The sequence below is a fragment of the Netta rufina genome (genome assembly GCF_964035555.1).
Source record: "Netta rufina genome assembly, chromosome: 3".
NCBI classification, from domain to species: domain Eukaryota; kingdom Metazoa; phylum Chordata; class Aves; order Anseriformes; family Anatidae; genus Netta; species Netta rufina.
In genome coordinates this window covers 8,261,475-8,549,832 of record NC_140125.1, presented here as the reverse complement: position 1 = coordinate 8,549,832, position 288,358 = coordinate 8,261,475, and the positions used below count along the sequence as shown (strand labels likewise).

At 42.4% G+C, this 288,358-nt stretch overlaps 5 protein-coding genes across 5 annotated transcripts in view; 3 read left to right on the top strand and 2 right to left on the bottom strand.

Moving 5' to 3' along the window:
* Positions 1-3,996, top strand: part of SNRPB2 (small nuclear ribonucleoprotein polypeptide B2) — a 6,405-nt gene extending 2,409 nt beyond the window's left edge. Inside the window, exons 3-6 of the mRNA XM_084283478.1 lie at positions 1,062-1,202; positions 2,335-2,388; positions 3,015-3,103; positions 3,614-3,996. Of these exons, the coding sequence (XP_084139604.1) occupies positions 1,062-1,202; positions 2,335-2,388; positions 3,015-3,103; positions 3,614-3,773 (444 nt within the window). The 3' untranslated portion in view covers positions 3,774-3,996. The remainder of the gene's footprint in view (positions 1-1,061; positions 1,203-2,334; positions 2,389-3,014; positions 3,104-3,613) is intronic.
* Positions 3,997-7,035: 3,039 nt separating this feature from the next.
* On the top strand, positions 7,036-11,673 carry OTOR (otoraplin; the record flags this gene model as incomplete). Its single annotated transcript, XM_084283290.1, has 4 exons — positions 7,036-7,159; positions 7,641-7,780; positions 8,367-8,477; positions 11,650-11,673. The coding sequence occupies 4 exons, from the start codon at positions 7,036-7,038 to the stop codon at positions 11,671-11,673; spliced, it is 399 nt and encodes a 132-aa protein (XP_084139416.1).
* A 113,547-nt stretch (positions 11,674-125,220) lies between these two features.
* On the top strand, positions 125,221-143,285 carry BFSP1 (beaded filament structural protein 1; the record flags this gene model as incomplete). The annotated part of the gene is given in 9 exon segments (XM_084283369.1): positions 125,221-125,591; positions 130,866-130,926; positions 133,537-133,632; positions 134,474-134,566; positions 135,266-135,373; positions 138,190-138,205; positions 138,208-138,385; positions 140,311-140,396; positions 142,342-143,285. Coding segments are annotated over 9 exon segments (1,953 nt in total).
* A 3,772-nt stretch (positions 143,286-147,057) lies between these two features.
* PCSK2 (proprotein convertase subtilisin/kexin type 2) lies at positions 147,058-247,318 on the bottom strand (the record flags this gene model as incomplete). The annotated part of the gene is made up of 12 exons (XM_084283476.1): positions 147,058-149,770; positions 154,284-154,511; positions 157,017-157,117; positions 158,425-158,640; positions 169,039-169,214; positions 171,831-171,919; positions 177,954-178,030; positions 196,266-196,303; positions 198,583-198,691; positions 200,390-200,503; positions 228,680-228,784; positions 247,127-247,318. 12 exons carry the CDS (start codon positions 247,316-247,318, stop codon positions 149,284-149,286), a joined length of 1,932 nt encoding a protein of 643 aa, XP_084139602.1. The 3' UTR covers positions 147,058-149,283.
* Positions 247,319-277,434: 30,116 nt separating this feature from the next.
* On the bottom strand, positions 277,435-282,589 carry PROKR2 (prokineticin receptor 2; the record flags this gene model as incomplete). Its single annotated transcript, XM_084284775.1, has 2 exons — positions 277,435-278,131; positions 282,093-282,589. The coding sequence occupies 2 exons, from the start codon at positions 282,587-282,589 to the stop codon at positions 277,435-277,437; spliced, it is 1,194 nt and encodes a 397-aa protein (XP_084140901.1).
* Positions 282,590-288,358: the final 5,769 nt, after the last annotated feature.

Here is a 288,358-nt window from a genome sequence, read left to right as displayed (position 1 = left end):
TTTCTGATAACATGCAAATGGCTCGCTTGACTTCAGTGCTAGCTGGATATATTTGTACGGGCTTTTAGCTCGTGGCTTTGAGTGTTAAGGAGTGCACAGGCTGTTGTGTTGCTGAGCCGCAAGCTTGTTTCATTGACGCTTTCAGATTATCTAACAAATTCTTTAATGAGGAATTGTGCAAGCTTAATTCTGTCATTTGCCCTTAAAGATCTTTGTGCTCTGTAAAACTTAATAAGAAATAAACTAATAAATAAATTGAGGCATCGTAAGCTTTTGGGCATACTTTCCTCTTTAAATAATGACTGCAGCACGCATACTACATCTGGCAACATATAAAAGCTTAAAAAAATCTTTGCCTTGTGTAATTCTGTATTGAGGTAGTTCCAATAAGTGATAAGATTGTAAATGTGTGTACACATTGACATATATAATGTTATGTCAGCTGTAAATTTCTAACTGAATCCGTTTAACTCCGTGAATTTGTGCGTTGGGAAGCCTCTGTTGGGAAGAAAAATAATGCAGTTGTGGTGCTGACAAAATTGGTGCAGTTCAGGTTGAATTAAGGCAAGTACTTCACTTTTTTATTTGAGTTTTACTGAACTCATTTTTTCTGCAGAGATCTGAGAAACTACTGTGGAGTCTTAATGCCTAACACCCCCCTTCCTGCCCCTGAATGCTTTAAACCCCTCATTTTTTTAAATAGCATCTGGTGGCAGTTTTGTTAACTGACGTTATATAGCTTTGTACAGCTGTTACCTTGATAAACATTAAAAAGGTGCCATTAGCTGATTAGAGTTCCGATTCCAATGAGTGAGGTAAAATTAGTAATTTCTTCTCATGAGTGGTCCATCTGAGTTCCTAAAAAGTTCTCTAGTTGTGATCAGAATTAATTATGAGGATTGCGTACTCTACAAGCATACCTACAACTTGCAACAGTATTTTTAATACAAGAAGTTTCTATAAAAATACCATGTCAGTAGTGCGCAAGTAGAACACTGTCAACAAAGTTGCTACAAGATTTTTGGTATAATAAACAACAATGTATTTTTTCTTTTAAAAAGCGTATTCAGTATGCAAAAACAGACTCTGATATCATCTCTAAAATGCGTGGCACTTTTGCTGATAAAGAAAAAAGGAAGGAAAAGAAGAAGGCCAAATCTCTGGAGCAGTCAGCAAACGCAGCAAATAAAAAGGTTATCCAGGTAAGCTGTTCTTGTTTTAAAAAACAAGGGGGAGCAGGCTATTCAGGTTTTTCTTCTGAAGACTAATTATTGTCTTTTAGTATTTCTCAGTCCTTTGAATTGTTGTCTGTTGATACCTACTGCTCTCTATCACTCACTAGAACACAGGAGAGAGAGCGATTACTTAGTCCTTGCTGCTTTTTATAATTTCTTTCTCATTCCTGTTCTTGGATGAAAAAGATAAAGGGCAAAGGTACAATAAACCAAAGTAGAAACAAACATTTTTTATTTTTAAAAACAACTAACGAGAGGTGGCTTTAATGTTGGCTTTAATATTATCTTCAAATGCTCAACCAGCTCTTCCCTTCAATGTTTAAACACTTATTTGCACTACAGACACTGAAGAATGGCAAAGGGGTAAAAGGGAATAAGATTACTCATTTACAGTTAGATAGGAAGGAGTTGGCTTGGAATATATCTCCACTAAGGGTTGTCCTGGCATAAACTAATAACGTTTAGTCACTTATATCCGCAAGTTTAGTAGAAAACACCAAGGTGCAGGGTTTGAATATTCTGTTACCCCTCTACTGTTCCTGCTAAGACACAATTAAGGAGAGATCAGAGCGATCATAGAAAACAACTTTTTCCAAGTAGAACATTAAATTTTCTCACAATTTATTCAAAATCAATGGTTATATACAAACCTTTTAGGAAGAATTAGTTGCCTCTGTTGATAATGGTAATAGCTTTAAGCTATCCTTTGTAAACTGCTGTCATCAGTGGAACATCTGGTTTTATTTTTCTACTAGATGTGTCCTGTCTAGGCCTTCATTTTCAGAACAACTTCCTGTCTTATAGAACTGAATTTTATGATGTGGAGAAGTAGTGATTCTGCTGACATAGCCATTAGTTAGATGTTTTTTTCTTTTGTTGTCTGGTTTTGGGGTTCAGTGAAATGCACATGTTGTTGTTTTCCTACAGCAGGTATTTCATAAACAACGGATGTTCCTTGGATTATGGTTTAATCAATCAAAATATTAAACAAACACACCAACCTTAACATACTGCTGGAGTTTTACAGAAACATGGTGATGTGTGTTTATATATTTCTAACCAAATATCTTTTAAAAACTATTTTGTACTTATTTACTAGGGAGCAACACAAAATTCAGCCAGTGCCCCTGGGACTTCACCACAGAATCAGCAGGTAACGCTTGTTTTTGTGACCAAAACCGTTAAAGATTCTGAAGCTTAAAAGCTAACAGGGTTTCTAATCAATATGTTTTAATAGAACACTCTCTAGTAAAACCAGTGTTTTGTATGGTTTTCAGTTGCTCAAAGAAACTCAGTAGTTCAGTTCTACTGTAGATGAACAGAGTATTTATTGTGGCCTCCAACTGCTCTACCAGAGAGGGAGCTGTGGAGGGCTTGAGTTCATCACTTCCCCCACAGGTATCTTGGATGGCCTGAATAATCTAAAATGGCCTACGGGTAGTCGTCAGGCACCTGCTTTGGTGGAGTACTGCAGCATCAACTGTTGAGCTGTCAAGTTTAAATAAGGTGTCTAAGAAAATATATTAATGTGATTTTTTTATATATTTTTTTCTGTGGAAGCAAGAGACCCTCTACATTTTTATCACTGTGAGATAGACAGTTTGAAAAAACAAATGGGGATTTGCCTGCATATTGCATGAAGGTATCCTAAAGCCCAACTAGCAGTATTCTGAGTAAAAACTGAGAATGCACGAGTCTTAGTTCAAATAATAATGCAGATAGATTGCAGAGGAGTGGACAGCTGCGGATAATCTGCTGAGCATTGTTCTTCTGTTGCAGGTGCCTGATAACCCACCGAACTATATCCTTTTCCTTAATAACCTACCCGAGGAAACGAACGAGATGATGCTGTCCATGTTATTCAATCAGTAAGTTTTCAGTTCTTTGAATCCCTCTGTTACCTTTATGCTGTCTCAGTTGGCAAGTTGATTTTTTAGAAATAAGAGGTTTTGAAAGTATTTCAGTTTTCTGTGTTACTGCCAAGATTACGGATGTCAGGTCTGATGTCTTGGTGCAGAAACCAAGTGCAATTTTCTTTTTTCTTTTGAGTTGCTTTTGATTGTGTAAGTTATCTATTATCAGTCTGCACTGGATTTGAGTTAGTGATCAGTATGAAAGACTTTACAATATCAGGAACGGTTTCAAAACTGGCTTTAGTTGCTTCTGCATGTGTGCAAGACTGATTGAATTACTTCCACAGAATGATCCTTAGGTCCATAGTTATGGGGACTGGACATACAAAAAATTCTTCAGTTGAATCTTTTATTAGTAGTAATTGTTATACTAGTAGATGCGTATGATAAGGTCCTACAGCTACTGAAGAGATATAAATTACCAAACCAGGAAATAATATCTGACTCTTTCAATTTCTTTTAAAGGTTCCCTGGATTTAAAGAAGTACGATTAGTGCCTGGGCGCCATGACATTGCATTTGTGGAGTTTGAAAATGAATGTCAAGCAGGAGCTGCTCGAGATGCCCTCCAAGGATTCAAGATCACTCCGTCTCATGCCATGAAAATCACTTATGCTAAGAAATAACTAGGCACTCTTTAAAGGACTTCTTTGGATTGATTTTTTTATCATGACGATACTTTGATCAGCTAGCATGTTTGCTGTTCTATGCAGAAAAGATAAGACTGTTGTGTAAAATGGCCACAGCTGTTGGGCCAGTTGCAGGACTTCCATGGATCTGTTGAATAGTAAACTTTTGTGCTAAAATGCCATTTTTTATAAAATAAATATAGTTGATGCTGTTTTCAAACGATGTTTTTCCTTGAATTGTCTTTCCTTGAATCTGTTAGGCGTGCAGGGCCAATTAATTATATTGGTTTAGCTACTTTTAAGGTGGTCTTCGTTTCTCAGAAGTGAATGCTGGAAAAATAGCCGTCTCTTCAGAGCAGAAAGCATGAGCAGGTATACTGAGTGTCAGCATATTCAGAACGCAACACTCGGTTTTCAGTACTTTTATCTTAAGTCTTAAGGCAAGGCATTAAGGCATTATCGTTGTCTTAAGACAAAATTACTCTCACAGAAAAGCAACAGATTATCGTTGGAGTCTTTTTTTTTTTTTTTTTTTTTCCCTCCAGGTACTGGTAGACATTGATTAGACTTCGATAGCATTGTTCAACTTTGGTTTTGTCTCTGCAATGATGGCTGGTAATAGAAGCAAGTGTATAGAGGGCCCATAAAAGCTTATTTTTCCAGTTCTCTGTTATTTACCAGCAGTTTTAATAAATGGTTTAGGAAAAGCTTTCTTGCTCTATACAAAGACATTGCTGATATGTCTGACAGTCTGACAGACGGGTTTTTCAAAATGCGTGTCCTAGTGTGTGTGGTTTGCTGAGGTCTTTTCCATTTGTTTAAAACAGTTAAGGGGCTTGTTGGACGTGAAATACACTACATGCAGAGAATTAATCAGATGCAGTACTGGGAGCTGTAACTATTATAAATACTTGCGTGGAAAAAAATTGCTTCAAGAGCTGGAGTGCTTTCTTGAGGTGAAGGAGGACCTAGGAAGATATTTTAGGCTAAGAGAATAATGAAATTTAATTAAAAGTATTATCATATTTCTGGTGGAACAGTAAGTTTTGCATGGTGATGTCTAGAAGCATTTCTATCAGACCTTTGGAGATCCATGTTTGAGAGGAAGGGGTGATGTGTTTGTGCTGGTCATGTTGCACCATTCCTCAATTCTTAAATTCTTTCTCTGTGAGGCCTCTAACTACCCTTTCAAAAATGTAATGGGACAGAATCAGCACGACTTTCTTCAGAAGTGGTTCAGGCAAGTATTAGAGTACCTGATGTGAAGACCAGAAACTACAAGGAAGAATGTTCAGATTAGCATAGCAGCTACATTGCAAGTATTGTAGCTTTTTTGTTTCCAGAATAAGTAGGTCAACTGGAAAAAGAGGGAGTATGCTGGTGGCTGTAGCTCTTCCTGTTACCATGGCTTGATGCGGTCCCTACCTGTGTTGTGTGGGCTTAGTTGTAGCTGCAGAACATTGTTTTTCTTAGTTTGTTCTGAGAAGGTAGAGATTTCACTTCAGACTGTTCTGTGGATGAAGAGCTGTGCTTTTTATTGCTTTTTATGAAACCGTGCAGAGCTCCGTATTTTTGGCACGTCGGCACAATTTCTGAGCAAGTGCTGTTTCTGGGCATCTGAAACTGCTACATGAAACTTTTTTTGCACAAGATCTGCAAAACAAACAAATTGATCTTTTTCTCAGATCACACTGCAAGATGATGCTCTTTCCAGGAGTCCTGATTAATGTCATCAATCATGATTAATTTCCATGTATGCATTTTTCATTCTTTTTAGTAAATTCACAAATTTAGAGCACTTGCAAGTGAATTTTGTTTGTGCACCTGTAAAGAGTAAGAGTGATTATGTTCTGTCATTAACCTCGGGTTTTATCCTCTGCAGTTGCAATTTTGTAGGTATTAATGATGCTGTTCTTGCTTTCCACTATTTCATTTATGTGAGACTCCTTTGCATACTGCCACACTCTACCTTAATTCAATTAGAAGGGTTTGTGTGGAGCTGTCTGCAAAAAAAAAAAAAAAAAAGAAAAAAGAGAAGAAGAAGAACAAAAGTAAAGATGTATGGGAGGTTGGCGGAAGGAGTAATGGGCTGGAAGGCTAGAGGAGGATGTTGTTAAGTCAGCTGTAATATAAGGGTGATGTTAGAAATGATAGCAAGATGCTCGTTCTTTAAAAAATAGTGTGTTTTTTCAATGACAGTTGTCTGAAAGATGGTACAGCTGGTAGCTCTTCAGGCCTTCTTGTGAATCACAGAGCACTGATGGGCTGGAGTGCCATTTGGGGAATTCACACACTTGCTTTTGGTCACTTCTAAGGACTGATCCAAACTAGCTCTTTGTAGCGTGACAGCTGTGATGTGAGCAGCTTACAGAGTAGTAACTCAGGTTTCTCTTTGTGTGTGTGTGCATATATTTTAATTATAATACTCCTATTTTTCTCCTTACATATATGTTATGATGAGATCTTGGTAACTTAGATCAATTCTGGATGTCCTCTAAGGCATAACGAGCACCTCTTAAGTCAGTGGCATGGTATGTTTTTAGGGTCCTGCATCTGCAAATCTCAACTGAGTTCAGTAAATAGAAGTATAAATAGAAGTGAGTAAATAGAAAAAAGAAGTGTGTAAATGGAAGTGAGATGGCTACTACCCTGGCACAACCTGAGTACTTTGCTTTCCTCCTGCATCTTCCCATGGAAAATAAATCTTGCCTATACAACTATGCAATGCTTAAATTTTAGACCACCAATTTAAACGGCTGACTTGCCAAGCCTTATTACCGGGTTACATTTGCATCTATGTTTTAGGGTCCTCATAGGGCCTGTCTGTGGGCTGTAACGAGGAAATTTCTGCCGTGGTGGGTTTATGGTGCAGGGAAGACGGTTTGTCAGTGACTGAAGGATTTGAAAGGATGTGATTTCCTTTCCCACTTATCACAGTCCGACTTAATTTTTCATTCTCAGACAATTTTTGCTTGAGGTAAGATTAAGCCTATGGATGACTACCGGAAGGCTGAAGAATGTGTAAGTAATACAGTTGCTCACTGAAATGCTAACCCAGAATGTGTTTGGGAAGGGATTCTGTTTTGTAAGTGGAACCTGAGTCTTTCCTCCTGCCTGCAGCTCCTCCTGTAGCAGTGGAATGTCCCCTCGATCCCTTCCCATTGGCCAGGGATGTTTGTCCAGATGTTTGGTTCTTCCATAAAAGATACGGATCGCTTGACCCGGTCCGCATTTGGGAGGTGCTGCGGCAAAGGAAAAAATGACACAGCGTGTTTATTTGGTTATCTTGCTTCTGTGTCTCAGATTAATGTATCCCCTTGTCACTGGAATTTTTATGGATAAACTTGCCAGCAAGAAGCTGTGTGCTGATGATGACTGTGTCTGTAAGTAATCCTGCTTTAATTGAAATTATGAGAGAATATATTCGGAAAAACAATTGCGGAGCTTGGGTGGAGTTTGACAGAAAACTGCTCTGCTTATTTAGCTCATTTCTAGGTTGGTTTGTCAATTGAAAGCAATGTGGGAGGATTGATAGAGAACATCACATCCCATTTTACTGCAAACAAAATTTGTAAGGGACCTTTTTCACTTGAGTGAAAGGTAAGCGTAAAGAGGAGGACTGTGATTCCCATCCCGATGAAATACACATTCTTAAGCTGTTCATTTGCTTACTGGAGATGGAAAAATAAGCAGGACAAATTCTTGGCAGACAATAATTTCAGAATAACCTACTTTTGTCTGTAGAAGTGGTTTTACATGTGTGCATCCACAGGCATCATATAGTTATATTTCTCTTTATAAAAGTATGTCCTTAAGTTCATCCAGCTCATTCTTGATCTTTTTTTTTTTTGTTTTGTTTTCTAGACACCATTTCCCTTGTCAGAGCAGAAGAGGATTATAATGCTCCAGACTGCAGATTCATTAATATTAAAAAAGGGCAGTTGATTTATGTTTACTCAAAACTAGTGAAGGAAAAAGAATCTGGAGAATTCTGGGCTGGAAGTGTAAGACGAGATTCTTGTGTCTATGAGCAAACCAGAAGTAGATTAACGTGTACTTTTGTCAAGAAATGGATGCTAGTGTGGGTTTTGATGTAACAATTTAGTTTTCAAAGTGGGTGTTAAAACTGAAGAAACTGATTGAGGAGTCTTGAGGGCTTTTTTTTTTTTTTTTTTTTTTTTTTTTTAAATGTTATCTTCAATAACTGTACAGGAATTGGGCATTGAACTTTAATGGAATGTCTCAACAGTTCTTTTCTGTGGGTGCTTGCTGAAACTATGGATGAGAAAAACTTCTATCACAGCTGCTCATAAAACTCTTAAATTTAAGGGAAGAAAAGATAAATATCACCTGTATTTGTATATTTAAAAAAAAAAAAAGCCAGATAAACTATAGCTGGTATTACTTTGCTCCGAAAATGCATGCCTATGTTGGAAATTAATTGTTCATTTCATGTGCTAGTTAATTGGAGAACTAAGATATCCAGAGTAAGAAACGCTATTAGTAACTGCTTCTGACTAAATTATGAACTAGCTTAAACCAGATGAGGATGGTTGTAAGGTACCTAATTATACATCTCCTTGCTTCAAGGTTTATGGAGAACAGTATGAAGACCATATGGGGACAGTTGGTTATTTCCCTAGCAGTTTAGTCTCAGAACAACATGTCTATCAAGAAGCAAATAAGACAGTTCCTACAACGGTAAGGAATTTGCAGAAGCCCAGCTGGCTGCATAATTATACTTGGCTGTGTAATGCTAATTTGCTGTAAAAACAAATCATAATTGTGGCAGTTGATTGTAGCATATCACAGATGCTTAGGGATGCAATCTTTGGGCCTTTATACAGGCAAATAGCCTCAATAAAATCCTAACATAAGCTCTCATATTGTAGACATAGCAAATGCTGCGTTGCGGCCTTGATACTATTAGAGTTTGTATTGATTTGAATAGTACAGCTTCAAGGCCACATCAGCCTGTTACCTGAGCTTCTTGCAATGTGTTGCAAATGTTTTTCTTCTTTGGAATCTGGACTTTGTGCTGCAAATTTTATTAACGCGTCCAACCCCATTTTCTATTAATTGTGCGCTTTGATTGCCATTTTTATAGAAAACTTTAATTTTACCCCCCTGGACATCTCCCACTTCAGTGAGAGGAGGTCCCTGGCAAACAACTGTATGTGAAAACTCACTTTTCCACTCTTCATTCAGAAAGATGTATTTTTTTATTTATTGTTTTCCATAGTAAAAATGGGTTAAAATGTTGGATGCAACTTAAAGAATAAAACTTTGTGTTCAGAGTACGGTATGTGTATGAGAAGAGTATGCTTGCTGTCTGATAGCAAAAGTTCTTAGTACATTTTAAAAAAAGTTGAATTGCAAAGCCATGGAAAACATGTCTTTAAGTAGGCTGCACTTCTGAAAGAATGGTTCTCCCTGATCATACAGTAGTATGTTGTATAGCAGACAGTTCTTAATTTTACTGAAGGTCTGAAACACATCTCACAGAAGAGTGGAAGAGGAGGGTCTTTTCTCACAGGCTAATGTGGTCTGGCTTACAAGTAACGTTACTGGTAACCTATGTCTGTGCTTAAAACAAATTGAACGGTAGGTTTCCAATAACTACCTTCAGTAATATTGAATATTTAGTTACATTCTATTTTGAAGTGTACAGCAAAATACAATGATTAGTGAGTCAGTCTTGAAATCACATATGGAGTCTTTAATCCTAGCTCCGGATTAATAGGTGGGTTTCATTAACACAGGAAATAAGCAAAATGAAGAACTTAGTTTCACGTTAATAGTCGCTAGGATTTGCATTATTAATGTCAGACAACTTTCATATGAGCAAATGAAAATCTTGAAGTAAGTGATTGCTTTTCTTGACACTGTATTAGAATATTCTGAATTTGGCCCAGAAGCATTGTAGCAATTAGTCACAGAACATGAAAGAATGACTAAAATATGTTTCTAAGCTCTTTACTCAACAATATGACAGCCAGTCTGCTGAACGGCAAGCTGAATTGGAAGCAGAGGCAGGTTAAAGTGATGTCTCAGCCTGCAGGCTGGCTGAGGGTCCAGAATGGGACATTGCCAGGCTGCAATGCAGAACTTTAACTGGCAAGTAGAAGTTCTGCATCCAGCCCTCCTGCAGAACTAAGGACACTGAGCTTCACACTCATTTCATTCTCATTTCACATTCTTGCTATACAGGAACTTTGTGACAAAAACTTGTTGTAGCAGTTCTTTTCCTTGTTCCTCTGTTCTTGGTTGTATGTTGCAAACATGACCTTAAGAGTCTGACTGCAGGATTACCTTTAAAACTGTCTACAGCACATCTTGACCAATCTGTATGGGCAGCACTGCTTCTCCTTTAAAGGTTACTGTCTTATACAAGAGCTACTATTGCACAGCTCTTATATGCCTCTAATGCCACCAGTCTCCTATTTGCAAGTCAGTAGCCAGTCTTGTGCTTGCAGCTCTGTAACCCTTCAGTTACAGAGCTCTTGGCAGTGATTCAATGTTAAGCTGTTGGCAGTATTTTCCCTTGCTTTCCTGGTCTTGGACCTGTGAAGCCCAGGGCTGTTGCTACCATGGGTTCTCTCAGGAAGTGGTGACCAGTGGTATGAGAACCACCTTCTCCAGCCACTCTTTTTCCTACCCCTTTACTGCATTGTTTCATTTGCACTGGGGCACCCGATGATGCCCAAAGCTTAATGATCAATCAGCATGCACCTGCCTGATAACAGCACTGAGTAAGCCACTCAATAGTCAGCTTGATGTGTGGGGAGGAAAGGAGATCAAAGGGGGACGTGCTCCTCTCCACTGCAGCAGGAAAGAGGACATTAGCATGGGGGTCTTCATGTCATTGTCTCTCCTTTCACTCTTTTTTTCCCCAAAAAGTAACTTCTCACAACTGGAGTCAATGTATGCCATCAGCTACAGACCCTTCTAATAAATTCTTGGGCTTGTGAACTTCCGTCAGCATCCTTTTTGCAGTGTTAGGTAATCCGTGCCTATCGGTGGCTGTTTCAAGTGGTAAGTCTTGGAAGACGTTTTTCTCAGTGCTGCTACTTCTGAATTGCACTGAACACAACAGATTCAATACAATAGACTGTGTACTACAAAGTGGTCTTGGATTGCCTTTCTTCCCTCAATCACTTAAAATTGGCCATTTGCTAGCTAAGATGAAAGTACTTTTATTACCAGTAAGCATCTGCTCTGAAACAGCTCCCTGTCTTCTGCTTCCAGGGGACAGGTACATGTGATAGGTTGGTCTAATGTAGATGTTGCTTGGTTTCAGCAGCATGAGGTGACACTTCTCTACAGTAGAATCAAGATGAGATCTACGTGGCTATGTAAAATGCTAGCAGAAAGCTAGATTAAAGCAATCTGCTGCGAAAATGTATCGCTTGCTGGAAGTTTTCAAGCAAAAAAAAAAGGCATTTATTTTCTTAGTGGGATTTCTCTAGAGGAAGTGTAACAGCCTCAGTCTGTTTAAGGTGTCCTTTTCATGTGTGATTAGGAACAGTTTAAGAATAAGGGGTTACATACAACTCTTAATAAATCCAAATATGGATGTGGGAATACAAAACAAAAAGATAAAGGATTTGCATGAAATAAGAAAGAACATGGCATTGCCTAATTCACTTTAAAGATTTATGGCAGGAACAAATCATCCCAACTACATAAAAGGAGTTGAAAGAAAAAAAGACTTTTTTTCTCCGGAATTGTGAAGTTAATTTATAGAGAACATACTTTGAGTATATTACAGTGTATTCAGTGTTTGCATCTACTTATCTACCTTTGGGGGATGATAAAAGGATGTTAATCCTTCAGTAATCTCAAAAGATCTTTCCTTTTAACTCTTTTTCAGGACATTGATTTCTTCTGCGAATAGTGCTGAAGATGGCTACGTAATCTCTAGGGTGCTACAAGAAAAGCTGACAAAGAAACATGGACCCTCTCACTGAACATACATATTTTTAATCGATGTTTATAAGATAAGTAGTGTTTCAAATGCAAAAGTTGATTTAAAGGGAGTTATTTGGGGTAGGAGGAAAGGCCTCATAACAGGACTTTATTCTTTAGATTATTTTTTTTTATCTGCATATTCTTTGCTTGTTAATAAACCTAGCCTTTGAATTATTGTATGTCTGAGTGGCATAAATATGCTATATATAAAATGGGATGTGCTATCTTCACAGAATCACAGAATTTCTAGGTTGGAAGAGACCTCAAGATCATCGAGTCCAACCTCTGACCTAACGCTAGCAGTCCCCACTAAACCATATCCCTAAGCTCTACATCTAAACGTCTTTTAAAGACTTCCAGGGATGGTGACTCCACCACTTCCCTGGGCAGCCTGTTCCAGTGCCTCACAACCCTTTTGGTAAAGAAGGTCTTCCTAACATCCAACCTAAAACTCCCCTGGCGCAACTTTACCCCATTCCCCCTCGTCCTGTCACCAGGCACGTGGGAGAACAGACCAACCCCCACCTCGCTACAATCTCCTTGAAGGTATCTGTAGAGAGCGATAACGTCGCCCCTGAGCCTCCTCTTCTCCAGGCTGAACAAGCCCAGCTCCCTCAGCCGCTCCTCGTAGGACTTGTTCTCCAGGCCCCTCACCAGCTTCGTCGCCCTTCTCTGGGCTCTCTTGAGCACCTCCATGTCCTTCTTGTAGCGAGGGGCCCAAAACTGAACACAGTACTTGAGGTGTGGCCTCACCAGAGCCGAGTACAGGGGGATGATCACCTCCCTAGCCCTGCTGGTCACACTGTTCCTGATACAAGCCAGGATGCTGTTGGCCTTCTTGGCCACCTGAGCACACTGCTGGCTCATATTCAGCCGACTATCCACCATCACTCCCAGGTCCTTCTCTGCCTGGCAGCTCTCCAACCATTCCTCTCCCAGCCTGTAGCTCTGCTGGGGGTTATTGCACCGCAGGTGGAGGACCCAGCACTTGACATCTTCACCTGCATTTTGCTGACACAGCCTCATACTATGTATTAAATAAATGTTAAAAATACGTTCTCTTGTTGAGCCATCTGTTAATCATTTTTTGTTGCAAGCGCTATCCTCTGCTGGAGGAACTGATAGAAACTAAAGGTGGGCTTTACTGTGTCTGGGACAGCATCACCAGTGTGTCACCAGGTGCATGAGGGGAGGGAGGTGAGGGGTAATGCCCAACATGGCACCGGGCCCGCGCCTCGCCCTGCCTGCCACAAGGCCGTGGTGCCAGGCAGGAGACTCTGTGGGGATGAGGCGGCCGTGTGAGGAGGTGCTGGGGCTCAGATTTCCAAACAAGGTGTTTGTATGCATTTGTTTTAGACAGGCTTAATGCATCCTACCCTGGGTACATGCTAGAAGCCACGAGAACATGAAGAGTACACAGCACCAGGTGTTTGAGAACAAGTAAAACATGAAATTGCACATGAACAAAAATGGTGAGGTGATGTTTAGCAATTGTTATTGGAAAATACAAGTTTTTCCTCATGTCATCTCAGATAGTCCCTTAGAGTTGTTAACATATGCAGTTCTGCATAGATATATACAAGACGGTTGTGTAAGCTTTATATACGTTTCTCCACAAAGGCACTGTAATCCCCATTTACAGTGCAGGAGCTCCAGGCCATAACTGGGCTCTACATGGTACAAGATGAGACCAGTGTTTATAACCCTAGACATTGCACGTAATCCTTAACCCACATCCTTGTAAAGAAAAGCTTGCAGACAACTGCTTTCAGCTCCTGATAACTCCACAACCAGCTTATGGATGCTTCAGGACAACAACACAACAACTAAGGAAGAGAATTCTTTCTGTACAGGATACATACAAGAGGGAGTAGGTACACATTACATATATTTCCCTTTTTGAGCTTGCACAAAGGACAACATTTGGACTATCAGTGAAAAGCAACCTGCAATGCTTTTTTTTTTTCTTTTTTTCTTTTCCTATTATGGCGAGTCTGAGGCCTTAGTACGAGAACGTGGATGGTGGCTCATTGGCTATTTATTTCTTTTTACCTTTTCCCTGTCTTTAGAGACACTGTTCTGTGGTCATCTCTTCTGTGCACACACACACACACAAAAAAACTCAGTAGGCTTGCAGTAGGCATCAAAGTCTGTCTTAGCTACTTGAAAACCCAATTCAGAGCAAAGACAGCTAAGGGTTCACTTTGTGTGGTATTCCTAAAGCACCTAGCTGTGAAGCAGCTTTGCACTGATGAAGCTACTTGTCTACTGAGTTCATTCTCTAATGTGCAACTGTTGGATGGTTTCCAATTTAATGAAGCTTTATAGCACCTTTTGTCTGCACAATGTCATAGGTATTTGTTTTATACGTCCACTTTGTGTAAAACTGTCATCTCACAAGCACTGGTGACCTATGCTACAGTCTGAACTCTGGCATGACAGACTAGATAAATTTATAGCTTCATCATGTAACTTATTGGCTGGATCCTTTTTTAAGTTGTCCGAGGGAGAATTGTGACTTCATTCAGTAGTCACCAGGGATGTGGTACAACAAATGCAGCAATTCCTGATCTTTATGGCCATTGCTGCTCTGGGGGCAATCTCTTCACTATATAAATGCTGCACAGAGAAAGCGTGTTGGGTAGATTTGCTTTGCAAGAGATGGTGTCTCTGCTCAGGAGGGTGGAGATGTTGCAGTTGGACATACTCATCTCTCTCAAGAGAAGATGTGTCCCCACTGTTGTTCATTTACTTAAATCATTGCGTGGCTCTATTTTCAGTATGACATTTTTCATTATTTTATTGCAAATTTCACAAAGTTTGCTTAATTTAAAATTCCCACTGTTGAGACCTGATTATTGCTCGAGAATCTCTCTTGTTTTTAAAGCAAAGTCTGAGTTTCTGCCCGGCACAAAGGAGTGGAAGTGTGACAACCATAATCTTAACAGCACTGGCACGAAAAGTAAACAAAATGATCCCAGACTTGTACAATGAGATCCGGGGGAGGAAGAAATGACAAGGGAGCATAGGATGTCTGCAGAAAACTTTTGAGTACTTGCAGTTAGCAGCACTATTAATGTAAACCTGACAGCTGAAGATCGATAGTTTTGACACTGAACACAGATCTGCTTTCTGCATTTCACATTCCTAGGTGAAGCTCGTTTCAGAACAACACAGCTTGCCATTCAGACCCCTAAGTGTTCATGCTGTAGCGTACCTGGCTGAAATAAACAGGAAACGACTTTCAGGAGAAGGAGAGGAGAATCAATATTATGCTAGCAGGCAGCGGAGGATGCTTTTGATTTTCTAGCTTTTCTTTTTCCCCTACAGTGATTATTCCCCTTGCAGTTTCCTTATGGAAACCCCAGCAATTTCTCCACTATTGTTTTAGTAAAATGTACAAAATATCTTACATGCGGTGTGTGGTAGCCATATAACAAGACCTTATAGTCTATTTTCATTCGTTTTATCCCAGCATAGGGGAAATACGCTCACAGCTTGTTCTGTATGTTAAGTTTTGTGCTTAAACAAGACTGTGGAGGACTCTTGATGTGGCCTTAAACCACCCTGTTTAACTTGTGATCTCGTGGTATCTATTTGGGTGGCGATCCAGAAGCCTTGAAACTAAAATGCTGTGTATTTCTCAGCAGGGCTGGTTTTGAAGAAGCGTAACGCCCCTCAGTCATTACGTGAAGTAAAAAGCCTGTTGTAATTAAGAAAGCCTCCCCGCTGCGATGGGGCTTGAGCCTTGTCTGCCGGTGGGAGCAGCGTTGTTGAGTGAGCGCAGGCTGACATCTAGCGGCTCGCCTGGCCAAGCATCGCCGAGCACATCCCTGCCGCCGAGGGCCCCCAGGGCTCTCCTGAAAACCTCCAATAATTAATCTTATGAAAATTATTTTCCTTATCTAAAACTCCCCCCTTCCTCCCCCCCCCCAATGGAATTTCTGTCCATTGTCCCTTTTCCCCCACGGAGCACCTCAATAAAGAGCCCAAATCCGTCCTCTTAATAAACCCCTTGTAGTTGTTGGGGGCTGTTTCTATGTCCCCCTGAAGCAGTTTCATCCCGGGAAGAGCAAGCCCAGCTCCTCCAGCCTCCGCAATCATGTTGGTGGCCCCGTGCCACCCCACCGGCTCTCCGCAGAACATGCTGAAATGACAGCAGCTGGCCAGGTTTCTGGTTTGGCTTGCTGGTAACAATAAGGATGACTGAGGTTATGAAGGATTTAAACAAACTTATCTAATCCTTACTCCCAATGGCACTAACATTTTACACCGGAGATTTTCTCCTAATTATATACACTGCTTTAATCATCTTGTTATCTATTCTGCAAATGATAAACATGCCTCGGGGCTTATGAAAGATGGCAAGTTCACTGAGGGCTTTCCTGCAATGTGTTTTTTCCACAGAAAATGCGTTCCTGCAACCGCAATTTTGTCATGCCAATGCACTCTGGCAACGCTAGCACTGTGTGTTCCCGAAGTGCAGCTGGTCCTGTGGCAGACAGTGTGTGAGGCGCCTGTGCCACAGCGTGGTGGTGCTACCAGCATGTTGGCCGACTCAGCGCAACAACCTTCAGCGACAGAAAGCAGCAGGCAGCACAGACGGTGCATGCCAAGTCCCTTTCTGCTCATGGGTTGCATCATGAGGGTTTTGGAGGAGGGCAAAACTACATCCCCAGCTGTCCTGGTATGGCCTAATGAAGGGCTCGCTGCTGCCCTGGCTGGGATCAAAGGGTGACTAGCAGCAGCAGCTGTGAAAATCACCACCCTGGAGGGAGCAGGGGAAGGCAGGGGCTATGAATATAGGCTGAGAGGGGGGCTCAGGCTGACAGGTAATGTGAATGCAGGAGTAAGAGAAGATGAGAAGCGATGTTCTCACTTGAAATGGGGTTGCCTGTGTTCTGCTTCACCTGTGCTGTTTTTTTTGCGAGAAGTCTTTCTGATGTGAGTTTGAATCTTTTATGACCGTGAGGTTTCGGAGCCCCTGTTACAGAGTATTACAAAAAGTAGTACAGAGTAGTACAAAAAGGACTTTTGTGCTGGGCTTGGCTGTGAAGTGAGACTGTGGGTGCTGCTAGGTTGTATCTCCATTAGCAAGTAGCATGACCCAAAGCATAGTGAGAAGTGTAACTGGCCCTCAAGTCACAAAATCAGAGAGTTGTAGGGGTTGGAAGGGACCTCCAGAGATCATTGGGTTCAACTGCTCTGCCAAAGCAGCTTCCCTAGAGCAGGCTGCACAGATAGGCATCCAGATGGGTCTTGAATATCTCCAGAGAAGGAAACTCCACAACCTCTCTGGGCAAATTCATGATTCTTGTTCTATACTGATGTGTGGGTTTTGTCTGGTCTGCTCCTGTAGCCACACATCCCTGGCGAGGGAACATGTGAGATGCATTCCTGGGGTTAAACCTCTAGTTGCAATTTGTTCTTGAAGAACACAGTAAATGTGTGGTGAGGCTGTTCTGCACCATGCCTTAAGAGGAAATGGAGGAGAGGTTTTGCTGGAAAGACAGCTTTCTGCTTCAAACCAAAATGCCAGTGTGGATGTGCCAAAAGGTGGTAGAGGAATGGTTTAAAAATACTTGAGGTGTCAGAGCTGGTGGAGGTAGCTTCTTCATGAGGAACTTTATACCTCAAGTGAAAAAACAGGTGAGAATTGCACCTGCTCTAGGGTACGTGTGACAGAGAAAACTAAGGAAAAGAGTAACTGGAGAATACTGCCAGTCTTTGGGCCTGAGCTGATTCTGAAAAATTGTGCTTGCTATTACACTGTTCCTGATTTAGACTGGAAGGCTCCTAGTTGTTGTTTTTGGGTTTTTTTTGAGGGTGGAGGGGTGGCGAAGGAGGGATGATTTATCTGTAGCCACATGTCTGCAGGGTTTTCTTCCTTTACAGCCTCCCACTCTTGCTTTGTTGTCTAGAACCAGTGTGATATGGCTTTGTCCCCAGCCCTCAAAGGTGACTGATGAACTTATGGAACTAAATGGCTTTTGGGTTTAGAAATAGCAGGTTTTTTTAGGAGAGGGTGGAAAAAATGGCTTTGGAATGAATAGTATTATGTCAGTACAAATCACAAGGAACCAGTGTGAAGCTGATTGCTTTTCCTGCTCAGACTGAAATTATACTGCCAGCCTGTGAAAAGCAGGAGCTCAAAATATATGGTATTAGGTAAAACTCTGTGAATGTTTAGTAAATAGCACTGAATATATATGTATATACACATAATATTGGAGTTCTTCAGCATCACTTAGATGAAGGTGTCGATGTCTCAGAAGACTGTAAAACGCAAAAGAACACCTAGCCTTGAACAATTGCACAGGCTGTAAAGCTTGTCATATGCAACAGAGCAGTGAGAATGCAGTTTAAAGGCAGCTCTCCCCTTTGTACCGTAATGCTTGTTTTGGTGTGTGGCTCAGTAAAATGCTGCCTGTTATCAGGCCCTCAAACAACAGTAGTATTGTTGTTAAAATTTTTTAGAAGACTTCAAAAATTTTTTTGAGATGAGGCTGCTTCCCTTAACAGGAAACTGCTCTGCTATGTGTTTTTTTTTTTTTTGTTTGTGTGTTTTTTATACAGGAGTGTGTAAAATTGCTTAAAGGATGTACTAAGTTTGGGTGTATAGTATTCACCTCTACTCAAATAGATTTTTTTTCCTCCTATATAGCATATCCTTTGAATAGTAGTATGGAAGAGAAGGGCAGCTAGTCCGTCCCCTAGTGGCTGTAGGGGAGCATAGCCCACACCGGTCAGTTTGCTGCTGATGACATTCAGTGATTATTACATACTGATTACATTCAGTGATTTTTCGTTGGCTGACGCTGCTCAAGTTCTAGCTAGGATTTTAGGAAGCAGAGGTGGAGACTGCAATCTGTGTGTGTAATAAACGAGGGGTCTGGATACTCAACCAGGATACAGCAAATTCCTATTTCTAATTCCTGGTAGTTGAAAGCTGCCTTCGCTTCTGAAGATTACTGGGGCAACAACTGGTGTCAGAATAGGATGGCTCCTAGTTCTCATGCAGAATAGAGAAGTTTCTCATTAAGCAAGTTTCATTGAAGGAAAACCTCATACATCCTTCTGACTTCTAGCATATTTTGAAAATCTTCACATTGAGAGAAATATCCAGTAGCTGCTTAAATGCTTGTAGGTGATGTAAACCTACCACTGCCTTCTTGTTTACACTTCTTTGTGAACAGGGACGCTCCTTGGTGCAAACTAAATGCAGCTAGCTTGGCACCTGGGTTCTTCTACGTTAGACAGGCTGCTGCAATTAGAGCTAAAAATGTGAAATTGTAAGCACTGGTCTGATGTACCATCAGTCTAGTTCTGTATACTGTGCAGCATGTATTGATTTTGATGCCAATGAAAACATTAAATTTATTTGCATTGTCTTTCATGTGCAAATGGATCTTTGCAATATTCCACATGCAGTTCTGTGAGATCTCTAGAAGGAGCTGTAATAGAGAAATTGTAAGCCGACCTCTTTAAGGATATCTGTAAATATCCCCATTGTTTTCTATTGTCTCTTTAAAAAAAAAAAAAAAAAAGTTGCCTGTGATTCAAAATGCAAAGCAATATTGAGAAGAGAGATAAGGTAATAACTTTTGGGGGGTTGTAGCAGTATGCAAAATAACAGTAAAAGCAGAAGATGCTAAGTCACAATAAAGTCCTCAATGTGTCTTCCTGATACTGTACAATTGGAGCTGCAGAGACTGGCAAAACTTCTTGATTTGGGCTGCAGCTCCTCTGAAACTCTTTAAGCAGAGAGGTTAAGCGATCCCTGGAGGAGCAGACCTTACTCAAGTAGTTGAGATCTGTAATTGGTTTCCATTTCTGCTATAGACCTGTTTCCCATGTCTTTGGCTGTATAGTTAACCTGACCTCTTACTGTGGTGCTGCCCTTTCACCTTGGTGTACAACCCATCTTGCTAAAATTTACTAAATAGTAAATCATGGATTTAGTAACCAGACTTCACTCTACCTAAACAATGTCAAGTTACGGTGTCCCAAACCATGGGCGTAGCTCAAAAAATGCTTGGCCACATGAGTGACATTGTACCTAGTGTAAATCAGCCCTATTTTCAACCTAATAAACGGCTTTTGCAGAGCATTGCAGTGTTGTAACTCTAAAGCCTGCAGCTTGTTTTTAGCTAGCTCGAAGATATCTTCCTTATGCTGCCTTTTACAGTATAGACAGACTTGTGGATCACGCTGTTAACTTGGGAGAAAAGGTCAGAGTGTTGTGGTCCAAGTGTCACGCTTTTCAACAGGGAAAGCTGCATGTACAGTGAGAGCCTTATGTTATTAAACCTAATCAATAGAGGGAAGACTGTAAAATCTCTCTCCCTAAGGCATTACCATCCCCTTTTTCCCTGGGTGAGATGTGGTTTTCTGCCAGAACAAGTCCAATATGCTTTTGCCAGCTTCTGGTTGGTACTGTAGAAGTGTCAGCAGATGCTATGTGTTCTTAAGGGCCTGAACTGCTACCTTTTGTTCCAGCTACAGAGCTCTGTTCACAATACCTTGTTTTTTTCACCTGTTTTAAGGGTGAGAGGAAAATGCAGGAGCCAGTAGCTATTCATGGATACTTGGAACAACCATGGTAGTGAGCTAATAAATCTGTGGTTCAGGCTGTTAAGCTGGGTCATCTGTTGCTGTTTGCAGCACACATACATACGTGCATGTGAATAGTCATAATGTGCTGCTGAGCAAACTCTTCCATGTGTTTAGCTTCATTTGTGGGGGCTAGACAAAATTGGGCAGCAGGAAAAGATTGAATTGTTTTCAGTGTTTTGATTGTTGAGGGTTTATACAACTTGAGTAAATGGTAGTGTTAAGACACTAAGGGGAGTTGTTCCAGACGTGATTAGTGAACGTAAGGAGTATTGCAGGACATCTCTGGAACTTTCTCAGAAAAGCTGTGTTGCATGAGTACCTAGCTGGTACAGTTTATGGAGAAGCTTAAAGAAGTGTAGTGGAAAAATCCTTATTTTGACTTCCTGCAAATTTATATATTGATTGTTTCCCACCCTCTGCCTGTCAACTAAATACCCCTATGACTGTTTGTTGCAAAAACAAGTGAAGGGTAGGCTGCTTTAAGTGTTCCTCATGCTGTGCTTTCTGCAGTTCTGCTCTGTTCTACCTTGAGCTGATTGCGGTATTTTGGCTCTAGCTGGCTGAAACTTAAATCTGGCAGTAGTGAGGCCCCTGACTGCAGGGTGCGGGCAGTGGCTTTCTCATTTTGTTTAATTTGGTAGCCATTGATGGCTGGCATTGTGTGAAGAGCAGCTGGTGTGATTGGGAAGATTGGCAGCTTTTAAAGCCTTTCTCCTTGTGGGAGGTGCAGTGCACGATGGATTCAATGTCCTCGTGATGTAATGGAGCTCATTGCTTTGGTTTTCAGTTTGTATTGATTGCAGTGCAACTTCAAGCAGTAGGGTTCTGTGTACTTGCTGCTTGACACAACGGTCATCTCTGTGTGATCTGCCATGAGGTTTCCACTCATAAGCCAGCCTTGTTGGTTTCTTCATCTGCTTGCTGACACACAGCTCTGCTATTTGTGAAATTCTGGGGTCAGCTGCTTTGAAGTTTCTCTCTCTATATATTTAATATATCTTCAAAAACAAGATGAAGCTGCTTGTAGTTGTCTGTTTGCATCGATAGCCTGGAACATACATGTAAAAATCACACCCTGCTGGTTTTGGCACCCTCTCCTGGGGGGGGTAGGGAGGGAGGATTGCACCTTGCACTGTGACATTGGGGTTGCAGTGACATCATCAGAACAGCCATTGCTACCCTGTCTTTCTAGGGGAAAAAGTAGTTTCAATGACTAACAGAAACGATGGTAAACCTGAATATTTTTGCTAGCCTGTGCTTTAAAGAAGACTTAGTATTCATATCTCTTTTATTATACTTGACAACACTATCAAATTTCTCCTCCAGTAACACTAAGGTGATGTAAATGAAATCCTTATTCTAATTTTTAAGAACATATTACGTGTCCTCTGATCTCCACAGGGAAGGAAAGGTTGTTGGTCTCTCGTCAAAGTCGGTAGTGCTTCAGTGAAAACTGCTGTGGGATATGACAGAACCATTCTCAGTCCCCTTACCATGCAAAGAGCCGGCTTGCTTCAAGGCATAGCTTGTTCTGCACATGCCATAATGTGAACAGGTTCCATACCAAGGCCTTCTTTGCCAGCACTCATGTCACTGGAGTGACAGTCTGAACAGCAGTAGGAATACAATCAAGCCCTCTTTCTAACCTCAAGCATCTCCTCAAATAGGTTTGCTTTAACTTTCTACATCTGGCACTTTCTCTTAACTAGAAGTGCCAAAATGGACATGCATGTAAGCTGACCTCTTCTACTTTTCTCATAAAACACCTCAGGGAAGAGATTCCAAGTGATTGTACCACCAGACAGAAAACTAAATGCCTTCACAAAGCTGGCTGCAAGCCCGACTTTTAGCAAGATTTGACAGGTAGCGTTGGCCAACCCTTCTAATATTTCAGAAGAAAGCTTTTGTTTTAATCCTGCCAGGTACTTTTTAAAATAAACTGTTCTTGTTCCTGATTTTAAGTGATGAAGGAGGAAAAATCAGTTGAAGGTAAAAGCTATTAGTGCTTCAAAGGGGGGTGGGGGGAGGATGTCCTGCTTCATCCCTGCTGAAACTTTAAAATTGCTCTGTTTTCCATGTATAAAACAGAATCAGAGGCACTGGAAAATCAGCTCTGAGAAAGGGCAGTCTGAAATAGGTTGTTCTCCTGCATGGAGGCATTGATTATTCATGATCCTCGCCTACTGAGACTGCAGTGTAAATTGCTAATCCAATTCTTCAGAGACTAAGCCTTAGAGTAGAAGTTGTTGGGTTTAGTTGGTCTTTTGCCACAGACTGGGGTAGAGCTGCAGTGATATCTTTATCCTGGACTGTGATGTGCTCAGGTACAGGATACACCTCTTGGTCAGCAGCTCCTCATCTCCTCTGAGGAAAATGGGTAAGGACCTCATCCTACTGAGCCTTCTGCTCAGTTAGCACAGAAGGTTATAATACACAATGAGGAAGAGAGATTTTGGGTTGCTGATGACAAAAATGGGTTGTTTCAGGGGCCTTCGTTTTGAAGCAATATTCAAGAACATGTTAATTTTTTGTCATCTGTTGGCACCACTATCTAACTGTGAGCTAGCCTGAAGACTACTGTACAACATTGAATATGTTATTGGATCAATTTGGTCTAATAACATTTATTAAACAGGATGTTTCTCTGAATTGTTTGTGACATGAAATGCCTTAAAGACACATTTTCTGGGCTGTGTGTTTTTTTTTTTTTTTTTTTTTTTTTTTTTTTTTTTTTTATTCCTATGGCTGCAGAGACTGTTCTAGTAAGACTTGTGGAAGTCAGCTTTATTTTGAATACTAGAACATAGGAATGTCCTGGGTTTCCCTCAGTCACAAGCAGCTTAGCTACAGGCATAATGCTTCATTTTGCTCATACCTAAGATTCCTCTGTAATGCTATCTGTAGTCTATCCTCTACAGAGTAATATCGTAGAACAATTGAAATCACAAATGTGTATCGGCTTTCATTAGAGTAGCTGGATTTAGTACTTGCCTTGAGCTCTAGGTGGCCTTCTTGTTTAAGTTTAGAGGCATAAACATCTTTCTGGGTACAAATGAAGCCTTATAGATTTAATAGTTGTAGACTTAATAGTGATGGTAGTGCTAACTCAAATGCTGTTGGAAAATGTTGACAGTATGTTGTTTTCTCTTTGTAAATCCAAGTGATGTTGGTGACTGATCTGCGCTGTCAAGGCATTCTATTTTAAATTCTCTAGGAGCCAGTGTAACGTGAATTTCTGAAATTGTACCATGGCCCTAACCTGGGGAAAAGGGCTTGTGCCACAACTGGTGGTTTGCTTACAGACTAAATGGTTCCTGACCCTGGAGTCTGGGAACCTGCAGATGTAGGGCACCTAATCACGTTTGGTCTCTTTCGGTACTAGACAAAGTCAGACCCAACCCACTGAAACATTTTATCTGTTTTCTCACTCTTACCATCGGCCTGACATTTTGGATGCAAAGGTCTATGAACATAGTGCAACGTTAAGGGGAACAGCAAACTTCCAAGGAGATGTGCAGGCAAGGGCTGCAACAGAAGGGCCTGCAGCAGCATCACGGAGCTGTGTTGATCATCTAAGTCTCAGTGATTTGTTGGTATATGCAGCTTCAGATCTTTTTCTAGAGGATCCCTCACAACTTGTTTTCTGCTAAAGCTTGTGTTTACTTTGTTCAGTAGAACTTGATGGAACTGAAGAGGCAACTTTCTCTGTAAGAAGCTGGAAATGGCAGTTGCTGAAGCTTTTCAAGACAACGTGTCCTGGGATAGAGTTATTTTTCCTCCTAATATGGAACAAAAATCAGTCTGAACTGGTATCTGAGAACAGAGACAAAGTATCTTTGGACACACAACCCGCTAGCAAAGGCTTGCTTTTTAACCTTTTACAGTAGGCAGACTGCTGAAGGTTCGTAGTTACCTTGCTCTAACCTGTGGGTGCTTTGGAAACACTTTGCAGGCTCCTGTATTATTATTGGCTCTGTAGTTCCTAGCACTGTGCTCTTCTTCTGCTTGTAAAACTTGCAGGAAGTATTTCTTTCATGTGCAGGTTTGTCTCCTCCAGCATCTATCTAGGGGAAGGGGGCTTGGACGTCTTCAGTTTAAAATAGCTGGGCCTAGGTATCTGCCACTTTCTTTTATATCCTGTCTAGCTTTCCTCTGTGTGTTATTTTTTCGTTTCAGCCCATACTTTGCCTTTCAGCCTGTACTAATTATGTCACAGCATCAGTCTCAGCAGCACTATTGATTTTAATTCAAGGAGATTAACTTGGGCTCTGCAGTATAAGGGCTGGTAAGCTGCTTATAGATGGAAAGACCTCTTAACGATCTTTCCATCAAATACCTGATGCAGGAGGAAGCCTGTTAGGGCATATAGCAAGATCATAGTGGGATCCAGTTGGACACCCTTCTGTAACCACGATCTTGCTCCTGACAAGCCCCGTGCAGCACCATTCCTGGAGCAGCAGTGGGAGTGGGTGACTGGCTTGGGTCAGACCCCTGCAAGCTGTGGCCTCTTCAGAACAACAGAAGTAGCTTTCTATACATAACACATCAGATGACAGAACTGTCTGTTGGCTTCACTGCTTATTTTTTTCCCCAGTAAAAGGGATTCAAGAAAGGGGAATGTGAACTATGAATGCTTTGCTCACTGGGTGGGAGCAGCTGGGGATGCTGCTGGGTGGGATAGAGGAGACAAGGGAATTGTGGCAAAATGCTCTGGTCTTGTAAGGCTTAAGTGAAGCCTTAGATGGTTGTTATCCAAAATGCTTGCAAATTATTTTCACTTCATTTAAATTGTTCAAAGCCTCCTCTCTGACCATCCCACTATGTACCTGAGATTAAAGAAACTTGTCAATGGCTATCTGTATTTGATTTAGCAAAATCATAGATTCTTAGAGGATGAACTGCCAGTTGCTTTTTTTTGATAATGTGGTGTCTTATTAAATCATTCTTTTCAATGTCTTGCATTAGTTATGTCATAGTTTTATACAATACTTTTTCTCTTGATCTATCCAGGTTTCCATCTGAGAGGTGGTGTTTATTTCAAAGTACTTTTCTATTTCCTCCGTAGTTGTCCAGGATTCTGCATACACAAGCAATGTGATTTTTTTTTTTTTTTTTTTTTTATATCATATGTCAGTGAAATGGAAATAGTTTTCTCCAAGGGATGGTCTGGAAATGTTGGGGAGGCCAAATGAGTGAGGGGAAAAATCACTGAAGCAGTTTTACAAGTTACTTTCATCCTGCTTTTGGAAGTCTCCAATGTAAAATTCAGTGAAGGATAGCTAATACCTACAGATCTTTGTGTATATATTTGATCCTAGATTAGGTTGTATTTATATAGAAAATCAAGATTTTTGATATCACCTGCTACAATGCTTGAAAGAATTGTCTTCAGCTGTCCTTCCTGTTTAAAATTGGTTGGGATAATAGCAGATTAAAAGCATTTGTTTAGCACTTCTAGTGGGGAGAAAAAAGGATTTTTTGTAAGGAAGAGAGTGATTATTAAGCCTGGGCTCATGAAAACATAGGGAAGAAAAAAGACAAGCAAGTTCATGGGGCCTGAGAAATGCAAGGAAACAAAACCAAAGATGAAAAGGGGAACAGCAAAGGGAAATGGAACAAAATATTTTGAATTGGCAGGCTCCATGAAGGAAAAAAAGCCTTTCCATTTTTTCTAATCATTCATAATTATTTTGTTTTTGTTTAAGGCTTGATCTTGAAATTCTGAAACAGGCTTTAAAGCTGTGTTTTTCGAAGCACATAGCAATTGCAGCTGGAGGAGGAATATCGCAACGTAGTTCTGTAGAAAAACAGATTGATCTCTGTTGTCCAAGTCTTATGAATGTGGGCAGAGAAGAATATTTCCTACATTATTTCTTCTAGGGTTGGTTTGTTTATTCTGTACCCTAAGCTATAATTTGGAGTGACACACTACTGAGGTTTTATTTAGTGTAAAATATTTACAGTTAAGTGAAGGGAAATACTGCCAAGATATGGGTTGATTGAGTGCCTTTTTGCTTTTCTGAGAACACATCAGCCAGTTTATTACAGTGTACTGATACGTGGTTTTGCTGCTGGGCTGTCTGAGCTGCTTAAGCAGCCATGGTGGGCCCTCTAGTGCTGACTTGCACGGAGAGGGGTGCTCTCATCTCACAAAAAACAATTGCTGCGGACAGAGCGGGCATCAAGCCCAGGTGTCGGTGTGCAAAGTTCCACTGTGGTCCAGCAGCATAAGGCTCACAAGGCATCTTCTGTGACACCAAGTGCCACAAAATGTAGCTCTTTGTGGTAACAATCAACAAGAAGTCCTGGATGTCCTTGGTTTAATTAAGATTCTGGGGTTTTCCAGTCTCTTTTCTTTTAATTGTATGTAGCAGTATCCCTGAGCAGCATTACTCTTCTAAATGCAGGCTTCGTGGCATCTTGACTTTGAAAACGAGCAGCAATTCTGTCACAGGGCCAATGCATGGAAGACTAATTCTCTAATTATGAGTGAAAATGGCAAACTTTTGGTTTGATGCTGTGGAGAAACTTGAGTAAAACCAGTTGCAGTGTGCTGAAGTTTACTTACCGTTGAATATTTTGGGGGAGAAAAAAATTTGTGCCCTAGGATAGAGTGCAAGTTTCTTGTTCTCTTTGTTAATCTAAAGCTACCTTTTAGACTTGTAATCATTTCTTAAGGCTTAGCAGCTGTGATAATTGGGCAATGTTTTTGCATGCAGGAACTGCCAACCCTACAGTGTCCTATGTGCTTACCCTCCATACCCTGTGGATATTTTGTTGGTGAAATGAAGCTGTCATGCACGCGAGCAGTATTTATGGCTAAGTAGAAACATCACCTGGTACAATTTTTTTTGGGAAAAAAAGTAGCTTTGCAATTAAAATGCAACTGAGTTTTGCAATTCAGATTGCTCTATTGTGTTAATGCATGATAGAGCCATCTTCTGTCTTCACCTGTGCTTTATCCCACACTGGCTGTTAGCTAGCTTAGTATTGATTTTTTTTCCCCTGAATACACAGGAAAATACTAATGTATTTTTTTGTCAGGATGATAGACTGAGGCATTCAGCTAAGGTCTTCTGGTGCTAATTTGCTCATCTTTCTTAACCAAAGTTAAATCCATGTAGGTCCATGCTGTGTCAGCTATGTGCTACTGAAGATTACATGAAAACGTTCCATCTGGCTTAGCTACCCATCTCTTGCTAATATCTTTTTCTTGAACATGCCAAGTCCTATTTACCAAGCCTGCCAAGTGCCTACTTGGCATGCACGTGGCTGTTCGTGAGGACTGCATTCCTGTCATCCTCAGCACTGCAGAAAGCAGAGCCCTTTTCAGGCTAGCTGGAGCTGCCTATGGTACAGCCTGGCTGCTGCTAGTGGGCAAGTTTTATTTTTGGTCCTCTTTCACACATCCATCCTGGTATGTGTGCATGTACCAGCATCACAGCTGGGATCCACTGAGTGTGGCCAAGGTGATGGCTGGAGCGGGGTAGGTCATGTAGGGACTGAAAAGAAGACCTCTGGCTGCTACCATCGTGCACTTCTGCTAAGAACTGTGGTTGTTAACCAGCTGTTTGTGTACTACCTCCATGATTTGTAGATAGTAAAATATCATGAAAGGATCACTGCAATGTTGCAAGGCTTTCAAGTGCCTCTTGTACTCACTCTGGTCAACTCCAGAGCCTGATACACAGCTAGTCTTCATGCAGCTCTTTTGTTGCTGCTTCACTGCCTTCTTGGGCTCCTTTGGGAGAAGCTTTGCTTAATTTATTTAAATATAACAGAATGTGAGTGTAGCACTTTGTTCACCACTTCAGGGATGCAGGGTGCAGTGCCTCTTTATTTATTGGCTGTCTGCTTTTAAGAGTTTTTTTTGGTGAAATCACTGTTGTCCATTTTCTTGCACAAATGGAAGACAGACATTCCTGTAGGCAAATCTGTTACAACCAAAGAAAATTCTAGTGATTCACTCAACACAGGGACTTGGTGGGGATGGAGTGTTAGTGGGGAGGGGAGGAATGTGGACCTGGTCTGTCTGGCAATAGCAAATAAAAAGGCAACTTTGAATAGAAGGGCTCTGATGCTTGCTTTGTGGAGTGCTGCCTTCTGCCCTCTTTCCCTTCTCCATTTGAAGAAGGTTTGCTTGCACCTTCTCTCTTCTATCTCCAGTTTCAACTTAGTGCCAACAGTGAACAGCAGCAAAAGAAAGAAGATAAGGCAGGAGTTTCAGGCTTTAGCACCTGGGAGAGAGAAGAAAGAGGCTGGACTCTCTGTCCATCTTCTGTGCAGAAACATGCACAGAGTTGTGTGGCATGAGGGCTCTTGGGTCTGTGGGTTGGACATGGACTTTGTGGCTGCCTGCTTCTATCTTGGTGACTTTGAGGTTTTGCGCTCTTGAGTTTGACACAGTTAGTTACTGCATTTCTAGGACACTGAACTAATTCTCAGGAAAGAGCTCATTTTGCTCAGTCCAAGTTATCAATTGTCAGTGCACTGGATAGAAGAGTTGTCTTCTAACAAACTCAAGTTAACTTCTACGGTAATTCAGCTGATATAGATTACTGTGTCTAGGGGAAGAACTTTCTTTTGCAGCTGTGGAGTATCTAATATGGTATTGGAAAAGCTTCTTTGTCTTATGTCTGCAGAGATTTTTTTCCTTGTGGCATAGCATGCTGTTGCCCCTCAGTGTTCAAACACCTCAGCCCTGTGCTCAGAAACTTCTGTTGAAAGGGATAGATTGATCTTGGACTCATATATGGACAATTATATGGGTTTAATTGCAATGTCAATGGCTTTGAATAAAACACTACAGACATTTGAGGGCCAAGACAGTGTTAGACAGACTGGTTTTCTATACATACAATTAAAATGGCCTATATGAGCAAAAACTTGAAATTGAGATTAAGTGAAGCCTGCTGCTTCTTATCCTGAGCTGTTTGGACAGTGAGTAAACTGCATACAAATAGTTCTGTCTAAATACAGTCATCCCTATGTCCATCCTGGTGTGACTCCTGCATGTAGGGAAAAAAAAGGGCTGCTGCCTGCAGGGCTGTCAAACCTCGTTAGATGAGGTGATGCCAGATACGTCAGCAGCACGGCACCAAGTGGGTGGCTAGCTGCTTTCCATCCTGAGCTGGCGGGCCTTGACAGCTCGTACAGTTGTGTGTAAACAAACCTGACAATTAAAATGCACTTATTGATTTGGGGGAAAGAAATGCCATGTGGTTTTTCTGAAGTGTGGAACAATAGTTTCTTCACATGAATTCTATTCATGGAGATGGATATGCAATATCTCCCTCCTATCCCCCCTGCCCTCTCCCCCTAAAGAAGAGAAGTTTAGGCAGTAATCCTCCAGTCAGGAGGATTCCAAGACAGGTGTAATTCGAAGTCAGTCATCAAGGGGAAAAAAAAAAAAAAAAAATGGAGATTGTTAATGGGAAACTGAGTGGAGAGAAAACTGGTTTTGAATTTTGTGGTGGGGATGTAATGTTGAAATCTAAAGTGAAATGTACCCTTACAGATGTGTTAACATGTACAGCAAGACATTAGAGTTGGTCATGCTGAGTCAAGGCAGTGAGCCAAAGGGCTGAAAGTAGAGGTGGTCGCATCTGGATGAAAGTGAGGATAACTGCTTAGACAGAACTACTTGTTTGCAATTCACCCACTGCAGTCTTGGTAGGAGCTAAGTTTAATATATTACCTAGGAGAAACAAATGGTTCTGCGTGACCTAAATGAGTGGCTTTCTTTTTTTTTCTCACCATGGAAAGGTGTTGGGGGAGCTCACAGAACCCCTTGATTTTGGAAACATAGATGTCTGGGAGAGCTGCCCTCTACAGTCAGCCTTGCTGTGTCTCAGGCATGGCGTGGAGAAGATGACTGAGGACTGGCACAACATGCCACATGGGGAGGTTGCTGTAGATGTTAGCTATGTCAGGAGGTGATTTCTGTCTCACTTCATTGGGAAGGTGAATGTTAATCGAGGATGACATTAATCTGTTTCTGCACCACGAGGCAGAAGGTGACCAGACCAAGGAATGGGGGTTAGTGCAAAAATGCTGCTGTTAGAGTGAAATTTCTGGTTTTAGTTCAGTGGCCATGAAGACCTTTGTGTGAATAAAACCACTCTCACAGTAAGAGTTGCAAGCCATTGGTATGTTTCATTTGATTAAAGGTTGAACAAATAGTTTGGCTTCGCTACATTCATATCAGGATAGAGCAAGGTCAAGCACTGTCTCAATGGCTGAAGCAATGAAGCTGTATAGTTATTTCATAGCATAAACATTTTTTTGGGGGGGGAGAGGTGAGCAAGGCATTTCTAAATATGATCACTGAACATATTGTCTCTATACATATTCTGTTACATTTTCTTGCCACATCACAGCTATTACTATTACTACTTTCCTGGTAATTAAGATGTATTATAAGAATTTTCATGAAATTGCACTCCTAAAACAGTGCTTCTGCTGCACGGTGGCAGCTGTACTCCTGCTGGCTTAGTATTTTTTGCTGTTGAAGCCCAGCTTGCTGTATTTAGCACAAGTATCTTCCATCTTCTGAAAGTGGCTAAAATTAAGACAAGAAGAAGCATAGTAAATGGGGGCAAAAGAAATAAAATTCTCTAGCACTTTGTTTGTGGTCAGTATGGCTATTTTCCTGTGTCCATAAAGACAGAAACATCCCTACAATCTTGTATAAAACTGAGCAGTTACCACATACTGGATTTAGTAAGACTATTTATAAATACCTGTGCACACTAAACTTACCTGCTAAACATGGGTGTATAAATAATGCATATAAAGAGCATAGGGTTAATGGTTGATATGCTTATTGTAGCTACTTGGTGCTGACGTAAGTTTCTTCTGTTGGAACTCGCCTTGTTTGCACAGCTAACTGGTAAGTGCTAATTTGTGTATAACCAAAAAGAGTATCTGCTTTGAAAATACAGGCTTTATAGCCACATAAAAAATTATAGAGTACCTGACATGGTTTTGTTCTGTGGGCTGGTTTGGAAAACCCAGTCTGCAGTAGGAAAACAGCTGTTAAATATAGTTACACAACTTACTAATATGCAGTGAACCTTCTTTCTAGCTTGGGAGCTCATGCATATGGATTAGATGGTGGCAGATGACTTCGTGTGCTTGCTCTCCTCTGCCTCATTATTTGCAAATTGCAGCAGCCAATGTCACTTGCAGATTCAAGAGTCAAGGTAGCTTTTGCTCAAGGAAACTGCTAGCCCCTTATTTTTTCTCCTCTTTGCCACTCATTAGGCTTTAGATTTTCACCCATTTAGTAATTTCATTTTCAGCACTAGGTATGTATCTTAATCTTCTTGGTAATTTGCAGCATGTTAATTTAGAGTGGAGCTTTTTTTGCCCGTTTCTTTTTAAAGGACCCTGGAGAGGTATTAAACTGTTTGTATCAGTATGAATGCAGCTACTTCATTAGCACTAACTGTTTAGAATACAACGAGGAAGGTCAGGTGTACAAGGCTCTCTTGATAGCATTGCAGGAAGGATGGGTTTTATTTGGAGGGGAGGGAGAAAGGGGTGGAACTTGAGAAGTTCTTACATGCTGACTTTAAAACCAAAGCTGTAGAACAGTGCATGTGGAGCAAGAACATGTTGGATAGATAAGCTTCAGTTACAATATCTGTACAGGCAGTTACTGCAACTCATTAAATGTATGGGCCAGCTGATGGTTTTCTGTCAGAAGGTGTCCTGACCAAGCAAGCTTTGCAAATCCAAGTCTTCTGTACAGATGGTCCTAAGAAGTGGTTACTTACAGCAAGCCTTCCACTTGCAAAAGCGTTTCTCTGGCATAGGAGGCATTATCTATTGTGAGCTGAGAGAGGTCAAAGAGTCAAAAAATCAATTGGGGGAAGTAGGGAAAGGGGGAAGGAATATGATGTATCTATAGAACCTTATTTAAGACAGAATGCAGTATGAAGGCTGTGACAAAGGCACTGGTTGGGAATCTTCTGGTGGAGAAGAGCTATTTTCCTTCAAAGGCTTCGTAACTGTCAGAAATCTGACAATATGCAAGTAAACCTTCTAATGCTTTAAATGTTAAGGGAAAAAGTGCTTAAGACTGTTTTGTAGCTTGAGATTCTTACCACACTGTTTGAAAAACAGTTTAAATCCTTGCTTTGCTTGCTGCAAGATTAAAAACTTAGAAGGAAACCATCTTGATCGTTTTGTTGAAGGCTATTCTTACTCATTTTTTTTTTAACAAGAAATCCCATCTTGGGCAAGATAGTTTGGCCTTGGGTAGAAGAACATCAGAATAACTCTGGCCCTCAAAGGTGCTTTTTGTTTCTTTGTTTGTTTTATTTCAAGTGTGCTTACATTCTAGGCTTTGGCTTTCTGCTGTCATCATAGTCCATGGAGTTGACCCTTGTGTAAAACCATCCTGACTCTCCTTTCTTCCAGGGTAAATAAATGCAAGCACTGCTGGTAGCTTGCTCTGTTGGATATCCAGGTGGGTATGTAGCACAAAATGCTTTCCTGTTTCAGCAGAGGGTCAGAGGGCAGCTACTGACTGCTGTTGTGTTTGTAGGGAGGACTTTAGAGAAGAAATTGCATTAGCTGCTTCTATGACTCTTTGACTGGATACCTTTTTCAGAAGGTCATGATTAAGCTGTCTGGGTATTAAGGAATCATAGAATCATCGAACGATCCTTCCAACTCAGGATATCAAGTCCAACTCCTGCTCTACAAGAATGCTCTTCTGGGTTGAGTGAATGTGTAGAAATTACAGAAGATTGTTTTCACTGTGTGTGTTTATACCTAGTGGGGGAGAATGCTTCATTCCTTCACTTCTCTTTTGAAGCGAAGACATACCTCAGGACTGACTTCAGGGTGTGCCAGTCCCATCACTGCACAGCCACAGCAGTGACTAGGAAGCAGCACACTGCTCAGGGCACAGCATACTTCAAATAGGGAAGTGAAAAGCCTTGCAAAAATTAATTTGCATCACTCCATCTCTAATGAATCCTGGTTGTAAACTGCCATCTTGTTAAATAAACACTTGCTCTTTTTCAGTGTCCCAAAAAAGGCATTAACCAAAATTGCAGTTTCTGACAAGCTAATGAGTTTGGTCTCATCAGCCAAGCTGAAAGCAAAGTCTCATAGAGTTCAGTTATGGTGAAATGAAACAACTCCCTCATGTTCACCCTTCCCTCAAAGCTGCAGGGCTGCCAGCTGATCAACTGAGCACTGCTCTCCCTGCTTTTGGAGAGCTGCTCTTCCTGCCATTTCTTCCCAGCAAAGGCTTTCTGCTTGCCAAATGTCCTTGCTTAGTGCCCTCCAAATGTGGTTTTGGTCTGGATGAAGGAGGAGTAGGGGAAAGAAAAGCTTTTATGCACAAACTTTGAGAAGTAGTTTTTTTGGCTTGTTTTAGTGAAGGGGTGGGAAGAAGGGGGAAAGCACTATTCCAAGCCCCAAAAGAGGCATCAGGGACACTTTCCAACATGGGCTTTAGCTGGGCAATGAATGCCCAAGCTACAAATCCATGGTAGGATTTTCATCACATCCAAGCATGAAGACTTGATGGCAAGCCCAAGATACAAAAGGTGTGGGGAAGGCTTAGAACAGAAGTGGTCAGCAGACAGGTTTGTCTTATGGGCATAAGAGGCTTCTGCAAAGGTGGTGGTTCAGAAACTTATTTCTGTGGTGACAATCGGCTTTTTGTGACACAGTGGATGAGAATGTTATCTCTTATGTGAAACTTCATTGGATTTCTGTTGGGAATCACAGTGGGAGCTGAAATTTGCGTGTAGGAGGAGTTGACCAAAATTTGTGTTTGCAATATTGAATCCTCATGGAGTGGCATCTGAATGTTGTAGCTTGGCGTCGTGGCTCATCTGTGTTTGTTAAGGGCTAGAACATTGTTAAAATAAGCAGGCCACAAAACCATCATTACAAAAAAAAAATCCTTGAAAAATGGCTGTGCTTTATTCTGGTACGTAGCATATACGAGTTTGGTAGCATATACATACAGCTTATTTTGTGTGTGCAGCACAAAGCTGTGGAAAACTGAGCATCCCATAACATCTCCGTTTGGCTGCAGCTGGGGAAAGGACTGTAGCAAAGGGCCTGTGCAAAAGATTTTTTTTCTGAGTTTTGATGGCTGCACAATTTCCTGTTCTGCTGCATGTGAGGCCTTTTCCGAGATACAACAAAAATGTTTACTCTGCAGAGCTAGACTGACTGGGAAAGTCGGCACTGGTAAGCTGCAGGATGGGCAGCAAACCACTGGGTGGCAGCTGAGACTAAACCATGCAACTGCTCAGCAAGCAGCGGTCGTGGGTCTTTCCTCCCAGCAGGTACAGGCAAAGATCAGACAAAATGTACGCAGTCTCCTTGCTAATATCTTCTAGTATGTTTGCCAGGAATCGGAAGAGCAGAAAGAAGATTGCTGTAGACCTAGCTATGCTGTGGTGTATCACGAATGGCTGCACCAGAATTACACAACGTAATTGAATGTGTGGTTGTGGGACAGGTTTTAAATGTTTTGTGTACTCAAAAGTAGTATGCACTCTTAACCATCATCCTTTTTCCCCTATCTGATTTTATACAAACTGTAAATTGCCTATTTAAAGGAGGAAAGGGGGCAAAAATCTCCCATTTATTTTACTACCTCTGCTGTACTGAACATATAAGTAGCTATCTTCAATAAGGTATGAGTATTTTCCCACTGACAGTAGGGTCTGGTATACCTTGAGCTCTGCTGCCTCTCATCTCACTGTGTTGCATTTTGTGACAAGGTGATGTTGACCCTTCAGGATTATTGCTTTTGTTTTTTAAGCTAAGTTTCAAGCTTGCCGTGAGTATTCCTCTATGGAGAAGCTCTGCATTTACCTCAGGCTTACTTTGCCTTATTGCACAGATTCCTAGATGAGTGCATACAGAAGTCAAATACCAGGGAAAACAGGCACAGAGCTAGTCGTTGAGAAAGCAGGGTGTTAAGAAACAATTGTTTGCTTTGTGTTTTGAAAATATTTCCACTGTAAACTGGTTTCTAATGCAAGCAAGTGGGGGACAGCATCAATGAGGCCCTTTTCCTTTGCAGACAGGACCTGGGATGCACGTACTCATGTTCTGAAAATGTAATTTATGGCTGAGACTGTTCTGATTCATTAAAGAGCATGGAAACCATTCACCTATGGCCTGAATGCTCTGCCATGTGATTGCTTCCATGTTTAGAGTAAACCTTATCTGCCATGTGCTAACCCTTCTTCTATCCACACTGCAAATTAAAGTAATTAGCAAACAAAAGCCAGCTCGTAGACTTTCCATTGAAGCTGCTAAAGTACAAACAGACACAGAGGCATCGAGGCACTTTTTCTTTGTTTAAACATTACAAATGTCATTGATCACTTCACAGAATTAATTGGAGGGAGGTAAAAAAAATTAATAGCTGTGTGTGAAAGGGTAGGCAGTGAAAAACGATTAGAGCGAATGTTAATGCGAGTACTCTGGTTGTCACTGGTAGCAATTCAAGCAAACAAGACACTTTGCTGTAGCCTGGCTGAAGAATATTTTTTTATAGTACAGAGAAATGAAGTGTATAGCATAGTAAATGTGCTCTGAAGAGCCATTTCCTGGAAGCCATTTTCACTTGTATTGTAGTCCACCCTTCTTGTGTGGATGCCCCTTCTTGTGATTTTGTGCTGGGATTTTCCATTCTCTGCTGTGAACTACAGCAATATATGGCTCCTGCTGAGAAAGGAAACTTTCTGGGATGGTGTAGATGCTAATGCAAGCAGAAGATGGCTTCTTTGTTTGTACCATTTTGCTTGAAGTAGTCCAGAAAACTGATTCCCATTGCTTCTCCGCTGACAATTTAAGTTCAGACTTGACTGGGATAACAGCTCAGTCATTTTTTTCTATTAGGAACTGAGAAGTTTTGTGGGTGGCTTCTTGCAGTAGACCAAAATCTGACAGGTTGTTGAAAGGTAGTTTTTCATTGATTTGTTTTGCTTTCTTTATTGCATTATGGTCAGCTGTAATATGGTCTTTGATTTTTTCTGTCATTTCTTACTTTTTCTTATGCCTCTAATTCTTGGTTAGACTTGAAGGGTTTGATGTTGTGCTCTGCTGAGCTCCAACTTCATGTTATGAAGTCTGGATACTGACAAACTTCTGAGTTCTATAACAGAAGCTGCACAGACATTCAAGTGCTTTAAATGTAGTATAGATATTCACTAACTCCGCTAGAACAGACTGTGGGAAATGGCCCAAGTGAGCAGGGTGTGCTGACCTCCTGTGCTGTTACACCTCTGCCTTTCTCTTGTGTTGTATGGTAGAGAGCTGGATCTGCCTCTGAAGGCCCTGTTGTTTGGTTGATGACAGGCTGACCCACGGGCCCTACGAGCTAGGCTAAATGGCAAGATGGATGTACGTGAATCAGCTATCAGTGGGCCTAAAGACTGGAGTTCTCCTGAGATAATGTGTTACCTTTTCCTCCAGTGCAAACAGTGCTGATCAGTCTCTGAAAAACAGAGTATGGGAAGAATAGTGACGGTGCTTTCTCCAGGAATAAAACGTCTTTATATGTGAAAACTGTTTCTCTGCCTCAGCTGGTGTTGAACTTGTTTTTACAGGTCAGCCTCTTACAGATGTCACAAACATGGAGATCCATGCACAATTTCTGTGTAACTACGTAAATAACCAAATTACCAGTCCAGATTCCCCACTTTCATTTGGCATTAAAGGCAGCCATGAAATACAACTATTTTTCAGTGAGTAAAAGTTATTATATTTGCTCTTGATGTTAAATGAGTCATGCTGTCAGGCAGTGGATAAGAAAGTTTGAGAGAAGGAGGTAAAACTATTTCTCTATGGTGTCATCCCTACCTTCATTGTATGAGTCATGACCCAGAAAAAAACACCGATGGAACTGACTCCAGCTCTGCAGCAGGGCTGCTTCATCAGACTAAAGACAGAGAAAATAATCCTACCCCACTGAGTTACAATCCAAATATTGTTATGAGTGTAAACATTTTTAAATTGTCCTTTCCTGAGCTGTAGCTCAAATGATGGGTGCTCTAGCAATGCTTTTGCAAATTCAGCTTCACTGATGAAATTTCCAGGATTTTAGATGTACCCATCCTCATGTTCAAGGGTGCACTTGTATTTCTGGCTACATTTTCATGGTGGTGGTTGAGTGTTTTTTTTGGGGGGTGGGGATGGTCTGTTCTCTAGGCAGGATGACCACCAGCTCGCAGCCTTTTGTTGTAGATGCACTTCAACCTTCAGATCATGTTCATGGCCCTCTGGACATGTTCCATGTGTCTTCTTCGGGGCCTGGGAAATGGGGGGCCCTGGAAATGCGGGGTCCAGGAGAGGATCAAAAATGTGGTCCATTAACATTATTCTCTTCACCAACCTTCTAGGAGGATCTTTACTCTCACTTCTATTTCTACGCTCCACTCCAATACTTCTTATACAGTACAGAAGAAAGACTGACCTTCTTGGTCTTTCTTATTCTAGCATTGACTTGGCCTCTCTGACGTATCTCCTTGGGTCTCTTTGACCACTGAAGATAGGTCAACCACTTCACTTCAGTACTCAGACCAGCACTCTTTACTAAACTGTTCAAAATACTTTCTAAATGTGTAACATAATGTCAATTAGGTTCTCATCAGTGATAGACATCCTTTTTTGACCTTCTGATGAGTTTTTCTCTTCTCTTCTTTTCTTTTTTTCTCATATTTTGCTTTTTTTCTGATTTTTTTTTGATTTTTTTGTCTTTTTCCCCCATGTCTGTCTTTCTGCTCTTCCTCCTTAGTTGTTTTTTTTCTTGTGCCTGACCTCTCCTTTTTTTCAATCTGTACACCCAACCTCCCTTTTCTCTGAATTTTCTGTCTCTTTTCCTTTTCTGAGCTTTTTCTAACTTCCTTTCTCTGATCTTTTTTTTTTTGACATTTTTGGCTGACTTTCCCTGATCTTCTTTTTGCCCTTCTGACCTTCTTTTCATTATTTTTTTTTGCCATGCCTGACCTTTTCACTGATCTTCTCTTCTGCATTCTCTCTTTTTTTTATGTTGTCTGACATTCTCCTATTCATCCCTCTGACTCTTTTTCTCCATGCCTGACTTTTTCTCCAGCTTTCTAACTTCAGTTTTGTGGTCCTTTACTCAATCTCTGACCCTCTTACTCCCTGTGGTTTCAGACGTGCATTTCTGTTTGTCCTCTGTGACCTTTTTGCCGGTCTCTGCAGACCTTATTTTTCCTCAGTGCTTGACTTTCTTTTCCTCTTTTTTCCTTATGACCTTTTTCACCATATTGTGACCTTCTTGTCTTTTTGTTCTTCTGACTTTCTCTTTGCCTTTCTGACCTTCCTTGTTCTATTTTCTCTCTTCACCAATTCCATCTCCTATCTTCTGTATTTCTAAATCCTGAAATATTCTTGTAGTGGTGTCTTGATTTTTGCTTGACTTTTAATTAAGCGTTTGGACTATGTTTTTCTTTGAGAATTTTTTTTTTTTTTTTTTTTTTTTTTTTTTTATGGACTGTGGGTCTGGTTGCGGAGAAATACCCCTTCCAGATTATAAGCCTCTAATACGATTTTAACAGAGATCCTGACATACACCCCACAATCATCCTGGTCAGCACATTGAGTTTTATTTTCATATTAGGGCATTTTGCTAAGCATTATTTCACTCTAAGTCATTGGTAATATGGATTTAAGAAAAAATAGCAAGTTCCATCCACCATAGAAGTTCCTCATGTCCTCCCATTAATTTTGTAACTTGTGTTTTAATTGAAAATTGGTGGATTGGCCTGGATCTGCATTTTCTTATCTTTTCTAGTAAAACATTTGACATGTTGGCAGTACTTGGAACTGGTGTCTTGTGCTGAGCATTGAGTATTTACAAAAGAACTCAACATTGGGCACTTAAGGTTTTTCTGGCTTTGTCCCATTTGGCTTGGTTTTGTTTTGGTCTCATTCCATTTTGGAGTCATCTGAAGGTATCCCTCTTTCACCTAGAAAACCCCAAGGTTCATAAGGGTTTACAGAAGTATCAGTCTGATTGTTGGGGAGCAAATCAGCCAACTTCTACTGAAATTAAGAGAACTATGCTAGACTATGATGCCAGTCAGTTTTGTGATCAAAAGTACTTCTGTTAAATGAATGGATCTGCTCTTCTTTGCAAGAGAATATCAGAACTGTGGGGTTAGGGGAGACACACGTGTTTTGCCCTGGGAGGAGCATTAAAGTGTACCTTCCCTCTCTCAGGATATAACTGGCTCTTGCTGCAGCTTTGAATAAACCTGGGAAGGGATGGTTCACAGAATCACACAGAATCACAGAATTTCTAGGTTGGAAGAGACCTCAAGATCATCGAGTCCAACCTCTGACCTAACGCTAACAGTCCCCACTAAAACATATCCCTAAGCTCTACATCTAAACGTCTTTTGAAGACTTCCAGGGATGGTGACTCCACCACTTCCCTGGGCAGCCTGTTCTTCTGACTTCGGAGTAAACTAGGAAGATGCTTTTGTTTGGAAGAAGTGACTGGAGCTGAAGATGCTATTTTGGAGCCAGTCTGAGGTATCACCTGTTCTTTTTCCTTAAGGACTATTTACTTCATTACATCCCCAGAGCTTTGAAGTTGTGCAAGTTCCGGCCAATTTTCTCCACCTATTTTTAGCTTTGTCAGGATTCTGGGACCCTGTAGCTCTTCAAAAAGCAGCTCGCTCCTAAGGCAATTTAAAAGCATCTTTAAAAGTAAAGTTTTAGTCTTGGTACATGTGTGGAAATCATACAATATCAGAAGGTAAATAAGAAATACTTCTGGGCAGATACTTGCAAGCTGCTGAGCTACAGTTTGCTTAGAGGCTTTTCATCAGAGAGCAATAGAGCAGAAATAGAAAATGGGTAAATGTTTGTGGGAGGAAGGTAAACTTGTTTGTGATGAGTGCTTATCATGAGTTGGGTGATGAGGGCAGCTAGTGTATGTCATCAAAAACATCATTTCTGTTTCCTGCAATTTAAGTACATATCTTAGCTAAGTGCACTAGAGCCTTAATTCAGATAGTTATGCTCTGCCTTGCATTGCTTCATGCTGGAAAAATAAACCTTTTCCAGTGAACTAGAATGAACAGATGCAGCTGCAATCAGCTAGCAGATGTTTGAAGCAAGTGAGCAGGAATCAGCCTGAGGGGCCTGTCCTGGGGGAAGCAGCTCTCCTTGGAGTTGAGAGACAGGGAAAGAGCTGAGGAAGCTTTCCCTGAAGAGCTGACAGACAACACCGGAATGAAGTTTTCAGCTTAGATGAACAAGGTTCAATTAAATTCTGGAACACTCTTCTATTGCCCTTTTTGTTTATTTGTCAAGAGTACAAACGACACGTGCTTGTTGTTTGGCAGCCAAGGTGAGATGGCTATCCTGGACATACATATTTAGAGCATAAGAATGGCCATTAACTATTCTTTCAGTCTCCATAATCTCTTTGATAACTAAAAAAAAAAGTAGTGGCTCTTCTGTGGAGAGCAGTGCCTGAATAGTTTTTCAGTCTTTGTGCAAATGTGAATGCCAGGTGAAACGGACCTGTTTCTGCAGCTCCTAGAAAGGCGCACGTTCCCCGGGAAGAGATACTGTTTGAAAGTATCTGAGTGTCTCATTTCATTTCATCATGTTCTTTTACAGTCTATGCTGACTTCTTCTTGAGCATGCTGGCTTTTGTGAAGCACCTGACCTTCCATGAATGTGGTATACGACGGGAACATGAAAGCTGATATCCATGCGTGTGCACACACCATTCTTTGGGGCCTGGGTATGCCCACACCTCTGATAGAGACAGGGACACATCTTGGTTTTCTGCTTTTGAACAAGTGCAGCAGTTCTTCTGTATCTTGCAAGGGTGTTTTGAAGCTTTGTTAATTAAATGAGCTCAGAGGAGAGAATGATGGCCATCTGTAATTATTTATTAGATAGGATATGGGTCTAAATAAAGGATATGAAATAAGATCAACCAGACATCCACCACTTTCTTGCTGGGGCTGAGAATCTTCTATTGAGTGTCCTTATAAGTGGTAGCATGGTGTTTGGCTAGAGGTTATTTAGTATAAAAAGAGAGGAGAAAGAGGCTGATGACCAGTATTATGCTTGCCATTAGTTAGCACCAATCAGTAGAAACAGAGGAGGGTACCAGCTAATGGAAGCCTTACTATATCTTTAAGATAGGAAGCTTTAAGCCTTGAGAGTACTCTGGTGTTACCCTTTTATTAACGAGGAAGTATAGAACACTGTTTTGCAATGGGATCTGATAAGATCTAAGCTTCTGCATTGGTGTTTAATTTATGGCCACCGTGTGTCTTCTGCAGTGTCATTGCAATTACTGAAGTCCTTACTAATGGAAAGAAGGAAAAAACCTCTGTAAATCTCCACGGGGGGAAACATATCAACGGTTTGGCATTAAATCTATACTGACTCTAGCCTAGCTGCCCTGCTTTAATTTGTACATGTGGCAGATGCTAGCAGGTTTTTACTGTTATTTTCTTGTAGTTACAAGTTCCTGATCCCAATGCAGTTTAACACCATCTGTAACAGTAGCATACTCCTGTATGTTCTGTCAAGTCCAGACAACTTTCATGAGCTTGTCTATACTCTCTTAAAAACAATGAGCATCTTCCAGAGCAAAACTAAAACCAATTTGATCTCTTCTAAGAGTTAGGCCTCTCAGTGTGACCAGTTACTGCACCACTGGAGAAGGCTGCTCAAGGAAGTGGTTGGGTCACCATCTCTGGAGGTCTTCAAGAAATGTGTAGATTTTGGATTAGTAGCACGATTTAGTGGTGCACTTGTCAGTATTAGGTAAAAGGTTGGACTAGATGATCTTAGAGAGCTTTTCCAGCCTGAATGATCTTTCTTTGGGGGATCACAGCAGTTTTGTGCACTTCTCTGCAATAACATAGAGAACTTGTGGCCTGTAGGGCATTAGTGGCAAAGCAAACAGTACACAGAAACAGCTAATCATGTCTAGACTATCCTGCACCCTGTTTTCCCAATGGAATATCATGAAGAATGATTCCTTTTAATAAAGTTCAGTTAAAACCTACTTGCTTTATGGGTGTTGAAAATGTTTTTGTTTGCTTTGTTTTGTTTACAATGGATTAACAGACAGATTTTGTATTCCAAGCAGAAGACTGTAGGCTGGCATATGAGTTATCTCAGTATGGACCTGATTTTCGGGTGTATGAGTAGAAATGTGTGACTAAATGCTTTCGGAGTTCCATTGTGTGTTCAGCCAAGACTAGCATCTAGGCTCCATGTTATGTTGTCTACTAGAAGCTGGGAAAAGACAGAATGATTTGATCACTGATTGCATCTACTAATCATCCAGGCATTGCTAATAGCTGGGATTTGTTTAGTGTAAATCTGCAAATTTTGGCAGCCTCTGTACTTCTGGGCTTTGACCAAACACTTCTAAAGGGTCACAACTGAGTTAAAATCCACAGGAAATTCAGGTTTGATATTTTTGTCTGTGATCTTGACCATGTCATAGCAAGATTCAGTGAATACATATGTATTTCATGTATCTGTGTGTAATTCTTGTCTCCATCTGTTATATTAGCGTGGTGGGAAAACGATATACAAAATACTACTCACCTTTTTTATTTTATGTGATATCTCTTGGTGACCTGTATTAACATGGAAAATGTGTAACAGTGCTGTCATCACAGTGCCTTGAGCAAAGATGAGCTATTACTGCAGCAACAACACATGTGAACGTGTGATAAAATATGCTTATTAAATGAGCAGATTCTAAGAAACCAGGAGAAGACACTTGCTATATGACTGTTCTGCATTTAGCAGATCTGAGTAATGCCCCTTGCTCATCCTGTCCTCAAAGGTTTCCATTTCCTTCATTACACTGATTCAGATGTGAGTCCTTCCTGTAACAATTTGAGAAACTGTCAGTATTTTATGATAAATAAACCCAAACAAAGCAAATGTTCTACCCCCAATCCAAAGAAAAGCTAATCAAGGACAGTTTGGATTTTTTTTTTTTTTACTTTTTATATGCCATATGCCCATTTTTTTGTAAAAATCCATGAACAAGAAGACCAAAGGAAATGCAGTTTGTGCTTGTACTAGGCCACTTTCTCTCCCTTGTTTAGTTTTAAATTATGTACTCTAGATAAAATAGATTGTCCCTGTACAGAAAAGAGAGACAAGTTGGAAAATATCTGGTATTAGTATTTAAGCTTCAGCTATTTTCTGTAATAAGATTATTACATGACATTCTGCAACTGGGGAAGGTTCCAAACACAAACAAAATAACTGAATTAAGAGACGTGAAATAAGGTATTGGTGAGGGCTGTGTTTTAGAGATGAATATTGTTAAACAAGCGTTGTTCTGTGATTAAAACACAAATTGAGGAAAATGGAATGTAAGTCTCTGGTATGAACTTCAAAAGAATTGCCATTTTTACCTTCATAAGTCTAACATTGGTGGCCGGAAAACCATCAGTGAAGGTGATGAAACCTTGGGCTTAGTCACCTCCAGTGGCCTTTGCCACTGGCTTCAGTGGAGCCAAGATCTTAGCCTCGGAAAAGCTCTACAAGAACCACAGTTAAGCCAACATTCATGGGGTGTGGATTATCACTAAAATAACAATGCCAAGTCACTCTGATTTGCCTAGTTATTGATAAGCATTTTCCTCATGCTGGTGGCTCTTGTACTGTTGCTTTCTGTGGTCTCAACAAGATTTTATATCGTACAGTGTATTGCTATGAAGTCTAGCAAGGCATTGTAACTTCCCAGATGGTACTGATCTTAGGTGGCAGCTTGGAAGATCTCAGACTAAACAAAGGTATTTAAGCTCTTTAGCATTACAATATAGAGTACGTTTTCGCTGCCTATGGACCAAGTTTAAAATACCCATATGGTGCCTTTTTTTTTTTTTTTTTAAAAAAGTCAAAATCACATTAATGCTTCTAAAATATAGAAGTCCTTACTGGGGAAATGTTTGGGTGTTTCTCTGCTATGGAGAAATAGTGCTTATTATGAGAGTACAAGACCATTTAGCCTCTAAAGCTATAAACAAGCTGCTTTAATGGGGAGGTTGGGTATATTTTGAAGAACAGATTTCAGCATTCTTAGGATTTGTAAAATTATCAAAAATATCATTTTAAGCTATATCCATTGTACCTTGAAAAAGAACAAAGCATCTACTGTTCTAAAGCTTCCCCCTATGGCTGTTCCAGCATGTTCTGCACACAGGTAGAAAAGCGTAGGTAGAAACCAAGTTTAAGTTTGGAACTCCAAACACATCCTCTTATTTCTGCCCAAATGCCACCTGATGCAGTCTGGCCAGACAAAGGATTGGGTAGATGCTTCTGAGTACTTGAAGTGCCAAAGTAAATTGCCAGTGCTTCTCATCAGCAGGAAGGCAAAGTACCATAATTACAGATTTAGTCTTATTTTTGCTTCTGGAAGGTATTACTACTATAGAGCTGTGGCCGAGGGAGAAACAAAATCATAGTTTTGCTGTAGGCTTCCTTTAAAGATCATATTCTCAATTTCAGAAAAGCTGTCTGCTCCTTGATAGTTTTCATCTTGTGCTTTCCTTTTTCCTTGTGGCTTCATTGAGACAAATTGGCGCAAAGCAAAAATACCCTTTAGATGATATCAAATCAGCGTTTGGTGGAGAAGAGTCTAAATCAGTAACACTGCCATTTTGTAGATGTAGCCTTGCTCTCCTGAGCTCCAAGGAGTGCTGAAATTCAGCTTATTAAGGGCACTTTGATCTGGTTGTCTTATTAAATTTGTGGCAATGTGTGAGCCTTTAAAAAGAGCTGAAAGGGCATGTCTTTGCTACTTCAAGAGAGATGTAATCATTAGTCAGAGCGAAGTGTCTGCTTTCGAGGTAAACTTTCAGCATGTGTTCTGTAAAAGAATTCCTCAGATGCAGTCATCTCTCTATCATACAAACAAAACCACTAACCACTAAGGGTAGATTTCATGTTGTCCAGATGCAGCAATTTTTTGTGCATGGTAGTAAACTACAGAATAATAAAAAATATTCACCACTATGGGAATCACTTTGAGAAAGCTAGCATAGTGTTCAGTCCTTTGAACTGGAGAGATTTATCTTAAACTTCAGTACCAGCAATTTCTGCCCCTGTGTCACAAGCACCAGATTTTGAGGGTGCAAACTACCTATAAAGAATATATTCTTATTTTATTTTGGGCAGCAAACAGATTTTTTTAAGGCTCCTATGGAGTTTTAAGAGACTTGCTGGATACAGCTTTTAGGTAAAACTGCAAATGAACAGTATTGAATGTCAGATCTTAGCTGAAGGCTACATAACTTACTAAAAAGGCTGGCATGAAGTCTGGTTATGGTCAATAGTTAGGACAGCTGAAAATAAAAACACAAATTAATTTCACGTATGTTTCTACACAGAGCGATCTGTAAAAGGGCCCTGGAATTGAATATGAGGAAGAGGTTCAGCAGAAAATGCGGGTCTAAATGCACTAGCTGTCCCTTCTTGGAGGACTATGGAGGCATGTGGATCAATGCAGTGATGAAGTAGCAGCAGGGCACTTCCTGGGAATGGCACTGCCCTCCATTTAGATTTATTTTAGGTAGGTCGAGGTGGTCCTGTCTTTGCAGTGTGCAGTGTGTGCAAACCAATGTTGTATTTACATCTTTTGATACTTTTAAAATCTGTTCTAGTATGTCCCAGCTTTTCTGTCCTCTCTTTTATCTGGTACATTGGTTCTCATCTGAATCTTAGTGGTTTGGTATCTCTGGTTTATCTGGATTTAAGCTGAAGTTCACTTGATACCCCCTGAGTCTGAGCAGTGAGACGCTGTTGCAGGAGATTGCATGCCTCCAAGTGTGAACTTTTTAGTGAGCGAGGTGTTTTTTTCTCTCACCCTGTAAATGCAGAGCATTCATCTGCATTTACTAATTGTGGATTGTCATGTGATTAATAAGATCAAGAAGGAGAAATTGGAAAGGAAAAAAAGCTTAACAGCAACAAAAAGCCCCTAGGGTTCCCTGGCAACAGGGATTCATAGTTTTCTAGCGCAAGATTTTTCTTTGAGAATTTGCCCAAAAAGCAGAATTTAAGTTTTTCTTTCCACTTGGGGGGATAGGAAATAAAAGTAAATGAGTTTACTGGCTCTAGGCTTCATGTGGGATGGGAGGTCAGAAGAGATGCTACCTAGGGATCATACCTCAGACTTCTGCTTTTGGTTCTTTAAACAACCATATGGGAATGCATTCCCCTTTCAATTACACCTTCTATTGTGTTTTTTATTGCTTATTCTGTCTTTTTCCCCTCTTGCAATTTTGTTCTAAAACCTTACACTGACGTCAGACTAACCAACCTGTTTACTTGGATCATCCTCTCCTTCCACCTCCTCCCCAGGGATGGGTTCAGATGCCAAGTTCTTTACTCAGCAGTACAACCCTTTGCATCGTGGACAGAATATGAAATCCTGCCCACCATATGTGGGAATTCAGTTTTCTTTTCACGGTAAAAGTAAGCAGTTTCAATATTTTCTGAACGTTGTTTCTGTGCATTAATTTCCATTTCCAAGCATTTACTAGCCACTAAGTCCATGTTAATGTTTTACTTTTTCTTTTTTTCATGTTTAAGTATTCGCTTTTTTGTGGTTGTCCTTGAGTAACTTTTACTTTCAGTCTTCCTTCAATGGCACCACGAGCCCACTAGGAGCAGAGGTCATTGGAAATACTCACAATATTGAGCTCAAGCAAATGCCTTGTCAATTCTTAAACCATGCTGTGATTCTGTTCTGGCAGCTGCCAGCACTGAGCGTATATTGTTCTACAGCTCCTATCGCATCATCTTTGAAAACGTACAACTGCTTGTGTCTTCTTCCAGATGTGCCGGGGGGGGAGAGATCCCTAATATTTTGCAAGGTTTGGATTTCTAATCCCAGGGCTTGTTTTATACTACTGAGGTGTATTTTAGCCTAGAGATCCAGCTGAACTTGCATCTCAGGCTGTAAAATTTGTCTGCTCCCTGTGAGCAGTAGAATAAGGCAGCTGGGTTTTCAGGAGTGTTGTAAGGCTTTGCTGATGGCCTGCTGTTTAGGTGCCCAGAGAGGAGCTGTGCTCTTCCACCTGTGTGCATGTGTATAGAAGTCCTTGGCACCTCACTGAGACTCCTCTGCAAATCCTTCCGTAACAAATAGTAACGTGTGTACAAGAGTTAAGAAAATGTAACCGGAAGTTTATGCTCAGAGGTGCAATTACTGTTTTTCCCACCCTGTGGCTCTGCAAAAACACCTCCCTATATAAATCGCCTTGGTACACCCTGTACATATCTCCTCATGTTCTGAGGAGTTCTTTGACTGCACTTTGTTAGTTGGCAGCACTGAATACTGACCTAAATTAAAACTTCATATGCACAGAGACAGTGCCACATCCAGCTTTAGTTGATGTGACATGTAGGATAATGGGTTGCCATGGTAAAAATTGCGGTGATGACAGGCCGTGTGACGTCAAGCTAATACAAGATGGGTTTAGCAAAATGAAGAAAATATCTGCCTAATATTTCTCTCAATATATTTTGGATGAATAATGCTCTTTATACTTAATGAGAGGAAATACTGTTGTACCTGCATTACTTTTCTTTGGCCAGTGAATCCAAACCAGATGGGGCTCATCTAAACATCTGGCCATTTGTTCTGATCAGTGTGCTTAGGAAAATGGGATCTAATTGACAGAGGAGTGTTGCCATTTCATTCCGTGCAGGCAATTTTTACTTTTCTTAAGATTAAGCTGAATCACAGATCTTCCTGTGAGCAGAAGAATAGTATGTTTAGAAGCAAAATAAGTTCTATCTGTGTCTAGGGAGGTGTGTTCATCTCCATATTTGTTAGGAAGTTGGATAACTTTGCTATTTCTACTCTGAGATCTTAGGTTTTGTAGAAGTTGAATGAAGTCCAGTGGATTCGCCCTAGGCTTTCTTAGGCTTTAAGCTGTGAAGGAGCAGGTGTTTGGGTCTTACACCTGCTTTATCAAGTCCATTAATGAGTCTTATGGTGTGATCTTCTGGTTCTTCATTGTTCACGTAGTAGTAATTTCTTTTAAATATGCTGTGCTATTCTAGGTAAGTACCTTCCCTCGCAGCTCATTTCATCATGCTTACAAACTAAGGATTTGTAAATATTTTTTGGCTAATGTTTCATTCAATACGGTTGTAAGTAAAAGGCAAGAGATGTGTAAATGAAATGATTACTATAAGTTCTGAGGAATGCAATTACTGGAAGTTGTTGTTATCAAATAATCAAGCCACAACATAAAGCTGCGTAGAAATACGCCAAGGATTTAGTACAGCCCTAGTTGAGGGGGCACCATGACTTTTATGTGAGTTCTTTTATATTGGAATTTGGCTTGGTGCCTTTCTTTGCAGATGTTGGGCCATATTATATAAAGAGGATGCTAAAATGTTGTTCATACCTTGGCAATGGTCAATTTATAAAGTTATATACTAACAGGCAGAAAATGTGTACGTGGGCTGGAAGGCTATAAATCTACTAGGTGAGGTTTTAGTACTTCACTATTAAATATAGCACATGAAGTACTGCAATCATGGCAGTTGTTGCATTTCTCATACCTTAAACTTGTAGGGGTTTGAAGGCTTTTTTCTTGCCGTGAATTTTGAAGCAAGGAGAACTCATGGACTCAATTCTTAGGACATCTTGTGCTGAACTTTCGCAGAGTTCTAGAGCTAAATATTAGGAAATGTTGTATGCTCACTATTTGAAATTAGGTGCAGGTAAGATTTCAGGTTAAACAATTGAAGTTGGCAGTCAGTTGAAATGGCTGAAGTTCTGTTATTGGAAAGAAAAAGATTTAGAAAGGGTTATTGGGAAATCTCCATCCTCCTTGAATCAGCATCGGTGAAAAGCTAAAGACTATGATTGTACTGCTGTGGAGGCTATTTCCAGTTATAGCCTTTTGGCATAAATCTTAGCTCTTTCCAAAGTGAAACTTCCCAAAGTGGCTTCTTCAAAGCCCTGGGAGCTGGTGCTTGGAGTGCCCGTCAGGGTCTAGTCTGAAATCAGTGGCAAGAGCTGGCATCGCTTCCCAGTTCTGCCGTGCTGATGTGCTCTTCGTGTTCACAACAGGTTGTTCTCAATCATGAAAATGAGCTGGGTAATGTGTGACACAGCCTTCCTACTGGACCTGTCCTGGGAAACTGGACAGTAGTGGATCTGTTGTGCTGTGGCTGCATACCTTGTTTTGTGCTGGTGACAGATGCCCAGTCTTAAATCAGAAATAGTTGTGTGGCACAGCTGAATGCAGGATTTGAGGTCAGATAGCCTTTTGTGGGTTTTGTCTTGGGTCTCTTGATCTCTTCCTGATCCTTTCGTCTTGCAAAAGGGATTAAAAACATCCGTTGTTTTCACTTTTTTAGCAAGGCCATTTCTGTCAAAATAGTAAATCTCTTTCTACTGTGGCAGTTAGGGGTTGGGAGAAGGCACAGATACAGTGTTTCTCAGGAGAAACTACCCATTTATGGCACCTTAGGTCTCCAGCAAACCCTTCAAATATCACACAAGGTACTGATGTCAGTGGCCTCCATGTAGACCATCCACAAAAAGCAAACAACCCCCAAAACATTCTGTTTTCAAAAATACTGTAGCTAGGGAAGTAGTACCGTGAACCCTTTCCAGCCTGGCTTGCACAAATGTCATCTTCTGCTATTTGGGATCTTTTTGTAGTCAATGAATATTGACTACAGAATATTTGCCTTTCTTCTAGTAGCTCAACAACACTTACATCACCACTGAATACAGATTTCATTGATGTTTATTTGTGGATTTATGATCCCTTCTCATGCTGGTTTTATGCCTCCCTATGCCCTACTGATAACAAACAATTTTGAGCCTGAACTGGGAAATAAAACTAGATGAGATTGCTGATTTGGCTATCATGCTGTCACTTGGCAGAAATTGGTGATGAAATTGCTCGAGTCTGTAAGAATAAGAAAACATTATTGGTATGAACAAAATGGAGAAAGGGCAGTACAGCATTTACAAGACTTACTATAATTGTCATTCACTAGTTAATCCTTTTTCTGAAGATAGCTACCCATAAGTTCCAAGTATGATGTCCTTTTCCTGATTTTGTTTTCAAAGGGAAGAAAAAAGCCTTGCACTTGACTGTTTACTGTTTTAGCTGGTTTTCTGTCTCGTGGACTCAGCCTGCTGGGCTGAGAGCAATGGCCGTAGGTTTCCTTTAATGCTTGATGTTACATCCTTCCGTTCCTCACATCTCAGTGCTGATGTCATTTTTATCTGGAAGAAATGATTTTTCAAACCTTCTTTTCAGCTTTTCCTCTGGTCTGTGAAGCTTTTCCCAAACAGATTCTTCTCAGCTCTGCTTGCTGGTTGAGGAATGAATCTTTTACATCCGCACTATATAGACAGCTGCTGTGTTGCCTCTCCTCAAAACAATTTTGCAGCACAAGAACACCAGTGGTGCTGTGCTTTAACAACTGCTAGGAGAAAATAACTGAAGCTTCCTCGTGTCCACCCCATTTCTGTGTTGCACTTTTTCTTCCAAGGTATCTGTGGGTTTTAAGGTTGGCTTGGGATAGGGTGAAGGGTTTACAGTGAGTTATGATCCTCTCAAATCCATCCCTAGGAGGAACATGGCATGCTTTGGCATGTTTTCTAACAGCCTTTTGTGCCTTGCTTTTTGCTGATTGTTTTGCATCTCCACATTACATTCCAATTTACTGTATATGTGGAGTGTATTTCACTTGTTGGAAAACTGTTCTGTTTCATTACCTCTAAAACCAGTTTTGGCCATCTCCCCACTTTGCATTTTTTTTTATCTGCCCATGGGCAAGTTGTTTATAGTCTTGGGGCTTTGAATGTCAGCCCGATTGCCCCGTGGCTGTATCCCTTAGACACTAGGATTTAGTTTTAAGAATCCAAGGAAGTCTTTTTTGAGAATTCTAAGATGTCTTCAGCTAGACGGTGATGTGTGATCTTTGCAGGGTGGCTGCTGGGATGAGTCACTAAATCTTTTAGTTCTTGGCCATCCCAAACTCGCCCCCAGACAGTTCTAATGTCTAATGGTTGAGCAGCTTATGAAGAAAACTCTAGAATAATACAGACAAGACACAGAATCTACTTCCTTACTCGTGTCATTATGGTGGCAACTTTAAAATAAAAATAGCCATGCCTATATTCTCTCCATGTCAAAACAAAACTGTCCTCTCTCCTTCCAACCGCAACACCAAGAATGCCTTCAGCAGAATTTTAGCACTGAATTTAACAAGATTGAATTAGGAAAGAATTAGGCTGTCAAGAAAACGGACAGATGATATTACTTCTACCAAAAAAAAAAAAAAAAAAAGTACAGAATATGGCGCCAACCTTTAGCTATTGAAATATTGATTGGGTTTTCCTCCCTTTCTTTCTCTACCTCTTGTCCTCTCACCCAGGTTCCCAGGTTAACTTCCCTTAGTACACATTCTGGACTGCTGCCTTCCAAGTCTGAAAAGCTGGTTGGTGCCAGCTGGAGTTCAGCACCCAGGTGCATAGGGACAAGTATGGCTTTTTGATCCGTGACCTGGGGGAGATGACCTGCTCCAGTGCCCTGGTCTGTGGGAGACATCTTTCTGCCAACGCGGCCCTAACACAGCAGCAGTGGCAGCTGCAGTTGCCACAGAAAGCGCTGGAAACCAGTCTAACCTTCAGTATACCTCACCCTGTTCTTGTTTGATGGTTTACTACTGTCACAGTGTCTTCCTTCCAATCTTTTGTTTTTTCTAACATCACTTTCTCTTTTTCTACTTCTACATAACCAGCATTCATGTTCTCAGCCTGCTCTGCTCAAGTGACTTTATAATCCTGAGAAGAGTAAGAACAAGTTAAGAGATGACTAAGAATGAGAATGAAGACTCAACAGGATTTTCTTGATCAGCGTTTAGATGCATCACTGGAAGAAATGCAAGTGAGACCATTGGTTGACCTCTGTAGTCTTTTTATACAACCTTGTCTCCATTGTGCTGGGAAAAGTCAGTAGAAAAACTGCAGGTTCTTTCTGCCTTTGAAAAACATTCAATGAAGTTCAAGTTTACAGAAGGCGTGGAGCAGAGGTGCAGACTTCTGCAGTGGTGAATGCTCAAAAACCAATATTACAATCCAGCCTGATTTTGATTGGTAAAATGTGTTTTTCTATTTAGCGAGTATTATGCAGCACATTTTCAGAACTTGCTAAACAGCATTGTCTGCCAAGTATCACATCTTAAAATTGTTGGAAACTAGAGTATTGCTCTTAAAAGTCAGGGTGAAATACGTGTTTAGATTCATGCGTCATCCAAGTGTTGCAGGGACAGCAGAATTCCTTCTTGTTTGTAGACCACAATGTTTCAAATTTGCTTTCAGAATTTTATTTCAAAGCCATTTGAAGTCAAGGACAAAAGTCTTTCTGATCACTAGGACTTCATGTAAGCTTCCAAGAGAATAACTCTTTTAGGTCTTCTGGTCAGAAGTTCGACCTGCTGTTCACATTTTCTGAGTTGTTAAACCCTGGTTTCTAAATACTTTTCCTAGAAATTTATTTGAATGATCTCCCTTAGCAGTGCTTTGAGGGAATGGACAATTCCAGGAAAGTGTGTCTCATGGCAAAGGTTACCTTACATCTTTTTCTATTAAAAGAAAAAGAGAAAATGAGGGCTGCTAAGTCTTGACCATTTGGCAAATCACGGTGTATTTAAAAAGTATTTACAGACTGAATGTCACAGCCAAACCATTCCTCAAATCATTCCTATTGCTTCAGAGGAAAAGGCATGAGGGAGCTTCCTCACAACAAAGGCAGTCCTATTTGCAGGGCTGGGGGAAGGGGTAAATGGCCCAGTGAACTTGTGAGAGCCAGTCATATAGGTGCTGTTATGAAAGCTGAAAATAAAGACAGCTTTTGAAGAGTCAGTGCTTGCTACTAAGTCAATGAGAAAGTCCAGGTACATGCAGAGAAACAAACATTTTTGAGTGGAGGTCAAAACATGAACTTGCCCGTTGGTTTAGTTGATTTTCCTTTTTCTGCTTGCTTCAGCAGCACGTGTAGCTACCATTTCCCAAGTGGAAGATGCAATTAAAGCTTGTAAGCAAATAATGCATAACAATGACTTGTGGCAGTTACTGTACTACTGCAGTTATCATGATTGTAGGTCCAACCTAGCACCCAATGAAATCAGTGGGCTCCCATGGACGCCAGCGAGCTGTGTCTCCAAGCAGAAGAGAATATACATTCCCATCTCTGATCGGAATCACGAAGTCTTACAACTTAAATCGCTCTAGCTATACTTCTATGCACAGGCTTGTATTTGTAAATACCCTTTGTAATAATAGCTTATATTTCTATATCCTTCTGTGCAAGAATAGAAATGCAATAAAAGGAATGTCTGGGTTGAAAGTGCTGCAGATATACACAATATTGCACATTAGATTAATTCAGACTGCTGGACCTTCCTGGATTTCTCCCCCAACACAGCATTTATCTTCTGGATGTTTTTCCCTCACTGTTTATACTGCTCAGTTGTTTTCCTCCGTATGTTTTTAATTACTTTTTTTAAGCATAAATTAAACACTCTTTTCTCCTTGCTTAGATCTGAAAGACACTACCATAATCAGAAGTTGTGCTGGGAATAGGTGCAGAGAACAGTTGTTTTAAGTAGATATTTTTGTTTTCCATACCAAAGTCTCTTTTCTCACATCAGGTCATATGGAAAGATTGAATGCTAGCAAACAAAATTATATGAACCAATGCGTCTCCAATCTGAAATACAGAAATCTCATACTGTCTCTTCTGTCTAGGGCCAATAATCTAGTTCCAGATTGCATTTATTTAATAAGATTTTTTTCCTTTCATATTTTCCTTCTCTAATATTAAAAATAAACTACTTTCAGTAAAGCAAACAGACTAGGCAAAGCTTGTATGATTTGGTAATTTATCAAGTGTGGCTGCCAGGGGATGGGACCCAAGGCTTTCGTCATCTGCTTTGAAAAATGTATGTTTGCTTTCATAATGGAGTTGGAGTGTAGGCGAATGCATGAGGTAGGGAGATAGCTTATCTCTTTACATAGAAAACGTTCTTAAGAAAACATGCTGATATGTGCACAATCATAATTAGTAATTATGGCAATTCCTGAAAGAGGGGGAGAAGTCAAATGTAACTGAAAGGACTGCATGTTTTTCTCCATCCTGTAGAAAGCCTACCTTAGACTGAAGGTAGTAAGGGAGAACAGATTAGCAGAAACAAGAATACAAAGTGACTTGAGGAAACAGCTTTTGTTTAGCACCCAAAGTTGTTTTCAGTTCAAGAATGAAAAATACTAGCCCTTGGTGCATTGCTAATAATAATAATAAAATTAGCTCCAGTTCTGCTTTTTCTCTGTGGAATAAATCAATTTTGTCCCCTAGGAAAATCTGACTGCATATGAACAGTTTGAGTGACATCAAGAGCTCTTGCAACAGTTGTCAAGCCCAGTGTAACTCAGCTTAGCAAAATGCAACTCTAATTTGCAGTGTGGGATGGGTGCAGGACACAGCAAACTTGTCAATCTAAATTTCAAAATTTCAAGCCCAAGTTACTTTCTGGAAGTTCTCATAATTAGGTGTTGTAGCAGGCCGTGTACTGCTTTGGGCCTGCCTGTGCTGGACACTGGTAGAACAGCTCTTAAATATCAGGTTAACAGAATAACACAATCTATGCATGTGCAATAACAGTATGTTAACACTCTTCTTGTTGCAATTTCTTCCTTGTAATTCATTTCCCGTCATACATGGGGCTCTTTTGCATGTAGCTTTTTTGTGGGTGGAACTGAATGCAAGTGTTTTTACACTGCACTGCAGAATCGAGAGCAACATCGAGATTTTTCTGAACTTGTCACTTAAAGACACTGCTCTGCTCTCTGTATGCTTTTTTTTTTTTTTTTAGTGGTGCATCCTGAAAGTTTTTATGACGGGACATACCACTGCCTGTTCCTGTCCAATTCAGTTGATATTCTGTAGTGAAGAAGTGCTTTATGATGCAAAGTTGCAGGTTCTTGCAAACTGCTTGAAACTTGCCTGTGCATGACAGTTTATGATGCTGAAACAGGAGTTTTGGTGGGAATTCTGTGTGAGAGAGGGGTGGGGAGGATGTAGGTTTTATTGTGGCAGATGAGTTGTCAAACCCTTTTCCTGTTGAGTGTAAGCACGTAATTTCTCCATGGGTTAAGTCTCTTTAGAGGAATTGTAAATTACGACTGTTTTCATGAAATGTAGTACATTTGTTTTATTTTTGTCTATTTTTCCTTGAGATTGTGCTGTAAAACTTCTGAAAAGCATAAGGTGGAGTTGAGGTGTCAATTACAAAAAGGTAAACATTGTCTTCAATAAAAGCCTTCATCTGTTCCATCTCACTCTTCTTTCATTGTAAGTATAGGTTGGGTGTTTTGTCCCTCCAGCCCTTAACTGAGATTGCTGAAAGTTATTCAAGCAACAAATTCTTCTTGCTTGAAATCAAATTGCAAACAAAGTTTCTTTAGAGTGTTAAAATTTCCATTTATGGTTTTTCTCTTGCAAGATTGAAGCTACAGGTCATCATGACACAGCATACAAATACTGTATTATTCTTACTGAAGTTAAGGAGGCAGAGAATTTTTGACATTTTCCAGAATAGCTGCGGCTGTGCTGTCTGGAAGATCAAATCTGGACGGGAGCTGCAGTGCCATAAGATGAGTAGGAAGAAATACAGTCACTGATCTTGTTTTGTATGGTTTTAATAATTTACAGAAAGTCTTTGACGTCTCATCTGCTGGTTTGGGAGCAGATGCATATTTTTCCAGTCCCAAACAACACCTTTATTCTTAATTACTCAGCATTATTACCACTGTAGCTTATAAAGCTAGAGTGCCCAATTTCTCTGTGTGGTGTCACCTAAGGCACATCTCGCATTTGTAGGATGTGTTGCTTTTATTTTGGAAGGCAAGTTCTTGAGAATAAAATCTTCTCGGTGATCTTTGACTGTACTGATTAGTACCACCTCTGTAATCTCTTATACTGCAGAAAGTTGGGGTGAGATTTCTTTACTGCTAATCATTTGTAAATTCAACATACAAAAGAAAAACAAAACAAAAAACAGCCAACTGATATGTTATAGAAATAACTAGTATGTTAGCATTTGCTTTCAGCTCTGATTTGCTGTTGGCCATTTTGTTAGACAATGGTTTGTGTGTCTTAAACACATAATGAATATTTTATGTGACTAGGAAGAAGGAGGAGAGGTGATTGTCCCATACTACAGCATTGGTATTTAGAGCTCAATGCTGCGAGATTGGAAATTCAGAGTTGAAAATGAATTCCCTGTAAAGATGGCTGCATGCCTTACTGGAGCTGTTTCCATATGACGTGAGCTTTGCTGTTCTGCTGTGAGCGCTGGTGTCCCCCAGAAGCAAGACAAGGGGTGGCAGCAGCAGCTGCCTCTATGGTGCTGCTGATCATGCAGGTAGCAGGAACCTGCCTGATGTTGCCTCGTGTTCTGTATCCCAAGTCACTGCAACAGACTGGGAGAGGGTCTTGCTCTATCTACAGCCTGCAACCTGCACCCCCAGGCTCTTTGCTTCATTTAAAAATACAGCTGCTTGCAAAAACAAACAAACCAAACCTCTTCTTTATTCCTCGTGTAACTTGAAATAAAGGCCAGAGTCACTGGGAGTGGAGGAGGGAGTGGAGCAGACCCTGTTTTGCTCTCAAGTGTTAGAAGGTGATCGGTGCTTGTGAACAGCTGTCTGATGGGTTCAGGCTTGTGAATGCGCCTGAAAATTCTCTGAATCCTCCTGTGGTTCATTCTGCCTACCTGCACGGTGCTATATACTGCCTGTGTGTTATGCCTTTCTGAATTTGTTCAGACTCTTTTAAATGACTGGTCACTTTTCCTTGTTGGAGTTTGAGTCTTGCTCTCTTTCTTCCATCAAAGACAATTTTGGCAAAGTCACCGATGTTTCTTTCTGCAAAACTCAATAACGCTTGCATTTTTCTAATGTTGTAAGGCATGCTTCCTTCATGTTAACTTGATTTTCTTCTTTGTTACCAACATCATGTAGAACATGACAAATCAGGCTGAAAGCGTGATTTATTTTTCAAGTGCTGTGGTTATCCTTTGCTGCCTCTTCGCTGCATCTTGAGAGTTCCCCCTTGTATATCCACTCAGCTGGGAGTCTGAGAGAAGTGTTCCGGCAGAACCCCTGGTTCTTGCATGCAGATCTTGTTCGTGTGCTGGCCTGACAAACCTGCCCAACTTTTGCACAGAATCGCTCATTTTGAAATCTATTTGTTGGTTTCAGTTCCCTGTTTATGAAATGGAGATCTTGTGCCTTTCCTCACGCTAGGGACAGGCAGCCTCTTGGAGGGATAAGGGAAGGGTGTTTCTAATTACTGCCTGCTTCATGCTAATGCTGCTCTCACCTGTAGATAATGATACAGCAATAGCTTTCAACCCTCCTTCTGTCGACTGTGACCTTGTGAGTCTCTTTGTTGCATTGTGCAGTTGGTTTATTGCTTTTAAAGGTACAAGGGGAAAACGAGGCCAGAACTCGCTGTTTTTTCAAGTCTCAGATTGCTCTGGGAGGAGAGCAAAGCACTTTGGTGACTGACGTTTACAGTAAGCCCCAATGCACACGTCTTAACATTCTCCCAGCTCCGAGTAGGTGTAAATGAGGGAGGCATGACAAATGTGAGTTAATTTTGTCTGTTGGCACCCTTCTACGATCTACATGAAAACTGTTATGAAATCTGGTTGAATTTATATTAAAAAGTGGGGCTGTGGATGTAAATTTAGAGAGTCTGTGTGGAAATTCAGGACCTGTGCATTCCTTTTATAGGCATCACAGTATTTATGGGTTGTCCTTGGGAAGACTCTGAAAGTGAGTAATAATTGCTCACTGTTTCTGTACAATGGTAGAATGTTTCATCTCCTTTATACATTGCCTGTTACGTCATCATAGGAAATCTTTCAGAAAGCTAGCATTTTAGATAAATTCATGCTAAGGAGGGGACAAAACTGTAATTAGCTCGCGTTGACTTAATTGTTCTGGAGTGTGATAGGGGTTCAGGTGGGAACTTCAGTCACTGCTGCTTGAAATGAGGTTAGGCAATTCTTCTGGAGAAGAATAAAGCTTGCAAGATTGGATATTTAGCATCAAGACTTTCATTGTCTGGGAAGAGACAAGGATGTTATGTAAAAGTGAATCTGCGGAGGAGAATAAGCCGGCTAGTCTGCTTCCATTGTGAACTGCAGAGATGTTTTTAAATGGAGGAAACAGAAAATGAGTTTTTATCAGGGTGGAGGTTGCTGAGAATTGTGGAGGATGGCAGAGGCGATTTTATTGTGTTCCAGCTTAATGATGCAGTGCAGGAAAGGCAGTGCTGAATCAGAGCTCCGCCGTAATCATTCATCAGGGTCAGGAGGAGGGTATTCTTTGCAGTGGGAACATGCTGTGCCCAAGCTCCAGGGGAGATGTTACGGGCCGACATGTGAGTGTTTCTCCAGGACAATGCTGCATAAGAAGTGGCAAGGAGGGATAAACAATTTGCTGCCCTTGGTTCTTGGGTTCCTGCTGAAAGGGATTTGAAAGAGACAATTTCACTGCACAAAGGTCTGTCGTCCTGCTGCAACGTGTTTACATCAGCACGCTGACAAAAGCATGTCAACAAAGATGCTGAAGCAATGTGTAGGCTATTCCCAGTTTCCAGAAATCCCAGATGGTGTGTAGTTCAGAGCAAGCACTGGAGTTCTTGGTACATTTCATGAACTGGAGATCTAGACTGTGAGCATGTGAGCTGTGGCATCACACCTGGCTGGCTGCAGGACCTCGATGGTGTTTGTCACCCTTAATGGGGGGGGGGGGAGAAGGGACACAAACAAGGTAAGTTCAAGCGTAGTAGCAATAGCTAGGAAAACTACACTGCTGAATCTTACATTGAGTGAGAAAGAGCTGAAAAATCCTGTATACACTGAATTTAGGGGTCTAGAAAAAGGAGACCAAGCTGGCTCTGACAACAAATGCTCTGTGACCTCATGTGAGCCTCAGTGTACACAAGAAACTGAAAATCTCTGAGCAGTGATCCAAACATTTTTGTAAAGAGATTTCTTTGGGTGGTTGTGCTTGGCCTTAGTGATTCCTGTGGAGCTCTCAGCAAAGGAAACATGGAGGATTTAGCAGTACTCTATTTTGAGGAAACCTAACTCCAGCAAAATAACAGAGCTTTGCTCTCTAAAGCATCACCCATGGAGAGCGACCAGATCAACCAAGGAAATAATGTGAGAAATCAAGAGGCTTGCTGCCATTTGCAGGAGAAAGCATTCAGCAACTCTTTTCTTTGGTAAAATTTCTTCCAAGTTAAAGTTCAGAAAGATAAAGGACTTGCTCCTATTACTTGAATTCCAGGCTGTGATATGAAAGCCTGTGCTAGCCCAGAACAGTGTTTGCCAGCTGATTTTGTGGCATTACCTTCCTCACTTTGTGATATGATTTTTTTCACAGCAGTAATGGAACACCTGAGGAGGGTGAGCTGAGTGCAGCAAAGGGCCGTGGCATCTTGCATAGCGTCCCTTGCCTGTTGTACAGAGAGGGAGATCTGGGGAAGGGTCTGCTGCCAGCTCTCTGCTCCTGCAAATTAACCTGGGTGCAGTGATTTGGGCACAGCTGTACTGATTCCATATTGTTTTTTTCCACAACCTACCCAAGCACCACGGCCCCCTGTTCCAAGTCGTATAGCCCCCGTCTCCACCCGTAAAGCCCTGTGGAGCAGTATGTGTGCTCCAAGCTGGGAGACATGGGGTGAAAACTCCTCAGGAACAGCAGGAATTTGAACCTGGACCTCCCATTGCTCTGAAGAATGGGAGCAGAGATCGCGAGGAGAAGTGGTCCTGGGCACTATGTGCCTCCTCACCGACTAATGCTTCCCTGTCATGGCTGTGTGCAGCAGCACCACAGCAGTGTGTTATGGGCAAAAGGCATTATTTACCCCGCTTTTACTACCTGCCAGCACCATATTATCCTGTGGTGTTAACAACAGAAACACACAACAGAATTGACTTCAGCACCACCTGGCAGCTAGGTTCTTGACCGCAAGACAGATAATGCCAAAGTTGAAGCTCCCATGGCCACAAGGAATACTTAACAGAAGCGTACTGAATAGCTTGCTTAAATCTTTACAGCATCCTAACTACGCATGAGGAGAGAAGGCTGATAAAGTACAATAGGTCATGGCTAAAAAGCAGCTTTCTCTGCACCATGTAAAACTCTTAAAATCAATTAAAAAGCCTTTTATAAGAATTCTTCACATGTCAGCAATGAAAGGCTATGCTGAAGCCTGTCAGGAAGCAAGCTGCAGGGCTCTGAATCAGATGCATCCAAGGAATAATAATAGCATGTAGGAACTCTGGGGAAATAAAGAAGTATGGTAATTCAGCCCTCGGAGGAATAAGAAGGGAGGGAGGGTGTGTGTGTGGAAAGCTAGAAAAAGGAGACGTTTACCAGTAGTTCTACATCCTTGGCATTGAGGGACTTTTTTTTCCAGGCAATGTCACACAGATGATAAATTTATGCTTTGCAAATTGCTCTAGAGACCATTGTCCCTTTAAACAGAAATCCCATTCCAGGCATTTGCTTCCACGTAAGTACAGCTTGTGCAAATGAGGAAATCTTTGCTTTTATTAGTGAAAGCTGGGAGTCTGTTTTGTAATCAGAACAAACACAGGAGGGAATCCTTAATGCTCACTACACTGGTTATTCCATACGCTTTCTCTGTTACCAAAATATCCACGTGTGACCTTTTTCTGAGTCTTGGGAGGGGGCTGAGCTATCTGCTCAGCGGTGCTGGGAAAAGATATCCCAGAGGGAAGGTCACATGTGGTCACATCGGAGTGTGGGACACAGTTCTGCTTCTGTGCTAGGTTCCTAATAGGACTTTGGGCAGGTTAATTGGTACTCTGATTGACTTACCCCAATGGCAGCCAGCAGTGATAAAGCCACTTTTCTCACAAGGGTACTGTAATAGCTAATGCTTTCTGAAGTGTTTAGATATGATAAAGGTAAGGAGTAGCAAAGAAAATAGATGCTTGCTGGTTTGAAATGTGTAGTGTGCAGTCTGTGCTTATTTATCTGTGGTAAATGAGCTGCAGCATATAATAGAGAAGACTGGAGACTAGATCTCTTTCATTATTAAAGTTATGTGTTTCTGGCTTTTTCCCCCATCTTTCTAATATGCTGTTGTTATGGCAACAGTGTTTCTATCAAGAGATTCATATGAACTACTAAACCCTTCTTGCACTTTTACCTGTTTTGGCAATCTCAAGGTACTTAAATGCGTATGTTCCTGAGTTTGTTTTTTCAAACCAGAGGGAATTTCGTCATAGATTTTGAGCAGAACTTTGCCTACTCAGAGAGGGCTTTGACAAAATCATTATTTTTACTGTTAAGTACTGTTTTTTTGGCATAACTTATAACAAAATGGAATTTCATCTTTCTTCTTTTATATCCTAGGGTCGGACAAAGACATTTCCACAGCAGCCTCCTTGCAACTTTTGATTGCCATGGATAAGTGGAACTGATATCGAGTTCACGTGTAACTTACTGCCAAGGGCTGTATTTCCATTTCCTTCTGCACACTGAATTCGTGCTCCTGCATTCCTCTAACAAGAGCCTCTGAAGGGAGGAGATGCTTTGCTTCATGTCACAGGACGTGCAGCCACACACACAGGTATTAGTGCTAACTGTTTGCCCCCCATAATAAACAACAACAACCCAGTGGCGCTCTGGCAGGGTCATGAAATGCTTGTGAGGAGCCCTGAAACAATGGGTGGCAGTAAAGCACTATTAGGTCTCTAACCAGAAGGAATGAGAGTGGGTGATGTTAGAAGATTCCAGATAGTAGGACACAGAAAAGACAGCTTCCTGATATGCTCTTGTGAATCCTAACCACGGTGTTTCACTGATGAATGAAAGGTATAATTATTTAGAGGGGGAGGGTGTTTGCTGTTTTATTCAGAGTGATATTTCTGTAGTTGGATGCGTTAGTTCATGTTGCTTTAAGAGACGCTTTCAGAGCAGGTACAGTAGAAGCTTATGCACAGTTCTGTTTTTGAACTGATCGCAGTGTTCATTTTTTTTTCTTGGTTGTGCCTTGAATCTTGGCTTTTATTGCCATGAACACACCAGTGACTCTATTTCCTTCCTGTAAAAATAGCAAGAAAACACCCCATGAAGAAACATGGAATATAAGCCAACCAAAACTTGACTTATCTTGGTAATGCTTTATACTAAACTGTGCCTTTGTAACTTGCTTCTTGTATTTGTGGAACATTTCTCAGGGTGGATTTCCTTGAAACAAAGATGTAACAACCTCAGAGGGCTGTGTTATTAAATCCTAAACTTTCTACTAATAAATTGTTTGCTACAACAATTAATCTTGGGGCAATCTTATGTCTTGGGCCATATCTGCTTCTACAGTATGGAAAATATAAAGTATGTCCTGATGTTTGATAACATGTTTAAGCAGAGCTACAGGCTGGGATAGGAATGGTTGGAGAGCTGCCAGGCAGAGAAGGACCTGGGAGTGATGGTGGATAGTCGGCTGAATATGAGCCAGCAGTGTGCTCAAGTGGCCAAGGCCAACGGCATCCTGGCTTGTATCAGGAACAGTGTGGCCAGCAGGGCTAGGGAGGTGATCGTCCCCCTGTACTCAGCTCTGGTGAGGCCGCACCTCGAGTACTGTGTTCAGTTTTGGGCCCCTCGCTACAAGAAGGACATGGAGGTGCTTGAGCGGGTGCAGAGAAGGGCGACGAAGCTGGTGAGGGGCCTGGAGAACAAGTCCTATGAGGAGCGGCTGAGGGAGCTGGGCTTGTTCAGCCTGGAGAAGAGGAGGCTCAGGGGCGACCTTATCGCTCTCTATAGGTACCTTAAAGGAGGCTGTAGCGAGGTGGGGGTTGGCCTGTTCTCCCACGTGCCTGGTGACAGGACGAGGGGGAATGGGCTTAAGTTGAGCCAGGGGAGTTTTAGGTTGGATCTTAGGAAGAACTTCTTCACTGAAAGGGTTGTGAGGCATTGGAACAGGCTGCCCAGGGAAGTGGTGGAGTCACCATCCCTGGAGGTCTTTAGAAGACGTTTAGATGTAGAGCTTAGGGATATGGTTTAGTGGGGACTGCTAGCGTTAGGTCAGAGGTTGGACTCGATGATCTTGAGGTCTCTTCCAACCTAGAAATTCTGTGATATGTTTATTTTTATGATATTTGCCTTAGTGTAAATCTTAATGAAAGGATAATCTTGGGCTGCCTTCATTGCACATCACTTGAAACAGTTTGAAAACATAGTTCTGGGCATGCTAAAAGATTCGGGAATCTGTTGGATTTTGGAGAAGATATGGGGACATGCTGATATTTAATTGCATGGAAAAAGATAGCTATTACTTGAAGCAAAGGCATCTGAAGATCTTTACCTACACTTGGTTTCATGAGCTGTGTAATTTTTAGTCTTTACATTGGCTGTTGCAGACAGCAAGCTGTTCTAGCACTGATCTCAATAAACAGCTACCGTGTGACTTCTTTCCCTCATTTCAACCTGTAGGAAAACCTCTCTAAAGAGACTTGTTGTTTGTCTGTTGCTTAGACTTTATATGCTAGAAGTCTGGTGAGCTAGCAGTGAAAAGGATTAGGTGGAAACAACAATGTTCAATGCAAAATTTGGTGTAAATATTCCAAATATGTAATATTTATCAAGCATCTGCTGGACCACTCTGAGGAAGGGTGATCAGGATGGAAGGATGATTGCTGTGGGAGAAGATGAGCTGATTCATCTGGATGGTGTTTCTATTTCTTAGTGTGCTCTCTTTCTGAGGTAGTTGCACTCAGGTGCTTGCATGGTAGGCTGTTTACCTGATGGGTTACTTCCATTTTTTTTAGCTTCTTTGTCTCCCACCTCTCTGTCTCCACTGAGATGTCACGCTTTCTTCTGCAACTTCAAACTCTGTGCTTTGTGCTCAACCACATACCAGTGAAAACCTTTCATCACAGTGCCCTCAAATACATTAAGCGTGCAAATGGGAAAAGGCAGGAGACATGAGAGTCTGTTCTTCTCTCCTTCCCATTCAATCAATATTGGTCCCTCTGCTAGCTGCGTAGAAAAGCCACCAGGCAAATTCCATCTCCACATAATGATGCCCTCTTTGAGCAGACACGAACAAGTTTTGTTAAGCTTTTACATCTTTTTAACTAGTTCTTCTAAATTTTTTGGTTGGTCAAGCTAAACCTCATTTATATAAAAGTGAACATACAAATCATAACCTGCTGTGTTTTTTCTTAATGGTCTCCTTACCAATTGTACAGCGACATTAGAAAATCTTTATGCTAGGTAATAAGCAGTTGCCAAAAACGAACTACGGCTTTTTTAAACCAATTAAATATAGTTCTGTCATTAGTGGTGTTCATCATTCATAGGCATTCAATAGCTGATCCAGTTGGTTTGCATTGCAAATTAATTTAATTTTCCATTGATGGGCTCTAAATGTATAACAAGCTATATTATTCATATGTAAATATTCTTTTGATTAAATCCATCTTCATTTGCTAATGCCCTAAAATGCTTTGATGTTTATTCTTCTGAAAGCTTATAGACTAGAATTTCAGTCATGCTCCATTTTTTCAGTGGTTTGTCTGCCTTACAGAATCCATTATTTTTCGCTCATTAAAAATGACTGTTGCAACACTTCCTGCTACTAACTAGGAGAAGTATTTCCCTGTGCATCAGAGTTCATCATCTATTTGAACAAAAATACTGTTTTGGTGGATTTTTGAATTAATTGGAACACTTTTTCAAAAATATTTTTTTCTAGGTTAAAGCTGAGATGAAGATAAGAGCTACTGTATTCTGGCAAGAGAGCTTTTTCACGTTCTTAGACACTGTTCCCAAGCCTCTCATTAGTGTGCTGTCAGTTTTATAGCCAGGAGGTAGCCTCCTCCCAAAAGAAAACTGGGAATTCTGGCTGGAACTATAGTGCTAGTTTTATGTCTACAGCTAGTGATTATAAAGACAAACTTTCACATTAAGCAGTGCGGGTGACTTAGGGGCTAATTGTCATCAGTTCTTAAAAAGTCTTTTAATTTTCTGTTACCTTCAGGACCTAACCTTTAAAAATATGCCTGAAGAATGCGAATGCTCATAAATAGGTTTCCTGACACAGAAATGTTCCTGTAGGCCATGTCACCTACAACCAAGCTGCAGCATAGGTACCTGTCATATCACTAATGATATGAGGACTGAGCAAATCCATTTTTACCTTCAGCAGCTACTGCCATCTGACCCTCTGTCTCAACCAAAATGACTGGTTCACCTGGGATCTAGTGGTAACATGCTGTAAACAGGCATGTATCTCAGCTATCCGTGGCTAAAAGACACGCATGCTTTTGTGTAATAGACCACCAGAAGGCATAAAGGCTAAGAATATAACTCTTCTGATCTTAGGAGAAACTCATCCTGATTTACATCCATGTAATGGAGAACAAAATCAGACTCCGAATGTCTTAGGAGACATTATCCAATTAGAGAAAAGGTCAGGTTTGCACATTTACTGTCTATAACAGTATATCTCTTCCTCAGTTACTGTTGGTCAGACCTGTGTGTAAAATGCAAATGAGTGTGTGGGGGAGTGAGAGAGAGTGTCATCTCTTGGAGCAAATTTCAGCAAGAATAGCAAGTTTCCTCAGAATATATTCAGAACAATATTGTCCGTTAGTCACTTACACCTATTGCTTTTCCATCTGCCTTTCTTTTCTTACTTGCATCTCCTAAACTTAGTTTTTCCTTGTGCTTAATTGTTGAAAGGATGACATTAGGTTATCAGCAATGCCTTGCTGAATAGACATCTAATCAGAATTAACCCACAATTTCAGAAGAGGAAGCAATGAATGTAGCATCTTCTGTCTGAGATGGGCATACCTACGCAGTAATGGATGCAGAGCTGTTAAGAGACGATTGTGAAAGCACAAGGAACACACTTTAGAAGTTATTAACTCTCCAAGTCCTCTCTTGAAGAGAAGCAGGTAGAACAATTTTTAATCTTCCTGAAGATCTTTCCAGCTCAAGCTCTTCACAGGGAAGAATTGGATGTAGAGCTGTAGTTGCAAGAAAAAAAAAAAAAAAGTTGTTTAAGTCCTGTACCATGAACTATATTAGTACAACTCAGACTTGTTTAAAAACAAACAGACAAACAAACAAAACCAGAAACACTTATATTTCTAACTTAAAAGACTGGGGAGAGTAATGGCAAATGAAACTAGCTCTTCCACAGCAGTGTAATTTTGGAGCTGTGACTAGGACTCCTGAGAGAAAAAGCACAAAGCTAGCAGAGTGTCCCCTCTGCTGCTAGCGCTACCCAGCAGCTACATCTGGGTACATCTACAAAACAACTTTAGATAGAGCAAGCCTGGGAAATCTCAGTCCCGGGGCCCTGCAAACTTTGTACAAAGCTTCCAGCCTGTTACTTGCAATGGCAAAACAATACCCCAGGACTAATTGGTTGCATACTACATTGTGAATACCCCCTGCACAAATCAAACAGGCAAGTGGTGAATGTCATGCTGCTGTAAAGTTTTCTTGCTCTGAAATCTTTTTAGATGTAATAAGACCAGATTTTTTAAATTCTGTTCTTGTTTGTGATGACTGGCTCTGCTGAACTGGACAATTGTTCAGAAACGGATTTTTAATAACATTTGCTCGTAAACACCTATGGGAGGGTAATTTTTATTATTTCCACAGTCATTCTATAACCTACTAGTTTAAATCTGTAAAACATTAATTTTCACTGTGGTGTCATTGTTGATGATTACTCATCTGATCAGCAGGGGCTCCTGAAACAAGCATGTTCTGAAGAAAAATCATTGATCAGAGAAATGAAAGCAGTTTATGTAACACACTCGGCAAGCGTTTACCCAGTATGTGTGGTCTGAGGAGCCGCAGGCAGCTGACAATAAAAGGTGATGTGCGTAGGTGTGGCAGCATGCCACTGGGCTGGTGGCCTGGGAATTGCGTGCATTCATACCAGCTTTCTGCATTTGCTGCTGGGTCTCTTCTGAAAAGGCATTTGCACTTAAAAGTGTGAGAAGTATTTTAGTTACTCTGACAATTTCATGTCTGTCACGCTTTTTTCTATTACTGATTGCGCACACAAAATCGTGTTGAATTTCTTGTTCCTCTAAGCCTGCAGTGTGTTGATATGATCAGGAAAACCTACTGATATCTGCAACATCAGTAGTTAGTAAGATTTCTTTTTGTCTTACAACAGAGTTTCAGAAGACTATTTTTACTATCCCCCCACTTATATACACACACTTTAATAAAAAATATCTCAGTAGTAATTCCTGTTAGGAAAAGTGAGCAAGTGAGTATCGTAGGCTAGAAAGACCACTTTTATATAATTTTATTTTGGCTAACTCTGTAACCTCAGTGATGGATGATTTTGCTTAGATGAAGAAGTGACTAGGACCGTAATGTTTCTACGTCTTTCACAGCACTTTCAAAATATTGGGAATGGGGAATGTCAGAAGCTGACGTTTTATTTCTGGGAAATACTCTGTTAAACTTCTAAGTTATGTGTTTTTAAGGAACGTTATTCTTACCAAATGCCCTTAAGAGGGCGCTTGTTCACCACCACATTTGTTTTAAGCATCTTCTGTTATAATATTGAATTTAAAAACAATGTTCTGCTGCACCAGTTTAATGTTTGACTGAAGCGTTTTTGAGCCAGTTATGATTACTGACACCAGCAGATATTAGGTATACAACATTACTGCGTTAAGTGGGCTTAATTCAGGTAAACATTTAGTCAATTGACAGGAGTGTAATTTACACCTGAAACAGCAGGTTCAAAGTAGTTCCCCATCTCATAGAAGAAATAGTTTTGCCCTAGCTGGATTCTGGTTTGGTTTGGATTTTTCTTTGGCTCTGCTTTTGCTTTTCTGTCACAGTCACTAGCAGCAGTAAACTTCCATACTTCATGCTCTGGCTTCATCCTCTGCAGCCATCTTACTATGAGTGAAGCATCACATAGCTGTAGGATGCAGAACAATGCTGGTAACAAAATCAGGCTATCAAATGCTTATATTTTTAAGCCAACTGAAGAGGCATTATGTTCTATTTTCTTAAAATCCTTCTGATTAAAAGGTCATTTCATAAAGTGTTTGTTTGTAATGGTCATTGCAGCTTGATGGGTATGCCAGTGGCATTATTCTGTCATGTTTCCAGCATCTTCATTTTCAGTTTTTCTAAATTAGCTAAGGAGTGTTTTTATTCATCTTGATGCTCTTCATGTGAAGGACAGCTGCTGGCATATGGTAAGGGAATCTTGCTCAGCAGAGAGCAACCTGCTGCCTATGGAAAGCGCTGGCCAGTTCAATACTAGCTCTTACCCCTTTAAGAGCATAAAGCAGTACTGCATAGATGGGATGTGACAAATCTCCCTACACTGGATTACTTATGTATGAATCTAACTCCAGCTTCATAATTCCTCTCATCTTTGTACTTTCTGTAGCTGTCTGTTGGGAGTGTGAAACCCGAATGCCTGAAAGAAAGTGAGCTTCAGAATACGAATGTCCTGCATTTAAAAATACAGAGTTGGCTGTGTGTATTAATGCAAAGCTGTAGGGAACTGATTTCTACTTTATCTGTATCACTTTTAAATTGATGCTTGTTTACAAATGAAATAGTATTTGCCACTAGATCTGTTAGTCTAGATCTCTGTAGTGGCTCAGTGATTAATGCCACGCTGAGCACTGGAAAATGAAAGTGGTTGGGGAAAACTTGGCATCAGAGTAACTGGATTATGGCATATAACACTAGCTGTGATTTCAAAATAAGTCCATATGTAATAATCCTACCACATCAGTGAACACAAAGTTCACACGTAGCATTGTCTGCCTGTCTGGAGGGCTGTTCTCCCCCTGCATCCCCTTCAGATTTGACATTTTTGGTGAACTTGAAATGGTTACAGAGCACTTCCTCATATTGTTTAACTGGAGACAGCTAAACTGTAGCAACAGAGCTGAGCTTTTCCCTGCCAGTTTAAGATCTGACCCTCTGCTTCAATTTTAAAGTTCTCATTTTCCATCGATAATTAATTCCTTTCATATGAACCTGAAGGAGTCAGAACAGTAGCTTGTGCATAAACATGAAGGTTATGTATAGGCCACAGAGCGAATAACCAGATAATCACCTTGCAGATTTAGTTTGCAGCAATAGAAACTCTTCTAGTGATAGATATCCAAACTTTATGAATTTATAAAGGCGTTGCTGGCTATTGTTTGAAATGTGCTGAATGCGTGGGCTCCTGTAAAGCCTTATGGTCATGCAGTTGTACAAGCAAAGGTAGAGCTCTGTTACTTCAAGGCTGCAACGGAAGTGGATTGCTAATACTTCTCCAGAAGAGAAATTCAGGCAGTACATTTGTTTCTTCATCACAGACGTCTGTGTGGTATTCTTCAGCTGAAACCAGCTAATTTATTCCAGTGCTGTATAGCAGGGATCTGTCTCCAAGGCTTTGTAATTGCTTTCCATTTCTTGTTAGCCTTTGTTTAATATTCATCTAGACAGAGACTGCAGATACTGAGAAGCACATATCTCTAGCATAACATTTAATTTTCTTATCACTAGACAAGGTATAGATTCTGATACTGGAATAAGTTGATCTTTTAGGAGCTTAAGAAATATTACTTTGCCCCTATATCACCAGGTAAAGCTGATTCTCATGAAATAAGCACTACCTCTCATGTCTGAGGTTAATTGAGGAAGACATTTAATTACTTTTCCATAAACCTGCAGGACTTCTGTGCCTTTGTAAAGCCCTTGATCAGTTTATTGCTACCAAATAATTCAAAGCTGATGAGAGCAGTTGTTATTAAAATGAAAGTATCTTTTTTTTTTTTTTTAATTTATAAAACAAACTTTATTGCATCTATTCCAATTTGGTAAAGAGGGCCTCTTAGGGGCTTACAAGCATATGGAAATGTTTTGATGGCTTTGTCTTTTAGAAGAGTTGATTCTGGAGTTTCAGCACTAAGCAACTTTTCCTGTCATTTGTATTTTGTTCGTAGTGCTGGGGAGACCTTGTGTCTTCTGGGTGACCTACAGGTGGCACTGGGTGAAATGATAATGTAGTAGGGACTTGGTAAACGATTGTGACAGAGCTGCTCCCTTCCTGCTACAGGGAATATCATTAATTTGTGAAACTACGAGATTCCAGGGTTAGGAAATCAGCTTAGGAAGCCATGAGTTTACTTGGTGCACTGACAGCACCTGTTTACAGCAGAGAAATTCCTTTGCTGGCTAAGCGATTGTCATGGGGAGTGTTTAAAGCCACTGCCCGTGTGCCACAGCAGGAAAGCACAAATTAAAGCCTGTTTCCAAGGGTAGCAGTGGGGACCCTTGCCCTGGGGGGGCTCAGAGCCGCTGTCCTGAGACCTTCTCCTCAACTGTTCAGTGCATTTTGCTGTTCTCACTGCTGACATTGGAATTTCCTGTGTTGCTCTCAGGACAAGTTTATGGGGACTGTTTCAACCAAAAGGACTCTGCAGTTCACAAGTGCAATCCCTTCTAGAAGGAGAATAGGCTGGCTGTATTGTAGGGTCTCACAGTCAGTACAAAACAGTCCAGGCAGTGATTCTCCTGAAAAAAACTCACATAATTACAATTAGCAAGCAAGAACTCCCATCACAACTCTAACTGCTGTTAGACTATTTTCTATTTTAGCTGCTTATGTTGTTAAAAAGGCACAACTGACACCTTCTTAGGCAGGCTGACAAACCAACATCTGAGCCTGATCTTCCGGATCCCATGTTGTGTGTCTTGTGTGAGAGCTACGTACAAGAGGTTGTCTGCAAAACTCTGGAGTAATACACGTTTCAGCTTATGCAGATCTGCCTTTTGAAGATTGTTTATGGTGAAGAGTTTAGCAATACAGAGCGTAAGTAAATAATGTAATGATACTAATAATGGAGTTGCTCAGACATTGATTACAGCTTCATTAAGCAAGATTACTCACTGTGATCTCTGCACTACAAATTAGGTTTTGATAATTTGACCTATTCTCTATTTTAATTTAGTGAATTAGAAAAATAAATTGCCAGAGCAGAACACTTCTGAAAGAAAAATATTTTTCTAACACTTCGTAAAATATTTATTTAAAATGATAAAAATTACCCCTGCATCTCTTGTTTATTCATCACAGACAAGCTCATGTAAATTATTTTTAAAGGGGACTATTTTTATATTAAAAGCCCCAGGAGTATTGCTTATTTCTTTCTTTTTTTTTTTTTTTTCCACTTTTAATTCCCAAGTGATAAGAGATCTTTCCAAATAACAGTTCTTTTTTAATGAAGTACTTAATAAGTAATGCTTTAATGCAATATTTTTGTTGCTAATTTTTATTCTATGAATGTCAGATTTTTGCAGCACAGTCGAGTAGTCAGCTCTGTGGTTTTTAGAGATCTATTTGCACACAGAATCAGAGATGCCACATCTTCTGTAACAGCAAATGCAGTTTCAAAGTGGAATTTGCCAGCATGAGATACATTAACCTCAGAATGAACGAAGGGCTTTTGCTTTATACATAGACCAAAATGTCAACATGTATTCCTAGTTTCTAAACCTTTGTGGCATGCAACATAATCCAGAACAGTGACCCAAAAGTTGGCATCAGCTAAACAGTGCAGGATCACAGCACTAACTGCTGTGCTTCTGCTAAAACAGATGGAATGAAGGTTGTGTCCATCCTCTGTGAGATTCTGTGCGTAGGTGGTGTGAAGGAATGAGGTATAAGCATCAGGCTTTGTTATGGTAACTGGAGAAGCACTCTCCAGGGCTCACTTTACAAAATATGCTTTTTGTTTGTTTTTGCAAACACTGGAGCTGATTTTTGAAGTGCCTCTGAGAAAACTCCATTAGAGTTGGTAAACTCTATTTTTGGTGTGATCCAAGCGTCAGCTTCTCTAGTGTAGTTCAGCTTCTGAAGGACTTCATCTGAATAAGGTAATTTGACATCAGTCTGAAAGGTTTACTGGAATCGTCTTTACGATAAATTAAAACATGTTGGTTGATAGCTACCATTAACTCTGAAGAGGATTGCTTAAAATGGATCTTGATTCATGGGAGACTATTGTACCATTTAGAACTTCTGTAAGTCTCTCAGGTTGCAGTCTTAATTTTAGGCTTCTTCAGTGCTCATGATAGATAGTATCCATTGCCTGTCCTCCTTTCTCATAATAAAGAAAATCTTTGGAATTGTGACAACAAAAATTTATATAGGATTCTTTTCCGTCCAAATGGGACGGAAATTTCTTAATATTAAACTATGAATCAAGTTCGTGTTTAATTATTGTGTAGACAAAACTATCAATCTTTAATTATATAATTGACTATATTAATATGAAATTTTAGAGCTATACAGAGAAAATGTGGCACAAGGTAGGAATTCAATCCTGAATCTCAGTTGTTGTTGTTTTGTTTTTTTTTAATTTTTACCATTCCTCCCAACCCTGCTTATTAAACACATGGCCTTCAATAACTTGTAGAAAATTTAACTTCTTTTGTTTATGCTTAGTTAGCCTTGTTTTAACATAGCTCTCTGCTGCTAATTGTCTTTCCAGAAAGCAGCCAAAAAAGCCATATTGTCTCAGTGAGAGTATATTCGTAGTGTCAGTCAAATGCCCCCACTCTGAGCTGGTCTTTATTTATAGTCTTTATCTGCTTTTCCATTGTATCAGCCCTCAGTATGTCAGCTGAGTATCAAATTGCTGAATTAATAGAAAAACTGTAGTAAAAAATACTAGCACAAAAGTGATAAACACCTCCACACAAATTACCCTCAGCACTAATTACTTAGGCTTTGTGAGAAACAGCACACTGAAATGTTCCTGAAATAATCGTACTCTGCCTTCAGCTTTTTAAAAATAGCCCCCCAAACATGCATAAACATCAGATGCTGTGAAACAGACCTCCCCTGCTAAATGTTTGTATTCTAATTAACAGATTTGCGCAGTTAAGTCACTTGAATGCCTGTTGGTATTATGTGTATTGTTTATAAATGCCTGTTGTCAGATGTATTGATAAACCTTTTTCTCAGATTATCAGCACTTCTTTTTTTTCATCTGCTATGACAGAAGTGGAAGTTTGCATTATTATTACTGTTAGACTTGTTACAACAGACTGAGCTGCGAGGTTCCAGGGCAAATACATCACTGAACGATGACTGGCGGTGTGCCTGCTCTACAGACACCAGAATGGGGAATCCTTCAGCAGGTTCACTGATCTTTTTCACAGCTGCAATCCTCTGAACATAGAGCAGAGCGATGGTCTTTATCGTTCCTCTTCCCTCTTGCAGAAGAAGCACATTTCACAAGAACTGAGTGACTTAGCATGCCTGAAGCATATGGATGGGGTCCATGCATGGTGGCTAAAGGATGAATGAAAGATGCTTGAGTCACCCTTCCTTGGGCTTGGCATGGGCAACCAGGCAAAGCTGGCTTCCTGAGTTACACCAGCAATGGTGACTTTTCTTTTAGAGAATGTCTGAGCCAGAGGCATGGTAGCAAGAGCAATGGAGTCAGCAGCATCTCAGCACTGGTGGGTTTTCACCATGGTTATGTTTACAGTGCCTTTTATCTGCCCTGCGTGTTATGGGAGGTTCCTTTTGTTTAGGCCCACAGGCTACAGTTGGAGTTTGCCCAAGTTTTGAGCTTTTCCTTGTAAGAAACAAGTTGAAATTCTTACATTGTCATCTCTAAGAACTTGACCTTGAAATCAGCCACAAAGTATTGCAAGATACAAAGTGAAAAACCTAGTCTGCACTGACAAGTAGTTTATATGACCTTTCATATTTAGAACAGATTTATGTTAACTGTGACCGTCTCTGTCTCCCAGAATCCCTAATTTACATAAAAACTTCTTCTTTCTTCCCTTTTAAGCCAAGTTCATACTTACTCAAGACCATTTTTTCTAAGCTTTTCAACCTTATGCTGCATGCAGTCGTGTGGTGAGATGTCTGTTCATACATTTCAGTGTGTAGTAGGATTCTTCAGCTTAACCTCTGTACTGTGACAAATCTGGCCCTTGTGCTGTGTCTCCTTAATGTCTCTGAGTTCAAATCTGATCAGCTAATGGGTGGTTTGATGCATGCAGTGGTGCAGAAGATTTCAGTTATTGAAGTTAAGCCAAACTAGCACAGAAAGCATTATTAACAACTTCTGAGTCCTTCACAGCAGTCTGTAAAAGGCTGCCTGAAGTCACCTTGTTCTCCCAGAAGACGTGAGCCACGACCTGTTCCTTTCTCTTATTCTCCAGCAGTAGAATGGGCTGAAGGTTGCAAACCTAGTGCAGGTGTGCTGTTCTCAGAACCGTACTGCAGGAGCCCTGGATGTGAGGTGCCCAAAACTCCTGGAACATGCTCATCACTCATTCCTTTGCTGTCAGGAGGCGGCTGTCAGTCTCTTTTGCCATGCTGACATCCACCTCCTGGGAGCCACTGTCACACTGCTCAACCTCCTCCCCTCATGCCTTGTCACTGAACAGCCATCCTGGTAAAGGCTTTCAATCACTGTCAGTCAGGCTTGGATTCAGAGGTGAAAGCCTCTGTTCTCTCCATTTATTTATATAACAGCAGCAGCAGAGATGAAATAATGACCTGCTCTTCCATTTGCCTTTCTCTCAGCTTCTTGCAGCTCCGCAGCTGTTGATGGGACATGGACTGCCTGTCCCCATCACAGCTCCTCCCTGGGGCAGGGCCTCAGGGGCTGCTCCTCTTGTGCTGCTGCTACAGCCAGCCACAACATCAGTGAGTCCCTGACATGCCCAGCAAGTGATGTCTTCCCCCATTCAAAGCTGATGTAAGGAGCTGTCAAGAAGAAGCCACTCTGCAGCATTCTGTTACTCAAGTCCGCATTTTATCAGTCTGGCAAAACTACAGGACTCAGTCTGAAAGGCACTGAGTGGTGTTTGTTTACCTGTATGCCTCTGTGCGGACACACAGATGCCCATTTACCAACGAAACGAGACATCCCTTGTAACAACTCAACTGGACAAAAGTAGCATTGTTCTCCTCTGTCACCTGAAAATCCGTACTGGGAGAATAAGCTACTATAAACAGCTACACAGAACAATAAATAATAAACTATTGTTCTGTGTAGCTGCCAGAACCAGAGACCAGACACCGAGTATGTATTTCTTTATTTGAGCTCTAGGCTAATGTCTACCAAAAGATATACTTTATTTTTAGGTAATGTAATGGATAGCATGAACTCTCTCACATCATTCTTTTTAACTTGCATTATTTAGAAGTGCTGAATTAGTAGGAATATTCCTACAACACCATTTATTTTTGTTAAGTTTTTAAGTTGATGTATTACTGTCAGTAAAATGTGTATATATATATATATATATATATATTAACTTGCTTTCTAGAAGTGGCTACACCAGCACACCAACATTTTTAAAAGTCAGCTTGTATTTGACTGTCACACAACAGGACCTACCTCTAAGAACTGCAATGATGCTAATGCTTTGCTTACGAGCTAATCAGAACTGCAGCAGACAATGTTTAAAAATGTCATTTATTATGACGTTTTGCTAAACAGCAGATGTGTTTTTGCTCAAGCATGTAAATGTCAAGGAGCAGAACACCTAGCAACGAGTTTGCAAGATATTTTCAGCATGCGGAGAAAGTTCATGGAGCCAGTTGGCAGACACACATTCCTCAGTGCTCAATAACCATCCCAGCTCTAGCCCCAGGTAGCTAGGCTGTCTTCCCTACCTTTTGTTTAATTAGCAGTCCACCTAGGAAATATTACTGCAGCATGATTGAAGAGGTATGCTTCTATCAGGTGTTTTCTAGCTAGTCCAGGTCTCTGAAACCACTGTACAGACCTTCTATGGAGGGAGGGTGGTGTCTTAACAGCCTTTCAATATTAAATCCTCATATCATAAGACGAATGAAGGTTTGATGGCGGTCTGGTCCATTCTTTTCTCCACATGCAGGATCTGTGTCCATCATGACAAAAATTTCTTTCCATTGTTCCAAACACATACAAAACATTATAAAATACAACACAATTTTCCTGCAATAGAGATCCTGCGTTTCCTCTGAACAATCAGTCAGAAGAATTGCTGCCTTTTTTGGTAGGGAGACTTGTGCTTCTTTTCTTAACCAGCCTGAATTTTCCTTTGTGTAGATCTAAGCCTGAACATTTTGTCCTGTATTCACCGCTGGCATGGAGAGCACAAAAGACTGCAAGAACTGCTGTTGTGGTCCAGAGCAAAGGTTTGTTTAACACAGCAGTCTGACTCCAACAGCAGTCACAGCAAGGTGCCTGAGAAGGAGTAAGAAAAGGACAAGCATACATGATACTGTCATCATACAAAAGCATGGCCAGATCCATTTTGGCTCACAGGATTTTCCAAGACAGTGGTGGTTTCTTTATTTAGTAAATTGCAGTGGGCTGTTCTTCCAAGTTCTCAGTTTGATTCTTTCTCTTATTGTGGCTGATTTCTGGATATTTGAATGCTTTTACATCTCACGTCCTTCTTCAGATGCCTCTTGTGCAGACTCAACATAATTTCTTCTTCTCTAATAGGTCATATCTTCTAGACTTCTTATCATTTTCTAATAGACCCATGCTTTTTTTAATGACACTGGCCATACTACAGCAGCCCAGCCTTCATCCATGCTGAATATACACCTTCTTTATGTTCCACTTGCTTCTTGCTGCTCTCATTATTAACATGCTGTGTTTTCTGGGAAGCATGGTCTGTTATGGAAAGCCTAATTGGAATTTTTGGCTGTGATCTAAACAGAATATGTGATTTGCTTTTGAAGAAGCTTCCGTTCTAATTAAACTAAATGGACACAAAGGCATTCACTCCTCAGATGACTAGGTTTGAAATCTGTAACCATGGAGAATATTTATACATCTCCCTCTGTATCTGAGACCCATTCTCACAGAGGTTATTGTTAGCAAGCCTGATAAAGCTGGCACTAGCCTTAACTTATGCTTTAAGTGATCTTTCCTTTTGGACTAGGCAGAAAGTTGGCAGCCTGCCCCTGCAAGTTTGAAATTGATACCGTTCCTTCCTTTGTTTCAAAATAATAATAATAATAATAATAATAATAATAATAATAATAATAATAATAATAAGCTTGTTCTTTTCAACCCTGCTGTAAAGTAAGTGGAGTGTACTCCACAAGTGGCGTGTCCAGCACAGAAGTATCACCGTATGGGTACATTGCAATGCACTTAGTGCATAAAACAGTAAGAAGGAGGCAATCTATGACAATCCATCTCCCCTTCACTTTTTTAAAATGCATTTCTTTGTGTTGGACCTCATGGCTGCAGCTCCCTCCCGAGGGGAGCGGAGGGGCAGGCGCTGAGCTCTGCTTTGGGGACTGTGACAGGACCCGAGGGAACGGCATGGAGCTGGGACAGGGAGGGTCAGGCTGGGGGTTAGGGAAAGGGTCTGCACCCAGAGGTGGTTGGGGACTGGGACAGGCTCCCCAGGGCACTGGTCACAGCACTGGGCCTGACAGAGTTCAAGAGCATTTGGACAATGCTCTCAGACATAAGGTCTGATTTTGGGGTGGTCCTGTGTGGAGCCAGGAGTTGGGCTCGATGATTCTTGTGGGTCCCTTCCAACTCAGGATACTCTAGGATTCTAGGTACACTTGAATGATCTGAGGGCTAAAGTTGCAAATCATACTTGTTCGTGGACAGTAGCCAAGAACAGATTTCAAGGGGAAATTCAAATGACTGCAGCACAATTTGAAGAAATGTCTAGCTGATCCCAAAGAAGCACAAATAAGCTTTGGACTTCTTCCCCTTTCACCGAGGGTACTCTGCAGGAGTAGCAACACAAAAGTCGGTGGCTGTCAGTGGTGCAGTGAGGGGAAGGACGCAGTGACATAGACCATGCACAAGAGAAAATGGGCTCAGGCCTGAACGTCGTGGAGTGCTCTGTCTTTGTCCTTGAGAGTATGTGAGATGCGAATGAGTCAGTAGGATTACTCTGATCTCTGAATGTTTTTCAGTACTGGGACAGAGTGTTCAGCATCTCAAAGGGCAGGGACATCGCTGTATATCTGTGTGACAGAGAAAGCTTGGCCTCTGAGAGGAATGCAGTGATGTGAAAGCAGGAGGATCCAGGTGTCCTTGTTCCAAGTGGATGCATAATTTAGCCATTTGTTGTCTGCTGCTTTTTCAACAGCTGGCTGGTTTAACGTGATATTTTTGTTTAGAGCTGTGTACAAATTGTCCAGTCACGTGTATCTGAGAGGAACTTTTTAAAGAAAGATTGCATCTATGGAAGAAAAACCACACTGCTTCCTTTTCAGCTCCCTTCATACTCTGCCCAAATGAAATCAGCTGTCAGAAAGCTCTGACTTGGTACCAGTTCAAAAAGGTCCCATTTAATAAACATCAGCATTGTTCTGAATGCTGACAAAATCTTGCTTGCTCCTCAGCAAGCTGCAGCATTTTCCTTCCCTGTTGCAAATCATTTGGTAGAAAGGAAGGTGATAAATTTGACAGTTTTGTGGGTCCTGGTCCTCAGTAAGTATTCTATCCTGTCTCGTACGGCCATACCAGCAGCTGAGAGTCTGTCCCAGACATTAAAAACTCTATATCACTGCTCCTTTCAATCCAAATCTTATTAGCTTTCATTTGCAGAGAGGTTGCCCTGACATGGCAAAGATCATGAGCTGTATTTTTCAGATGCTGTTACTGCATAGCAGCTGAGTTGGCCAATGTATCTTTAATTTCCTTTTGGCATCCAGCCTGAGGGAACATGCAATGAGCAATTTCCTCAAACATATCAGTAGGAAATTCATCTTGTCCTGAGCCTGCTACGTGATCTAAACAGAGGACAGTATGATTCTCAGCTTTGATACTCTGAAACAGAAATGGGAATATAAAATCAGCCTCAGTGCTTGGATGGCTGTCCTTCCCCAGGGGGCATCTCAAGTGATACCACTGATTCTTTATCCTGACGTTTTCTTAGAATTTCCTTATAATGTAGCTATCAGTGGGTTGTTTACAAAGTACCGTATAGTCTGCTAAAGTTGTGCAAATATTTTATTTCATGTTAAGGACAAAGAGTTTAGAAAACAAAGCAAAACCATGGAGGATGGTATTATATTTTGAGGTCTTTAGAGTCAGCTCCTCCATTATTAATTGATATTCTTAGTTTCTAGTCTTGATCTTTATAAAGTCACATCTATTTTTTCTCAACATTTACTTTGACTGCCGCTAATTTATTTATTTATTTTTAATCTGACTCTTCTTACCTTTATCTCTCTCTGTTTCCCCACTTCCAAACTGTTCAAAGGTCAGGTAGTTCAAAATCATCCCTCACTCTCAATTCTTCCCGCCGTTCTTTTTTCGAGTGATGGAGAGCTGCATACATGTTAATTGGAAAGCTGCATACACAATAATTGATGCTTTGGACAGGATTCTAAGATTTCTCAAGTTAAGATTGTTGTACAACCTCCCATTGCAGCTGTGTCATGTTTCGTAGTTCCAACAGCATTTTTGGCCAGTACTTCTCACTGCTGTGCAGCCATTCTCTGAGCTCAAATATAGGGCTTTCTTTACTCTAAGAGGCTTGCAGTAACTCTACCACAGCTCAGCTGCTGTTCTCACCTCCTTCATCCATTTCTTTCCATTCAGGTTGGATTTTTGGGGCTGAGACTTGCTGTCCAGGTGAATCCTCAAACCATATCTGTGAGGGACAGGAACATGAGTTGTTACGAAAAAAATAAAAATAATTTAAAATCACTTTGGTGGTTTCATCTATCTCTGTTTTAATGATAAATAAGTGCTCAATATGGCAGTCTCAATCCACCACTGAATTAAAATTGAGTTTTCCTTGAGTAATTTTATAAGGGCTTGTAAAATGAAGCATCATCAAGCAGTGTATAAATGTGTGCTTAGAGCAACTGTAAATGTTTTGTCTTAATTTTTTGACAATGTGTTTCTTTTGACCCAGAATTCAAGGTGGAGCAGGGAACTAACTTTTGTTCTCTTTCTTCCATCATAACAGAGACTAAGGTTTTGACTTTTTGATTTACCATTTTCCTCTTTACCTACCATCAGGCCAGTTTTATCTGAGTAGGTTGGCAGTCCTTTCCTTGTTGTGTATGTGTGATTTTGGAAATTTTAGGAGTTGCTATTTTAGGAGTTGTTAATGGTTTTGTTTCTTCCAAAGAGGGCATGAACTCAGTGAGAGCAAACAGGGCTTCTCTCTTCAACTAGGATATGGTGGCTACTGGTGATAAATGGCAGACAGGGTGAAAATAAACACCAAAAATCGTACCCCTCTTTTGGGATTAGAGCTATTTCAGTAGCTGAGGCACCTCTTCAGGACAAGGAAGACCTACCTCCCTGCAGGACCCTAATCACAAGCCATGAGGGAACAGGAAGCAATAGGGAGTTTTTCATTTGTTTGTTTGTTTGGTTGGTTGGTTTTTTCACTACTGACATTGTTTCCTTTAGTTTAAGTGACTGTTTTAAATATGTTGTATGTGAAGCACTCCATGCTTCAATGGTACAACTCTGAGAAGTGGAGTGTTTGCATTTGGTTTTGCTCTTGCAACATAGTCAGTTATGAACAGACATCAAAGTTCACCTGACAACCAAGCAGTCTATCACATCGCATAGATAAGTTTTTATTATCATTTTAAACACATCTACTTCTGTTCTACAGAACTTTCTTGTCAATGATAGCAGAGAGTTCTTTTTTGTTTGTTTGTTTGTTTCTCTACTAATAGCATTCTAGATGAATGCATGCTTTATCTCTTGTTTTTGCAGAATTTCTCAGGTGTGACATGGACCAGAACTAAAAGTACCTGAAAGATGTAAGTGGCGCAAAAACCACTCACATGGAAGTAGGAAGCAGATGAATCTTGGGAAGTTTTCAGCTCTTTTTCCAATAGACCAAATTTGGGGTGTTTAGTTCAGTCTTTCAGCACTTGGTATTTGCATATTTGCTTGAGCTTACCAGTTGTTTTTGAATGCATTCACATTGTACTGTGATACAAGGATGCTGTTTAAAGAACGTTTTGTATAATGGCCCTGGCAAATGACAGGATTCCATTTAAGTCCATGATCATAATTAAGTCAATGACTAATGATTAAAATTTGTCACAAAACAAACTCTAAGCTCCAGGCAATAATTACTCATTGTTTTGAATATGGTCCCAAACTTTAAATTCCTAGCCCTTGGTGCTGGAGCGTCGTGTTGATTGAAGATCAAAACCACCTAACACGAGCTCACTGCAGGAAAGCTATCACCCTGGTTCAAATATCTGTGGGGCAGGGTCAGCTGGGCTTTGTTTGTATCGTGATGAGAGAGATTGAAATGTTGAGAGAGATTAGGAGGAATGACGGAAATTGCTGCCTCTTCCAACACATTACTGAGCCAAAGCCTGCTCTAGCTGAGATTTGGTACTCTTCACTTCCCAAATGTATGCAAAGCAATTATTTGTAGCACTTGGAATAATTTGTATCCATTCACTGCCTCATCTAAGCTGCGGGCACTTCAAAACAAACAAACAAAAAACCTACCCACCTTGTTGTCTCCTCTTAAAAATTCCTGCAGATTTGAAAAGTCCTGCTAATTTGAAAGAAGGTGTTACTGGTTTATTTGAAGCGTTAATGTGTGTCAGACAAGAAGCAGAAGGCTGGAAATGCTGTGTGAAGTAGAACAGCTTTCTGTTTGTGAGGGAAGAGGAGGGTGGCTGCCAGACTAGACAGAGCAATTGGGCAGTATAACCCATTGTGACTTTGTATAAAAATAAAGAGATGAAAATGATTAGTGATACTGAAATGGGCAGCAGAACCATCTTTGTGAGCTAGAATAAAGCATGTTCAAAGCAAAGGTCACTTCAGGCACTAACTGAACATCCCAGCAGACAAGGCCACTGGATCAGTGCTTGCTAAGTCTTGGGTACCTGCCCACTTCTTAGCTGAGTAAAGTTTTCTTAACAGAGATGGGCATAGCAGTGGGATGAATCTAGACCTTAGATGCGATTAAATGATTTTCCAGTAGGTACAAGAGAAAATAAGCCTGTCATTTGGAGTAAATCTTCCTAAAGAGAAGAGGCAAAGGAAATACCAGAGATTTAGATATGAACCCATCCTCTGTGAAGCTACAGCTGCAGTTACCATCAGAGAGGAGAAACACTGGGACAGGGAATAGGTTGTGTTTGGGGAAGGTAAAACTAATGAAAACTTCTTGCTATCAAACAACAATGTCAGTTCTATGTGTCAGAGCTCAGTGACACTTGGAAGTGCGCTACACCTCTTAGACAAACCGGGAATACCTTGCCTGGTCTTCAGCAACCAAAGTGCTGCTGCTTTTGTTGGACAGAGAAGTCCAAAGTCCACGGAAGTCAGTGGGTCCCAAATAGCTGACACTTGGTCTGTAGATATTCAAACCATTTTTTAAGACTAATGGCCTACAAGCATGAAGCATCAGAATTTGATCAAAGCCAGTACATCTTCTGTCCTGCTTTTGTCCTTTCTCCCCTCCACTTTAGGAGGTTATAAATAGCTGATAGATAGTTAACATTTTGCAGCTGAGGCATGGTATGTAGATCTGTTCACTCAGTAGAGCGCACAAGAAAGAAATCTCTTACTATCATAAAGGACAGACGCACATTTTTCAAGGCCTTAATTTATTCATCTTCTCTGTGCAGGTCTGGGAATAAACACTGCTGTTAGCTAACAGAAACAGCTAAACCAGTACAGAAAACAAATATATATTAGACCTCACCAAATATGACATCTTTCTATCTCTCTGTATCTTAATCTCTACTACTGAGCCATTGTTCAGTGCTAATCTTGCAAGCAGAATATGTCTTCAAGCAGCCACATCTAATGGAGCCTACTGAATGCCCCAAGACCTGTGCTTTCACCCTAGCATAGTAGTGATGAAATAAATAGAAATGCCTCTGAATCCTCCCATGATAAAACCTCCATTGTCCCGGAAGAATGCTGCTTGATGTGGAGAGGGAAAATAAGCTTCAGCTGAGTTCTTAAAATGAGAAGAAAAAAAAAAAGTTTGATTTAACATGTCCGGTTAAATCTCTTTAACTCCACAGTTTTTGTCTGAAACTTTTCCTCCTTCATCGTTTTGCCGAGCTCCAGGGAAATTTCATGTCAGCTTTCAATTTCTCTAGCAGCCTTCTGTATAGCGCAGGGATTTCACTGAGGAGACAGCTCTGCCCTGGGCTGTGCTCATTGCAAGAATGGCATCGGTGACAGCATCTCGGTCACCAGCTGTCTCAGACCACTGTGCTTTTATGTTCTGGCCCAAGCTCATGACTCTACCTACCTCTCGGTGTCCATGCGTGACTGCAGTGTCCCAGAGCAAGTGGGTGTATGCACCAAAAGGTGGAGTGATAAGGTAATTATAATTCATAGTTGTCATGTAGCGCTTATCCCGGCATTATAAAGCAATTTACAAAGGAGTGCAAGTTTTATTAAACCTGTTTTGCGGACAAAAGAAATTGAAAAGTCACCCAGTCCTATCAACTGCAGCCAGGAAGCCAGTGCCAAGCTCTGGGCTTGGAAAAAAAAAAAAAATAATAATAATTAAAAAGCTTTGCAAAGATCTAACATCAGCAATGGACCAGATAAAGGGCGCCAGGAGAGCCAGAATGTCAGGGAGAAGTCCTGAGGGAAAGTTTGGCAGAGGAGTAAGCGGGGTGGTATGACTGGAAGGAAGGTAGAGGAGATGCCATGGGAAGAAGAGGCAGGTCCTGTATATACTGAAAAATATGAATGTCAGTGATGGAGTCTGTGCCTTTAACCTCTTAGATGATTACTCTCGCAGCAAGGAAAGAAGCGACATCTGCTTTCTCTGCTTCAGAAACAGGCATGTCCCGACCCACCAGCTGAGAGAAACCAGAAGAAAAATAAAGCAAAAGGGAGGCCTTGCCACCTCAGGCTCCCCAAATACAGTCGCAGTATTGATGCTAAGGGAGCCTCGGCAGAGCAAGCATCGGTCTCTTCGTTTCCAGGAAAGCCAAAGTGAGCTGTGCTCTGTAATTCGTGGTGGGGTAGTGTGGTCCTGCTGGAGCTCGCAGGCCTACCCTCACCTCCCCAGAGCCAGCCTGGGACGCGAAGCCTGCCATGGGAGGTGAGACAGTGGGGGCATTCCCTCACAGCACAAACAACTTTGGTCCAAGGCAGTAAAAAAAGGATGGAGAGGGTAGAGGAGAAGCGAGGGTTTGCACACAGCAGTGTCTCTCACAAAGTGTTAGAGAGGGTCGGTGTGTGTGACGGTAGCGGTTGTTTTAAGCTAAACAACAAAGAATTTCTTTTCTTTTAATCACAAATCCAAGCATATGAATGTTTACAGTGTATACTAATGATGCCTGTCACTTTGCACAAGCCATGTGCTTTATGCTGTGATAAGACTTGTGCTGTCTTGGTTTGGACTGTTTAATGCAATATAATGCAATATAAAGAAAGGTTTGGGTTTTGTATTAGTTTTACCCAAGAATTTTCTGAGCAGAACTGACAAGATGCACTAAGCTTAAGCATTCATACTGTAAATGTTCCATGTAAAACATGTAGAGAGTGCTTTTCAGGAGGCTGCATGGGTGATCAGCTCCTTTCTAATAAAAACAGTCTGTGAGCCGAAGTCATCAATCCAGAGAAAGCTGAAATCTGAGAGCGATGATGCTAACGGGTCACATCCACAAAATGCATGCCTTAATGTGCTTCCATCTATCATCTGCATGATGAAAAGGTTGTAAATAAAGCAGTGCCCCTCCACCATCTCTGTCGGCATGGGCTAGCTTAATTCACCACTGCCTGCTTCATCTGCTCAGGAATGCAGCGATGCTCGCTAGGGGGAGCATGTGATATTTGTTATAAGCCTTGCCTGGTGTGACTTCCATTCACCTCTTTTCCCTGCAAGTTTTTCCCCTCCCTACTAGCATACAATTTGCTTAACAGTGCTGGTTCTTTTCATACCACTGTAATTTCGCTTCATAAATTTTATAGTTCTCCAGTGCCTTCACGAAAAAAGCCATTTGGCTTTTTAGCAAGGCCTCGTGTTGTCGTCTGGCGATTTTAGTCTTGTTGACTGGGTTGTGTTTGGCAGGCTTCCTGCCAACAAGAGCTTAGGCTCTGCGGGGTCGTTCTCCTCCTCCCTGGAGCACAGGCAGGGGATGCTCTCCATACACTCTTCTGAATATCTACCGTATTCATTCAGTTTGCAATAATTCCAGCTAATATTTGCCTGGTATGTTCTTAGTTGTATTACCGCTTTTTATGTTGTTTGCTTTCTCTGTTCTTGGTATTTGCCCATACAGCTTTTCTGGTAAAGTTTTTCACAGCCTGTGCTTTCTCTCCTATTCCCCTATGGCTGTTTCTTATTTGCTTGTTTGCTGAATCAGAACAAGCCTGCCCAACTGTACAAGAGAAGGAGGTCTGTGCTAAATGCACAGCTGCAGAAGAAACAGGCCATTCTTCTGTTACTGTACTTTTCCTAGCAAAAAGCTTTGGAGGGAAAAAAAATAAATAAATAAAGGAAAACCACTTATTTATTTTGACCAGCTGCAGCCTGGTCGGTGTGCACTGCTGGGGTACCTGTTCCTGCAGTTTCTAAGAGCAAAGACCCCAATCAAGCTCTTTTTCAATTCCTTGGATCAGACTCTGAGATGATGTCAATAGAGACAGCATCTCTCTCTCTCCCTGACTTACGGATCTGGATTCAGGTCTTTTTGTCAACGTTTTGCATTGAAGCAGTATTATAAAATACAATACACCCACTGTCTCTCATGTTGGACAGTGGATTTGTACCCAGCCTAACTCAAAGGCAATTTGCTTGAGTTTTTCCCTCTTTGTGACTTGATAATGTTTTCAGAAACGCAGCACAAGAAATGCAACACACAAGGAAAGACTGTTCCAACAACCGTAGTTCCTTAGTTGCCATTAAGATAGCTGGCAAAGGCAAATCTGGAAGGACTGCTGAGACACGTTGTAGCTGCAATGGGAGGTAAATGGAAAGAAGCCCACTCTTTTCCTGGTGAAAGTTTTGGGTTTGCTTCTGTAGTGCAAACCTTTCAGCAGCTCTGCATCACATATGAATTTGATGCAGATTTTTTTCTTTTGTTACATGCATACATTTTTTGTTACCTGCCTTCATGTTTAATTTTACTTCTCATTAGATCAGGAAAGGCTGCTAGGAAGGATGAGATAATTTACATGACCATGATCTTCTTTGTGTCACCACACAAAATGACACTTTGTGTCATCACCACTGCAAAATGTCTAGATACTTGCAGTGCAGAAATCAGAAAAGTTAGTACAATTTTATTGAATTACAGATCACCTCTGCTCAAACTTTGGAAAGTGGTCAAACAAAACAAACTATTTTAGAGTTTTTAGTCCTTCTGTGTTAGAAGCATTGTGTTTGCTTTTCTGGATCAGTCCAAAAGTTCATCTAGTCTTGTAAATAGTCTCAACCGGTAGCTACACTGGGAAAAACTTCGGAAAGGACTATATAAAACAGGATGTGCCTAAAATATCTTTCTGTACATATTTCTTTCTATCCTTTGGCAATGTGCTGAGTACTGTTTTCCATACTGGGAGACTGGCTGGGCCATCCTGATTAATATTCACCAATGATGAATGAGTCTAATTTCTTCAACCTATTTATAATTTGGCTTCTGCAAAGTTCTGTTGTGGAGAGCTCTGGAATTAAACTGCATATTGCACAGGGGAGAAAAAGATCGTGTTTGTTCATCAGCCTGCAAGTGATTTTGAGTCCAAGCACCAGAAAAGTGAGCCTTTCAAGACCTATTTCACTCTCTGGCTGAATCTGTCACTTTCCTGCTGTTAAAGTTTCTCTGAAGATTATAAAGGGCTCTGAATGGTCGTCTGTCAGTAGTACCAGAAAGTGGTGAAATCTAAACCTAGGGCCTGTATCCGTGCTTCAAATATTGCATTTGTTTGGTGAAACTTAGCTTTGTCATTGCAAATATGCCTGAGAGCGAAAAGGAGAAGAGTCTGTTATGGTGGCAGAGGGAGTCTCAGCTCTGCCACAGAGCTCTCGAGGGAAATCTTTGGAAGGCTGGTTGTGTATCTGAGAATACCTGGTGAAAAGCAATTAAAGATTTCTAATGAGACACGCCATCCTTTATGCAAGCAGCACTCTTTAATTTAGCATTATCTTTTCCTCTGCTGGTTTTGCTTTCCTCCCTCAGAAATATCTGCTTTGTGTGGTTTTGTTTGTGTTTTTGTTGTTGTGTTTGTTGTTGTTGTGTTTTGTTTGTTTGTTGGCTTTAAGAAAAGAAACAAACAAAAAAGCCTCCTTCAGGTGCCGTCTGGTAGACAGTGCAGATTCTGTCTGTTTACCTCTAGGGAACGATGGCTGCTGGTGAAAAAACAAGAGCACGTCTCAGGAAAAAATTGCATGCAGTGGGCCAGTGATATATTCTTTGTACACAGCCATTTGATTACAGTCGCTTCTGTAATAGAGTGTAATAAGACAGAGAACCCAATTAACAGTCCACCAGGAGCGGTGCTGATGGTCTTTGTGCACTGCTGAGGTGAACTAACGTCAGGATTTAGTTGGGCTGGAGGCTACTGACTGCATTTACTGAATATTTGGCTTGGTAGTGAAAGATGCTGGCTTTATTCCTTTAAGGGGAGGAAGCAACATGAAAACAAAAAGAAAGCATGACTGAAGGTTGCTAGCAGCAGCAGAGGATGGCTAGGCTCTGCTCAATTTAATTTGGCTTGACAATTTACTTTATAACTACAGATCTTTTTCCCTAACCCCCAATGACTCTCAAAGACGATTATAGGAATAGATCAAATATGCTACTAAGTAAAAAAAAAAAAAAAAAAATCACTGTAACTTGGGATGGGTCAGTTCTGCTGTTTCTAGATGCCCTTAAAGTCAGAAACCTTGATGCAGTCAGTCTGCAGAGATGCAAATATTTCCAATGTTTGAAAGGTGTCAAGAAGAATATAGATAAATAATCAAGAATGCATTTGCTAAACAAGAATCGAAGCGGAGCATCCTCTTCTTAAAATGGCTTGTTTTGTTTCAAGAGAGGTGGGCAGGTCTCCATGTGGCTGAAGCACTACCCAGCAAGGAGAAGAGCTTGTGTCCAGGAGCAATCGCGTTGGGGACTATTTGGAAAGCCCTGCAACTCTGTGTTAAGAAGTAGGACAGAGTTTTGCTCCTGGAAAAGATTCAGCTGCAAGGTGTGCAATGTTTGAGCTGTCACTGCCATGACGTAGCAGAGATGTGCTCCTTCAAGTTTGCCATAACTAAGGGCTATAACAACAGTTGGTCCAAGGACTCAGGCTGGCTTTGGTAGCATCTCTTTCCCTCTTCCAGCTCAGGATCCTGAGACTGCCAGGTCTGCTGCCCCTTTCTGAATGTAAGGCATGTGCTGTTTTTTCTGGATTTGCTGATCCCCAACTCTGCAGGAGTAACTACCCCACGGGTCTCGGTGCCACTCCCATCCACTGTTGGGGCTCTCTGTAGCACTTAATCTCCTGCTAGCACTGCTGAGATGGGCTCCTTCTAGTTAGCTTGGGCACAAAACTGCCAATTTCATCGTCTTGAGCAGGACTTCAGTGTTCATCGGGAAGGCACACCTATGGCTGAGGTGGCATTTCCCAAACCACCTCCTGGAGGTGCACAGATCCCTACACCCTTTGTTGGCTGTAGGGATTCGCACGCTCACAAAGAAAGAAGCCCAAAATGTTTTATTTAGCTGTACACAGACAATGGCTGGTAGAGTAGAAGAATAATTGCCCCATTTCACCTTGGGAATGCAGGCAAGTCTGATGCTTTCACCCACGCAGAACTGCACAGAAGCCCCGCTGTAGAATCAGGAATGAAACCTTGAATAAAGCAGAAATGTATCCTTCCCCTGCAACACCAGGCTTCTTGATTTTGTAGTGGATGTGTTCTCAGATAAAGCCAGAGCCTTCTCTGACAAAGACAAACCCAGCCTTTTCTTAGAAATGCAGGTAGGTTCATGCAGTTCTAAGTTCAAAATGTAAATATTAAAATGTCAAAATAAGGCTGCTTCTGCAATTTTGGCAGTTTGACTAAGTTGTAAGCAACAGAGAACAACATTTTACAATGGGAAACATTGGTGGATTCTAGTTGCAGTAATTACCAGCTGGAATTGTATGTGGTCCCTCCCTTGCAAGAGTAACAACGGGATTAAACAACTAATTTACAATAGTCTCTTTTTATGGTAAAATAAAATCCTTCTGGCTTCATGAATTGTATTTGGCCCATGGAGTTCACGCAAGGACTAAACCACCAGGAATGAAGATCTCATCTCTTTCTCATTTTCATGACTTCTGTTACCTGCAGCAATGTTTGATATAACTGCTTTCCAACCCTCACCAGAAAGACTCTTTCTCTTTGCCATGCCCTGGAGTTTTCAGCATTGCTCAACTGGAGCTTTATTTAGATAGGACTCTTTTTTCTTTTTTCTTTTTTTTTGGCAGTCAGTTTTCCCTTGTTAAATCCTGAGCGCTCTGGCACTCAGTCATTTCAGAGTAATTTATTCATGTTTACCTTGGTTTTCCTCCACAGAAAATTAAAAGATGCTCTCACTAATGTGGCCATTACTCTCTGGAATTGCGTCCAGTAAGCCTCTGCTCCCACAGGACCTCCCGTACAGCCACACCAGAGAGGAAGCTGCTTCCTGAAGCTGTATTGTTCTCCTGCAAAGCCGTTCTGTTCCTATTCTGTGCTTCTGCAGGTAGGGCTCTCACCTGGGCTGCAGAAATGTTGCTTGTGTCATCTGTTTTGCTCAGTATCTTTGAAGGCACAGTGTTTTGCAGAGATTTCTCATTTTCTCTAGCAGCTGCTGCTAGTTTCACACAAAGGAGTTCATCTCATCTCAGACTGTCACATTCATCTGGTTGGGATGTTACAGGACTTCAGTAGAGCTTAGACCCATGGTGGATATGGCCCTTTGTACCTGAGCCCCAAAGAGCGAGCTGCAGGTGTCCTTCCTGCAGGGGTTTCTGCAGCTTCGCAAGTTTCCTCCGAAGCCTGCAACTTCGTGCAGATATCCAAAGGGGTTGCCTTGGAAACGAACCCTCCGAACCTTCATTTATTTTCAGGGGAGCAGAAGGTCGAATGCCCAGTCAGCAGAGCTGTGTCTCGGGTACTAACGGGGAGGGGAGCCAGTAAGGCCAGAGGTACTTTGTTTTTAAATGTCAAGAAAATGGAAAAAGCATGTGAGAAGTAAATGATAAATTTCTGTGTTGAAGATAATGGCTGAAGCAAGTGCTTTGCTTTCATGAGGGAACAGAAGTCAGCTTGCCAGGAAGGTATGATGTCTGTACCTGCTTAATCATGCTTTTATCACAGGTGACAGTATTATCAGCATGACTATAGTGCCAAGCCCTTTTGTCCCTGACAGTAAATGCAAGAGAGACATCCTCAGCCCCGTGCAGCTCTGGAGAATTAAATTAAGACCAAGGATCAATCACAAAAATTGGACCAGACCTTTGGCTTCTCTAAACACTACTGCTCCACAAAATGTGCTAAATCTACCCCACAGTTTGGCATGGAAAGATGAAAACCCATTTCCATGAATTGTTTTCCTGCCTTTTAGTGATTTATTTTGTGTATCTGACAGCAAGTGAGATTTAAAAACTCTTCTACAGTAAAACACAGCTGCTTAGAAGCTGAGCATACTGTTACTGCTCAGAGCAATACAGAGACCATGTCAAGGAGAGCAGCCCTGACGGCTGACTGACGTGTGGGTGGTCAGCTCTGCGCTGATGCTGTGATGAAGTGGGCACATCGTCCTTGTTACAGCTCGGACTCCTGCTTCTAAATGCATCTGTATGGAGAGAAGCAGCGATCAGATGTGGCGGTGGCAAGCACAAGTGGACACGGTGATTGTGTGAGGTTGGTCCATAGGGGTTGAGAGCACTCAGCCACACAGCAGCAGTATGCTGAGCAGTGAAAAGCTACACTCTCTGCCATCCTTTTTTAGGTGTTTTGCTGAAGTTCTGCTCTAGTCTGTACTGTTCTTCGGAGGAAAATTAGTGAGGAGTGATTGGGAGGTCATTACTGAGCTGCAGTATATGAACTAGAAAATGTTACAGGAGAATAGTTGTGAGAAGAGTGCTCTGAATGTCACGTCTGGAGCTGCTGACCACCTGCCTGACCAGCTGCACTGGCTGAACTAGAGCACTGGTATAATACTTCAGTTGCTGTTCTCCAACAGCCAGATAGCTGATGAGTACCTCCTTGCCTGGATTGGAGAAACTGGGAGAAATAGGAAGAAAGAAAAGGACAGACTGACTTGGAAGCATCTGTGCATCATCATACACGTCTTCTATATGGCCACCAACTTGATATCAACAGCTCTCAGCCGTTCAGCTCTAGTTCCCTGTTCTGCTAAACACACAAAAGCGAGTGTGGCTACCAGGTACCCTGCTGCTGTTCATCTGACACCATTTCTGACACAGCATCATTTCCTTCCCCATAAATTTCTGACTCTGTATGCATTGCCAAGTGTTAAAAGGTTTTGAAGGAAGCGAGCAAATTGGAACCACCTTATGAGAGGCAAGTTCAGTTCTGGCCAAGATTCTGTGTTAAACAAAATCCTCAACAAACAGGATGTTGTTCACCACTTACCGGCTCTGTCACGTTTTGGGGTTGTGGAGTTTGTTGTATCTGGGCTGAGCATTTGTATTCAGAAATGTTTTGCTATGAAGCTGACATTTGTTGAGGTCGTGTTATCCCTGAGGGCGAAAGGGTGAGACAAGATATGGTTTTGATGAGACAACCAACAGGCAGAGAATATCTGTCAGAGCTAACTCTTCTACAGGTGACTGCATGTTCATTCTCCTGACAGTGAGGCTTAACTTGGCTGTGACATTTAAAATAGAGAACCAGAAAATCCTGAGATGGAATGGCAGCCATAGCCACTTTAGATACAGTACAAAGTGGATTGAAAGAAGTCAATATGTTATATAAAAATAACATTTAAAAAAAAAAAAAAATAAGGGTCAAGCATGCTGCTCACTCAAAGCCCTGATTTACTGCCCTACCAGCAGGACAATCCCATTGGTCAGGGGGTACATATTTTGCTCTACAGCCATTGTGTGATCACCATCAGGAGCCTTGCATACAAAAACCTTCCTGGCTTGAACTACATGTGGCTTTGGGGAATTTGCTCCATTTGAATAGACATGGGACTTGTGGTAGCAGTATGAAAACTGGCATCCCAGGTCCCAGAGTCTCTGCCACAAAAAGGAACCTCAGAATAGCAGCTTGCTAGGCTCACTTAACTGGGAAATGAAAACCTGTTTGTGCAGAGCAGTGTTTCAGATCTCCAAGGTTTGCAAAACCATCGCACAGCCTCATAATCGGGTTAAGGTTAAGTGGGAGACATGTAAGAAACATCTTCCTGGAGGTGATAATTATTTATAATCCCTTAGGACTGTTTTGACAACAGCAGCTATTAGGCAGCTATTGTACAGATCAAGGGTCACTCTCTGCCACTTCGACACCTTGAACTACAGTCAGTGCTGCTGCATTTGGGGCATGAGAGGTTTCTGCAAGGCCAGCTTGATGCCTTATTATTTCTTGAAGGTTCTGCTTTGGAGGTTTTGGATAAATGTACTGAACCCTGATTACCATTTTCTTTCATTTGTAAAAACAAGGAATGTGAGAGTACAAACAGCCTGCCTGGTACGCACAAAGCAGTCTCAGCAATATTTTAATTCATAGTCACAAGGCTGTCCCCCCACAATTTTTAATGAGACAAGCTTATATAGCACAAAATTATACTTGGAAAGCATTTAATTCAGCTTGATTGGAGTATCATGAAGATCTTAAGCTTATATATGTAGACAGAGCTAGAAGCAAGAATTATCCAGTAGCATTATCTTTTAATGGCTGTTTCTATTTTTGTCCTGAATTCATTTGCTTAGAATAATAGCTAAAATCTTGTGCAGTATATGGAGAAAGAATTACTGATGGTTCAGTTAGCAGACAAAGGGATAAATAGGTTTAATTTCATGGAAGCTTTGTTAGATGAATTTTGTTTAATGCCAAATCAACATTTTGTTTGTTTTTAGCTAGAAATAATTAAGCGGGATTTATGGCTAACAAGTTACCAACTGGCTAAAATGAACCATTGGCAGAATACATGAATTCACAATAAACAAAGAACCAAGGTCACTGTTAAGTCCCCTGATTATCTTGAGATATCTTGAGATAATCAGTTGTTCATCTTCTGAGGTATTCTTTTGCTTTTCAGAGCTTAAAATTTTTAGAGGGGGCAGAAAATTAGGCTGAATATTCATGGCAGTAAGGGCAAGGAACTGAAACCTCTTTTTCTACAGGGTGCCTTAAAAAAAGTGTTTTTGTGTTGCTTATGAAATATGTATACACTTGGGAACATTGCATCTTTATTGGGTTTAATGGGTTTTAGTATATTTACAGTTGTCTGTTTTCTTTTCTTTCCTTTATTTTATTTTTATTTTATTTTTTTATTTATTTTATTATTTTTTTTTTCTCTGCAGATAGTCTACATCTGATGTATGAAGTTTGGGAAGACTTTTAAAAGACTTTGGGCTAAATACCAGATCTGGAAACTATGAGGTAAGATCAGTCTTCTAGTGCTTATGGGTGTATTTACATTATCTCATAAAAATAGGTGCTGATTTCAGGTGCTGTCTGTATGTGCAGCTATAATAAGATTTCAGTTTGGATTTTCATTGGTCAGTTATATTATTTGATGTTCAAGATGAGCTCCAAAGATTAATTTCTCTCCATCTCCCGCATCTCACACTGAGATCCATTTTTTTATTGTTTTTTTCCAGCTCAGTCTTCAGGTTATTTGATAATGCAGCTGCTGGTATTCGCTCCATGAAACCAATTGTCTTATGAGTTAAGTGCCATGAGGCCCTGTGCTGGCTGTTTTTATAATGACAGTTTTCCTGGGAAAATAGCAGCACACTTAGACTCAGATTCATAAATGCATGCAATTCAGAGCTTTATACTACACAGTTATTTGCAAAGAGAACAAAACAAAACAAAACCAGCCCAGGCAAAGCTCTCCACAAGCAGTAGGTAGAGCTCATTCATGTAATGATATCACTTTGAAACGGATGCTACTGAAAAATGAATGGTGTGTAAGTAGCTGCCATTTCCAAATGTCACAGAATTCTTTGCCCTTAGAGGGGGAGTGCAATGCCTAGATCAGGTTAGCTTTACATTTAATATGGCTTGCTCTCCAGGCTTAGAGTTGAGAGAGAGGGAATGGATATTGATTCTGTAAGTCGCTTTTTCTATTGATCTTGCAAAATTGTTAGTGATTTGGGTAAATTGGGTAAATTGTTTGGTATACACTTGGAAAAGTTTCAGCTTGCATCGTTTAGTAGGTCCTATTTTTCTTAATAGATTAATGAATAGCTGCTGACCAAATTGCAATAGTGTGGGCATCATTGAATTTCATCTAAAATGTATTGGCTTACCTTTCTGTGTCATGTCAAGAAATGAGCCAGACTTAAATGAGGAGTTAGTTACACTTTGTGGAAAGATGTAGAAGGAGAGAGATCAAAAAGCCAATATGGCATGCCAAACGTGGGGAGGGGGGTTGACATGGAGGGGACTGAGAATAAAAAGGTGGGATCAAAGGAGGAGATGGAAATCAAATCAACCCTCTAAATTACCGTTCTCAGGTAATCTTTACATAGGTCCCCAAGTCAATTGAAAATTAATTCCTTCCCTTATTAAAACATAAAATCTAAGTCCCTTTATCATGTTGAACACTAAAACTATTTTATAAATCAGCCAGATCTGGGCAGAGTTGATTCTTCTCACCATTTTCTGCAGTGCATCACCAAAACGTGTCCTATGGCTTTTCAGCCTACAAAGCACAGTTGTTTTGATGGTGAGTGTAACATGGATATGCTCCACAAATAGCATATTAGATAAAGATGTGCCATTTTCTCCCCACACTAGCATTCTCCACCAATAAGAAGTATCAGTGCTTTATATTTTTACATGGATATAAAGACACAGTACATATAGATACATCTATATAGAAGCAACTTTCCTGGCTTATACATAACAGTGTACAGATGTAAATTTTTAGAGTGCCCTTCCTTAATGATTTACCCCATTCCAAGAGGTTTCCTAAGGATATTAAAGGCAAATGGAGCAAAGTGTTCATCTTAGGCTATCAGTACCAGGAATCAATGTTACATGATGTATGGTCTTGCACAGTGTACTGCCTCCTGGATAAAGGTTTTTATTAAGTAAAGGGCTTTTCTGAGCTCTGTTTCTCCTTGGGGAACTTTAGGAAAGAGGATTTAGAAACAGGTTTATAAATCTGTTTTGTGCTCACCCGAGGGACAGCAGATTGCTACCTTGGCTGCACTGGGCTTGTCTCAACAGACAGCACGAGGAGCTAGTTGTCAGTTCCTCTTCATTCCTTCACCTTGTTGAGTCATTTCTGCCTGTATTGAAGAAGAAATGAAAAATCCTAGTTGGTAGTTGGTATTGAAATCCAAGTTGTTCTTGCCTTTTTGGGGAAAGAGCTTCTGCTTAGAGATGTATCCAGCACTTCTACAGAAATTTCTCATAGTATTGTTTGAAGAGACCCCTTTTGTTTGGAATAGACCTAATTTGTTGCTTGGATTGAAGAGGAACAGAATATTTCATCTACATTGAATGTGCTTTAGTGGGTTATTTTAGAGGTGAGTGAGTCTTCTGCTTTAAATAAAAGAGTCTGAACATAGGTTGGGCTTTGACCCCTTCCTGCCCCTGTTTCACCTCAGTCAGGTCTGCTTTGGCCAACAGAGCATGTGGGAAGGCTGTTATCCTGCAACATGGTGGGAATGACATCTCTGACCCAACATGTGAAGTGACCTCCCAGGTCAGTGTCATTTGCATAACATAATGCTTATTTATGGCACGCTGCACTTCGTAGTCTTGCTCAGGATCAGAGTGCCAATTTGTAAATATGCAAAGCTTCTCAATCTAAATCAGTAGGGCAGACAAAGTGATAAGAAAGGAAACAGAGGGGGGAAATGTCTTTTTCTGTGCATGGACAGGGACAGGAGTAAAATCCTATTGTCCTGAATGCCAGCTCCATGTTCTTCCTCAAGACTGCTCTCCTGGAATCAGCTCCCTTGAGATATCCCAGACATCATACATTTCAGGGCTTGATCATCTTTCTTCCCATTTCCTCTCTCCTTTCTTGGGCTGGCCAAGGCACATAGACTATAGATTAATTACTTCACCTTCTACAGTGGGAAACTGTGCAAGATTCCCAAGTGCTAACAGTTTCTGCAGCTCCCTAGGTATTGTTCCCAACATCAATGTCACTGACCCTGGGGCTTTTCTTTAATTCTCTTTAATTATATGGAGCAGTGTGGGACAGCATTCAGCTTTTTGTTTCCTTTTAATTTTGCTAGCCTGAACTGTAATTCAAACAGCATAACAAATGTGTATTTCATTGATGGCTTCTCTGGTCTGGGGACTCATTGGCTGAAAGCTGCCATGCATGCAAACAGGAAAGCAAGTGTGTTTTCATCAAATGGCAGATTGCTTGCAGAATTTATGTTGGAGGCAGGTAATCGAAAGGTAAACACTGAAGAGCAGTCATCCCACTGCTGGGAAGAATATATAGGGAAGCTCAGGTAGTCTCAACCTAAACTAAGAATGTTTCAGACTAGACTGGAAAAATGCAGTTGAATGCAGCATGAAGCATGTAGAAATGGTACTGGTCAGCACATTCCCCAGGGCAGAACAAATTCTTTGGTCTTCCAATTTTGTGAGGGTCTTTTCTTTTGGAGGGCTTTCTGGCCACCTGTAACCAAAACTCAACACAACCCCCATTAGTCTCTGTACAGTAATGGTAGGGCTAACTCTAAGTCAATGCTGCTCTCAGAGAACTAAGAACAGGTGCCAGGCAGCTGCTGTGTCAGTGCAATATGCAAAAGCAAGGACAATTTCTGACATACTGCAAATCACTAAGTTTGGTGCTTCAAAAACTGTTGCCTTCAGTCTCCTTGTACTGTCTGACAAGAAGAGCAGCAAATCAGGAGTGCAAGCACGTTCACCTTCTCCACCATTACTGGTTGATGAATAAGGTGTCAGGTGAGGTTGTTTACTTGGAGAGCAAAATGAAAGAGAGCAACCCTAGAAGAGTAGACAGTGCTTCAGGAGGAAGACAGATGTTGAAGGAGCACAGAGCTGCAGTTAATTCGTTGTAAAATATTATTTGTGCTAGATGTCTGCGATAGACAGATTTAGATTTACGTCACAGTATATACAAACATACCAGTTACTGGTAATTGGATAAGCATACACACAAAAAAAAAATCAATGAACAATTGTTTTCTTGTTTATATTGATCTCCCCTCCATCACAATGCTGGGTGTATTTCTACCACAAGCAAACTTTCTGTAGCTGTTATTTCCTTGGACTGAGGCACAGTGAATCCCATAAACTATTCTGGCAGTAGGAAGAGATCAAGATTAAATATGCTTTAGGGAAAGGCTTGTTTATGCAGGAATTTTCTTCTTCCAAAGCTGGATTGAAACTTCTTTTGTTAGAATTAGAGCTGACCTATCTCATCAAGCAGGGAATGAAACCTTGTGCTCTCTGTAGAATAAACCTACAGTGGGTTGTGTGGTGTGGATGATTTCCAATATTATACTATTCTTAAAGTCCACTCCAGTAAATTCAGTGGGGTCTAACCAAAAGTACAGCCCTATTAAAATAAACTTTTTTTTTTTTCCTTTCCAGAAACATTTTTTTTTCCTTGGACACAACAATAATCTTCATTTTCTAGTTTGGTTATGTTGAGTTATGTTTTATTTAACGTTAAAATGTTTTTTTTTGGGTTCTCCCTAAGCTGGTTGTATATCCCTGCTTTAACAATAGATGTTTGTAGAAAACCTAAAATCATTTTCTGACTGGTTGGTTGGATCACTGGAATTATTTTAGACTTGTTATATACACAGAAGAGTATGTCTCACATTTACTGCATGCTGCTTTTAAGGCATGAGCAGTGAGCATATCTGAAAGCATGTACTATTGCCAGGATAAGTTCAGAGAGCTGTGACTGCCAGTTGGAAGTTGCTGAGCTGATCACCTGGAGCATTAATGTATTGCCATCCCTTAGTCCAGCCTTGGCACTAAACCAGAATGGTATTACTATTTCGTAAGATAAATCTCTGATAGCAAAACATTTTGAATACAGATCGAGTAGCAGAGAAATGAGAAACATGGGCTGGTGGGACCCTCAGCCATCATAAATTGGCCCCATTGGGCCATAGAGGTGTCCTGCATTTTGACAGCATTCCTCTGAGAGCTTCCTTCAAACAGGTGTAGATGAGGAGAGCAGTTTTCTCAAAATGTAGGCTGCAGAGAAAAAAAAATGCAGGGAGGTCTCCCTACTAATTATCAGGAAAGAGCCCTTGTAAGTGAGGCTGGCTGCTGCTGCTGCTCGCAGGTGTGAAGCTGCAGGTTGGGCCAGCAGGTAGCTGTGGCTGCAGCCCCCTCCTCCAGCTGCTAGCCAGGCATCCCAGTGCAGCTCTGGGTCTCTGTCCCTGCCCTCCTTTTCTCTTGCTCCTCAATTCCTGTGACAGAAGAAGCCTTAGACATTTTTAGCTGGTGATGAGAAGAGATCTTGAACCAGAGCTGGCTGCTGACATAAGCACAGGTGCAGCTTTGGAGGCCTGTTAATACACTCTACAGAGATGCAACAGCAGTTGAGACAGTGTGTCTGTAAAACCCTGGTGATCACCAAGCAGCATGGATAGCTCTCTTGCTTTTCCAGCTTCATGGTTTTCTTTTTACAGCAGATACACTTCTGGTCATCTTTGAATCAGTAACACAAACTCAAAAGGCAGTACAAATGATAGAGAGATGCTTCAATGCATTAAAAAGCAATTGTAAAATGTTGATCTGTTGTAGACACAGTAGAGAAGACGTCCAATTTTTCTTTACTGTTCCAGAGATTACTTGCACCTCATAGGGACCAGCATTGTGCTTTACTTAAGTTCATCCAGGAAGAGAATGAAAAAAAGGTGCATGGCACTTGTTGCCTGAACTTAACCCTAACAGAAACAACTCTGTGTTAGCAGGGTAGCATAGCCAATAAAGGGCCATGCAGACCTAAATCCTATCAAGAAAGATATAATTCTTGCAAATATGAATCCATTTCACACAGAGGCAGGAACCTCTGGTGGTTTTTAACTTTTAGAATAAAATAATTTGAATTCCTGAGTGCGGGCTGAATGGGAAAGCAATTTTCAAGCAGACTTCAGTGGTGAAAGAGGCACCCATTTTCCTGCTTTTAATTTAGAGGTTTGGGCACTGTAAGAAAAGCAGAAAATATTTTCTCCCTGCAATTTTTGTCCATCGTAATTGAAATACACCTGGCTGTAGCATTTGTTTCCATAACTGCCAAAGAGGCAAGACTGGAGTTTTCAGAATGGTTTAGAGGAACAAGGCCTGTTGGAAGTCACTTGGGATTACACCGAGAGCAAGGTAGGTGCCCAGCTCTTACAGAGAATCAAAAGAACTGAGGCATTTACCTCTGTTCATGCCAAAGAAATTCTTAATGATATATTCAGCAGTCCAGTCAGCATGGCTTTATGAAAGGCAGGTCATGCCTGACGAACCTGATCTCCTTCTATGACAAAGTGACGCGCTGGGTGGATGAGGGAAAGGCTGTGGATGTGGTCTACCTTGACTTCAGCAAGGCTTTTGACACCGTCTCCCACAGCATTCTCCTCAAGAAACTGGCTGCTCTTGGCTTGGACTGGCGCACGCTTCGTTGGGTTAGAAACTGGCTGGATAGCCGGGCCCAAAGAGTCATAGTGAATGGAGCCAAGTCCAGTTGGAGGCCAGTCACTAGTGGCGTCCCCCAGGGCTCGGTGCTGGGGCCGGTCCTCTTTAATATCTTCATCGATGATCTGGACGAGGGCATCGAGTGCACCCTCAGTAAGTTTGCAGATGACACCAAGTTAGGTGCGTGTGTCGATCTGCTCGAGGGCAGGAAGGCTCTGCAGGAGGATCTGGATAGGCTGCACCGATGGGCTGAGGTCAACTGCATGAATTTTAACAAGGCCAAGTGCCGGGTCCTGCACCTGGGGCGCAATAACCCCAAGCAGAGCTACAGGCTGGGAGAGGAATGGTTGGAAAGCTGCCAGGCAGAGAAGGACCTGGGAGTGATGGTGGATAGTCGGCTGAATATGAGCCAGCAGTGTGCTCAGGTGGCCAAGAAGGCCAACGGCATCCTGGCTTGTATCAGGAACAGTGTGACCAGCAGGGCTAGGGAGGTGATCGTCCCCCTGTACTCAGCTCTGGTGAGGCCGCACCTCGAGTACTGTGTTCAGTTTTGGGCCCCTCGCTACAAGAAGGACATGGAGGTGCTTGAGCGGGTGCAGAGAAGGGCAACGAAGCTGGTGAGGGGCCTGGAGAACAAGTCCTACGAGGAGCGGCTGAGGGAGCTGGGCTTGTTCAGCCTGGAGAAGAGGAGGCTCAGGGGCGACCTTATCGCGCTCTATAAGTACCTTAAAGGAGGCTGTAACGAGGTGGGGGTTGGCCTGTTTTCCCACGTGCCTGGTGACAGGACGAGGGGGAATGGGCTTAAGTTGAGCCAGGGGAGTTTTAGGTTAGATGTTAGGAAGAACTTCTTCACTGAAAGGGTTGTGAGGCACTGGAACAGGCTGCCCAGGGAAGTGGTGGAGTCACCATCCCTGGAAGTCTTCAAAAGACGTTTAGATGTAGAGCTTAGGGATATGGTTTAGTGGGGACTGTTAGCGTTAGGTTGGAGGTTGGACTCGATGACCTTGAGGTCTCTTCCAACCTAGAAATTCTATGTATCTATGTATTCTATTCAACCTTGAAGTCTCATTCACGCAGAGCTGGGTGGGTTTTTTCTTTATGCAGAGTGTTTTTAAACTTACTTCTGCAAATGGAAGACTGCTGGGTTGAGAGAGGGGAAGCATACATATATTACTTCAGCCTGCCTCCAGTGAGCAACTCAGGTGATTAAAAGTTAGCCCGTCAGCCTTCTGATTTGCTCAGGTGCCCTGAAGAGGGCACAGGGAGTTTGGTGTTTGAGAAGGAGCTTGAATTCTAATGCAAACCATATAATAAGATTTAAAAAGAGGTGTCATGAGCTGTGAATCTGTTGCAGATTAAAAATAAAAGATAAAGCTCTCTAATGGCACCCTTTTCTGGTCGCTATTTTTATTCTGTCCTGCTGAATGCCCATTCCTGCTGCCTCACTTAGTTGTGTGCATTTTGCTTTTCCTGACAATTCTGCAGATTTAGGGTGAAAACAGTTTGCAGCTGATTAAGGACGGTGTGCCTGGCAATTTCTTGCTACTCTCTCTTATTGTGCCCTTCGTAAAAATGACAGGCATGGTATAAATCCTAGTTTAAATCAATACCTGCAAGTGCTAATGTCTGAAGAGGAAAATGTCAAATACCTCCTGCTGTGCGCAAGGACTCAAGTTTTATGGCATCAGACATTAAAGGCTACCTAAATTGTTCACCTTTTTCCCCTTGCCCAATGCTTTGTGCTTTCTTTTCTGCCATTCATTATGTTGTTAACCATTCTCATAAACAGTGCCTTATTGGTAGGGTTAACAACCTGGGTCAGCCTTCTTATTTATCCCTCGGACCTCTTCAGAGAAATGTTTCTGAAAGCTCTTGGCTTTAGTTGCTCATTTAAGTATACCATAGCACTTGGGGTGGATCTTGGAGCCAAAACTGTTGGTAAATTTAGTCATTATTTCAGAACCCTAAATCTTGAACGCTGCTGGTCAGCATCCTACTCGTCACCCATGGATGCTTTTATTGCTGATTAACATTAGGGTGCATAGTGATTTTATAAGCCTGCTCTGCACTCAAAAGTGTCAGAGGAGAAAAGCAAGTAAGTAAATGATAAGATTGAAAGATCACTTGGCAGTGGGAACACAGTGTGATTTGAGGTAAAAATGATTTACCTGCCCACTTTGCATCTGCTCCATCTCTGCAGATGTATGTGCTCTGTTTTTCAAATTGAGATGATTGGACAGACCACGTTAGCTCATAAAATTATTTCAGAAAGTGGATAGGCAATTTCTGCCTTCACTGACATCCTTGATCGGCTTGAAAGATAAACTGCTCATGTATTTGGGACTGCATTTGGGACCCTGATTCTAGGAAGTACTTGAAATCATAGCTTTTTGGGGGGTGAGGGGGTATTAACAAGCCGAGAAGGGCTGAAACTCTCTATGTTACTATTTTTATGGCTCTTAGCTATTTATTTATTTATTTATTTATCTCATGTGCATGCCTGAATTTTATTTCTCATTGCATTAGTTCTGTCGCTAAAATATTACACCAATTTAGAAAAATCTTTAGTTTCAACTCATTGCAGCCCTAGATAAAAAATGTCATTGATGCTGTATCAGCCCAAGGGAGAGCCAAGGAACACTGGGCCACTAGTGCCTTCAGATATGTCTAAGTGCTCTGTGTTTTTTTTTTTAAGCTCAGACAGCTGCTTCTGGCACACACAAGCTTTTCAAGTACAAGCAGCAGAGAGCATGTCGGGCAGAAGTCAGAGCTGGGAGATTCCTGTCATCTTGAGAAACACATTAACAAAGTATTAGCAGATCAGAGTCCGCAGCCGCGCTGGATGAACGGCTTCCTAGGAACAGACCTCTGAGTTTTGGTTGTGTCCCCTCAGCCATGGAACAGCACGAGAGAGGGCTGTCTGCCAGAAGAGGGGCATAGTGTTTCCAGATGGTTGCTCACAGCTACCCCAGTAAGGACTGGGTCTGTAGCAATGACTTAGGGGATTTGTTGTGAGACAGGGAGGGTTTCTACTAGAGGAGAAACTCTGTTCTGTTTCCCAACAGAAGCTGCTTTCAGCTGCTATCTTTGAGGAAGTGCCCTTGGATTATGCATGCTAACACTAATTTCCTACTGTAAAAGTCCTGTCACAGAAAGAATATATCTAACAACCATCATTTTTTCACAGCTCTGCAACTGGGAGGACTGCTACTTTTCTGTCATTTCACACAAAAAAAGAAGCTGTAGTTCCTGTTTTATGGCAACTTTTGGAAGCCAGGAGCAAATAGGTGTTGGAGAATAATTTGGGCTTACGAGAAGCAAATTTGCACCCTTTTGCCCAAGACAGCAAGTGCCAAATTCTGTTCATACAAACAGCCCTGCTGGGGAACACCAGGTCTGTGTGAAAGCATATCATGGGTCACAGGCTGTTTTATAGACATTTGCTACCAGATGAAAACAGTGCAGAAGTGCAATCCATTCTGCCTCTACTGCAGCTGTGAAATTCCTGCTGACCTCAGCAGGTTACAGTTACGTTTAGGGTTGTTTGGAAAGAGTGAAGACACAGAGTACGGCTGCATGTGGGGTTGCATAAAGGCTCCCCAGAGGAGTTCAGGTGTACCCAAAGGTTTCTGTTGGGGGCACTTTTTGATAGGAGAAAGGGGCTCCGTACAGGTTTTCTAGGGTCCCACCTGGGGTTCTGATTCAAAGATCAAAGCCGAAATTTCCTTAAGTGGTATGTTCTTTATTGCAGCGCTGGATGCACAGGGGATCTCTCCACCTATCGTGCATGTTCAAAGTAACAAACTATCTCATATTTATACAGCAAAACAATGAATATTCTATTAATGTCTATACATATTCATTACCTAACCCCGCCTACTCTCGCTTCGTATGCTAATTAGCTTATCAGTCCTTGCGCTTGCGCAAAGCCTTCCAAGAATTGTAGGCCGGGATCTTTGGGATGTGGGCAGTGGTCTTTGGGAGGAAGACGGTAGGTCTTCCTCGTGATGCACTTTTCACCTTTTGCTTAAAAAAATGCCAGGTTGGATGAATCAGTTGTTTCCCAAGCTGCAGAAATGCCGAGTTGGCTCAAACCTAACTGAGGGTTGGCAGATAACGGGATGTTTCAGTTAACAAGACATAACAGAAGGTTGACTCAAGTTATCTCAAGTCTCAGCCTGACTGATGGTCGACAGATAACGGGATGTTTCAATTAACAAGATGCTTCAACATAACAGAAGATCGACAGATAACAAGATGTCATCTATTTCGTTCTCATTATTAATTTTTAACCACAAAATTTATTCTATCCTAAAGTGAGTTTATACAATATCAGTTCGGCTCAGTGTTCCAGTTCCAGTTACGTTTAGAGTTGTTCAGAAAGAGCAAAGACAGAGTCCAGTTGCAAGTGGGGTTGTGTAAAGGCTCCCCTGGGGAGTTGAGGTGTACCCAAATGCTTTCGTTGGGAGCACTCTTTGATGGGAGAGAGTGCTGTGCCATGTGGCTGTCATCTTTTAAGAAGACTGCTTCAAAAGGCTTCAGCTGCTTTTCTTCATGTCTTGTCCTGTTCCTCACAAGAAGCTTTCAGCTGTGATACTCTGGCTCCTGTAGTGGAGAGAGCTGGATAAACCATGAGGTTGGCAGGCTAGAGCATGAACGTCCAGGGAATGTACTGATAAAAACACAGCACCATTTGTTCTTTGACAGATGCTTTTTGAGAAAGTCTGGTTTCAAAGGTAACAGCAACTCTTTAGCAGAGAAGAACAAGGAACCAGTAGCTGATTTGACAGTTTGGAGGCATTTGTTGGTGTTTATGTTTCAGACAGAAAACTCAAATACAGTGAACTTATTAACAGAAACCAATAAAAGGGAAAGTAGAGGCTGGTAACTCAATACAGAATATTTTTCCTACAGTTTTACCAGTTAGATCTGTGTTGTTAAAGTTGCTGAATATTTCTTGTTAGAATTCTCTAATTGGACATGCTTATAAGCCAAATTTCAAGTATTTGGGGTGAAACTTGCAGTTGTTTTGTTTTGTTTTGTTTTGTTTTGTTTTGTTTTGTTTTGAGATATCTAAGTTGAAAGCTCATGGTGTCCTTGAACACGTCAAAAAAATGTTGATGGCAAAAGTTATGACTGAGAAGGTATCAGTCCAGCTTAGCTTTTCCTCTGTGTATAGAATTAAAGCTATAATGAATTGTAATGCAATTATGAGAGCTATGGCTCCTGGATACCTGGATGTGACACTGTTAATCAAGCTGGAGGTGTGAGCTGTGAGCCAGGGCAATTTATTACACAAGGCAGAGATGGAATTAGCTATTCTTCTGGTGTTTCTGGTGGTTATATCTCCTCTAGTGAACGATGAGGAATGGAATTGTTAATATAAAGTCACAGATTTTTGAAACAGAAGTCATGGATTTTCTTGCACCTCAGTGGAAAGTTGTGAAACTGCAGATTTATTTCTAAATTCTTACTGATATTTAATATTCCCTAATATCTTGTCACTGTTCTCCCAATAATTTGGACAGTGAAGTAAATGTGTTGCTTGCAGTTGTGTCCAAGGCTTGTATTAAGATAATGGAGGCAGTTACATATTTCAGCATAATGCAGAATTATCAGTGTTTCAGATCTTAAAACTGGAATTCAGTTAAAAATTCTGTTTTTCTAGCCCAGGCACTGCAGGATCTCATTGGTTTTGTGGAGAGATGACTAAAGGTAGGGAAAGCAATTATAAAATACATAAAATTCCAAGTGAACTGGATCTCAGTTCCTTGGGCTTCTTAATGAACCACAGTCTTAATGAATAGTGTTAATAGATCTTGCACATGAAAGAAGCAAACTTTTAACTTTATCTCATCTCAGACTCGTATTGAACGTAAATGCTTTTATTTGTTAGCTACATATGCAATGAACGGCACCTTTTGTTCTGCTGGTGATTTTCTTTTACGCTGTAGTACCAAAACTACTGCATGTCCATCTCCCTCCCCTCTCTCCCCTCCCCCCACCAAAAAAAAAAAAAAAAGGTGAGAAAAAGGTGAGTAAAGGAACTACAACAACAATTTTTTTTTCACTGAAAATGATCTCAAGCAGAAATCTTAATAGTTACGCATCAGCGTTTTCACATGTATTGCACAATGTAGCATAGTATCTCAGACAACCCTGAACTTGGAGCTGCCCCTGTTGCTTGGCACCAGTTTGTTGCTCTCAAATCCTCATGGTCCCTCCAGCATCCTTCACAGCTGTAGTAAATTCTTACGTTGAAATAAACCATCACAGAACACCCAGGGTGTTGTTCAGACGGAGACCAGTGCAGTGGAGCATTAGCAAAAGTATGGCATTGTAAAGTCAAACATGAAAGGCTAGGTAATGTCAACCTCAATCTGAAATGGGTGGGAATGGAGGATAAGAAATGTAATGAAACTTGATTAGAAGGAAAGACAAAGTAACAAATATAACCTCAGAGTTTAAAGTTTTGGTAAAGTTATAAATAGGTAAAAGCGAGGTCCATTTGTATGAACTATCGGACACCTTTGATAGGAAGTATTTGTACCTGAGCTACTTATAACTGAATTTCAGTGAATTATTTTATGCGATAGTTCATGAAATATTCACATTGACAGACACAGGAGCTTGTTCTGATGTATTGGTTAATGGCTGAAAGACTCAGCGAAGGATGGCAAATGTCAGATCTGAGCCGAGCTAAAACATCTCTAGAGAGGTGCTGTGGAAAAGGGTAATATCTCTTGTTCTTTTTAACACCTTTCCTAGCAAACGAGATGAGAAAAAGTGGGGTGAAACTGCCTGGAGGTCTTCAGTGCACCTAGTGCTACAAATGGAAAAGCTCATCCTAAAGGAGGGAAGGAGTGGCAGAAGATAGATCAGCTTCACACACCCTGTGGAGGAGGTGGGTGGGAAGAAAGGAAAGGAGTAAGACCTGGGAAGTTGCAGAAAACAGTAGGTGCAGATTTACAGATCTTCTTATTGGGCAGAAGGGAGTGGGAGATGCTGACAGGGGAGCGGGAGATGCTGAGAAGCAAATCTGATTCTCTTTCGTAAACATAAAACCCATGTAAATTAAATAAAAATGTCTTGCAGCAGACAAAAATAAGTGGGAGGGAACAGAGGACTGTTTCAATGGTGGCTTCCTGCATGGATCACAAATTGTCCCAATTCCCTCTATGTGCAGCAGTCTCCCTGCAAACAACACAACAATTTCTGACTATTTAGTTACCAGGGAAATACTGACAGGCTGGAGGGTATTCTGGGAAGAGGAATAATTACTTTTGAGAGGGCTTCAACTGATTGAAGTTGAAGGCCTGGACGAGAAGGGAGGGAGACAGATGCCAAATCCCAGATCAGCCACCAGATCTGGCTCTGTTCTGGATAGGAACATTCTCCTTAAATACAGTCAGTATTTTCTTCACTGCATGATCGTGTCAAATTACTCACAGCTTTTCAGTATCTTCCTACTTGCTTTTCTGTCATCACTGCATCTGTTTGAAAGTGTCTTGAAGATGAAGTTATTTCCTGAAGGATTTCTTGTATGTTTTTCCCCCAGCAGTTCATCATTCTTATCTGCAGGTTTTATTGTCAGGAGGCAGCTTTTTTTTTATTGTTGATTTGTTTTGTTTTTCATTTTTTTCTGCAGGTTTTATTAACTAGCTCCTGCCAAGTTGTGACATTTTACTTTTCTAGAAGCTTGTCTTTGTTTCTCCTCTTATTATCATCCAGTTACTTGTGTGTTTTTTTGTTGTTGTTGTTGCTTGTTTTGTTTTGTTTTGTTTTGTTTTCCCACTGAATTTATTTCTGAATTCCTCTCAATCTCCACTTGACCAAAAGGATGCAATAGCACTTACTACTCCATTTTAAGTCCCCTCTTCTTTATTGAATGAAAGAAGAATATTCTAATCTCTCTCTCTCTCCACTGTTAGGTAATAAAGGAAGCAAAGCCCAGACATGAGTTTGTTTGAAATATGTCTTCTTGTAATGACACGTCCATCCAGATGCAGTTCATCAAAATGGAGACATCCGTCACATGAGATGCATGTCAAGTCAGGCAATAAGCTTCTTGCATTTCAAGTGAATGTGTGAATTTCCCACCCGTGTTATGGGGTCACTGCATATTTTTCCTGGAGAGGACACAGATCACATTATTTGTCTTCTCTACAGACATCCATTTCATATGTGCAAATTGTTATTGGTTGCCCCTTACTGCTCTGAGCATTCAACACTCATGTATCATGTCCCAGTCTGATTCTTATCTCAGTTACAAATGGGAGGATACTGCTGGCTCCCATTGAACTTATCAGCCCTGTTATTACTATCAATCTTTTTCTGCAAAACTGTCAGCTACCTAATTGCTCCTCATCTCACGTTTGGGTAGATGATTATTACAAACTGAATGTAGGATCTCTGTTTGTCTTTCTTTTTACACTTCTTTTTTTTCAGTCCATCCCTGCAACTTTGTTCTGAATTTTGTCCTTAATAGGCCTAGAAAAATATGTTCAGATTTACATTCCAAATGAGAACTTTGAGGAGATTCACCACCACAGGAAAATCCAGTAGTCATTGTTAAGGGGAAATAGAAGGCCAAAAAAAAGGAGCTAAGAAACACACAGAAAAACCTAATTAACCAGGAAGCGTGCTTGAAGAACTGACATTTGTAACTAGTTATTTAAATAAAAATAAAAAACAAGAAGCAGAATGTACTGCTAATAACAAAATTTATCATTCTAGGGGATGAAAAAAAAACAACCATTCTTCTGTCATTTGCATTTTAGATACCTGTCTGAAGTTAAGGAAACGGAAATAAATGACCAGTTGATAAAGGAATGTGTACTTGGAACAAATCAAGTTATGTGTGAAAAGAATGGGGAGGAATGATGTTTCTGAGAAACGTATGTGTATTGGCTTTGTTAACAAAGTTTGGAGTCATGGTAACACCTTTGTGCTTCATGAGAGTGATTGTGGTGGCTTTTCTAATTACAACGTGTTCAACCATTTCAGCAAGCAGACATTGGAGTAGAAATGCAACTCTGATGTGTGTTGATTAAAAGCAGTGGAAATCTGAATTATGCTATTGTAAAAGGGGCAACATTTGGACGTTGTAGCAAAGAATTTGCTTCTAAAAGAAAAGAATATATAGGCAAAAATACTGTTGTATTTTTTTTTTTTTTACAACTAAAATAAATGTAGATGACATAAGTTATCATGTCTATTGGACCACTGCTATTGGTGCAATTTCACTGCACAAAGTTAGTATGTCATAGAATATTTCTATCTATTTATCTATATTCTTCAAAATCCACGGTCCAATCAATGTCCTTTTTCTTTAACTTGAAAAAGGATGGGGAAAAAATTTTGACTTCTGAGATCATCATGCAAGGTCCCCACTGACAGCTGCAGGAGAAAAGGAAAAATTAAATGAGGTGTTTACTGGCTTGCAATTCCTAATTTTTGGTACCAAAGGCTATTGTTGACAGTCTTATTTGTTTTCAGAAAGTTTAATTTGTTGTGATTTGGGGTTTGTTTGTTCTCAGAAAGGAATCATTGTATTAGTATAGTAATTGATAGGAGAGCTGCCTGAGGCTGCCCTCATGGTATGCCCTCAAAGGCAAGCTCTGGATCTATTGTCTGTAGCACCTTTTGTTTTTCTGTCCTTTCCTGATTTGTGAGGGTGTGAGCAGCCTTGGAAAACACAGTTCCAGGAAAAAAATCAAATAACAAAACCTCATTTTCATTCTACCTGAGGCAGCAAAGCACCAAAAGGTTACTACCTAGAAAATAGTGATATCAATAGGGAGATGTTTGTGATACCAAACAGACTCTGCCAAAAAGGGAAGACTTAAATGCAAGTATAGTTTTATTTTAACAGAAAGCCACAAGAAGCATTTTCTCGAAGAAAAAAAAAAAAAAAAAAAAAGCTCAAGTAACTTGTGCCTAAATCCTTGAGGGGAACTCAACGGCAGCCAAAAAGCTGATCAAAGGTGAACAAAATCCAATACCTGCCGGGGCTATTTACCAACTAGGGCCAGGCAGGCTCGTGTGCTTATTGTCCTGGAGTTGATGAGGACTAAAAAGCAGAAGTCACCTGGGATTCATCTTCAGCATTGCAAATCCCTCCACGTACTGAAGAGCTGCTTTTTCTCCTTGCCACTGAGACACTTCTCTCCCTTTTGTAAGGTATGTGGAAAGATGCGAGCACACCTGCTAGCTGATGGCGGTCCTTGTAAGATCAAAGGGAATAATAAGAAACAGGCGAACTGATAAACAAATGCAGGATAGACTAGTGATAAAAGGCACAGTAACTAAGAGTGAAGCTGTTTAGTCAGAGTCGGTGGGCACTAAAACTACAGGCGTAGCCTCAAAGGAGTTTGACCTAGACTTTGTAACTGATAAGAAGAGAGAAGCATGATGAATGCATGGTTATGAGATCATCAAAGGGCAGCTGTGGAAGTGTGCTTTTTTTTTTTTTATTATTTAAAAAAATCTTTGTGACCCAGAGATATTTAAATCTGAATATGTTACTGTGAACAATGCTATCCAGAAAGGGGTGTTTGTGATCAATGATGCCTTGTAGATGGTTGCACCATCAGTAACACTGTGTGTTTGCAGGAATTACTGTGTATTTGCATGCAGAGTGACTTTGGCTTGATTTGATTGAGCCCTGCTTCAGGAGCAGCTAATAAATCAAGAGAAAGGAAAATACAATCTGCTGGTGTGGGCATGTTGCTCATTTCAAGTGCATCAGGCTCTGGTCAAAGTGGAGGGGGAACAGAAAAAGAATGCAATTACATGAATGCTGTTCTGTGCTCACTGGACAGGGCACAGTGGAGGTAATAGTGAAATTCAGCAATTGTTACAAGGGATTGAATGCAGAACAATCCTGCTTTTCGCAAGGGCAGGGGATGGCCTGAGGATCAGGTCACTCCCAAACGGCAGTAGGATGTAACTGCACCCGATTCACCTCTTCCTGCCTTACACAGCCCTCCAACACTGTGTCACCGTGATTTGGACACCAACATGTGCAAAACAGTTTGGTCTCATGCTGTAAAGCATGACTGACAGTGGCTTTCAGTACAACCCTCTATTTTGGATACTTGGAGGAGGAAAATCAAAACACTACATCTCGTGGCACTCACAGGCCTTTTTGCTGCAGGCTGAACCAAAAGGGCACCAGCTCTTCCACAAAGCATAGGAGAACATCTGCAAAATAGGAAAGATTCCACATATTGATGTATAAATACCATTTTACATGGAGAAGAATAATAGAAGTACTATTTTATATGAGTAGAATGTTTCCCTTTATCTTTACAGAAACCACCAGATGAAGCTTGGCACTCTTTGGTTTTACCTCGTTCTCTGGTAGAGAGCAGGAAACCTCGCTCCTGTTAAAAGCAGAGGCAGACTTTGCACACACAGGCTTTCCTTTTCCCAAATTGCAGTCTTAAGAACTGCTGTACTGGAATCAATTCTGGTGTCAATAGGGCTACTCTATGCTGGCACTACTTTCACTTTAGCCTTAGGTAATTCTAACAGAAAACAAGCCTACAGCTCCAAAAGTGCCCGGTGGGGTGTATTTACCCACAATTTAAGCAGAAAACAGGAAGGGCAGGCTGCAGTTTTTCCTGCTGAAGAGCTGAACAGAGCAGGGTCAGGCTGGCAGCTGGTGCCCACGCTGCAGTGACCCAAAACATCGAGCAGGAACTGAGCAGGAACACAGCTTCGTGTAATGTTCACGCAGATGACTTCTTCCAGGAACTGGGGCTACCAGCAGCTACACTGTTATTGCTAAACACAGTCCCTGGTTTGTTCCTTTATTTTATTCCTTCCATGGTAATATATTATTGCATTCTGCCAAACCCAGGAGAGCAAACTGGGACAGCACATATGAAATCTCTGTGTATATTCAGGCCCATTTTTGCCATCCTAGAGCTAGGCACATTTACATTATATGACATTACCTTGGGGCTAGCTGGACACAAATTGACAGTTAAGCATAGCTGTGGGCAACTGGCTTTTGGTGCAAAATCGCAGTAAATAATTTAGACTAATTTCTTTTGCTATTCTGTTATGTCAGGTTTTTAACATTTGTAAGCCGTTTAAAATGAAAAGACATACTGGGGAGTTTGTTATAAACATGCCTCAAGATGCCGTTTAGAATAATTGCGATGCTCCAGCCCTGTGCAAACCTTTCACAGTGAGGAGATAAATACACTTTATTGAAACAGGAAGCATCCACAGCGAAGGCCAACATTTATGTGACTGCAGGAAACAGCATTAAAATCACTTCTTTCAAAATTCAATGCCTTTGGTGAATACACAGCCTCCACTCCAATAAAATTTTGCCTGAAGCACTGGATACTGAACTCCAACCATTCAAGGAAAAAAAAAAAAAGTCCAATCTATCAATTATATATGAAAATTGGAGTTCACTACTTAGTAACTCAGTGGTTCAATAACATTTCTGTAGGAGAATGCTTGGTCCCTGCTTGAAGATCTGGAAGCGACTGGGAAATAAGTGCTCTCTGAGTTCATGGGACATGCTTCTTTTTATCAACAAACTTACTATACTGGAAAACAACATGTGTCCATCCTGAAGGGTGTAGCTGGCTATGGTGTTTGGGGGAACCTGGCTTTCTTACGGGTTTTGATTCTGGCGTTCCCCCTTCACCCCTTCATAGCACTCAGAAATCCAAAAGCCACTCTCAGAACATTTACATGAGAAACATTGTGGAAGAACACTTCGGCTACTAATCTTTAATTGTTGTTGGAATTTCATCTAGATAAAAGCCAAGGAAAAAATTGTATTCCAGTTTTGTTTTTGCAAAACCTTTTAATGGTGCCAGGACCATTGGAGATGGATCACGGACGATGTCACTGCTACTCCCACTAATATCTATTCTGCAATTTATATTCATCTTGTGGAAAATTGATCTGAAGTCTTGGTGAAACTTTCCTAGTTTCCAGACAGAATGAAAAAAAAACAAAACAACAACAACAAAAAAAAACAACAACAACAAAAAAAAACCACAACTTTGCAATGATAGAAAGAATAAGATTATGGAGTGGAGCAGTTCAGTTCAGACCAATCCCAGTTAGTTTGGGAAATTTCAACGAAACTGTTTAATGAATTACACGGGACGTTGTAAGAGGAGGAGTGTGCAACAGTGCCTGATTCCTAATTCATGAATTTACAGTAAAAAAATAAAAAAGCTAATAAATGGTGTTCTCTCCAAAGATTGTAGCCATACTTCTATATAAATTATTTTATGGCAAGAATTCATTTTTTACATAAAATGGCTTGTACCTGCAAAACCAGTAGTAACATTGAGAGTGAAAAGGAACAGAATACAGCAAGTGGGGTTATGGGTTGTGGGTCGGGGGATTGTGGGAATTTACAGCACTGCTGTGGGAGTGACAGTGTCAAGGTTGATCAAGCAAATGCAGCAAAATTACATGTGGAAAGCTGTGAATAAAAGCAGCAAGTCCAGCACTGAGCTAGAAAGAGATTGAGTTTCTGAAAGCAAATGGTAGGTTCAAAACAAATTGTGCCATCCTACAGCAAAGAGCACATGGATGAGGTGGAGGGGACATGCTAAAAATACGTGATGCAAAAAGGATAAAGTGGTACAGACACCTCAGGACAACCGGGAACATGTAATTTGGGAGCAGTCCGTTCAGATGCGCAGCAGGAGCTGGAGGACGAGGGAAAGGCAGATAACAAGTGACATGAAGCACTCCCCTCCTGCTCCCAAGGACAGCGGGTATGACAGTGACAGCCAGGACCTGGAATCAGCAGGAGGAGTAGCACTGGTGTCTGCAAACCCCAGCCCTGGAGTCTGCAAACCCCAGCCCAGCCAGATCCTTCCCCAGGTAGCTACGGCCGAGGTCTACAACAGGAGGAGACCTGAGAGCTCCCCAAACAGCAGGGGGAATTTGTGGCGCCATCAAGAAAATGGAATTTAATCCAGAAATACACAATGCTTGGAGTCCTGTCTCTCAGCTGACATTGGGGACCTCTCTGTCCCTAACACAGCTCTTTTAAACTGCACAGAAGGTTGCACAGTAACAACTGTGTCCTCTATTTGTATTAGGGGATTGCAAAATAACAGCGTTTGTAGGATCTGGCAGTGAACCCCGAGTAATTCTGTGTGGCCGTGGTAGAGAATTTGTCTCAAGTGATTAGGAAATGTTTCTCTGAATGCTGATACAATGAATTTGGAGTAAATTATAACCAGTTCCCTTTTGTCAGGTGCTGGACTCTGATCGATTCCAGCACAGATCTGGGCGCAGTTCTTTCATGCGGGCTGTTCATAGCACAGGCTTTGCTCCATGAGAAACACATCGTCAGTGTGGGACGCCATTGACTAATGCTGCAGTGAAGGCCAAGTGACATTTTTCATGCTTTGGAAGGTGAAGGCTGTGGCGTTAGGAGCATTATTTCATGTGACGGCGCCTCCAAGTTCAGCATGTCTGCTGGGGTGAGCATTAGTAATGGCCAGGGCGGGCAGGGCAGTGAGGCTTCTCTGAAACAGGACCTCCCCTGGCCAGACACCTCAGCATTGCTCCGTGCTCCCCCAGGATGCTCTGTGTCATGTGTTCAATTCAACCTGCAGGATCATGACATTTTGGCCCTTTTTTCCTCACCACCCCCAGAGGACCGAAGATCACGGCCTAGCTCTAGCTCAGAACCAGCACTCGTGCCTCTTGCATTAAATCAAGAGGCAACTGGTCCCTCAGCAGCTGCAGAACGCTTTAAATTGACCCAAGGATTTATTTGCATAATGATTCGGTCCATCCCCCCCCACCTCTCTGGAGGACCCCAAAAAGGAAAGAAAACTGCGGTGTTTTTCACTGCTGAGAGGATTTTTCCTGATACTGACTGAGTTCATTTTGGAAGCGTGATCCAGCTGAGAGCTGCCTCAGATTACTGCTGCTGGTGCTTAGATGTAGTTGAGACTGGAGGCCCATGGACAGCCAGAAGTACCTGCAAGGAAGTCTTCGATGTCTCAGGCATGTGCATGGGCACAGGACAACCTCGATGAAAAGCAACACAACACTTAAAAGGCTAATTAGGACTGTGACCCTGGAAAGGCATTGCCAGTACTGTTCATTTAGGCTGAAGCTAGAGACAGACGAAGGTATGCACTTCACATTGTAAGTGCTACTTCGGGGTTTTCCAACAAGTGCTTTGTTTGCAAAGTACAGCGGTTTTAAAGTGTGTTTTAGAGAGGTGGTGATGTGCTTAAAGCAGATGGATCATAACAGGCTGTACTGAAACAAAGGAAAAATAAAATCAAGAGTGCCCATTTATTTGTGAGGTGAGCAGGCAGCAATCACCAAGCAAGAAGATGCTGGCCATGCTGGCTCTTTCCCCTCCTGTCTCATAACATCTACACACTACAGAAGCACGTGCAGTACTACATTGCTGAAGTGCCCCCCTTATGGCCTTGCAGAAGAGCAGTGCTGGTGTTACAGACCAGTACAGAGCAGCTGAGGGTGAGAGGTTTAGAGGTGAAATCTTATATTCAGGTCTACTTCTGCTGTTGCCTTCTTTGTGAGGAGCTGTGAGCCCATAGGGTGGCCTTTTCCTTTTAATCCTCTACTTGTGTGCTTGGGGGTTCCTTAAAAGCTATGTGATGCAGCTGCAAAAAAAAAAGACCTTATGACCTGTTGGGATGGAGGAGCATCCGGAGAGCCTAGGAAACACCTGTTGTCCCCAGGTGCTCTCTTCAATTACCCAGAGACCAGTCAGCAAGGATCATCATTGTACCCCAGCAGAAACTAGACAGAAACATGCTGGGAATAAACAGGACCCTCATATTTTTACTGAGGTACTTGTGAACGCCAGTGGTTAATGCTACATCCATGGCCAACTTCTCCCCGATGCAGGAAATCAAAGAAGGGATGAACAGGAGACTTTGTAAATGGCTTTATCACATGGAAAACCTTGGATTTATGGTGATAGCTGATGTGTGTTTTTTTTTTTTTCCGCAATATGCATCAACCTGATTAATTTCATTCTATATTTATACCTGCGTGTCCTCTAATCTATCGTATGCCATAGCAACAATAACAAGCTGATTGCTGTACCATTTCCATCAATACCAGTGGCACAGAACAGATGTATTGTTGCTTCAACAATAGCAGAGGCTTCATTTCGGAAAAATATCACTTGGGCCTTTTACTCCAGTCACAGACATTATCTTTTGTTTTCTGAACTTGTAGTGAAGGAGAACTAACAAAGTGTTTTATAACATTTTCTGTTTAATGGAATTTGTGGTAGGCAGGATTGAAAGGCAATGCAAGCAGAAAGGGAAATAATTTTGTTTTCAGCTTTCATTTGTTCAAAATTCCGTAATTTGTCCTTCTGCATCTATTACAATGCTCTAACGTTTCTTCTTTCATTTTCAGTGAAAAGAAATCAGGGAAATAGCAGAAGAAAACATTACCCATGTGCCTGGTGTTTTGCTGTTTTAAGTGGTTTTAACTTTCTTTAGTTTGATCCATTTTGCTGCAGTCAGTGGGCTCTCAGTCTCCTGTCCCCAAGACACAAACCTCTGCTTTCCTTACTTTTCCCTCTCCAGGTTTCAGTTTGTTGCTGGACTGCCTTTGACAGCTGTGTGAGGCTGAGTGGTTGTATGGACAGACAGTGCAGGTTTTAAAAATTGCTTTTTGAATTAGAAGCTGTCTGGTTTGCTTTAGTGATGATGCACAGAAGACATGATCCTGTAGAAATCAGCCCTGCATGGTACTTTTCATTACATATTTGCTGCCAGAGAGAATTCGAGTATCTTAGCTCATTTTGTTCACTTTCAGAAACTTAAGGCAGGATTTTAGCAGTCCTTTGCTGCATATTCAAAGGGAGAAAAAGAAAAATCAATGACATGTTTTTAGAATTCAGTTTTCTCTGTGCTGAGAGTGTGTAATGCATCATTTCGGGTCTGTGTATTCAGCTCCACACCAGACCTTGCTGAGAAGAAGCATCTGCCAGAAACGCAGCAAGGCAAGCAAACACCTCCCTGAACAGAAACCATTAGGAAAAAATCCCCTTTTACCAGGGTTCAGAGCATGGTTTCCCAGGCAGGAAAAAGGAGGAATGGCTGCTGTGGCCAGTGGCAGGGAGGAGATGCTGTGCATACCCTGGGGAGGGAAGGGAGCAGTGCCTGGCCTCCCTCCCACCATTTTTTTTTGGCCCATTGGGGTAGGAGGGCCTTGTTGGTTCCAAATGTCAACATGTCCCGGAGGGCAGGTGATTTTGGTAGCTGTAAGGGTCAGAGACAGCTTTTCAGATTTGCCTGTGCTGAAATGCATGCGGCTTGTGGTCCCGCTCCTCTTCCTCAGTGAAGGTGGCTGAAGGCCCCCACTTGTCTGAATACAGGGCTCACGCTGAGCCACCCCAGGGCAGGGGCAGGGAAGGGACAGGAGCAGGGATTCAAGCTGTCCTTTGCTTCTCTTCCCAGCCTGCTGGAGGCTCCCAGCCCCCTTTGGCAACCCGGACTTGCCATCACCATCACTTCTGAGACAAAACGAGCTCGATGTCTTCATCACCGTTAGTGATGTCTTCATTGCTCCCCACACACTGCATTGCCCTGGCTGCACAGCTGTCTCATACCAGCCCACAGCCAAGGTTTCTCCTTCTGACCCCTTTCCAGGCTCTTCTCATCTCCCCTCCCCAGTTCTGCTCCTTCATCCATTCCCCAGCTATCTCCTCTGGCTCCCGCCTTCATTGTTCTGGTACTGGAATTCAGATTTATCCCCTCAGGTGGAGACAAGATTCAATGCAACTGCCTTTTCTCATTCATTCTTCTTTCATAGGAAATCAAACAAACACCCTATCAGAAAACTCAGCCTTCTATTTTTATTTATTTTTTTTTTTTTCTGGGTGGAAGGGAGACCACGTTATTTGTCAAGCACACCATTTGTCAAGCACACCTTATCTCCCTTGGATCGTACATTCTTTGGGACACAACAGTCATTGTGAAGTATAGTATTAGCCCCATCAACATTATCTATTGATTATTTTTACCCCAAAAAAAGGAAATGTGGGGAATGTTAAGTTTGCATGGAAGATTCTGGGTTGAAATGCTAAGTTTCTGGGAGCCATTCTGAAACATAAGAGATGTTCAAATGAGTTATTTTTAGTTTTGAAGTACCAAGAAAATCGTCAGAGTTTTTACTTAATGTTTTCTGGATCAAAATCCTAACAAACAAATGCCATTTCTACAATGATGAAATAGGTATTTCTGATTTTCATCATTTTTTCTCCAAAAAAATATGTTCTTCCAAATCAGCAGTATTATAAATAACAAGGCACAGGGAGAGGGCACATAGTATGGCCTAATGAGGGAAGCTGAATGCCAGGAGGAACATTATGTACAAGTAGGTCTTTTTTTTTTTTTTTCTCTTTATTTTGCCTTCTTCAGTTCCACTTTTTCTTAAGAGTCTGAGGTCTAAACAGCTGTCATCTTCCAGAGGCCTCATTGCTTTATGATATATTGTCCTTTGCTGTTTTGTACATTATTCAGAAAAGGAAACAAACAAAAGCATGTGGGTAGATTCAAAATAAATGGTAAAAAGACACAAAACCCCTGAGAATTTACCCCATTTTCATCTTTGATCCTTTATTTGACTGAAAGGACATCTTTCAGAGTGATATTTTTCTCTGGTTGGTAGCCAAAATGATGGAAAAAAAAATATATCTAGCTTTACTCAGTCGAGCTCGTCTATCTGATACTGGAATTGGGAAACTTCTGCTAATACAAACTTGCCAGGAAAAAAAAAAAAAAAGTAGGTGTCGTGGTTTAACCCGGCTGGCAGCTAAACACCACGCAGCCGTTCGCTCACCCTCCCCCCTCCCTCTCTGGGACGGGGGAGAGAAATGGAAAGTGAAGCCCGTGAGTTGAGATAAAGACAGTTTAATAAGACAGGAAAATAATAATAATAATAACAATAATACAATGATGATAATAGTACTACTAATAATAATATGTACAAACAAGTGATGCACAATGCAATTGCTCACCACCCGCTGACCGATGCCCAGCTTAGCCCCGAGCAGTCCGGCCCCCTCCCCCCGGCTAGCCTCCCCTATATATTGTTTAGCATGACGTCAGATGGTATGGAATACCCCTTTGGCTAGTTTGGGTCACCTGTCCTGGGTCTGTCCCCTCCCAGCTCTTACTGCACCCCCAGCCTGCTTGTTGGCAGGACAGAGCAAAAGTCTGAGGTGTCCTTGGCTTGGTATAAGCACTGCTCTGCAACAATTAAAACATCGGGGTGTTATCAGCACTCTTCTCATCCTAAGCCAAAACACAGCATTCCACCAGCTACTAGGAAGAAAATTAATTCTTTTCTAACTGAAACCAGGACAGTAGGCCAAAAATTTACAGCTGTTTTTAATTTTGTTCATGATTGCCATAGAAAATTATCGGCGTTGTTTTCTTTGATCAGCTTCCTCATATGTCCAGCTGATGTCCAGCTCTCTGAAGGCGACAGAGAGACATCAGGTGTGTGCAGCACATCTCGTGTTGACCTGACCTCGCAGTGGGAGCTCAGCAAAGGAACTCAGCAAACTTGTCCCAGGGCAGCTGCTAACTCCAGGGTGTTTTCCTGAGCTCATTTCAGGCAATGCATGTCCTCAGGAATGCAGCAGGTACACGGCGTTACAGCACCACATGCACCACCATCAGGGGACTGATCCCAGCCCCACTGATGTGTGGTCTCCTTGAGCAGCAGCTTGTTGCAGCATGTCTGCTATTGCAATAAGGACAATTCCCAGTTTGTTTCAGAGCAAATTCTCTGCAGGAATCACTGGTGTTACTGAAGTCAGGAACTGGCACATGTGATACTGACTCCAGCCTGCAGCCTGCTCCTGCTGTAGGACTACAGCCCTCTGGTAGTTGCTAATCACATATTTGGTGGAGGGCTGCTTAACAGTGTAGCTGAAACAGCTCTGAGCCCTGACCTTTAAGGTACTGCCTGCAGGGATATGAATATTCCTGCTCTCCAAGTTCATACATGAAACATGGCACTTTTTTTTTCTTTTTTTTTTTCTTTTTTTTTTCTGAATTCTCTTGGAAACAGATGCTGTTCCGCCTGATTTGCAATTCATGTTGGTTCGACAAATGTCCTGGTTTTGAGAGCAGTAATATTTAATGTTAGTTGATACACCAGGGTAGGCTGGGTGCCCTTTGCTTAACTCGACTAGGGAAAAAAAATCAAAAGGACAGGGTGCAAGTCAGCATCCAGATGTGTTGCACCACACTGGAAATCGCCAACCAGAGAACAATTTCTAAAACAAATAGACTGCATATAAGGGTGCTTAAGGAATGAAAGGGTATAGCTCTCATATATGACAGGGAGAGACCTCAGAAATAATTGCCAGGGCACTGAGGCACTAAGAGGCCAGTAAGGAGCCCCCTTGTAGTGTCCTGAAGATCAATAAACTCTCAACCTTCCTAAGATCAGATGAACAAAATGTCCCTCGATCCCGAGTGTTTTCCTTAGCCTGGTCTTTGAAGCATTCCAGTGACTGAGATTTTGCAGGCTTTTATTCCGATACTTCATTATTCATCCTGTTAGACCACTTTCCTCACAACTCATTCATGTCTTACATTACACCATTTAAACCCATTATTTCTTGTCCTATTCACTGTGGACGTGGAAAAGAAGAGAAACCTGCTTTTCCATTGTAATGGACTCTTTCATATTTGAAGATATGTGCCTTTGAGTCTTCTTTAAAGCTGATCAGCCCGGATTCATTTCATCTTCCTCATTGGTCATGTTCACAAAGATGTGCTTTGAGCACCTTCACTGCAGCTCTCTTCAGCCATGCAACGTGACGCACTCAGACATGGCCTTTGGAGCATCAGTGCTCGAAATTAAGAATAACCTCAGTTGCTGTCTAATGAGACCTTGCTGTGCAATGCTCCTGATGCATTTTGTTAGCAGACCCTTCTGTGAAGTTTCATTTTGGACTACAGGAATAGGGAGCTTGGGGCTATTAGTGTCAGCTTCTGCATAAAGCAACTTCAAAAGACAGCAAGAGAGAAGTGAGTGCCTCAGCTGGGCTGTACTGGTAGAGCCTCACTGGTCTGTGACCGGTTCATAACAGCCGAATAGGCAGACCAACAAACTGTCATACTATTACTGAGAAAATAGTATGCTGGAAGGATTAATTTGAAATCCCTGAGCTGTCTGTGGGGCTGTCTGTGGGGATCTGTTTTGATTCTTAGCCTTGCCCCACTGATGTTAAAAGGGTTTCCCCCATAAGGAAAGGAAGCTGGAAGTTCCCCAGGTAAGCCACAGGCAGCACAAACTGAGCTGACAGACCACAGATAGGGCTGGACCTGTTCTTAGCAGGAAGATAGGATTCAGATTCCTTCCTTCCTTCCTTCCTTCCTTCCTTCCTTCCTTCCTTCCTTCCTTCCTTCCTTCCTTCCTTCCTTCCTTCCTTCCTTCCTTCCTTCCTTCCTTCCTTCCTTCCTTCCTTCCTTCCTTCCTTCCTTCCTTTCTTTCTTTTAAATTTTTTAGATTTAGTATGAGAAACTTGTGGTGGCTTGGCTGAGCAGTAAGGCATACAAGCAGGTTTATGGCACTGGCAAAATCTGTTGTGCAAAGGGATACAGCCGAGTTAGAGTGTGAGGGAGTTTATGGCAATACAAGCAATTAAAGAGGAAACAAACGACCCACTGTACCAGGGGTTCATTGAGCTGTGCAGCAGTAGGTAAACACTTGTTCTGGGGTGATGATGTACCATACAGTGTGTTTAAGGAGCCAGCCTTCAGATTGTGTCCTCACAAGAATAAGACGTGTATTCTGGAGACAAAGAAGGAAAGATACAATTTGTTTCTTGCTGTTCTTTCTTATTTGTATTACAGGCATCGGGTAAAAAAGGTTACATATTTTATATAGAAGTTATTTTTTATATGCACTCACTGATAAAAATCTAAAAAGCTTCCAGGCAGCAATTTATCAGAGGTTTCATTAATGTGTGTATAGCTAATCTTTCATTCTTTGAGCCATCGCTTAAGTGGAAAACAGCGTGCAGGATCCCTGTGTAAAAAATTAACCTTGGTGGTCCATTAGATAAGTCAAATAATTCAGCACATAACAGGAGGAGGTTGATATTTCTGCATTGTTTCTGACATCCTGTGCTTGAAAGGAAAGAAAATAACAATTGCAGTGTAAGACAAACTGTATTATTATTATTATTATTATTATTATTATTATTATTATTATTATTATTATTATTATTATTATTATTATTTCAGGTAGTGTCACACTGGTTTGCTGGATTTGAGTGATCAGAAGCTTTCCAGAGGCCAGTGTGTCTCCTGAAGTTGCCTAGCTAAAAGTCTGAGCATCTGTCACAAAGAGTCAAGACCACAGAGCCTGAGTCAATTAAACTTGCTGTGGCCACAGTAAAGGTACATCTACAGCAAGCCAGCAATGGCAGCAGCCCAAGGTGAGACCTTACTGTGTCAGGCATCCCACCTTAGAGATATACGTGCTGCAACAGATCTTGACATTTTCGTGTTTATTACCTAAGGAGTTAAGGTGCACGGTCAGCATGGAGTCAGCGTTGCCTCCAGCCTCAGAGGGAGGATTCGGATAGTACTCCCATAGGTTATTGCTGTTCTGAAAGGATATTGAAAGCTCAAAAAACTCTTCCAGTTAAAATACACCGCCAGTAGTCCAGCAGCATGGGCTTTCTGATCCCTTCTGGAAGACTAACTTTGTAAAAAGGACAGCAGCTGCTACATTGTTTAGCTGGACCTGCTTGTCCAGCCAAAGAGCTGCAAATACTGACCTTTGTGCTGCATGGAAGGCTCCGCTTTCCATGCTGTATAAAATCCCAAATGTTTCTTAAAAAAATCCCCCCACTTTGATATTTCTGTAGTTGAGAGGCTGTGTGTGGATATGAACAATACATTTGCAAAGCCTAATTTGATTTTCTGAAAGATCCCTAGGTCTTTCCTCCTTGCACTTCCAAATAACCTGAAGCAAAAAACTTCCAATGGACTTTTGGTTCCCTTACATGCAGATCTGATAACACAGAAGCCAAAGTTTGGAATCACCTGAGTGTTTTAAGTTGCCCCCTTAATTAATTTTCAGAGAGCATTGCATTAATAATAGAAAGGAATTTATTGAGTAAGCAACAGCAAGCAAAACAGCGCTGGGCGGCCGGGGAGTCTCGGCTCCGCCAACGGTGCGCACCTCACCCCCGCCAGGGTCCCTTTTTATATCTTGGTAATTCTGGGATTACGCAGCACATCCTGGTATGTTCTGCAACTGCACGCACTGTTGCTAGGGGGTCGTCTCTGTCCCTCTGGTGGTCATGAGGACGAAGGCCGTAGTGTTCCTCAGCGTTGTGGTTCAACTTCTGTTTTTGTTTGGTCATGTTGGCCCAGCGTGAGACAGGAAGGCAGGATGTTGATACACTAGTTTAGCAACTTATCAGGAGATGGTTACATGAGCTTTGCAGCAGTGTCTTTGAACACAAGAGGCAACTGAGATGCAGAAGGAGAGAAGGGGAGGGGGTTCTCTTTTTTGTTACATTAAGCAAAGGAATTTTCATAGTGTCTAGCCAAGTATTATACAGCTCCTTACTTCAGCAGGGAGCTTTCGCAACTCCCGCTCCTCAAACGGAACTCCTTGTTTTTATAATACAAAAGACAATGAACAAACATTTATTGTGTATTACACCGAGCACCCAGCTTCTCTCTTCACCTCTGCACTTGCTGCCGGTGAGGCCACCCACCTTCCATCAAGGTTCCAAGACATACAATCTAAATACTCATATTAGATGTGTCCATTAAAGATTAAAGAGCAATGTTTACAGAATTTTTATTTTAATGTAATATATTATTTTAATATAATATATTATTGTAATATAATATATTATTCTAATGAATTACTAACAGAGATCTCAGTGCTGGACTGTCTTGCTGCTGGGCTTTTTGGCTGTGTGTATAGGTGTTTTTCTGGAGGAACAGGCCCAAGAAACAGTATTTTGAAAGGGGAAAGACTGAAAAAAATGCTTGAGGAAATACATCCATCACTTTCAGAGAAACTAAAGCCTCTCGGACAGCATGTGAGATTCAGCTACAGTGGGGGTGAAGGGATGGAACGAGGGAAGGGTGGTGGCTCCCCATGAGGTAACTTGGTGTCCACCAAGTCACAAGAGGACATGACATTTAGCTGTTCCCGAAGAAATCTAAATCCCAGCAGGGCTCTTTTAGCATGGGACTCTCAGTACCTCTGTGCACCTCCTGCTTTGATGCCTCTAATGCCTCATAGAAGTAACATGCAGGAAAGGCTGACATGAAGAGCTATGAGGTGAGAACCAAGGGCCAAATCCTGTGCTTGAAGCAGGAGTCGTACTATCATGTCATCCTAACCAACTGCAAAACTGTCAGATAACAAAAATCAGGCAGTGCCATCCAGTCACACCAAAATCCTGGCTCAGCAGAAGGCCTCTCTGCACGGCCTGGGGGCAACAGCAAGGACAAAGCTCTCCCCTGTAACACGGCCACGACAGGCTTTGAGCTCAGCCTCTGAAAGTGCAGAGCGCTCGTTTTGTTGTTCGTAGATAATCCCCCAAGCAAAAGCTGGATATTGCTCTCTTTTATTCTGGCTCTGCAGTTGCAGTGCTCGAAAAGAAAGCCCCTCGCCCCCCACCTGCTGCTCCTCTGAACTGCTGACGCCCAGACACGCAGCCCCAAGGCGGGGCCAGTGGCATTTATTTAGCTCACTGCTGCAGACCATGCCCTTAGTGCCACAAACCGCCCTGGAGACAAACCCTAATCGTCTGGGGGGGTGATTATGGTCAATTCTTCCTCCCCAGGCCCCCAGACATAAATCGGATCCAAACTGGAGAGGCAGGAAGGCACGCAAGAGGGGACGCCGGCACCGTGCAGCCCCCCCGAAGCCATGTACAGGAGCAGCTTCCTCCGCGAGGTCCGCAAGGAGAAGTACGAGCGCTCGGACGCCTACGATGAGCTGCGGGGCTCCCCCGAATTCGACAGCTTGGCCCAGGCCCAAGGTTTGGAGAACCTGCAGGAGCTCAACGAGCGCTTCGCCAGCTACATCAACCGGGCCCGCGTGCTGGAGCAGCGCAACGCCATCCTGCGCAAGCAGCTGGACACCTTCCAGCGCATGGACGAGCTGGTGGGCTTGGACGAGGCCTTTGCCGGGCAGAACGAGTTCAACCGCCAGCGAATGCGGGAGCTGGCGTCTGACCGAGCCAAGCTGGAGCGGGAGGAGATGGATGCCCAGCGCATGCTCGACGAGTACCGCAACAAGTAAGGCTCAAGAAGGGAGGAAAAGAGGCAGTGTTGTTTCTGTAGTTACGTCCTGAGGACAGGTTTGGTCGCTAGCTGCTTCTCTTGCATGGGTGATGTCTCGCTGTGTGTTTCAGGCTTGTGGCCAGGGACAGTGTGTAGGACTTGGGGAGCTCCAGCTCTGCATTTCACGGCCTTTCCAATCGGCTTTCCCTGTCTGTGGCAGCAGGTCTTCCCGTGGTGCAGTTTGGATGCGGGTGCTTGGAGGGCTGTGCTCCAAGCTGCAAAGAGGGAATAGCCCGATTTAAAAAGTAACAAGGCTCAAAGTGAGCCTTGTGTCTGAGCAGCACAGAGTTAGGGGACCCCAGACATCTGAAGTAATGTAGGACATCTCCAAGAAACTTAATTACAGGTACCATAAGTCACCTGGGCCAGTCTGTGCTAGCCACTACAGATGTGGATGAAAAGAAAGTATTTTTTTCCTGGTATGTGAAAGGGACTTGCCTAATTGCCCTCCTCTTTTTCCTTGCATCCCAATAGTTCTGTCTTGTATTACTTAAGCAATACCTGTAAGAACAGTTTTTTCCCAACCATCTCTCTTTAACGTCATAGGCACAATAAATCAAAGGGTAGGAACATTGAGGGGCTGAGGCATCCAGGTGCCTCCAGACACATGTGGTCCCTTCTCTCCAGCAAAAGTCAGTTTTGGCTATGTTGCTTAATTAACTATACAACAAGACTTGGTGAGTGCTGCTGATATAAGGACTGCTCACAGGAGAGAAGGGAAAAATTAGCAGCAGTGTAGAGACTGAAGTGGAAATTTTCATCTTCCCCACCAAAGAGTGAGGGGTAAACTCTATATAACATGCTCTAGTTTAGAAACCCTTCTCACTGACACTGTTGGGAAGGAGAAAAAATAAACGTTTTCAAGAAACATAGCCGTGGTAGAAGTACTGCTGCTCCCAGGCAGTGCTCACTGCGCTCACCAGAAACAGTTTTAATAAGGGAGAGGGTGAATCAGCGGGAGCAGCACCACATTGCTGCTGCAGATATACATACATGAGTCAGTGGAGATCTCATCCCTTGTCTCCATCAGACTTTTTGTCAGGCCTTGGCCAAATCACATCAATTTTCAATCTGATCCTCTACGGATTTCATCTGGACTGGTAAGTGTCAGACTGTTTGTACTTCCCTTTTGTTTTTGCAACCATTTTGCACAATTGGAATGAGCCAGAAAGCAGATGTGAGACAACTGATGTGGTGACCATCTGTGTCCTGAGCCATGGTTTGGTGATACATTGCTCTCAGGAGCTGTACAGTCCTGACACACCCTCACCTGCCCTCTGAAGCTCTGCCTGCTGCCCAGCACACACCTCCTGCTCCGCTGTGCTGCTAGAGCTATTCATGGAGCACCTGAGAAGTTCATCAGGAAAATGAGCCAGATAAAAAAAATATTAAATATTATCTGCAGCCCAGCTCAGTGACCTGCCACACAAACAGCATGTGGGAGCTGGGAGCTACAGCAAAGAGAGAGAAATGCCAAATTCCCATCTCTGCTTGTTGTCTGAAAGCACAGGACAGCCCCTGCAGGGGTGCTGAGACTTTATGCTGGAAGTGGTCAGGAGTTCACGACTCAGTGTTAGAGGCTAACAAGCACCTGATGAGGCAGTTTTGTATTGCAGTAATCGTGAGCAGGCAATTGAGCTATGAGCCAGTGCTATAATTTACCTGTCTGCTGTGATACTTGTTCATTTGTTCTCATTACACAGTGTCGGTGAGATTTTGACTAAACTCAGTGCTGGCTGCATGGTAGTTAAAATATATACGCAAACTGTGTAGAAAATACCTTTTGATGGATCCCTGTGTCCACCTGGGCAGTCTGCTCAAAGCCATCCTGATGGCTATGCTTTCAGCTACTGAAACTCACAAATAGGCTCTCTAAACAGTATATGGGAGCAATAATTGTGATGTTGGGGTCTTGACATGCTCCTGAAGCCAGAATTATTCCCATGCTGCAGACCTCTCCCACCCTGCTCCATGTTCAGTGGCAGCACGGTGCTCTCGCTTCACTTGCAGCTTAGGGAATTCTTGATTCATTTGGGGACATAAAGCACCTACTTCAGCATGTTGGGATTAATGAAATCTCTTAGAGTGCCACGTTGTGTACCAGTTATTGAAAAATGTCTGGGCTTTTCACTAACATAAAGAATTTTACTCTTGCAGCCCATTCATTTACTCACATTCACAGTTCGGGAAGTAGATTTATAGCTATAACCACACCTTTTAAAGCTACATTTAAACACAGTAGGTGCTGGGACCACTGTGTCTGTGAAATTAAATGTGCATGAACCAGTGGAAAGTAGATCTTCTGTTTAAATTTATTTTTAAGTCTTCTGTAGCCACATTCATAGCTTTTCACATTAACATGAATAATTCAGACTGTGCCAGTGGATAATTCTTTCTCTTGAATTTGCAAAAAAGCGTTGCTAAGAATTGTTTGGATGCAGCTCATGAAAGGGCTAATTATGCTAATTTTATTGAGCATCATTATTACAGCAGCATTACATCTGTCTGTGGGAAAGGACTGTATTTCTCTCTCCATGAGATCCAGAAGGATACTGAAACCCGGGTTTTAGCACCCCTGACTGAACAGGATTAATTAACTTCAGGAATTAAAAGTCCTGCTAATCGATCATTTCATTTAGAATGCATTCAGTGCTAATATTGCGGGTTTTGCCTGTAATACAATTCCCTGGAAGTCGCTAGGCACAGAAATTGGTGCTTGGCTCTCCCATCGGTGCGGCGCAGTGATGCTCAGACAAGATGACACCCTCTGGGGCTGCACTGGAGACCCAACACTGATGAGAGGTAACAAAACGTGATAGCTGGGATGAGCAGAGATGTGGGGACTCGGCAAAGCCATCTCCAAGCCCTGTCAGCAGGGGTTCTCTGCACTGCCACCACTTCTCTGGTGGTACAGAGAGTTTTATCTGCTGCAGCTGCAGGTGAGGAGGTCCTGCCTCCCTCCATCCACTCCTCAGAGTGCTGAAATCTTGCACCATGGCTGTGAGCCACTTGACAGCAGCTTCTTGCTAATGCAGGTAGCAATGTATTCACAAATCGGCAGAGCAGAGCCTGCACAGGGCTCATCCTAGCTTGCAAGGTTTGCTAAAATGCAAACATTATTAGCTTGTCTGTCATCCTTGTAGGATCAGCATTTGCAGTTTGTGCTCTCTTTGGCCCCCTAATTTCAACTGTTTCTGTTAAGAAAAGTCTAGTGAAGTGCCTCAGAAACTTGTCAGCAGAAAACTTTGCAGTAGAAAAGTTTTGTCTTGGCTTGTGGCAAGCCAAGAAGGTTCCTCCTGTATTGCTGGAAGAGTTCAGCAGAGTTCAGCAGAGAGGCAGCATTTGTTCCCTTTTCATGTTGAAGGCACAGGCTTGACACCAAATTGAGTATCCGGCCACTGAAGCTCACTAAGTGGGTGGGTGTCTTGTGAATGTTTTCTCTTTGAAGGGATGCCGGCCCTTGCACTGCAACAGGGACAAGGTCTAAATAAAAAGGGCCTTGCCCTGCCCCATCTTCCAAGAGCAGACACAGCCTGTTTGTCAGCTAAAGCTGGGAGAAGTTATTTACGGCATTGCTGGAGCTGTGCTTCCCAGGTGAAGAACCAAGCCTGGCATCAGGCTCCCCTCCTGCATGCCCAGTGGTCTCACAAGACCAGCACCTGGTACAAGGGTTCAAGGGGCTTAGCAAATGTCTGTAAATCTGTAAGTGCCCCAGCAGAGAGCTGTTAACCTCAGGAAGGTGAGGTAATGGGAACCTTCATGGCTCTGTTCTGCTCTGTTTGAACCTGGCAGCTCCATCCACTCCATTTCTTTTCCCCGATGCAAAAAACAACGAATAACGCTTTTTCTTGACACAGTCCAAGAAGGTTTATTGCATCCCTAAATCTACCTGACTGAGTGAGAAAGATTTTTTTTTTTCTTTTCAAAAAAGCAAATGAACCTCATGGCTCTGAAGGACCAGGAAAGGCTGGCCAGCAACCATCTAAGAAACATATGACCTCTTTTAAACACTACTCGAACGTGGAAATCAGGTTTGAAGCAGCACAGTGCTGCAGTTTGTTAGCCACTGCACCTACATACATTTCAGCATCACAGGGGCATGCACATTTCACCATAAGGGCTCTGAAGCATTTCTAAGAGGCCCTTAGCCCTTTTGCGTTGAGCTTATGGCGTGCGTTGAAAATCACTTAGAAGCAGACCTTGTTCCAAGAGAAATCACACATTGCTAACTGTATGTGCAGCTGAAGGCTGCCAGGTGGACTGATGGCTGGGTGGCAGAGCAGGTATTTGGGTTGTTTGAGAATGAAGGAAAACAGAGCTGAGTATTCCGGTCGTTGGAAGAAGTTTTGAGTGAGGACCCAGCAATCAGCCAGATTGGAGCAGGCCTGAAAGGCATCAGGACTCAGACCCTGGCACTATTGTGTTTTTTTCTTTATTACTAGGAGTGTAAACCCAGCATTACAGTGTAGTGATACATTTAATTTTCACAAGCTGCCACAACGTGCTTTATTCTTTCCCAGTTGCCAGAAATTGTCTAAGTTAATGAAGTTTTCCTTGTTGAGTACACACAATTTATAAGGTAGAAGATTGGTTGGAGGTGAGATACTTAATAAACAACAGATACAAAGGCAGTCTTGCTTTTGAAGCTGAATGTTCTTATCTGTATCCTTGGAAGTGGAGCTTGAGTTAATACAATTCGGCAAAAAAGATGTTGTTTTAGTTTAGTTAGAAAACGGCACTTGACAGAGGAGGCACGGAAATTTGTAGGAATGACGATGAAATGAAACCTCATGGGATTTATTTGCTTCTTGGCTGTTCACAATAAGAATTGAAAACAGTCCAGTGACCTGCCCAGGTAATATCATTCAAAAGAAGGAGAAGTTGGGAATCCAGAGCACCAAGTCAAACCCTTTCCTTTGCTCTGCCGAGTTCTTCCATCATGTTCCTGGTCAGATCCCATGAGTGAGCCCTTCCTGTTGGCTTTCCGAGTCATGCTGAAAGAGGTGGGAATAGCATTGGCTGGTCATTCTTCAGAACATAAAAAGAAAGGAGAATCGAATTAAAAAGGAAAAAAAAAGTAATAGTAATGCATAAATAAATCTTCTGGCCCCATTCAAGGTTCATATTTTGTTTTAATGTTAAGCATATATTGTACATGACAGTGCAAATAAAAATGCAGTTTGCAGAAGGATGTGCCACTGAACTTCATCTCGTTTGTTCTGTTTGCAGGTACAGAAATGAACGTGAATATCAGCAGAAGCTAAAAGAAACCCTTGAACGCCTCAATAAGGTAAACCTGGAAAAATGGAAAAGAAAAGGTTTTCCTCTTTTTTTTTTAATTTATTTTTTTTTTCTTCTGTGGTTTCATTTACTACAGCAAGCTGTTTTGAAGTCCCTGTGACCTTCTTCTTTTGAAGAATTGCCTTAGTTCTGCAAAATCATTTGGGAATATGCCTCAGTTTTTAGACCATTCTGAAATTTTCTCTCTGTCTCGTAAACCTTCCCCCTATTTTTTGACTGCTTAGGCACCACTGAAATTTTTGCTGGTGTCTGACTGCTGTTTTAAGCCTTCGGGGACCTTTAGTTTAATCCAGCCAGGTCACTAACTGGACTCCATTCTTTCTTATGGTCTGTTGCCCTATTGAATCCTAAAGAGTAGGAGCTGATTTCCCTAAATAAACAGTATTTTAGTTGTAATTACACCCATGGCGGTTGTTAGATTTTAGTTCGAGGTTTGCATAAGGCTAATTCTGCTGAAGATGAGAGTTTTGGTTGAGAGGGTTGCTACTGGGATCAGTACAGCAGTGCAGCAGTCTTCTTACATCAGCAAACACACGTTTTGTTAAGGTGTTGTAAAAAAAGGGCTGACTTCAAGCAAATTGCAGGTGCAGATGTTAAACTTGTTTCCTTTCCAGGCATTCCTCTGGGCTTCTTTAAGTATTGCCTTACTTACCAGTGCCTTTCAAACCTGTGGCAAGCCTTCATGACAAGCAGCATCACAGGAAGAACCGCCTCTGCTGGAACCCTTTCAGTTTCCTTCCAGTTTGTGTCTGTGGTTCTCTGTGGAAGAGAATTGGGAGCGAAGGTGGAAGAAAGACCATTGCAGAGATAGTATGTAGCATCCAAACTGCCTCCCAGGGAAAGCCAAAACAGCTCTCTGAATTTGTTTAAAGCAAATGGAGAAGAGATGTTGTGTTAAAACTTGGAATGGAGGAACGATTGTGATGAAAGGGTCCTTTATTTCCTTCCCCTGTTTTGCTGGCTTTTGGCCTCTTTCTCCTGAGTAAGCTCATGTGGAGCTTTCTGGTCTGCTGATACACTGTGCTGTTGTGTTGTAAAGCATCACCAGTGAGACCAGCCTATCTGAAAGCAAGGGAAACGAAAAACAAAAGCATTTTCCCCTTTGAAGGAACATTGGAAAGTCGAATGCTGCTTTTGCTTATTACATGCAGAAATATTTGCTTACCTAGGGACCTGGGGGCTTTTTTTGGCTCTCCACAAGCCTCCTGACATCCCCATTGTTGTACTGATCTTCTTCTCAATAGGACAGCAGAGGAGTGCAGAAAAGCAGCGTGCGTTCGTGATGACTGGCTCCGAATGTGCCGGTCTGGATTAGCTGCTGTCCCACAAAGCAGGGAGATGGCTCTAGAGCAGAGCGGGTACATGGGTGGCCTCCGAGCGCGTCAGCAAGCCTGGCTGGGAGGCTCGGCAGCATAATGAAACAGCTAACATCCACACATTTTTGGAACAGAGCATGCTGTGCATGTAAAAAAGAAAAATCCCCTTCTACCAGTCACATGCTGCGCCCATGGATTTTTGTGCTTTATTTTCAATGCATGATCCACTCGCTGAGGCATAATTGCAGCTGGTAATGACACGTACGTAATTTTAGAGGGACTCATTTAAATCCTTTTTTTTTTAAATGTATTGCTCTTAAAATGCAACATCTGGGGTGACACTCACTGAATTCTCCCTAAAATGTTCCTTTCTTAAAAAAAAGGGGGGCTGGGGTGGGACCACCAACCCTCCTATTCTGGTACGATGTCTTAGAGCTCAGTAAAGGCTTTCCAGCTATAAAGCACCATAAATCCACCACTTTTCAGTTGGACAAACTACACAGTCATTTCCAGTTAGGTCTTCTGTGAAGTACAGTGAAGTTTTCTGAGAAATAACAATTGTAGCAACTTCCAAGCTACTGTGAGCAATGCAGATGGTGAAATTCAGATTTCTTGTTCTGTTCTAATCTATAGCACCGAGGTCAAGTTTGAGTCTTTTTTTTTATGTATATATATAATTACATGTATATATATGCATATAAATATAATAGAAGCTTCTGCAGCAAACTGACTTTTTCGGGTCTTGCTCATCTGTCATGTTTAGTTCCAGAAATGGGTCCAAACCTTTTGTGATTTGTAAGAACACACCAAAAGGAGAAGTGAAAATAGTTCGGACCAGTCTGTTTATTTCCTAACAGATTTTTTTCTGGGAATAGTAAAAAGGTATCAAGATACTTTAGGTCTTATCATAAACACTGGAGAAATCAATGCCTTACTGTGCTGATGCCATCCATTTAAAACTCATGCCCCATTGCAAGATTTAGCATCAAACATCGGTGTTTCCTAGTGTCTATTGCTTGGCTCCCAGCATTCAGAAAGCATATGATAAACATGTTTTAACACTGCCAGTGCTAAACTGCATTGTACACTATATTTGTGCAGAAAAGCAGGGTGTGCAATGGGAGAACGCGGTGTATAAAGCGTCTACTTGTTGGTTGCATAGCCCTTCTGCTGTCCCAGTAGGCTTCCCATCCCTGCTCAGGTTGCTGCCCTCATGGGACGATTCCCGCTGTGGGTTTGTGGCACTGCAGCCGTGGGTACTGAGATGTGTCTCTGCCTTGCAGGAAGCGGACGAAGCGCTGCTGTGCAACCTGGAGCTGCAGATCGAGTCCCAGTTCCTGCAGGATGACATCAATGCCACGAAGGACAGATACAAGAAGGTAACCAGCTGGGTTTGCCATCTCCTTCAGGTCTTTCTTCTGGAGACACGTGTGAGGCTTTGCCCTTCTCAGCGGTCTGTTCCAGTGGCCAATTAAAGCACATCCAGTTTGTGTTTTAGTGCATAAATGCAGCACTTTGTATATTCAGTGATCACAACACACTGCAGTGTGGGATGGATCCCAAGGGCTGGATGGCTGCAGGCATCCAAATTGACTCACTCAGGGTCCAACATTGACAGCTGTAGCAATGTTTTGCATTTGTTGACCAGTTATCACGATTTTAACACAGCAGGCCAGTCAAGCTGTCTCACAGTTCATGCTAAGAAGCTCTTGCTCTCATAAGAAAGGGTTTCCTGATCTTCTGGGTCAGCATTCCAGTTAATCTGTGGCCATTAGCCTGTGGCCAGATAATTAAATTGCAGCCAGCTTTAATACATGCAGCTCCCTTCACCTTCTTGGGAGAGCTGCAGGGCTTTGTACCAGGCCAGGGTCCCATCTTTGTCACTTTTAAAAGAAGAGGCTCACTTTTTTGGACCACGTGCAAAGGTATCTTTTGGTCCTTATTTTGCAAGAGAAATTACATAGTCTTTAAGTAAGGCTGTGAAGTGTATTGTCACTTAGACAAATGCCTGTAATGTATCCCAAATGTGGTGAAACTCATGGCACCTGCAGTTGAAATCAGGACTAAAACCTCATGGAAAAAAATACGTCTTAACATAACCTGAACTTCTCTGGGTTGAAAGAACTAAATATCTAGGAACAGGCCCCAGAAGTGTAAAACATTGCGGGAAGCACCTTGCTATGACAATTGCTGATGAAAATGTTTTTTACTTCACCCCAGAACCTTATGGAAATCCAGACCTACGTCAATATTTTACAGCAGATCATCCAGACAACCCCTCGCGTGTCCCCCATAACCACTGGCATATCTGAGGTAAGCATTGCTGTCAGTAAATGCATACTGCACAGTCGGTACTAAGTAAAAAAGAATGCATGTTTATTCTTAAAGCCTGACTGATCCTCTAACTACTTAGCTGAAAACCGCAACAACTGTGATTAACTACTGGATTCTGCATAGGAGAGAAAACCTAACTCTAGCTTTGGAAAACTGAAGTGGGCAGGAGAAGGGGCACTGTGTTGGTCGGGTGCATGCCAGCATGGGTATTAGTCCCAGAAATGGCTGGGGCACAGGTGGTCAAGTAGCTGTGCTCCCATCTGAGGAGGAGCTGGCAGGACGTATGAGTATTTTCAGACAGTAAATCTTGTCTGGAAGGATCAAGATGTGGTAAAAATTTGTAAATAAAATAAATTGCTATGGACAGGATGGAAATTTGGTGATTCCCACCAATGTGAGTGGCTATGCTCACATTTATTAGCTGGAAGAAGATGTGAACAGCTACATCCATAGGGTCTAATTTCAACATAAACCGTACTTTTACAGCACTGCCATATGATGTCTTTTATTCATAAAGTCATGCCACAAGGCTTTTCTCGAGGTTCACTGTTGAGCTTTCTATGTGTCTTTTGCCATTTTCTGATTGCCTTTATGGTTTGTTTTCAGTAGCAATTTCTTTTGACTGTTTTTAATAGTGTGAAACTTACGTTCCTGTACACATTGTTTTCTTCCAACCAGGAAAAACTGGTAGCAGAAAGGAGGATCCCTGTTCTACAGAGCCAGCTGGAGGAATACAAGAGCATCCTCTGCCAGCTACAGGCACAAAAATACAAGCTGCAGACAGAGGTACTGCCATAGCTAGCCATAAACACAACCACAGTTCTTGTAAACTCTGCTGTTTCCATGGCCTCATGGTAAATCTGAGTGGCCTTTAACAGGGTTTTGGGAGCACAGAGGAGTTGGAGACCTGGAGGTGTGCTTTCCTTTTGGTTTCCATCTTTTCCTGCAGATCTTTCATTCTTGTCCACTTGGTGGCCCAAATTATTGGGTTTTGATGGCCAGGCAGGGCTGTGCAGTGGGTGTCCTGGCCATGATGAAGCCATCTCAACTTTAGTGGAGCAGCTGGTGGGAGAAGGTTTCCACATCACAGATAAACTTCTGTGGGATCGAGTCAGCAGGAGGCTGTGGATAGAAAAGTGATGCAAGGATGGTCTCACTGTCTTACTGAGGTCAGGCTGGAAGCTGACCCCATGAAAAATGATGGGGGATCTTCGGGGCTCTGCCCAGTGCTTCCCATCAGTGCCATATTGGATGCTGAGCTTGCTGTGAGAACAGCTGGATAGACTTGGTAATCAAAACTGAATGTCCTTTGACACAGGTGTCCAGCTGTGTTTGGCACCATGCATTCATCCCAGTCACTAACGAGCACTAAATAGCACCTGTCCTGTGTTTAGAAGCTACCAACAGCAAGAACAGCTGCTTTCTGCCAATTCCTGATTTGCAGAAAACGGCTGCCCATTTCTTATTGCTTACTCATTTTTCTCATTGCTCCTGCCTATCTCCCTGACAAGCCTGCAGTAAATCAGCCTTCCTCCTCCAGCCAGTGTCTGAGTGAGCAGTGCCAAGATGCAGGAGGCGAGGACAAAGGAGGCAAGAGATGGGGTAGCAGCTGAAGGCTGCGCTGAAACCAGCCTCATAGAACTGCAAATGTCAGATCTACCTCAACACAGCTGAATGTTTTCTTAGCAGATAGGGTGAGAGAATGACCACCTTATACTCTCCAAGTGCAGCTTCTTTTGTGCCTCAGGCTGTCAGTCCTCTGTATGTGTGGGAAGGGCTGATACAATAATAAAATACCTTGTGGTGGGATTTTGGACTCTTCTAGATGGCTGTAGCAGCAGCTCCAACTTTTAGGGCATAACTTTTCTCACTAGAGTACATGGGGACGGTGATACCCCCAGGTCTTTTCCTCAGTCTCTTACTCGTGTCTGATGCTTTGTTGGAAAGGACAAATGTGCTCCAGCGAGGGCAGGAATCAATATAGTGACAAGTGAGATCACAAATCAATATAGAGGCAGGAGGAGAAAATCACCCTTCTGCTGGCAAATGAAGAGATGTGCTCTTTGGGGAATTAATCGTGCTGCTTTCAAAATGAAATCTTCGTGTCCCATTTAGAGATAATTTATTAATTGATTCCTTCTCACACTTGGAGATTAAAAGAGTGAAATAAATGATTGGAAGGCAATGACATGGTTGCTTGTGACAGCAAAGGCTCAATCTGATGACTGAGTTGTCTCTGAGGGCCTTTGCTCTCATGTTTCTGAATATGACAACCACGTGGCACCCAGGTTATGGATTCCACCTTGTGATCACTGAACGCAGAAGGGGTTCACCTGTTGGTGCACTCTGACACCACAGCATAAACAAATTAATGCCAAGGGACTTACCTCCTAAATTCAGGCTCTTAAAAGGTTTTTGAAACTCTTGCCTGTAACATAGATGGATCAATCAATTATTAAAGAATCCATTAGCCAGTCATTGTCCCATTAGCTTTTTGAGAAGGCATCTCTTTAAAAAGTGTTTGAAAAAGGAAAAAGAAAATCCTAAGTGATAAAGAAACTATGATAAATAGCCAAAAATCAGCAAATTAAAGCAAGAGCAGAATTACACAGTCAAATAGCCCACTTGTAAATCCTGTCCCTTGCTTCTGCAAGGAACTCACGCCACCTGCTGGTTAATGTGCACTCCAATGACTGCTACTTAGGCCTTAGCACAAAGTCTCAAAGTCTGTTTTTTTTTTTTTTTTTTTTTTCTTTCCTACAGTCAAAAAGCCCAGGAATAAATGAAAAAGGGTAGCGCTTTTTCTTTCTTTCTTTCTTTCTTTCTTTCTTTCTTTCTTTCTTTCTTTCTTTCTTTCTTTCTTTCTTTCTTTCTTTCTTTCTTTCTTTCTTTCTTCTCTCTCTCTTTCTCTCTTTCTCTCTTTCTCTCTTTCTCTCTTTCTCTCTTTCTCTCTTTCTCTCTTTCTCTCTTTCTCTCTTTCTCTCTTCTTCTCTCTTCTTTCTCTCTTCTTCTTTCTCTCTTCCTTTCTCTCTTCCTTTCTCTCTTCCTTTCTCTCTTCCTTTCTCTTCTTTCTTTCTCTCTTTCTTTCTCTCTTTTCTCTATTCTTCTCTCTTTCTCTCTTTCTTGTAATGATCCTTCCTTATCCTCCAGTGCTTGGTCTGTGGACCACAGCTAAGGAAGAACAGGTTTTGCCTGCACACATTTTCCCAGCTGTTAAGCTCTTTCTGCCTACCAGAGATGAGAGACGGCTCCTTTTTCTCTTAAGACTCTGCCCACTCTTCACAGGCTGCCCACAGTGAGCTGCAGCTCATGCAGTGAGATGTCAGCCAGCCCCATGTGCACAGGGAAGGAGACATGACACAGCTCTTTCCCTGCTTCAGACTGTGTAGTGGGAGACCAGGGATAGACGAGGGGATGGAGATGTATTGGATTTGAATAACTAAACAAACACGGTGAAACTGTAAGTCAGCAGTGCAGCATCATACAGCTTAATAAAGCTGTTTATTAACAGTTAATACCTGTTAGAGAAAATGCCTGTTAGGTGGGGATGCCAAATAATTTAGAGCTGATTCTTTTACTCACTCACTAACTTTGTCTACCAGACAACCATGCTGGAGCAAGCGATGATGAAATTCAGCTTTACAATGAGCAGATCGAAAACCTCAGGAAGGGGATAGAAGAAGCTGAGAGGACCTTGGAGAAGTACACGACCGACTGCCGCCAGCTGGTGATCTACCAGCAGTCCCTGGAGAACGAGCTGGAACGCTACAAACGCATCATCGAGAACGAGGACAGCCGGTAAGGCTGGGTTTGTATGCTGCCAAAGGGCCTGCTGATCTCTTCCATCTCATTTAAAAAAAATGTCTGTTCAAGGGCAAATGTCCTGTAAAGCAAAGCACTCCTCACAGCAAAGCCACTCTTCAGGCAAGGGAGGAATAGGGTAAAGAAAAGTGCAGGTTGTGCTTAAATCAACAGAGGAGCACTGGCTCCCTAGATGTTGCCCATCAGCCTCACAAGAGGCAAGGAGCTGGGCTTTCACAGCAGCGGCTGTTGCCACTTGCACGGGCTGCTGCTGCAGGGCTAGACCCCTGGGTGCCCAAACCACTGCCCTGGGTCATCCAGAAGATGCAGGGAAGGACACTAACTCATAGCCAATTCAGTGTTTCACACATGGGCAACAGATTTTTAATCCAACCTCCAGCATCTCATTTTGGACAGTGTTTTGATCAGAAGTATCTCATTAGGGTAATTCTCAGCACTGAAAGTCAAGATTTGGCTCTTTCTCTTGGCTGCAAGAGGAGCTGCAGCGCTAAGCTAGACACAGCTCTAGGTCTAAGTGTCTGCACGGTGTGTATGTCCTCCCTCCAGGCAAAAATCTTCTCTCAAGTGCTGGCAGAGCAGACTTGCACAGGCCACAGATAGGGTAACTGGTTTGTGTGTAAGCCAGCCTCTCATTTAAAATTTTAACCCTTAATACTACCAACTGCTCAAATATTTTCCAAGGAAGACTGCTCAGTTTTCTCTTGCCCTTCTGAAGTCAGGCGTATGCAGGTGATTCCACCAAATCTCATATTTTACTGGCTAGCATTTGCAAGGTGATGGTGTCATTTGGAGAATGCATCCTGTGACGCTTCCAAAGAGGCTCTGTTGTTCAGGAAGGATTTGTCAGGAAAATCACATCCGTTTCAGATACTCAAAGAGAAAAATCCCCACTGCACAGCTACCTCTGAAAAGCTTGGCCATAGGAGAATCTACATTTTACCACTGGAGCCATTTTTTCCCTTTGAAATGAAGTTACTGTCATGCTTTAGGAGTTAAATAACAGATATGAACGTATGTTGGAAGCTACACGGTATGGCAAAAGATGGTGTATTTCTCTGAGAGACTCAGCCAGCTCCAGGGTGAAAGGCAGACAGAGCCACCTCACTGCAGAGTTCACTGAAGTGACTGATGGAAAGAGCTGCAGGTGCAGCTTTGCATCCCTTTCATAGCCCTGGACTGGAGGCTATTGCAAAAGCGTGTATGAGTTGAAGCAAATCTTATAGGCCAAGACTTTTTCCATACACTGACAGGCTCAAAACACTCAGGGTCTGACTCACCTGGTGCCTTCTGATTCCTCTGTCGAGGAGGAGCTCAGCATGAGACTAGCTTTTTATCTGTATCTTGAATCTTTATTTTTTCATGACTTAGAGACTTATTAAGTCTTTTTTTCCCCCCACAACAAAGGGAGACACTCTTAAAAGTCATAAAAGGGAAAATGAGCTGGTGCCTGTTGACGTGTGCTGCCAGCTTTCTCCCTCACATCGCAATGTACGGCCGCTTCCTCGGGGGCACACCCCTTGGTCCCTGTTCTTGCTGAGGCACAAGTGGGAGGCAGAGACACAGCTGACGTACAGGTCTTGGCAGGCCTGGACTGACTGCTTGCCATCCAAAATCTCCCCATCCTTTCTGAGTGCTGTGGTAAAGTACAAACGTGTCGCTGTGGATTTTTATTACCAGTGTACTGCTCCCGACTCCTGCTGGTGGAAGCCAGCCTGACGCCTGTGAAGGTGCTGTGGCTGTATTGATTGTCCCAGACAATGAACAGGCTCCCATTGCTCTCTGTAACTCCTCATCACAGAGAAATGCATTTCTTTAACCTCCATGTTTCATTTTGCACGATTTCACTTGCTCCTGATGGAAATGAGGGGAGAGGTCTGACTGATGCGCATCTTCTCCGGCAGGTTAAACTCTGCTATAGCAGGAACGCCAGTCACACTCTTCACGCAGATCTATAGACCTGTCCAGCCTCAAGCTTCGAGGGGAAGAGGTAAACCTGTGCCATGTCTTCCTGTGTCTGTCAAGAGCAGCATCACTGTAATTTAAGCTGTTTTTCCATTTGTCTTCCATATGAACACCAGCTGCAACAGCCTGACTCAAGGCTTGTTCAGTAAATGCAGCGGTTTCAGCTTAGCTCAGCTGCCTTTGGGACAAGCTGTCAAAGGCCAAAGCCACAAGCAAACTTTTTTTTTTTTTTTTTTGCTTATTTTTGCAGTTTTCTACTTACGCCAATCAATAGAGCAAAGTCAAAGGCACCTGAAACTGTGCAAGGAGCTGGGGTGTATTTTGCTGGCTTGCTGCAAGTTGTCCCACACTTAGATCATGTGCAGGCAGCATCAGGACAGGGTTAGTGCGGCAGGCCGGCAGAGGATATTGCTTTCATCCTGTTTATGTGCCATGGCCTGGTCTCCTCGGGACGGAGAGCTTCCTCTGTGCTGTAGGATTGCCTGTTAGAATCAGGATGTTTGTTCCATTTCCCAGTGACGTGGGAATGGCCAGGACTAAACAGGGGACAGCTTAACAAAAAGGGGAGTTTGTTCATAGAGCAGGGAGTTTGTAGTTAGTTACAGCACACACCATCGCTCACTATAGCCGAAATCCAAGGTCGCTGGGTTTTTACTGGCAACAAACCACTCCTGAGATTGAAGATACACTGTCTTTTGTTGAATAAGGGCTGGGTTTTTTTGGAGTGCAGGTGTAATTTGTCTAGCTGTCCTGTGAAATGTAGCATTTTAAATGGAGTGGGCCCATAAGGTATGAGGCCAAATCCTCAGCAGCTGTATATAACTGCTGTCCTGCCGAGGGGTGTTTTATACCCGCTGAGGATTCGGCCCATCTCGAACTATACCTCTGCGTGTTGCCTGCAAGGCTCACAGGGCACTTTATGTGCCTGTAGCTGTGACACTGGCCAAGCACAGCTGCTTTGGGAAGGCATCTTAATGTCAGTTGGTCCTCGTGTTCCTGTAATTCCCAGTACTGATCCCTCTGCCTTCTCTGCTCGAGCTACTCATGCCATGGAAGTCAGTAGCCTCCTTGTGCTCCTGCTGCTCCTGAGCTGCGACAGGGCCCACAGTTAGCAGCTGGGCATCAGCAGTCAGAGAGGCAGCAATGTAGCTCTGCTGGCTGGGTGGCTCCCAGCTCCGCACCCACTGCTGCGTGCTGCTCCCTCCTGATCTGCCTCCCTGCCTCTGCCCCCACCCCAAAATGGCAGGGGAGGCCTGGCTGGCTCTGAGCCCCACCGGGACCCAAGGCCGAGGCGTCCCCCCGCTGTCCTGTTGGAGGCCCTGCAGGGGACACCCTCAGAACCTGTCTTTGGGAACACGGGAGCAGCTGCTGCTGGCGCTCGCCTTTCCCTTTAGGCCTGGACCACTCACCCAGCCACTCAGCACACAGTGGGAAGGTTTTAAATAAGATTTTGGGGTTTCCCTCACACTCCCCCAAACCCCTTGCAGCTTGTGGAGCTGTACAAGGCCAGGCAGCCTTTTCCCACTGACTCCCACTGCTGGACTGGGGCTCTGACTTTGGGCACGTGGCTTCAGTCTCTGGGAGATGAGGTTTGCTGTCCAGCTCAGGGAGCTGCCACAATGCCTGGGAGGATGGTGCTGAGCCCAGCTGCAGCAGCAGGCTCTAAACTCTGCTGCTGAATACAAATACAGGCCTTGTGACAGGGGAATGTGCTGTGCCGCTGCCTTTCGTGCTGCAAAGTCGCCGTGTCCTCGTGCTGTGTATGGAAGGGGCTGTCTCAGATGCCAAATCGCTGCTTGGCCAAAGGGGGGGTCAGGAAAAGAAACATCTGCCCAATGTGCCACGGGAAGCTGTGCTCACATTTGGCTGCGTTCAGTCTCCACCTACAGCAGTGAGGGTGAGGGATGGCTTTAGCATTTGCAGCAGCTGTGTCCAGCACTGTTTGTTTGCTTTGTTTTCATCTCCCCTAGATATCACCCAGGCTATGCAGGAGATTGCCAGTGTAAAGCCCAGACAAAAAGCGCTGACAAAGAAAATTTTCAGGAAAAAGGAGATCATGTCTAAAGACATAACCGATGGGCTCTCGCCTGAAAAAACGTATGAAAGAACTCTGGAAGTTTTTGACCTTGACCAAGATCAGATGGAGTTCAGGCATGAAGGCTCGGTCACATGTGAACCTGGGCAGGAAGGATTAAAACTTGTTGAAAAAGAAATAGTCCCAGAGGATGTACCCGATGGAGCCCAGATAAGTAAAGCCTTTGATAAATTGTGTAACATTGTGAGGGAGAAAATAAGAGTTTACAAGCGACCAGAAGCTAAAACCGATTCCCATCCTAAAGGACGTTACGTGCTGGTAACTGGGGAGGGAGGCTATGAAGAACCTTGCTTCTTGTCCTCCTCCATCCCGGCTGGGGGAGGAATCACGGTTTCCACCAGCAATGGGAAGGTGACAATCAGTGGTGATGTGGAGCCCATACCAGAGCTGCCCGAGCCCACTGAGCCATCAGAAAAGAGGGATGTCTGTGAAAGGAGGGAAGAGTTTGAACCCCAAGATAAACTGAAAGAAGAAGAGAAAGAAGACATGTTTGAATGGGACAAAAGAAGAGGAAAAATTGAGCAAGTCACAAAGTATCCAGACATCTCTGAGCCTGAAACAACTCCTTCCCCAGGTCCCATAAGCCCAACAGAGCCAGGAGTCCTTCGAGAGACAGAGTATGACCGCGAAGATAAGCAGGACCTTCTCTTCAGGGAAGCAGGCTTGCCTGGCTCAATGAGCTATGAGAAGGTGGAGGTGGTGGAGTCCATCGAGAAGTTTTCCGATGACAGAATTCAGACGTATGAAGAGACAGCAATGATCGTGGAGACAATGATAGAGAAGACAAGCAAGAAGAAACCGGGTGACAAAGGCTCCTAAGTGACACTCATCCTCGGTAGTCAACTTGTCTGGCGTAGTTCTTAAATGATGTATTCTTTTTTCCTGACCGAATGATACAGTAGTGAGAGTTTTGCTGTTTGGTATGGACTAGATTGAGACTTTGATGGCAATCCTGTCTGATGTAGGCTCACCTTTGGTGTAACAACTGTGAGAACGCTCCAGGACGAGGAGCAGTAGGCACATTCTGTGCGACTTACTTTCATGATTAGGACAAGTTGAAATCAATTACCATTATTGAGTTGCCTGGCTTTCCAAAGTATCCAGGGCAGGTTGCCAGTGCATATTCCCCTACTGCTTCTCTAGCTGCCATACGATTCCTCCTCTGTCAGACAGCTGCAAATGTTAACTTGTGACATCTGGTTCCTTTAATAAAAGCTTTGCCTTCTACAGAAATACCCACTGCGGGTGTGTGTTGCCTTTACCATTGCACACTAGGCTCTGCTATTAAAAGTTACCTGACTGGGTATGCAGGAGTCCTTCCAAAGGAGGAGCTGAAAACCTGACTTTTGTAACCTATTCCACACCTCTCTCATTTACAGTCTTTAACTAGAGGTGAGCTTGGCAGAATGCTCTTTTTGGGTATGAAGAAAAACTCTCCGTGTTTGACATAAGCTCTTACTGCACATCTTCTCAGAATAAAATTTGAAGTTCCACCAAAGTAAAGCAAGGAAAACCCTTATAAAATACACTAAAAGCGTAATTTTTCTTTCACCAGCACAATTAAGGTATTTAAGATTGGCAAGCAGCTTTTAAGCAGACTGCAGACAATTTAAAAGACTGCATTTTGGTATTTTCTCGTTAGGCATTTCCTTGGACTGTAGCATTTTGCAGTTTAACTCTGCTATGTGAGCCTGTTGCATTCTAGTCACCTGCAGCACCACAGGGAACAACGAGTGGTGCCTTCCCATGTCGCCATTCCTGGAGAAGCACAAAGCAGTACTTCTGTAACATCCTCCAGAGATCCTTGACTCAGGAAGAGAAAAAGAAGTCCCTGCAGATGTGCTCATGTAGAGCATGATTTAAAGCTCTGCTGCAGTAAATCATTTAGGCCTCAGCTTGACTTTAGGCTTAACAAAACCAACAAACCATTAAAGTGAAGTACCCATTGAAATGCTTTACTGGGTTGGCTCTGCACTTTTCCTTTTCCCATCCCAGCAGAGTTTTTAAAGTTTTATTTTCGAGCCCACTGCATTGTTAGGGCTTTCCTTTCTATCTCATTATGCCCGTCAGCTGGGGAGGAAAGAGCTGGCTAGCCTGAGCTCGTGACTTCTTGACTGTCTTCTCACAGCCAGTGAGACTTTCCTTCAATATTGTTATTTTCTCCTTAGTAACTTCCAGTGCAGGTTTAGTATCGCATCTGTTGAGGCTGTTCTGTCTGGTGAAATGGCACCTTATTCTTGAAACCAGGGACAGGTGATCCCACACAGTCACTTTTTTTAAGTCAGGATTATTTTTGGATGCTGTTTTATTGAAAAGCTGTGGGAATAGATGCCAGACATTTCTTGCTACAGGTTTTGGTGATCTTGAGTTTCTTAGCACTGTAAATACCTGCATAGAAGGGATTTATCAAAGCATGCACAGGCTGCACTCTGGTGAGCTGGGAGCAGCTGCTCAGCGTTACCCATGCTGGAAGCAGGTTGTGACTACTGCAAATTCAAAGAAGTCTGCAGCAACAGGAAGCCTGGTTAATAATTCCGTAACAAAACAGGATGCAAACAGATTCATGCGGCATGTAGCCAGAACTGGGTAATCCCCAACCATCTTAATCTCACTGCAGTACAGAGAACTTAATGCTCAGAATATAAAAAATCCTTTAGTCGATGGAAAGGAAGCAATATTTCAGGAGAGCCTGAGTTAGGTACCACAGGTGTGACTATCCCCTGCCACTTCCAGCTGTTCCGTGCTGGCACACAGAGGTTTTTCTGATGCTCTTAAGCCCTGGTCAGTGGCTGCTCAGTGTAAAGGGGCTCCCACGGCGCAGGAGCTGGGCAGCACGTGGTGGTCCTGCACCAGCAACAACGCGGAGCTGCAGGACTCAAACCGAGCTGGTGCTGAGTGCGCCGCTGACACCAGCCTCAGGGGAAATCAAGGACCACGAAGCTCTACGGCCTAAATGCTGATCAGATCGCTGGCCTGCCACATGCACGCACAGCAGTGGCCCAGTAGGGCAGCAGGTGATGGGCAGATTCTCATTGTGAAATACAGATGACAAGGACATAGAAAAGCACTAGTACACATTGTTGGCAGTGACAGTGCTGGCAGGGCTGTTAAATCTCCTGATAGGTGGATTAACCGCTGCTTTAAATGCAGATTCTCAAATACTAAAATGCTGAAGTGTAATGATGAAATACTTCTGAGCATCTGTTCAGTAAAGCCTGGGCTGAGGCACAGGTTAACACAGCCATGTTCCTGCCTCAGTGATAAGAGCTAGAAAAGGAGCCTCCCGGCCATCTTTTACTACTGCAGAAATAGTAAGAAATTATATTTCAAAAGCACACACACCCTGTACTATGGGATTATGTGTGTTTAAAAAGTATCCAAAAGTGTGGGTGGGAAGTAGGGAGGTAGAGGGAAACCAGTTTTTTTGTGTGTCTCAAAGTGCTCCAGACAGCAGAGAAAAGCACTGCTGTGGCAGATCCTGTTGTTTCCTCAGGGCCTGAACTGCCATTGCTTATGAAACACGGTTCAAAAAATGTCACTGTCTGTCCTGAGCATCCATCCCCTTCCCCAGTGAGAGCAGCAGTCCAGCAGCTGCACAGCCTCACACACTTGCAGAGCTTTCCCTGGAGCCTGGCTGAACCATGTAAGTAATGCCCAAGGCTCCTCCTAGCCTGCACCCATAATCTCCTGCATCCCACCACGTCACAGAACTAACTAAAGCCTGTTACCATTCACGTACTGTTATCAGCTGGTTCATAGGATCGTGTTTGTTTTCTTAGTCTCCAACATGGGACACAAATTTCCTTATCAGTATGAAAAGTATAAAAAGCAGAGGGCTAGGAAGGCATCCCGCCTGTATCAGCTTACCTCCCATGTACCTATGGGTAAGCAATGATGATAGGGCCTGCCAGTTTACAACAGCTCTTTATTTTACTCAGATTATAAAACATCATCACAGGGTGTTAGTTAAACAATATTCACCTGTTTCAAACCATGAGCTTCATTTTCCCCTTTATTATAAATACTAACAAATTAACTTTATTTTCCATCAGCAATATCATAAAAACTTTGTCTAACTGGACATATTTTTTCAGCAATCCCCTGATGCAAAAATTCTGAAGAATTTGAAGTAGATCTCTGTATTGTATATACACTTAACTTTATATATACTTATATCAAAACTCACCATTTCTGTTTATCGTTGTTGTGATCTTTCGCTTAATATAATAAGTCAACATTATGAAAATATGAACAACCATCTAGTTATTTTGTTGCTATATAAGATATTTAATGACGAAACAGCCTTGCAAAATCACATGAATGCAATGGAAAGGAATGTACACATTCATTTAAGATTTCCACATGGACATTTCTGATTCCAAAACTTTTTCCACATTTTAGAAGTCCTTCAGTAGCTTCCAGTTCTCTCTGTTTCTTTGAACACATACACAAAAAGTAAGTGTGTGTATGTGTTATACATTACATACCATATGTAATTCTGTAGATATTTGTAAGCAAATATATGTAACATACTGTGAATATACATATTGTATGTAATATGGGGAGAGAGAGAGAGATACCACTGGGGTGTTCTATGCATTTAGACATACGGGAGTATGCATAAATAAATATATATGGTAAATTCTTCCCTCTGATCTGTACATGGTGCTCTTTCTGAGAATTCTGTGCCTTCCCTGAAAACCTGTTGAAGTCAGCGCAGTCCCTTTGGTTCCAAACAGCCACCAACGAACCTGTCCCCTCATTTAACTTCACAGAGTTTAGGGTTATGCCTCATGAGCTCCAGTTCATGGTTTGAAGTAGGCCTGTCTTGTCTTTTGGGTAATTTCTAAATCATCACGTTGAACATAGTTGGCACTATAATGTGTTTGAACAAATAACTAAGAGCATTTTTAAAATAAAATCATGCAGTGCCTGATTCATCTCCTGCTGAAATACCATTTATCCAAATGTGACTCCGTTGTCTTAATGGACTGCTGCATGTAACAAAGAACCTGTGAAAGGTGTGAGGCTGCTTGTCTTGGGTTTACAATGTAATTCACATAGACTTCAAGTAGGTTGAGCTGTTTATTTGCATTTGGATTTGTGAAGGAAAGAACAGGCCTTGTGAAAGGATAAAAGATGGATATTCACTTGAAATAACAGAATAAATTATACATTCTTCAATGAAATGTATGCACCATATAACCTTTGGGTTGCATTTTTGATTTGTTAGATAAATATTTACTTACTGAATACGTTTCTACCACAATGCACCTGATTACCCAGGAAAACTCTTATTAAAACACTTTAGATGAATACTCTGTATATTAAAAATACATAATAAAACTCTGAAACCAGTCACTGCTAAAAAGTAGATCTTGGATCCTCAAACATCTTAAGCACCTGCTTAAAATTACTATTTGAGTAGGTTCACGGATTTTACTGTGAGTGCCTAAGCATTTGCAAAATCAAGACCCTTTATTATTCAAACGTTCAAATTGGGATCTCACACCTGAGAACATGTAGTGGTTGTTAGCATGAGGAATCCCCCTTGAGGGAACGTTATGTCTTGTGGCAATAGCCAGAGCAGACTCCATGGGCAGGAGAGACTGAATTTACTCACATATGAGAAGTGAAGATGGGACTGACTCTTTAAATGCCAAAGAGCAATGATTACTGACAAATCTTCCCAAACACACTACATTTTATTTCCCAAGAAGGCCAACTTTGCATTACATGTAAATAATGTAGGCATATTTTTCTCCTTAAATATATTTGTATAACACAAAAATAACTTTTTTCTTTCTTTCTTTTTTTTTTTTTTTCTTTTTAATGAAATCTGAATAAAAAATTGCTCTGGGACTGAAGCTGCATACTTCAAATTTTCCCACAGCAATTTACTGACAGCCAGGTTTACAAACCCCAGAAAACAGGGGTCTGTGCTTTCCCTATGTGCTTATGCTGCTGTAAGATGGTATATTGATTTAAATTGCCAACATTAAAAACAAAAGCCAAAAGTAAACTAAACAAAAAAGAAACGAAAAAAGCTCTTGAAATTTGTGCTTCTAGAATGCCCTGACCCTGTTTGCAATGCACTTCTTGTCACCTGGCTTTAGCATCACCTGGCCTTCCTTATTGCATGCTCATTGAACCATTCTGCAGCTGAAGTGCTAGTGTGTATGTTGTGTAAGTGTATATACTAAAGAATGCTCTGAGAAGAATTAGTTTCTGCAAATTGTATGGGTAATTTTTCTTCATCTGTGGATTATTTCTTTTTATAGGGTCTAGTGCTACTTTGGTTGAACCCAGGGGGAAAGTCCCACTGAAGTCCATGATGCAAAAGGAGCTGTTAGACATTCAAAGACCTCTCCAGCCAACCAAACTCTTTGTGATTCCCTCTCTCACAATATTTTTTTAAATGCACCCATTATCACCAACTGCCAATGTTAAAATTCACTCTTTCTTTTTTTTTTTTTTTTAATACAAACAACATGTATCACAAAAATATGAAGGGAAAAGCCATAAACGTGTTTGCAGGTATTACCTATTTGTATGACACAGAAGAAAAATCATTTACAGTCACAAACTGTACATAGTATTTGGTGGGGGACAATATATTCGTGGTTTAGAGTAAAAAAATGATTGCTTCAGTGGTAATTAAAATAATTATTGACAAGATATAAGACTTTAAAATCAAGAAAGTGTGATAATTTGGCTACAGAGACGATCATTGTAATATGTCTAACACAGAGGTTTGGATAGTAGAAAGGTGAATAGAGGGGTCTGGGAAAGGAAAGACACCATCATGCAGAACAGACTAGTTCTTGCTCAGTATACTCTTCAGGCTTCTCTCCACTGCTTCGTCTAATTCTTCTTCCAGCTCTTCCTTCTTGGACATGGCAAGTTTGGACTGATAATCTTTTACTATTTGGTCTATATAGGGTGCGCTCTGGGTCCCATGCAGCATCAGTGTCCACTCCTTCAGCACGCCCCGCTGTGGCACACCGCCGACAAACCCAATCTCTAGGACCCAGGTGCCTCGGGGGTCTTCTCCCCAAGTGTGTGTGGTCATGAAAGGCCATTTGTCAAAACCCACCTTGGAGTCGTCATCCCTGGGACGCCGGCTCAGTAGAATGGATTTTGTTCCCATCGGCGAGGTCATGTTGATGTTGAGATCTCCTCGCCTAGTTGAATTCACAGTTATAACTGCTTGGACGTGTTCAAGGTAACGGACAAAATTTTCCTTCCCCTCACACGCATCAGTTGTAAGTGTGAGGAGCAGCTTGCCACTTGGTGGTATCTTTCTGCAGGTCAAAAGATAATGAAGCAAATGAAAAGGATATATGCAGCATGACATGACTTATTCTAAAACCACTCTTCTGGTGCCTCACAGAAAAACCTGTACTAGCTTCCTTATTAATACATGGAAAGGTAAGGAAATAATAGCTGCAAACTTAGCCAGAAAGAAAATACTCTCATTTTAGAAAATGGTATTAAAACTGTAATTTGGAAATACATTATGAAATGTACACCTACACAGTGAGAGAAGGAATACAATTAAGAAGCATATGCTGCTATTTGAGAAATGCTAACATATATTTAATAGCTGCCTCTACCGATCACTGCTATATTGGGTAATTGCACAATTACGTCTATGGCCGATTAACGAGCCGCGGGTGGTTGTGTCAGTCACCTTAAAGGACGGCAGCAAATGACTCTGGAGTCTCAAGAGCCAGCTGCACGGATTTTCAGTGCAGTCATATTCAAGTCTGGATCCTTTCTCTGATTTGGAAACTGACTCTAAGGTTGGATCCTACTTCCAGCTCATTTGGAAAATATTTTTTTCCACGAAGATTGCTGTCCTTAAACTGCTCCCATACAGGAACACAGAGGAGAAAAGGTCGCGCTTGTTTCCTGAGCTCCCAGAGTGCTAAACCTTCAGTCACAAATCTCCTGGTTGTAATAAGTCAGTCCTGAAGAAGGTGAACTCAGTGAAGTACCATTGTCCATGTGAGGGTGGACAGAAGAATTGTACCAAGAAGCATACCAGATCCCCAGATGGCACATAGGCTCAGTCCTGCAACGTTTATTGTGCAAGGACTCTGTCACCCAGCAGAAGGCAGACCCCTGACATCAACACACCGAGCTCCTTTGCTGGCGAGCTGCAGGCACGGAGGATACACGGCCTGGCAGCTCCCTTGCAAGAGCATCAGGCTGCCTCCTGCCCACTCTGTGGAGTCGCAGCTGGGAATGAATGAATGGTCTCAGCAGCAGCTGTCAGCATGGTTAGTGCCATACTTGAAAGGACCAACATTACCCCGGCTGGTGCTCAGGGCTCCCCACGTGCCGGACAGGCAGCAGCATCGCCCCAGCACGCCTCCAGCGCTGCCAGAAGAGGCGAGAGCGTGCTGGGGGAGAGCACATTGCTCCGATGCCTTCCCAGCTCTTGCAGCTGAGATCTGGGCAGCCCTGCTCAGGGCCCTGCACAGCCCTGAGGATGCTGGTGCCTGGCCCACGTACTTCAATTACTCCAGTGACATTTTACTACCGCTCCCGGTGCTCACGGCGTCTCTGTGCAAAACCTAGGTTTTGCAGTAAAATGAGGAAGAGTGTCCCTTTTTAAAAGGGTGTCCCCTTTTAAGGTACACCGGCCTGACTGTGTTAATGGAACGCCTTCTTTTCACAAGAAATTTGAGTATTAATCAAACCTTTCCCTTTGCTACTGAAATAGCGAAGTCTTAAGAGAGCAGTGAGTGTTTCATTCAAGCCTCATTTCCAGGAATTCTGTTCTTCCTGAGGCGAGCTCCGGGTATTGCTCAGTGCATTGGTAATTAGCTCAGGCCTGTCTCAGCTTTGCTTTCATAGGATATAGGCTTCTTGGGAATACTTGCAGCATAAAAAGACATTCACACCCAGATCCTCAAGGCATGTAAACACTTATCTTACACTGAAAAGAAACAAAAGGTGTTGTTCTGAATTTAAGGATGCCCTGTTGCAGAAGCTGGTTTAACGTAAATATTGTATAGCTAAAGTATTTGAACACATCAGTACAATACCCTCAAGATACATTTTGTGTCCTGCAGCACAAGAATATTGCACTACATGCCAGCCAGAGGTGAAGGATGTAATCTCACAGTTGCCATATGCTTGAAATTTCTCTGCATGGGAAGCAGCATCCTCAAAACAATCTGAGTTGGCATCGTCTCACAGCTATCTCACACAAGGGACAGCGCGTTGTTAAACAATGCTTCATTCTGAGAATTGTGATAAGTGCTTTGTATCTCCTGCAGTGAATGAAAGAGGACCCCACAGCACGAGTCTTTTCTATCTATCAACAACAAAATATCAAACAAATAGGAGAACGTGCAGTGTTACCACTCCATCTGCTTTGCAGACAGCCCGACAGCTTCTCTCCATCTTTATGAGGGCTGCAGTGCAAAGTTAGCTCACTGAAACACGTGAGAAAAGGCTTGCTCCTTTTGCCCCTTTCCTATTAACTAGAATACAGTGCTCTCTGCTTCACTGGAATAATTACTCTAGGCCAGGTGAATTTCCCAAAAGAAACTAAAAGAACAAGGGGCTGGGGGAGCCAGCCACAAAAGGAGCAGAAGATGGGTTTTCCACCCTTGGGTACCGCTGCCCAGTTGTGCCGTGTGTGTTTGCCTTCACATGGAGCATAGGACCCAGCTTCAGAGATGAGCAGGGGGAGCTAACTGCCTCCCAGAAGCTCGCTCCTGTGCCTCTGTTCCACAGCTAATGAGCTATCACTGATTTAATCATCTTTGTATTTCCCTGGGCCAGCCACAATCATAAGGTTTGTCCTTTTTTTTTTTTTTTTTTCTTTTTGCCGACCCAACAAAAATCCCTTCTCAGGGAAAGTTCCCGTTGCTAACAAGTGATTCTGCAGGCAGCAGAGACATACTGCACTTTCAGTACTGATTCCTCCAGTACTCTGGGTGTTCCAGGCTCTAGGTAATTTCCTGCCCTGCTTCTGCCAATCAACAGTGCTGCTGTGGCACACACCTCTCTGCCACTATTCACCTACCCAAGTATATAGGGAAAATATACATTTATATATACAAATATATTTAGCTATATAAATACATACAGAATGCATATAGTAAATGTTGCTGCCGCAAGACCAAACTGAAAAAATAAATCAATTGTTTATGGCAAAAATGGAGTTTTTATTTCCAGAAAATCTCTGGAGATACTAAATCTTCAACAGTTTTATTTACAGTTCAGTTCAAAAGATGTAAATTTGCAAATCATGTTCATTATCTGCTGTCATTTGCTTGGGCGGACATAAATACTATAGCAGCACCATTAATGTATAGATGTGTCACATATAGGGGCTCACCCATACCGAGTGCACACTTAAGCCTTTACTGCAGTATCATTAGGAGGTTTCAGCAGGGACTGACTTGGTTGGAACAACTTCGCTGCTGTTGTACGCTTTTAAAATCTCATCCTTACCTATGTCTGTGCTCTTCTAGGCGCTGCTCTCAAAAGACACCAATACAAGCCAGCGTACTGCTCAACTCGAGTTTTTGGGGCAGCCACAGCTCTAGGGGAGCCTTACCACAGCGCCAGGTATTTGGGACAGAGGAAATGCTCTGCCATCACCCAGGGAAAGCAGCTCTTCGGAACATGCCACGACCTTTTCTATCCAGTACTCCAATCTGTTCCCAGCAAGCCTCAACCACACTGCCTAATGCATGCAGTCAAACCTTCATAATGAAATTCTCCCTCTAGCATGATCTCCATTTCTAAAAATGGGGCCACACTGAGATAAATGAAATGCCTTGTCTTCGCAAACACCATCAGTCGGCACTTAAATTAGGAATAAACTAGAGAGAGCTCAAATTCAGCTTCAGCACCCTCTCATTTGTCTCCTACCTGTAAGCACATGTAGGCCATGTCGATTAAAACTCAGATTTCACCTGGAGAACCTTGGATCCTGCAAATACAAACCCATCTGGGGGTTGGGAGTGAACTTAGTCTTTTCCTGGCTGAGCTATCTACTAGGGCAGCATTTAGATTTGATTTCTTCCTCCAATAGAATAATGATGCTTTCAAAAATGGCACTGAAACGTCAAATTTCAAATGTTAAAGACATAAATTGGCCATTATTAGGCTAGTATTTCAAACAATTAAATTGAACTATAGCTGTTGTAGTTAATTAGTATTAATTCATTCACTTGTTGACTCATTCACTTTAGCACACAAAGGTAATCAGAAAATAATTTGACTACCTAGCCTGCATTAATGATTTGAAGAACATAAACCAAACACAGTTAAATGAGGTAATGTTGAAACTGAATCACTGCTACCTGTAGATGACTGTTTCAGTCTTCTGGAGATAAAACTGTCTACTGGAATTGGTCACAAGGAGATATGACCTGGCTGACGGATATTTCATGTGGCAGCAGTTTATGTAATTTACGGTGCCAGCTTCTCGGGTTTTCCCTCATGCACAGGCTGTTTATTGATACAAACTGTGGCACAAACCCACCTGTAAGTATTTAGGAGAAATGGATGCTGCTATTAGCACTACTGGCACTCGCAGTGATGCTACAGATCAGCTGTCCTATGCGCCCAGTTTTCCTCCAGCAAGCCAGGAATTGAAAGATCATGTCATTCATTTTATCAGCTTACTGAAATATCTGCAATGCTACTTATAATGTTAAGTTTTCTTAGAATAAAGTGTTCATTATGTTTCTCTGATTATCTTGTTCTTTGTCAAGATATTTGCCTGCCTGCAGTCTCTCCAGTGCTGGCAAGAGGTGAACCACAAACACTAGACTATGCACTTACTCAGGCTCCTGTATTGACCCCCCAACACAGTGGAATCGCTCGGGAACGGTCTTCCAGTCTTTTGCCATCTTAACCATCGCTCCTGCATCTAGGACACCGTAGCCAAACAAGTGGTTGAATTCCAGCCCAACGCCATTTCTGCGCCACTGATGAACTTCATCGTGAAGCTGGTTCCTTTTGGAGGTGAGGACTGTCAGATGCTGCATGTCTCTCCATGTCAGATCCAAGCTGTGGAAGAGTAGCATGTCAACAGTACAGTACCCACAGATATTAAAGAAACACAGTGTGTTGAAGTAGGCCCTTTGGTAAAAATTGCTTCTGTGAGTCACACATAAATTGTTTCTACATACATATCAATAACAAGCTTCTGATGATTTCAGTGGGAAGAAGAATAGGTTTTAATTGTGTAGCACTTCCCCAAAATTACAAAGTCATTTCTGACAGCAACTGCTTTCAACTACACGTTAAATATCTATCGTGCAATTTTTAAGCTAATAAAATGGGAGGGATATTATAGGAGACGATGAAAATAATACAAAAAGAAAAGGATGACGACACAGTTTAGTCTAACCTTCCTCTTAGATCTTGCCCTCTTTTCCTTGCCTGCTCCTCCTGCTTTCCCCATGGACCTTCCAAGGGTCACCCAGAGAAGCTCTGATCAGATAAAGATGGCGAGCTATAACAACGAAGTCTTGCTAATTTCAGCAGACTGTGAATATGGGTTATGCGCTGTAGGGGGCTGTGGGTTTGCACTGTGAGGTATGATGGAGGTTTGTCACCGGTGATATACTAGCACGGATGGAGGCAGTTAACGTTTGTCTAGATTCCATGATCATCCTTCATCATCAGCTCTTGTCTTCCTAGATTTGCAGTGATTATGATGACAGGAAGGGCACTTGCAAGTTTTTTTCTGGAAGCTTTAGCACTGACATTGTAATTCTACATAACTAAAGCTATTCCAGTTGTTTTATGATGAACTCTTTCAACATTACAATGTGTCTGATTCAAACCATCAGCCCCAAAGGATCAGTTTTTCAGCTTTCTGTGCACCAAGTAATAAGCATGTGCACATGCTGAACATACACCAGAATAGCCAATTCCTTTAATTTCTTTGAGGTGACACAAGGTAGCTGAAAACCAGAGATCACTTGCATCATTCTTAGTGAAACCCTTTAAGAGTTGCTCTGTGTCTTAAAACTGTACTTTCCATTTCACAGATGAGCTAGTTTTTAGAGACAGTCAGATATATATGAGCTGGGAAACATTGCAGGCAAGAGGGAAATAGTTAGCCACCCCTGCCAAGGGCACTGCAACTCATCCAGGGAAACCCTGCACAGCACAGCAGAGGAGCAATAGAGTCAGGCTGGAAGAAGAGAGGAGACACTGACAGTTCTTTGTCTTTTTCTTTTCTGTCTTCTCAGCAAAGGCTAGAGAACCAATTTCAGACTAAAAGTTAGACTAATTTTTACCTGTGATTTCTGCTTGTTTGGCAAGATTTATTAAGGTCTTCATGGACAGCCCAAAAGAAGAGGAGTGATAGTTAGCACTGAGATAACAGGGTAGTAGTCCAGGTTAAACATGCAGTGGTCGGAAAATTCATTAAGTCTTCATATTTTTATGACCATGTTAATTTATTACCCTGTGGCTGTCCCACTAAATAGATTTGATAGTAGAAGGATTGATCATCCGAAGTTGAGCACCTGGCATGTTTGTTTGATGTGCATAAAACCTGAAAAATGAGACTTGGTCCAAGTCACGTTCTGAGCACAATTGCTCTGCTAACGGTATAAACCTTGTCTCCTCTGCTAAATCTTCATTATTCTACATACAGCTGAAGAAACCTATGTACACAGTGTTCAGTTTGTGCCAAGATTACAGCAACTGAAGCTGTATAGCTGAGCAAATGTTGTCTCACTTCATAAAACGGCTTAACACAAAGTAAAAAGCTGGTGTAGGTTATTTTAAGAAAACCTTTTCCTCATCATTAAAAAAGATGATGAACAAGAGGTCTCCAATGTCGTGAATAGCATGGAGAAGGTAAACGGACAATGGACATTTATTCTCTCACATAACGCAGCAATTATGTAGCACAAAAGCAAATTGCCAGCGATGGGGTGAGAATCAACAAAGGAAGCATTCCTCACTGCTGCCAAAAAATATTATTACTGTGGAATTGATTGCCACTGGATGATACAGGTGCCAAATACACAGACAATATGAAAAAGAATTGGACAAATTCAAGAAGGATAAATCTGCTCGCGGCTGTTAAAACGGGATAGGCTGACTGCTCCCTTTCCAAACAACTGATTGCCAAAACTGCTTGGTGAAAGATCACTCTTAATCCCCGTTTGGTATTGTTACCCCTCAGCACGAGGAACACAATGAACTCCCACAGATACGTTCGTACATTTTTGTAAGCTGGTCATTCCCCACTGGGCATGTGGAGAAACAACACAACCTGTCCCTCAGACAGGGAGAAGACAAACCCCTGGAAGCTGTGGATGTAGAGGATGGGCAGAGGGAAGTCAGCCAGCACATAGACGCCTGGTGTAAGGCTCTGGCAGGGCTGTAGCTCCATCTGTAAGTTACCAGCCGTGTTTCTGCTGTTTCAGGCAGCTTGTCAGCTGCTTGTTCTACCGGCTGTGCCACAGCCAGCTTACACGATGAACAACGTTAAACAAACCCTGGGCCCCCTCCTCTCTAGAGCTCCCAAGGAATTTCTTAACAGCATACTTAGCCTCCAGGGCCAAGGCGAACACTCCGGCTGCTTCAGGGGCAGCTGCAGACGTTCCTGAGTGACGCAGGGTGCAGTTGCCATACAAGTCTGTGGTAGCCTGCAATGATATTAGACTTAATTAATGAAACCAGCTAGGCCATTGTCCTTGCAGCTACAGACCCAGAAAAACATAGAAAGTGGAGTTTGTGTCCTTGTCCTTCAGATGAATTGTGTATTTGTTCCCAGGATCTATTTTCTTCTTTAGACTTGTGTATAAATTTGAAAACACGGTGAGAGACAGTTACAGAAGGTGGGAATGCAAGAATAAATTATGATGTAGGAAAACAATGTTCATTGTCGCTTAGGACTCATAAACTTCTATGCATATCATTTAATTCCTATAAACATGGTTTAACCAAAGCCCTTACATTTTCCCGTGGTTATCATGCAAGTTGGAAACTAGAATTGTTAACAGCACTGAGATGGCTAACATTAGTGCAAGTCCAAAGCCAGGACCAGTAACAGGTTGCTACCTTCTATGCAGATTAGTCACTACGAGAGACCTGAGGGAAACCTTACAAGTGAATTTTCTGGTGATTAAATTAAAAAGGTGCCACAGATCGTTCCAGCTGACACCAGCACAGTGCTGATACCACGACAGAAACCAGTATTTTTTCTTCTGCTGCTGCACATGGGCCTTTAGGATGCTGCAATGGACAAAGTCCCTGGGGTTTGAGACAGGCCACGCAAAATGTATAGCTGCCTTTGGCAAGGGCTGACCTTGAGTTACCACCCTTCCATTTGTCACTCTGAATTGGACTATGTCCTTGCTAGTGTGGAGGTGCTGAAGAGCAGTGATCAGCCCAGTGGAAGAGAATCTCAGTTACACTCAAACACTGCCTGTTTTCCAGTAGTAACTACAGCCCCTAAAAGGACTTGAGCATGATTCTCCACGCTGCTCTCCCTGTGAGAGTGTACCTCTGAGGGTAATCTGAACCTCCACGTTTCCTCTGTAGGTGACTGAGTGTCTGTCTGCTCTGTGCAGCTTCCAGTGCAGCAGAAGTCTGGTTCATGACTGCTCTGCCAGCACAATTAAGGATGATTTCAGATGTCAATGCTTTTCATTTAGATTTTTACAGAGACCTTTTATCACACTGTCTTCTGGAAAGAGGGCAATTGAACTTTTAAATCAGGTTTCTGATAAAGCACCAACAATATGAAGCTCTAAGATACGGAAGATCATTGCTGTCCTCAATGTTAATCCCACATCTCCTCAGCTGACAGTCCTGGCACGATCACGTACTGCAGATGAGAAAATATCCATCTCAACAAAGGACCATCTGCTGCTCCAAAGCAGACAGGGTTGTAATGGGTCGTGGGAGTGCAAAAAGACAGCAGCGACAGGACAATAATATCTGGACTCACCACACCAGCCTCCGGATTTCTCTTCCTCCCATTACTAAAGGTGGAGGCTAGGGTTGAAGAGCAGCTTTCATCATACAGAGCTGTCCGTCCGTCATTTATAGCGGAATTGATGGAGATTGTCCACATGCTTGATGCATAACCATCACAGTTACAGTCATCGTAGCTGCCCCCATCTCCAGAAGCCCAGACATAGATGCTTCCTTTCCCACCCCGGCCCTGTGAAAAGGGAAAATTGACACTTTTAGGTTAAATTGCAAATAGGAAACAGCACCCACTTTGAACAGCACATTTAATTGTGAAGCTAGGCATCTCTAAAGGAGAAAACTGGTCCAAATAAAATATACATCAAGCTTAAGCTGAAATAAAATGGACTTCTACAGGTTATTAAATCTAGTTAACTGGCAGCCACAGCCAACTGTGCAACTTCATGCACACAGAGCGTTTCCATTTATCTCCTGTTTTTCTTGATGCCCTGAAGGCTTCTGTGCCAAATGCTAAGACATTTTATGGATTCATTAGCACTTATGTCAAGGCCTAAGTGCTATGAGGAAGGTGTTCTTTTAAAAGGGATATAGGTCATCTCAGGCACTAGGTTTGTAAAATCCAATTAGGTTTGGGCAATGGCTAAAAAACCCTGCAAAACTGGCACCTTTTCCTCTCAATAGATTTTTCTCCATAGGTATCATTGACTCAGAGCTGTTTTTCTGGCAAACCAGCTTCTACCACTGAGTAGAAAATAAAGTTATGAGATCGTATGAATCATCTAGAGAAAGACAGCCTAGTGAAACCACTGCAAAGTCCAGGGATGGATGGGAGAGACCGAAGTTGAAGTTCAGCTATAAAATCTCTGTTGGTTAAAGGAAAGGCATTTGTGTCCTCTTCCTTACCTTCAGATAAAGAAGAAGTGGGAAGGGATCAACCAAGCTCCTTCTCATCCCATACTAAGACAGAGGTAGAGGCTGCCTGGAAGAGTGCAGGACCTGAGAAGCCCAATACTTGGGAAAAGATCAGTGCCACTGAAAGCAAGGCTCAGGGCCCCCACCAATTCCAGCACAGCCACAGTTTTTCTCCCTGTGTTTTGACTAATGTAATCCAGTGTTTACTTCCAACAGCATCACAAAGGGTGCAAGGCCTCAATTTAACACTCCGTTTACACGTTGGGCAGAAAATGAGAAAAAATATCTTCTGGCCTCTTCGTTGTCCAGCAAGAGATGGAAATTAAGGAATACACAAACATAGCAACTTGCGAGGGTATTTTAATAGGGAACCTTTTCTGCAAGGAATTTAAATCAAATCTGAGCTCCCAGCAGTAGCCTCTATTTTTCATCATACCCCACTGAACAGAGCAACCTCATTATTTCAAGCATGTTAGTGAATTGCATTATAATCCATTGAATTGCACAGCAGGTTTGCTGCCACTGGGGTACATAACATCTCAGGACAGAGATTTTCATAATAAAGATGATAACTATGAAAAAGCCTTCTGAAATCAGCCTGAGAACTCCCACAAAGATCTGAGATCAATCATTTGTGTTCTAAGGCAAGAGGACACTGTTGCAAAAATACATAAAAACAAAGCAATTCCAGCAAATTATAAAAAAAAAAAGCAAAACAAACAAACAAAACACCCTGCATAAGGAAAACAGTTATGCCTTTTTCCCCCTTTTTATATATCCCATCTCACACTCTGACTGCTGTTATCTTACAGGGCCCAAATGTGGTCTCTGGACTTGCTTCCCAGGCTACATCACAAGCTTGCTGTCACAGCCCCCATCACAGCACCTTGCCACCATCTGTGTCTTTTGGACAGCCTCAGGGGCAGCTGGAGCACATTTCCGTCTGTCCCCAAAAGGCAGGCTGCTGCCCAGCACAGAAAGCAGGTGGCTGCAAGTGCCAGGAACAGGACGTTTGGCATGTTGTGGACCCGTTCTTTAACAACTCTTTCTTTCCAGGGAAGAAGGGAGATGAAACATGCCACTTTCATGCCATAAATTCACAGAAATAGTTTGGTGCCTGGCAGTTAGCCTCTGCCACATTCAGCATAGGAAAGCAGACTTGGCCCTGCCTGGCATAGATGGAAGAAAACAGGCAAAACAGATGTTGGAGGGGTCAGGTGGAATCCAGAGAGAAACTGAAATTTAGGCTTGAGTGGGGGGCAGGTTTTATGCATGCAATTAGTGTCATGGGAGAATGGTCTTGGGATATCATTCTAGAGCTGTCACATCCACGAGCATGGCTTAGTGTTTTTTTTTTTGTTTTGTTTTGTTTTGTTTTGGGTTTTGTTTGTTTTCTCAAAAAAAAAAAAAAAAAGTAATTTACCTCTTAATATTCTAATTTCAATTTCATTTCCCTCTTAGCCAGGAAGGACTGGAAAGAGAAGCAATCAAACGCTACTGGACTAAGCCGATGGCAGCCCATGTTCAATATATATTTGCAATAATGCTTAGGACTTGTTTGCTTACATTTCCCACTGCCAGACCCGCAGGAGTTGGATAGCTTGCACAGGCAAACTGTTTGTTGCCTGTCCTTAAGCATTGTTCCAAGTACAAAGCAGAAATACACGGTTTCAGGGCAAGTGAATTATCAATTCTCTGGATGGTATTTGTCTAAACCAGAAAAATCTCGGTGGGGTCAATTATGTGTCACGTTTAAAGCCAGCTGAAAGCTCCTATTTGTATCTCAACCTTAAATGAACCTCAAAAGTGTCAGTGGTGTCACTCAACTTCAGCTGCTGTACATTTAGATCAAAAATGACTGGAGAAGGTGCCAGTGATGTATGGTAGAAACACCAGAGGGAGTCTGCAGGAAGATTTAGGAAGAAGTGGGGAGGCTGCAAGATAAGATACATTTTAAAGAGAATCGTTCCTCCAGAATCCTGTTAAAACCTGCTCATTTCCCCCCAAATCAATGCAGAGCAGGCAGTCACACTTCTGAGCCATCTGAAGCTGTAATCACGCTCAGAGCTGAAAATGGATCTCAGTGCATTGAGGAGCAGCCCAAAAGAGGCCCACACCTCAACTTGCACTAAGCCAGAACTAAATCCTGGGCAAGGCTAAACGTTTGGAAAGTTGCAGACAGTACTGAGAAGCACTCTCTGCAGAAACAGCAGGCTTTCTATTTCCAGCGCTCTTCGTGGGATACGGTGCTACTGACAAAAAACATCCCTGTGAAACTTTATTGCCCATTTTCTCATCTTTTGAAGAGCATAATCCCAGTAAAACATCTTTACTTGATTATCTTGCAAAAGTGAGCTGGCAGGGGACTGCAGGCTAATTCATTTTAACTTGAGGTACATCTTGGACTCTTTTTTCCCTTGTTATTGTGTTCATTTGTCATGCTTGCTGGGCAAGTGCCTAAACCAGTGTTTCTCAAAGTTTTCATTCCTGTATCACACTTTCCAGATAAATACTGGTGGTATTTGACAAATAGATCTCCTCCAGCTTCCCTGACCTCTCCTGTCAAGGCTACAAGTGCTCATGTGAGTAACAGCTGGGCCTCTAACAGGGCACAGACTCTGCTTTGGCTCCTCTCATTCACTTCATCCAGAGCCTGGCCTCTGGGGTTGCTGAAACTGGATGGAAGGAACATTGTGGTCTTTCTGGCATGTTTCTGATGCAGACCCTTCTCTTTAGCCTGATCATCAGTCACGGATTGGGATCAGCACTAAGTTTCCAAGCAGGACGAGCATGAAAACACGGCACAGAGGCCTGCCACGCATCACGGAGTGCCGTGCAGACAGAACTGCAGCAGGGCCATCCTGCGTGAACTGGCTGCTGCTGCTGGTGGCCCTTGGCTGGTCTGCCTCACCCCCGGGTGTTCGGTGAGGAGGGAGGACAGGCTGTTCTGGCAGCTTCTTCCTCCCCTTCTCCATCTTAGTGGCCACACACTCGGCTGTTACGCAGAGGACGGCTGCTTGGAGCTGTGTTTCAGTCAGGCTTCCTCGTGCTTTCATCTCATATTTTGTTGACTTCAGTAGCTGGCTGACTGGTTTCTCCTAGCAGACTTCTAAAACTAATTGGGTCAAGTAATAATCACCCAAGTACAAAAGACTGTTGCGTATCAGATTGTCAAAGAACTGGGCCCTGTAATTGCCAAACCCTAACAAAATGCTTTATGTAATTTACTCCAGTCTTTATTAGGTCACAGAAGAGTACTAAACTCCCATCCACAAACCCCCAATTAATTGTGCAAATGTTAATACTTCCTTTGGCTAAAAATAATGCTTGAGCAATTTTCTCTGCCTAAATTACTGTTGAGACTGGATAGACTTCTGTTATCCAAGAGAAACGAATGGAAAAATACAGTTTTGGTGAAGAGAGACAGCAGGGAAATGGGGAGGGAACTTGAAAAATGTTGAGAAAAAAACTTTTAATAAAAAACAAAATAAATCAGCCTGCTCAAACATTTATTCCTTCCCTTTAAAATTTACTCTCTGACTTAAATTTGATCAGTTTCAGTAAAGCAAGCAAGAACTTGATGACCTGTGAAAATAAGCAAAATACTTCGAGCGAAATGCTCTGGCTTGGCCTAAACTAGACATGCCTTTTTGTTGGATCCTGGGCTGTGTACCACAAGTGATAATGCATAGCTCTAGTCCAGCAGTTCTGCAGGCATAATTCTGGTGCTGCTAACATAGGTAAAAACCAATCCCATCCTCTCTTCAGTAGTTCTGAGCTAGACTTTCAGTAGGAAAAAGATTTTAAACATACAATTTACTTTCCACCAGCAGCAGTGCTGGTCTCTTTGTGCAGACTTCCCAGTGTTTGTGATGTTTCCTGGCCTCACCGTTTCACCTGTGGTTCTTGCAGTGCTGTGCAAAGGTTCCCAGCCTTGCTGAAAGGCAAAGGCACATGGCTGCTGAGCTGTGGCACACGGATTAGGCAGAAAACATTCCTGGGGGCAGTGAGACAGCAAAATCTACATTTTGAGGTTAAATTAGCATCTTGTTTCCTTAGGAAAACATTAATTTACATGTCAATAACGACTATTCACATTTGGAACTTAGAAACAGTCCATGTAGGCCCACGCTACTGCAACACAGCAGCTTTCTGCTCTTGACATGAAAGTCATTGAGTCTTTGTGAAGGGCAATATTTAACCCTGTTGTAGGAACACATGAAGCACAAATGATACAAGAGCCAAGGTCCTCAGGTGACCAAGGCATCCCTGAAGCAGACAGTATCACAACAGAAATCAGTGGCACTTGGGATTTGCTCCTGTCCTGTCCCCAGAGAGGCATGGCCGTTCCCCGACCCATGGCAGGAAAGCAGATGGCCACAGACAGAACTCCAAACCCGGACCATGTACACATTGAGAGGTGGTGTATCCCACCATGAGGTCAGAAAAGCTGGTCAGGCTGTTCTACCAGAGCCTGAAAAACCCTCCCACCTGATAAATGGGGCAGCTTCAGAATACCAAACAGATATGATATACTCATGTGGGGCTATAATGTGGTTAGATTCCCAGACACAATAGCAATATGATAGTAAAGGGCTCCCAATGTATAAAGAAGCTTGTAAGGCTTCCTTAGAAATGGAGTAATCAGAGGCTGCCGTATCATAAACTAATTCCCCTATTCTCGCTTGGCTGCCAATAAAATAAAGTTAGAGGCATCTAACTGTATATACTTCGATAGCATGCTACCCTCAACGTATTTCAAACACAAACGCAATGTGCGTGGCCTTGACTGGAGGCAAGTGAGAAATATTTCATTTTTAAAGCTGTCCTTTCTTCCTTCATTGGTGAGCCCAATTACAGAGCCATGATGAGACTATAAATTCTTAATATTGTTCCCTTGGCAATTTATACTCGTGCAGCATTTTCTTAGGTAGAACCATATTATGGAAGCAATAACACTTTCACCAGCACATGCACAAATGGATCATGGCTTATGTATTCTGGTTGAGCTGGCAAAGTCTCAAGAAATTAATTCCGTCCATGAGCAATTCCTTGCAACCTACTAATATAAAAGCCTACATCATAAAAATGCAATAGATAGAGACCAGCTTAGCTTGATAACTTCCTTTTACTGCTTTAAATTTCTATTGCTGAAGCTGGAAATACTGAACTCATAAAGGAGCAAGAAAGAAATGTTTTCTGGGTATTGCATTAAAGACGGGATGTACCCATAAAGCATGGGTGGAATTAGTTCTTGAGCTAGTTACCTCTTCCTGAGCTTACAGTATTAGATGTCTGCTGATATAATTCTGGATATAAGGCACCAGAGAACAGAAGTCCGTAATTAAGAGAATTAAGAGAGTTGTGCAACCACTGAGATGCCATTTACTGTCTCTCTTTGCTCCCCTTACCCCAAGTTGTCTGGTCCCCAGGACAGGGAAGCACAGGTCAGACACGGGCTATGTAAATCACACAGCATTGCTCCAGCCAGCCCTATTTATAAAAGGCTACTACAGACTCACTCCCCCTTCTCTGAAATGGAAGTACCTCTCACTCAGATGATATAGCTAGCTTGTATTTGGCACTGCTGTATTTGGGCTGCTTAGTCCTGGGTCCACCACCATGGTTTCTTGCTCTGCTCTGAATTTCAGTTTGTATTTCTGCACCTGCAGTAACACCCCTCCATAGCTCATAGAGGAAATACACATGCAAACATGCAACACATTAGGGGCGATGCAACTGAGTGTATAAGCAGCCTGGTCTCGGTGCAGGGGAGAGCCATCTCAGGACAGCCCAGAACGTTAGGCTGGAGACTTCCTGGGGCTGTAAGGAAACATACACCTTTTGTCTAGACGCCGTAACTTGCTGCTGTCCACAGATGGCGTCTAGAAGCCAGATAATAAAATCCCATGACATAAATCCATTGTAGCTCCTGGCAAGTGTGTCTAGAGAAAGAGCAAGTGGCAGTGCACGCTCTCTGGACAGCTCTTCCACCAGGCACAGCAGCATTGGTCCCTAAGCCCGCTGCAGGCCAGCCTCATCTGACTCAGGCACAGACTAGCGCAGTCTCCTGTCACAGCCAGAGCCAACATCAGATATCTCACAGCCCAGGGATGTTTGTGTGTCTGAAACTATTCCAACCTCTACCCTCAAGTGAGCTCATTTATCTTTGCAATTCAACTACCACTGTTCAGTGACCTGGTCATGCTTTATGGGCTACTGACCCTGAACAAAAGTTATGAGATAACACAGTGAAGAGCAGATTGCATGAAAAATGCTTGGGATTACAGCTAAATAACATAAAGCAGTTTGAGTTCCCTTCCCAACACTTGCTGATTGTGTGTATTACACCAACACCAAGTTCTCACATGTGCCATCCCATTGTGTTCAGCCTTAGAAGTGCAATTAGTAAAGAGAGCCCATAAAGGAATTGCCAATGTGATGGACAGATTCTCCAGTCCTTAATTATACTATTTACTGTTGCCTTTATTTATGCTATTTATCTCATGAGTGAAGATAACACTAAAGTGATGGTATGATTAAGACAGAAGGTAAGAATTATTTTAACAAATGCCAGGAATCGGAAATGGAAGAGAAGATTTATCAGCCTTAGCCCATCTGGTTATGAATGCATTCCTTCAAGCCATATAAACAGACATAAACAAACACGAAAATGAGAAGTCTCTGAGTTTCTGCAGTTATCTTCATGTTAAAATTACCAGGTGGGTGTTTACCCCAGGCCTTCCCGCAGCTCAGGAAGGATGCCAAAAGGACAAGGCAGTGGAATGGAGTTTGGGGAAGGATGAAACCCTTTCAAGTCTCTCCTTGAGCCAAGTTCCCAAGCATGGTGGCAACAAGGCAAATGTTACCACTGTTCATCAGCTTGGTTAACTACATATTCCCCATAAGAACATCATATCACTCCCAATTACTTTTTAGTTTATTGCCATAGAGGCAAGGATATTAATCTTGCTCTATGCAAGAGATCTTACGTTTCCTTTCAGGACATTTGAAAGTATGGCTTTTAGTTTAACAACACATTTTTATTCTCAGCATGTTGCTTCTTCCCTGCCAATATTTCAGCTTCATCACTAATTCATGAACCATCACTCTGGTGAGAATCAGCCCTAGACTAAGAAAAAGCATTCCTACATTTATTTGTCTCTGTTTGTAAAATATACTACTTTTCTTTTTAACAAGTGTTGTGCTTTTTTTTTTTTTTTTTTTTTTTTTAAATTCTGAAAAATGATCATAAATTAGATTTACATTTTTATGGCCAACAGAGAATTTGGTGCATAGAGTGCAGATGTAAGCTAGATAGAATGGCAATACATCAAAAGCTTGTCAGTCTTCCTTTACATGCAAGGAAGACTGTAGTGGGATTTTCAAAGCACCGTGGAGAGTACCCAGCATCCACTGAAACCCTGCAATATCATAGGAAACCTGGCTCTCCATGAAAAGAAAAAAGAAACTAGAACAAATTACACACCAAAACTCTTCTATCACATGAAATGTAATGCACATAACAAGGGTAGATAAAACTATGAGCACAATGTGAAGGGATTTATTTGTGGGGGGAGCTGTCTTTTTGCGTGTATGTATTGCCAAGAGATAGCTGCGATACCATCACTGTAAAATTAAGTGTAATCGTTCCTCAACAACAATTTATTTCTTAGCTAGAATGCAATATTATCCCTTCTGTTCTCCAATTCTGCAATGGCTGTTTGACAGAACTTTTTCCTAATGCAGGCTCATCTGTTCATTTTATGCTTTCTGGCATGATATGAGAGCAATCCTTCCCAGAGGGCAGCTCACCATCACCATTCTGCCTTCTTAGCAAGCATTAACCCTAAGTTACCCCAGGGTCCTTCTGGCCCTAACATTATAAATTATTTCTTAAAGAGAATTGCAAACACATTCAGGGGGAGGGCATTAAAAAAGTTATATGCCCAACACCCCCAGGTATGGGACCACGACTAGAGAATAAAACAGCAGAGTAAAATCCCTTCTCTCATGCTGAACATTACAGAGGTGTAATACCAGTGTAACTCCACAAACAAGAGAACAGGATGACACAACAGCAAATTAACTGAAAACTCTTTTAAATATCAAGAAACTGAAAAAACAAACAAACAAAAAAACCTCTAAAAATTAAAACCTGCTTCTCGTGAGAGGGTAAAATCTCTTGGTTTTGATTAGTTTGCATTACCCTGCCTGCGTTATTCGTGCCTTTTCTGTTACTTTTAGACTAGTTCTGCATGGAGCAGAATAACAAAAAAACAGGATGGGAATTTTTCTGTAGCCAGATTCTCTGCTCCAACCAACACTGGTGGAAGGATGATCAAGTATCCACCAACTGTAAGACACAGAAGTGTTGCTAAACATAAAACAACCGTGCCACACATCAATGAAAGATTCTCCTTATGACAGGAGTATGTAAGGGGATCAAGGAAATCTTTATGGAAACTCTAGACAGATGGAAGAAAGACATGAGAAGAAAGCCAGCTTGTGTAAGTTGACTTCATGGGGACTTTGAGCTGGTCAGAGGTTTGTAAAGTTTATACTACAAAACTGAGAAGACTCAGGAGAAATTCGTGACAGGTCTTCCTGAGTTATTGGAATATGTTGCCAAATTTGTAGGCAAGAGCATGAAGATGAACATGAAGATGCCCATAATTCATGTTATAGGCAAAACATTACAGTCTCTGAGTATCTGAGAATGCTCACCACCTACCACAGCAATAGATTTAATTATCATGTCACCAAACATGGTACACTGAATGTGTTGTTCACAGGGAGGTGGTGATGAAGAGTGGGTGAAACTGGCACAGGCAAGAGGAAAAAATAATTTGGATGGAAAATGAGTAATTGCAGAGCTCCCACACAAAACCACCCCAGATGTTCTGGGGAATTTCAAATCTTTTCATTATGGAAACCCAACTATAATCCACAAAGAGAGGAGGCTCCTTCCCTACAACAGGAGTAACTGTGGTTGTCACAACTGCATGACACCAAAGAGAGACAAGAGACATGCAAGGTTTGCTTTTTTGGACTGATTTGTTTCCTTTTTAACTTATGGCATGCATTTTACCTGACCTTCTAATATAATATAGATTTAACAGATTCCGAGATGCCATTGAGTGTCTTTGACAAAGAGCAGAGACTGTCCCTGGAAGGAGCTGAAAGGATGGGAATAAAACAAGGAGGTTCCTGGTACTGCAGAATAATATTACTCCACAGACCGGGTGGTGCAATCACAGCTGTAATAATGATCACATGAGTGATCTGTGTCCGAAATGACAATTAAACTGGTAGCACACCAAAACAGGCAACGTGACATCAGTAGTACAGCTGGCATCTTTCAAAGCAGGGACTATTTACAGGCCTCTGGAGCCAGGATGTGATCAGGCTCTTCCATTTTAACTGCAATAGCATGTGAAAAGCATATGGAAGCTGACTGGAGAAAAACACAGTTGCATGCAGGAGAGCACGGTACCCTGAGACTGCGCAGTAAAAAAATTGCCACAATAGTGCAGGGAGAATGACAACGGACCTTAGAATATACTGAAATCTGGGATAGTTTACACAACTGCAGTGTGCTCTGTAACAGCTATTGGAGGATCAGGTATGCCCTCCATGAAACCAGGTGACTGGTTTCAGTGCAAGTGTGTACATACCTCTCTGCCCCGACACCTCCGTTAGTTAGTAGGAGCGTTACCTTGTTCACACCATCTGCCATCGCTTGCAGTGTTAGCTCTCTAGGTCCATCCACGGTCTTTCCATTATCAGTTGGTCCCCAGCTGGCACTGTATATATCTATGACTTGGGGCATATGACTGATGGAGGAAGCCTCAATAATGTCTGTCATAAATGGCTGGTCGAGCATTCGAATACCTGTGGATTTAATCAGCATAAGCATGAATTATGCATTGCCCAGGGCAAGATGAAAGCTCAGCACCTGGATAAGTCCCCCACTTACAGGTATTTTCATGCATTCAGCAATTCTGCACTCGTCATTCACTTTTCACCAGGGTGTGTTTACCCAGCAGGATGCTAGCACTTAAACATCCAGCCGCAGCAATGCAGCATGGTTCAGAAAGAGAAAACTCCTTACTGCTGATTACAGAGTATCTTTCACCTACTATTTGAAAACATTTGTGTTCAGCAAACTCACTTTTAATATTATTTAAATATTATAAAATGCTATTTAAATCATAGTTTGTAACAACTAAGGATAAGGATTACCACCACCACTCAACGTCCTGCAATTTATACTCAGTGATGTGTTGACACTTCGTTTGTTTTTCAAGTCATTTTTCTGTTTATTTTGGTTCTTCTCCAGAATTTAATCAGGAAGGGAAAAGACAGTAGACAATGATTTCCTGGAAAACTATTGATGTCTCAACATGCAGACACAATAGTAAAGCATGGCCAATATTTGTAGGGAAAAATAAATAAATAAATAAAACCTGCTTCCTATAACTTATGTCACAGTAGAAATTGAGTTAGAGTTTAAGTGATATGATCCAAGGACATGTCAACTTCATAAGACATTGGAGAGCTGGCTGTAAGCAAGACAGAGTGTATGACAAAACCAGCAGTGCAAGGCCCTGCATCCATCATACCCCTCACAGGCCAGCTGCACTGCCAGCCAACCTCTTGGCCTTTGGATGAGACACGAGTAACCAGAGACACATTCCAAAGAGATGTGACAGAAATCAATGCCATAGAGCCCAACAGTGTGCACGGCAGTGGGGAGCCCAGTGTACAAGCCAGTGCTTTCACTGTATTCCATACAAAATCCGCGTGCCAAATATGAGGCTGGGAAGAGTGGTGTTCGCCAAACAGGCATGGTATAAACTTCAAATGGAAAATTGACCAAAGCTGGATAATTCCTGATCTTCTAATTCAAGCTAGAAATTATTAAATGAACCTCAATGGCTGAGAAATCCCCTGACATGCTTGTAAAATGGAGGTCTGCACTGGAACCACAGAATTAATGATTGATCCTGGGAAGACCGGGGACAACAGGGGGAGCCAAGAAATCTGGCTTGACTTCAGGGAAGAAAGAAAAATAAAAAATAGATATGAGAATGAAAACACACATTTCCCCAGATCACTGCTTACCAACTTTCCAATTCCACCTGCAAACGTGACCCCGAATCATGTCACCTGCAGCCTGCCAGCTCTAATTAACTTCTGATTTTCCACTGACCACAGGGTGGTGCTGTAGGTGCACACCGCCCTTATGCAGGAAAGGCTAGTTCCCCCAAATCAGTGGGGATTCTGCTACGAAGGAGGCAAATCTGGAAGACTATTTGTAGGCTACTGGCCATGAGAAAAGGCCTTCACCTCTCGATTTTTAAACAACCAGCTTGAAGCTGTACATTTTACTATTAATACAGATGTGAACCTGCCAAAATCCCATGCCTCAAATCACATTTCCTCTAAAACCAGTTATTGCCAGAATGTAAACTTTAACATGTCCCATCTGTGAAGGAGACACTGCCTCTGCTGAAGGAGAGGGACAAGCACTAGACATGCCTGTTTGGTTACTAACTCTCATGGGATGTTTCTTGGATAACAGCTTAGCAAACGCTGCTTGGTGTCCTTCTGACGTGGAAGTTTGGCTTTGGGTCATGCAGTGACAGGTAAAACGTGGCCTTCCTCAGACTCTTCTATCATGGCAGTGAACTGGGGACTGGCCCAGCAGAGCAGAGCTGCCCTTGCACACCCACTGCGAACCTTCCCCAGGAAGCAATGGGTGCATCCACACTGGAGTTTAGTGTGGATTAGGGAATGAAATTGAATTCATAAGCATCTCTCTACTTGCTGTGCCCTTGTTAACATCATGGAACAACCTTTCAGTGGGAAAAACAGATTTCTTTAGGATGAAACTAAACCGGCACATGCTGTCCAAGCATGCTCAACTCACTCCAACCACTGTGCTCAGTCTGTCAGCGCAGACAAAAGCTATTTGAAGTAAAAATACCCAACACATCTCAGGTGTGAATGCTGGGTGCTAAGCACCACCAAGTCCACTCTGTGCCTTTACTCCTACCACTCTGCATGCCTTGTTATGAGAGAGGAAAGCAATGACTGCAGAGATTCCCAGCACTGCAGGGCCTGTGCTGTGAAAGCCTGAGGAACAGGAACGGCGTGGGATTTGCCTTTTCAAGTACAATTTCCAAGTACAGCAGAAATTTGTATTTTACCTCCTGAAAAATGAGATTTGTCACAAATGATTCTGCAACTGTGCAGGAAAGGAGCATTGCAAGCAGGGGATAACATAAGGAGATGAGCTGTTCCTCTGCAATGTCTTTGAAGAAGCAACATAAGGCCCTCAGCTGAGAAGACAAAGCCATGGAGAAATTCCTCTCTCCAGCTTCTGTAAAAAGTAATAAACACATGGTCCAGTGCCAGCCTGCAGTCCTGTCCTGGGCAATGCTACCTGTCCCTGCAGGAGCAGTTTTGCCTGAGGAGCATTTACACCTTGGATTGCGACTGTACCTGCCACCTTGGAGTTGTACGCAACTCCCACACCGCAGATGTTGTTGTTGGCAGCAGCAGACACCTCTCCCGCACATCTTGTCCCGTGGCTGCAGAGGAGAAAACATAGACACCATGTGAGCCCAGCTAATTCGGTGGTCAACTGCATGTGCTGAATGAAGATGCATCACCCTGGTCCTGGTTTTGCCTCATTGTAGGCAGATCCCAGAGCTTCAGAGGAAAACCCTTCCATGGCAAACTGCCGAGTGCTGTACTAGGATCCTTGGATGAGCTCATTCCTTCCTGAAGCACAAATAATCAATTTCCCCTCTGCAGTACGGATGATGCTCGCTCGGAGGTTAACATGCATACTTATGCTTCATTTAGTCCTGAAGTTATTCAGCCCTTTTCTTTTTAACTCTGGGTGTCAAACTCTGTCTTGTTACCAACTATTAGGCAGCAGAAACAGCCCCTTGAAAGAACAGTGCAGAAATAAGATCAATATTAAGTCCTGTATTTTTGTGACTAGGCAGCATGACACACACTATTTTGAGCCCCAAAGAACTAGGTACAATTGCCTTTTTGCTCTTCAAATATGTATCAGGAGTATATCCTTGCCCACAACAAAATGCTATGCAAAGAGGTGGTGCAAGATCAAGCTGGAGCAGCAGAAAAGAGCCGCAGGGGTCACTGCATTCCTCAGCACCAGCTCTGTGGCCTGGCTGGCCAGGCCCAAGGGCACCTGTACCCTCCTCTTCCAGCCCCTAATTCCCAGGAGAGCCACAGGCAGAAAAGGGGCTGCAGCTGTCATCTCGCAGACCTCCTGCTTTCGTCTCAAATGGGAAATGTCTCTGACACCGAGGTCCACGTTCAGGCTGACACGTGGCGTTTCGAGAACACTTGGTGTCTCTGAAGTGCTTTACAGCACTTAACAGAGACCCTGAAGCTGCTGGTGGCTTTGAGGCAGGCTTGCAGGAAGGCACATTGCATTTTTCTTTCTCCTAATTCATCACAGAAATTAAACAACACAGAAGTTAAATAAAGGCAACATAATATAGTTTTAAAAAACAGCGCAGCAGCAGAGCAACTAGCAAAATCTATGCTGATGACAGTTTTTTTAAGATGTTCCATCAATATGAATCCTTCCTAGCACTCACATCCATCCCCTCTGTGCATTACAGCTGGCACTGCTCCTACAGCATGCTAAGGATTCATGCAATTAGCTGTGCTGTGTTGTAAAGGCTATACAGAGTCCCAGACGAACCATCACTGGAGGCAGCAGGATTGTTTTCTTTTAATCAGCTTTTTTCTCCCTCTCTCCCTTTAAGCACCTCTGGCAGAGGTGAGTGTAAAATTAATAAAGGGGTGAGAAGCGTCACATCCTTTTCACTGCTGCACTTGGAAGAGCGTGTTTTTCAAGGTAGCTCCAAGAAAAAAAAAAAGGCTGGTCTCAAATGGACACAGTGTTGTGATCACGATCTCACGCAAGTTCCTTTTACAAAGGGGGGAGGGAGGTGAGTGACACAGACTTCTTATTCAGCTGCTGGAGAAATTTCTTTCAACATTCAAGCAGGTTTTCCCTCATGCCCTTGTTCAAGGAACTGTGAAAAAAAATATACGGTTGCTAGGCATTCGTTATCTAGTCACCTGTGGGCTAGCTCGAAGCCGCAAAGCAGAGTAAATGGCTTTGTTAAAAAATTGGCTTAACTGAGGCTGGGGCACAAAAAAAAAATAATAAAAAAAAATTAAATAAAAATGGTGATGCTGTCAGGTGAAGTCTGTATCACAGAAGGAAAAACCGTATTAGGACTGCCAGAAGGTCCTCTTCCCTACTTCTGCTCTCCAGCGGTCCGCATGATGGAGCCTGTGAGCAGACCTGTTCCAGCAGCTCAGGGTTTAGACACCATGCTGCTGGCTGGAGGGAAAAAAAATCACATGCGAGTTACTGCAAATGCATTTAGTTGAATTATTAATGGAAAATAACAGACTTTTCAAGTCTAGCCCTTTCTGCTGTTCATGTATCATTGATAAACCCATTGTGGTTTCTGTGAAGTGACCTGTGTCATGGGCCCAACTCACAGCTTCTCTCTCCAATGGTCACCTCATCACCAAATTTCAATCTTTAAAACCTGGTGATAAAAATAATTAAGTCGCCCGATATTGTGGCCTCTGAGCCTTTGAGTGTTTGCACATGGGGAAGCACAGCAGGAAGGGGGGCACTGCTTTGGGAACATGCCACTCCACCTGTATCCAAACACGCAAAGAACCAGAAGTAGTGCTGCGGCTCTCCATTACTCGTGTGGTAACGCTGCAGGTAGAAAGAGCTGTTATATCCCTTTATATGAATTCTCAATTATTGCGTGGTTTCCAGTGTATCGATTGAAAAACAGAGGAGGAGGGGAGCAGGTGTTTTTATACTTTTAATGAGCGCTGTCTGGAAGCCAACGGGAGACTCAATGGGATTTTGTTTGAATCCATAATAGATAAAGGCCTTCTTTTTTCTTTAACATCTGAAGAAAACAGATTTCCAAGATAGTAAATAATTTTATGCGCAGCAAACTCTGATCTGGGTGAGAGAATATATTGAATACAGAGGCTACAGGAGTGAAAATAATTATTTGTTATTTATGTCCCAGCAGAAATTCCTAATCTCAGAGCTTTGAGATGGGGAGCACCATGCAGGCTCGCAATGAGGAGTCAGAGGGCCGTACAGCAAGGCTGAGCTATCCCTGATGTGCGCAGGTACCTCTGCACAGCACAGCGTGGTCCCTGCCGAGCTCCTGAATGTTATGCAGGAGGTGGTGGTGGAAGCACAGCTGCTTCCCAAAGTGGGCACCAGAAAACCACTCTGAGTGCTGGGGCGCTGCCTCTGCTTTTGGGAACTGGGCTTGGTTCAGGTTCCTTCACTGCCCTCACTGCTTCTTGGGCTCCAACACAGCCCTGCCTTGTGTTGCACCCAGAATTCCCCATCCCAAAATGTCATTCTCTTTGTGGGCTTGGTCCCCAAGCTGTGCTCTGAACACAGTCAAGCAGAAAGTCTGGGGAGCATGGGAATAAATACCCTTGCTGCCCAGCCATCTGCGCACCTCTGCTGGGAACAGTAGCCAAACTGCCTGCCTGCAGCTCTCTGCCTGAAGCACCAAATTGTCCCCTTCCAAAACCCACCCTGCTTGATTTCACAGGCCAGTGGCTCCTAGATATAGAGGCCAGAGTCTTCCAGCAGCCTTAAAAAGCACCAACTGGAAACGGAATCTGTACTTAGGAGCAGAGCAGCTGTGATTAATGAAATACTCGATGCAAAAACCTCTCCCTTTTTTCTTAAAGTCTAATGATACTTGGCATATGCAGCTGGCAGCTTACAAAAGCCCCTTGGTTCATCTTTTTTAAAAACAGTCTTCTGCTTCTTGTTCCACAAATCACTTGAATTGCTTACACAGAAACATGTTCTTTATGGAAAAAGGAATACCACGCTATCCTATTTTGAGTGTGATCCTCCTGCATGCATAAAATTCAATGGGAGATATGTAACTTACTGCAAACTGAGCAAAATGGAGCCTTTATTGGCTTCTTTGAATGGCAGTCCTGTATAACTACTGTCTATCCAGATGCACCTGTGCAGTTACACATATGACACAGTCAGACCATCACAGGCAGACCGTTGTAACCTCCCAGTAATAACAATTCAGGAGTCACAAGTCATGACAATAGCTTATAGATGGGCACATCAGTTTAACTGACAATACAGCATAGGAATCTGCAGAGAAAAACAGCCACAACTACTCCTGAACAACTGGACACAGTGTGTTGGTTCTTGTCTTAGTCTGGGCAAAAGGTGACATCTCACTCCTTGAAGACTTCCTGAATGGTGCAGGCAAGGAATGGACTTGACATTGAAGTAGTTTCAGCTCCCTGTCTGCTCAAGAAAAGAAACAAAAAGAGATATTGCAGTTCTGAAAACCTGCATCACGCTGTTCTCAATAATTATAGATTGAGTCACAGACAACTGTGCTGCTTACTCTTGGTTCTTCACTCGAGTGCCTGAGGTTAGGCAGAGGAATCTGGGGTGAGAGATCATAAGCCTTGTCGTTTCCAGGATACTCCAGGCCTGTTTAAGAGACTTTAGGAGGTAACTCTGTCTGCAGTGCCACCTTGCCGAACATGTGAGGACCGCAAACTGCGCCCTGCTATAAAATATTTGATTGCAGCACAACTGGTGTTAATGGTGCTTGGCAGAACACACTTAGTTTTATGAAGTTCCACACTGAAAATGACACAATCTACCATTACCCACTAAAGCTAAATTTAATTTTCCTCTGTACTGCTCCAGAGCTAAGTGATATCTTTCTCCTACAAAGATCCTTTGCATAAATAAAGCAAGAAAGCTAGCAGACCTTCACAAATTAGAGCCCTAGTCTTTCTCTGGCTTTCCATTCACTAATTGGATTCATGCTAGTTTAAAATTGTCAGATGTCCTTTCCTAAAATGAAGGAGAAATATCACTGGCATCTTGCTTTTGCTGAAAAATGGCAGGACTATAAACGAGGACATCACAGCTCCTAAATCTGTTTGATCCATTCCAGGAAGCCTGTGTCTGAGGTGGAAGCACAGCTGCTCCACATCTTTGTTGTGCCACCCTGACTGACGTAAAATTGATTTCTTTAGAAACAGAAACAAACAATAACAAAACAATCTACATCCAAAACTCAAGAGGCCATTCATGCAGCCACACTAAGTTAGAGATGAAAACAAGTTCAAATAGCTCCAATGTATTTCTACAAACACTATGAGCCCTGAAAATCTCAAAATACTCCAGCTTCTCAGAGCTGCTGCTATATAAATGCTGAAGGCATAAATTATACTCAAATCTAGACAACATTTGGAAACTTCCTTGAAAATACCCAGAAACAAGTTTTGCAAATTGAAGCCAGAACCTGTCCGACACCCTGGTGAGTATGCTGAAGAGCCAGAGATGCTGGAAGATGAGATCGCCAGGTACTAAACGCACCTTATAGGTGCGCCTTGGACTCTGCACCCTTGACTATGTTAACATCTTGCTAGGAGCAGTTTGCCTGGCAGAAAGGGCATTGTATGGTATGGATGCAGAAGCCAGGGATTTTTTATTTTATTTTATTTTATTTTATTTTATTTTGTTTTGTTTTGTTTTGTTTTATTTTATTTTAAGAACCGTCAACATGTTTCTGTTCTATTTTAATCAAAAATGTGTTTGGGGAAACCAAACAGTTATGTTTCCTACAATCTGGAGCCTTTTCTTTTGGGCCATTCGCATTTATACCATACCTTTAAGGACCAGACAATCACGGGTTAGAAAGTGGTTAGGTTCAGAACATACTGATGGAAAAGTGGGACTTGGACAATCATGCTGTGATAGGGAGAAACACCACAACAAACACAGTTGCACTGTTGATTCCAGGCTTAAAACCCAACAGAACAGGTTCCCAGTCAGTGGTGCATGGACTTTAATTCCTCCAGCCATCTGAAATATCTCAGAATCAAACTCTGAAATGCTATCCACATACACTGTCCTTAAATCATGGTGAAAGGATAGATGATTCAGAACTTCTGTAAAATGTAATTTTTTTTCCAAGCTGGTTATTTTACACCATGCTGCTCTTCAGCACTCTTAGTTTACAATCAAGTGAAAAAGCTGCTCCGTCCCCCAGAGTCTTTTCCTGTCTGACTCCAGCTGCACAAAATTCCTCCTTGCAGCTTATTATCTTTAAAATTAAATAGTGGTCATACTATATCAGGTGCAATAGATGGGAAACCCATCAAGACTGCATTAAACTTACAGAGCTGGGTTATCATAAAGTCATAGACTAGCTGGCAGAAAACTGTATGTGTCTGTCACCCGTACAGACAATGTAAATATATACTCTTCTGAAGCATCAGCTTCATCTAAAAACACAATAAACCATTTATAAACTGCTTATGAACCACTGTTCAGCATCATCTAAAAAATGAAGTTAGAAGTAGCCTCTCATTTTTAAGCTGTAATGAGATTGAAGCTTCTGTTTTGGCAACCACAGAATTTAGAAGAAAACAGACATTCCACAAATATCAGCAAATACTTATCATTTCCTCTGCCAACTGCAGTGAATGGCAGGTCAATTGGAAGCCATTTACCTGTTAAACCAGTCATCTGTGTAGCGGGGGTAAGGGTAGGGATCATTACTGCTGAAGTCGTAGCTGGCTTGGGCATTCTGCAAAACACAAAGACATTCAGTGAGTTAGCAGAAAAGCAGATGTGCAGGGCAAAGTGGGACAGGTTGTAGGGGCTGGGATTCATCAGTAATCTTTGTCATCTTCATTCTCTGAGATGCATTTTGGATGCTGGTCCCTGTAGTGCTGCACATTTCTCATACCAGAACGCCTGGGGAAAGATGCTCTTTGGGGTGCAAAACCTCCATTAGTATTGCCCTACCAGGGTGGCTTAGTGTGATGTGCTGTGAGCGCTCAGGCTACTTCTGACACACTGCAGGCCACAGCTCTTCTGGTCTGCTCCCTTAGCACTGGGGATCCTAAATAGCTATTTTCCAAAGACAGATTCCAAACTGAAAACCTCACACCATAAGTAGTGATGTCCAACTGACAGTAATACCTTAGTCAATATATCCACAGAAAACTTTGTTAGGTGGTTTGTATTTTATTTTTCCTCCCCTTGGAAAGAAAATGTCATCCTTTCTCTGATCCCATCCAAGATTCAGCAAGAGCCCTGCATAGTTACATCTCAGCACCAGCTCAAACACGGGACACAATTTCCAAAAGTACTTTATCTACTGGGATCTTAAGTACAGCTTCAGGTTAATTTGACTACCTCACCAATATCTACATCCATATTTAAGTGTTGGGTTACTCAGTGTGGCAGGAAAAACATTAAATCCTATTTTTCAAATGGCAGTGGAAATTACCAGACACTTGGGATCTTCCTTCCTATAATTATCTTTTAAAAATTAATTTGCATTACTAGGACAAACAGTTTTGTACAATCATTTCAATGTCTCAATTTCTCAGAATTCAAGCATGAAAACTATATTCATGGTCAGCACATACATCTGAGAATCCCATTTATGTATTTTCTTGATCCTTCAGTTGCTTGAATAGCTTCACAAATGCGGCTTGCAGGCCCTTCTGAAAGTGCCATCCCATGCCTCTCCTTTCCATATAATCTAAACCATTCATGATTTTGCCCCATCAGCAGCATAAAGGACACTCAGCAACTTTTTGATGCTATATTTGAGAACCAAGTGGAAAGTTTCAGAAAGTCAAGTGCCATCTTCTTTCTTCTCTCTCAATGAAAACACATAAATAAAGGGTGACTGGAAATTAAGCTTTTAAAAATATTTAGAAGCTTCCTCTCAAGTGTGTGATCACACAGTTTATATTTTAATAAACACCATAGTCAAGGAACAGAATTATGTTAATTCTTAATTAATGTGTACGTACATTCTTTGTAAGATTTGGCTGAGCATGCTATTGAAGATAATTTGAGACTCGTGTATGAATAGCTTTGTTCCCAAAAACATTCCCCTTCAGCAAATTATCAGTTTCAGGGGTACAGGAATAAGCAGTCTGTTGGTAGCACCAAAGTCTTGGGATTTTAGATTCAATAAACCCAGCTCCCCAAAACTCTTCTGCCAGAACAAAACAGAGACAACGCTGTCCTTGTTCCTTGGAGGGTATAACTAAGTATCCAGTCACTGCACAGTGTTTTTTTGGGTCATTTTTTTTTGCAGATTTTTGGGGGTTATTTTTTTGCAGAATGTCAATCACGCGGTTTGATGCTGTTCTCCTGCTCAGATATAGCTGAATCCCCTTGTGAGTATCTTTACTGATCTCTCAGTATCTCTAAACTAGGGCCCTGATTTTCAGCCTGTAGCTGAAATTATTAGAAGGCATCTTAAGGCACAGATTCTTAGTGGTTTTGAGTCTCTGTGCTCAGGTGTATGTTTAATTTACCTCTTTTAATTAGCTCAATTCCTTATACTGCAATTGAAAGGCATGGATTTGTATGAGTGAAGAGTAAACAGAATATGACTTTTCAGCCAGGGAAAGAAGGGGAATTTGACAGTGATCTATAAATCATGAATAGCACAGAGAAGGTGGACAGGGAGTTATTGAGTACTCCTCATAATGTGAGAACTAGCAGGAATCCACAGAAATTACCAGAGGGAAGATTTAGAAGCAGCAGAAAACAGCAAGAAGTACTTTTCCACAGAACATGTAATGAGTTACAAAATTCATTGGCTCCCAGCAACACAGAGGTCAAAACCCTGGGGAAAAAAGAAAAAAAAAAATAAAAAAAAATAAAAAAAAAAATAAAGAGCTTAAGACAAATTAATGGAAGATAAATCTGGAAAGAGTATTAGCTGCTGTGCTTCCTCCATTTCCAACAGTACCCAAAACAACGGATGCTGGAAGCCAGGAGGCCACAACCTGGAATGACACAGCCTCTGATCTGGTGACCGAGCTGCTCCCCCAGCAGCCCCTCTTGGCTGTTGTTGGTCCTTGGCTAAATGGCTCTGGGCCTCTCGCATTGCCCCTGTACGTGCCATGTTCTGTTGTACAGCAATGCTGTGCTCTCCAGTGTCACAGAAACTAAGGTACTGCAGCTGGTGCTAACCGTGAGCATGAAGGGAATGTCACCAGCAGCAGCTCACCTGGCTGGAAGTAGTCTAAAGCTTTTGGGGGTCACTGTGGCAACCAGAACCAAGTCACTTCACCTTTCTGTTCCTTTTTCCCGGCTTTCAAAGCACTCCCAGGTACTTGTGTTAAGTGTAACCTGTATTCCTGTAACTACAGCTCATAATAAAGCACAGTGCTGGGGGCACAGCTTACACTGGGGTGCAGTAAATATTGCTACAGTGACAGACAGCAGAGAAAGGCATTTGACCTTCTGCTAAAGAACAGTGCTTGCTAATCAGATGCTGCAGCCCAAGACAGGCAGAAGCAATATAAGAAGTAAACTTGGTAAGAAGTAAACAATGTAAGAAGTCAACTTGGGCTGACTACTTCCCCTTTGTGTAGTTGCAAAAGGCTGTTTCTGCCATAGTGGGAATTTCAGGAGTAACACCAGCTCTTTTGTGGGGTATGACAAGTCACACAGGAGACAGGGGATGTGCCGCAAGTGGTGGCCTGTGTGACAATGGCCTTGTGGCGCAAATGTCCCCTGCCAAAGCAACAGAAGGGATTTGCAATCTGCAGTGTCCAGGGGAGCTGTGACAAGTATTTGTGCAAGGACCAAGGTTTCATCCAACACCTGGCAGTAAAAAGAAATGAACATCAGTAAAAGGAAATGAGCCTGTCAATGGAAGATCCTGTCCTGTTCTTTATTAACAAGCGCAGTATCTACTCCTAGCAGGACAGGCTGGAAAAATACCTCCGACGGTAAAGTCAAAACAGAAACAATTACTCTTTCGGGGTAATTTAATTAGAAGATAAAACCTACTCTGTCACAGAGTCTAGTCTAGGGTTGGCAACTTTTGGAGAGAAATGAATTTCAATCACAAATTAAATAAACTTTTTATATTACTGCCTTGGACTAGATATGTCCTGGAAACTGTGCAGACTGCAGATAACTGAGCTTAGTTCCAGGGATTTGAGATCTTTTTTGCATGGGTATGATATAACTGGGTACTAAATGTAATTCCGTCAGTATATTGCCAGCTCCTTACTCTGTTTTCACTCTAGAAGTATTGTATGGACGAGAAATTAAACTCAGTTGTGGGATATTTTCCCTCCCTCATCTGGAAGGAATGTGGTCCTACTCACACAGGCCCTAAGTTCAAAGAAGGGCTGGTGAGGCTGATTTTTCAGGAATACATCAGACACAAAAGCACCCTGTGGAAGCTATCAACCACTCCTGACTCTGGAATTCCCCTGTGCAGAGAATTATGGACTCAAAATCCCTTCTAACTGTGCAGATATATCACTTGTGTCCAGGGTAGTGAGAGGCAAATGGATTCCGTGAGTGATTCAGTAGCCTGGAGCTCTGCTCTATGTCCCATGTAGCCACCTGTCAGACTATGGAAAGGTTGCTTTTGGCAGGCTAAAAACAAACTTGCGCAACACAAATCCTGCAGTTCTTATTCACTTGATTTTAGATCACTGCACTCAGAGGAAAAAATATCCAGTGTAGAAGGAACCATCCACAAAGTGCAAAATTAAGAAGAATCCTTGCAAAGAAAACAACTGCTGACTACAAGATTTACCTTCATTAGGGTCTTTGAGAAAAGGCAGCAAGTTTCAGCTTCATGAACGAATATTCCGCCCACACTATGAAAGTAGTAGAACTGGTAATGAAACAGCAGTGACAAGTACAAATGGACTGTTTCAAGTTCCTAATTTAAAAGATCAAACCCCTAAGTATCTAAGCGAGAACCCAATTTGTTGCTTTTTTTCCTTCTTCCTCCCCCATCCTCCAGTACAACACTGGATCGAAAAAGGAACTGCCTCAGTCACAGCCAAAGTGTTTCATCTTGTGTTTTGGGAAGTGAATATTAAAATCTGTCATCTGCCATTCTCTTCCAAAGGCTGGAATTCCCAGCAGGCAGCTAGGGCCAGTTCATTGCCAAATCAGAGATGAGGTAGCAACCAAAACCAGTGCAAATGAGGATCTGCAGCAGCACAGTGAAATTAAAACATTTTGCCTTTCAACTCAAGTGATTCAGTTTTATAGTTTTAATGCCAAACCAGCATGACAGCAGGTGTTTCTCTTAGGCTTGAAGTATCTAGTATTTAGTTATCAATATCGATGGCAGTTGCTCAGTCGTTTTTTTCTACCATCAATGGAGACAATCAGCTCCAGGGAACAAGTCCATGCTGTCAATCTTTGGCACGGAAAATAGACTTGGGCATAGCGTTAGAATGTGATCAGTCCTATCCCTTGTGTTCAGTCAAAACCAGTTACTTGCTGTGAAGAGAAACTGATGTTTATCTGTCACCAAAATTATATATAAACAATGACTATTATATAATAGAAATGGCTGTTTTGCCAAAGAGAGGTATTATCTTCTGTTTTAAGGCGTATCTCTTCTTTTGCTTTCTAGCTTTCTGCATCTATATCCCCAATAAGATGCTAACAAATAAAGAACTGGATCAGATAATGAGATTCTTTCAACTGATTACTAAGTAATGCTTCATGTACCATGATACAAATAGATTACTTTTGCCTATGTATAAAATTCTGCTTTCCTTTTAAATAAGCTTTGACTGGCATTTCCAAAGAATTGCCTTTTATTTTTTAACATATATGCAGTACAATCTTCTTTGTAAAACATTCATTCTCTAAAATATGACAATAACTGTAAATCAATTGTCCCATGTGTTGCTCAGATCTGTAATAAAATTATATATCTTGAATAATGCAGGAAGCTCATAAATTTTTATATGGCTTTATGAGCCTCTAAAGAGTAATTCACGTAGAATTCCCTTTTTTGCCTTATTCAAGAAATTTGCCTATGATCACATGAAAGTATGTGAGAGAAACAATTAAAGACAAATGTTCCGCTGGTCACAATCTGATTCTATTTATGGCGTTAAAGCACAGGTGAATTTAGCCCAGAGACTGGATCTTTTTGAATGAGAAAAACATTTTTAACGGAGGTAGCATCTGGTCTTACCCTCTTCAAGCAACTGCAATTCCTTGGAGATCTAAAGCAGAAAGATACCTTTTGCTCGTTTGAGCTCTTTACTGATGCGAAGAGCGAGCAAACCCCTGGGCTCAGATTACAACATATAACATCTTTGAGAAACTGTACTAAAATAACACTGAACGTCATGTGGTGGAAAAATGAAATTCAGTTTTGTAGACACAAGCCTGAGAAAATGTAATATGCTCACCATGAGGCAAAAGAGGAGGCGATGTGACATTTTGCCTAGGAGGGGTGCTAGAAGGCTTAAAGGTCATTAATGAGAAAGAGTCATGATTGCCAAGGCAGTAGTCATACAGTAAGCATCCCCTCTCTGCCAAGGGAAGCCTGCTGTTCTAGCTCCTGGTTGGTTTTGTTTGTTTGTTTTGCTTGTTTGAAGCAGGAAATAAAAAAAAATCCACAGCTTCCTCAACAGCTCTGCTTCTCCATGAACCAATTTATGTGTTCCATATTACCATCCAGCAAATCCACAGCTGCATTCAAGACCTTGTCAACGCTGACAATACATCTACAAAGTAATAGGTTGTGTTCAAAAATATTAACAACAAAGAGAGAATTCACTGCCTGCGAATGCTGCCAGCCCCTCTCCAGAAGCATAAGCCTTTTACCCAGTTCTTACAGGCACATCTTAGGAGGAGGAATATTCAGCCATACCTTGAATAATGAATAAGACAGTGACACGCTTTCCTGCCATCCTCCTTTTCAAAACACTCACAGAATAATAAATCAGGGTATCATTTGAAACAGACAGAGCAGAGAAGTATGCTGGGTCCTGAATAGTGTCCAAGATGCCCATGAACTGTCCTTGCATTCCAGTTTCAGGTATTCATTAGAGGCTCTGCTTGTCCACAAAACGAGCAAGAACATAGCACACCGCAGTGGTGATCTCACAACACAAAGCAAACCTGCTGCAGCCAAGTGGACTGCACCATCCCAAAATACATAATTTAAAATAACAAGGCATGAAAGATTCCTGGAGCAGAGTTCTTGGACGCCCTTCATTTCATGTGCAGCTAACATCATTCTGTTGCTCCTCATTACTTTGTCTTACACATCTAGACAAGTGTGGCTTTCCCCATAATATTTGCTGCATAATGATGGTGTTTTAAAATGGAGCATTTTTGGAGGAAGCTCTGATTTTGGTGAAATGATGAATGACCCAATTTGTCTTCTCAAGTCATTAGTCTTGCCCATCAGCAGCCTGTTAGCTGCTAAAGAAACCACTTTCTAGCCTCCTGGACCTATTAGGGAGCTGAGAAAGCTTTCTTTAAGTGGACATTTTTGTAGTTACCACTGAAAAAAAAATTCCTACTTCAATTTCCTTAACACTCAAAAATTTGAGATTAAGTCAAAAACTAAACTAGGGAAATTACAGCCAAAAGAGAATAAACTGACTATAAACAAAACGTGACTGCTGCAGGACAAAAAATAAATAAATCACAGAAACTCAGAGAAAAAATAGGTTGGGCAGTTGTGCCTTTTTTTTTTTTTTTTTTTTTTAAGAGTGGAGATTTTTTTTCCTAGCAAAATTTCATAAATATATCTGGCTTATAGAAATACTCTTCCTTTTTCTCTCTCCTGCATCTTCCCATGGCATAGTAAATAGCATAAGAAATTGAGGCAGCCATAAGTCTTTATTAAAAAGCAAGGAACTAAATGAACTTGTGCTTATAATAAAGAGGCTACTTCACAATATACCTCTTGGCATTCTTAGCTCGCTCCACGATTTTCAGGATGGTGTGGAAAAAAATGTAGTGGAAGCTCACTACGAGTTGTTAATTACTTACAGTCAGGGCTCTGAAGGCAAAAGCAAGTTTATGTACAAAAAAAAATGCAACATATTTCTGCTCAGCCAAATTCCTTAATTTTCAGAAGGGATGCATAAAAATCTCTGATATGCAGGGAACATACTGAATATTCACACAGAGACACATTGCAGAATACAATTAATAAAATAAATTAAGACTATTAACTACAGATAATGATTTTCAAGGCAAGTGGCAAATTTAAAGGTTTAATTTTTCAGCTTATGAAATGAATTCCTTGGTTTCTTTAATTGGGGGTAGGATGTGTGTCAATAAAAAACAGGGCATCTGAGTAGCTAGATACCTAAAAGCCTTTGGGTTATTTTATCATGTTAACAAATACAAAAAGCAAAATGAATTTTACTGAAAAATACTCTGAATGCACACTCCATCTGGCTTTAGTGTTCCATCTTATTAAAAACCTGGTCCACACTCTCTTTCCAATACACAGATTTTTCCCCCTTCAGACTACTCTTGTTATGTATTAGTGTGACCTACTGAAGTTGAGAGACTAATAGAGGTATAAAGCCAGCAGCAGAAAAATGAGGTTCAGGTCCATTACTCTTAGTTATAATCCTGTAAGAAATAGCTGACAAGTTTGTTGGTACATCAAATACGTGTTGGGTGCTGAGCTGTAGTAAGGTTGTGTTTGCAGAGCTGTGATAGCAGCCAGCACTTACAGCCTCTTTGAGGGATGAACTGGAAGAGAAGGGAAGCTAAATTCTCTTGCTCCTATCAATGGGCTTGATCCAAAGCCTTCCAAAATCTGCCACAGGCTTATCCACCAAATACCATAGGCAGGATTTGGATCACACCCTACATAAAGGCCACTTTCTGAAGCACCACGTAGTGGATAAGGTACAGTTTTTTCCACTGGTGGAAGAAAACCTACAGATCAGAGTTTGCAGTACTCAGGACTAACTCAAACACAGGTCTTTAGCATAACATAAATAGGGTGAAGTGCTTGTCCTGGGAGAGCAAATGCTTCCCTGCTGCTGCACATGGCTAGCAGGCACTGACACCCACATCACCTTCCACACAGAGGCATCACAGAGTCGGTAAAAGCCGATCAATTATCAGCAACGCTTCCAGCAAAGTACAGAAAGACTGGACATATGGTTATAATGGCACTCATAAAACAAAAGTGGCAGGCTCTTGCGGCTGATCACTTTAACCAGTTACACCAATCATGCTGTTACTAAACAGGCAACTCTGGAGAAGATGGAAATCAATGTGGCTTCAATGGTTTGGGGAGCTGGCAACAACAGACAGACCTGGTTGGTGGTGGTTGTGGAGAGGGAGCGAAGGGGAGGACTGGGAAACTACTCCGGTTATAACAAAAAAACTAGAAGTAAGCACAGATGAGACACACAAGTGTCCGTTTTTTGTTTGTTTGTTTGTTTGTCTTCTTGTTCTAAAAGGTTTTTCAGCTGACAGGAGAACCAACTCTTAACAAGGGCTCAAGCAGTGTTTCACCTTAATTGCATGGATATGGAGGATGACAAATGGACACAAGAAAGGCATTGTAGGTGAATCAAAAGGAGGTAAAAAGTTTGGAGAAGAGACTTAGAAAATGTAATGCAAGCCATTAGCTCCATGTCTTTCATCACAGAAAGCAAACAGGTTGACTTACATGCCTTAGAGTTAAACAGTCTGGAGGATCTACTCTTTTTTATTCCAGTTGCATGCTAACCTCATTAGTGTAGATTAAGAGCATCCCAGGGGAGTATTCATGTGACTAATATCCGGCAAGACATGCTGGGTTCTCAGGGATTTTAATGGACTAATTTATATGCTTTTCCATTAATTAAAAATCATTTGCATTGTTTATTCTGTGTGAAAGTCAGTGAAACCAATGGACAGCTAAATCCAAAATTTCAGGGAGAGAAGGTGGGCTCTTCAGGACAGGCATTCTCATGTAACTCTACACATACTATATATACTGTGCAGCCATTTATGCTTTTAAGTAGTACATGATTATTCCAGATTGTTCCCTTAAAGATTATTATGCTTGATTACAGCTAATGTTTCCACAGTAATTTATTGGATACATAAATTTAAAAAGTGTCCTAGACATCATTAGCTGTCTGAATGGAAGATTCACAATTACATCAGTCAGACATGCTATCACTGTTGACTAATTTTGCAACTGAGTTAAGTGCCACACTGAATTAAAGTGATTTAGTTTCTTACAATAAGCATTCTAAAACACATGTGCTGGCATTGGAATTACAAAGTCCTTAAACAGAGCAGTCTTTTGTGCTCTCCTTTGTAAATACTCAAAGAGACATTTCCAAATGTATATTTCCAAAGATCCTCAATCTCTAGAAAAGCTTAAGAGCAAGTGTGACTGAGCTATGCACTAGCATATCCATTTAACTCCCACCAAACAAGCTACACAACATAGGAAGTAGCAGAAGTTTAATCAAATAGAAGCTCTTGTCCTGTATTAAAAGATGTTAACCCGGGCTGTCACGTTTCTACAGCTTTGGTATCCTTATTTGCTCAGTTGAAGCTAGGAGGCCTATGTCTCTTGCTGTGATCATTAAAAAAGCAACACACAGCAGAACAAATATTGCAAACCTGTTGTTTATGCAATCTGCCAAATTTCTGACTGCTCTAGACTTAATGAAAAAACTACCAGTGACTTCAATGAGGCCAATGTATTGTCAGACATTGTGCGCTGCTATTCTGTTCCCCTGTAAGAGATGTTCATTATGTTTATTGCTTCTGTTGGGAATGCAACAGAAAGGAAGAAAATTATATTTAAATTAAAGCAATCTGAAGTAGGGCAGGTATTTAAAAATATCTTAACCACCTACATAGCTTACGAGAAGACATACTCAGAAGTAAAACATTAATATAGAGAACATAAGGGCATACACAAAAATCAAACAATGCAAAGCAAACAGCTGTGTCAGGATGAAGTATCGGGACATACAAAATTGAACTAATTTCAGATGAACCAAAATAACTTGCAGGCACAGCAAAGGAGAGGTATTTTGTTGCTGCTGTTTTAATTCAGCATGTTTCAGAAGCCAAATGTTTAAAGTGAGGTTGAACTTAACCAAAAAAAAAAAATTACTGTTATTTTCCCACAGACACTTCTAGTTTATAAAACACTCATCTCTGCTAGCAAAAAAATACTGTTCTAATTGACAATTTCTGGCCAGTTCCAAAAGCAAATTGGTCTGCAGAAAGGGATGTAATATGAAACCAAAACAGAACTATGCCAGGTCCCTCCATGGCTAACAGTGAGGACTGACATCTTTCCTCTACTTTTCTTGTCCAAATAAAAGAAGAAAATAATTCCAGAAAAAAAAAAAGCACAGGAGGGAGGCACAAGCCAATTTCAAAACCACCTGCCAGAACTGATGAAGGAACGTCCTTATCAGTTCTCTTCCACCCCCGTGCATTTCTCATTTCAACAGTCTTAGTTTACTTTCCCTGGATGATGCCTTAAGTGAAAATTAATACCACTGCTTAATGATTAAAGTGATTAGCCACCTTGCACTTTCTCAGTGTGTAGCTGATTAATTAAGTACATTGACTATAGAAAAAAATAAATGCAGTGGACAATGTGTGGTCTTTAGCTTGCAAAGTGAGTATCTTTGGCACCGTGTCACATCGCCTGTACACCAGGCATGCATTTAATTTGACAAATATCCCTTTCAGGTGGCTATAATACAGCAGAAAGCTGGACACTTTTTGCAGCATTCATTGCCTTGAAAATAATCTCAGGCAAATGCAACTACAATGCATTAGTATCTTTCCTACTGTAAGGGCATCGTACCTTGAGGAGATTTTACAGCCAGTTCAGAGCAGTGGCCTGGAGAGGCCCATGTCAGTGGAGCAAGGCCAACTCCAGTGGTATAGCAGGTGCTAAGCAGTGAATCCCAGAACTTTCCAAGTATTTGGGGTCCAAATCTCCTATACTGGGCTTTAGCAAAGTCATAAAGCGTAAAATCTTTTGGTATGAGAAATCCTGTTTTCAGCTACAAGCATGGCTCTGTGCACACCACAAGTTGACTACTGCTAGAGCAGTTGTGCTTCCTTCACAAATTGCAGCCTCCTCTGCAGCAAAAGCCTCTGTCTATGTCCTCTGGCCACATGAAATGGTCTAGAGGAGAAAGAGTCTTTAAATTCTTTTGACTCTTCCATCTTTTTAATTGAGTTGAAAGCTAGAAGGCTTTGATAACATCTGTGATTACAAAACATTTTTCTCTCTCATGAAGTAAGAACACACCGGTGTCTCCTCTACATAGCAGTGTCTCCCTCCTCTTCTCACTGACCGTGTTAAGTGGCTATCAGATGGAGAAGAGGAACTGTACAGTCATCTTACTTAGCCTGCAGCACACGAGCTCCACTGTCACATGCACCTGCAAAACCAGCTACTGTTGGGAGCAGGGGAGGAGGAAAGGACTGTTTGAGGGACCTCATTATGTTTTCCAAGATGTGAAACATTCTCTGTATGTGGTAACCCAGGCCAGCCTTCCAAGTACATAGAGAACCTCATTTGCCTGGCTGATCTCATCAGAGGAGGCATCCTCTCTTTTTCAGCCTTCCATATGTTCAGAGAAAAAAAAAACAGATTGCACAGAACAGAGAGATGAGCCCAGACACTGATCCTGCACAGAATAACAGAAAAAATTGCCAAGTCTGACACAAAGAACTTCATTCTCTTCCCAGTAACTTCTAATTTATGCCAGTGAGACATCATTGTCTTGTGTTTCTTTAATGATCATCTTCCAAACACTAAAGCCAGCCTCCTAGCCACTAGAAGCCATGTGAGAAACACAGACAGAAGGCCACCAGTTTTTGTTGCTGAGGCATCAGTCAGCCTGGCATTTCAACACCTGACCCATCCTTCCAGCCTGGCAAGAGAGAGGTTCCATTTTCTCTGCCTAACAATTTCTTGAAATTTCTGCCACAATCGACTTCAACAGCACCCATCAGGCTGTGCTCGCTGCATTTTCAAAGCATTAGTAGAAGGATGTGATATGAATTTATTCCAGATTTTGGTGGCTACTTTTTAATTGCTACACTAGTGTTTATTTTAGAAAACCTATTAGCAAAAAACACAATCCCAAAGCAACATAAGAAAAAAAAATAAAGAAACCAAACCATCTAAAATCCAATTAGTGATGCACTGAACCATCTGAAACAGCTTGTTCTTTATTTTTTGATACTGTAAATGTTATTTCGACATTGCAATTAAAAATAGGTACCAGCAATAATGGCCAGCATGCAGAATTTGCCCATAAAATACCTTTGATGTATTAGCAGTAAAGCTTTATTGGCATTAAGTGCATAGCGTATGTGCTCAATAACCCTTTGAAATGTACTAGGAAATGCCTGTGAAACTGTCTCAGGCTCTTTTGAAGATCTTGCTGTAGGAATCAGATCTCATAACGCTGACTGAAATCACTCACTGATGCCAGGCAGGGAGGAACGGGACTCTGCTATGGTTTGGCTTTAAGTTCCCTGGGGATCCCCTGGGCTGACAATAACAACAGTGCGGAGCCTGGGAGCTTTTCAAGGTCTTCAGAGGGTTTCCAACAAATTTCTGTCTTAGAAGGGCAATGTTTTTCTTGCCATAGGTGAACTCTATTTGACTTGGGCATTACATCAGCTGGGATTTCAGTGGGGCAGATCATCAGGGTCAGAGGAGCATGGGTCAATAGCTGTCAACAGAGCTTTGTCAGCTTACAAAAACCCACAATTAGGCCCAGGGATTTTAGTGGAGATGCTGACGACTTACCCTGGCAAATCACTGAGATCAGGCTCACAGCCTCCAGAACAATTTGTGTGCCCTTTTGGTAGCATGCAGGGAGGGCTAAGGCACACACAGAGATTCATGTTAATGAGGGAAACACAGACTTTCTAAAAGAATGAAGATCCTCTATGCTACTGCTATGCTTCACTGCACATATTGCAGTGTATACTTTACTGCCTGTACTATTTCTTTCTTCTTTTGTGGTTGTAAAAATTATTCAATGATGCTTCTGTTCCTCTAGCAAACAATGGAAATTGCAGGTCATAACAGAAGTAGAACATTTCCCTGCTTCACTGCTTCTATGATAAGATAATTATCCCAAAAATATGCTTCTGTGTGTCTCCCAGCAGGGCAGGAGGAGCTGTTATCATATTATCTGGTGACAAGTAACCAAAAGTTGCGAGGGAGACTGTTTTGTCTTTGGAGCTGTAATCAAGTGGAGAGAGAAGACAGGTAAGTCCACCAGGTCTTCCCATTTCAATACAAAATGTGTTAGATGACAGAAAACATCATTTAACCCCAGGGTAACTCCAGAAAGTCTTCTCTCATTCCTTGCACGAGGCCTGGTTTGCTCAGGAAATCCCTTCCTGTGTGCAGATTGAGTGACAGCTGGTAAGGACCTTGGTAGATGGAACATAAGGTGTGCCAGAAAGACACATGTTAAAAAGAAAAGACAGAAAGTTATGGGAGGGACAGCAATTAAAACATTGCTGGGATGACTGCACGTTTTTACACATTTTACAACTCTATAATTCCACGAATTTCTTTTTTTTTTTCTTATCTGAATATCCTATATTACTACATACCACTATCACTAAGAACTACTACATGATTCACATTTTACAAGTAGCAATACTTTCTTTTTAAAAAAAGTTTTCTATTCACATAGTCACCTCCACTTTCCCACAGCAAATGTTTGCTATGTTCTCTCCCTCCCCTGTTTTTGTTTTTTTTTTTTTTTTTAAACCAAGCTTTTAGCTTCAGGCAGAGTTCAGACACTGAAACCACCAATTTTTTAACTCCTGGCTTGAGTGTCTTGGTGGGATTCTGATTTTCTTCACTGCTGCTAATCAGGGATGCATCCACGTGCCTGAGATGATCAGCTCCCTGCTGCTCCAAGTGGGATAATGCAGCTACACTGACCTTCACCAGCAGACACGGGGCCAAGTATAAGAGTTCCAGAATACAAACTGATGTGAGGGAGAGATCAGCTTATATTTATGTTCGTGGCAAAAATCGCCATTTGCTCCCTTAGGTTTTGCTTTAAAACAATGTACTTAAGCTTGTCATCTACACCCCAGCAACTGCTGTTCTCCTCTTTTATTAGAGGCATCCAATATGCAGCCCTTGTTACTTCACTTTTCCTTCTCACTCAGATGCTGTATCTTAGAGAAGCCAGTCCTGAAAATTGCTGGCTTCATATGCACAGTCTGAGTTGAAAGAAAAGCATGGAGTACATTAGGCTTCAGCTTTTTAATTATCAGTTCATAATGAAGGGTTCTCTTTGTGGGAAAAAATAATTTCCTGAAGGCTGAACCTCTGCAGGGTTTCCAAGGCTTGGAAGAAAATATCGATCCTTTGACAATGAGTCTCTCTGCATTCACAGTGCAGAACGGAAAATTCCAGCTTTGCAATAACCCCCTAATTCCCAAACAGCAAGTAGCTGTGCTGCAGCATGCTGGAGGGGTGCTGGGAGCGCAGTCCATCCAGACCATGAACAGGCATGCTCCTTTTTAAGTATATAGAATTAAAGAATCATTTAGGTTGGGAAAGACCTCTAACTTCATCTAGTCCAGCCTTTAACCTACCACTGCCAAGTCCACCATTAAACCACATCACTAAGCTCTACATCTACATCTACGTTTTTTTAAGACCTCCAGGGATGGTGACTCAACCACTTCCCTGGACAGGTTCCAATACTTCCCAACCCTTTCAGTGAAGAAGGTTTTCATAATATCCAACCTAAACTTCCCCTGGTACAAATCAAGGCCATTGCCCCTCGTCTTATCACCAGGTGCACAGAGAAGACAGATCCCTACCTTGCTATAGCCTCTTTTAAGGTAACTGTAGGTTGTGATAAGGTCTCTTCTGAGCCTTCTTTTCTCCAGGCTAAACAACCCCAGTTCCCTCAGCCAATCCTCATCAGACTTGTTCTCTAGAAGCTTCACCAGCTTCATTGCCCTTCTTTGGGGCACCTGGATGTCCTGTCATATTTTGTAAATGTTTAAGAAAAAATACAAAATGATTTTTGTCTTTAGAAAGCACTTTCTCTTCCCTGACCCCATTGTGTCTAAGTGCTAACCTCCCATTAAACAGTTCAAGCAGAAAACCAGCAAGTCAAAAACATAAAAGCCAAATTAAACCGAGTAACCAAAGCCAAGTGTTTATACTTGAAAAATGCTAACGTGCTGAAAATACCACCTTTGAGAGACTTTCTAATTGTTCCCAATATTCCACGAAGATGAACAGATATTGCCACGGCATGTAGGCATGTACACACCAGAGACACATTAGCTGTAGGCTTTTAATTTCCTAAAAATAAACAGTGCAACTTAAAAGAAAGCTGCCCCAAAGTGCAAATGCCAGCAAATGCCAAACTTGTGGTACGGGAACCATGCGAGGGTGACTGCAATTGTTATGCTGAAGAGAGTTAACAACTCATTCCTAAGAGACCAACTTCATTGCATTTCTTGATCTCAGCTGATCTTTCCTTCAGCTGAATTTAAGTACTTGTCTTTAGTTCATGCCCAAATTACCGCCTACTGGGAAAAAAGGCCCCTGTGGCCTCTGAGACTCAGTAGATGCTATCAGAGCAGGCTCTCTTAGGACTCAGAGGCCTGCGTAGCCCTTCAGGGAGAGAAGGAGAGGCAAAGCATGGATGAACCAAGCCCTGCAACCACTGTGCTATGCTTCGGTGAGGGAGGAGAAGGCAGATTTTTGCAGCAGGAGCAGGAACAGCCTTGCCCACCTCTCAGACACAGCCATGGCAGCTGGCTCTGTGTGCGGAGGTGCCAGCAGCTTTACTGATTACCACGTTTACCTTTTTACTGTTTACCTTGCCCATAATGTACTAAGTTATTAGTACATTTCCTTGTCATGTCCTCTGGTATATTCAGCTCGTATTTCTGTATTTCTGCATTAAAAACATTTGACTTATGTCTCCTTTAAGACTGTGATCTTTCAGATGGGGTTTCTGCTGCTCCTTAAAGGATTATTTGCCTCACCAACCACTTGTTCCTCAGTCTTTTCTCCCCTGTGTCTGGCTATTGATCTGCCCTGCCCAAACCAGGTCCAGTTTGCATTGGCCTTCTTTTATCCCCCAACAGCCTCATCATTGCTCCACTATGGGATCACCCTTTGCTGGGTCAAAGCCACTCCCCCACAGACTTTTTCAGATTCTCATCTCATCTCAAGACCATTCTCTGCACAGGTCTTTCACCTTTATCATCACAGATTTGTTTTCCCTAATCCCAGCCAGCTTTTTTTCTCTGATTTTCAACCCAATAGTTCTTAGTCTGTGTACAGCTCCACTGCTTTCTGACTTCTAGCATCATGTCTGTGCATTGCCATTACATTCTCTATGTTATTTTCATTAATTTCTAAAATATTCAGCATTGCCACTCTAAGCCAAATACATTTCTGCTAAGCCTGACAAGTATTTATCTGTCAAACAGAAAAATATTCTTAGAAATAAAAGAGAAAAACACCATAATACTAAGAAATCTATTTGTACTTTCTGGGCATGATCCTAGGTTCACTGCTAACAACAAAAATGTTCCCATTTGACATTAGATCAGATACGATAATGCAGCTTTAGCTTGTTTATTTGAAACATGTTTTTTAGGAACAGAATATTCTCTCATGCTTTGTTCATGCCTGCTGCTGTAAAAGCAAGTGAGTGAGTAAAAAGCACACCCTGGCCCTAGATCATAAGCTAAAAACACACATGCAGAGAACAATTCCTGCAAAGACAAAGGCTATTTTTTTAATAACTTCTTTATTAGTATCAATTTATGGAAGCATTCTACTGAGTTATTTCTCTTGGGTGAGGATTTTGCAGTTAGGGCACAGGTTTTAATTGCCTGCTATCAAGTTAGTAAGCCAGTTCATACAGAGTGCACTTCACCTCTGCAGTAAAGCTTTTTCTCAAATTTCTTGTCCAAAGTCAACACCTCCTGTATCTGTATAACCTCCACCAAAGGTGCTTTGATGTTTACTGCATGAGTTTTCAGTCTGTGTAGATTTTATTATTTTCCAAATTGCAACAACTAATACATAAAAGAATTGTCTTGGTTTTTCTCATTTTGAGCCGTTCTTCCTGGATGGCTCATGTTTTTATCAAAATTTCCATTTATTTATTTATTTTTAATTTAATTGCAATTAAAATCCAAACCATGCTGTTCAGCTGAGGAAGCCTTGGTTTCTAGTGAGAAAGCCACTGACTGCAGGAAAATAGCAAGACCTAAAGCAGAAACACTGCAAGCCTCTGAGCAAAGAGCCACAGCTTCTTGACCATCACTGCCAGAGAACTGCCTGAAATAACAAGGGCAGCCTACAGTCTGAGGTTGCTGGGAGCCCTTGTAGACACCTGGAGACAGGAGCTAGTGTCAGTGAGGGGCTGCGGAGAGCCAGGACGAATTAAGAAAGATAAAAAGCCTCAAGTCTGAAGGTAAGCCTGAGGTAGGTTCGAGCAACAATCAATGGACAAAGTATGTGCTGATAATACACGATCTGTCCTGCGTGTGCTTTGGAGCACTGGACCAAATCACCTGTTATAAAGAAATTAAGCTGTTCCTGGAGGTTTCAAAAGCTAATAAATACTAGAGCCATGGTGAACAATAGCAGCCTTGCCACAGCACACAGCTCTGTGGCCCTCCAAGTGACAGGTGCATTCTGCATCTTAACAGCAGGATTTAGAGCCAATTCCCAGGTTACTCATTTCTGCCCTAAATCCAATACTGCAAACTGCGGCTTATTTAATGTGAGGCAGCACTGTCATTCCTGCACAAAAAGCCTTGTCACCTTTTCATTCCTTGCAAAGGCAGTCCCATTTTTATTCTGCTTATTTCGACATGGAATGTATCATCTATAAGATCAGTAGTTCAGATGTACTGTTATTTTACTCATTGTTTAAAATTTTGTAGCAAAGAGGGATCATAACAATAAGAAAATCCACATTTTACAGAAAAGGTCAGCATGTACTTACATAATTAGAGGCAAGATCAGGATGCAGATAATCAATTCCTGCAATAAAATAATGACAGATCACAAACCAAAGGTTAACAGTTTCAAAAAATATTTTCTAATGATCACATAACAAAACAAGAGTCCTTTGCAACCACAGGAAAACAATCAAGGCAAATAACGCAATTGACTGAAGTGCGATTCCAATTTTTATATGTTGACTTAAAAATTGCAACATCATTTCTGATGCAGTCCCAGCTAGGAGTTTTAAATCATTTATGTCAAAATCCAGGTGCCAGTTGAGAAGAGGTGCTCAGTGACAAAATTTATTGGCCTATTTTGTAAACTAGATCATATTTGTTTAGTAAGACTAGTTTAAATAACAATTTATCTTTATACAAAGTGCTGTTGGCGTCAAAGCATACCAAAACTATGAACGTCAGCAAGCACTGGATCAGTACGGAATATAAAAAAGGAGTAATTTAAACACTGAAAATGATAAACTAAGTAGACAGAAAATTACCTAAACTAGACCTGGGGAGATCACTCAGGCAAACACGTTTGACTATGTGAATGATAGGAAACATGTTGGATTAGACTGTTTTAGCAAATATCTGTTGCAGTCTGAGGTGTTGGCCTCATGAGGTGCAATATCATGATGCTTAAAAATTTAGATTGTGAGCATTCATATAAATGGTTTAAAAAAGCTGACACAAACCAGAAATTCAAAACAAGTCAAATATTCACTAAGCGCTCATGGACTTAACTGATTTGGATCTAGCACTACAAGCACTGAAAAACTCTTTCAGAAGAATTCTCAGGTCCCCTGGATCTCTAAGCAAATCAGAAAAGAAAACAAAAATACCATATCCAAAGCTATCAAGAACACGTACACAAATAGAAACCCTGATATTTTACACAGCATGAATTGAAACAGTGGCTCTGCACTTTGGTGGTATGCTAAAGCCTGTAACAGGGCAGTGGTGTGGAATATGCTTGTGCTACTGCATTAAATCTTTCCAAAGATGGCAAATATACATATCCCCGTAGATGGAATAATAGAAGCAGCAGATCTACACTCAGATGGGATAAACTGACTTATTACATGTCCAGTTAAAATGTACAAAGAAAAGGCTGCTAATCTCATGTTACGTTTTGAACATTACTCTGCCCTGTTTTTCCAACCAACACATTATTACGTGGTCAATTTTATCTGCAAAGAGAATGGCATGGTACTGCGATTGTTCTGATGAAAATATTACCTCCCATTACATAGGGTCCTTAGCATTAGATTTGCAAGAAGGGACCCTTGCACCCATGGAGGGCCTTCCTGATCCAAATGGGAGATGGGGATGGGCAACAGAAGTCTCAATGAAGAATCATTTTATTGAGGTGCTCTCTTCCATATTTAGTGGAAGAGAATACAAGTCAAAATAGTCAAAATACTCTCTTCTCTAAAAGCTATATCTGATGGGCTAACACCTCTCAATAGCTTTATTTGACATGAATCTTAGTTTGTTGTGATCCCCATTGTAGTCATGCCTTGCCATTCTGAAAGCAAAGTCCTGCCTCTGTGGGATCAGTAAAAATGTGATTTCTCATGACATCAATATACATATGTGTGAATCTACTTTCATACTTCCACAAAAGCCCTGTCTTGGAAGTGAGCAGATGAGCAACAGAAATGAATGAGGACAGAACTCAGCTGACCCTAGCAAACACAGGTGGATCCAGCCTTTTTATTTATTTTTAATATTATTCAGTCACCATAAAAACAAAACTTTCAAAATTTAGCCCAAAGAGAAGTGATGAAAGACTACACAGGATTCCTGTACTTCAGCAAGGAATCCATGAGTAAAACAGCTGTGACTTCAACTGTATCTTTTATCTTAATCTTCCCTGAACTTAGCCTCAAATTAGTAATGTATTTAATATGCAGGTCTTTATTGACATTCAGCATGAAAGTGTTTAATTATTTCAGCTGTCAAGTATGACTTTGAGAATAATGTAACCCAGAAAATGTTGTCTTAAGTACATTTTGCAAGGCAATTAAGTCCTCCAGTCAGTGCCTACAGAAGTCAAGGGGAGTCTTTCCTTTGGCTTAATGGTTGTTATAGTGTGCCCTGGAAGACCTCTATTTGATAACAGCAAGCTACTTTTAGTGCTTTGGATATCCATGCCTCTGTATCCCTATTGAAGGCTTTGTAACATATTTTCCCTAAAGGTTGGAAGTCTCAGCACTATAAGCAATCCATTATAACTTTTTAATCTTTTTTTGACTTTGATTGCATGGGAAAAGCTACTTTAAAATATTAAATTAGCATGCAGTCTTCACTTACCATCATCCATAATTCCTATGGTAACTCCTTTCCCCGTGTATCCCAGCTCCCATGCTTCAGCTACATTAAGGTCAAGTCCAGGAGTCCCATCTGCTTGACCAGTGTTAATCTAATACATCAGTGAAAAAGAAGAATATCTTTTTTTACTTGATAGACATGCTACCACAGCCATTGATTTTTTCATTATACCTTTGCATGTTTCTTTGGTATGAAAAATATGTCCAATTTGCTTTGGGGTGCACAGCTCTATGTAATCCTATCTACTGCAATAATTCAGGGATTAAAAAAAGAAAGAAAAAAAAAAGGTGGTGATAGTAAATTCACTTCTTTGGGGCATATAAGATTTGGTTAAACCCTGAATCTTTTCAACCCAAAGAAGGATTTTTCTATTCAAGCATGTCAGGGCAGCGGGTCAAGCGAGCAAAAGTTACTCTAGTAGTTTTACAGAGGAATTTTTTATGAGCAGGTAATGCTTTTTTTTTTTTTTTTTTCTTGAAAGCAGGGAGCTACTGGAAGTCACTAAACCACTGGGTTTAGTGCCAGAAATGACTTCTTTGATAAACTAATTAGGCCTGCTTTGAGCAGGAAGGTTCAGCAGATGAACTTCAAGGGTCCTGTTCAATATTGTACGTGGATGTGATTGTACATGGGGTTAGGGCAATCCCCTCTGTCTTCAGGCACTAGTCATGTTTACCAGTCTCATTCACAGATTTCTCAAGTTCCATGGTAAACATAATACAGATGCTGCTCTTCCAAATGTAAAACTTCAACTTTGTGTCAGACAAATTGTATCAAAGTGCATTTTAGTGCTCTTTATAACCTAAAAACTACATGTACAGCTTGATAAAATTATGGTTATTTTTATCACTGCAGCATTTTTATTGACTGAAGTACCACAAAGAAGTGAATTAATTCACACTTTAGTTTATTATTCTATTAAGGATGAAGTCCCATCCATGCTAACATGTCTTCATTCATCTGGCAACTCTCATCTTAGAAAAAATTAACAGACATCTTTGATGGATTCATAAAACATTGGATATGCATTAAGAGGAAAGAGAACAAACACTTTTCATAAGCAAAAAGAGCCATCTTAAGTGAACATGATGATATTACATTTACAAAGTATTTTACTGTAAATAGGTTGCAATGTTAAAACAGCAAAGTTGCTTTATCACATTTTTAAGAGAAAAATATCTTTCTTAGGTACTTTTATGTAATAAAATATTTTTTATTTTAAGACTAAAAACTTCTCCCTGTAAAATGGGACACATTAAAAATGCAACAATTTAGTAAAACATTAATTTGTTTTGACATTGGCCTCAAGCCCGAATTCATCAATTTTCAGCTGCTCTGCTTTTGACAGAAGAAAGTCAATCAAACAGTATTCAAATTTCTACAAGAAAAGTAAAACCTCAACTTTTCCTAGTTACTACACTAGAACTTTTTGTTATAATTCTGTAACAACGCTTTACCTGGCAACAGCTCAAAGACATGATTCATATGCAGTTTTAGGGGTCACATCAGCACACCAGGAATGCCCACAGGACACCAATACAGTTCTCTTTCTAGAAAGATCCTTCTAAGGATCTTTCTGTTGACTGAAATGAAATTTAGCTCTTGAAGTTTTCTGGGTCTTCCCAGCATAAAAGAGGTACAGTTAAATACAATAGGCCAGTGTCTTGGATCCATGCCCAAGTTCTTGTGAGAGAACTGGAAAGAACGCTTGCAAGACATTGCAATGGCATGGAAAAACTTGAACGCCAGTTATTTAGTTACGATTTCTGTGATTTTCTTTCAAACTTACCAGATACCATTGCTTTGTAAATAAAGGATCATTCATGTTGATGTCAATGTCATTGATATCTCTATATCCTCTCTTCCTTCTGCTGAAGCCTTCCTGTTGCACAGCTTTCTTTACCTGGAAGGGTTAATTTTTACATCGTTAGCTCAATGTTCTTAACTACAAAGATTTTTTTAGCATTGTTTTCAGGAAAGAGAAGGCTTATGAAATCACATTATTTGTGTGTGTGTTATTCATTCAAACCCATGGCTGATTTCAGCTGAAATTTGCAAAGAGGCAGAGAGCTCAAGGGCTAATAAAATTCTTGGGAAGAAGATGGCTAGGTAAAAGAGAGACACCCAGAAGTGTCCTACCTGGAGGAAAACTAAAGATTGATCACATTTCAGATACCCAAGAATCTGCAAAAGAAATAGTCCCTATTCAGACATCATTGGTGTCATGGAACTTCTTGCCATGCTTTGAACCATCAGTATCAAAACCACTGCCATTATTAGATGACAAAATTATTTAACTAATGGAATATTTAACTTGGAACATGACTGTTCCAAGCTGCAGGCAATTGATAAAATGAGGATGCATGTCTGGGCCATGACGTCTTTTACTTTTTTAGATTTTAATCCATGTATTTTCAGAGTATGCCTTTTTTAGAGTATACCTCTGTTGCCTTTCCTGCAAGAGATTTGTTGGGAGAAAAGTACCTGGGGCTGTGTGTTCCCATTGTACTTCTGAGGTTCTCAAAAACACATCTTACTGATCCATTCACTTTCAGGGGTTATCTTTGCAATAAATAAGTGATAAATAAATACATTGGCAAGAAAACTAAATGAGAAAATGCCGCTAAGTGGACCAGACCAGTGAAAGTATAAGACATGAGAATACTGGTTATGAAACAGAAGCAGCCACAGTTTTTTAGAGATCCTAGTTTTTATGAACTGCAAAGTCACGTGTAAACATAACTAAGCACTATAGAAAACAAGAAAACTTAGACACACAAATACCTTTGGAGGCAGAAACTACAAATGTCAGACCATAATCATCTTGTTTGTACCCACGTAAAAGGACTCTCCAAAAGGACACCACTAATTGGTTGTAATTGTTCCAATATGTGTTAACACACCTTGCAGACATGCTTTCAAGTCTGGCATACTCTGCTTGGCCTAACACCTAGAACCAAGACAACATGATAGTCCCAGGATCTCATTAAAAAACCATCATCAACATCAAAAAAAAATCCATCCCTCTTGATCAAACAGAAAAGCTGAAAATCATTAATTGGGAACACCTTGAGAAGCAGGAAGAAGGCAGCAAACTAACATTTCCTTAGGCATTTAATTAAAAAAAAAAAAAAAGAAGAAGAAGAAGAAAGAAAAAAAGCAACAACAACAACAAAACACAGTTATTAAAGAAATCTCCTAATTTTTGAGCCATTTCTACATGTGTGGCTTTGGCATTTCTGATTAAGAAGATGTATACAGGAGTTACCCTGCTGTGTCACAGTAACTCATGTAGTGTCAAAATCAGCAGAGGAGAAATTCATCCAAAGGCTAAATCAGCCATTATATCACCTGATTCACTCTTGGAGGTGTCCTTCTGTCTCCGTTAATTAAAGCGGGAGCCTCAAAAGACAGCACTCAGTGAGGTGCCTAAGGCTGAGATGAAACTGGGATCTAACTGATTGGAGCTAAAAGCTGTTTTCCTCCCAGCTACATTGCTTCATTATAACCCTGAAAGCCTAATACCAATGCATAGGGAGCAGGCTGAGGCACCATGTACCTGATCCACTCTGACAGAGGCTACTGGAAATCACTGATCTGCCCTAAAAGGCTGTATCAATGTTTCTAAAAATCTACTTGTGTGAATTCCAAGTCCTTAGCTAAAGGTACAAAATGATAAAATACTAAATTGGTAGCTTTCATTTCTATGTGTTTCCATTACTTGTTCACATTCATTAAAAGCAGAGAAGACTGAAAAGAAAAACTAAAACAAAATAAGCTGAAAAGAGGACAGTGATTAAGCAGGAACCACATGAGGTGTACTTAGTGGTGCCAGGTATCTGTATAAAGAAAGGTATAAACACACTGTTTGATACCTCTAAGATAAGGCTCAGTGATGCCATGGAGACAACAGAGCAATCACCTGTCATTATGCCTTCCTCCGTTACCACCCCTGCCTCTGTGCTTGCAATTGCAAACCCCGAGCTGTCACCACATCAAATAATTACGAACAGAAGCCAACCCTCACTTAGAGGGATGCCAGAGAAAAAGATTTCATGCGTTTGTGCTCCCACGCAAACTTGCTGGCTCTGCAGGACCTGCTGCATTAAGGCACTGAATTAGGATGTAGCACAAAAGGAATTCTTCTAATTAAAAAGCAAGGCTTTGGAGCCATGGCTTTTCTTTAAGACAAGCTGGAGGAAGCGGGGAGCAATTTGCAGAAACAGCACAGGCTGGTTTCACTCTTCAGGATCATCTCATTTGTCAGATTTGTTACATCTTCACAATAAAATATAATTTGTTTCTTGTATTATATTAAATTACATTATAATTCCCTGAGACGAGGAAATATATATGAAATATACATATGTTCTCTGAACTAAAACCCCTCTACAGGCTGTTTTCTGAATGTCTCACATGGAGCTAAGGTGTACAGGATATTACCATCTAAAGAGTAACAGTCTCAGAAAGCCCGAGGCCTCTTACACTACAGAAAGGTTTTTCCACCTAAGTTCAGTAATGGTGGTAACTCACACAATTGCATCCAGGAAAGATCAGGCTTTCCTGTCACGAAATGGGTTGAAAGCTTTGGGTAAAGCCCTGGTACCTTCCCACTCTCCAGAGCTACAGACTGCCTCATCAGTCGCCTTGTGTAAGGATCTTACCCTGCATGAGAAGCAAGAACTTGCCTGATGAAAATGTGATCCCAAGATCTGGTAACATCCATACATTCCAGAAAAAATCCCCAATCAAGCAAATTTATCCTGGCAAGGGATGACGCAATTCCAATGATTTCAGTGGAGAACCTCCCATTTAGCAGATAGCTGATTTGAGTGAATCCTTGTCCTCTTGCCAACAGGGTATCTCGATTAGAAAAACAGCGTTTTTCCGCTTCTGAAAATTTGTGCTTTCATCCCTAGTCTAGAGAGACTAGGTCTAGAGAGGGACCACATCTGATTTTGATTCTCTCTTAAAGGTTTCTTCCTAAAGAAGTGCAGTCCTTCCTGTGTTATCAGTAACATAAATGCATTAGATATCATGATGCAGGTCATATGTTCTAACAATACATAAAAGAGAGAGCTTAGGATCACATCTTTGCATGTGGAATGGTGGAAAACCACTGAAGAACATTCTGATAACAGCCATAATCCTGTGTACTTCTGCCATGATCAGGCCTGGAATCCAGCCCTCAGTCGGATCCACAGTGCACCCCCGTGTCAGCTTTCAAATACTTATTTCTCTAACTGAAACAGGAAAATCAGTGTTTGTAAGATGGACTTTTGATAATAGCATCTCTAAAGGATTTGAGCCTGTGAAACATGACGCTTATTAGAAATTAGCGAAGGAAGAAGATTTCCTTACAAAACTAGCCTGTTTTTTACTGTCTCAGATTTAGGCTTATTTGTCAGCAATATCAGCTTGTGTTTATTTCATTCCTAATTAATTCATTCATTCTTCATTATGATACAAGCTTAAGCAGTAAGCAAAATCTGAGCATATATTTTATTAGCACGTGACTAAATCATGCAAAAGTTACTAGATGTGTCATTATCAGAATGAAGGCCATGGATCAAAGAAGGTAGTCCATGGATGATAAGACACTTACAAGGAAAAAAAGGTTCAAGTATCGATTTTTAATATACTTGTACTTATGCATGGTGCATAAAGTCACTTGGATGATAATAAACCAGCAGGATACTGATGCAGAACAAATTAACAAAATAATCAATTGACTGCGATACTGCACCGGGAGGGCCAGAAACCACAGCACTCTAACTGTGCTCCATGCTCCTGTGAATGCCAAGACAATCAGCTCCTCATTTTGAAGGAACAGGGTTAATTGTATTGGTGAGCTCCTGCAGTTAAATGACTCTGTTATACTGAGTATAAATGACAGATTTACTAAATTATACCAGTGGATATTAAAAAAAAAGTGGAACAGTGCACTCAGCCCCCAACCTCAAGAATCAAGAACTTTGGAACAGGAGAATTCTGGGCAAATTCCAGAGGAAAAAGGGAGTCCCAGTGATGACATGCAGTACGCATGGCTTGCATGGCTGTTTTAAAAAAACATAGCAGTGAGATGATCAAGGATGACCAAAGGGTATGGTGGATCTTTTTTCTTTAAAGGCTCAGGGTCAACACAGGTGTGCTCCTGAAGATGAAGGATGAAGTTGAAAACCAACTGCCTGTATTTTTAAAGAAGTTAGGATTAGGCTCTATCAATTGTGCAGCGGAGCAATCTTCCATGAATGAAGGTGGCTCAGAACAGCTTGCCCAGATACCTGAAGGCATCATCCAACAAACCTCCGCCAGCTAGTGGAAAGATGTCCTGACTGTTGCTACCAAAGAAACATGGTGACAACAGAAGATGAAGGCAGAAAAATTCAAGTGAGCCTGAGTGATCGGCACACCTAGCTGTCTTTAAAAAGGAATGAGAATGGGATATCAAGCACCTACAGCAGCTTGTCAGGGTCTTAGCCACAAATGACATCCCCTCTCTCTGATTTCAAACCCCTTACAGAGTTAATGTGTGCTTAATTTTCACCTCTGATTTCTAAGTAAATACAGACGAAAATATTTAATTTTACTGTCCATTCCATCTGTGTAAAATAAGAGAGAGATGTCTGTTAGAGAAATATTGATCCCATTCAGAGAATACATGCTCATCACCTGTACTGTCCAACAGACGCTTGCTGGTTGGGAGCTCTGAAGACGTCAGAGAGTACCCATCTCATATGCTTCCATGTTTTTCCTAAAGCCCCAAAGCAATGAAGATTTGTGAGACTGACCACTACAAAATAAAAAGAATAATGCTGACCACCAGGGAAAATGCTGACCACTAGGGGAAAAAAAATGTACAGACCTACTTGAACTGCACCTATAGTCAGATAAAGTGAACAAAACCGAATGACTTTTAAATGCCAGTGTGGGTGTCCCTGGAAATGGATGTGGCCAAGTATCACTCCCAGATTATGGTTCATTACCCATCCTCAGTCAGCCAGACTTTCAAGGGCTTGGCTCCCTGACAAATAGAGACAAATCTCGAAAGCAGAGCGCCTGTTGCCTACTCTTACCAAATACGTTTCAGTTTTAGACCTCATGGTTGATTCTCCAATGAGCAATGGGAAGCTGAGCTCTCTGCCATACAGTCATGGGAGCTGTTTGTGGCTGAAGACACCCCAGGGGAGGGTCCAGGGAGTGATACCAGGGCACCCAGGCAGAGCCAGGATCTCAGCAGCTCTCGGTTTAGAAAACCGAGACTTGTTCTTCAAGGTACACATTGTCTCCGGTAACAAAAATGCCAGCAAATTATTAAGAGAAAAGTGCACAACACCAATAGTAAGGGATTCCAGCTGCCATTTGCAGATTGATATGTATTCTTGTGCATGGCTTTCTATTCAAAAAATCTGTCAAATGTTAAAAATAGATATTTGAAAATAAATCTTCAGAAATCTTTCCCCACCTGCTGCATCCTCACAGAGAGCAAAGTGTTCTCTAGCCTTCTAAAGATCTGCCTCCTGCTCATGAAAAACAAAAACAAAACAAAACAATATATTTTTTTCTCCCAGTAATACCAAAAGGGACTGGTTTTCAGGTGTAGCTAGCTAATGTAGCCATTAACCGATAATGTGGGGTGGTAAGGCTGTGCCTTATGGTCATCTGGCCATGCTGCTGCAGAAAATTGATGCCTTTGGCCTTGCCATTGTTGGATTCATTCTCTTGATTTTAAACCTTCGGAGCCTGTTTCGAGGCACGGAAAGAATAAGCAAAGATGTCAGGGAGCTTAAGGGTGTCACTAATCACCCAGTATTTACTAATTAAATGAAAACCTCTCCTCTCAAGCAAGCTAATAATTTTCAAAGATTCTCACGAGTCTCTCATAGCAATGAGTACATAGCAATGGGTCCCTGTCGGTAACCGGAGGTGTCTCTGGTGCATAAAAGGGTCTCCAAGTGCCTTCTCTACCTACACTCATTAGTCCCTGTGGAGTTTTGTGTATATGGATCCTTTCCCCTGGCTATCCTGCCCCTCCTTGGTAGGTGCAATCAGAACAACTACACCAAAGATGCAGCAGCTGTTGAAGTACAAGGCCTTTGAAACAAAATATTTATCAACACAACCATACCTGTGATTTCTAAACAAAATAAACAGGAGTAAAATTGGTTTTGATATCCAAGATTTCATGAAAGTTAATAATGCATTTCTTTCCATTAAATTACTGTATTTTTTTGTTTTATACATTTAAAAATGTGTATTTTCATAATGACTAGCATAGACAGCATGAGAATTGCTTTGATTTCTAGAATAAGTCATGTTTACTATAAAATGTGTCAATCTTTCATTGTTCTTAGCCATTCTTCTTCCACCTTGCTGCTCATTTTTTATTTTGTTACTAGCTAAAACTGTGTCATCACATACCAAGAACCTGCTGCTTTTTTGGTTTATTAATCTTAGATGTTCTGCAACAGTCCAAGAGTTTTTCACTTTCTCTAACCAGCCCCATTTGAGTGCTCAAATGCTTCTGAGTTTATGTAGACCATCAGCAGATACCAAAACTTCTGGACACTGAGGTTGTCTCCAGTCATCACTCTTGGGATGTCTTCTAAGTTTTTCCTGGCTCTAGCTTGTGCTTATTGAACTTTCTTCTCCACTCTGGACACGTCACTGCAAAAACGTCATGCTCCCAGTAGCACAGAACAAGGGTTAAACACCACCCCTGTTAGACTCTCCAGAGAATGACCCTTTCTCACTGCCTCACACAGCAAAATGTGGCATAGCTGGGGCTGATCACTAACTTCTCTGCAAATACTGCTGAAAACTATAACAACAGAGGAACAGCCATTTAGGAAACTACCACAGAAGTTCAGCATCAATCAGACAACACTAAGACATTCAAGTAAACAGCCTCAACTCAAGGGGTCCACTCAGGCAATTAACCTTTCTTGATGGAAACACAATTTAAAGAACTCACGTATCAACCAAGTTCATATTAAAATAAAAAAATAAATTAATAAATTCCAGAATCAACTTGCTTCTGCCTTTCTTTGTGACCTTTCATTTTCCTGATGTTAGCTCAGTGCCTGGTAAATAAGGAGCTTTCAAAAATAAAAGAAGGGAAAAAGAAATCAATATTTTTGTCCATTTAGCAGGCCTCTCACAGTTCAGTGACATTCAGGAAGCAGTGAGTAAAGAGACAAGGGATCAATGTGTAAGAGGAGGCTGAAGATCATATTCAACCTGCTCAGCTAAGCAATCAATAGTGCTCCTCCAGCTTCTACTTTGAAATGCAAGCGAATTGTTTAGACTGCAATGTAAAATGAATGCTGAGTATAGATGGTCTGCAAAGGAAAATGCCAATTTGGTAAAACTGAAATTTTCATAGGGTCATGCCCTCTTTGACAAAAGTTTGTTTGTTTGTTTTGTTTTGTTCTTTTTTTTTTTTTTTTTTCTTTTTCCTTCTTGTTCTCAAAATAGAATTTATTGAGGGGAAAGAGTGAAACAGAGAAAAATCCCTGGCTCGATATCCAGTGCAAAGCCTCAAGAGCAAGCAAACTGATTCACATGGCTGCTGTCTCTTCAATTTGGCATGAGGGTCATATCAGGAATGGTACTATCACAAGTGCTGGCTATTCTAGGAACACTGTTCTTACTTCCATTTTTTTCGGTGCTTCAAAAAGCCAAAATGAGGGCAGGAGCATATCTGAAATCTTAAGGTGTTTCTAAAGGAATAAAAAACTGTTTGTTATCCTACCTGGAGAAGCTGACATTACACTGTATGGTATACAATGACAGAAGAGTCAGAATAATTTCTATTTCAATCAATGTCTCTTTGCAAGACAGCTACCTCCGTTATAAAACCAAAGATCGCCATGAGAATGAAATTCCCCAGAGATGGGATGCAACTGCTTGCATCAGTCTCAGCAGTGGGTCACACTGTAAACCACAGGGACATTTTATCAGCAGCATGCGGGCAACTTTGCTGGCTCAGCAGTTACAGCAGGCTACGCAAATCAATCAGAACAACCGCATCTCCGTGCAGGTGGAAACAACAACATGCCTGCTGACAGAAAAAAAAAAAAAAAATGGGGGCCCCATGCATGTAGGGCACTCTATTTACTGCACACCGTCCCTTCTTAGCTGCAAAATCAGTTGCTGCAAATAAAAGCTCTCCCTTCTCTTACATCCCTTAGCCAGTTACTGCAAATAAACGTTTTTTAAAACACCATGCTTGAAAACACCCACCGTGTTCTTTCTCCTCAACAGTAAAAATCTTTTCATGGAGTTATTTTCTTTTATAACTAAGGCCACCATCAGTCTTTCAGCTGATACAGCAGCCCCAAAGTAGGTCTAAGTTATATTTGCACTCTCTCTACGGTATAAAAAGGTTTTAGTTTAAAAGGCCCAGTTCATCTTCAAGATTGCAGATCATTTGGCATTGAGAATGGCTTTTGGATATATTTATGCAGTACAAAGAAGAGTGATGCTCACATGATGCTGAATTTTCTAATTTAATAATTCCCTCTTTGTCGTCATTTATAACTTCGTGCTGGTTTTTAAAATCCTGGGCACTTCTCCAGCAAAGGACTTTCTTCCTGCTCCACAGCAGCACACTGGTCCTACAAGGAGAGAGGTACTACGCAGCCTACCTTTATATCACCTCCATTTACAGATGCTGTTAGTGTGGTTGCTGTTCCCACACAAGCAATGAATATGCTATCCGATACATCCCAAGGGAACTGGAGTGCTCATAGGCTAAAGATTCTCCTAATTCTGTTGATTTTAAGATAATTTATTTCACAAAACAAGTCTCCAGTTAAGTGGGGATTGCAGGAAAACACCACTTGGAGAAAATCAGTTTAGTCTGTATGGGAAGACTCAACAGGTAAAAGTATTCTCTTCATTCAAGTGTATCCTTGACCCACCCTGAGGCAGAAGAGACTTCTTGCAGATGTGTATTTGTGGTAATGCCCAAACTCATTTCCAGTCTTAAAGCATCATCTGTTGCAGCTTTACCTCTAATGTCATGCGTTTTCTTTCTAAAGATGCCAATTTGCTTTACAGATGCAAAGTTTAAGTGTGCTCCATATGGACAGCCTGAAAGAGCCTTGCAATATGCCTGTGTAGGTACACATCGCTCCTTAGGGAAACCAAGTTAGCAGGGAATGAGGCCTTAAAACAAGTCTACAACACGTACTGGAAACAGCCCCCATTATCTCCAACCCAATACCTAGATTTGCACTTAATAGCTAGCTTCTGACCTGTGTCATAACTCAACTTTTCCACTTCATTCTCCACAGCCTCCTTCCCACTCAAATTTCATCTAACAGCTCATCACTCTCCTTGAAACATCTGCTTGGAAAAACACAATACACGTTTCTGTCACAGAATTACTGGCATGGATTATCCCCTTCCCACGTCAGCAGTAAATATGCCATATTGTCACACTTGTTGAAGAATTACATGTTGCTCTGTCCTTTATGTGAGGATCTATTTTGCTTTTGGTATAGCTGTCCCCCAGGCTCAATGTCAGTATTCAGTGGTGGTTACAGTACTGGGAACTGTTTGGGGTTCCTCTCTCATCCTTCTGGCCCTTCCAAGCAAACGAGTCCTGCTGGATCCAGTGGCAATGAAAAATCATCATACGAAAACATTGCCAGAATCTCAGGTAAAGAACAGCTTCCCGGAATAAAAACTGTGTCATGGCATTGGCAGGTAGGGAAGGCAAGCTTATGTCAGTGCCATTGTCCTACATACACTTGTGAACCAAGCTCCAATCAATTTGACTGAAATTCATTTCAGAAAGTTTGAATTAAAAGTTGGTTAAAACTAGCTGTGGCTCCTCAAAACCTGGATTCATGAGGCAAGCATGAAGAAAAGTTGGCTGCATCCTACAGAACACAGGTGTTCCCAATCCTGAGTTCAGAAAGGGCACAAATGCCTTTTGATTTCATTTTCCTGGCTGCAATCCACAGAGTGCCCTGCAGAATACAATCCCACGCTTTTATACCCTTCTCTGCGTTGTCACTGTTCAAAACAATTCTCCTTTCCCCATCCCTTTCTGTTCTGTGAGCAAATGTTGCACTTTGAATCCGGGGAGAATACCACTCTAAGAGGCATCTGGTTTAGCATCAGCAGAAGGCAGCAGCTCTGTGTAGGCAGAGGAGGCTATCACAAATGGCCATGCTATTTCAGCAGCTCCTGCAGCCTCTGCTCTCAGGTCCCCACTGCACCATACCAGCAGGTTGCTGGTACTGCTCCCTTCCCAGTGCTGTCAGCTCCTCCCCAGCCAGGTGGTGCTGACAGCTGCAGAAGGCCCACTTAGCTTTAATAAAAAGTAAGCCTAATTTTACAAAGCTGCCTGCCTGCCTGGAGTGATACAGCGACAACTGTCAAAAAGTCAAAGCTTATTCTAATATTTCAAACCTGTAATACTTAAACTTCAAGGTTCACACGAGCGCTAGCGATATATTAGTGAGCCTTTCTTGTCCATTTGTTACGCCTTCCGAGCTGCCTTGCTACCTCAACGGAGATGAAATACGCCATCACACAACACCAACCTTCCTGAAGTGCTGCCTGGTGGGAATTAGACTGGCTGCACAATGTCTTCTCTCAGGAAATTTCATAACTAGAAACCAGAGACAAAACAGAAGCCAATCTCATGACAGAGGGAAGCCACAATTACGCGGCTGCTCACATGCATGTATCTGCTCTTGCACCCAGCAGCAGTGTGGTTTTGTGTAGCACAGCTACTTCTTTATCCTATTACCATAAATACACCGGGCAGACAAGACAAGGGAGCTTGCTCCCATGAATGCCTTTCCCAACCCACTAGGAAGTAACTGGAATTTGTATCGATTGGGCTGTATGCTGTAAAGCTTGCAATTGCACTTTTTCAGCTCCTAGATTCAGAGGCTTATGGATTCCCATCACAAAGCACGCTAATAAAATCAGCAGAGGTTTATGTACTGCTGCTGCACAGCATCGCGTTAGCAGCGTATTGCTGCCAGTGACAGGCCATCTGCCACAAAGGATGCACCAAAACAGAAGGGCTTCCACAGACCAATTTCTGTATCAAGAGGAAAGGCAGGAAAAGCTGGGAAATAAGGGACTGGTTTGCAAAAAAACAAAAGAAAAAAATGGTTTGCAAAAGGAGAAGAAACAGTCCATGTCCTATGCATCTAGCTTTTACCCCAAACAGTTTTTAATTTGATACTTTCAAAGGACTAACCCTGATGGTTGTCATGACACCCTGCATGTCAGAATCCTTCCTTGTAACCTTCAGATGCCTTCCTTCCATTTCCACCAGGGAACTCGCAGAGAGCACAGCTGCAGAGCTGTCCGGTGCCTGGCACCACGGAGCAGGACCAAGGCAGGCAGCTCGCCAGACCGAGGGCTTCTCCCACCTCATCCCAGGACCTGGTTGCCACAGATCCTCCTTCAGTTGCCACAGAGACAGGGCAGGGGAAGTGTAGGCTGCATATTCACATTGTGTTATCTCAGCAAGCCCTTAGCAGAGAGGCTTTTTACATAACTGCCTGTCCCCTGGCTGCTGGTCAGGCTGCTTTCTAAAGCACATCTGCCCAATTAAAAATATTTTCAAAAATCTTAGAAACAAAGGAGTTCTGCCTAGATTGCACCATCTGCCTGGTTCCGATTTGTCACAGGTCCCTCCATTCAGCCATCACCTACAGCACAGAAAAGTAGCCCCAGAAGAGCACAAAACTCATTATTCATTGGAGTTGCATGTGCACGGCCGTGGATTTTGGTGCCAAAACCTTCCCCTGTCCCCACTGGTTCATAGCACAGGCTGGTTTAAATGAAGTGCTAAAATCATCATCCTGCTACAAATTCTTTGAACTGCTGCTGCTTTTTTTTTGGCCAGGAATGAGGGAGTATCTTTACAGTGAGGTTATTAGCATAAAATAATTAGACTTTGGAGTATATTTTCCTCCCAGAGCATGTACATAATTCGCATCAATATTTATAGGAACCTCTATCCACACTCATTGACAGGAGGCTGTACCTCAAGGGAGTGAGAGAGTCTAAACCTTAAATATGCTTTTGCTTATCACTGAAGATTTCCATACGCTCCTGTAAACTGCTATCCTCATTATCTACTACTTACTCTTCCTAGTTTATTTCCGTTGAGACAAATTTTTAGCAAATCACGGAAGAAAATCATTTGCTCGGGCCTCACACAGCAGGCAATCAAAAAATGATGCATGCAAATTCTACAGAAATTGCTCTTTGTGTCCAAACTTTGAGACCCAGTTCCCATTATGGTTTCCATGGAATAAATGGAAAAGCTTCCTTGATGAAATTACATTCCTTTGGTAGGAAAAGTGATGACTCTCTGGTTAATGCTAACAGTGCCTGCTGCATGCCTGTTTATGGGCTCTTGCTAGTTCCAAGCAGCCAGCATTAATCTCGGCTATGGCGAGCACTGAAGAAGTGGCTTGAGACTATCAGTGCTTCACAGAGTAATAGAAGGGAGATTTGGGGAAATAAACTCCTACAGCAGAAGGATCGTCTTTAGGACGGTTTAAACAGATACCTAGAGGGGCTGTTAAATTTCAGGTGTCTTGGATGGTCACAGTCTAAAGTCTGAAACACCCAGTGCTGAACGACACAATCACAGACTTAGCAAGCTGTAGATGACACAGTGACATCAAAGAGAATGTCTCTTCTTCTGGGACCTGTCCTTTAGGAGAGAGGTGCTGAATGACCATAACAAAAGGGAAACGATGAACAGTGAAGTGCTGCCAAAGACACAGCAGGATTACGTAAAGAATGGAACTGCCAAAATCTTGGCTCAAAATGTCATTTTATGAGTCTGCAGGTAACAACAGCAGTTTGCAAAACAGGGAACAATGAAAAAATAGAAAACAAGGTCCCTGAAAAGGGCTGAAAATTACAACCACTTCCATTTCATCAAGGGTCAGCCCAACTGAAGTTACTCCCTCATTTCACCTCACCCCATACCACCCCAGACTGAAATGCAGCTTAGATCAGAGAAATGCCCTAGCTCAGAAGCAATCACTTTCTTTGCATGGTATTTTTTAAAATGCAGTCAGACTCCTTTCCCAACAACAGCTATTTGTCTGAGAATAAAAGCGGCAATGGTCAGAGGAACAAATAGTGAGGACAGAGGAGGCAGGAATATCTAAACTCAGAAACACCGCTGAGAAAAACATCAGGTGAAACCACCACGGTGGAACAACAGCGCACGTTTATTAGCTTCTTGGCTGAGATTCAATCCTCCAGAAGTGCAAAGACCCAGGTTCCAACTCTTCTTGCCCAACAGTAAATACAGACTCACTCCATTTATTTCAGTGAAATTACTTCAGATTTTCACTGCTGCAAATTGAAGCAATGTCTGTATCTTGTGTTTAACGCCATCCCTGCGAGGAGAAAAACTGTTAAAAGCCTCCCTCCAGTTGAACTCAAGCTCAGTCATGCTGGGCTGAACTCACAAGGACAAGATATTATTCTTCGCTTCAAGGGCCGATGTCTGTTCCCGAAGAAGTAACCAAATCAGAACACAACCCACCGGTGAGGAAAAGATGCTGAAATACTGAGGGGGAAAGAGGGAGCAGGGGTGCTGAGAGAAGCAGCACACAGAGCCCTGATAGTCAGCGTGTATTTGCAGATTGGTCCTCCTCAACAAGTCCCTCCCGGGGCTTGTGAGGGCTCACCACAAGTGGCTGTCCCCAGTTCCACAGAAATGCTGTGAAAATCACAGTGTGATCCCCACTTGAACCATGTGTTGTTGCTTCATGTGTTTCTTCTCCCTCCCATTTAAGCCAGGTACCTCCTTCCTCCACACTTGCCTATAGGTACTGAAAACTCTCCATGGGGAGTTTCTCTTCTCTGTATCACAACTCACCATGAAGGCAACTTTTAGACAGGCAGAGAGCATGAGCCCCTCATACCCTACACAAGCATGCAATGGAGGTCATGATTTGATCAGGGGTAAAGGAAGCAGATGGTTATTTTGTTTGTTTTTCCCTAACATCTGTTATGTAAACAGAGTCCTGGAAAACAATTGTCTTGTCCAGTAAAATAAGTATCTGAGGTTCTTATGGAAAGTATGTCTGAAAAGAAAAAAACGCCCTTGGCACAACTGAGATAAGATGTCTGCTATTTGTCCCCCTCTTAAGTCTCTTCTCAGTTTAACTCAGAACTTGATTAAATAAATAAATAAATAAACAAACAAACACAAATAAACAAACAACAGCAAAAAAAAAAACAACCTGAAGGAAATCATTCTTCATGTCTCATCCAAATCACTACTCAGAGTAGGTAAACAGCCACTATTTTAATCAGAGAAAACACAGTAAAGGAGGTTTCGAATTACCTCCTAAAGGAGATGAAAACTATTTTTCATTTCATTGCACATCTACATCTGACGGTAATGTGCCGAGTGGAGACAGAACCTCAGCTTGGAGGCAGTGCTAAAAAGATGCCTTGTCCTGGTGTTACACTGCTGCTGCTGGCAGCTGGGGCAGGAGAAGGGAAGGAGCTAAATGCCAGCTTCCTACTTGCAGAGCCCCAAGAGAGCTCCGAATTCCACAAGCAAACACTCTAATAAAACCTATGCAACACCTACACAGCCCTAGTGCTGAGAAGTCACTGATACATCTCTCTAACAAACCACCCTTTCCCCTGCTGATCAACATGTTTTTGGGGAGCCTAAAGCAGCACAAAGACACCCAGCTCCCTGGCTTTCTGCTTCCACTGGAGAATGCAAGGGGTCGAGGGCTAGATTTTCCCTTCTGGAAAATGCTGCAGCTATATATGTTAAATGGATACACTGCAGTGTGTTCAGCCAAATAACTTGAGCTTAGATTATGTAAAAAAGGAGTTACTTATTGAGCAGCAAAGAATGAAAATGTTATTTAGGTTACGGTCTCTTGAGCACAAAGACCTCTTACTCAAATCCCTACCAGGCTGGAGGTGAACATGCTTTCTCCATCTGCTGCTGCTACCCAGGATGGAGAGGGGCAGTCCTGAGAAAAGCTGGAACGAGCCCTGGGGAAGCAGGGACAGGAGCGGAGGCAGGACCACTAGTGCTGCATCATACCCAGGGACAAATGCCTCCATGCAACTCTGTTATTATTTTACGCTTAGATAGCCTCTAGCACAGTAATTTCCCTTGAGCCTCTAGATCGTGCATGTGGAAACGCTAAATGACAACAGTAATTACAGTTTAAGGTTACTGTCCTTTGTCTAAGTCTTTCGGGCTTCAGAGGATCTGCACTAATCTCTTGTTTTTTATTTTTTCCCTGCTGTTCTCATCTCAGTTTTCTTATTGCCCAGGTGCTGTAAAGACCACTGAACACCACAAATGGCTATAATCCAACCTCTTTTTTTTTTTTTTCTTTTTCCTTCCTTTGGAACAGCAGACTGCATCTGGAATCTACTTGTGCTTCTGCTCTGCTTTGCTATATGCTGTTTTAGAAACTTTAAAATCCTCTCTGTTTATTGGCAGCATTTGTAAAAAGGACATAATCCATGTTTGAAGAATGTTTTGAATCCTGTAGTTAATGATTAGTTCATTACATTCTGTAAAATACCACAAATTATTTCAGATGGACAGGCTGATCATTTCAGTGGGAGATCTGCAAGTACAAAATCACCAAGCCAGCCCTCTTCCCAGTCATCTATTTTGCAGGCAGATGTAAAGTATTTGGAAAGATTTATTGGAAAGATTTATTTGACTTTCTGGTTTAGACTGAATTATTCATTGTTTCAAGTCAGGCAGGTAATTCACCTTGCACACAGTTCTTATGAACAGTGCTAATAAGAAAAACGCAATAGGTAGATTTTCCTGACAAACAACGTTCTCAGGTAGACAGCTGTCTATACTGAAACACATCCTTTCTCTGTGCAAAAACATTCAATGTTCCACAGCGAACGGCACAACACAAGTAGACTTCACTGTGACTCATGCCCCTAAAAGCAATGTTCACACCTTCTAATCCCAATCTGAAATTTGCATTTCTTTCATATGCTCAGATTTTTTTTTCCAAGCATGCAAAAGTTGAAACATTTCATAATTAAATTCCAAATTGCTTCAAAACCTGCATATACCACCACTGCAATTAAACAAAACCTAAGTTTATTTTTATTTTTGCTGTGGCAAGTTGCTACAGAAGTTTCTCCCTTCGACGGCAAATATTTCCCCATTTCTGGGAGCAGAAGATGGCTGCAGTTCTGGACAATAATCAGGTGCTTGTTTCAGAGGCTGTCCTGTACTACCTACTTGTCCTTGCATGAAATGCAGTTTTCACATCATTATGGAAAATGGAGTCAGACCTAGGGATATCTGGAAATAGGATTTTCATTTTGAAGGAAATACTGAAACTGAAGAAAATAATAAAAAGTTCCAACTGGAAATGTTGAAACAAACTTTTAACTAAATGAAATAACTTGGTGCAATAAAGTATTTTTGACTGATTCATTATTTTGAGTATGAAAATTTGGACTATGTTCCTGTTGCTTTACTGTTGCACAGTCAGAAATAAAGCAATTGAAATTTTCAACTTTTCAACTTTTTTCAACTTTTTTTTTTTTTTTCTCCTGTACAAAAATAATAGTAATTTTGATTTGATTACTCTATGGAAATTTTTTCTTAAGATTTTCTTGTAACATGCCTTGCACAACTGGGAAAAAGATCCCTGAGAATGAATCTTTTATATGAATATTGTTAGGTCAAGAAACAAGGGGAAAAATATTTAACATGCAGGTCTCCCTTCTTCTTTTCAGAAAATAAGTAGTCCAGACAGAAACCCTCTTCCTATAGCAATCAAGGGAATTATTCCAGGAAGAGCTCACGTTCCAAAAGAAATAAAATGGATTCCAATGAACATTTTCCCATGGTAGCATCACAGTTCATAAAAGAGAATAAAGAAAGCACTGTTCAATTACAGTAGTGTCTCCTGGCCTTAGAAAATCAGATTTTTTGTCCAAACTCTCAGAGATTGCTTGTTGCCCCCCAGCATCAGACCCATGCAATGTGAGAGGCAGGCTATTACAAGAAAACTTCAGCCTGTTGTGAGTTGGAGAAAAGAGCAATAATAATGGTACTTAAAGGGTTTATAAAAGGTACCTCATGTTTGCGAGACACTCTGCAGACACTGCCTAGCATGCAGCTACACCAAGCAGAAGGGCTGGGATAGCAGCTACCAGCCGGAGCCAAGAGCTCCTTGGTTCACCAGGAAGCGAATGCCTCCAGGCACCATGACGCTGACTTTGGCCGAACCACATGTAGGACAAAAGCAATCCAGCGATCCAGCAGCTCTGCAGGGGAAAGCTGGCTGAGCGCCAGGGAAATCAGTGGAGTAGCACGGAAGATAGGCTCAGGACTGAGTTTATCATATCTGCTAGATGACAAAGCCAAGTTAGATAGGAGCAAATGTAATCAATCACTCAGCCTTCAAGACAAAACACAGGGCATCTTCTCACCACTGAGGCTTGTTTTATTTTTCTGCTTTTCGATGAGGATGCAACCATAGCACTTGGACTTCCTCCAAAGAAAAGAAAGAGGAAAGAGTGTGTGGAGGTGGCGAGGAAGAAGAGAACCAGCTATTAATGTTCAGCATAGCACTGCAGTGTTACATAAGATGGAGCCAAGCAGTAATCAGCTTAGCGTAAGACCAGTAGCATAGAAGAAACAATTAGATCTGGCAATCCTGGTTCTTCTGTGAAGACTTCAAGTTTGCAAAGCTCACAGACCCACGACTGTGTATTCCTATGTATGAAAGAATAATGTTTGCAATCAATGAAGGTAAAAGGAGTGGAGACAGACTATTTACATTTATGAAATATTAACTCTGTATGCATAGTAAGAGTGTATTTCTTCTCAGCAGTAGCCCTGTATCAATACAGAACATAAAGCAGTATCTTTACTTAAATGAGGCCATCCAGATGCCATTTCATGTAAGCAGACAAAGTTGTAATATTGACCAGAGCCCGTTTATGACAGTGTGGAGCTGATATTATAGACCTAAGGAGGAAAAATAACTAAATCACGTGGTGATGTTATGGTATTTATTAGTCTTTCCACAATGTTTTATTCTACCCAGTCCTGTCCTACTCCTCAGCATGGAAGTTTACAAGGCCAAGAAGCATTATGCAACTTCATCAACCCATGACATACATATTAGCATTTTAATTACTGTTGGCTATTCTCAGACATTCAAGGCATCCATTTTACTGAGAAGCCATGTTCCAATGCAGCTTCAAATAATTACTGCAGAAAACTATTCAGAAACAATTTGAATTGAAACCTTTAATTCATTTCCAGTCTATCTCCAAATACTGCAATCAACTTTCTCTGACCTTTTTAAACTCTTTTTTGTATTCATGGAATGCATCATGCATACAAGCAATGCTTTCACAGTTATATTTGTAAATCCTTGGTGGCTTCTGGGCTGTTGAGTTTGTGGCAAAAAAAAAAAAAAAAAAAAAATCTTATATGTGGGATGCAGCACACATGCTTTGTAGAACTGGAAACATAGAATGCTTGTAGCAACACTGTTTGGAACAGATTGCAAAAAAACAATAGGCTGAAATGCCAGTCACAAAGGAAACACTCATTAAATTTTAAACAACAGTAAAAAGCATGTGAAATGGCATGAGCGGATGCACTACATAAGACATTTATTATGCGATACATTAACTTATACCATTATATCAATTCCTTTAGCTCAAATCTCTTAGTAGAGAGGGCTTCTTATTTTGTTTTTAAACATCACAGATATCCCAGAAACTACACCAATGCAAAAAATGTTCAAGTCTTCTTATGTTGCTTTTGATTTAACTGTTCATCCTTGGCAATAAGTACAAGGCAGTGCAGTGAATGTCATAAAATGAATGGTTTTGTACATCTCATATACACATAAAAAGTATATTTTAACAGCTGATTTACTGACATCAAGAAAGAATAAACTGTTAGAAATTAATTTTCTTCCATTCTTAATCTGCTGTGGCAAAGTCTAAAATACATGGGCATCATATGCTATCAATAGCACAACATTTTGACTAATTCTAGATTATTCCCAATGTATATGTCAACTCATTTATTTCCAGTCTTTTAAAAGGATTTAACTCTCAGTTTTCCGGTCTCCAGTACCCCAAATTTTGTGTTTGGATTAGGGATTTTCCAGAAGAAAACAGACTATGAAATGCCTTATATTGTTCCTGGGGAAGTTCTTGTATGCAATTAATTTGTTTACAACAAGAAAGTACAGCTGAACAGTACACAGGCGCTCTAAACTTAAAGCAAAGTTAACCCTGAAGACAGGCTCTTGCATGGCAGTCTGGGTTGTATCACAGCTCAAGCACCAGTGAATGGGAAGGGAGAGCATGCATTGCACCCTACCTTTTCTGCCATCACCAAGCACAAGTGCTCTCAGGCTGCAGCTGAACCCCTCCAAGGCAATGCCTGCTGTCCTGAACTGAGCCTTGCCAAGAGCAAGGAGAGGCATCAGCGTCAGCGCGTGGGGCCAGTGCACTCCGGCACAACTACAGCCTAGAGAAGGCCGAGCAGCAGCTGCCTGCATCTCACCAGCACAAGCGTCGTATACTCTCACCACTGCTTGCATTATAACATTAAACAGACCCCATCAAAGAGTGAAAGCTGCAAGCTGCACAGGCAAATAACAAAGGCAATGCCCACACTAATGCTCAGACTGTTCTCGAGACAGGAAACCAGAGGAGACAGAAAAAGCAGAGGGAGACTGGAGCACAAGGGTGCTGTCAAGAGAACAAAGATCAGCAATGCAACTAATGCCAACTCAGCAATTTGCAGGCAGCAGAGCAGAGGCTGAAGGTGGTCAGCTGTCTCAACAGATTTCTGTAAAATTACTGGACTTCCCACATGGCTACAAATATTTCTGAGGGATAGAACTAATTTTATCACCTTACTCTATGTTATCCTGAGCATCACTTTCAGCATTATGAAAATGATACAACATGGGACTAGAAGCAATGCCAAGAGATCATCCAAACCCTCTCAGGCCCGGGGCAGAACCAGCCCAAGCCTGTTCCGATGGCTGTCGGACCTTTACTTCAAAGCCCTGGCCACGTGGACTCCACGGCCCCCCATGCACCAGGACTGCACCATGGCAGTACTTCTATTTTTGGAAAATTCCACGGGAGTCTGCAAATCATCGTCTTCACTTACCAGTCTATTATCTTGCCGTACTTTTTTTTCCCTTCCTAATAGCAATAGTTTTAGCTTACCCTGCAATTTTAGTTATACAGTATTTCCATAAAAACCACATGCATGTTTGAGCTCAGTGTCATTTTGATAGTCTGTTATTTTATTATGTGGAGCTAATGGTCCTTTTTCATACAATATAGCTATACAAGATTTCCAACTTTCTTTAATGCTGATGTTGCTGGATTGATTTTTGCTGTTCTCCCCCCCCCCCATACCCATAACTGCCTTTCTAGTTGCAAAGTAATAGGGCAATTCAGCTTAGCTTTTACATAGGGCTGGATATAACTGCACTCACTCCACTAGCAAATTGTTTGAAATACTCTATTTTCTATACTCAGCAGTGTTGTGACGGTTTACATTAGAACTGCATTGCACATCATGGAAACAATATATAGCTTCTATATACAAGCCAGCAATATTGCACTTAACATCAGAAATTCGAACTTGGAAACTGGAAATTTTTCACCATATGCTCAACAGATTTCCTCGGAGGTGAAGGGGACTCCTGCATCAACCTAAGTGACAGCTTAAGTGTCTGAGTGACTCTAGGCCTCAGTACTTTTATAAGTTTCTTTTTACTCTTATTACAGAAACTGGCTCTTATGAGCTATCTCCTGATATCTCAATTAAAGAGCAGCTATGTGCCTTAAAGCTGGAGCCACTGTTGATCATCTCTGCCAAGCAGCTGCACAGGGCTTTCTGTAGGCTGTTCATTTTCATCCAGCTCTTTTTGGGCATGTACAGAGTTTATAAGAGGCTGGGGAGAGCTAGAAATAGGACCACCTCAGGTTCAGTTTTCAAAAAACAATCATAGAGAATTTAGCAATCACTACTTGTAGTGATAAGAGTCACGCACTGACAACAGTCATGAATCAAATTTACTACTTCACTGAATTTTCACTTTTCTTGGAATGACAAAGATCATACGACATGCAGATTTCCTACCCTTACTTAGCTTTGTCCTACTGTCTGTGATTGACCGCTATCTGCAATTTGTCTAAATAGCATAAAAGCAAAATGTTTCATGTAAGTGGTAAATTCTCTCAGTAACAAGACATACACCAGACCACTCACCAGATTATCTAATATATATGGATGACTAGAGTTCGTTCAATAATTTTTTCCCTCCTCTTACAATGCTTGTCATCTAGCTTCATTATGAATTAGAAGTACAAAATCTTAGAAAAGGACCCCGACCTGTATGGGAAAGCAAAACAAATACAGTCCAAGATCCTGTCAAACTGAGAAAGTTATTTCTAAAAGAATCAGGCCTCCCACTGAACTGGAACAGACTTGCAGAAGCCCTTCCTCACATGCACTGGATAAAGTGCAAGACAACTTACTACAGGAACAGATAAAACGGTGACCCATTCATTGAAGACGCTATCTGTTTTCTGCCCAGCATGCTTTGTTTTGGCAAAGATGTCTTCAGCTCTTGTTTGGTGATCAAGCTGGCAATGCAGTTTTAATGAATAGTGTGTAGTTTGGAGGGTGGCTGGTTTTGTTTCAGCATTGGAAAGAAGATATTTCCTCTAATGAGTTTTCCTTGGTATTTCAGTATTTATTACAGGTGCTTAAACAGAGCTTTTATTACTTAATGTTCCATTTCCTTCCAAAGGATAACACCAATGCTTGTGTAATACTGCCCAACAGTCTCATAAAATTTACAGCAGTTCCAAACTTTTCTTAGGCGTGATCCTACCAGCATGTCAGCCTAGTCAGACCATGTATTAGGGCAAAACTCCGAAGAGCCTTCTCTGGGAAGTCTGTCACCTCTATCATCTGCAGCACAAATTTACATAAAAGAGCTAAAAATGTGAACAGTTTTTTATCCTGCTATTCTCTCCTGTCTCTCTACCCTCACGCACACATCCACACCTCCCTGTGTGGCAGAGAACTGGCTGGGGGACCTGATGCTTTCCCTCCTGATTTGGGATGGGTCAGTAAGTCTTGGGCATTATGCTCACAATGCTGTTCCACACAGATACTGAAAGCTCTCCACAGATCTGGGGTCACTGCTGTGGTGAACTGCTTGGAAATTAACCCCTCTGCCTGCAAAAGGAGTCATTAGCAGTGCACAGGTCAAGTGCTGCCCCTTTCCTATGGGATGGATATGGGTACTGCTGCCCCTTTGCTTTTGGGAGGGAGCTAGCTCTCTTCTCAGAGATAGGAAGCATCTCAGGATATCTTCCAAGCTTTGTTCAGGAGCTTATCAGAGAAGGAAAATACTGGTCATTGGCCAAGAAGTTGGGAAGGCAAGAAGGGGGACATGAAACAGAACTGAAGAAGCCAAATTCTGCCATTTTAATAAAAATAATTTAAATGTTATTGCTATGTTTCAGGGACAGAATTGCCAGTCATTGGTACCGGAAGGATGAAGAAACAGGTTACACCTCCGTCAGCAGTTACAGAGATCTGACCAAATCCGCAAGGAAAGCTGCAGGGCAATGGCTCCTGTCACTTGCAGCCCCAGGTCACTTTGCTCTGTGCCCACTGGAGAACTGAGGAAAACTGGCTTCTGATCTCATCAGGAGCATCTTGACATCTGCAGAAGGCAGGATCTGTGCTGGCATCAAGTGGAATGGGATAAAAGGCTCCCTCTTTAGGCGGCGTCAAGCCTCCCACTACTGCTGCCAGAAAAGCTACTGAAAGTTGGCTTATGCTGCAGTGCCGTTGCTGAGGGTGGCTGCCTGCAAAGCAGCGGTGGCTCTAACCAAGCTGCCAGCTCTCCTTCCCCCTGTTGGAGGTGACTGCAGATGAAACACGCAGGCTCTGGCAGCACGGGGCACTTCTGCCTTCGTGCAGCAGGCAAGTGGTGGGGCAGCAAGGGAGCTGGGGGGCACGTGTCCCAGCACAACAAAAAAAAAAACAGACAGCCAAAGAGGAGAGAGGAAGATAAAAGACTACTGAGAGAGCCGACAAAGACTAATGAGGCTGGTGAAGGCAAAGCCCAGGGCAACACCATCAGTGCACCTGAGGCAATGGCCCAACCAAAAGCCAGTCACATTACGGGGGCAGAGCAGGGAGCTAAGGTGAGGAAGGATATGGAAGGTTGTGAGGTATTTAATTAAAAGCTTGGGTCTTCTGCATTTATAACTCCCTTTGCTTCCCTTGTCTCATGATAGCAGCAGTTTGGGAGGACTGCCAACCCCGGGCATCCAGAAGAAGCTGCGCACCTGTACAGGCACGTGCATCAGCTGAGCCTCCCAGCCTAACCCCTTTCAGAAAACACAACAATTGCCATTCCCTGGGATGTTTATTTCCAGAGAAGTCATCAGCTAAGTGCCAAACTCACTCACTCTCAGTGGAAGATTTTCATTGCACCTTCCCCCTCTCCACACATATATATTTATTCCCCTAGCACCAACACAGATGCACTTGCATATAGATATCAGTAATGGGACTCAGCTCTGCTCTGTATATTAAAGCTGCTTTCTTGAGTGGGATTAATCTTGGCAGCTGTCTGACAGGAGAGACTGTGTGGGAGGAGAATGGTTTTATCTAAAACTTGAAAGAAAGCAAAAATAATCTTTGAGAGAACAAACGGTGTTTCAACTCTTGGTCCTTCAGTGGAAGACTATTTACTAACAGAAGATACACAACAACAGCAAAAATACAAAAGTATGGCTCTAAAAGGTAACATAAGGACTGTGTATTTTTTTCTTTCCTTTTATTTATGTGGCCACTTTTCAAAACATGTATTAATAATATAGTTTAGTCTTCCTATAGAGACACAGAATCTGAAGCAGTTTTGAAAATGAAATGAAGGAAATCCCATGGCTTCCTTTCAGCTATGGTGGAGCAATCCCACCCTGCCTCTGCTGTACCTTCAAAGATAGGAAACCTGTCGAATATGACAGTATGAAATATCTCCACATTTCTGATTTATTTCTCCAGAGCAATCACATTGCTGAAAGGTCTCAGTGCTCCATGTAATTATAAAAAAAGTTTGCTCTTACAGAAGCTGTATTTCCCCTCACTCCCATGGAAGTTTCACGTGGAAAATGTCACCTCACTACTGCTGTGCCCTTGCTCAGGAGGCAGTGTGCTTTCACATCAGCGTGGCTGCTCTATTTTCAGTCCCTCAGTCTACCCCTTGGGCCCAAAGTCCTCCTCAGCTCAGGAGCCAACTCCGTGCCCAATCACTCAATCCTTTCCTCTGACTCTGGGCTCTTGTTCCAGCCTGTCCCACTTATCCTCTCCTCACCTTCATGCTGATGTCTGGCAGGATAATGCTCCATCCTACTCTGGCTCATCACTGGCTTTATGTCACTCCTGAACTTGTCCCTTGCTGTCACCCTGTTATTTCCTCCTCCCACGGACCAGAGCAAGGACTGCCTCCTCGCTTGTAGCTCCAGGGCAAAGACCAGCAGCTACTGAATTGAAGGATCCCAAAGCAAACCAAGCCTGATGGCTGACCTTTTGGTCTGAGAAATTTCAATTGAAACAATTAACAGATAAAGGCAGATGAAAATGCAGTTTCTCATGGGGAGTGCTGGGTATCTTTCTGCTATGTCTTATTGAAAGTTCCAGCTTTCACATGTAAAGATGTTCAAGAGAATCTTTTTTTTTTTCCCCAAACCTATTCAGCCCCAAAAATATGCAAGGAAAAATAAGAAAATAAAAGTGCACCTGCGAAATATGGAAATTTGCAACTGATGCAGAAGAGTTGTTTCTGAACAAACCTCTGCTGGTAGGTTCTCTGTACCTCGCAGGATGCAATTTCAGTAACAGAACAGCCTCCCTTTGAGATGGTTCAACGCTCTTTGGCATTTGCCATCTTGTGAATGAGGGTCTCTGCAAGGACTCTGCTGGCAGCAAAAGCCACAGAGCTTCATGCACCTGCACGTCTACCTCAAACAGCTCAATAGCACAACGCAAATGATAGTTTTATGCACACCCTCACCTGCTGCCAGCACTGCTTCAGGCTTCAGCAACACTAATGTATTAAATAATGTCAAATTAATCGTATTTGAGGCTGTTCCTCAGGATGAATATTCAGTTCTTACTGGATCTCTAGGAAGGCATCTTAATAATGCTACGCTCCTGCTCTCTTGAGAGCAATGACTTATCACGCAACCACTCCACGTTTCGCAGATCTCCAAATTATTTTGGTAAAAGCATGCTGCAAATGTTATGCAAAAAAAAAAAAAAAAAAAAAAAAAGCTTTTTGAAGCTTTTCAAAAGACATACAGAGCATGAAAATGATACGGTAACCTGTTTGCATAGAGCTCTGCCATCTATCTCCCCAGACTCTTGGAAAACTGACATGGTCCCTCAAGGGACTTACTTGATTAAAGAACATTAATTAATTGAGCGAACATCTGTGCTGTTTTTCAACTAATAATTGAGATTAGCTAGGAATTGTAATCCCTGTAAAAGTGAAAAGTATACAGAATAACTGTAGCCCTGTTTCTCACAGAATTTGGGTAGGGATAAGCAACTGCAGCATGTGCATAGCAGTTCCTGAGAGGTTTGTAAGGCTCTGTGGTGCAAGCAGGCAGTTTGTTTCCTCACTAGCCCAGAATCAGGAACATTTTATTTTTGGCTTCATGTGTTAACATATTAACCATGACAGTGCTGACATCTGTTGCTAAGTAAAATTGAGTATAAATGGTGTAGAAAGCTGCCATTAAACTCAGAAATTATTTTTGGAGTTTGAAATTAAGTACTGTCAACACAACTGATGTTTTCACTTATACACAAAAATGACAGGAATTTTAATGATTTCTCCAAATTCCACATACAAAAGTAAGAAGGAAAATAAAAGTAAGTTTTTAAATTGCTCTCAAACTGTATTACAAAAAGTGACCAACCTGTAAGGTATCGTAAGAGCCCAAAGACTATTTAAGTGCACAGAGTATGTAGCAGGGCTAGATGAGAAAGCATCATGTCACTTGTGGAAAGGAAATGTTGTTTCCAGCCCACTCAGTGCTTCCATCTCTCACTGCAACTCACGAGGTCAGGATACACCCAGGAGCACCCTTTTCCTCACGCAGGAGATAGTCCTAGTTAGCCACAGGGCTTTATTTCTGAAGCCAAGGAGAGCCAAGGCATTGGTATGCAACACCAAAAAGAAGCAGAGATTAACAGCAAAAATGAGATTTCATTGCACATGACAGAAACCAATTCAGAGCCTAGAGACCACAAATATCAGATGATTGCAAAAGACAACACTTCTGAAAGAGAAGATAGATTCATTTAAGCTGTTCTTAATAGCTTTTTGCTACTACAGGCATAGGTCTAAAGGTAGTCCATGGAATTACCAGTCTGGAATTAGGATGGGACTGCTCAGCCATCTAATACTGAGGCTGCAGTGGGAATTGGTGGGTTCATACAACTAGCATATAAATTTTGTTAAATTTTCAGAAGTTTACAGAAATATTGGTTTCTGGTATGGACACACTCTGGACAATGACTGTACTCAGCCAGTAGTCCGCAATGCCCTCCCTCAGCTGTATGCTTTTTCTGACACGGCTTTTAACGAGATTGAGTGGTACAGGGTAGCAAAAGACCTGTCTCACAGTACATTTGCATTGAATTTACTAATTGTAGGTGGTTTCTGAAAGGTTTACTTTCTGATCCCTGCTTGGTAAGCAAAATGAAGGGAGCCTGAGAATTTCTATTCTAGGCAGGCTGAACTCTTCCTCATAGCCCTCCGACTCCAACTGCTACCTGCTTTAGAAAAGGGGGCGAGGAAGAAATACCTTACTGCACTTAAAGACCAGCAGCAGCCCCAAGGAAGCTGCCAGCACTCAGCTCTCAGCACCTCAGGATTAAGGGATGGGGACAAGCAGCACTGGAAGCTCTGTGGTTCACTCGCACAGCTCCCAGCCACAGGAGCAACTGGCCACATGCATCCTCACTGGACCTGGGCCCAGAACCACTTGAAATTTCTGCACAGGTAGGAAAATTAAGTTGGGAATTCAACAAAACTTGCTTCCTGTGGTGTCACAACAATTACAATCCTATTTAACTTATTTTTTTCCTCTTTTCTTCCTACTCATTTTTTTTTTTTTCATTTTCACATGTTCCAATAATATATAATGTCTGGCGATAAAATTCTGTCTGGATAAAATTATTCCCTCTCTCTTTTTGTTGCTCACAATGCTGAGAGTTTAAAGCCTACTGAAGGATTAAAAAAATAATCTATTTGCTGTCATGATATCAAGCTTATCTACTTTATTTGGGCAGTAAATACACTTTTTGTGCTACCTGGCCCCACTCCAGCCCAGTCCTATTTTGGTCTAATAACTCTGATGAAAATAAAATAGAATTTGCTACTGCCAACCCTGTCTTGAGGGGTTTATGCTTCTGCAAATAGAACATACAACTTGCAGAATGAGAGCAGGAACCTCTAAAGAAATACTTAAGTTTGACAGCATAGAACCTTAGAGCATCCGGGGTGTGCATTTCCCTAAGAAAAAATCCCTGCATGACCAGAGGAAATGTCACAGTTCACACCATAAAGTATTCTAGGCTGGAGAGCCCATGGACCAGCAGGATGCAGGGGGCAACTGTAAAGGTGACATACCCTGGACAGCCCCTTTCCAAAGTGCAGGTCCAGAGTGCATTGAGATGCTCTGGAGGCTATGGCATCACTTAATCTTATTGGAGAAGGGATACATCTCTGATAATGTGGAGTAGTTGTAGTGTTACAATCAGACAATAGCTGAGCATGTTTGGAGGTATGTGCATATGGCAGTCACCAAGCTTAAATAAAGCATGCAAAAAAGCACGTAGGCATAACAACAGATTTGATTGTCATCTTGAGCTCAAAAAATAGGCTGTGTCACATAGGGGGAAAAAAAGTGAAAATAATGGTGAAATAATGAAAAAAACACTTACCCTGGAGTCCTTTTCCAGGTGAAGCTTGTGTTGAAGACTGCGTCTTCTCCTGGCCTTGGCAATGCCATTGTGATAAAAGAAGTAACCAGTATCTAGAAAAGGGAGCTGAGGAAAAGAGAGAAAAAACATCATGAGGTTATTGGCTCCTAACAAGGATGACATGGAACATTTTTACCTGTGAAGTGACTCGGGGGTCTGCAAAACAAGACCAGTGAAGTTACACCAAAGGGCCCAAGGCACTCTTGAGAATGTCACTTCCAAGTTACTTTTGAAACAGGTGCCCATCAGCAGTAAGGGTCTTTGCTACAGGCTGAGGATGTGTAACTTTACTTGCATACGCTTGGTACTACTTTCACCTGAGGTTTAAGGGCAGCAGTGCCAGTATTTCTGAAGGGCTTCCCAAATCACATCAGGACAATTTCCTACTTCCTGAGAAAGCCAGAGTAAAAGAACAAAATGAACTTCAAATGATTTGAAACTATCACAAACCATCCTTCAGCAATAAGGTGTTACACGAGCGCTTTCCTCAGCCATTATAATGCCCTGACCTGATGCCATAAGCAGTAAGGCAAAAAGCAGAGTGATTTCCACTCTCTGGTATTTGGAATTTCTTCTGGACAATTTAAAAATGGAATACAGAAAGAACACCAAGAAAACAGACAGACACCTGCACAGTGTCAGAGTGGGAGCAGTCTTTCACAGCTTTAAGAGACAAACTTTATATTTAAGACATTTAGGCAACAACCAAACACCTCCTGAGGGCTTTCCAGCCCACCTAAGGCAGGTGCCAGGGAAGGACGATACTCTTCCTTTATTAAAAGCACCTCTCTCTGCACGATTGGCAGAGAGCAACCAGAAGGCTAGCAGACACTTCACTTTGAGAAAGCGAACAGACATTTCCTTAAGAGAGTACCATACCACTTCCAGAAGTCAATTAGAAAGCCCCATTTGCATCTCAAGTTCTACAGTTTTTCCTCATTCCAATTTAACAGGGACAATCTGGCTGAATGTTTAGATCTAAGCAAGTAACTGCACATTCTTAAGCTAAGCTTCTACTTGTAGAAGTTGGGAAAAAAAAAAAAAAAAAAAAAAAGGAAAGGGCTCTTGTTGTGAAGTTACATGTTAATGCTGTGAACATTTCAACTTCAAACATTAGATTTCCCTGCATGTAAAGTAATTACTTAGAAGACATATTCCAGAACCACCGTGACAGCCCTGTCCATCTCTCTTTTATTGTCTATACTTCATAATAATGTAAACCTCTTAGCAGGAGCTCAAATTTCTTTACTGAAAAGGTGAGGCTGAAGTCTAGACAGAATATTCATTGTGAAAACCTGGCGTAAATAAGGGCAGCGGGACCTTGCTGTCATAAAATAAATTCTATTCCTCTATACAGGTATATGCAGTTCACAGATATAATTTTCCTGCCATGAAATTATCTCCTGTTTCATTACATTTATCTGTATGGCTGCTGCAGTTCTGCAAATATATTTTGGCATTTATGTGGAGTGGCGTGGGAATGGAAGTTTCACAGTGAATTCTGAAAGTTTTACATTTGGGCACATTCCAAAAACGACTACGGTCTTCTTTCTTCTGCAAAGCCTTCTTTTTAGGTTATTTCAAACACTCAATATCAATGAAATCAAAGCATTTCATTTTTACTTTTAAAATTAAATTTTAAATTCAAATTTTAGAATTAAATATTAATACAAAGTAACTTTAAAAAAAAAATCAAAGCATTCTGTTCTGATAAAAAGTCCTGCTTTTATGCATATAGAAGGTCAAAAATATTTCATCAAAATCATTGTGGTCCCTTGGAACTGATTTGCAGGGGTGTCTGGAGAGCTTTTCTGGGCAAATAACCAGAATATTTTGTATCACCTCCATACACATGTGAAAAACAACACAGCTGAGTCAGAAGGAGAAAAGAGACCACAAAAAGCTCACATAAGTGGCCACAGAAGTCTCCAACACCTCCCACCTACCCACACCAATTAAGGCTCAAAGTCTATCTGGTTTTATCTCTTTTTAAAAACAAAACAAAGCAAAACAGGTTTGTGTTCTATGTTTAAAAAGCCTAAACCTGGTGTCTTCACCAAACAGACAACAGGGTATTTCCATAATACAGAGTTTGTCAATAGGTGTGACTTTCCAGAAAATGGCTCTTCCCCTGTGTAGGGTACATTACACCTCAAAAATAAGCAGGAAAAATCTTAGTAGTCAGACCAGTGAAGGCTTGAAATACATCTAGCTGTGCTAACCATTACTGTGCAGCAGAAGCTGCGGTCCAATTTCCCCTCTAATTCTCTCAGTGCAGTCAGGCTGCTTTCCCTCTTTGTATCTCAGTATCAACCACTCAAATCAATGCCAGTCAAATATCAATCTTCTGTTCTTCCTTTAAGGAAAACTCTGAGCACTGCTGAAGATGTCTGGAAATATATAACATGTACTTGCTGTCCATTTTCAATGTAGGGCTAGTTTCTAGGAGCAATTAGAATGAAGAAATCTATTTTATAGTGAACTTTTAAAATCAATGTGTTCAATTCTGGCCATATGTGAAAGCAACTACAGTTTGTATCACAGTGGAAGAGACCAGATTAATGGATAAAATTGTGGATAAGCTCGACTCACTTATTTCAGACTCTTCCACTTTTCTCACAAACGTCCCAGTAACCTTTGGGAAACTCAGACATTTTATGATTTGCAGTTTTCACTCTCCCTCAATGGAGTTAAGGGAAGGTAGACTGGAAGGGAGCTAAGTGAGGCAATACCTGACACAGAACATGATCAAACACCACAAATGGTGAATACTTAATAGCAGAAACCAAGAGATGGGCAGGAAGAAACTAATCTCTTCAGTAAATCCTTAAAATTAATTAATTTGCTTGCAGGAGAAGTCAGATGCCAGCAAAGTGCCTAAGATGTCGCCTACTTTGATGAGGATTTTGCAGTGAAACCTGTGAATAGCACAAGCAGCCACAGAAGTGCTCCACTTTTGATGAGCTCCTGTTACTGGCCCCGTAACTTCTCCGCAGCAGCCAAATGCCAGGACACAGGGACCTCACAGCAGGGTTCATGATCCTGCTATTAGCTTCTCTGGGAGGTGAGCACTCATTAGGAGCTCTGCAGAGCAAAATGGATGCTGAATGCAATGAGGTGAAATGAAAACAGAAGGGCTCACATGCGTTAGAAGCTCCAAAGATTCACCAGCAGCAGCAGCTACTCTGTAATATGCTCCTTGTAAAGCTGGGACTGTATTTGAGTAAAATCCCCTTTCAGCAGCAGGCTGTGCACGTAACATGGAAGAGTAACGCACTCAGCCTTGTGGCTCAGGCTTTCTGTAAGACAGGAACAAAGCTTCCTGCCCTCACAGGAAAATTAGCAATTATGTAAGATAAATAATTACTGGAAAGCACTTGAAAATTAAAGTAAGGAGGATTATTAAGAGTTAGGAGAGGGTCTACAATTGCCTTGATGTATAAATATGGCCCAATACAAAGAAGGACTCCGAGAATCTCAGGAATTATGGGCACTTCGTTACTTGCCATAATTTGTATAAAATTACAGTTGAAAAAAACAGAAGCAAAAACAATCACAAATTCAACACAGAAAGGGGAGCAATACATCATACATCAGCCCATTTCCTCCTTTTCTTTAGCTTTGAAACCACCTTGATGAAGTACTACTTAAAGTAAAGATGAAATCCCGCTTAACCTCCTTCCTGAGAAGGATGAGGACCAGAAAATTACTTTTAAAATTTCAATGCTCAACTAAATGGAAGAAAGAAAATAACTATTTAAACGGGAGAGTCTTATCTGGAAAGAAAAATGGCTAGGATGTACCATTCGGTACATAAGGAATCAGGGAATGCTTCATGTCGTGCACTGTTTCAGTGTACCTGTGGCTCTGAGGCATCTCTGCTTTTATCAGATGACTGCTGCGACAGAGCTGTCCAGGTGCAATTATTATTGAAATAAAAAGAAGATAAAGCCATGGTTTAAAGGCAGTCTGCTGCTGAGCCCCTGGCTACTCATCTGCTCCAAGAAGGAAAAAGCAGGCACAGGGCAGCCTCTTCCCCATGGGGGCCTGATCCAGGACAGGGCAGCACCCAGCTGTGACAGGGCAGATGGCTCCCATCCTGCTCTGTCTGCTTGACCGAGAAGGTCCAACTGTATTTGCAGGCTTCCCTTGCACAATACACAGTGGCACCAGGCTTAATTTTGTCTGTCTGAAAGCAAAGGACATCAAGATCAGCTGCACAGCAATGCCAAGGTTCAAAGAAAAGGAACTACAGAAAGCCTGACCTCAGACCGTCCCTTGCTCTAAACTGGTAGCACCTAGGCCACCTTGGGCACAGCTAACCCTGATAACAACTGCAAAAGCATCAGTGTAATCTGGCCAGGGCATGTCTGTAGCAAATGTGTACTGAAGCACCAATAAATGCTAAAACTAGAAGCTTAAAAATACTGACCAGAGCTGCCAGCAGGATCAGTGTTTTACCTGGCACTCAGTGAGAGGTCCAGAATTCACAGCCTGTCAGTACTGTTAAGAGGTGACAGATACAACAACGCAAGCCTAAAGAGGAACCTTGGCTCCCAGGCTTATCTTTCACACCAAGTTTTACTGCCTCACTTTAGGGGTCTATTTTGCAAGTCTCACAAGCAAATTATGGCACACACAGGAAGCCCAGAGCAGATCAGACAGCCCCAGCCTATTTTAAGGGGACTGATCTCTCCCAGACTTCACAGGCAGCCTGTCCTGCTGCATCATGTAAGAGCATCCTTCCAGTACTCCGTGAGCTTCTCGTCTCGCTTCCAGTGGTTTCTCCTTGATACCACATCATCCTAAAGCAGCTTACCTGAACCTACTACTAAGGTTCCTCGCCCAAGTTACCAGTAGAGCCAACAGTCCATAACAACTTATTCTGAACAAAATATTTAAAAAATGCAACGTCTAATAACAGTTACCCCTGGGTCACTGTTCTTAATCATCACTGAATTCAGAGTAACAGGAGTAAGATTCACAAGAAGTCCTTATCCAGGCAGGCTTTCAGAGACCTTCCTTGGGGCTCCTTGCCTGCACCAATACGGGGCCAGGCATGTGGGGACCCCAACCAATACTGGTGCTGAAGAAACCCATTGTCTGCTCAAAGGAGAGAAAATAAATAAATAAAAGATAATAAAAAAAAACTATCCACTCTCAATTTAAATAATAATTTTTTAAAAAGTACACTAACACAAAGCATCTCTCCTCCACAGAGCACAGCTCCTGACTTTAAAAGGGGCCATAAACCCACACAGGTGAGCTCTTTCATCCCATTACTGCTCAGTAATTACACCAACGGAAAATGCAGCCTAAACCTGGCACAAGTAAATGTGTTGGGAGCCTTTGCGGGCCCCACAGGCCCCACTCCTTCAGCTGCCATCAGAGTTGAAGTGCAACAAAGTGCCTCACAGCAGAAATTAGAAACCTTTTAGAAACCTTTTCATCCCAGCCTCACCAAATGCACTGAGGATGCTTATAAATATTCAATATGAATTTTTCAACTCTCTTTCTCTCATTTTCCCTCACCCCAATTAGCATTAGAAATCGTTTTACTTTTAAATACACAGATGGGAGCCCAATCTGAAGTCAAAGGCACTCACTCACTATAGCGACGAGGAGCATGTAAGAGCAGAGCCAGCTAGAAACGCAGGCAGCCCGAGGCATGGAAATAGCACAGAACAAAGCCCAAACGAGAAAGGATTAATTCAGTTGTTGGTGGAGGAGAAGTGCAGCACAGCACAGAGGACTGAAGCTGTGCCAGAGCTTGCTCAACATGAAATCCAGTCTGCTGTGTCCCCAAGGCCGCAGGCAAGGATTTCACACTTTCTCATTAGTTTGTTATAATTACTTAGGAGCCTCAGCCGAAGGAGCTCAGGTGGAGCTAAGGATCCACATGTGCTCTGAGCTGCCCAGGAGGCTGGAGCAACCAAGCCAGGCCCAAATGCTGTGACTCAGTCTGCCTGGCCCACTTCACATTGCACCTGCTTCTCCGTCCAAGTAATAATGAAGCCTAATCGTGCTTATCTTGGCAAATCGGGCACGTGAAGGTGTTATCCACGGCTTCAACGCTGCCAAAACGTAAACCTCCTATTAAAACATCCCTCATGCAGAGGATGATCTCTGTGAAATCAGGTGATTAACAGAGTTCAACATTTCTCCTACAGAGTAATTCAGAAACGCCTGGCTTAGTTACTTAGAGATGTTCTCGGCTCTGTTTCACGTGCATCCGATCACCTCTCAGGGGAAGCAGCTACTGGCAGCAATAAGACAGGATTGTGACTACTTGGTTGGAGAACATTGATCTGTTCTTCCTTTGTCCTGAAGTCAATAGAAATATTGTAATACACATGGTAACAAGGACATGTTATTGTTTTTTAGGATATTGGTTATCCTGTGAGAACATGACAACATTGCTTAAAAGTTATATTTAGTCTTTTTCAAGCCAGCAATCATGGTTTCCAATGTTCTCTGAAGTGTTTCCTCTAGAAACATGATACAGTCAGGTGTGTGGTATCCAAAGGCTGCAGAATATATTCCTTTGGATTTTTTTTTTGGAAGTCCTTTTTCTAGTTCTTTTGCACACAGCAACCACGAGGTTAAATAGTCCTCCTGATAGCTGGACATGAGTAAATGCAGATAAATAAGCAGAAGAAATTGAACCAGTTTGGGGCTGGAATTATGCTTACATGTCCAGGATGTCCATGGGGAATTCGTCTGAGCTCCCCAGACAATTCACAGCAAAAAAAAAAGAGACTTCTTTCAGAGCGTGATTCATCTGACCTATTTCAGGTGGCCACATTAACTGAGCAGAGCTGTGCCCCAGGAGCTTCTCTCTTGCTCCAGAGACCATAAGAGAAACACAGCTACGTGCATTCAGGTAGGTCGCTTCTGATGTTCAAAGTCTAGCTCTCATTTTCTCATTAGTTTTGTTTTCACACTAACTCAAATAGTGCTTGCAAGTGCTTGCAAGAAACTGCCCCATTGGTTTGGCTTCAACTTTGTGATACTTGGAATTTGATTTGCCATTGAATGACTCATTGAGGTTTAATGTTTTACTGTATTTATGTTGCTGTTAACTTTGTCACTGAAGAGCTTCATCCCACAAGCATCCAAAAGTCATCAGCAACAAGGTTGGGGATTTGCTGTTAGTTTTATCAGCGAATTGGACAAGCCATTTCAGGCTTTTAGAAGAGTCATTCTAGCTTATGTGAATGGATCTGTGCATTTTAGAGTTTTATCCATTACTCCCCAGTAACCATAAAACACATTATTGATTCTACCACGTGCATTGCTGAATCCAGCCTGAGCAGGATACTCTTCAGGTTTAGAGAAGGATGTTCTTGCTTACACAATAACATTGCACTGTCTGGATTGATCCAGATCATCATTACTTGGAGCTGCCGATTGTTACTGTTGGGTGGAAAGGCTTAAATGAAGGCCTAGCAATCATTATGCCCTCATATGTCTTGTGAAAAGAGGAGCACCTCAGGCAAGTCCAGGCACTATGTTTTATGACCACAGGCCAACAAAATTTTTACTGTTCACACTTGTCTCCTATTTGGAGCAATGGGGTAGTGCCTCTGGATATCCTAGCATTCTTTCAAGGCTCTTCTGTGTTTTCAAAGCACCGACCAAGACGGTAGTGTTTTGTGAAAGCTTTCACACCCCAAATATCCTTCACACCAAGATCATTCTATCCGCAAGCTTTTAATTTGCTTCTTCCTTTTACAATGTTGCTTCTGATGGTGGCAATCTGCTGCAAGACAGAGCCAGTGCTAAGACACCCAGGACATGAGTTTTCAGCTCCTTGCAGCTCAGCCCTGGCCAGTCTTCTGAGAATCTGTGCCTCTGAGATGCTGGGCAACCCATTTCTACTATTTTTAGTAGAATTTCAGGCAATTACAGCTGTAATTGTCTTGTTTCAGTTGCATGTAAAATGGTATGGTCTAATAAGTACTTGTTTACTTATCTTATTTATTGATGGGATTCATTTCATTAATGTTTGCACAGCACTACTGAAACTATAAAACACCAAGTGCCATTGTCCACTTATACTAATGGGCATGTCTAAACGTATGTATCGGGTACCTCTTTGGCAACAGGTACTTAGTTAATATTTTAATACCTTTAAATAATACATGATGGAAATCTCTTCTTCATATCAGCACAACCGCCTTAGGGAAAAGTCACGTTATAATAAATAACTTGACTTAGTTACAGTCTGCAAATTTAAGTTACCGTGGTTTATTTCTAACAAAGCTGGTCCAATACTGCTGACAGCAATTAGCACTACTAGCAAAGGTTGTTTTGCCTCCTTCCTGATCTACAATGTAGCTCTGTCCTTTTAAGCACATAGCCAAAAAGACTGACTACTCTTGTCACACTGGGACCTGGTGCAAGATCAGCTCTAAGATCACTGACATAAAACCATGCAATAGAAGTTTGTTATTTCTGAAACACAGCACTAAGATAGAGTGTGCCCCTGCTGAAAATTACTGATACTTTTACATCTCAGAGATGGAGAAGGGACAAGACATGGCTACTCACAGACACCCTGAATTTCAGCAAAGCACTTCAGCATCATTTTTTGATCTATGTCCATGCAGCAAAGAGTGTAGGATAAATGTGTGCAAGTGCTCAGCTAATGTAACACCTAAAAGCAAAGTCATGAACTCAAACTCTAATGAAGTAGTCCTACAAAAGCTGCTCAGGCCAAAATTAGTTGGTTACTGACAAGAACAACTCAAGAAAGCACAGAAAAGGTGAATTGCACTAATGCAAAGATGCTAGTCCTTCCTAACACTTAAGGAAGATTTGTAGCTCTTTCTATACAACCCCTTTATTCTTTTCTTTTTTCTCCATGTCTGTTTAATGCTAGGCTGCCAAACAGTAGCCAATTGATAGAAAGTGCTTCGCAGGGAGGTTTCTGTTGTTAGACCACACTGAGGACGCCTCCCAGTTCCCAGAGAAACAATCAATTCCTGGAGAAAAATATATGCTTTATGGGAGAGAAGCTGATAGACAACAATCAGAAATAAAACTGTCACATTAAAGTACAGGAGGGCATGCTGTTTTTTGTTGTTGTTTTTAAAAAAGACATTAAGGTAATAGGCTTGAAATGAGCAGTTCAAGGAAGCTTTAAGAAAAACATTTTCAATGGTGCCAAGGAAAACAGGAATCTGAGGGCACTGCTGTTTTCCTTGTTTTTGTAGTTCTTGACTACATTAGTGGAAAGTCACGGTAATTAATCCCTGCTGGTGGAAGACCCCATTAGACATGAGTTTTACCGTTCCTCACACCACTGTGAGCTGGAGACAGCTCACCTCAGCTCCAGCACACCACAGCACGGTCATCACTTCGCAACTTGCTGCTCTCAGCAGGTTCAAGAGCTCTGCATTAGATGGTGCATAAAGGAAGAACCAAACCTGCCCTGAAGTTAGTGGTACCAATGAGAAAAGAAGGAAAAGAGCACCACCACCTCTTCCCCTTCCTCCCAGGACCTACCTCCCTGACCTTTCAGGCAGCTGTGCAATGAGCTTAGTTATTGCCAATTGACAAATGACAAAAGTTTATTGCTGGCAGAAATTGTGGTCAATCCAGCATGTGCTGATATGTTATCATTCTTTATTACATCAGCCAGGCAAGGCAAATATAGGTTTTTAATTAATTACTTAGCATGTTTCAGCATTTAGAGTCTGGAATATCGGCTTCTCTACTGAGGTACGATATTTTTAATGTGAATAAAATATGCTCAATGTTCAGTTCAAAGGGAAGAAAGGGGATTTTTACAGAAGGAAATTGAGTGACTTAATCCCATCAGAAGGAAGAGAGAAAAACATCCATATCTGTTCTGTCTGGACTTTATTCTGAACTGTATTTAAGTTGTATGAGAAATGGAATGGTTTTAGTGTGAAGATCAAACATCAGATGATGTCCAGACCCCCAACCATCATTCCACCGATGTTAACAAGTGATTTTTTCAAACCTGCAAACACGTTCAGGTTCCTATTTGTCATACTTCACCCAAATTCAGAATTGTTGATTGTGTTGCGACTGGCTCAGAGCAACTTGTAAATCGCTAGATTTCCTCGACACACATTTCTAAAATTAATTGACACAGGGAAGCACAAGGTCCCTGTGGGGACTGGTTAAGGTTACAGTGAATTCACCACGTCTTGGCTGTAGCTAAAAGCCTCAAGCAGAAACTTCTGCTGCACTTGGCATTGCACAGTAAGTGACAAAGGCAGCAATCAGCTGTACAGCTGATTTCAGACACACCAGTTAATTTCACCCGTGTTTCATACAACATGGACAGGCAGAAAGGAGGATCCTCTGCCATCAGGACAGGGGAGCCTATATCCCCCCTCCTTTTTTATTTTACTACCCATCTAAAATATTCACCTGTTTAGCCCCAGTTTGATACCAAATATGCTTCTAATAGCGTGCAAGTTTCTCTACTTAATAATAAGTAAATATATAGCTGTTGGGCTTTAGTTTTCACAACGTGGTTGTATGCTCTAGGAGAAAGCAGGTCTGGCACGTTACCCTTTTACTCATCAGGTAAGCAAATAACCCAGTTCAGTCAGGAGTATCAGGAACGCGCTTTTGCTGACTGGTTTGATGCAAACACTGAGGTCACTCTTTCCATTTGCTTTCTGTGGACAAAGTAGTTAAGAACATAACATTTACACAGAAGTGTTGTTTGAGAAGGTAGATAACACATGACAAAGAACGTTACATCCCAGTTCGTTTCGTGAGTGAGCAAACTAGGACCACCACCACCTAGTTTAGTTTATTATCCCTGTGTGCAGATGGTCCCTTTTCAGGTACGTGCTCACAGGACTTGCCAAACACAGCCAGAGCTCAGTCAAGTTTGCCTTTTGAGCAACTCAATGTCCTAGGTGGATTTCATGCTGCCTGATAAACTGCCTGAGGTGGCCATACTGAATTTCGCACAGTAACAAATTCAGCTTTCCCTGGGACAGCTCACTGCATCCCAAAGCACAGCCCAGGAGCTCTGAGCTGACATAAAAGCTCCATTTCAGTGGTGGAGGGTTAGCTTTCCCAATGAACTTACACGAGTTAAACACAGAGCTCTCATCAATTCACAGCAAGAGCAACAAGACAGCAGATGACTTCGGGTTGCTTGGAGAAATCCCCTCCTGACAAATAGCCGAGCAGTTCGGCTTCCTCCCACCAGAGGCCAGTGATAGATGGAAGCACCGCGCTGCTCACGGCAATATTTATAGCCACTGCATAGCCAGCGTCCTGTAGAGACCTGACCCATTTAATTATTTGAAAAAGTTGAAATGAAAAGAAAGATGAACAGTGCTTTCTGATGACTAGGACAGCACCACATGACCAAGGTAGACTTCAGGTCCACACACCACAGCAGGGTCAGTCACTGCAGCTCGCATGGAAACTAGACACCCGTCCTACAGGCTGACCTGCACAAGAGGGTTTCCTAGGTATAATATTTTAATAAGAACTGATTGAATTTATCACTAATTTTTATCGGTTTGGCTTGATTTCCAGCTCACAGAATTTTCCATGAACACGCTCACATCTCTGGGCTCACTAACTGAAACTATCTACCAAATAAATTCTCCATGCATTTCTGCAACTTCTTGTGAAGTGCTTCATGACAAGCATTTGGAACTTGAGTTGCACAGATTAATTTTAATTGGAATCATTCTAAAGATGGATGAGGGCACAGGTCACTTGCAATAACATCGGGAATCCCACAGTTCACCTCAGTGCTTTCTGCAAGAACCCAGCCTAGCAGCACAGTCAGCCTCTAGGACCATTTGCCTGATGATAAAAAGATGCCAGGGATGCTTCAGGTACTCAGATGGAAGCACTTTGAGCTGGGAGAGGATTGGCAATGTATTTATTTTGGTCTAGGGATTTGATCTGGATTTGAACGCCCAAGCTAGAAACATAATGCTCTACCTCATGCAGAGTAACCTAAACCATCTGGTTCTGGCTGTCACACAGCAATAAGATCTGTCCATCTGGCCTGATCCCAAAAACCAACCCTCTGAGACAGCTTACTATTGCAAAAGCAGTTATCCTTTTGTTGAGCAGCCCTGAAGCCTCAGGGCTGGGGACAAATTTGGCTTTGGTGCAGACAATAGGAACTGATATCCATATCACCTCTTAGAAATGGCCACCAGGCTGCTCTCAACACCTGGAGACCCTGCCCAGAGGAATGCCAGCATCAAGCAGAGTCCTAGGCAGACCCACAGCATAAGAGGTCCTAAAGTTAAACGTGTGCAGGCAGCCAATATACCTATGTGATGGAGCAACCAGAGACAGCATGAGAGTCATCTGCTAATGAGCTACCTGGGCAGAACTAGGAGATGCTAGGCTGACAGCAGGGTGGTGTAGTCACAGGCAGTGACACCATACTAATACTCATTGTTTATCTGTCGGTAACGTGAAAATCCCACTCAACTATATATTCCACAGCACGGGTCAGAAATAGCTAAGTGGCAGACCCGAAGCAAAGGAAACAAAAACAAGAGATCCATTTCCCATATGCTAAATCTGTCTCTCCTGGTGCAAAACCTGAACCTACTCGTGTGGCACAAACCTCCTCATGCCATCATGGAGGAGAGAAATAACAGGGAGCTGACATCGTTGCATGTGACACTTTAAAGGGATTTCCCAAAACTAGGAAAAGGAGCTTCACTACTGTGAGGAGAAGCACTGGAGGGCAACAGCCTGTTTCCTGCCATGAAATTGCAAGAAAGAACTCCTTATGGCTGCTCTGCTGGTTGCTCCTCCTCATCACAGGTACTCCCCAGAGAAGGAACTGTAGGAAACGAGCTGGGGGGTTTCTGGGCATTCAACCTGAATGTGCTGGCTCTGGTCTGGTGCGCAGGCAGCTCCAGCAGGAGCCTGCTCTCCCTTCCATGAGGCACGAGGCACCACCAGCACCCAAGCTTTAAGCCCTGATGCTCCTCAGCAGCATAAGGCCCTCACACCCTGAGTTGCATGTCATGGCCAAAAGCTGCCCTGGTACCTCCACAGCGCACCACAAGCAGCTTTCATTGGGCAATGCTCGGGCTAGGCCACAGGCTGGCACGCACCACGCTGCTCTGCTGTTGGGATCACAACATTTGGAAACGCGGCTCACTTCTTCGTATGTTTTCTCTTTCTATTTTTCTCCTTGACACTGGCAAAACTAAATGTAATTTAAATGAAAACAAATAACCACACATCCCCAGTTGGGCTGCAGCACAAAGAAAACAAGCGAAAAAAGAATTACTAGCAGCACATTTCCTGGGTCTCTACCACATGTGCAATCTTGCCAATGAGTTCAGGCAATATGGAATAAATAAAATTATAAATGCAGGCAGCTTTATAAACAGCTGCAATTTTGTACCTTTGTGTTTACCGAGCGGTAGCTCAGTTTTACAAAACAAACTTATCTGTAAAGGTAAGGTTTAACGTGCGTGTTTTGCCAAGGAACAGAATTGTTCCGCGTATTCAAAACAGTAATAGAGCAATTACAGCAGGGACCAGTAGCAGGAGAGTCTGACCTTCTTGTTTTACAGTCGGAATAAATGCTATGAGAAGCTGACAAGGTAATTATTTTAAACCTCATACAGAAGGCTCAGCACCAACAAGGAATTGGTTTGGGTCCTGCTAGAGGAGGAGCTCGACAGGTACTGGCTTGGGGATGTACTTGAGTGTGGGTTTTACATTCTTCGTGTTGAGAGCTTACAGCTTCTGCATGCATAAGCGAGTACATTTAAGTAACGTGGGATTTTTTTTATTTAGCCAGCCAAAGTCCTTGCTCCTGGGGCTGTTTCTGCATCCAAGGCAGAATGCAAAATAACAGAAAAAAAAAAAAAAAAAAAAAAAAAAAGGCATGAATTTGAGGGGAATACGTTATTTCCACATTTGAAGCAATCTCTCTACTGTCACAACATAACTCTGACTTAACTCCACAAGCACTGCTCTCAGGTGTAACAGCCAGGGCCCGCTGACACACTGTCTGCACTCCACATGTGAGGAACCCACAAGGATCCTCCAAACCCAGCTGCTCTCTCTGCAGTTCCTCAGCTCCTGCCTGCCAGGGTTTTTCTGGAAAAGGGAGAATCCATCATCCCCCAGCAGCGTGCCTTACCACAGCAGGATCAAACTTTTCCTAGTAGAAAATTGCTTCTTCCTCTTAATTTGAACACATCAGCTCAGAGACTCTCTTGGAAACTGGAGCATTCTCTTTATGGTGAGGAGACCTATTGGAATCTCAGCAGCACACTGTTAGCATTTGCATAAATTTACTTTTTCTTATCTTAGTTACATAAAATTGCAACACTCCTAGGAAAATAAAGCTTTTGGTTTCCTTACAAAATTTACATTGTACCTTCCATTTCTTAAAAGGTTTTTCTGTTGCTATAATGAAGAATTCCTTTGTGTGAACAAACATCTTTTCCTCTAGGTCAGCAGAAGACACAAAGCTAATTCATTATTAAACATGTGTTAGTGCATGGAAATGCTGCAGTCTGAGGCTTGACCTCGAGTCCTCAGGCTCCAGAGGGCCCATGTGGGAGGCTGGGCTCTCATCCTCTTTGGATGGGATGCCCCACTGCTGCAGTGTCCGTTTCCACATTAGATGCAGAAGACAGAGGCTACCAAAGCAAGAAATTTGGCTCATGTTAGGTCTTGCTTTCAGTAAATCTGTGTTTATGCAATGTAAAACCACCCAAGCTCATGGTCTTTCATCCAGAAATTCATGGCCAGCTCCAGAAAGCTTGGTCCTTAACCAGCAGCCTCCTAAGCAAAAATGGCTAGCAGAAAAGTCACGGTGGCAAGAGTTACCTGTTTTTTGCAATATTTAGAGGGAGAGGTGACCAGGTGATAAATATATCAAGGGATAAAAAAATAGACAAAATTTAGGGCACATAGGATTCCTTATGTTTTGAAATCCAAGTTTGGTCTTCATTGTAAAATCTAAGGCCACTGAACACCAGCCTTTTAAAATCCTTCACCTCAGTGCTACCAGAAGGTGATCATTTAGCTACATTGGCAATTGTATCGGCCTCAGTGTTGCTGCTGAAAGGGAAAGAGATGTCTAAACTCTGATCGCAGTTATGAGACCTTTCCAAACGCTTCATCCAACTCCCCTTGGTAGAAATGAATTTAGAATGGCAAGGCAAGATCAAAAAGGGCCTTTTTTTTCAGCCTGCATTAAGAAATGTCTTCTGGTGGCAACTGTGCCAGAAGGAAAATAGAAAGAAAAAAAAAAAAAAAAAAGGTGTTCCTTTCCTATTTCTCACTATTTAAGATGATGTAGCTAGGAGGCTGCCTCCTGACTGCTTGAATATGGTAAGACTAACCATGTTAAAGAACATGCTTTATCACTGTATTTGTTTCACAAGGAATAGAGAGAATTAACATTGGCATGTACAAATTGATTAAAAAACTGCAAACGTTAAAAAAAAATCAAATAGCACATTTAGAGTTATAGAAGCCTCTACTGGGGATTAATTCAAGGAAGGTTAAAGAAAAATTGGCCAGTGTTTTTGAGACTGTGTCTCATGGTAGGGTTGTAGATCTAAATGCAGACACCTGTTTACGTGAGCACTGAGCCCCTTTTAATCAGTTCAACAGGTGCTGAATTTAAAGCCCACATTTCAGCCCACCTGAAATCTTATGGTGGTTTTAGAACAACAGTAGGAAACTCGGCCAAGGAATCAATTAGAGAGCGCATTGCGCAGTTCATAACATTAATCTTCAAGGCAACGTTTCCCCTCGCATTTCTGCAGAAATCATGTTATTAAGTAGCTGCAATATGTACTTGTGCTGCTTGTTTGTTATCAGGCAAAGCCATGTGCACTAAAAACGTGTAATTCAACAATCAGCTCCCATGAGGTCATGTTAAAACACACCTATGATACATCACAAGTACAAAAGCAGTCCCTCTCATCCACATCTTAAATCCACCCAGACAAGAGCTCAGACTGCCCTTGTGCCCCTGCTGGGAAAGTACCCGCGCTGAAACAACAGCGATAGTTACAGCTCTTCTCCACCATGGGCACGGGGAACTGGATTGGCTTTAGGTAACTAATTCAGTGTATCACCCAAACTACGCGTGTGGTTAAAGCATGCAAAGCATCACTTCTCCTTGCAGTGTAATTTGGTTCCTGATATTTTCAGAAAACACGGGCAGTGTATCTGTCTACACATGGTCCTCCCCCAGAGGGTGCCACTAACAGCTCTGCTTCCATATGCGTGTGTGCCCACGGTCAACTTCTTGCGCTGTCGGTACCCCCATGAAAGCTGAGTCTGCAGACTGTAAGCTGAGAGGCCAGACAAGCCTGATGACAGCGAAACAGATCAGGAGGCTCTTCAGTACCAAAGAAACACTGGAGTAGATGGCACAAGCTTTTATTGACGCCCGACTATTGCCTCCCAACCCCTGTTACCCACTTCCCTTGCAGATTGCTATCAGGCTCTAATGGATTATGCTCTGACACAGCCAGCTGAGTGCCAAACCCCACGAACTCTTCCCGTTCCCTAAAATTGCTGCCTTGCAGATAGTAGGGTGCTATTTTCTCTCACACTTGTGGGGGCGGGGTGGGAGGCTTTCGAGCTTTTCAGGGACCGGGATGATGTAAGCTGGAAACCTCTTGGGACAGCATGTGCATGGTACGGGAGCCACAACCTCCCCTGCCCCCCTGCACCTCACGCAGATCATGCCACAGCTCTGCCTGGCTTCGCTCCTACAGACACCCAGGGCAAGAACAGCCCCCGAGGCACACACTGGGCAGCAGGTACTCTCCTCCCGCACACCCAAGGGACTTCCCTCCAGCTCTCGCTGGGACGAGCTCCAAGATTGATTTCCGTGAGGAATCTGTATGCCGCCTAACATGCTCAAGGAGCCCTGGGGAGGGCACGGCGGAGGGGAGAGGACTGTCACAGCCCGGAAGCAGCACTTCTTCATCCTACAAAACCCCAGTCTCCTCCCCGCATGGGTCATGGGATCATTTCTAAGCATCTAGAAAAAGTAAGAAGAAATTCAGCTCTGCAGCAAGGTACTCTCCTCTCCTCCCGAGGCCCTATCAGACTGATATCCCCAGGGTAGCAGGGAGTGCTGACAGAGGGTAATAAGAAGGGAAAAGCATCGACCAAAGAGCCATGTCTAGGAAGTTTCATGTAACAAGACCTAATCCCCACTACAGACCCTTTCCCAAGGGCAGCAGCAGCAGCACAGCTCCAGCACTACTGGGACAAGGCTGTCAGCCCAAAACAAAGGCATCTTATCAGCAGCAGGAACTGGCTGCGGTCAAAGCAGCGCTGATCTTGTCCTCATTTCTCTAATGAGCCCCCAGCGGAGTTGAGACAAGGCAGCCTGAAGGAGCGAGTCTCACTTCACATGTCTTTGAGGTAGAGATATAGGCATCTCCTTAAATCAAGGGCTTAAATCACTCACTCAAGTTCAGCATGCAATTCCCATTCACTTCCTTGGAAGTCAGAGCAGTCTCTCATTGCATAACTACCAAGGAAAAAAAAAAAAACAAAAAAAAAAAAACAACAACAACACACACACACCACAAAGCACCAAACAAGCAGCAGCAGCAACGCTCACACAGCCTGCTCTCCCTCCACGCTCCTCCCAGCCGAGTGCTGTTGGGCATTAAGGCTTCCAGGAATTGTCCGGAACAGGGCACTCCACCAACCTCTCCCTGTACCCCCCCAGGTCTGGCTGCACCCTGAAGTATTTAGGGCTCTGCTCGTTACCTACACGGAGAGGTCTGCAGGGCTCCTCAGGAGCCGGGCAGAGCCTTCCTGTCACCGCAGCTACTTGGGGCTTCCTCGGGAGCCCAAACAGCCTCCACCAGCACTCGAAGTTTCCCAACTTGCATTAATTAGTGGCAGACACCGAGCGCTTACCAGGCTCGACACCCAGCGGCTTCCTTGGCTTGGGGACGCCCTATTTCTCCGTGAGAACAGCAGGGATAACAAGGAAGCCGCCCGCCTCACAAACTTCAGTGCCGACCCCCAAAAAAATCTTCCATTTACACGGCACGCGAGCTCTCCATGGAGATGCAGCTCCAATTCTCGGCGGTGCTCGGGGCGGCTACGGCTCCAGCCGGGCTCAGGAGATGCTGGGGGTGGAGGGGGAGGAGAGCCCGGCCCCGCAGGCTGGGAGCTCGGCGGGGCTGCTCCCGCAGCGAGCCCCAGGGCAGCGAACTAACGGGGGGCACGGGGGGGGAGACCCCAGCTTCCCAGCCCGAGGAGCGGTCGCAGCGGCTCCGTCCCCGCTGCCCCTGACCCCGGGAGCGGCCGGGTTCCGTCCCCTCCCTGTCCCCGGGCAGGTCCAGGAGCGGTCCCCAGCTGCTCCGCACCCTCGCCGAGTCCCCCCTACCCCCCCACCCCGTCTTTTACCTTGCGCACCCCGCCGAAGCCGTGCTCCGCAGCCAGCCGCTCGGCCTCCGCCTGGCCCCCGGCGTGCAGCTCCACCAAGAAATGGTTGGTGTAGACAGCAGCCCGGGTCGGGGAGCCGAGGAAGAGCAGGAGGAGGAAGAGGAGGAGGAGGAAGGCGCCTCGCAGCAGCAGCAGCGGCGGCCCCGCCGGCATGGCCCCGCAGCTAACCCGCAGCCCGCCGCGCCGCGGGGAGGGCGCCGGCAGGGCGAGGCGGGGAAAGCGGCCGAAAGCCGGGGGGGTGGGGGAAAAGCGGGGAGAAAAAGGTGGGGGGGGGAGGGAGGGGGAACGGGGAAAGATTAAAAAAAAAAAAAAAAAAAAAAAAAAAAGAAAACACACACACACCCACCAAAACCACCCCACCGGGAGGGAACGGGGCGAAGCCGAGCGGGAGGCGGGGAGCGGCCGGGCTGCGGGGGCTGCTCCGGGGGGCGGGAGCGCGCTGCCGGCTCCGCGGCGGCTGGAGGGGGGGCACCCGCCGGGAGGGGACATCGCCGCGCTGCCAATCGGGGCCGAGCCGGCCCCCCCGGTCCCCCGAAACCCCCCCGGTCCCCTACAGCCCCCCCTCCGTTCCCCCCCCTATTCAGGGGGGCGCCCCGAAGGGAGCCGGGGCTCAGGGAGGTGCCCGGGGGAAGCCCCCGGGGGCGCGGACACGGGGTGGGCACGCATGGGGGTGCCCCGCGGTGGGGCTTGGGGGGCACAGGTAGGCAGGGACCGGCCCGGGGGGCTTTGGTGGGACAGCCGGGGACGGGGGGGTGGCAGGGGAGGGGAGTGCTGTGAAAATAACCCGCTGCTTTCACAGCTCCGAGGGAGGGGACGGAGTGGGGATGCTCACGGCAAGGTGTGTGCCAGGCTGGTTCTGCAGCTGGCGGCGGGGATTTGGCTGCATTAAGTGAATCCTTTGCTCGGTGTCCCCTGGGGAGGGCTCGGGACACAGCCAGCAGGGGAAGGCAGGGCCACCTTGCGACCACACGGCCACGGGGTTGCTAGAAGCCAGCCGCAAAGGACCCGGCCGAGCACCCAACTTAAAACAGTCCGGGGAACAAAGGCAAACAAAAATCACGGGCAGGAGTCTGCTCCCGTTAGCCTCAACTGCTTGAGAAAATGACAGAAAAGCCGACCGCGTGATTGTGAATCCAAATGAGCATCGGTTTGCCATGACAAATTATTGATTTCCTTCTTCTGGATTAAAGAAAATCCCTATTCAAACAGAAGGGAAATGGTAACTGGGAGCCTGATCCAGAGCCCGTTTAAATCAACAGCAGTGCTGTAAATGAATGACTGATGTTGGGGGGAAAAATCAAACACCAGGGAAAGGTAAAACATTGGAAATGGCACGGCAGAGAAGGAAAACATCTTTGCAGCCTCATTAAGAACCTATGTCAATAGAATTCTGCTTTTAAATACCTATTCTCAGCACATGCAGTTATTAAAAACAACTTTATATGTTATTTCTTGAAGCCGAGCTGTGTTTCCATCGATGCTCAGCAAGCCCTCCCCCAGCACCAAGGCTGCCCCTGCTACAACGGGTTTCCAGGTGACTTGGGGCCGATGAGGCTCTCCAATCAGCAACACCTGCTGGCGACGGCTCACCAGCCAAGGCAGGCCCTACTGCTTCCCATCCCCAGCTGTTTCTTGTGACCAGAAGCTGAGGGAAATGAAAACAGAAGCAGCAGGGAGGGATTTTCTCTGCTTTAAAATTTCCTGCGACCGTATATATATATTTTCTTCCCCCCATCTTCCTTTTCTTGGTGTGCCTCTTTCTGTTTTGTTACTAACCCACAGAGAGAGAGAGGCCCATCAATAACAAAGGCAGCGGAGCAGCGCTCCTGGCTCCATCAGTCAGCAAGACAAGAGCCTGCCCTGCAGGACCCAGGACCATGCCATGGATCTGGGTGAGCAGCATGACCACAGCAGTCACAGCACATCTCCTGATGTCCCCCACTGCCAGCCAAGGGTACAGCTCCACAAGCCAGTGCTGCCAAAGAACATGCGTGGTGAGGGGATAGCACCAACTGGTTCTAGCTTGTAAACCTCGTGATGTTGAGCTTCGATAGTTCTAGTGATGATAAAGAAAGCCCCAAAAAAGAGATCAGATTAGGAAAGATCAGGTTAAAAAGTCAGATCGGAATGGTTCCAGAAAATGTCAGTTCAAAGATGCCATTCACACAAAAATGGTCATCTTGAGTTTGTGACTGTAGAAGTTTTAGACCAGACATGACCACTGGGATTTCTAGCCTAGTAGTTTATGTAAGCTGTAGGACTCTATTCATTCTTGCTCGTGACCATATTCCTTTTTTTTTTTTCCTTAATGTGACAAAACTTGAGTTAAAAATCAAGACTGTTCCTTCACAGCCATCATGTAGATGTCCCAAGTGATTGCTTACAGCCATTTGTAAAAACAAATTGTAACACTGCCTCTTTTTAAAATACTAATTGGTCCCACACTGACATCTAGATAGTGCTTTTGTTATGAATTTGTCTGCTGAAGTGCTGAAATTTTACCGAAGTTCTCCTCTCCAAATAGTAACTTCAAGGTTGTGATGATAAAGCATCTAGCTGGTGCTCCCTGAGTCTCTTTATGTAAGGCACATTTTCCAGCCCTTCAACAATTCCCAGTAAATCTCCTTGTTCTGTGAGCTATAACTGCACCAGGTATTTCAGCAGGGGCCAGACCAGTGCTAAATGGATGGTGCATCACGTTTCTGTCCTTGCTGGGCACCCGGAGTTTCATCAGCCAAGGAGCCCATTCAGTCTCCTTACTGCAGACACTGCCCAGTGCCCAGCAGAGTACCCGTGCTGACTTACACACTGCTCTTCTACCTCAAGCCCTCTTCAGGACTGCTGCTCTCTAGGACAGGTTATTGCATCCAGCATAGCCAATGATCTTTGTCCCCCACTTTAGCATAGCCAATGATCTATGTAACCCCACTTTATTGAAATAGATAGATGGATAGATGTCATTTACTTGCATGCAGCTTTCCAAATAATCCAGATCAGTCAGCACTCCTCCCTTTTATGGTTTATGACTTCCTTCTTTAACCTACAAACTTTATCAGTAATGAATATACATTGATGTACTGGATTTAGCAAGGTCTTACAAAGATCATTTCTTGGCCCCATTCCTCTGGAACATCTCCAGAAACAAATCAACCTCAGCAATGATTCCCACTTTCTAATCATACTTAAGCATTTAATCAGTTTTTAGTCTGCCTCACAAATGCCATTTTGATTTTGTATCCAATTTATTCACCAACATGTCGTGCAATATCAAGTGTCTCCCAGATACAAGCAATGTTGTAGATACGATGGATCAAAAAGCCTGCATGTTGTTTTCCCAGCAACATCAGTTTGTCCAGTAAAAGAGACTAAGTTTCCCCATAAATCTTGGCTCATTTAACAGAAGACTAATGAACAACACTACTAGTTTTACCAGTCAAAACTAAAACAGTGCTAAATATATATATATTTACCTATATAAAATGAGTTTAACATTTCTTGTTCCCAAATGTGTTGCTGGCAACATAGTTAAGCAACCATTAAATCATATCCCTGTGGCTATTTTACAAGTAGCTGGCATTCAGTATGAGATCAACATTTATAGGTGTTTCTCTCCTTGGGGACTGCACAGGATGGTACCATGCCAAAAAGGCCAGTATGTCAAAGGAAGGTGGAAGAACTCATTTTCTCACCATGAAAGTCACTGAGCCCTAAGAATAAGATTTACATTGGTTACATCTTCAACTGGTTGTCCTAGCAGGAGTGTGAGCAGTAGCATCCTGAGGAGGTGGCAGCAGAAAGTTGCAATGACTGAATCTGAGTGGATCGCACGAGCATCCTTTTGCACAAGTTCAAGTCTCCATGAAACCTATCTTTCTGAGGCTGTGAACTGAGCAACCACCATGCTTTAACTGGACTCTGGAGCAGGCTGAAGGATAATACTTAGATGCAGAGCAACAGAAATGGGGCTAAAAGGGCATGAGGAGAGATTTCGAAAGGAAAAATTGGATACCTAATTTACAAAAACAAAAACATGGCTCTAAGAGCAACAGTATTGCTTGACAGTCGTATTTAGAAGTTATTAATGGAGATGGGGAATAAGCAGATGTATTTGAATAAAAGCAAGTAGAGCCCTATATTCTCTGCATATCCAGAACACCAGAGTATTTGTGTAATTAAAGGTACGGTATGAGGAGAACAGAGTGCAATGCTATCCGAAATTTCCCTTTGGCCTACTTCACCTAAGCCACTTCAGCTAAAGTCACTTCAGAGTGATTCCAGAGCAAGAACTCTAAAGCTATGTCTGTGTGGCAGCCTTGCTGTTGATCATCTCGTGAGAGCATTTAAGAGCAAGCTTTACACTGGCTTGTTTTGATGCTGAGCAGCACCCAGATGAGGAAAGCAAAGCAGACCACAGTAAATTAGCCCAGAGAGAGCACGGCTACCACTGCCTCACTTTGGGCTGATTGCCAAGTCAGGCATGACTGTCCTGCAGAGGGTTTTCATAAAACACATCCAGGCCATCTGAGCACAACTGTGCTCAAAAGACTGCAAATTGATGAAGCCAAGCAAAACTGGGGTTTTTGTGAGGTGGTGCTAGGTTAAAGAGCTTGGGATAGTTATCTCTGATAATTTCGAGATCACTTGCCCTGCATAAAAATACCAATCTCAACATTTTCATTGCTGTTTACTGCCGGACTATTACTGTTATAAATACATTAATGGCGACCGCATTATTCACAGTCTAATGGCTTCTGATTGCTGTATGTTATGTTAAAATGCAGTTAGTGGAGAGAGAGGGCCATGGCAGGCACCACTTCATATTTAAGGTATGTGAACCTAGGCAAGTCAGCAGCCACCAGGCACGGAAATGAAGCACCAGGCTGAAATGATTCATGCCATCACTTTGTGGGGCTGTAAGGACCTCGCATGCTTAAAGGATACCTGAAGACTGGAAGCCTAGACCACACTTTTCTAATGACTTAGACTTTAAGTTGCAGGCATAATTCTCTCAACACACGTTTATCTATACAAGTGTCATACTGCCAAGCATCTGAGCGAATTGGAATTATATGCACTAATTTAGTGACATGATAATGCAAATAGTAAAGAAGAAGAGTATCAGAACCGTTTTGGGGCATTCATTGACTGCAGGGCAGGTGGGCTGAGCAGAGAGTTGCAATTTCCTCCCCAGTCAGTTTTGTGTTTCTTCCATTTATTACTTCTAGATGTAAGGAACAACAGAAGGGCTGGTAAGCAACGCTGTCTGACAGGCAGAAGGTGAAAGCCATTGAGATAAGCAGTGAAAGCAGCTTCTCAGGCTTACTTTACAAGTTTGCAATCCGAAACAGACAGAAATAGCTTACGTATAAAATACATGGTCACAAAACAGAAAAATAAAGCCCTTTAAAAAAACAAACAAACAAACAAACAAAAAAAAAAACCAACTTCTAATTGAGCATTTGAATATGCTCAAGTTTAGGCACATGTTGAAAGCTTGATGGATTTCCCTGGGAATACAGCATGTATGTCTGTTTGTTAAATGGGAATATGATTACCCAAGTCGTTTCCTGAATCTGACTCCTAGCCTCTGCTTAATACCCACATAGACAAATGTTCAGCTCAGGCAGCCCTGGCAGAGAGGTACTAAAAGTAATGAAAATATGTGGCCCATTTATATTAAAAGGATATGCTGGTCAGGATTACCAGACTCGCTTGGGTTTTGTGCTACCGAGTTCTCTGCTGTAGACAGAGTCTGTCTGGAAAGGAGGTCTGTGCAAATGATATTAGAGAGCTACAATTGCTCAGCAGCAGAGTCAGTTTGAAGCAGATGGTCTTGGTGACATTTTAGGAGATAATGGGTGAAAGAAAGCTACAAAGTGAGACATAGAAATGCTAGTGTACAACAACAACAACAAAAAATCAGACTTGAGGGGAAAGGGCAAAAGAAAGTAAACAACATCTCTGAACCATGGGAATGACTGGGAGAGAGGAAAATGGCTGGATGTGTGCAGTTAGGGACAGAGATCATGGACTGAAAGTGGAACTCAAAGAGAACATTGAAAGATCCAGAAAAATGATCTCCAAGAAATCCACCTACCTCGGTGATAAAACTTTCATGACTTTCTAACAGATCTGTCTGCCTCAGGAAGGGAATGCTGGGCAGCTCCCAGTTGTGCCCCGTGTGAATTACAGAGCAGTACTTGCAGTTCATTCCACTTCCTGAGCCTTAGCAGTTGTTCATCTCTCTGATAAAGAGGAATGGGTGACACCATGCAGCTGTGGCACAACTAATAACCAGCTCTTCAGCTTTGTTGAAGCACTAACTTGTAAATGTTTGGCTATTGCATGGCTGAAACAAAGGATAACACTGCAGTTTATTGCAATCAAAACCCATATGCAGTGTTGACAGTTGTCATGACAATTTTGTTGGGTAAAAACCAGATGCTTGATTCTTAATTAATGTTGAAAATTTTTGGCTTTATTGTTGTCTGTTTCATTTTAGATTTAATTCATTGAACCATGTTATGCTCCCATAGCATGCTTAATAATTGTCATCTCAGTAGTGAGCAATCATCAGTGTGAAACAAAGATACACTTTCAGAAACTTTTTTAACATTTCCATTTACTAAAATTTCAGGGTTTGTTTCCGAGCAAGAACAAAAACTAGTTAGGAAAGCTATGATTTAAAAAAAAAAAATCTTACATTTTTTAACTCAAATTCTAAAAAAGAGTTATGATCACGGAATAATTCAAGAAGGCAAGACTGAAAATAAAACAAGATGCTCCCATCTGAGCTGAGAGCTCTCTGTGGGCAGAGTTAAGGTTGCTTCCATAAATTACAGACGTGGCACCACATACTCAGGTAAATATAGTGTTCAACTTTATCTTTGAGACTCCAAGATTCAAAAGGGTAAATCAAACTCTTTCACAATGGACTTTGCTCTCCTTGTTGACAGGAAAATAATTAGAAAACTTCATTGTATAAATGTCCTTTAGAACTTACAAAATTTCTGTATTTTCTTTGCAAATTAAAGCCTTGCAGCCCATTGAAAAGCAGAGGCAAATATAGACAACCGATCTTAACTTGTAGTCTACAGTCTTCAATTAGTCTCCATAAACATCTTGGAATGGCAAAGATTAAGTTTAGCTTGGTTTTGGTTTGAGTCTGATTTTAATTTTGCTACATCATCAGATTTTAAGGAGCGAGAACCTATTTGCCACCAGAGCTACAGTTCTGCCAGAGGGAGGCCTTCAAGAGACTTCTCCATAATTTGGTAATTCTTTGTGACCCTGAAGTGTTGTCAGTGTTCAATGGGAGCAGAGCAGCATCCAAAGGGAGGACCTGGGATTCAGCAAATTTTCTGTTTGAATTTCAGTTTAGAGATTGCAACAATACCAATGAAAGAGAGGCTGGCACTTCATTTGAATTCAACAATTTCAAATCCCAGACAAAGGGCTTGGGATGGGAAAGGAGGAAACAAAAGCTCTGGTCCTTACCACAGATTAGTCTTTGTACAGCTGCCTCACCTAGATTCATGACAGGATGCTGGTGTTGTTGGAGCCGCAGTCCACCATTTAAACCACAGCAAGAAAGAAAAGCATCACGTTCCCTGCCTGCTCATTGCTGTTTCACCCAAATAGCACTTTGGCAGGTTCTTTTAGCCAAGTCCTGCCCAGCATACTCTCAAAAACCATCCCCGTGGTGATACCTCACATGGCAAAATTAAGCAACAAGATCACCAGCATCATGAAGGGTATCGCAAGACAAAAATCATCTCAGTTGGAAACATATCAATTCAATCTTCTTATGGCAGTGCACAATGCAGAACAGTCCACATAATTTTGCTATTACAGGGTCACAGTAGCACAGCTTAGATATTGAATAACTGTTTCTGTTACCAGGAAATATAATAATGAAAAGAAATATGAAAAACAGAAAAAATGAACACTGAGAAAAGGAAAGAAAAGCCTGCAGTGTTCTATTTGCAATGTGACAATGATGCATCTTATCAAATCATGCCATTGTGTCTCTGCATAGGCTCCTCTGTGTGATTATTGCTGAAATGTGGGAAGAAGTACATCCTATACCCTATTGATATAGACTGTAGAGCATTAAGCAGTGAATAAAAGATTTTTATTTTTTTAATAAGGAACAGATGGTCACCTTATTCAAGCAGCTGTTGAGGAAAAAAATGATTCAGTATCAGGCATCAAAGGCTAAAAATGTCCAGATTCAGGCATACTTTCTCCTGCTAAGGAGTGGCATCAGCATTCGGCCACCAAGTGGTGTAAGGTAGGAGAAAAGAAGTGAGGCTGAGAGGGCTCCTCCTGTGCAGCTCTGCCTGCTGCTCTTAGTGGTGTACGAGCCACACCAACAGATCTCAGCTGGTGCTGAGCAGAAGCTCTAACCATGCCTCAAAGCCTTTTGGATGTCCACATTCTATGCTAACAAGTGGGATAGCTGAAGAGTACAATAAAGGAATAAGCATCTTAAAGCCTGTGAAATGAACATTGAGTTATTTCAGGAGTCTGTATTTTATCACTAGGTGGCATTGCTCTAAATCTTTCAGCACCCGTCTTCTAAGCTCTTTACAGTATGGGTATTATTTAACAGCAGCTGAAACATGCCAGTTACACAGAGGTGCTGCCAGCCATGCTGCTGGAAATACATACAATGCTTCAGTGAATCTATCTGCTAAGAGATTTTATTCTGACTTTGACCTCAACTCTTTCATTTACTATAGAAATAAACACAGTCCATAACCAGATGTTCAATTATTCCGACCCAAAACCTCAGCCTATTCAGAAGTGTTTATAAAATGCTCTCAACCCCTCCTGATGGTGTCCCTCTTCCATGATTCACTCTCCCAAATCTTGCCACTGAGGACAGCACAAGTTGTTTTCAGCCCGTGTTCAAGTGCCGTACAACGGTTCTAAAGCCAGTGCTTTTCCCCAATTCACTGCACTGCTCTGTTGGCTCACTGGCCGATGGAATTTGGAAAAAATGAAAAAGGCTAAAAAGTTACTTTTGATTTTTTTTAACTTTAACTGTTGAATGGTCTGTGAAAGCTGTTAATGGAAAGTCTGGTAGCATGAAATACAGGAGTAAAAAGCATGAACGTTTTTGTTATCTTTACACCCAAATAAAGTTTTCAATGGCATAGAAGTGATACAGGAACTCAAGGCTCCATTTTGAAACAGCCTTAGCAAAACTTGTGTCCAATTCAATTTTGGAAACTACTGAAATCTCATTCTGACTTCACTAACTAAACCCTGTGTTTTGTATCTGGGGCTTATGACCCAACACGCAATGCTACCATATCCAAAAGAAAATTTAAAGCTTCGAAGATGCAAAACTTAGCCATGTCCAGAAATGCCATCTTTAAAACCCACTGGTATCTGTAATTACCTAAAGCATAGACATGGAAAAAAGACTGTTTATACACTTCATTTTTACATATCACTGGCCAAGAAATAAAACGGGCTTGGAAAAGGGACTAGGGGCCTGAACTACTGACTCTTAGCTGAGGACCGCAAGCTGCCACTGAGAAATTGTGATCCTTCCATGTGTACTTTTTAAGGGATACTAAGTGGGGACATTCGGCCTCACACAAGAAATCCCTGCAAATTTACTGTGTTAACAGCTACAGTCTCCGTACTATTGCTAGATTTTCTTTCTTGTCCAAGACGAACCCTTTAATAAAACATATTCTGTTCCCTGATGATTCTGTCCACCGATTTGATGAGCTGATTTGTATTTGCCTCTGTTTCAACACATATTGTCCGCACAATGACCCTTCCTGTTTTCCTGAGCTCAGAGCAGTGCCAAGCGGTCAGAGCAGCTCCATGAACAGCAGCGTGCGCGTCAACCATTCTCGTGCCAGTATCGCAGTGATTAGCAGCAGTCACATCGTTCAGATTTAGGAGAAACACATGACCATTGCAGCTGCTTTTAAACCTTTTCAGATCAAAAAGACAGAGTGCTTTTTAGCAGAGAAAACCAAGTCAGTTTAAAGAATTGTTATTTTCATTTTCTATATTACACAGAGTTATTTTTCAGAAGTCTGTGAATTGTTTTATTTTATTTTACTTTTTTCTTTTCCTTCACACATCTCCTTCTGTGCCCTCTCACCCTGGTAGAAAAGCACACACAAGCGCCTTCCAGCTCTGGCCAGTGAGAGTCTCGCAGCTGCTGTGCTGTCAAGGCACTTTTCCCCGATCTCTGAGCCTGTGCAGCCTGTGTTTCAGCCACTGGGCTCTCCAACAATTGCTTCAAGTCCTTGTAATTGGGTATGTGTAGCTGTTCAATCAGATTGATAACACTTACTCATCCTCACAAAGCACTTGAGTTGTAGGGATGAAAGAAGCCTAGCACTAACAGCAAGCATTGTCTTTAGCCTGCAATGGCCCTGAATTCAAGTGGGGGATTTTTTTTTTTTTAATTATTTTTTTTTTCAGCAATTTAACTGAATCAGTTTAGAAAGAGTTTAGATAAAATCAGTGAACCTCTCTTATACTGGCTGTTAAAAAAAAATGTCTGTAAATCAGTTTCTGAAGCACACCCAGTGGGAGCAGGAAGAGCTGAGTGCTGTGCTCTCAGCCCAAGGTGGGTGGCTCTGCACTGGTGCACTGCTTGTCCAGGAGACACCACTGATATTGTAATAAAACAGTTCTCCTCCTGCTCTCCTTGTCTTCTAAAATATATTCCCTGGCATGTACAGCCTGAAAATAGAGTCCGCTCCTTCGTGAAGGGTCCAGGAATTTTATTGGTTTTTATTATTATTATTGTTTTCATTTTCATACAATCCAGTGAATACTGGGCATTGATGAGCATCTCATTTCCACTCCTGCTACCTTGCAGGCACCACTTCTTCCTGAAATAGCCCTGTGTGGATGGGCAGTATCACTCATCAGTACATATTTTGAAAATCACACACTCAGTCACTGTGGCCAACAGGTGACTATCACAGCCTGATACTGCTGGGTAGATGTGGGCTGCGCATACGTGATATATTGTTAAGGAATAATTAAGTAGTCTGTTAATAATCTTAAAAATGAACAGGGATTGACATCAATATATTAGGCATCTTAATAAAAATACCCACATATTCATGATAGATGATTATGCTGACAATAGGGTTTAAAGAGTAAAATGCGATGACAGAACACCCTCAGCAAAGGGAGGTGAGCTCTGGGGTTCAAACAGATGAATTAAGGGACTAAACTCCCTCCCAGGTCTGCCACTGACTTCCAGTGCGATAACTGGAAAGTGTTAAACTCTCACCTACAAAATGGGGACATTTGTATTAATTTGGAGTATCTAATTTAATCAGGCAGTCCAGTATTGGAACATTTGCATGAAAAATTAAGAGGAAGTGCAAAATCCCACATTTGCTCCCTCCAGAAGCAAGTGACTGGACTCAACAGGGCCCGTAATGTTTTGGCAGAGAAACAAGATTTTCTTTCTCAATAACAGAGCATTCTGAGCCATTTATCCTCCCTCCCAGCTGCCTGTGTAAGGTCTGGCATTTCCCTGCTCAGGAAGTGATTCCATTTATTTCTGCAGTATCCCTCAGGAGAGTCTCACCAGGACTGAGCACTGAAATGAAAGGTCACCAGGAAACCTAAGCAAAAGTGAACCATGATACCACGGCAGCAGGAGAAAAGGATGGCATTGTGGATATTAGACCATGGGCTAATTGCAGTTTTCTTGACCTCAGAGGATTTGGCTAAGATGTCAGATCTCAATTTCTCCTATTGAATGTACAAGGTAAAGTCAGGCAAAAGCTAAAAGCTCGAATGCCTTCTGGAAAGAAGACATAATTAGAACATTGTGGGAACTACTCACGCATATCCAAAGCAAATTGTATTTTAAAATCAGTATTTTCTGCGGGGTTAAAGTGGAGCAGTGTTTGAAATTCTGAAGTATTTATCAGCTTTCTACTGACAGTCATTGGTAATTATTAGTTACCTGGTATTTCAGACAAAAACAGAGTTTCCCTTTAGTCAGGCATTTGATAAACTGCACTGGGAATATTTGGAGTAAAGTGAACAATTCTGGTCAGACAGATTCAAGAAAGACTGAAATTACTGCAAGTATCAAAAAATAAACAAACAAACAACCTTACCACTAGCAATGAGGACACTTGTGGGAACAAAGAGTCGACCCAAAGGTTGCCAAGTCTGGCTGTTATTTTTCAACCAAACTAAGCAACAGAAAAGAAGAGACTGGGCTGCTCTGAAAAATCACAGGATTACAGAATCACTGAAAATACATCCTGGGAAAAACACTGAGAAGGAAAGGACACAAGACCGGGTGCAGTATTGTTATAAGAGCAAATGGGTATTAACCCATTGTGAGGAATGATTAGACCAAAAATTAAAAGATTAAGCATTAAATGGAAAGCATTAAAGGAGTGAGGTTTATAGATGGAAAATAGGTTTTAAGGTGCAGCCTGCTAAGTTTATGAAAAAGTCTGTGGTGTAGCGCGTTCAGCAAGAAGGGCTTGGTATTGCTAACCTGGTAGGGGTCTCCCAGTTCTTTGTCCTAACGTTTCTCTTAAAGTATAAGAAAATAAAAAGGCAGGGTCACGTAAGGCAATTTTTCAAGAAACACACACATAAAACAATCTGCATTGAAGCTTTGTTCCCCTGGCAGGTTTGTAAGAAGTTTGTTAAACTTCCCCATTACAATTAAAACAACTGCTGTGACTACACAGTGAACAAAAGCAAAGAGCTAAGAGTAGGCATTTTATCAAAGGTTGGCAGATTTCTGAAAAGTCTCTCAGCGGTGCTTGGAAGCTAATGGATAAATTACAGCCCCATGATAGACCATAACTAAGTTCTGTGGGTTGAGCAGATGCCAAACATGGCAGCCAATTTTTTTGGACTACAGAAATTCTCCAAGGGCAGACAGTTCCCAACACAATGTGTTACCCCTTGGCTCCTAAAGCATATTATATAGCACATACCCCTCTGGCAGGATAACACCTGCATCATTCCCAAAGAAGTTTGCTAGTTCTGTCTACATTAGATTTAGGGTCACTAGGGGCAAAAATCCCCAAACACCTGGTATGTCTTTACCTGACCTGCTATATGAAACAGTACAGGAGACCTAAATGCTCCTAAGTAAGTGATCTGAATACGACTGCTCAGGTCCTTACTGCACCTCAAGGGCCTCCTTGGGAAGGAATGGCAATCCCAGAGCCTCTCGGAAGAAAAAAATGAGCTGCAGCTCCTGTTCTGGGCTGCCCTGTGCAACAATTCTGCCTGGATCCACTAGTGCAGCAGGAACAATGTGCTGGTCCTCTTGTTCCTCAAAGCCAAAAGAAACCTGGAGAATGCAGTGGTTTTAAGGTCTCCAGAGGCTTGCAGCCCTGTTCCCATTTGGATACAGTCAGGGAGATTACACCCTACCAGCTGTCCCTTGCATGTTTTCCAGGAAAGCGTAGAGATGGGAGTAACAGAGGAAGAGGGATGATGCAAGGCGACTAGAGAAAGGGTGTTAGAGAGAAAAGAAAAGCAAGGAGAAAAGGCGGTGGAACTACAGAGTGGGTTGGAGGAGGGTGGGTGAAGTGAAAGATGGATAAATCAAAAGCACTATGTAAAAGAAAGATGGCACGAAAAAAGGAAGAGACAGAGGAGAGATGGGGCCAAAACCCTAGCAAAGCCTTACAGTGTGAGCAAATGCTATGAGAATAAAAAAAAAAAAAAAAAAAAAAAAAAAAAAAAAAGCTGAAAGGACATGCGAATGAGATGTTCTTCTCTTTGTCATGGCCAAAGGAAACCCCCTGCTTCCTGCCTGTCTCCTTCCAGGTCACTTCCCTGTAATAACTTGCTTTGCTGGTGCAGCTGACCAGCAGCCTAAATATTCATCTCCACATGTACTGATTTTAATATATGGCATAGTGTTGTACAAAGCACCTAAAGCCAGCTCCAACTATAACAAACTGTACTGCAGACATTAATCACCTAGTGCAGTCGCTGCACATCTGGAAGGGCTGCAATGCAGCACCATTACAGGCACCCGAAAGCCTCTGCATACAAATCCACGTAGAGCACCAGTTTATTCAATCAAGAAGTGTTCTCAACAGAAGATTTTGGGTACACCTGAAGTCAACTGGGAAACCTTTATGCAACCCCACATGCAACCAGACTCTGTGTCTTTGCTCTTTCCAAATAAACCCTAAATGTAACTGTCACTGGAAAACTGAGCCAAACACCAAGTGGGACCCTAGAAAACATGTTCGGAGCCATTTTCTCCCATCAAAAAGTACTTCCAACAGAAACCTTTGGGTACAGATGAACTCCCCAGGGGAGCCTTTATGTAACTGCACATGCAACTGCACTCTGTGTCTTTGCTCTTCTCAAACAACCCTAAACGTATATCTAACCTTAACCGTAACCATGACCCTAAACCTAAACCTAACCCCAACCCTAACCTGAAACCCTACACTAACTCTAACTGTACACTAAACCTAACCCTAACCCTAACATTAACACTAACCCTAAGCCTAACCCTAACCCCAACCCCTAACCCTAATCCTAACATTAAACCCTAACCATAACCCTAACCCTAAACCAAACCCTAACGCTAACCCTAAACCTAATCTCTAACCCTAACCCTAACCTTAACCCTGAGCCAAACACCAAGTGGGACCCTAGAAAACACATACGGCGACACTTTCTCCCATCAAAACATGCTCCTAACAAAGCCTTTGTGTACATCTGAACTCCCCTGGGGAGCCTAACTCTAACTCTAACCCTAAACCTAACTCTAACCCCGAACCCTAACCCTAACCATAACCTTAACCCCTAAACATAACCCTAAACCTATAACTAACCGTTACCCTAACCCGACTCCTAATCCTAACATTAACATTAACATTAACCCTAACTCTAACCCTAACACCTAACCCTAACCCCTAACACCTAACCCTAACCCTCTCAGGTGCAAGACCCACCGAGTTCAGTGTGGGGAAGTAAGTGATCAACTCAATATGAGTGGTAGTACAAGCTTCAACTTTATTGTGCAGATATCCGTATATTTATACACACAGCAATAAATATGCCTACTGGTCACTATCCTATTTGCTAAGCCTAGAAGTGTTGCAAAGATACTATTCCTCCTACTTGCAGTTACAGCGCATAAGCTACTTCCTTATCTTCCCGGGCCTCAGATCCACCTGTTGATCTCTCTCTCAAGGACAGACTGCTCCTTGCATATTTCACAAGAATGCTTCTCATCCAGCCTACTCCATGGCTATAAACTCTGTATTTTCTTGTTGTACAATTGCTTGTACAATTGCTTGTACAATTCCTCTAGGGACACATGCCCTTGCTCTTTGAGCCATTCTTCAACAATTCCCCCTTTTTCTTTTTGTACAAGCAAGGCCCCATTCATCATCTTTGTTACCCCTTTCATAATACAATGATAAGCTATCTTGACAACAATGATTATCAGCAGTATAATAAGCCGCAACCTCAAACCCTGCTTAATAAGGGATACAAGCCAAGGGGAAAGGTCACCAAACAGGGATTTCAACCAGGTATCAAACGGGTTAACATTCACTCGTATTCTATTCACATGTTCCTTTAGCCAATCCAACCTTTTATAGATCGGCTCACTATGATCTGACAAATTAAAACAGCACATTCCTTCAAAGTCCTCACATCCGTGTCCTTGGGCTAGCAGCAAAAAGTCAATGTCTGCCCAATTCTGCAACACTGAGTGTCGTAGACTGTCCATATCGTCCATCATTTGAGAGAGGATGTTGGTAGTTGCATTGAACTGTTTCACTGTCCAGCATGCCAACTTTTCTATTTGTGTCAGCGCCCACGCAGCTGCCACCCCTGGAGTGAAGAAAGAGGCAAATATTCGTGCGGTTGCTGACCATAATTCAACATCATCTTTACAGTCAGGTGTTAGACCATGAGTGTCTCTTTTCACTCTACTGGACATCGTAAGGAAACATTAATAATACCAAACCCCCAGTTGATCCAAATCCTTGACTGCCGCGTTCTCGTTCTGATGCAGTTTGCAGGTCTGCTGTAAGTACAGGTACAGGGACTAACTGAGCAATCTTGCTTCCCTTCAGGATGTGGATGGGCAGGAAGCTCGTTTGGGCCACGATTTGTACTATTCCATTGTAGTCCGCGTCAATAACTCCTGGTAGCACAAAGAGTCCCTTTAATCCGCTAGAGGACCGTCCAAACGACAATGCTCCTTGCGGCCTTCTGTTGATAAGCGGTGGTCCTTTAAAAGTTGTCGGTATTTTTAATGGCCGCTGATCTATTAAAGTCACTTCTACTGCGGTTTCCAAATCCAGTCCGAGACTCCCTCTTGTGGCTGGTTGTAGTTGTTGTGATCTGGCGGCGCCTGACTGTAGGCGGGCTGCCTCGCAGGCGGGGCAGGTGTTGGGATCGTGGGCGGCGGTCACTAACCCTATAGCGACCCTGGCTGCCCTCATGCTCTCTAGGCATATCCCCGGCCCTAACTCTACCAGCCTATCCACCGATGCAAATCTCCCAACCCCCATTAATTGCTCGGTAGTTACGTATTCTAAGGGATCTCCCGGTGGTCGGGGCGTGTGAGCACTGCTATCACACATGCGTTGCCCATGAGCCTGCCATAGCAGCTGGCCAGATTATGTCAGAATCATTCTTACAATAGTTTTGATGTCCTCGGGACATAAAATACTGCTGCCCCAAATATAATTAAGCAGCTGCTTGGTCAGCTCACTATGCAACCCACTCTCGTTTACTGTGTCTCTCAGCTGGGGTAGTAGTTTCGGATCAAGAGGGGTGTGAGCTCCCTGCAGACCCGCAGCCCCCTGCCCATAGGTTACTGGGAAAGCCTGATCAGCGAGCGGGCTCAGCAATTCAAAGTCCTGAGCATCTGCCACCTCTCTGGCTATTTCTGGCTATTTGCTATAATCTGGCCTGCCAATTAACCCTTTCTATCCCCTGTGGGGAGGGCTTTGGCAGTGGCTTAGTGGGAGCCTTAAGGCCCTCCCTGGGTGTATCCTCTTTCAGTTTTAAAATGAGTTGCCCCACCACCTCCTCCTCGCTGTCGGAGACCACGTCTTCTGCTCCTGAGACTTGTATCCCAGTTTCGACCGTGGTTGGAAGGGGTGGCCATGCCTCCTGATCTGCATCCGGGCTTTTAGTGTGTGTGTGTGTAGGGGGGGTGATGCCCTGGGGGGCCCCGGCAATGGGTGCCGTGGCTTAACAGTTATCGGTCTCCCAGATGGTGGTATAGGGAGTAATCACTCCCCACCGAGAACAGCCCCTCTGATTCTTGGGGCTGACCTCCTAATTGCTGGGTAGCCACAGCTGAAACTTGCTGTTCTAACTTGTATTTTTTTATACTATTAATAGTTTCCCGCTGCGGTTTCATTAATTTTTTAACCATTTTATCATCATCTATAGCTAAATCCCACAAGCAGTCCCCATAAGCTCTCCATTCTTCCACATCAAAGTATGACTCAGGGTTATCAAAAAACCCCTTTGCTACCCCAAAGGCTATAAGCCCTGGAATATGCTTAACTCCTTCTACCCCTCGCTTTTCTAAAAAGCGTTACAATAAGTTGAGGGCTACCTCCTTATCCATAGTGCCGGCCTTTTCTCCGCGTCTGTCCACGCCACGTCTGTCTGCAATTTGTGCAGCTCCGTGTCTAACCACGCTGGTAGCCCTCCAGACTGTGCAGACCCCTTTTGGTCAGTCTAGGCAATCTTCTGCCCTACGATTTGCTGCTAATCAGTGCTTCTCCTCACCGCGCTTCTCGGTTCCATGTTGTCCCTGTTCGGGCGCCACTGTCGGGTGCGAGACCCACTGAGTTCGGCGTGGGGAAGTAAGTGATCAACTCAATATGAGTGGTAGTACAAGCTTCAACTTTATTGTGCAGATATCCGTATATTTATACACACAGCGATAATTATGCCTACTGGTCACTATCCTATTTGCTAAGCCTAGAAGTGTTGCAAAGATACTGTTCCTCCTACTTGCAGTTAGAGCACATAAGCTACTTCCTTATCTTCCCGGGCCTCAGATCCACCTGTTGATCTCTCTCTCAAGGACAGACTGCTCCTTGCATATTTCACAAGAATGCTTCCCATCCAGCCTTCTCCATGGCTATAAACTCTGTATTTTCTTTGCCTTGCTTGTACAATTCCTCTAGGGATCCATGCCCTTACTCTTTGAACCATTCTTCAACATAATCCTAACCCTAAACCGAACGCTAACCCTATCCCTAACACTAACCCTAACACCGACTCTAAACCTTAACCCCAACCCTAACCCTAACCCAAACCAAAACCTAACCCTAACCGTAACCATAGCCCTAACCCTAAACATAACCCTAACCGTAACTCTAACCCCTAACCCTAACACCTCACCCTAACACTAACCCAAACCCTAATCAAAACCAAAACCTAACCCTACACCTAACCCCAACCCTAAAACTATCCCTAAACCTAACTCTTACCCTGAACCCTAACCCTAACCATAACCCTAAACCCTAAACATAACCCTAAACCTATAACTAACCGTTACCCTAACCAGACTCCTAATCCTAACACTAACCCTCTCTCTAACCCTAATACCTAACAACTAACCCTAACCCCTAACACCTAACCCTAACCCTAACTCTAAACTGAACCCTAACCCTAACCCTAAAACTAACCAACCCTCAACATCTCACACCCATGCCTTTGAGCCAAAAGCAAGAAGTCAATAGCAGCTCAATCCTGTAAGAGCACACGTCGCAGACTATTTTGATCTGGTAACATCTCCTCAAGTATCTCTGTCGTGGCATGGGCTTGCTTCTCGGCCCAGCATACCAATTTTTCTACGTTGTTAAGTGCAGCCACGGATGCCACTCCTGGCACTAAAATTGCCAATGCCTCTCTAGCTGCAACACCAAGCAATTCAACATTATCATTGCAATCTGGTACGAGCAATGCCCATTTATGTCTGGTGATCTCATGCAACTGTGGCAAGCTAGAAGCAAATATTTAGTTTACCTAAGTAACATGGACCTCCAATAGCATTTGCAGGGATATCTTGCCAGGTCCTATCCCCGCAAATCAGAAAAACATCCGGAGGTAAGGCCAAAGCTGTACAATTGTTCCAAACACTATAGTTGTTACCCTTTGTCTCCATGCCATAAACCCCTAAACCCTGCCTAGCAGTGTCATTGTAATCACAGGTGTTATTTGTATTTCTGTACCCCTATGGCTCTTTCCAAGTTCCTGTAGCAGGATCTCGGTAATTCATTCTTATTTGTGGTAACACATTTGGTGCTGCTATATTTATTGTTTGAAAATGAATACTTGCAGGAGGGTCTTCTCGGTCCCTAGTCAAACATAAGTGATTCAAGACACCCAATGCCTCGGGCAATCGCTCATCAATGTTCTTGATCTCTTTTAATCTCACTAATTATTTCTTTAAAACCTGGTGTGATCATTCAACCATCACTTGGCCCGTGGGAGAATATGGAACACTCATTTTTGGCTGAATCTGTAGGAAAATCCATTCCAGAACTCGAAAATGCTGCCCTATCATTCCACCCTTGCCATCACCCGTGTCACTTATACTACTCCTATTACCTGTGCTTTTAGTGTCAGTGGCATCCTCCTGGTACCGTTTCTGTCTTTGTCGCCCCTTACTCTCCCCCTTTTCTTTTTGCCACTGACCGATCACCGCAAATGGATGAGACACACGATTGCTAATTAGGAAAGAGAGTGCAACGCCTGCTATAGGTCTGCAAGCAGTGCCGGCTGCAACCTTAGAAGCTATTTGTGAAAGAGCCTGCCAGTGGTCATTTGGCAGTGTAATCTGCGGCTCTGCACTCCTGCACCACAATAAAGGTAGTAATATGGCTAAATCATTAGTAATGCCCCGCTGCTATGCGCCAACTCGCCACACGGTGGTGGCCGTCGGCCGCTGTTCAGGGACGCCTCTGGTCTCCCGGAGCAGCACGATCCCGGGTGTCCCGCGTCACAGAATCACAGAATCACAGAATCACAGAATTTCTAGGTTGGAAGAGACCTCAGGATCATCGAGTCCAACCTCTGACCTAACGCTAACAGTCCCCACTAAACCATATCCCTAAGCTCTACATCTAAACGTCTTTTAAAGACCTCCAGGGATGGTGACTCCACCACTTCCCTGGGCAGCCTGTTCCAATGTCTAACAACCCTTCCAGTGAAGAAGTTCTTCCTAACATCCAGCCTAAAACTCCCCTGGTGCAACTTTAGCCCATTCCCCCTCGTCCTGTCACCAGGCACGTGGGAGAACAGGCCAACCCCCACCTCGCTACAGCCTCCTTTAAGGTATCTGTAGAGAGCGATAAGGTCGCCCCTGAGCCTCCTCTTCTCCAGGCTGAACAAGCCCAGCTCCCTCAGCCGCTCCTCGTAGGACTTGTTCTCCAGGCCCCTCACCAGCTTCGTCGCCCTTCTCTGCACCCGCTCAAGCACCTCCATGTCCTTCTTGTAGCGAGGGGCCCAAAACTGAACACAGTACTCGAGGTGCGGCCTCACCAGAGCCGAGTACAGGGGGACGATCACCTCCCTAGCCCTGCTGGTCACACTGTTCCTGATACAAGCCAGGATGCCGTTGGCCTTCTTGGCCACCTGAGCACACTGCTGGCTCATATTCAGCCGACTATCCACCATCACTCCCAGGTCCTTCTCTGCCTGGCAGCTCTCCAACCACTCATCTCCCAGCCTGTAGCTCTGCTTGGGGTTATTGCGCCCCAGGTGCAGGACCCGGCACTTGGCCTTGTTGAACTTCATGCAGTTGACCTCAGCCCATCGGTCAATCAATCAATCAGCCAATCGCGTCGAACCGCGATTCCTTTCTCCGGGTTGGTGTTTGGGGTTTCTCAGTGTCTCTCAGGTGTGTCGGCTCCTGTCAGGGCTCTCTGTGGCTCTCAGGGCTGGCTGTGTTCCTGAAGCATCTCTCAGGGCTCTCCGTGCCTCTGAAGTTTCTCCGTGTATGTCAGGTCTCTCAGCGTCTCTCAGGTCTCAGCTTCTCTCAGAGTTGGGTACACCTTTACTCCCCTGGGGAGCCTTTACGCAGCCCCACATGCAACAGGAATCTGTGCCTTTGCTCTTTCCAAACAACCCTAAAAGTAACTGTAACCGGAGCACTGAGCCGAACCCCAAATGGGACCCTAAAAAACACGTACGACAACACTTTCTCCCATCAAAAAGTGCCTCCAGTGGAAGCCTTTGGGTACACCTTAATTCCCCAGGGGAGACTTTATGCCACCCCACATGCAACTGGACTCTGTGTCTTTGCGCTTTCCGAACAAACCTAAATGTAACTGTAACCGGAGCACTGAGACGAATTTTAAATAGGACCCCAGAAAATGCGTACGGAGCCACTTTCTCCCATCAAAAAGTGCCCCCAACTTAAGCCTTTGGGTACAACTGAACTCCCCAGGGAAGCCTTTACAGAGCCCCACATGCAATTGGACTGTGTGTCTTAGCTCTTTCCGAACAACCCTAAACCTACCCGGAACCGGAACACTGAGCCGAGCCTCAAATGGGGCCCTTGAAAACACATATGGCGACACTTTCTCCCATCAAAACAATAGTGACTAAGGGCTCAGACAGCATATGCAAGGAGACGTGATGAAAAGTTCAACCCTGATGAAGACATCTTATTTCATCCACATGACCCTCAGCACCCACCACCAGAAGGCACTGCACAAGCGCAGAGGGGAGGAATTTATGGAAATGACTTCTTGGAGCTAATTTTAATACTATGCAGGGACATGTTATGAATATGTATAGGCATAATGGGAAACCTCATGAATATGTAAATCTTTACTGCGTATAAGCAGAGCAAGTTGCCGTGTTAGGCGCACGACTTTGGTGGGACTACCCCCCGTGCCGCCCAGAGCTGAATAAACATACCTACTTTATAATCTTACTGATTGTGGAGTCAGCTTTCCATGAGTCAGTAAACCTTTAACTTCTCCGTAGAAGAATTCGTAATGAATTAATGAGTACAAGAGATTGAATTACACAAAATTAGAGAATTTCCAGGGAACCGTCCCTGGAAGTGGGAGAAGAAGAAGCAAAGGTATTTAATCCCTGCCCCCCCCCCCCCCCCCCCCGAAGAATCCTGGTAAGTTTGTGGTTTTTATTGTCTTTCTTAATTATTATTTACTAATTATTGTAGGGGTGTCTATATATATACATATATACATCTGTGTATATATACACACAGATATATACACACACACAATAGATATATTTTAAGATTGTTTTAGTAATACCTATTCTCAATGGATTAGTGATAGGATGGAGGGAAAAATCAGTGTTTCCACTGATCCACATTAATCCAGAACTTCTCTCGAGTTCTATCTCGAAATAATTGTTGGATTTGCACCCAGATACCTAGACTGAAAGGGCCTTGTCCCTGCTGGCTATTCTAGCAGCAGTGGTGTTTGGCTTCTCAAGATTACTAACAAGGTCAGATCATACTCAGTCCTGGGAAGGAAAAGATTTTGAAGTTGAGCTCCCTACAGCTTTTAGTGTCATCTTCACGTTGCGATACTTGAGGAGATTTGCATCTTCCAGCTTTTGGTATTTCCCATTCAAAAATTCCTCTGAGGAGTTCTTCATCTTGCAATCTTTGGTGTTTTCTTCTCTACGGCCCTGAGTTCTTCATCATCCAGCTTTTGGGGTTCTCCACACCACGACTCCCCTGAGGAGAGCTTCATCATCCAGCTTTTCATGTTTTCTTCACCTTGTGGCCCTGATGAGTGCTTCATCGTACAGTGTTTGGTGTTTTCTTCAGTGTGTAACTGCAAAGGAGTGCATCATCATGCAGGTTTCTCCACTCCATGTTTCCCCTGAGGAGAGCTTTTGGTGTTTTCTTCACTGTGGCACCTGAGGAGTAAATCTTCATGGAGCTTTTTACATGTATTTTTTCTTCACCTTGTGGCCCTGAGGAGTGCTTTTGCATGAAGATTTTGGAGTTTTCTTCACTTCACGACCCCAGAGGGCTGCTTCTTCCACCTGTAGGTGTTTTCTGCACTGCAGTCCAAGAGGAGTTTCTTCTTCGCATTATCTTTTATGTTTTGTTCATGGTGTGGCTCCATAGTAAAGCTTCATTGTGCAGCTTTTGCTGTTTTCTTCACTGAGCAGCCTCTGAGGTGTGCTTCATTGTCCGTCCTTTGTTTTTTTTCTTCATAGTGCTACCCATGATGACTGCTTCATCATGCAGCTTCTTGTGTTTTGTGCAACACATGTTCCATGAGGAGTTCTTCATCGTGCAGCTTTCTGTCTTTTTTTTGACCTTGTGGAGCCTTGGGATTGCTTATTTGTGCAGTGTTTGGTGTTTCTCTACATTGTAATGCCCCTGAGGAGTGCCTTATCCTACCTGTGTTGTTTTTTTCTTCTCTGCACTAACCCTGAGGAGTGTTTCATCGAGCAGTTTGTTGTTGTTTTGTTTTTTGTTTGTTTGTTTTTCCCTTCTACTTCTCCTGAGCAGTGCTTCATCATGCAGATGTGGTGTTCTCACATTCTGTCCCCTGTGGTGTGCTTCTCACTGCAGGTTTTTTTGTGTGTTTGTTTGTTTTTCAGTTCTCTCCCTTGGAGGAGTGCTTTATCATCTTGTTTTTAATTTGTTTTACACTTTGTGTCCCTTGAGAAGTTCTTCATTTTTCATCCGTCTGTGTTTTCTGTGAAGTGCAGCATTTGAGGACTGTTTCACCACGCCGCCCTTGAGGAGTGCTTCATTGTTATGTTCTTGTTTTTTTTTTCTTCACAGTACAGCCCTTCAGGAGTGCTTCAGTGCGTGAACATGGAGGAATCCTGCAGCTTTTGTGGTGCTTTACTCTGGGACTCCTGAGGAATGTTTCATTGTGTGGCCATTGGAGTCTTCTTATTGTACATTTTAGGTGAGCTTCAGTACTCGGCTCTCGACGAGTGTTTCGCTCTGTGTTGTTCAGTGAGCTCTTCTCAGCAAAGCTTTCCTTATGTTCTTCATTGCACAGGCTATGAGGAGGGCGTTGTTGCATGTCACATGTGGTTCGTTTATTTTTTTTTTTTTTATTTTCATCTTGAATAAGGGGCTTTTTTTTTTTTTATTTTTTTTTCTTCTTGTTATATTTCTTTCTTTCTTAGGTTTGCTATTGTCATGTGATCTTTACCATCTTTGATAGTTCTTTCCTGTTATTGCTACTCTTTCATGTTTTTGAGAGAGGAAATCTTGATTCTCAGTATTTGTTCTACCTATTAGTACTCCACTTGATGGTTCTGTAGCTTAGTTTGTGTTGCTTGATCTTGTGTTCTGGGATGTATATTTAAGTTCATTTTTCGAACCGGAACACTCCAAGTCTCCTCAGTAGAATAGGGCCATTTCATGGTAGTTTAGGTGGAATCTTTAGATCGGGGTTTCAGCAAAGGATATGGCTGAAGAGGGTAACTGGTAAGCTGGAGAGGGCAGCGTTGTTCTTTTCTTTATTCTACTTTTTTTTTTTTCTGTCCTGTGGTGTGTTTTTAATTGCCTTTTTTTTTTTTTTTTTTCACCACAAATGGCACTGAGTGTCTGTGAGGCCTTTTCACTAAGGTGGTAGGTGTGAGCAGGGACATTTTTCAGGGCTGTGCGTTGTGTGTGTGATGCTGAGTGGTGGAGGTGGCAGCTGGAGGGTGCTCTCACCACAGGAAAGGATGTCAGGCACAAACGAGTGGGAGCAGCATTAAAGCTGAGCGCCTGAATAGGTTGGTTCTCAGGGAAATTTCACGTCCTAACTATGTTTGGACATGAAATATCCTATCTCTGGAAAATTTCATGTCCACCTAAACATCCCAGCCAGGGCTCTTTAGGCCATCCTCCTTTGGTAGAGGGACAATCGCTGCAGTTTCTGTTCCAGCTATTGCTTTATTGAAATACTTGCTTGTTTTTTTCTCAGTGCTTGTTGCTGACACTAGTTGTTATTTTCCTCTGTTAACTTTCAGGGTTCACCACTTTGGTTTCTAGTTACAGCTGTTTTTTTTTGTTTGTTTGTTTTGTTTTGTTTTAATTTATTTCTTCACAGACCCAGTGTGAAGGAGCAGAGTCTGGATTTTACTTTTGTTATTCCTCAAGTTGCTGCTGCAGAATGATGTGAGCCTGCGTTTGCTGGATAACTCTGCTGCCCACAGCCCTCATACCCATCACCTGCAAGCTGTGCTACGGGGAGACAGCTGAACAAGAATCAGCCATGATAGCACCACATCTTTGCCTTTCCAACTAAAAATTGGAGTGAGCCACAAAGGAAGCAAGGTTGTGTGTGTTTTATTCACAGCATGTTTCATCTAAACTCTCCTGACAGCTCCCAGAAGGATGCAGCACCCCAGTCCCCTTGGCACATCCCACAGCTCCTGCTGCAGCCCTCACTGCTGCTGTGCCACTGGAGCTGCTTCTCCTCCATCGCAGATGCTGCCTTCCTCCCAGCTTGAGCTTTTCTTTCTCTCTGTAAATGTGGCTCAGGCAAGCAGAGCCCCAGGCACGTGCAGGCCCTTCCCAGTGAGATGTGTTCCTGCAGGGAAGGGCACCAAGCAGCAGGGAAACCCAGCCTGACAGGGAAGCAAGGGAGCACCACTAGGCAGTCGCACTGCCCAGTGAGTGGAGTGGATACAAAAAAGCTTTTGTTTTTGTTTATGTGCATGTTTTTTTTTCTTTTTTTCTCCACACACAGCTCACTTTAAGGATCATGGGTCTGCCCTGCTCCCTCACTGCTCTGCTCAGACCAGGATCTGCCTGCTCCCACCCCAAGGGAGCCACTTGGGTCAGGGCCTGTCCCTTTTGCATGCTTCTGCCCTGACAGGAAATTTTTTGATGTCTTTAAGGGCTCCTTTTAAGTGCAGCTCTGGGTGGCAGGCCAGCCCTGCTCAACGGAGGAGGCCAGACCCCGTCACCCCCTAGACCAAATGGATTGTGTGGGGACAATAAAGTGCCATGGTGTTTTTGCTCCCATGTGAGGTCCTTGGGCTTGCTGCCTTTGGCTCTCAGTTGCTGCAGCTCAGTTTGGGAGCAGGCATTCGTCCCTGAAAGTGAATCCTGTGCCTAGTTTTGGGGTATTTGGAGTTGGTGCTGACATGGGCTAAAGGCAATGCAACTGCTTGGCTGCTTGGTGAGGGAGCAGGGGACTGCTGCCATTCCCTGTTGGGAGGGCTGTGTCGTTCAGGGTATGCTGGTCACAACACGTTCAGTCAAAGGCAAAGCACAGCTTTTCTTCCTGCCCCATCCAGTGGTTGAAGCTGAAACACTGCTGTACTGCTGGGAAAACACCAGTGTCAACACACGACAGTGCTGTGGACCCCAACACCTAAATCCCCTGCAGGTGTAGGAGAAGCTGCTGCTTTAGTGCTCTTTGCAGGCGAGGCATGGGAACGCCAGCCAGGCCAGAAGAGCTTCTCAGCTGAGCAGTGACACAGAGGAGGCTGCTCTTCCCCTCAGCTCTAGGAGCTGGGGTGATTAAGGAGACACTGGGGAGGCAAGGACAATATTAAGGAGGTATTGGGGAGGCATTGGGGAGGCAAGGACAATCCCCAGACAGGGACTGTATATCTCGAAACAAGACACTGGAACTCATGATAATGAAGCGGCAGACGGACAGAGAAACAAATGTAAGGACTATAAATCTCAAAACTGGACATTGGAATTCATTATAAAGATACAACAAATGGAAGAATTAGCAACAACCAGCTCTTGCAATTAAGAAACCTGCCAACTCAGCAGATTCCTGGCCAGGACTCGGGGTCTTCCTCCCAAAGACCACTGCCCACGTCCCAAAGACCCCTGCCCACAATTCTTGGGAGGCTCTACGCAGGTGCAAGGTGCCAAAAGGCTAATTAGCATGAGAAGCGAGGGAAGGCAGGGATAGGTAATGAATATGTATAGGCGCTTGTAGAATATTGATAGATCGATTGTATAAATTCAAGACTGCTTTCCGCTTTGGGTATGCATGATAGGAGGAGAGATCCCCCGTGCATCCAGCGCTGCCATAAAGAATATACCACTTAAAGGAGTTTCGGCTTTGATCTTTGAGTCAGGGGGATGGCAGAAGCAGGTGCAGAACTGAGCTATCTTGCTGAATTTCTGCTTATGTTTCCCCAAGATGGGATATGCTACAAGGAAGATAAAACCCTGCTTTGCGTCCTTCATCTTGTAGCCTTCCCTGAGCGCACAGCCCTTGGTCCAGACTCCCTCAGGACTGAAGCCTTCTCAGCCCAGGCAGGACCTCCGGGTTTGGGCACGCCAGGCCAGCAAAATGAGAAGACTCCAGTTTGCTTTTGCTGAAAGCACCACCTTACTGGGCCACGGGTATGTCAGGAAAATGGGGCTCAAGGGGCGCCAGCAACCTTTTCTTGGTAATGACTGCAGGGAAACCAAGGCGCTAAGAATAACTGGTGTCACTTGCTGAGCATCACTGGAAGAGGAGAGAAGCTGAGGCAGAGAGCTGCCTCACACGGAGGAGTTCCTGCCCTGCAGCCCTGCAGGAGTCTACTGAGGCACAGTGCTGGTGGTTTTATCACTTAGGGGCTTGGAGGAGCCTAGCCAGCATGGTACGGAAGGGTTTATTGTCAAGCAACCACAGAATAATCTAGTCTTGCACTGCCCTGGAAGAGTTGATGCCGGGCACCACTTGGAGGAGTTACTGCTCTGCACCCTGGAGTAGTTTTAGTCTTGTGTGTAGAGCAGACTGTTCCCTCTTACCCTAGGGGAAACACTGCCTTTTGTCCTGGAGAAGTTAACGGCTGCTACCCTTGAAAAAAAATATTGCTGTGCATGCAATTAGTGTTTGGCCTTTGAGGAATCAATTCTTGCATGTCCCTGAGGAGTTATTGCTGAACACCCATGAAGGACTTTTTTCCATCACAGCCCATGGGGAGTCTATCACCTCAAGGCCCTGGAGGATGCTTTTGAGAGTTTCCCTTTGGAATTTGGGGAATTTCCTCTTGTGGGGCAACAGAGCACTCACAGCAATTTCCAAAATGTTAAAGCAACCTTTTTCTCCCTAGTGTTTGCTTGGCATTATATTATTTGGTGGGTGTTGAGCTTTTTGTGATAACTCCACCTGTGGTGAACTCCCAGATGTGGAAAATTGTTGGTTGTGTGGCTCTGCTCCCCTGAGAAGAGTCTAGGAAAAATAGGAGGAAAAATATCAGGACTCTAATAACAGGTAGTATTGCTAGCTGCCCCCCAAATAGCTACTACAGTTTTCAGAAGATAAATGTGGGCAGATAGTTTCAGGAGAAACCATGAGATTTCAGGAGAAATCCCAACATTAAGGCTCTTGATGGTGTAATACTGCAGGTCTCTGGTCCTTGTGATTCCTTTGGCAGGGTGGGAAATGAGTGGATTTAGTACTTTTCCCTAAAAAAGTCATTTAAAAGAATGATTTCAGTAATGGCTTTCCCGAAGAGAGGAAATTATGTCTCCAACATTCATTTTTTAAGAGCAGCTAATGACGAGAGGAGTTGAGCGCTTTAATGGATTTGAATATCCTTTTGCCATTAAATTTAATTGGTCAGCCTGGCCGTTTTTCTTTAGCAGAAATTGGATAATTTGTGTTAGTCAGTATGGCAGAAAAACGATGGCAAAGGGAAAAACACAGAAAATAATTCAGAAAGCTGATACCGACCGTGTGTTTACTGTTTTATTATCAGGGTTTGCTGCTCACTTAATATTCACAAGTAGACAAATTATTTACAAAAGCCATTTACTCCAAAAGTAGGTGATGCCACATACTTTAAAACAGGAAGCATTTGTCATCACAATAGAAAAGACTTGATTTCAGTACACAAAAGTCCATGATACTTTGTGTGTCGTTCAAATGAGTATGTCTTACTGCTGCTGTCACCATTTTTTTCACAATTCCCAGTTAAGAAACACTCATTCTGGAGCTGCACAAAATAAGAACAGTAAAAGTGGCATTGTGGGAGGCAATGCAGAACTCGCCTTGCGTCGTTGCCTTACATTTGACCAGACAATTTGCTACTCAGCTTAAGCAGCGACCAGCTTGCTAAAACCTAGAGTCTGTCTCCATTGCTTGCAGGACAGATCATCTCCAGATCTTTGTATTATTTTGGCTATACTTGCACTTTATTTTGAAGGTGTGCACAGACCTGGTGAGATCTCTAGGAGTGGATTTTTCCCACCAACCTGCTCTTCTTTTATCTGTGTCCCACTGAAGAGCAGGACAAGTCCCATGAGCACAAACTGAAATGCCTGAAATTCCATCTGAGCATAAGAAAACCCTTTCACTGTGAGCGCTGTTGAACACCGGCAGCAGTTGCCCAGCAGGGCAGTGAAGTCTCCATCCTTGGAGTCAGTTAAAGCTCGATGGGACACAATCCCAGGCAACCTGCTGTGATTGACCCTGCTGGAGCAGGGGGTGGCCCGGGCGATCTGGAGGTGTTGTCCACCACCTCTGCGACTGAGTCTGCGATTCCACGATGTGCTCAGTGACCTGTGGCAGCAGAAGCTGGCCGTAAGGTGCCTGCAGGTGAGAGAAGGGAACCAGTCCCTGTTACAATCCGTAGCTGTGCCGTTGCAAATACAGAATAAACAGAGTAACACTACAGAAAACTACAGGGCAGAATGCTGATAACAGATTCTTAAACCGGGTATCACATGAAGAGGCTTGAGGTTTTTGCTAGACTGCGAAGCAGTATTTAGCTTTGTAGGGAGTGTGCCTTTTGTAAGAGCATGCTACGCACTGGACAACAGAAAGCTGGTGGTCTGCAGACTGTGAGGAGCTTCTTTGTGAGAGGTAAACTGAGAGGGTGAAGAGGGATGTGAAGCAAAATTGGATTTCTTTGCCATCCTCCCTGTGTGTTGCTGAGCAGAAGGAAAAGGACGCCGAGCAGCTTAAGGGTAGGTTGATAAGCTCAAGAGAGTACAAGGTTTCTATTAGGAAGAAACAAAGAGACATCATGGCTAGGGGCGGCAGTCAACTCTTCTGTCTCTGTAATACGTTTTAATGCATTCATAGACTTCTTTGTTCTCCTTAAGTTTTAAATGGCTCTAAAACGAGTGCCTACATCCCAAATTTACAGATGGGTAAACTGACGCACAGCATCAGTCTGGATTGTGGGATTATGCAGCAGTCCAGTAGAAGGGTTCTGGTGGAAACCCACAGTGAGCTGCTTCTTCAGGCCTCTCACCAGCGGTGGGTATTCCCACAGAAGAGAGAGGAGCTTCCTTTTTCCCTTTTCCTGCCCCCCCTCCAAAATATATGAGACTTGAAACTGCCTAAAACTTATTTCAGTTTTATGCAGTCTACCTCCTCTGTGACTGGCATTGCACTTGTTCTGAGGTCGAAATCTGTGCTAGATTTACTTCCATTGTATGTTGATCTCCATCTGAGCAACATGATCTTCTTGAAGTACTTCATGGTATTATTTTTTACAGTTACAAAACACATTGTGTTTATCATGCTGTTACTCATGGCGATGCATTCAACTATGTAAAAAGCAGTAAGGTAATGCTTCTCTTTCACAAAGATTGTGGGGAAAAAGTCACGGACGATGGTGAAGCCATAGAAGGGGGCCCAGCAGAGAACATAAGCAGTCAGGATGCACATCAGTACCATTACAGTCTTTCTTCTGCATCGAAGCCTCTTCCTGATCTGTTCTGTCTGAAATCCTGGTACAGTTTTAAACCAAAGCTCTCGAGAGATCCTGGCATAACATAAGGTCATCGTAATCACAGGTGCAACAAATTCGATGCCAAAGATGAAGAGGAAGTAGGATTTGTAGTATATCTGCTGGTCAACTGGCCAAATTTGACCACAGAAAATTTTCTCCTGATTTTTTACTATAAATAATACAGTTTCAGTAGCAAAGTATGCAGACGGGATAGCTACAAGTATGGAGACGATCCAGACCAAGGCAATCAGGATGGTTGCTGTTTGGTAATTCATGCGTGGTTTCAGTGGGTGAACAATGGCCAGATATCTAGAACAGACAAATACATTCAAAGTGAAGCCTGGAAACACTGTTAATCAGAGCACGCTTCAAAAAACAAGTGGACAGAATTAGGCAGAAGGAAATGCTGTGATTGTTAGACTGACATATTTGTTTCTAAGAGTTAAGAACAAAGTTGTCCAAAGTAGCAGTCTAGAACTGAGATCCTAAACCTGGACCCAAGTTCTGGAGAAAGTGGGTGAGGAGTCTGTTTAGACAGTGGGTACGTGGCAATCTGAAAACGTGAGTGTACATTTGGGTGTCTGAGGGTGGTTTTAAGAAATCAGTCTTAAACTCCCATCTACTAATGAAATCAAACTGAGAAAAAGATGTAATTTAATATCACAAACCTTTCTTTTTTTAACAGGGATCACAGGTACGGAAGTTGTGGATAGACTAGAAAAGAAAGGGAGGGAATACTCCTATTACTGACAAATACATTTGCAGGAGGTAACACGATGTGCAGGTGGTGGTGTATCTGGGATGTGCAGCTCAAAATACTTCAGTGGACAGCACATGGACAGGTCAGAGTTTAAAACATGCATTAATATCCACCTAGTCAGGTGCAGATAAAAGAACAGATATGTAGAAGAAGAATGTTTTGCCTAGACATGTTTTGCCTATTTGAATAACTTTTGTTTTTAAACATACACAAGTGTTTTTATTATTTTCTTTGGTAATCCATGGGGTGAAGAGTTGAAGCTGATACTAATAATGGTTACAGCTGAATATGCTTTCAAGCCACCAACAAAGGACTATGTATCCATTTTCTGCTCATGAAAATTTTTGTTTAGGTTGCTGGAGGTGACTATAACTAATTAATCTTAAATACACTGTGTTAGGTAATATGCCACCCTGGACAAGTCAAGTTAGGTGTTTGCAATCCTTATGGCTGTAAAGCTGCAAGAGGCACTGTGGTGTTTCATGAGGAAGTATGGAGAAGTGGAAGCACATTGCATGATCAGTCAAGGACTCAATTCATTTAAAAAAGGGCTAGGACTGAATGTCATTCACTCTATTGTTTTTTTCGTTTATTTTTGTCTAGTTAGATTTGGGAGGATTTTTTTTTTAAAAGAAGCTGTAGATGCAAGAAGAGCTCATATTAGAGTGCTGCCTCTACCCCAGAAAGATTAGGATGCTTCTGTGAAGAGGAGTTTTTTATCAGAGAAACTCCAGAGCTCTCCATGTGATTGTGTTTGACACAAAGGACTGTTTCAAACAGTGGCATTACTCATTCAGTCAGAGGCTTTTCTATCTGTATATATCCTACACATAGATAGCATCCACAGGATGTACTTATTCTAAAATAAAATGGAAAATCAGTGGAGCTTTTCACAAGCCAGATCTTGGAAGCAGATAAATCGTTCATTACTTTTAATACTGCAGGCTAGATGTCAAGGGACAGTAGACTTATTCAGCCTCATTGTGGAGCTGATAAATGAGTATTTTTAGATAGGGTCCTGGGGAAAGAAGGTGCTGGGATAATGTATGTGTATGTAGTTATAAGTATGCACATCAGCTCAGCAGAAGGTTTGGCTGGATGAGGTAAATCTCTGCAGTAGCGTCAGGAGGGAGCTTTTGTGGTGGCTTTCCTGGCTGTCATTGCTTACCACACTTTGGCTGTCACTGCAGAGTAGTGCTGGAGCACACAAACTGGACTTAGATGAAACTGCCCTAAAGATGTGCTTCAAGAATGTCCCTAAAACACACCAAGTGCCCATGAGCATTCATTCCAGGGGACCCAGCTAAAGTTAACCCCCCCATAATATTTACAGCATGGGCATTGGGCCCTTAGCACAAGTTCTTGCTCTTCAGAGCCTCTCCTTTCACACTGCACTATTTTTTAAATATGTGTAATTCCTATCTGTTTTGTGCAAACAGACATCCAGAAAGGTGAGAGAGAGTCCTACCTGAGGCAAGTCCTACAGGGCAGGATTACTCTCTCTATGCAGGCAAACCTTTTAAAATGACCTAAATAGGGGAAAAGTTTCAATAGTTAGCTACCCACATGACACAACCAACATGGAATGGTTGGTTGTGAAATGAATCAGCTTTTCTCACTGTTTACCAATTCAAAAGCTCACACGTAACAGGCAATAAAACCAAAACAATGTGTTCTTACAACAAACTTCAGTGATTAATCATTTCCAGGATTATTTTTAAAGATGTGTGGGGAGATATGCTAGAAATCTTCCAATTTCCTAGCAGGCAAAAGGGCTCAATGACTTGTATTACTTCATCAACCTGGGAAGCAGTAGAAGGCCTTTCAAAAAGAAATTCAGAAGCTGTAAAAGATATGTAACAGGAAATGGTAATGTGTAAATGACAGTGTTTAGAAACTTAAGCTGAGTCCCCCAGGCTGTGTAAAGGTTGTTGTGTTAGACACTGATTAAGGAATTTTTTCATAGGAGCTGGTTCTCCTTTCCCACACACAAGGCAAAACATCTCTTAATGGAGATGTTCCATGGAGTCTTTCCAGAGATTTTTGTTGACCTCGATGAAAACTGAATCAGCTGTGCATGAGCTATATAACCACCAGCAGGGTTAAACTGGTCCTGAGTTGTCTTTTGGGTCAGGTGCTAAAAACTAGGCAACACTCAACTAGAATATAAAATGGCATGTAAGAGAAAACGAAGAAGGGTGTGTGTGTGTGTAAATGCTATTAAGGTAAACAGTCTAAAGTTCTTAAATGAATCATACAGCATGTATTTGATGAGGATATATGGAGATGTGTATTATGTTCATACACAAAAGATGACTTATTTCTGTAAACAGTTTGCTCTGCGGGGCTCTGGCTTTCTGTGAATTTGTCATGTCAGACTTGTGTCAGCAAGAAGCTGATCCTCCGTGCTTGAGTCTGCCAGGGTCCACAGTGCACAGAGCTAAGAGAACAGAAGTTGTAAGAAACAATACAATTAAATGACATTGTTAAAATTCCTGGAGTGAGAGACAAGCATAGAAATATCCCAGGACTGCAGCTCAAAGCAGGTAGTGCAGGGTAGCTTTGTGTTCTGCTCACCCCATTATGAAGGCTATAAGAAAACCTCTGTGAGACTGCATTGGTGTAGCACGTTATCATTTTCTGGATGCTGCAAGCATCACTGTTTCATCATTAACATGGGTTCTGTAAATGGCATTCGGATGTTTCCTGGCTCATTGCTCTGCCATCCTCAGAGAGGCGTGTAAAGAGAGAGGAGCGTGTTATAATGGAGACGCGTCCTGGTCACAGGCACTGAGTATGTGCTACTGTGTTGGAGCATCCAGCGAAGACATCAGTACTATCAAATGGTTAATTTAGCCATTGTTGGGTTTGCTCAGTAGGGCATGACAGAGAACAATAATCCTATTTGGCAAGCTAGATAGAAGTCCTATCTTTTATTCTCTTTCACACCAAAACAAAAGCTGGGAAAAATACCTTACAGGGAGAAGAACATGTCCTGTAAGGCAGTAACCCTGTTAGGAAACTTAGCTGCTAAATTCTATATTCACCAGTCAACTATTTCTCTCCCTGAAGAGGTGAGACTGAGAAAGAAAAGCTGCGTAGCCCGGTAGTAAAGTTTCCCTAGAGATACACAGTTCAGTCAGGATTATATACTGCTGATGAACACCTTCCTCTCTGGACTACTGACTGTTTCTGATTCCTCTTTCTCCTCTTTCCTAAACTTCCTCCTACCACTGAGTCACGTATATTTTTATGGAAAAGAATTGCTTTAATAAATGGTCATTCTTTCCACCTGAAAAGTTCCATCGGGAAATTTCCACTGAGCTTTCTCCGGGACAATCTCATGACCACATGTGAGTAAGTTGCTATGAAACAAGATAGCCAGGTCTGCGTAGTACCTACCTTGACATCAGCACATCCTACAGAACAGCAGAGCTTGTTAAAAACCTAGGAAACGGGATGGGTAATGTCAGAAGCTATCTCCTTGTGCAGCCGTAGCACCCCACTTACCTGTCAACAGCTATAGCCAGGAGAGCATTGGTAGAAACGTAGAGGGAGACGGTGCGTAGGTAGTTGACTGAGGCGCAGAGGACGTGGCCGTGCTCCCAGGACAGCTGCCGTACCACATAGTAGTCCATCTCAAAGGGGCAGCACACGATCGCAACAATAAAGTCGGAGATGGCCAGGTTGGCAATCAGCAGGTTGGTGAGGTTCCTCAGCTTCTTGTAGCGGGCAAGGGCCGCGATGAAGATGAAGTTGCCGATGCCACAGACCAGCATGATGCCAACGAGAGCCACCCCGATCACAATCTTGGCTGCGAAGAAGGTGCGTGTTTTGGTCATGTCGTCTTCGCTGTCCAGGGGCAGGTCGTAATCGCTGTAACTGAAATTGAAAGGGAAGGAGAAATTTCTCAAGGAGGTTAAGCCCCCATCGTGGAGATTGTAGATTGCAGCAAAGTTGAGGTTGATGGTAGCATTTGGGTTATGTTCATCTTGCTCCATGGCCATGTCTGTCTTCTTCTGACACGTGGCTTGGCTGGCCCTTGGTTTGGGGTTAGAAATACCCAGGGTGTCGGGGCACAGCAGTGGCAGGCAAGAGACCTCATCCAAAGTTTTCTTGTGAGCAGTGAGTCACCTTGTCTTTGTCCCCAAGAGACTATAGAGCAACAGCATCATTTATCTCTGTCTGTGGGAACAAAAGGAGTAAAACATTTCCTGAGAGGAAATTACAGCAAAAATTCTGTGCTTGGGGGAAAGTAATATCCACCTGATTGCCCTGCGGCTCTGTCGCTGGCTGCGCACAGTGGGAAGAAATACACTGTGAAAGGATGCTTCAATTATCGTAAAATCCCTAGAGTTGCATAATACACTGCTTGTTACACCCGGCCGTCTTATTTACCCAACAATGAAATGCTGTTTTCAGCACAGAGTGACATGACAGTACAGCAAAAGAGTACAATCCTCTTCAAACTTCTGCCAGCCTTCAAGCCCAGAGTGCTGTCATCCCTGTGCAAGGTAAAAAAAACCCTAAAAGGAGATGACACCTCAGTTTGTTGGGAAGCATCCGATGTCTCTCTTGGGCAAGGTCTTTGCTTTATGCTACATGTCTCAGTCAGGACAATGTGATAGACAAGAAAAAAAAGAGAACTGATGTCCTGGCTTATAAATACATTTCTTAATTAAGTGAGAGTTGCCAAGATCCAAGAAAAGAGCAAAGCCAGCACTTCTTTTCTTTTTTTGGCAGCTGTAAATTGAGTAGAGGTCCCAGATTTTCAGCTAGCATAATCTATTACTGCTTCTCTCAAAGCAGTGGAGTCCGGCCAATTTGCACGGACAAGACTTTGTCCCATGAACCTGCTCGTAGGGCTGTGCCGTGAACACAAACCTGCTGTTCACAGGAACGGCAGTTCGGACAGGTTCTTCAGGTGAAAGGGAGAATCTTCCTCAAGCAAGACAAAAGTGCCTTGGATTTCTGAAGACAGGGAGGAATAGGCTTCCCCTTTTGTACTGGCAATTGTTCCAAACATTAAAAACGGATTTATTTTCTGCACAGAGGAAAAAAAATCCAATCTACTCCCTAATTTTTCCTCTATTCTGTATCAAATTGATGAGAGGTCTGTCTTCTCGCATCCTCCTGTGCTACATCTGGTAATCCTCCCACCAGACTCACGGATGTCAGGACAGTCCCATCCCATCCCCCAGGAGAGAATTGGGGGGATTACTGCTTTTTCTGCATTACAGCAGTAAGTCTTCAGGTCAGACACTCCTGAGCAATGCCCACCGTGGCTACAAAGGACAGTCTGTACAATTGTGCTGCTTCCTTCCCTAGAACCACCCTCAGCCCCTGGTGTACCAAAGCTTAATAAATTTCTGAGAAAAACTCTGGTTCTGTCCAACTTCTGTCTCCACATTGCTTTTCAAGCTGAGAGTTGCAGAACAACAGCATAACAGAAAGCCAAAGCCTGATACTAAATAACAGTTCAAACAATTAACTGTTTTATAAGACATCCCCAAAATGCCTGGAAATGTGAATGTTCATTGAAGAGAGGTGTTAAGCAATTACTTGGACACAAAATCAGTATGTTGGTCAAAACAAAGAGCAGTATCTGTTTCAGACAGGTTTCTCTGCAAAACACCAGGAAAGATCTTTAAAATAAATAAAAATAACCACCCACAAAGTGACAACACCATCAGCTAACTACCTGCAGTTGCTCTCATCCTCTTCGAGGTGTCTGGCACCCTGGGTATAGCCTCCTGGTTCCTCCCTTGCAAATACGCTGCTGTCACTGGAGCTGAGGAAGGATTACTACAGAAGCAGCCAGAGGACTTCTCTGAATGATCATTTCTCTCCCAAGCAGGTCTGCCCTGTAGCTCAGGGGGAGGATAGCTCCGCTGCCTCTGTGTATGCATCTAAAGCCTTTTCTCAGTGGGAGGCACCTTGAAGCTGTCCGTGCATTTCTAATTTTAAAGAGGCAGTACAGTGCAGAGACAATACAGCACAGCTCCCCTCACCCTTTTTTTTCCCCTCACTTTAACCCCCCTGCATGCTTGAATTGCAGAGCATCTTTGTTACCAAATCTGAGCATGGAAGGTGTAAAAAACAGGTCTGCATTTGCTCTTTGAGTTGTGTCTGTGCTGGGCGGCAGCTACATCTACCTGCTGTGAAAGAGAAGCAGCATACAGAGCTTCTTCCCAGGGTGGAAGAAGGGTGAGCCCCTTTCCCAGGGACCTTTCTCTGTGCATCTCTCCCCAGCTATTGTCCTTAGGGCTGCTGCTGTGGCAGCTTCAGCAGAAGGAGGGTCAAACATTGAACAGCCATAAATCAGAGGACCTCTGACACCTTCCCTTGCCCTCTAAGGGAATTAGAGTGGAAAAGTGGCAGTGATGCCCCAAGGACTTTGCATCCTTGTTGCTCTGAAGTGCCCACACTCTGGGGAGCAGTCCTCTCGCTTTCCAGTTCTCCAGAGAAGAGATTCACAATCCCTTCCAGAAAAGGCAGCGCACAGCAGATCTCTTGTCCTCTTCTGTACCTCCGGTCGTGTTCGCAGTAGCTGACGTTTTTCAAGGTGCGTAGCTGGGACACATTCCATAGTCCCCAGTGGATGAGACTGTAGAAAGTTGTAGGCAGCCAGGAAGAGTGCGGAAGGTTTGCATAGAACCTAAAATGTGATTTACAGTGCGCACTCTTAAGACTCAGCTTCTGTGAGCTAGTGAGCACTTCTCTCTAGAAGAATTAAGTAAAGAAAGCTGTCTGCTAGTACCTACAAATGTGAAATGTGTCTGGAATAAAAGAGCTGCTAGTACATTTCTGCAGGACATTTCCAGAAAACCTGTGGAAGGCCACCTCCACTGTCCAGAGCCAGCTGACATCGTTAAGAATTTCACATCAAATACTTCATTTGGCTTTGTTTTGAATCAGTGTAGTAGGTGAAAAGCCACTAAGATGTGGTTAACATACTAAAAGGGCACAGCCAAGTGAACAGAAGGGAAACTAGGTAGTCTGTTGAATTCTGTTACAATACAATGTCCGAGTAAATAAAGGGAGAGACAAAATGAACATACCTTGTACATCAGAACCAGGTCTAAAGCATCTTTAAAATGGGCCACATAAGCCAGAAATGTCCCTTAAGAAAAGCTGGTACACTAAAAGGAGCTATGGGAAGCTTTACATTAGGAACACGCATGTTCTCTTTAAGACTTGGTTCAGCTGTCTCCCATTAAGTTATCTAGTGAGTCAATCAAGTAACATGATACCCAAATATTTATATTCCTTTAGGCCAAAACCTCAGCTGCTGTAGAACAGTCTGTCCCTGTTGACTCGAGGCAAGTTGTCACTGGAGCTCTGATAACTGCAGCCCCTCCAGATGTGCGCTTCAATGCCTGGTGCAGAGCCTCTGCACAGCTGTTCACCCGCCGTGCTCCAAATGGTTGTGCTCAGGCTGTTCCTTAGAAAATACTTGCAATGCTGTGAAACGATGTGAGTGGCATGTGCTGTGCAAGGTGGGGCTTTGTAGTTATTGCACGGGAAGCGCTGAACACACAGCGAAACCCCAGGTCCCGAGAGCTGCCCATAAAGCCAGAGGGACAGACTGGAGGCTAAAAGCTGGCTTTGGGGCCTCAGTACCTGGCCTGGTTGCCTGCCCTGCCCCAGCAAGGCCTGAGGAGGGATTAAAGGCATGGGGCATATACGGGAGGATTTCCCAGCTGCAGATGCAGTGCAAGAAGTCCCAAAGGCCACCTTCCCCAAACAGCAGGCTGGTGTAAATGTGCACAAGGAGCAGCTCCCCAGAGCTGCCTGTGCTGGCTGGGAATTCGTTGTCCCAGCGCTGCCGAGCCCAGGGGCTTTGTGGCCAACAGGTCTCCTCCTCGGAAAAGGGCACAGTTAGCTGTGCCTGCGAGCATTCCTTCCCCACAGCCCACACATGACCCCCATTTATCACTCAGTTACACTCTATTTATTGCATTGTTTTTCAACATCCCCATTATTTTGTAGAGCGCACGCAAGTCTGGCACTGGATTTCTGCATACGAGTAGGTTTCTCCTTCGTAGCTTTAACTGGGTGTTCCAGAAACTTCCCCCAGTGTCACAACATTTTAGCAGTGCATTTCCTGAGACCCCTGTTACAAGTCTGGCAAATTCGGTCTGAGAAACAAACAAACAAAAAGTTGATTCTGAAAATTATCATGTAAACAACTTACATTCCTGGGTTGGTTTGTTTGCTTTCATTAATATGTTCAGAGTTTGAATAGGGGAATTATTTGCAGGCTAAATGATGCAGAAAAAGATGGCATTGCAAAGTACTTGTTTAAGGGCTTGCAAATAACGAATTTCTAAAACTAACATTTAGCCTGGTAACAGAGCTAAGGACTCTGGCCTTTTATTTTAAAACAGCAAATGCACCACCTATTGTCTAAATTTTCTAAATTGCTAAATAAATTGGACTTTGAGCTAGGTAATTAATCCTAGGGGACTTACATGAGCTTTGCATAAATTATAACTGGACTTTTACAGAGGTTGCTAATACAAATCAGCTGGTGAAATGCGACAGGAACCTGATCAAACAATAGCATCCTGCATCCCCGTGATGCTGTGGAAAAAAGAACAAAGGTTAGCAGCACACATGGGTTACCACTGGCAGTGCATCTTGGCTCAGAGTCCCAGCCAGGTGCTTAGATGTTCCTGGTGTACTGGTACGGTCAAGAGGTCACTAGACTTGCTTGCATAAGGAGTTGGGTATATTTTTCTAGTGTGTGAAAACGTGCTTCATGGTACCAGAGGAACGTGACTTTGGGATGGAGTCTGCCAAAATGTGCGCATGGGTAATCCTGTGCTCAGCTCTTTCGGTGTTCGACCTCATTAATGGGTTATATCAGCACGTTCCTTTCCTTCTACTACCTTTTTCTGCTTCCTTACTGAGCATACTGTGCTTCTCTTCCTCTGAACAGGGACAGAGCTGCTGAAGGAGCAGCAGAGCAAGTTGTCAACAGCCATACTGACACCCTGCGAAGACGGCTGTCACCGCTGTTGGAACAGCAGACACGGTGCTTTCATCCGAAAGGTCTTTTCCTTTCTGAGCTGCACAGGTTTCTAGGGACAGTGGCATTCAGGCAGATCTCACAGCCCAAGAGCACAAGGTTTAGCAGGGCTGCACAGAGGTTGCTCAATGCGCAAGGTGACCCAGGGGCAGTCAGCAGCTTTCTTCCATGTAGAAGTTCCTCTCTTTTTACTTATTTCTTTTTTTTCACTTTTTAGTTCTGTGTGTTTCCTGCTTCCATCATCCCTGTTCCTCATTTTGTGATCACATAAAGTGGTGCTTGTTCTGCTCAGCTCAGAGTGTTGATCTGTGAGAAGCACGGCCCCTGCTCTCCACAGCAGTCTATAAAAAATGTAGATATAGATATAAGTAGTTTATGTTCCTAGCTGCTGCTGATCACCCCTTGCTGCAGAAGCCCATCTTACCTAAAATACAAATGGCAGGATCTGGGGCAGTGCAGGGAGCAACCTAGGGACTGTGCCAAGTTTTGACACAGCTGTGTTGTGGTGTGAATGGCCACAAAAAATGTCTCAGTCGTTAAGCATTCAACATTTGTTTAGTTATTAGATATTACATGTTCTTTTTTCCTTTTCTTCTGGGTGTGTTAGGGTTTATTTATGTTTTTTGTTTGTTTGTTCTTTTTTACTTTGGCCTGTGCCTGTTAAAACAAACCCTTCTTTTGATCAGAAAGCCATTTGCCTCTGGAAGGCAAATGTTGAGTGCTTTTCTCCCCAGATTTTGCC